General features: G+C 47.4%; 2 protein-coding genes across 4 annotated transcripts in view; one reads left to right on the plus strand and one right to left on the minus strand.

The window, feature by feature from the left end:
- Positions 1-90,320: 90,320 nt before the first annotated feature.
- LOC148481393 (carboxyl-terminal PDZ ligand of neuronal nitric oxide synthase protein-like) lies at positions 90,321-212,034 on the minus strand. The gene is made up of 11 exons (XM_088453571.1): positions 211,748-212,034; positions 180,064-180,135; positions 131,926-132,018; positions 125,374-125,432; positions 119,399-119,507; positions 116,370-116,511; positions 115,710-115,870; positions 110,225-110,392; positions 102,056-102,221; positions 101,146-101,416; positions 90,321-97,350 (listed from the first exon to the last, which is right to left on the minus strand). Exons 1-11 carry the CDS (start codon positions 211,850-211,852, stop codon positions 96,798-96,800), a joined length of 1,899 nt encoding a protein of 632 aa, XP_088309697.1. The 5' UTR covers positions 211,853-212,034; the 3' UTR covers positions 90,321-96,797.
- Positions 212,035-258,137: 46,103 nt separating this feature from the next.
- The window catches only part of TTLL11 (tubulin tyrosine ligase like 11), a 172,741-nt gene continuing 142,520 nt past the window's right edge, over positions 258,138-288,358 (plus strand). For 2 of the 3 annotated variants that reach the window (XM_088453582.1, XM_088453580.1), the window contains exons 1-3: positions 258,162-259,382; positions 272,474-272,573; positions 273,698-273,831. In XM_088453582.1, the coding sequence (XP_088309708.1) occupies positions 258,162-259,382; positions 272,474-272,573; positions 273,698-273,831 (1,455 nt within the window). Of the gene's footprint in view, positions 259,383-272,473; positions 272,574-273,697; positions 273,832-288,358 lie in introns of all 3 variants that reach the window. The other variant, XM_088453581.1, reaches the window with a different exon arrangement.

The following is a 288,358-nucleotide window of genomic DNA, read 5'->3' on the forward strand; positions in this document are numbered from 1 at the left end:
TTTCCAGGTAGGTCACAGCTGTCTGTGCTGAATGTGCCTAAACTTTTTTGTAGACTGAGCTGAGGATATTGTGTACAAAGCGTGTAATATAAACCAGTACTACCAGCCGGGACTCACTGTTCTGACGGAAGCTTTGAATCCCTTCCCTGGCAATCTCCCAGTGTCAGCTCCTGAGTTATCGTGTCACGGCGTACTTCTTTCACAGCGTTCCAGCTTTATTTATGACAATAACATGGAAGTTACATTTAACTATTAAGCCTCATACACAGACACACAGACATCACTTTTACATGTTTATTGTGCGTTTTTAGGGCCTTATTCTGTGTTGCACGCAAAAGCACACGCAGCAGCGACTACTGGCATGGCCGGATTAAGGTCTGTGGGGGCCCCTGGGCAACAAAGATGTATGTATATATATATATATATATATGCCAAACCCGGACCGGCACTCTGTTCCTCAATGTATATACCAACTCCGGTGCCTTCAGGAAAAATGCAATCAACATGTCCAGTACAAACAAGCTGCGGCACTCGGAGATTGTGAAAAAGTATTTTTAGTGTAAATCACATTGTATACACATACCACCAACGTTTCGGGCCTTGGGTTTGTGGGGAGGGGTTAAAAAGACGTGGTTTACATAACTTAGTCCCGCCTCTTCCATACAAAGCCACGATTCCTGGTCATTATCTCCCCAGCCTGCACACTTCACTAGGAAGCGGACAAGGGCCCTCATTCAGAGCCGCTCGCTAGCGGCCATACGCTCGTTCCGAGCGATGTTCGCACATCTGCGCATGCGTACGGTTTTTAGTACGCATGTGCGAAGCAGTCAGTGCGGCCGAAAATCGTTGGTACGCAATATAGCGAGGGCCTGCTATTTTGAGTGACAGAATGAGGCGTATGTGGGTGGTAACAGGGGAAGGTGCTTGAAAACGGGGGAGTGGAATTCGAACGCAGGCGTGCTTAAAGGTCAAAACGGGCGTTTTAAGGGAGTGCATAATTAATACAGCAGCGTCATTGACCACGTCACTTGTTTTTTTTTAACTCAGAACTGCTCGCAAAATAGCGGTTGAAAAAACCAACCACAAGAATAGTGAGCAGTTCATACGCTGTACGATGTACTCGATTAATCTAATAAATAGCGGACATGACGTATGGTGCGAGCGGCCAGGGGGCGTTTTTATCAAATAAACGAGCGTATGTTTTGCTCGCTCGTTCAGACTTAGAGGTGTGAACAGACTGCAATTTGCGAACGGATCATTTGAATAGCCACCCCTTGTTTTTGAACGAACAACCGCAAATAGCGAACGGCTCTGAATCAGGCCCAAGATCCAGGAGATCCACCCACTCTTCTAGAGGTACGGGGGACTACCTGAAAAATCTTGAGTCTCCCACATCTCCCGGGAGAGTATGTAAACTTGAGCAAGACTGCTGGGGTCTCCATGTATGACAGTATCACATGTGAGATAGACCTATACTCCACCATGCAGCTGTGCAATAATGTACTCTTGAAATAGGTGATGGATAAAGCATTCCTGGCGATCTGCTGTCCCCTTTTTATCGTGTTACTCAATGTGACCCTCACACACAGCAGCTATATTCTATGCCAGCATCATCAGTAGGAATATGGTCACCTGCAGCTCTTTATGCTGGTTGTGAGGTATACATACGTCTCCTAGGAGTCACCCGAGAGGCTGACTCTCATCACTCATCTTAAGCCATGTTTTTATTTGTTTGGTTCTGAAATGTAAGGATTTTGATTGGTTTAGGTCCCCCCAAAACAGAATGGGCCTGATTCAGAGCCGTTCGCTATTTGCGCTCGCTCGTCCAGAAAATAGGGGTGGCTATTCAAATGAACCGTTCGCTGTTTGCGGTCTGTTCACGCCTCTAGGTCTGAACGAGCGAACAAAACTTGCGGTCGTTTTTTGGGAAACTACGCCCCCTGGCCGCTCGCATCCTACGTCATGTCCGCTATTTATTAGATTAATCGAGTACATCGAACAGGGTATGAACTGCTCGCTATTCTTGTGGTTGGTTTTTGCTACCACAATTTTGCGAGCAGTTCTGGCTAAAAAAAACCCCAGTGACGTGGTCAGTGACGCTGCTGTATTAATTATGCACACCCATAAAACGCCCGTTATGACCTTTAAGCACGCCTGCGTTCTGATCTCCACTCCCCGTTTTCAAGCACCTTCCCCTGTTACCACCCACATACGCCTCCTCCTGTCACTCAAAATAGCAGGCATTCGCTATTTTGCGAGCACATGAATTTGGGCCGCACTGACTGGTTCGCGCATGCGTGTAACGATCCGTACGCATGCGCAGTTGGGCAAACATCGCTCGGAGCGAACGAGCTGCCGCTTACGAGTGGCTCTGAATCAGGCCCAATGTCTCTTCATTAACGATAAACATGAGAATTTGCAAGACAAAGTAACAAATAATAATAATAATAATAATAATTATAATACATGAGGTTAATTCAAGAAGTATTTGTAAAGGTTAATAACTTTCAAGAGAGGATGATCCAAAAGTAGGCAGGACTTTGAAAGTGACATTTTTACTTTTTCCACCATGCACATTCTTAATAAAACCTTGGGGTATAGTTACTATAGTGCTCGTTTATAGAAGAGGAGTTGTTGCCCATAGCAACCAGATCCTACTTATCATTTATCTTGCACCTTCTAGAAGATAATAACTAGAATCTAATTTGTTGCTATGGGCATCATCTCCACTTCTATAAACCCGCACTTTACCCCCTGGAATCACGAAAATGGCCGCTGCTTCTAAATTAGAAAGTAGACTTGCACTTATATATTTCCGCCCGCCGATATCCCGATACTGACAGACCGACAGGGGACTAGATAGGCGTCGAAATCCGGACGCCTGTCATTAGCCCCACTACAAAATACCGACATCCGGCATACCAAAAGAAGGTAAGCCGGGGGTTTTAGCATCTAGGGTAGGGAAAGGGGCGGTTAGGGACCACTAGGGGGGTGGGTTAGGGTTAGGCACCCCCCGGGAGAGTTAGGTTAGGGAAAGGGGAGGTTAGGCACCCCCCCCCCCCCGGGAGGGTTAGGGGAAGGAAGGGGGGTTAGGGACCACTAGGGGAGGGGTTAGGGATAGACACCCCCCCAGGAGGGTTAGGTTTAGGGTGCGGGGAGTGGGGTTAGGTTTAGGCACTAACGGGGAGGTTAGGGTTAAGCACTAGTGGGGAGGTTAGGGTTAGGCACCACTAAGGGAGGGTTAGGGGGTGAGAGGGGAGGGGAGGGTTGGGATACTTACCAGCCCCAGTCGGGAATTAGGTCCATCGGTGTTCCACTGTCGGTATTTGATTAAATACCGATTCCGTGCAGACTTCTCTAGTACTAAATTGTGTTATCTTATAACGGTGAAATGGTGCCTTTTTGCACTACACAATAGGAGACTTTGCATTAGTTGCTCGTTCTAAAACTGAAATAATTATATTGCTGTTATAGTAAGTTTTACTCTGTCTCTGGTACAGGAATGACAACATTTGCTGTGATTAGGGACCAATGACGTGAATTTGCACATAAATTGACAAAAGCAATCTGGTACTCATTCCTTACAGACATGAGACGTCTCCAAAGGCGTATATCCACTACACAATGTAAATTAACGAGTGAACGATAATTAACGACATTGTTATCGTTCAACCGTTCAATAATCGCGCAGTGAATATGCCGGCAATGAGCAGCGATGCGTGTTCCCGCTGGTTGCTGTCGGCATCTGTCAAAACCTGAACACGCTGCCCAACCGGACGATATAGTCAGGCTGTGCATGTTCGGGGATAAGGGAGGGTGCTGGCACTGACTGACATATCGTTCAGTGTGGCCACATTATCCACTGCACGGAATTGGTATGAAATACCGTCGGCCGCACGGCCGGCGGTTCGATTCCCGTCAGCGGCAGCCCGACAGAAGCAGAGTGCGACGCAGCGGAAGCCCGACAGCGCTGGAAATCCCGATCGTGGATAGGTAAGTATCCACTAACCTAACCTAACCCCCCTAACCCTAACCCTCCTTAGGGGTGCCTAACCCTAACTTCCCCCCCAAGTGCCTAACCCTAATCCCCCCTCTAAGTGCCTAACCCTAACCACCCCCTTCCCCGCTGCCTAAACCTAAGTCCCCCGGGGGGGGTGCCTAACCCTAAGTCCCCCCGGGGGTGCCTAACCCTAAGTCCCCCCGGGGGTGCCTAACCCTAACCCTCCCTCCCCCTAGCCTAACCCTACCCCCTCGGGGGGGTGCCTAACCCTAAGTCCCCCCCGGGAGCCCTAAACCTAACCCTCCCCCCCCGCGGCTGTCCGCTCGCGGCGCCCAGCATCACTACGATCGTGATGCCGGGCGCCGGTCTCCCGGCGTCAGGGAAATGCAGGCGTCTACATCTAGACGCCCGGCATTTCACCCTTGCCGGGATAAGACAGTCGGGAACCCGGCTGCCGGTATTTAGGCAGTCGGCTTCCCGATTGCCTCGCCACTGCACAATACAAGGAACAATTGAACGATAACTATGACGTTATCGTTCAATCGTTCAATATTTTGTAATCTGTATAAATTGTCAGGAAATCCCAATAGAGAATATGAAGCCTATGTCAAGCCATATACCAGTATTTAGTGTTCTTCTGTGAACTGTTCATCACCCATTTAACTTGGCAGAACAATTTACCTCCTAGAATCTTTTGACTACAGGGTGTTCATGATCATGTAAATGGAATAATTAAATACAATTACAATACCTGCCAACAGTAAATTTGGTTTGGGCAGGTCTGGCAGTTGTGTGATTAGTAATTGAACCCTCACAGATAATATTCAGGTTATTGTCATGAACTACAATACTCATTTCTAAAGATCTACATATTCCATTCGTTGAATAAAAGAAAGAACTTTATTATGGTATAGTTAACAGTATGTTCCAGTAACATAATCTTAGCAATATAGACTTCACTATAGCAAAATGATGTTATTCTCAAGCTAATTTATGGTCTACCATCTCTATGTCCATACACTGTGTGTGTGCGTGTGCGTGCATGTGCCTGTGTGTGCGTGTGTGTATGTGTGCGTGCGTGTATGTGTGAGTGTGCGTGTGTGTGTATGTGTGTGTATGTGTGTGTATCTGTGCGTGTGTGTGTATGTGTGAGTGTGCGTGTGTGTATGTGTGCGTGTGTGTGAGTGTGTGTGTGTGAATGTTTGTGTATGTGTGTGAGTGTGTGTGTGTGTGTGTGTGTGTGTGTGTGTGTGAATGTTTGTGTGTGTGTGCGTGTGTGTATGTGTGTGCGTGTGTGCCCAGGTTTCAGTGCTAACTGATGTAATAAGTTAAAATTCTACAAAATATTATATACAGTTACAGTAACACATACATACCGTACATGCCTACTCTCCCGGAAGTCGTGGGAGGCGCCCGAATTTTCGGGTAACCCCTCGCACTACCCGGAAGAGTAGGAACCTCCCGCATCCTGCCCACTTCCTAGTGACGTGGGCAGAATGGTGAGAATTTTCACGGAGAATGGTGGTCCCCGAGTAGGGAGCTGGACTTAATGACGCGATTCTACAAGAATTGCGCGCATTTGGCCCTGCCCCCTTTTTAAATATGTGTTATTGGTGGCAATTTACAGGTAGGGGGCGGGGCTTAATGAAGCAGAAAGTCCGTCCCCGTCCCCCATCGCAGCCCACCTGCTACTCCTCTCCCGACTTCTCCCGGAGAGAAAGAATAAAAAGGCGGGAAGTAGGATTGTAGGCGAATCTCTTGCACAAAGGAGAGGACTGGTAGCGATGACGGCGATTATCACAACAGGATGGATGGGGGCAGCGTGGTCGCATAGATGCGTATACAGCGGGATATTTGTATTTATTTCTGAGGTGGTCTGTAGTTTGGAGACATGGCGGCTACTGGAGCACACTGACCCCACTGTTATGTATGTGGTACTAGTGTGATATGAGACGCGCTGGGTGAAATGGCGCCTTATTCTGCTCAAAGCAGCCATTAAACTGAGGATGTGTAATGGTTAGCGTTACTGCCTCACAGCACTGAGGTCGTGGGTTCAATTCCCACCATGGCCCTAACTGTGTGGAGTTTGTATATTCTCCCTGTGCTTGCGTGGGTTTCCTCCGAGTACTCCGGTTTCCTCCCACACTCCAAAATTATACTGGTAGGTTAATTGTCTCCCAGCAAAAAATTAACCCTAGTGTGTATGTGTGTGAGCGACTGTTAGGGAATATAGGCCCTCATTCAGAGCCGCTCGTTAACAGCAGTACGCTCGTTGCGTTCCGATGTTGAATAACCGCGCATGCGTCGGTGTAACACTGCGCATGTGCGTACTGCAGATTGCGAGTTTTTTTGGACTCGTTCCTAAAATAGCGTACAGGAAGTGACATGTCAAATGTGATTGATAGAACAGGGCGTTTTAGGGTGTTGACGAGGGTGGAGATGGAAAAACGCAGGCGTGGCGAGGCGTTTTTAAGGCGTACATACATTAGCAGATGCGAGCGTAAAATGTGTATGGACCGACTCCTACGTCACTGGATGATCCTCTTTCCCTTCCAAATGCTCGCACAGCTTGGGGTCTGGATTACTCGACCACATTGGCGATGGCCTTCTCCTCCGTCCTGGGACTCCACGATGTTGTTGCGATTAATCGCGGGAAGGAAGAAAAGCAATTAGTGTTGGATTGAGAACCGGCTTGGTATGTGTTTTGAAATCAGTTTTTTGGGATAGCACAAAACCGTACGCAGGTGGAACTCAGAGCTGCTAATGTCAGGATGACACAATCAATTTGCGTACATTTGTGGGGGTTTATTCGGGCAGCAATTTGGTGGTTAGGGCCTATTGTAACAATAATGTCATCATGTTTTCAGTTTCGCACCATTTTATTTGTGCCTCTTGAATTTGCCGAATTATATGAATTTTTAAACGTTCCTTAAAGAGCCCTTTTTTTTTGTTTTGTTTTGGCCGAGTTTTTGCCTTTTGGCCCAGGATTAAATGTAACCTATTTGTACAATAATTTCACAATCCAATGTCATTGTTTAATTTCCAATTTATTGCTCAAACAAAAAAACTTATTTTTAAAATTTTGGGGACATCTTTTTTGCCCAAAGATATGTTCCAAAATCAAACAAATTGTCCCAACATAACTGTTGACATAAACATACAACAAAAAAATAAAAACATTTCACAAGAAAGGAGAGGGAAGTTTTGACCAGAAAGGAATATGAGCCAAGCACAGAAGGATTGTGGGAAAAGTCACCATTGCTGTCACCGTTTTTTCACCCGTTTGGATGGGGGAGGGAGGGCGCCAGACCGGGTCCGGGATGTCATCGGGCTGGCCTGTCCAGAGGCAGATGTTGTGGCCTCTGGACTAGGCACAGGGCTAGGCACATTTGGAGGATTGGCTGATGTTGTGCCAGAGGTGGAGGATCCTGATGTTCCGGCAGGAAGGGAGGTCGGCTCCACCATGTGCTGGCGAACGAGCTGCTCCAGGGCATTGGCGATGCGGATGTTGGCCCTGGTATTTTCCGCCAGGGCCTGACCAATGGTCACGTTGGCCGCAGCATTTTGCTCCAGGGCCTCAGGCACCCGTAGCAGACTGGCGTCCATCCTCTGCAGAATCTCCGTATGGGAATCCGATTTGAAATTGAGTTCTGTGAGGAGGGCCACTGCCTGCGAGGGGGATTGTCCTGGACTGGCTTCTGCAGGGTCCTCAGCCGGATGTACTGGTTCCTCCCCTGCAGAGCCAGCAGAAATTCTGCGGCCAAGGCTCCCCTCTGGAGCAGACTCATCCGCCTGTGTCTCTGTTAGGAAAAAAGAGAAAAGCCTCACATTACAATCTACATATTGGCACAATAACATTTCAGAGTTGATGACATCCAAAGATTTACCTGGGACAACATGAGGAGCCGCAAAGTCTGGCATGTCCGTATCCATGTTGGACACGCCAAACAGCTCCACAGGCTGCACACACCCCTGTGCCAGCTCTTCTAAATCCGTCAACTCCAATGACACAGGGGTGGGACCCCCACCTGTCCCCCTTGCATGCCTAGCCCTGTCCGCGAGTTTTTGCTTTAGGCGATATTTGAAGTCGCCCCATCTGTGGGGAAAAATGGAAGCCATTATCCTTTGGTTTAAAATGGGGTTTGTTTTTAGGGGGGGCAAGGGTTTACTTACCGCCGTTTGACATAATCACCCACCCTATTGACAGCAACGGCTACCTCTTCCCACATTCTCCACTTCTGGCTTAGACTCATATTCCTGTCTGCCTGTGGCAGGATGTCCACACACTTCTGGATCAAAACCTCCATCTCCTTTCTTGTGAAATGTGGCTGCCTTTTTTTTTTGGCCGCTTTGGCCGGAATACTGGGCCCAGCAGCCTCTTCCATGTCATCCTCCTCACCTATTTGTGTAAATTTACAGAATTCACAAAATCACAACTTGCCTAATCTTATGTTTCAAATTAATCATTGATACAAAATACATGAAAGACTTACCGCCTGACTCTTGGGCATTTTTTCCCTGGTCTGTCGCCATGTCTGAGGTCCAAACAAGAAATACACCAGAATTTGAATGTGTTTTCGTGACGTATTTATACATGCGTCCTTATTTTGCGGCCGCATCATTGATTGTGCGGCCCTATGATCCCTCCTTAATTTGTGCGGGAAACGAAACACTATTTATGGCTTGGTGTGTCTCAAGTCGAGGTGGCGTTTTTGGATTGTTGGAGGTTATCTTGGCTGGAGATTATTGATTGCGTAGAAAGGAGTTGGCGGTTGGAGATTCGTTTGTTGGTTAGATTTGCGGGGTTTTTTTCCGTTATCTTTGTTGGTTTATATTTTTGGGACCTCGTTTCTTGATTTGGTAAGTTTTGTGAAGTCTAACTTTTGTTCAATTGTTGTTTCATTGTGTTTCTTATTTTTTGTAATTTTTGGATCCATAATTTCTTCTATTTTAGATTTTGTTTATTTTCGACCCAAAAGACCTTTTGATTTTGACTCTTATATATTTGCTCTTGGTAAGTCCATTTTTTATCTTGTATTTGCAAACTAATTACCGCATTTTTAGTAGTTACTCTTGTGACTTGTATTAGCGAACTAATTAGCGCATTTTTAGTAGTTACTCTTGTGACTTGTATTAGCGAACTAATTAGCGCATTTTTAGTAGTTACTCTTGTGACTTGTATTAGCGAACTAATTTGCGCATTTTTAGTAGTTACTCTTGTGACTTGTATTAGCGAACTAATTTGCGCATTTTTAACAGCTTAATAATCATTCTAACTTTTTGGTGGTTTCTCTTTCGCTTTTTGTGCCAACATTTCGACCCATTTTGATGTACTGTGTTAAATGTCGCTTTGCTGTTTTGCTAAATGGGTGTTTGGCATATTTTAACTTTGGTCTAGCACAAAATTTATAAACAAAAATGCACAGAGTGAAATGTGTCAAGTAATTTTGGTGTTTATTTTCAGTTTGGACGTATCATGACAATACCCCGGCATGTAAGCAGCAATGGATGGTATCATCAAGCTAAGTTGTTTTAATATAGTTTTGGGGTGGGTCAAAAGCCTTACTTTGAAATCTTTGAATTTCAGGTTGATCTGGGGCGGATTGTTCTGGCCATGCTCCCGGAAGCCGACCAACCTCAATCTCGTCCCAGGCGTAGGCATCGTAGGCATGCAAGGCCCCAGATATTTCGAACACGTGTCACCCTTTTTGGAATGCCCGATGATGAGGTTTTAAGACGCTACCGTCTACCTCCCAAAATCATCATAGACACTCTCTCATTAATAGAAAGTGATCTTGAGCGGCAAATTGACAGTCCAACAGCAATACCACCACTTACGCAATTTATGGCGGTGTTACATTTCTGTGCCTCAGGATCGTTTCAAACAACGGTGGGAATAGTGGCGGGCATCTCCCAATCCTCCTTTTCCCGGATCCTGAGGGCAGTGATGGAGGCACTTTTCAAGCACCTCCATCATTTTATTCAAATGCCTTTGGATATGGGTGCCCTTAGTGTGGCCAAGGCCAATTTTTACCAAATAGCTGCCTTCCCACACATCATAGGGGTTGTGGATGGTACTCACATACCACTTCAGCCTCCAGCACGGCTGGAGGCCATATTTCGAAACAGGAAACACTATAACTCCCTGAATGTAATGGTGGTATGTGATGCCTCCCTCCAGATCCTGTCCCTGAATGCTAAATTACCCGGAAATGCACATGACTCCTTCGTCATCCGGCAATCAGGGATATGGCACAAATTAACCAACCTACAAGCTGGTGATGCGTGGCTTCTGGGTAAGTGGAGAGCTTTAGTACATAACAATGTTAAGCTTGATACACAGTGTTCCTGATGTTGTCAATTCTTTTCCATAGGAGACAGTGGATATCCTTGCATGTCCTGGCTGCTCACTCCTTATTTGGCTCCCACACCAGGCCCACAAAGTGCGTTTAATTCCGCACTTACAGCCACCAGGCAAGTGGTGGAGTGCTGTATCGGCCTTTTAAAAGGCCGATTCAGATGCCTCCACCGCTCTGGTGGCGAGCTCATGTATTTGCCGGATATGGTGTCGAAAATTGTGGTCCTGTGTGGGATATTTCACAACATCGCCATAAGGAGTGGTGTCCCAATGCAGCCAGAGGATGCCTTACCTGAGGATGGCCCCCCCGAGGTTGGTCGGAGGTCAGTATGTGGGGGGGCCATACGCGATGATGTGGTGGCCAGATTTTTTAGGTAAGTTTTAACAAAACAGTGTTTATACCTAATGTGTTTGTGTTTGTTTGCAAACATCTAATTTTGTTTTCTTTTTTTCACCATCTTCGGTTTGTTCACATAATCTTTGGCACTACAACGCTCACTACTTCATGCTACCCTTACCAAACCTGGATCTGGTCATTTTGGGAATATATTCTGGAACCCATATCGCAACGCCATGTTTGTGGAATCATTTTGGCATGGTCCTTCCTCAACCAGTTCTTGATTTGTTTTTTTTTTTATTTTTTTTATTGGGTATGTGTTGTATTTGAGATTATCACTGTGTGTTTTTTTTGTGAGTGACCACTTTGATTTCTCAGTTATGTTGTGAATAAATGTTTGGAGAGTTAAATGTTCTTCCTTTTTTTGGACGTTACCAGCAAGTTTAACCAGGTTAACACACCTTACATTTGACTAAGGGGTAATCCAGTACTGACGCCAGTTGAGCAAAAATGAAATATGTTTTCAGGTTCCCAACCCACACCAAAAGGAAGCCTGTCCAATCATTTGGCTTTGTAAGATTCGCCTAAGCAGCTTGCGCACCAACTAGGAACCTGTAAAATGTAGAAATATCTAATTGACACTACACACAAAAAGGGAAATGACATTGTTACTGTTATGTGTTTCTTGAGGGTGTTTTACATACAAATACAAAACCCAATCTAATTTTTAAAAAATGCAAAACCTTGCAGGAACAGTCTACTTATGTCAGGGTTAACTATCTTTGGTTTTGAAAAAACGAATGAGGCAGAACGTATATTAGAAATAAACAATTTATTTTGAAAAAGATAAAAACAAAAAAAAACTACTGCCGAAGGATGCCAGACAGCCGGTCAAGGGCCACAAGCACCCAATTACATTTTGGCGCATGTGTGCCACACAATCTTCGACCTCTTGCCGACGCCTCTGTTCCTCTGTGGGTGAGAAAAGTGTGTGGATTAATCAAACAATAGGGAATCCACATTAAAAAAACAAAAACACAACGAAATCACTCCAAAACCAAAATTTAAAAAAAAAGGGGTGCTGCAAAAATTACAAGGCCTATGTAGAAATACCCACAGGTGTGATATGTGTATGTTGAAATCAGCAGGAAGAGGTAAAGGCAAACTGCTAAATCACCAAAAAACAACCCAAAAATCACGAATAAAGGAACGACACATGATTACATACAAACAGTTTGTGGTTAAAAAAAACGCGAATGAAAAACATACCGGTAGCCAAAACGGCAGATCCCGAAGTCCCTCCATCTTCATCCTCGGAGGAGCCTTCATTCCCCAAAGAACGGGGCGGGGTTATCACGGACTCCGGGGAGGGGGTAATTGGAAGAAGGGTGGTTGGAGGAGAGGGGGAAGGGGGACGGAGGGGAAGGAGGCCCGACAGTTCCGGGAGAGGGTCTTGGAAGGCTTGGGAGGAGGGGGGAATAGGGGAATTATTTGGGGTGGAGTGTTGGCTGGGGGTGGGTGAGAGTGGGCGGGACCGCCGTCTGGCCGGACGGTGATGGCGTAGTCTTGCCTGTCCCCCTAAAAGATGTCAAACAAATTGTGGTTAGTTTCTGGCCAAATCCTGGCCAAATAACATTTTAAAATCACCCACCACCAACAAAAAACATGCAAATATGAGTAGAATGAATATATCAGAAATAGAGGGAAAACATGGCCATGCAGATATGAGGAGAATGAATAAATAGGACAGACATGAAAACATGCACACGCAGATATGATGAGAATGAAAAAATAGGACAGACATGAAAACATGCACACGCAGTTTGCCCCACAAAGACAAACATGAAAACCACAATACATAACACTTACTTTCCACTATCTGCATGCGAAAGCATGCCAGCAAGCGGGGCGTTCGCCGTTGCAGGTCAGACCACCTGCGCTCCAGCTGGCCGATGTTGCGGCATGAGCTGAAGGAGCGCAGGCGGGCCCGTGCCTCCGCATACGCGGAACGCTTCTGCCGGTTGGTGATGGGTGGAGGCTGGCTGGTGATACGCCGATCCATCACCTCCGTTAGCACCAGCAGCTCGCGCCTGGTGAATGCGGAGGCTCTCATGATGGCAATGGTGTTTTTCTTAAAATTCATTTTTGATAAAGTGTGCCAAAAATTTCTGATTGGCTAATGTATCTTGGAAATTAACAGGAGAAATTTTATTGGTTAGTGTATGAGTCATGTGTTCGACAGGGCCAGAAATCTCTGGAGAGTTATGATAGGCTTGATGCAGTGACATGCGTAAGCAAATTTAAATAAAGAAATGAACCCCGGGAAATATGCGGGGATCCACAGCAATAGAACAATTGTTTCATTGTGGCTAACATGTTTTTTGAGCAATAAAAGCGAATGTTTCATCCGTACGTATTCTGCGGGTAAACACAAACACGGACAAGAGTAAAGTTTATTGCATTGTGTTGAAAAAAAACCCCAATTAAGCTAATTGATACATTGATTGGCATGATACGATTGATGGAGGTAGGCAGAATAAAGGAGCAGGTAATCGACATCTGACATGGCCACTTCCTGTTTATACCTGTGCGTGCGTTCCCTTCAAGCCATTTCGGGGATGTACGCTCGCTATTTCGTACGCTCGTTAGTTAGAGGAGGGGTCGTCTGAGTTTGGGGAGGATTTTTAGATGCGATCGAAAATACGAGCGAGCCCTTGAATTTAAATATTTGTACGTACGCCTAACGTACGTGCGCCCGCTTGCGAGTGGGTCTGAATGAGGGCCATAGATTGTAAGCTCCACTGGGGCAGGGACTGATGTGAATGGCCAAATATTCACTGTAAAGCGCTGCGGAATATGTGTGCGCTATATATATAACTGGTAATAAATAAATAAATGTAGAGACTGTGGCCATAATGTGGTAGGGGGAGGGGGTCTGTGGCATATACACAATTATCAGCTGGTACTACATAACCTCTTCTGTGACACACATGCACACACATACACACATTGTTATCACCAAGTCCTGACCCCAGCACCTGTATGCGTGCGTGGTGTGTGTATAGTGTGTGTATAGAGTGTGTATAGTGTGTGTATACTGTGTGCTATATAGCTAGAAAGGAAGATAAGAGAGAATATCTGTTTCCCTCAGAAATTCCAAATCGGTGAAAGTGTCTCTCCAGCTGTCACACAGCGGCTGAATTCTGATTTAGAAGTTAATTGTCACCAACCCATAATTAGCGCTGGTGCTCATACGGCCAATGACTAAGAGGCTGTAATAATGTTCTAGAACACTTCATTCATGTAGAAAAAGTCTATTGTTCTGCTGTCAGTCCAGCTCGTAGTAACCGCGGCGATCTTTCTGTTAGTGGCGCAGATCTGAGACAATCAGCGTAACGAGGTATTAATCAGGACTGAGTGGGAGCCTGTACTTATTACGGTATAAATGCATTGTTCATATGACCGCTAAGCACAGACAAACGTGAACAATTGGTCAGTTCACTGACTAAAATAAAATAAAAAGTCTCAGCATCAGTGTAACATTCACTTTAGAGGTCAGCTTAGCTTTCCCCACAGGGAATTCCACTGAAAACTAATGTTACCTAAATAAAATCGTTAAGTCATACTTGTCGACACTGTCAGACGGCGGTATGTGGGGGATTTACCCGCTTTACTGGGAGCCGGGAGACTCTCTTGCATATTCGGGAGTCTCCGGCAACTTCTGAGAGAGTGAGCAAGTATGCATTAAGTTGATTTACTGGAAAAGAAAACTACGGATACTTGAGAGAGCTCTTTTGACAGAAATTACATGCTGAAAACACAGGAACATACTGTCAGAGCAGTCCACAATTTGTTCCCATAGTGGCAGTTTGTAAATGGTACCAGCGCAGGTGATAGGGCTCCCCTGGCTGTGGCATCAGTCCCCCGCTAGAAAGGGTCCAGGGCTGGTTCTGTGAATTACAGGGAGACCCTACGCAAATTTTTTCCTGTAATTCCAGAACCAGGACTGGTTCCCATAGCCCAGTGCTGGTTGAACTAAGGGCCTGATTCAGAGCCGGACGCTATTTGCGGACAGTCGTTCTGAAAAAGGGGCCGGATATTTAAATTAAGCGCTCGCTCTTTGTGGTCTGTTGACGCCTCTATGTCTGAACGAGCGAACAAAACACGCGCTTGCTATTTTGAAAAAAACGCCCCCTGGCCGCTCGCATCATACGTCATCTCCACTATTTATTAGATTAATCGAGTACATCGAACGGCGTCTGAACTGCTCGCTATTCTTGTGGTATCATTTTCCTACCACAATCATGCGAGCAGTTCAGACTAAAAGACAACCAAGTGACGTGGTCAATGACGCTTCTTTGTTAATTATGCACACCCTTAAAACGCCCGTTTTGACCGTTTGGCACTATCTGCGTTCGGATCTCCACTCCTCGTTTTCAAGCACCTACCCCTGTTACCACCCACAAACGCCTCATTCTGTCACTCAAATTAGCAGGCATTCGCTATTTTGCGAGCACACAATTTCTGACCGCACTGACTGGTTCGTGCATGCGTATTACAACCCATACGCATGCGCAGATGTGCGAACATCGCTCGGAGCGAACGAGCGGCCGCTTACGAGCGACTCTGAATCAAGCCCTAAGTACAGGGAGACCCTACACAATTTTTTCCCTGTACTTAGTCAACCAGGACTGGGTTTGAAAAGTCCGGGGCTGGTTGTGTTTTGGGGGTGGACCTCACGTCAATTTTTTTTTACTTTGAACTCTTTATTTGCTTGTTACAGTCAGATATATGCAGGAATCTCACTGATGTCTGCATGTATCTGTGTGAGAAGGAACTGCTCATGATGAAAGTGAAAGCATGAAGCAGTTCAATGCAGTCGGGGATTTGCAGTTCGGTTTGAAGTGTGATTTGCCGTTCGATTTGTACATGAACATGTCAAATCGAACAGCAAATCACTGTTCAAAACCGAATCGAATCGAATTTGTTTTGCAAATCGCAAAACAAATCGACCATTGGTAAATCTGGAATAAAAACGGGGTTGTCACAATGCGATTTGAGTCGGTTTGAGGTGAGCTAAATCACACTTCAAATCGATCATCAAATCGAACTTTAGTAAATTTATTTACCGCTAAATCTTTAACACAAAATATGAACATGCCTTTATTTGTTAGATACACCCAGATTTGCAGTACATTAATGTTAGCACCAATAACAAGACACTTTCTGTTTTGTATACATATATGGCATTAATGCTGCCGCACAGCTGGTACCATGTACAATAATTGGTAAAACCAAGCGCGGGCAGATTTCTTCTCTGTTTTCTTTCGAAACATATAATATTCTGTTCTTATACCTTAAAATGTCGTAATAAAAAAGTACGCCGAATCCCCTGCCATGATAAAATACTACAATATAATAATACCACAATCTGGCTGCTTCCTCTTGGAGGAAGCAACTAGATCAGCACAGCAGGGAGGAGTGACACGAATTGGATGGGGGCGTGACTGTGCGATCTCGCCATCGCGGCCATGCCCCCACCACACAATGCTGAGATTACTGGAATTGTGCAGCCAAGGGCGAGGCCACGATGATGGGATTCGGGGCCTGATTCAGAGCCGCTCGTAAGCGGCCGCTCGTTCACTCCGAGCGATGTTCGCACATCTGCGCATGCGTATGGGTTGTTATGCGCATGCGCCAACCAGTCAGTGCGTTCGGAAATCGTGTGCTTGCAAAATAGCGAGTGCCTGCTAATTTGAGTGACAGAATGAGGCGTTTGTGGGTGGTAACAGGGGAAGGTGCTTGAAAACAGGGAGTGGAGATCCGAAGGTAGGCGTGCCAAACGGTCAAAACGGGCGTTTTAAGGGTGTGCATAATTAACAAAGCAGCGTCATCGACCACGTCAGTTGGTTGTCTTTTAGCCTGAACTGCTCGCATGAATGCGGTAGGAAAATGCTACCACAAGAATTGCGAGCAGTTCATACGCCTTTTGATGTACTCGATTAATCAAATAAATAGCGGAGATGACGTATGATGCGAGCGGCCAAGGGGCGTCTTTACAAAATAGCGAGCGCATGTTTCGGACGCTCGCTCAGACATAGAGGCGTCAACAGACCGCAAAGAGCGAGCGCTCAATTTAAATAGCCAGCCCCTTTTTCTGAACGAGCGTCCGCAAATAGCGTCTGGCTCTGAATCAGGCCCTCAGTGTATCGCGCCATGGGTTCCTACCAGAACGCCCACTTACGAGGGAGAGCGGACATTGGCGGGAGGGGGGAGAGTGGAAACTGACGGGGAGAGTACGGGCAGGATTTTCGGGAGGCTCCCGGCCGTCTCGGGAGAGTAGACAAGTATGAATAATACCAATCTCACAACAAGGCTATTGCATTATCACAATAAACTTAATACAGTATAATCAACACACACCGCAATCTACTGGTCTATTAACTACATCCCACCGCAGGGATCCCGCAGGGAACAGATCAGCTTCCCTGAAGCTTATAACGACTCGCAAAGCAAGACAATTACTGCATAACAAGCGTCCCATCCGTGGAAATCTATAAAGTCCACTTTCCCTTAAAATGAGGTCAATCCGGACAGGAAATTACGGACTGTGATCTCGATGACGTTCACCACTTTGCCCAAGGCCTTCATTTGTCCCGTATAACCCGTTTTTTCAGCAAAAGTGCACGTTAAAGATTTCCATGCATGTGGATGCTTGTTCTACAGTAATTGGGTTTCAATGAGATTTAATATAAATACCACCAATTTTTGGGGATGGGTGTGTGTGTGTCTGTGTGTGTGTGGTGGTGGGGGGCAAATTGAAATTAAAAATTATTTTTTATTTTCCAATAAGTGTCAATAAAATTAAAATTAGTCGTAATGGAAGCACAGCAGAGGGGGGCAGACACTGCCGTGGGAGAGCACCGAAACAAGGGCCTAATTTATCAACAAGTTTTATCATACACAACGAGTTTTAAAACTCATTGCGTATGATAAATGATGCTCCAGCCAATCAGCTTCCATCTAGCATTTTTCAAACAAATGACAGTTGGGAGCTGATTGGCTGGAGCAGCGTTATCATACGCAATGAGTTTTATCATCCTTTCAATATCATAAAACTCGTTGATAAATGAGGCCCCAAATGTTTCTTTAATCTAATCCGTTCCTAAACTTTATTGTTACGCAATATATTAATCAATGTGTATTAGGAATCGTTTTCCGGCGAGATGCCAATATTGATTTCGCACACAGTTTACGTGAGAAGAGCTGGTCAGGTATAGCAAAGAGGATTTATCGGCTTAAAAAAAAAAAAGATCCGTCTCGGTGGAATTGTCAGTTCTGCTGCTTTCTGGATGATATCTTCTGGGAAAACAACGTCTGTGACGCAAACCAGGATCCTTGGCGGTAACGTCGCACATTTCCAGGACAATGATTGCGACACACATCTGCAGTTCTGATTGGATGCCAGAGATAATTGGATGGATGACCACAAGGGGAGCGCAGATATATTTCCCAGGGACAGGTTATTATCACGTTCCTCTTGTTGTGGTTTCTTCACTCCAACAGATTGTCCTGGAAATAAAACTAATTAAAGGGACCCTATGGTGGCAATCAGTGGGTTTTTTCTTACACTATGGGCCTGATTCAGACCCGCTCGCAAATGCAGATCATTATTAATCATGTTTATAAGTGATTATACGGAAGTGATTAATACATTCGATCATTGAGATTTTCTGTAGCATCTTATGACAGAAGCATCCTCCTCCGGTAAAACCTTTGTGACTGACCACTAATGGTGTATGTAACATTTTCTGCAGTCTGTCTCTGCATGCAGATAATCCAGGAAGAGCTCAGACACAGTAACTGTCTTTAATAAGTAACCTGGATTTATACAGTATGTATCAATAAGTAACGTAATCTGCAGGTGGAAATCAGATTGCTGCAGCTACAGTGTATTTCATTTATATAGCTGGTGGCCACATGTTTCACCAGATGGGATCTGTCAGATCGTACGCGTTTTACACATGTAATTTAATCCCCTACAATAACACATACAGGTAACATACAGAGGAGCGAAACCTCCCAAACACATTGAAATAAATTAATTAAAATCAAGCTTTCCCTTTAAAAATATGTACTTTTCTATATACTGTCTGTGCCAGTGTCTGACCTGAAGTATCTTTGTACTAACAGTGAGTGCCAAGCTGAATATCTATCTATCTATCTATCTATCTATCTATCTATCTATCTATCTATCTCATATCTATCTATCTATCGATCTATCGATCGATCGATCGATCGATCTATCTATCTATCTATCTATCTCATATCTATCTATCTATCTATCTATCTATCTATCTATCTATCTATCTCATATATATCTATTTATCTATCTATCTATCTATCTCATATCTATCTATCTATCTATCTCATATCTATCTATCTATCTATCTATCTATCTATCTAATATCTATCTATCTATCTATCTATGTATCTCATATCTATCTATCTATCTCATATATATCTATCTATCTATCTATCTATCTCATATATATCTATTTATCTATCTATCTATCTATCTATCTATCTCATATCTATCTATCTATCTCATATCTATCTATCTATCTATCTATCTATCTATCTAATATCTATCTCATATCTATCTATCTATCTATCTATCTATGTATCTCATATCTATCTATCTATCTATCTATCTATCTATCTATCTATCTATCTCATATCTATCTATCTATCTATCTATCTCATATATATCTATTTATCTATCTATCTATCTCATATCTATCTATCTATCTCATATCTATCTATCTATCTATCTATCTATCTATCTATCTATCTAATATCTATCTCATATCTATCTATCTATCTATCTATCTATCTATCTATCAATGGCCAAATTGCTCGATATCTATGAATTCTTCATCATTTAAATACTGTCAGAAATCGTTCATTGTTGATAAAATCGTTCGTGGTCAATGATGAAATCGTTCAACTAAATCGTTCAATTTTAAAATAGGAAAAATTGTTCAATAACATCGATGATCGAGCAAATCGTCCTGTGTGTACGCAGCATTACAGAGATTAAATTATTCAATCAATGATCGGTCACGAGCTTCCTTCTCCTTATAAGTCCGTGACTAAACACATTGACACCTGCAACTGAAATGACTAAAGAGAAGAATGGAATAATAAAACAATGATAATAGTAATAATAGCTGTATATATATATATATATATATATATATATAATTTATATATATTTAAGCACTAAGTGTTGCTGCTTTAGTTCTGTTGAATGATTGAGACAATCTACTAATATCCTGCAAATATTCTTCCATTAAATATAACATCTTTGATAAACTGGAGTGTGGGCGACGTGTTACCAGCGATTTGCGGATCCAGTATCTCTCCGCTCTGGGTAGTGTTACTGAGTATCCTCTAATTGACCATTAAGCTTACTGGAGAACCATATGCTCTTGGCAATGAGGTTGTTAAATTGCACATATGGTGGAGCTGGAAATAAAACCGAGGCTTAAAATATATGTTTCCTAACACTTTATTAGTTGTTTAGAAAAGTTTCCTACACTAGTTGCTATAATGATGACATTGCGTTCTGGAAACTCTCGGGTGAACTTTAGCTGACTATAAATATCTTGACTTTGTCATATAGTCTAACCAGGATATTTTGGAAAATGATATATTAATTTGCTTATGGTCATTCCTAAAGTTGATTTGGATAATAGTTTAAATAGTTTAAATTAAATCACTGTGTGCAAACCAACAAGGGGTTAATGCAGTGGTTCCCAAGCCTGGTGGTCCAGCACCAAATCAAATTATTTCTGGTCAATGTAATGTAAATATGTGGCCAAACAAAAGCTCAAACCTGTCCACCACCACATACCTGAACCTAAGGATGACATAGAAGCACAATTTACTTTACCACTTTACTAAAAAAAAAGAAAAAAAAAAATCCGAATAACAAGTTTTTGGCTTTGGGGTGCCATGAAAACACTGCTGATACTCCAGGGCGCTGTGATTCAAAAAAGTTTGGGAACCACTGGGTTAATGTATTGTGCTGTATACTTCAGAGACCTGCTTTATGTCACCTGGCTTTAACAGTTCATTCTGAAATGCGTGGTGCCACAGACAGACAGTCAGCTCTTTGGTTCACTGCCCAGTTATGAGTCCACAGATCCTAAAAGATTAGCTGATATTCCTTTACCATATTTGGAGTCACTCCAAGGTCGGTGGATGATCCTTATAGGGAAAGAGGAAAGAGAATGCATTAAAGCAATATTTTTTATAACACATGTTTGTGAAGATCTCTTTCTAAATTTGTAAACAGATCAATAATATACCAGTGGTTACCAAACTGTGCGACGTGGCACCCTGGGGTGCCTCGGGACACTTGCAGGGGTGCCTCAGGTTGGTGGTCCTGCACTAAATCAAATTATTTATGGTCAATGTAATGTAAATATGTGGACAAACAGAAGCACAAACCTGTCCATCACCACATTACTGAATATACAGTAAGGATGACAGATAATAAGCACATTTACTTTACTACATTCTATTCAGAATTTTTTAGCAACAAACCTTAGGCCCAGGGGTGCCGTGAAAACAACGCTGATACTCTAGGGCGCCGTGATTCCAAATAGTTTGGGAACCACTGATATATACATTCCCTAGAGCAAATAAAATAAAAATAATAATAATGTATTTAGCCAAGGAATCCATATAATGTAATCATGTTTCATATGAATATGAGAGTAAAATCATATCATATTTGTGTATTTAGGGCTCGATTCAGACCAGCTCGCTAGATGCGTTCGCACGCAGCGAAAGTATGCAAATCCGCGATCACACGGCAAGGCATTAGCACGCCCACTATGTCTTGCCGTGCGATCGCTGTGTGTATGCAGACGCCCACCAGTCTGTCTGAAGACGCCCACTTTCCCACGTCATGTCCAGGAAGTGTATGCAACCATCGGTAACATCGAGTACCATTGGAAGCGAACGCAGCACTTGTGGCTGACCATACCCTACCACAAGCACTGCAAGTACTTCAGTGTGTAAAATAACCATGCGATGTGAACTATGATGCTGCATCTTAATTATGCACGCCTCTGAAACGGCGATAAGACGCTCAGGCATGCCTGCGTTTGCCCCACCACTCCCCCATTTCTATCAACCAACCCCTGTCACCACCCACAAATGTTATGTCCTGTCACTCATTCTAGCTGTCTATGCACAGCGAGCAAACGATTCCCGATCGCATGGACTAGTTCGCGCACTGCAATGCATAAGCATGCACAGATTGCAAACATCGGCGGGCTGCGTGCGAATGCATTCTAGCGAGCGGGTCTGAATCGGGCCCTTAGTGCCATAATTCAGCTAGGTTCCAGAAGTTTATATACAGTATTTATAGAGGCTCATTGCTAAATCTGCCCTTGGAAAATGGGTAATAAAACAGTTGTAAAACAAATTAGCATACCAGTACAGAGCTTGCTATGATACACAGAGAAAGAACAAGGTTCAATAATAAGTTCTGAAATTATTTTTATTATTAACAGTTATTTTAGAAAAAAAAACAAAAACAGTTTTTGGGGATCAGTCTTATAATGAGAATTGCCAAACCCTGTAGTATTTTCCTATGGGTAAGATTACATGAAAAGTGCAAATATAGCTTTTCTGTGTTTTGTGTTATATTTTATAGAATCTGTTTTACATTTATATTTCTGTTTGCCAATGTGTTATCACCATTTCTATTTCACAAGCTTTGTGACTTTTTTTCTCATATTAAATCATACTCAATAACATTCTGTCTTTGTGTTTATAATTAATTCAAGTGTCAACATTGGCTTTTCTATTGCTACATTTCAAAGTTTGGTTTACATAAACTGATTTAGGTTGTGATGTATAATCTTGAAGTGGCAGGACTTTGCATTTAATAGTATGTTTGAAATATTATTTTGGGGGATTTTAGTGATTTTTAAACTGATTAAGGTTTTTTTTTGTTGAGATTAACCCTTTTACATCCACATGTCATCCATGCCCAGGTGGGTCTTGTTGCAACAATCTTCCTTAACTACTGTATCTGCCGGACTACCTAACTATTGTATCTTCCTTACTTCTGCATCTGTCGGCCCAATGATTTATCCTGATAACTGATCTTTATGCATACTAAAAACTCCAATACACTGTGGGCCTGATTCAGAATTATACGCTATACCGATGTTTTAGCAGTTCAGCGATTATCGGCTATCTACACATGCGTCTGAGATGCACAGCGCAAGTGTCAAAGTCCATAGCCATAGTCACAAGCAACTACTATTATTCGCAGAGTGATTGACACTTAAGGGCCATTTGAGGGAGGTAAAGGGGTGTGCTGCCAAAGACACAGGTGTGTCGCAACTGTTTTCGGGGTGTGATGCTGCCGGCATTTGTGATCCTGTATGCGCAGAACATGGCTCCAGCGTCTCAGTTCAGGCGGCCATTCTGTGCTACTAATTCGGCTGCGTATTGGTATGGAGTTGCTTGGATTTGCGATGGCGTTTGTGGGCGTCTCACTACAATCCCGGTGTCTGCGATATTTGCATATTTTTGCATTTCCTCTGTGTACACATACGCGGCAGCAGCGTCGGCATTAGCGTACAACTCAGAATCAGGACCTCTATTGGGTTTGTACACCGTACAAAGTCACAGTTAACTAAACACAATAGTTTGTACATCGGCCCAGGGGCGTTTCTAGGGAGGGGGGGCCCGTGTGCAGTCTCCGACACGGGCCCCCTCCTCTCTGTCCGGCGGCCAGCAGCGCACTGAGCTGTGCGCGGCCAGCACCCAGAGTGTATAGAGTATGCGCTGGTCACCGGGAAAATAGCCGCGGCAGCCATTTTCCCTGCACTGCACATGCGCAGACTGGAAAATGGCCGCGGCGGCCATTTTCCAGTCGTTTTTACAGCGCCGGACCCCCGCGCCGACGTGAGACTTCGGAGGGGTAAGTAATACTTATGGGTGCAGGGTGTGCGATGCGGGGCCCCCCTGGATATCCTACACCCATTATAGATACGCCCCTGCATCGGCCCCTGTGGAAAATCACTGTACCTGTGTGTGTATTCACATCCTGTGTTCGTGCAGGTTCTGGTCTGTAGGTAATTCTGTTGGATTGTTTGCATTTCACAAGTGAACGTTTTCAGACAGGTGGAGAGTGCGGACAGGTCCCAGGTGCTAACGATGCTATAGACTATTTAACTTCTAGGGACGTCCCATGTGCAGGTGAAAGACGTGTTTTCCTTTGTTACCTTTATTTGTCCTTACCTCTCTAAGCTAAATTTCAGAAAGAACAAAAATATTACAGTGTTTTGTAAAGGAAGTTTAAAAAAATATATATATATTCTGCCCTTCTATCGTAGCTGTGATTGGTGAAGGGCAAACGGCAACTATTGTGCGGACTTGTTCAGCCTGTCTATATGTATGTACAGAACGGCGTGGTTGAATATGTATTGTTATCACTTTTTCTGAATCCTTCTTTCGTTATTATGTAACTATACGCAGGGTGGACTGGCCAACTGGCACTTCTGGCAAACTCCAAAAGAGAGATGGCCAGATAGGCCGGGCTGAAGGCCTGGCCAAGCAGCTCCGGGTCCCTGCTTGGCATGATTACACAGGGGCATGATGCAAAGCCATGCGCCAGACGTTGTGGACATGCTCACATACTGTAAGGAGTGGTCACACTTCAATAAGTCATGGCCACGCCCCTTTTTTCATACATGCGCAAAGGGAATGCCAGGTCCGAATTAAACGCCCAGTCCGCCCCTGACTCTATAGAGGGCCTGATTCAGCTTGAACCGCAATTGCAAATGCATCTGCGAATCCAGACGGAACACAGCTGCTAATATATACAGATGCAGCCACAATCGTATCAGTGCATAGAGACGCCCGCTGCTGCCTTCTCTTGTGCCAGCGCACATGCAGACCAGCGTACACATCTCCAATTCTGCAAGTCTCGGCACACGCAGAGAGCTCTTGTGCCGCGGAGGTGATCGCGCTGGTTAAATTATGGACGCACATTAAACAGCGCCCAAATGGTAAGACACACCTACGTTTTTAAGGCCACCTCCCCAAAAAAAACATTTCTTAGCTGTCAATCATTTCTGCGTGTTCACTTGCTTGCAAGCATGCTCACATGACAAAAAATCACTAGGCTGCGATCCAAGCTGAATCAAGCCGAGAGTCCGGCTTCATATTATCCAGCAACTGCCCACAGGAAACCCCAGGGCAAAGGAGATTTGGGCTGATCTTGATTCTTCACTAAGCAACATAGCCAGTGACCTACCTAAGAACTGTTATGGTGCTTCACTTTTATTATGAAAGCCTACATGTAGCTTCCTGCATTTGCTGAACGGGAATTCATGCTGAAACAAGAGCAACAAAGAATTTATTGGTATTCGGATAAAATAAAATAAAAAACACAACAACAACAGAATACACGCATTTTCTTTTAGCTAATTTTGTGCAATTTCAATGCAATAAACCCATTTATTTTATTTTATTTTTTTCATTTTGGGTTCATTTTAGAATAAGCAAACCAAGGCTATTTTATGAAAATTCCGTCTTCTGATAATTAAAAAAAAACAACAACAACAACAACAAAACAAGACAAGGTAGAATTTGTGTGGGGGTTTTGCATAAAATATTATGGATACTGATGTTGGAATGAGACCAGTACGAAAAGGGTAAAGGGGCTAAGAACTGTCATCAGCTGTACACATGCGTAACTACCTGCTGCACATGTACCATTCAGTGGGGGAGATGTATGAAGCCCAGAAGCGGTATCAGCGCACGTTATGTGCGCTGATACCGCTTCTCCCCGATGTATGATCGGGGGGTCTGGGCAGTAAATGACAGAGGCGCTATGCGCCCCTGTCATTATCGGCGCTGCTATCTACAAGATGGCAACGCCGAGCGGCAGGGCCATGTATGAACGGTCATAACGCATGACCGTTCGGCCGGCTGTAGCTGTCGTTATCGACAGCTACAGCCTGGCGCTAGCCTATCCCCACAGCAGGGACAGCGCTGTCCCTGCTGCGGCGGCTGCTCAGTGGAGCCGGCCGGGACAGAGACACTGCTGTCTCTAATGGGTAGCGCCGGAGGGGGGGAGTTAACGCTCCTCCTCTCCGGCCGATGAGATGTTCATACATCTCATCGGTAGTGCTTCCTGCTTCGCCTCGGTAAAGAGGCGAAGCGGGAAGCGTTATAGCGGCACGTTAAGTGCCGCTATAATACATCTACCCCAGTATGTCACTATATGCAGGGACAAAACTAGGGGTGTGCGACCGGTTCCGCTGTCCCAGACGCAAGGCTGAGGGGGTGTCAGTGTAGCTGCAGGGGGTGACTCCTGTCTATGACCTCCTGGGTGCCTGGAAGGGAATGTTGCTGCTTGGAGAGACGGGCGTTGGCCTAAACTCTCACGTCTGCGATGCCATGACATCCAATGTGCGCAGGGCGCAGGGCGCAGAGCGATCTACTACAGCTGTGACTATACTTTGCATATGTATATATATAAATTTATATATCGCTAAAGCTCTACAATCTCTATCTGCGGCCAGGGTCGATGGAAGTAAAAGGACAGTTTTGTGCTGGTTATTACAAGATTAAGGATAAAAATAAAAGAAATCTATTGTGGACACTTATAAATGATTAGAAATTATCTCCTGATTTCTCACATATTGGGAATGAATGTAACATAAAATATACAACACTACAGCTCACCCTTCTCACATTATCATAAATGAAATGTCAATAGCTCTGTCATCAACAGCCCAACGGGAGAAGCTAAACATAGCACAGATCATATCTGCTCCCAATGAACCTTTGTTATGCTCTAAAGTAAATGTTTGAAAGTGTTTTTTCAGTCTGTTCCTTGTTGAGGTCACAAAAAGATGAATCTAGAGAAAATAATAAAACGCAGAAAATCGTCTCTTATTTTTCCCGTATATTATCTCACTTTCTTCACGCAGATATCTATAGACACAAGGCACTGCCTAAGGCCCATTAATCTTCTCTCTCTCCTCAGTGCATGAGCCGTTTCTCCATGATTGAGGTTACAAAGCTGCATTGTACAGTGTTCCCCTCATCCTATATTCAGGTGCAAATTAGGGGTTTTGCATTTGAAATGAATAAATGTAACACCCAGGTGACCGGAAGTTGAGCAACTTTTTGGCAACTGCGCCTACATTTCTGAAAAGCCCCTACGGCGAATGCATTACACCGAGTGTGCAGACGAGGGCGCAGTTGCGAGTAGGACAGTCGGTATCAGAAAGTGATGGGCGGTGACTGGGAGCTGGCTGGTAGTGTGCATCAAAATGGTCCATACAGTGGGCGCATTATATATATATATATATATATATATCATACCCTCCAACTATACCGTTTTCTAATGGTCTGTACCGGCAAACGGGGCTGTACCGTTTTGTACCGGGTTGGTACACTCACCAGATTTGTTAAGCAGCGCTGTTGGGACACAGGACTCCCGCAGCGCTGCTGAGTGACAGCCGACCTCCCTGCTTCTCTGCCCTGACCGCCAGCGCCGGTATACAGAACATGCAGTATATTACTGCATGTTCTAAACTAGCCAGCGTCCGATGCCTCCAGCCCCCATGGACACGCCCATTTACCAATTACCACGCCCCTTTATCTGCGGTCATGCCCCCCCATGTACCGGGTTCTTACTAGGAAATGTTGGAGGGTCTGATATATATATATATATATATATATATATATATAGGGGCAGATGTACTAAGCTCTGGAAAGTGAAAAAGTGGAGAGTGGTAAACCACCAGCCAATCAGCTCCTAACTGTCATTTTTCAAACACAGCCTGTGAGATGGCAGTTAGGAGCTCTCCACTTTATCACTTTCCAGAGCTTAGTACATCTATGTGAGCGTTGCGTCCCAGACACGCAGGGGCAGGTGCAGGAGGCCATGGGCAGACGGAGACACCGCTCCTGCCATAGGGCTGGTGGAAGTTTAGATGGTGCGTGCGGTGATAGCGTATAAGGACTCACCGATCGGTATTACGGCGTGTACGGAGACTAAAAGTGGGTGTCTCAGTCCTTGTACATTCGGCCGAATAGATGCATACTTGCCGACTATTAGCTCCCTCCTTCCGTCGGGCTTCCACAACGAGGGGGAGGGCATGTTGCAGCGAAAGGGGGCGTGTCACAGCAATGACGCATCATTAGGGGTGGAGTATGGGGCGTGACAGCGAGAACGCATCACTGTGGCTTCGCCCCCTCTTCACAATGCCGATATTAATGTCATTGTGAAGCACGGGGTGAGGCCACGATGACGCGATTCAGATTTATACTGAAACTGAGGAGGTGGGGGGGCGGACAGTTCGTCGGGGATCAGGAGGCTTGCCTGCCTTTCCCGGGAGGCTGGGAACGATACCCGATTTTCGGGAGGCTCCCGGCTGAATCGGGAGGGTAGGCAAGTATGGATAGATGCACACAAGGGATGGCGGCGGGTGACCGCCAATATACGCTGCTGCTGCGTCCGATTTTTCGTGCTACACAGAATCAGCCGCTGTGTGTCCGTCATACTGTCATACAGACATGGAAGAAGGTCGTCATGACAAAAGGTAGACAGTACAGAAGGATGGCAGGTACAATAGGTCGACAGGTTTGAAATGTCGACGTGGAAATGGTTGACGCAGAAATGGTCGACAGTGACACATGTTTTGATTGTTTAATGTTAGGGTTAGGCTGCGGAAGGGACGGCTAGGTTTAGGCACTTACTGGAGGGTTAGGGTTAGGCACCAAGGAGAGGTTTAGGGTTAGGGTGAAGATTAGGGTTAGAAAAAAAAAATGTGTTGACCTTTCTATGTCGACCACTTTCATGTCGACCATTTGAGCCTGTCGACCATTTGTACCTGCCGACCTTCTGTACTGTACAACTTTTGTCATGTCGTCCTTTTTCCATGTCGACCTCTTGGTGTCGACCAAATTAAGGTCAACCAAATTATTGTTGCCCTTTTGTATCACAACAGACCATCGCATCGATCTGACCCTGTAGTGGGAATGGCCCAACTAGCTGGGAACAGAACTGGTGAGAGTAATGCTGTCATTCAGCTGTATGTCTCCCAGGTGTCCAGCTCAGGTGTAATAAGGTTGTACTCCCTGTGTGAATAAGCCGCATCACTCACACAGCAGATACCTGTGTGGGGTAAAGTCTATTTTGGGGTGCAGAACTAAGGGTTATAACTGTAAAGGTGCGTACACACTGGGCGACTAAAGTGGACGACTGAACGATAACGATATCGTTATCGTTCAGTCGTCCACTTTATCGTCCATTTTTAACATCAAAACGATGAATGATAACGACGACGCGCATTCCCGCAGGTCGTTCGTCATTATCGTTCATCGAGTAAACATGCAGGCCGACCTGACGATGTCGTCAGGTTGCTGCATGTTGGGGAATGGGGGAGAGAGCCCGGCGCTGAACGATATCGTTAATGATGTCGTTCAGCGGGTGTGCTCAATGTCATGAACGACACTGAGCGCACCCTGCCGGGGACACACTACACAATATCGCTCAGGGAGCATATCGTCTAGTGTGTACGCTCCTTTAGATTGCAGGTCAGGAACATGTTACTACTACACGGTGTAATAAAGTTAATTCACGGTAATTAAATCGCCGATATTTGCTGGGGGTTATACAGCAGCCACAGGAACAGTATTACGGTTTACTCTCATCTATAAATTCATTTTTAATAACCCAAATGTTGTTGAGATTTTGTACATTCTCAATTTTATTTTTATGTTCAAAAATTCAGATTTTTTTTTTATTAATTGTGCTAAAACCAAAAGTGAATTTCTGCGGAATGATCACCGAGCTCTGAATTTCAGTGCTCAAAGGATGTAATTATGGGGCTGACAGAACTGTCCTCCTCACGCCCATCTCTGGCCTTTTCCGCTGCGTGGCGCTTGGTAAACAACGCACTTTTGTTTGCTGATTTTCCTGTGACTCTCTCGCCCTCCTACAAGTTGTGACGAGAAACAGGAGCTGGAATTGTTATTTTTAGTTGTTTATTTGTCTGAAAAACGCATATTTCAGTTCCGTCAAAATAGAATTTAGTGTTGTTTATGAGACTGTGAAAGAGGAAAGCAATTAGCTGCGTTGTGCGTCATTAATGCTGATTTGTATGCAGAAGATTGCAGCATTGTCCTAGTTCCACATTGCCGGACTGGTATATAGTATAAGGCAATTAGACGCAATGGGTACAGGACATTATAGGGCTGACAACGAGAAGTGAGAAGGTTTGACAGGTCTGTCAATTAAATTGAGACAAACACCACAGTGTGTAAGACTATGGGCAATATGCCTCATGCCACCGTCTCCCAAAAATAATAGAAAATAACTATATGAGGAATAGACGCTGCTCAAGAATGTCAGCTCTGAGGGCTAGGTGATAAGTGAGTGAGATTGTTACATGTAATACTCCATCTTATTCATAGGCGGCAATGAGGTATATATTATATTTACTGAGTTCTTACAAATTCTTATTATTGTATTTATGCTTTCCTCATGGTAGCTGCGCTCCATGTATTCAGGATGTGCTGGTTTACTTTCTATTTTGCTGTGTGAGCAGATTATCTGATCTGCTTGCCACTACAAGTAGGTCCTTGAGTAAAGGGTCATTCGAAAGCTCAGGACACCACAAAGTAAAGTCAAGTCTCTTCTCAAGTACGCAGTGCATTAACGAAAAAAACAACATTAATGGCGATATGTGGGACTGTTATCATAAAACATCAATCATCGCCTGTACATGCCGGTCAATCTGTTGATAACGACAGATTGGCCATGTTCGGGGATGAGGGAGGGTGCTGCACTGAACGACATATTGTTCAGCGTAGGCACTACAGGGGATGAGGAATGTACGATTACAATGTTGTAATCGTACTGTCGTTCCACTATCTGCTAGTGGATTCGCACCTTTAGACGTTGGTTGGTACATAAAATGGTCTTGTCTTGGTTTGTTTCTTTAGGCTGCTATTTTGTTTTGTTATAGTTCTGCAAAGTGTCATGTGACTACCATGGCAACCACAGTCACATGACACATAGCAGGGAGGCTTTGGAACACACCTCTGAGCTCCACTGTTATAACCACATCTACCTTCTAGCACCTCTGCCATCACATGACATGCTGGCAGTCTTAGATCCTGTGCGTGTTATTGGCAGCCATACTGGTCTCTCTTCCTGAGAGATTTTGGAAAGGAGATAATGATTTGCAGGAGGACACCTTAAAACAGAGATGCTTGCATAAAAGAACTCAACTTGCTATTTATAGGGAAAATCCCTCATTGCTGTAATTGTAGAGTGTTATGTAAGAAGGAGAACTGCATCTTAGGGCCAAATGTAATAGGGTGAGTTTAGAAAAGTGAGAGTTTCTGACACTTTTTAAACTTTGTCAATGTAATAGGGTCCAAAAACAAAGTAACAGAGTGAACTTGCATGTTTTTTTAGACTTAAAAAACTCTCACGATTTAAAATCTCATTCAGATGTTTTCCCATTTGAAGATAAAACTCAACCAATGTGACAGTGTTACTGCTAAACTCTCACATTTTCTAAACTCTCACCCTATTACATTTGTCCCTTAGCGTCTGTAATATAATATCTGTATTTTCTGAATAAGAGAGGCGTGTATGTAAACCAGGGCTGTATCCCAGTGCCTCCGCAGCTGGTGTGGAATTACCAGTCCCAGCACTCAGATCTGGCAGGGTTTATTTAGGCTCCAAAACATCTGTAACATGTTACATTTTCCACTAAGCTGTAACCCGTTTGTGCCCATGGTTGGTGAAGTGCCTATGAGAAATAGGACCTCATTCAGAGTCGGTTGTTGCGGCCGCTCGGTCGTAAGGGAAAAGGGGCCGGATATGCAAATGATGCCCTCGCAAGTTGTGTCCCTGAGGTTGGATCGTTAGCTGGCCGACCAAGGGGAGGATGTGGCCATAAGCCAAAAAAAACGCCCCCTTCTCGTACGAATTACACGTCATCTCCGGGCATATAAGCAGGGCCGAAACTAGGATATCTGTCACCCGGTGTAAGGTAGCAATTTTGCGCCCCCTCCCTTCCTGTACCTGGATTTTGTCTTTGCTCCTCCATAAGGCAGTGCACTAGTCAAATGTCCCTGCTATAGTGACTTACATTATTCCACACACAATAATGCCCATTACACATTATGCCACACACTGTATTGCCTATTACCAAAATGCCACTTACATATTTGCCCAACACCATTTTATGCCCCACAGTAAGGCTTCTAAATACTTTAAAATTACCTGCTCGATGCCAGGGGGTTCCATGCTCGTTGGCAGGGGGTTTCATGCTCGTTGCCAGGGGGATTCATGCTCGTTGCTATGGGGTTTATGCTCGTTGCCATGGGGTTTATGCTCGTTGCCATGGGGTTTAACGGGAGATGCAGCTTTCAGCATCTTCTCACGTCACTTGCGCTGCCCTAACAGACACTAGAGGTCCAGTAGGACCTCTAGTATCTGTCTCCTCCTTGGTGGCAGCCATTTTTGGATGGCCGTTTTCTGACTGCAGCCCCCAAGCCACCGTGAGTCATCCCTTTTTCACCCCCTACATTCCTGCACCCGGTGCACAAGCACCTCTAGCCCCCCCCTAGTTGCGGCCCTGATATAAGAAATAATCGAGACCATCGGGAACCATCGGAACTGGTCGTAGAGCTTAAGGCTGACCATACCCTCTCTTAAGCACTACGATCAGGTCAGTGTACAAACCACCCATGTCACATGTGCCATGACACTACTTTGTTAATTATGCACTCCCATAAAACGCTGTTCGCATAATTAGGCACGCCTGCGTTCGGATCTCCACTCCCCCCTTTTTCAAGCACCTTCCCCTGTTACCACCCACAAACGCCTCCATTTGTCACTCAAACTACCGACCTGGCTGTGTTCAAGGAGAGAGAAATTTCAGATCGTAGCAGCTAGTTTGCGCACGCGCATTGTGAACTTTTTTATGCATGCGCAGTTTAGCGAACATCGGTGGCGTACAACCGTGCGGCCGCAACGACCGACTCTGAATGAGGTCCAGAATGTGCAGAAGCAAAGATCTGTCCATGACTGCAGTGAATAAGGTGAGAGGAGCTAAAGGCAGGAGAAAGTCATAGACGCAGGTACTGTAGGCCGCATCGGCAGGCACGGGGTAGCGATACCCACATTGGGCAGGGAATTTGTATAGGAGAACCCAGTCTGAAGTCAGGATGTTGCTTACTAAGATTTTTTTGTTTTTTTATATTAAATAAATTATATTAAGTTAAAAATGTTTATTTTTCTCTATATATAGCGACACCCAATGTGGCCCCTGTGTTACTGTTTCCTTTTAAGCCGCTGTTTTCATTCCCTTCATTGCTTGGCTGATGTAATGACTTATTCGCCAGTTGACAGCTAGAAATGTTAAAATGGCGGCTTCAATGGCTTCTGTGTATAGGGATGGCCATCGGCGGGTTACCAATGTTACCAGTGATAGTTAAGCTTGATAGTATGAAACCTTCAACGGGGAACCATCAATGGTTTTGTCCACCGATGGACATCCCAGCTCTATTACTCACCGGGAAAATCATAGGTGGGGGCGGAGCTTCATAGGTTGTGTTTGGGGTGGAGCTAGGTTCCGTGTCCTGGCACCAGTGATAACGAAAAAAAGTTATTTTGCAGAGCTCTGTGCCATCGATATCGGGGAACCATTGGAGCACCGTCATCGATGGGAAAACCATCGACTGGCGGTGGTCGACCATCGTTGATTGGAAACTGTTAATGGCCATCCTTATCTGTGATTGATTTTACCGAAACAGGGAGTGTTGACTCGCTGCATGATAAATAGCTCCCAACCAGCTACATAACACTTGTCTGTCTAATGACTGGGGTGGCATAGGAGCTCTATGTACTAAGCCTTGGATGGAGATAAAATGGATGGAGCTAAAGTACCAGCCAACCAGCTCCTAACTGTAATTTTTCAAACACAGCCTGTGACATGGCAGTTAGGAGCTAATTGGCTGGTACTTTATCTCCGTTCACTTTATTTCCATCCAAGGCATAGTAAATAGACCCTTTAGTCCATATGGGAAGCTCACTGGAGCTTTAACAAGGGAGGAGGATCCTACTCTCAGCCACTGCAAGACCCATTTGGATCGCCATAGAAGGGGTAACCATCGATGATGCCATTGGTGCTTAACATCGATGGTTTGCACCGATGATGGGCATCCCTGCTGTGGGGCACAGTGGGTGGCGGATCATTTACTGAAGTGGGCGGGGGCTAAGTGGAGAGATTAACATCCTTTTTGCCCACAGTATTTAAAACAGCTATACTGTTACGTGCAGAAGACACATGTATTACACCGTGCTTGCCGATATTCTGGCTGCATCTTCCGGGAGGGAGCAGCCAGGCTGACAGAGCCGGGAGGCTTGCCTGCCTTTCCAGGGGTCTGGGAGCAGCACCCGATTTTCGGGAGGCTCCCGGATGAATCGGGAAGGCAGGCAAGTATGTATTACACTTAACAGTATCACTGTTCTAAATTATACAAAACGCCAATAGTCGGTGGCTTTGAAAAGTCGCCATTTAGTAAATATACCCGGTAGTATCTCTGGCAGAAATAGATTGTTTACTGGACACTTCAGTGCTGTATAAATGGCAGCAATGGGACCCCACAAACATGTAATGTATCAGCCCTATAATTACACACGCGAGAGCGAGGATGAATGGGAGAGCTTCATGTGTTGGTCCTGTGTACCCACGCCATGCATTCTTATAAAAGCTATAGATTACTCTGTGTCTCCGAGGTTTCATTGAGGACAATCTATGAAATGTCATTTTTATGTATGTACAGTTTTCAGTATAGCCTATAGATACATGTTCTCCTCTATGGGGGAGATCTATCACACCTTGGAGGGAGATAAAGTGGAGGAGTTAAACATAACAACCAATCAGCTTCTGGCTGTCAGTCATCCAGCGCAGTCTATGAAATGACAGTTAGGAGCTGATTGGTTGCTCTGGGCAACTTCACTCTTTCTCTCTAGAAGGTTTCATGTCACCTTGTTGTAGAAGGTTGTGGACTTTGGACTACGTCACCTCATTAGTTATTGAGAAGTAGTTAAAAAAAAAAGCCAAAACCCCCAAATGGTAGCGGATGAAAATCCCTAAGACAAAGGTGCGTCTGGTCATTACACCGGAGCTGGCGGCAACTCTCCTGTCAGTCTGTCATGTGCAGCGCTCACACGTGTCTGAGAGCCGAGCCGCCAGGTATCTCTGTCTCTCTCTATACACACACACACATATATATATATATATATAATTATATATATATATACATACACACAACACACACACACTCCCAAACCTGCTGGCACTCCAAACTCTGAGGACAACTGGCCCTGGTGCCTGTTTAAAATCATACAGACAATATTCCAAAAGAAAGACTCGGCACTCCGAGGGCATAGCCCATCATATGGAAGTGCCGGTGTATTCTATGTTTCAGGGCATCAGCACTTTCGTCAGGACACACTCCAATACAGTAACAAATTACAGTGCACACTTACCTGCTCTTAAACTCCACCTCTGGCACACTGCAGACCAGATGTCCGCAGGTGCAGCACTTCCGGGTTCCCGGAGACCCATGTTGCCTAGCAACCACGGGGCTTGCGTACCACCACAGAGGAGACTCCCAGCGGCACACCCTGGGCTGCCCTGGAACGTAGACTTTAATACACTGGCATTTTCATATGATGGGTTGTGCCCTTGGAGTGCCGTGTCTTTCTTTGGAATATTGTATATATATATATATATATATATATATATATATATGGAATATATATACGGTATATGTGGAATTCCAGGTCCTCACATTTACACAGACCCATCTGGAATAATCACTGAGCAGCACAGGAAGGGTTTAAAACTCTCACACACTTGTTGCTCATGGCTCCTGATGCTGGATAAGCTGGCCAGGCGATAGGCCAGGGGTGGTGGTTAGTATTAAGGTGTCAGGACCTTGATGGTCCACAGACATTGTAGCACGAGGAGTGCTGGGACTTTTATGTTTATTTGCTTATTTTCTGTTATGTTTCTGTGTGTGTCCAGGCCTAAACCTCACGTATGCTAAGGTGCAGTGTTTGCTGCCATTAAAAAGACACTGCTTCACCGAGTTCCTGCCTGTCTGGAGTCCTCATTTCTATACCCGTGTTACAATATATATATGTATGTATATATATATATATATATATATATATATTTGTTTTTCCATAGCTCCACCCAGGGCCGCCATCAGGGGGGGTCTGCCGGGCCTGGAGTTCCGGGCCCGGAGAGAGCGGGGGCCCGGTGACAGCAAGGCAGAAAATATGAATCAGGCTTCGGCAGCCTGGGAGAGACAGCGCAGCGCTGCCGGCGGCATTTGAAACATGGCACAATTCGCGAGGATTACAGCTCGCGGACCGGCGGCCAATCAGGAGTGGCCTGAATGGCTGCTCCTGATTGGCTGCTGGTACGCGAGCTGTGATTGGCTCGCGGCCAAAGCCATATTTGAAATACCGCCGGCAGCGCTGCGCTGTCTCTCCAAGGCTGCCGTATATCTGCGCCGCTGTCTCCTGGGGCCGGGCCCGCTGACGCTGAGAAGCAAGGTAGGACTCAGAGTCCCTGCCGTAGGCACCTCCACCTAGTGCAGCTAGCCTTCTCTACCCAAACCCCCTACTCAAGCCAGCTTTCACCTGCACTGTGCTCCCCTTGTCCAGACAGCCTTCTCTGCCTTGTGCCCCCCCAGTCCAGCCAGCCTTCCCTGCCCTGTGCTCACCCTAAACCAGCCATCGTTCCCTGCCCTGTGCCCTCTAATCCAGCCAGTCTTTTCTGCCTTGTCCCCCCTTCCCAGTCCTGCCCTGTGCCTCCCCCCTAGTACACCTAGCCTTCCGTGCCTTGCCCCCCTCTAGTCCAGCCATCTTTCCCTGCCCTGTGCCAACCAATTAAGGTCCAGCCTTCCCTGCCCTGTGCCCTCCCAGTCCAGGCTTCCCAGTCGTGTGTCCCCATGTCCATCCTTCCTTCCCGACCCCAAACTTTGAGAATTTTTAAACTGGTTTAATCACCAATTGACGTCCCACCCCCCAGTGTAACTCCACCCACATTATACACAGCTTCGCCCACCTCTGCGCCATCTCCCAGGGGGGCCCTGCCTATTTTGTCAATACCGGGCCCCACGATTTCTGATGGCAGCCCTGGCTCCACCCCTCGTAGCTCCACCCACAGTTCCTGAACCTATTTTTACAGAAAAAATAAAAATAGCCATATATATCTATCTATCTCTCATACATATATATGTATATAAAATCTCACATACATGTGGTTTGTTGGTGAGATATGAGCATCGCAGGGAGCTTTATATCAATTAGACCTGGACAGCTTTACTTCTACTGAGATTATCATCTTTACAATCGGATGTCACAGTATCTTCTGCAACCCGCTAATTACCAGGTGAGAGGTGCAGGTGAGAGGCGCAGGTGAGAGGTGCAGGTGAGAGGTGCAGAAGAGAGGTGCAGGTGAGAGGCGCAGGCGAGAGGCGCAGGTGAGAGGTGCAGATGAGAGGTGTAGGCGAGAGGCGCAGGCGAGAGGCGCAGGCGAGAGGCGCAGGCGAGAGGTGCAGATGAGAGGTGCAGGTGAGAGGCGCAGGCGAGAGGCGCAGGCGAGAGGCGCAGGTGAGAGGTGCAGGTGAGAGGCACAGGTGAGAGGTGCAGGTGAGAGGCGCATAGCAGCGTAGTTGGAAAAATGGGCAGAATAAAATATAATGGAAAAGTGATAACTTACAGCTCTGTATATCGTTTAACAGAGAAAAATGGCTACATAGGTGTGAATATATATATACATACAGTATATAGTTGTGATACACTCTTTATTGTAGCTTATTTAGGAGGTCAGATACATCTATTCATGAACCCTGTGGTTTCCGCCCTGAAGCATGCAGATTAGGGATGGACATCGGAGACCCAGCATCGAATGGCTGCCAAGCTTCTGGCATCAAATCCAGCGATGCCATGGCGACTAGCCATCACATCGCAACTATTCAGTAGCATAACCATTGACTGTTCATAGCTTTGCGCACGCGCCCATTAACTGAGCTGCGGACACTACTTCCGGGTGTCCGCAGCTGTACAGAAGCAGCCAGCCATCGTATGGGCATCGGAAAGCTGCATCCAATGGTTGGCTACCATCGGATTCCCGTAATTCAAAGTAAAGATTACTTCCATCGGACCAGGGACATCGATGGTACTACCATCTGCTTTCAATACTCATCCCTAGTTACGGTCCCATGTCCAAAAAAATGTTGTTTTCATTGATTTATAGCAACATATGTGAAATAATGAATCTGTTGCCAGCAACTACATAACTACATTTAACAGGAAAGTATTTAATTATTGTCACTTTATACCGTGGGCAAGGAAGAAGCAGCCATAGGCGCAATGGGCTGGGTTATGAGAACGTTTCAGCTCTGTCCCTGGAAGGAATACATGGTAATAGGGAGCTGACAGGTGAATTATTATTATACCAAGATAGTAAAATGGTCAGTACATCAGGCAGAGTCCATTATCAGTGAGGAATCCTCTGTAATATAGTCCTCCCGTCGGTATAATATATGGATGTACAGTCACCCTCAGGGGGGCACTCGGGGAAGTGAGGGGGGGTTGATGAATAATTGACAATGGTCATTTATCTCCCTGATTACAAGGATTACAAACCTTGTGTACATCATCCATTATAAATGAGATGGGTTAAATGGAATCGTACTGCAATATGCCGCTGCCATTAATGGGTGGCAGAGAGGACAACTGGGGCATTTATTACCCCGCCAGGAGGGGGTGACTTGTTCACCTGCTGGAAGACGACTTATATAAAAGTCTGGTAACAGAATGCTGAGTGCTGATTGGTGGTTTTCAAACAGAGGCCACTGAAAAAAAGAAGTGTAACAGAAAGGAAACCAAGTAACTGAACTTACTCCTTTTCTATTTCAGCTTTTTGACCCATTCTATGCAGTTTTTTTTTTAATCATTGGCCACAAATTGCAGTTTGTGATTTTCTATAAAACCTATTTTAACGATTGCTGACTGTACATGGCAACCTGAATAATACCTGCAGATAACTTCAGCATTCACCAGGGAATGTAAAGGGAGAGAGAGGGTGCTGTATCTACAAGAATACTAATCATCATAATAAGGGGGATAAAATACAACAAAATAACTTTAAGTGGAGTTTGCGCTTAATCATGTACGACTTGTATACACCCTTCTGCAACACTAAGTAAATTGCTTTATCTTTCTGGCTCCTGTCTGTGTACCTAGGGGAGTGGCATTGTGTAATATTTGAAGGGAATAAAAACCAAACACGTATCTGGTGATATAAACAGGACTAAAACAGAAGAAAGATAAAACTATAAGCTGCAGGCGAGCGCATACAGATAAATAAATGGGTCATCTCCGACTGGAAAATACCTTTCATTAGTGTTATTTATGTCCTTTATAGAGTAGTGCGATGCCTCCTCTACACGCCTTCCTCTGGAGACCAGATTCCATGCCTGCGTTTCAGATTTTCTCTGAGATTTAATGGGAACATTTTATATAAACAATTTGTTTTTAGTTTTTATCCCTCTGCAGGAAATTGAACGTTTGCAGACGTTCTGTGGAGCACTTGTATAGTCCGACACGACGAGCCCATCTCAGGAATAACACGTATCCTATTGGCTCGATTAAGCTCTTGTATATTTAGGGTGTTAATTGCCTTTTCAAATTATGCAGAAATAGCCTCCGTGTTTCTACAGTATTCTGTCCAGGAATCTACTCTGTTGGTTTAATGCTGTGAGCAATCCTCTACAAATATTTGATTTGGTGCCACATTTACACAAAGGGCACTAATGAGAGGGGCAGGGAGGGAGTGACATGTTTGCGTCTCATTTACCTTGTTTTTTCCTTCCTGCCACCGGCCTCTCGTAAGGCGGCTTCTGGTCCTGCAGGTGCGGAACTGTCCCGTGACTCTAGAGCAGGCCTGGCCAACCTGTGGCTCTCCAGCTGTTGAAAAACTACAATTCCCAGCATGCCCTGCACAGTTTTGCTATTAGGGAATGCTAAAACTCTGGCAAGGCATGCTGGAACTTGTAGTTTTTAGGGGTGAGCGGGTTCGGTTTTACTCGGATTTACTCGGTTCTTATCGCCACTTTACCGCAAATTCGGATTGATAATATTGGCTATCCAAAACACATGATAGGCGATAGCCAATAAAAAGATCCGCTCACCCCTAGTTTACAACAGCTGGAGAGCCACAGGTTGGCCAGGCCTGCTCTAGAGGAACATTTCAAGTCTCCTGCAGCCGAGTAATAACGTGAATGACCATCTGATGTATTTACACCTCCTAAAGCAAAAAAACAGAATACGTTCTACACATTACTCCGCTTTCTTTCATGAATGTCGCTCTTTATCTGATCTGCCGCCACGCGCATAAAAATTGGTGACGGTAAAGTCGCCATTTGCAGGATATCTGGAAGATAAGGGTCCACATCACATCAGAAGCCAATCTCTGCCACCGACTCCAGGGCCAGAATAACAATGGGTCGGACTGGACTACAACCCCAGGCCTCCATTTACCCACAGGCCCATCACATGACGATGCCAGGCCTCCCAGCTGGCCACAGGGTCGCGCCGTAAAGAATTAAAACTGTGTTTCTATTTTCCTCACAAAATTAGGCATTTTTATTTTCTTTTACATATTTAGGGAGACATTGGGCTAATAGCGTAAGAGGAATACACGCCCACACTGCACTGTCCCCAATAACACAGCACTGGCCACACCCACACAGCACTGGACACACCCACACAGCACTGGACACACCCACACAACACTGGTCACACCCACACAGCACTGGACACACCCACACAGCACTGGTCACACCTCCGATTCTCACAATAGGCCCTTGTTCATTTCCAGCCCCAACCTTTATTAATCCGGCCGTGACCACCGCGTTCAGGAACCTGCAGTTAGGAAGAGATATCTGCGGGCACTGGAACCGCCAATTTTTTTTTAACCCTTTCTTTCATCGCCCTCCCTATCATTCTTTAAACTATATCCCTATTTAAATGGGGGGTGCCATCTTCCTCAGCTTTCTTTATTCGTATTAGCCGTGTACTGGCTGGAAAGCAGAGATACATTCAGGTAAATCTGTCAGTCCCAGTGGAAGGCGCGGAAGACCACGTTTACCATCCCAATTATAAGTGTAAAACCCAGGTGTTAATCCGTCAACTCTGTGACCTGAAGCATAATTAGTGACCTTGGAGGCAGCGGCGTGATTTCTGCGCTCTCTCTCCTTCTCTCCGCTCAGCCCTCCTCCCAGGCTGCCATCGTTAATGTCTCTTGGAGTTGTAGATCTAGAACCGGTGCTGATTATCAGTAACGCTATAACTGCCCGTCTGTGTCCATCTCTCTCTACCAGCCTATAGGCACTGCCTGCTCTCATTAGGCTGCAGGAGCACTACAGAAACCACTATATTTCATATACAGAGCATCCGGAAAGTACTCACAGCGCTTCACTTTTTCCACGTTTTGTTATGTTACAGCCTTATTCCAAAAATGGAATAAATTCATGTTTGTCCTCAAAATTCTACACACAAGACCCCATAATGACAACGTGTAAAAAGTTTTTTTTTTTTAGCTTTTTGCAAATTATAATAAAAACAAGTAAAACAAAAAACTAAGAAATCACAGCAGAGAAAATATTGGAGAAATGGAGAAATTATGTATAGCAACCAATGACCTTCCTATTATTTTGTAGAATGTACTTGATAAATGCTACCTCGAAACCGATTGGTTGCTACAGGCAACTTCTCCCCTTGTCTACTTCTCCATACTTTTCACTGATTGATACATCTATCTGCCCCAGTAATTGTAGAGGTGGGCTGAGATGTATGAGGACTTTGAAGGTCAGGGTGCGTAGTATCTTGTATTGGATTCTGGAGCCTATGGACAGTCAGTATAGAGCTTTGCAGAACATTGCTGCAGATATGAAGTAGTGAGATAGGCAGATCAGTCTTACTGTGGCATTTAGAGTGAATTGAAGCAGGGGCAGATGGGCGAGGGGGTGCAATAGTTCTGGTGGGAGGTGATGGTTTTCCTTTAAATGATTGCCGCTTTAAACATACGAGAAGACTCGCAGGAGTTCCTGCAACGGCCGAAAGTTGCACCCTATTACATAAGCACCCAGATGTGAAGAGTGAAGCAGAGCCAGTGATGACACCAAGGCAGTGGGCTTGTAGACTGAGGAGGAGGTTGCGGTGTTGATGATGATGACTGTGGGAGGTATTAAAATGATTAGCTCTGTTTTGGACATGTTGAGTTTCAGGACATCCATGTGGAGACAGCAAATAGTCCGTTAGTAACAGGAGACAGTAAAGAAGGACAGAGGTCAGGGGAGGAGAGGTAGGTTTGTCTCATTGGCGTAGAGGTGGTCCTGGAGGCCAACTGTGTGAATAAGTTCCCAAAGAGATGAGGTGCACAGGGAGACAAGCAGCGGGCTTAGAACCTTGTGGGACCCCAGAAGATAGTTGGGAGCAGAGGGAAAGATGCACCAGAGGTAGAGACACTATGAGGGAAATGGGGAACTTCTCCACATCTTCTCCACATGTCCACTTCTTGACTATTTAGTTGTAACACATCTCCCTATGAAGAAGGAATTGGATAGATAATATAAGAACCAGGAAACTACAACATAATGAATGCTACCATAGATGGGTCAAGAGACTGATAGTAAAAAAACCTCCTATAGCATTACATCCTGTGAGAGGCAGACGGCAGATATATTTGGACCCTCAGCTCGGCGCATTACCTCTCAATTTGTAATTTGCATATTGTCTTTATCTTTCACTGGAATTAAAAATAAATTTCCCTCTGGGCTTTGGCAGGGAAATCTCTGTAGTTGTAGCGAAACGTTTGCTGGACATAGATGACCGAGTACGTAGCCGGCTGCCATTTTATCTTGGCCTCCGACAAAGTGCTGGGGATTTCTTGCCTCATTAATCGCGGTCTCAGGCAGGCTGTCAATTTAATTGCACAAAAATACATTTATCACAAAGTTACATGTAGCAACATTTTTAAACTGAAGCGATCTTAGAATATTAAGACAACCACAGGCTGGAAATAGCGGAGCACCCTGCTCTGGTTTCTGTGAATTTAACGTCAGCGTCAAAGCGAGAGGGACGAGCTGTGGAGGTTTTGCAGGCTCGACATTGAGTGCAGCAAGTGGGAACGTACGTGTGCCGTCATAGCAGAGAGATGCGGCCTGACCGTAATAAATGATAAACTGTCAGCGCCCTATTCATACACCATATAATACTGCAATAACGTGTCATACACACGAGAGAGGATAGTGTCTTACATTTATTAATACATGTGGAAGTTGTATTTGTATTTGCCAAGTAAATTGCAATTAATGAATGAATAAATGAAAGGCAAATATTATAATATTTAGCGGCAGTTGTGTATTCCAAATGGAAATGACACACGGGATATACAAGTCGCTCAATCAATTTATAGGCTTAAACCAGGTGCTTAAAGGGTGGGGTTACCCTGGACAATAAAAGACACAACGATCATTTCCACCAGCACACTACAACAAGCCGATAAAAAGGCCAGCGCTGTATATGTAAATAAAATGCAGAAGACTCAATCACACACACTTAGTATAGACCGATCAGCCATAACATTACAGACACCTGCCTAATATTGTGTATGTCCCCCTTGTGCGTCCATGGACTCCACAAGACCTCTTGTCCTGTGTAATGTGGCACCAAGACGTTAGCGGCACTTCCTATAAGTCCTGTGAGGTGCGAGGTGCGGCCTCCATGGCTCAGACTTGTTTTTCCAGCACATCCCATAGAAGCTGGATTGGATCTGGGGAGTCAACACCTTGACACCTTACAGGGCCGGCAACAGAAATCTCGGGGCCCGGTACACTGGGTATACAATCGGGAAACCGGCTGCCTTAATACCGACAACCGGCTTCCCGACTGTCATATCCAGACGAGGGTGATATGCCGGGCGTCTAGATGTAGACGCCTGACATGTCCCCGACGCCGGGAGACCAGCGCCCAGTATTCCGATCGAAGGGATGCCGGGCGCCGCCAGCGGACAGCTGCAGGGGGGGGGAGGGTTAGGTTTAGGGTACCTGGGGGGGACTTAGGGTTAGGCCCCCCCCGGGAGGGTTAGGGTTAGGCTAGGGAGAGGGAGGGTTAGGGTTAGGCACCCCCGGGGGGGCCTTAGGTTTAGGCAGCGGGGAAGGGAGGGTTAGGGTTAGGCACTTAGAGAGGGGATTAGGGTTAGCCACTTGGGGGGAGGTTAGGGTTAGGCACCCCTAAGGAGGGTTAGGGGGGTTAGGTTAGTTTATACTTACCTTAGCAACGATCGGGATTTCCAGCACTGTCGGGCTTCCGCTGCCAGGAACTCTGCTTTTGTCGGCCAGGCGCTGCCGGGAATCGAACCATGCGGCCGGCGGTATTTCATACCGATTCCGTACACTGATGTCTCTGGGGCCCCACCTTCTCACCACCAGCTGCGATCTCGCACCCACACCATCCTCAGCCCCCAACCTCCTTCATCTTCCTCAGCCCCAAACCCCTTCAACCTCTACCCCCTTCCCCTTCCTCCGCACCCAGCCCCTCACCACCGCAGTCCACTGTTTAGGTACACACTCCCCGCAAGACTGCATTACATTACAGTGCAGAGAGGGGACAGCACAATGATATATATTACCTGTAAGGAGAGAGACCCGGGGTGGGTATCGCCAAGTCCAGTCCTTGTGCGCACATGAGGCACCAGTGCACACCGTGACCGGGGAGGGAAACTTACAGGGCACCCAGCCAGACACCACAGAAAGGAAAAGGAAGGAGAGAGCAACAAGCTGAACGAGACGTGTTACTCTCCCGCGCGATCTTCACCTCCACGCCGCCCAGCTCTGCAGCCTGCCAGGGGCGTACCTAGAACTTTTTGGGCTCCATAGCAACATTTTTAAGGGGGCCGCCCTAACTTAGGTCTTACACAATGCCCACAGAAGTAGTTCCCATAAAACACTAAATGCCCACTGTAATAGTGCCCCTTATGCAATGCCCACTGTAATGGTGCCTTACGCAGTGCCCCCAGTAGTAATAATGCCCCCTGTAGTAATGCCCCTGGTAATAATGCCCCTAAAAGTAATGCCCCTGTAGTAATGCCCCCAGTAGTAATGCCCCCCTGCAGTGCCCAGTAGTGTCCCTAGTAGTAATGCCCCTTGAAGTGCCCCCAGTAGTAAGGGCCCCTGTAGTGCCCCCAGTTGTAGTGCTCCCAATAGTGCCCCGTGTAGTTAGGCCCTGTAGTGCCCCCAGTTGTAGTGCTCCCAATAGTGCCCTGTGTAGTTAGGCCCTGTAGTGTCCCCAATAGTAAGTGCCCTGTAGTGCCCCATACGATGCCCCCAGCAGTAATCCCCCCCCCCGTACATACAAAAAAAAATCCCAATACTTACCCTAAATCTCGCTCCAGTGCCTGCTGCCGTCAATACACGGTGCACGCTCCTCGGAACTATGGGAGTGACATCATGACGTCACTCCCATAGTGCACTGCGGGACCCGGAAGCCAGAGCTCAGGAGTGAGCTCCGTCCTCTGGCTGCAGCTGGCGCCGTGGGGGAGAGAGGAGAGAAGGAGCCAGGCTCCCGCTGGTAACACACTCTCAGCGGGCGCCCGGCAAATGGAGGGTGCAGGGGGTGCGATTGCTGGGCTGCCGGTCCCCTTAAGCCGCCGGGGCCCCATAGCAACCACACCCCCTGCACCCTCCGTAGTTACGCCACTGCTGCCAGCAGCTCCCGCAGGTACACGCCACTGCCCGCCCCACCCCCGGGTCTGGCGTGTCCGCCCCCTGCCACTCAGGACACGGGGCTGGTTAGTGGGACAGTGACGGAGGAGCAGCGGCTCAGTGTCTCATCGTAAACCGCATGCCAGCTGCTGCCTCCCAGCCTGTCCTGTGTGCAGCGCGCTCTACTGCTGCTGCCACCCTCCGCGGTCTTGCTTTGTGCCTGTCTGGGCCTCGTGGCCCTTACTCCCCGCCTGACACCTGGTTCCATAAGCCAGTCCAGAACAATCTGCAGTGTGGCAGCCGGGCGCATTATCCTGCCGAAAGAGGGCACTGCCATCAGGGAACACTGCTGCCATGAAGGGCTGTATCTGGTCTGCAGCAACGTTTAGCTAGGTGGACCCAAGAATCCCCAGCAGAACATTGCCCAGAGCATCACACTGCCTCCTTCCCATAGTGCATCCTGGTGCCACCTCTTCCCCAGGTACACGACACACTCGCACCCGGCCATATACACATGATTCACTGTAAAAGAAAACGTGATTCATTCATCAGAGCAGCCAAATTCTTCCATTGCTCCACGGTCCAGTACTGACACTCAGGTGCCCTTTGTAGGCACTTGTAGCAGTGGGCAGAGGTCACCATGGGTTCTCTCACCAGTCTTTAACTACACAGCCCCATACGCAGCAAGCTGCAATGCGCTAGGGGCCTGATTCAGACCCGGAGCACTATGCGCTCGCACCTGTATAAAGTCGCCCCTTTGCAACTCGCAACACACGTCATCTCCGGCAGTTGTAGGATTAATCGGGAACATGGAGAGCCATCGGAGCTGCTCGCAGCGCTTGTGGTAGCCTTTTCCCACCACAACATTGCGAGCAGTTCTGGCTAAAATACAACCCAGTCACGTGTGTAATGACGCTACTTTGCTAATTAGGCACACCCATTAAACGCCGTTCTGACGGTCGGGCACGCCTGCGTTTGCACATCCACACCCCCATTTTCAAGCACCTTCCCCTGTTACCACCCACAAACGACACTGTCACTCAAAATAGCGACCCGACTGCGGGCTACGGGCGAGCACTTTCTCATCGCAATGACTGGTTCGCACACGCGCATTGCGACTCATACACATGCGGAGATTGCGAAAAATCGCTCAATGCCAGCGAGCGCAGCATAGCGCCTGGGTCTGAATCAGGCCCTATGTGTGTTCTAACACCTATCATAGCCGATATTAACTGGGGGCATAAGGAGCCTGGTGGATCAGTTTGTAAGTTAGTTAATGTGAACATATTGAGGGCCTGATTCAGACCCGCTCGCGAGCGCTGAGCACTCACAAGCGGGTCGATGGTGGCCCAGTGCACATGCGCACGACGGAGCCGGCTCCGTCATGCGCATGCGCGAGACCCGGATAGCGACGGGCAAGCCATCGCTCCGGGTCTCGTACCAAAGGGGGCGTGCTGTTGATGTTGAGTGACAGCACGCCCCCTTTGGTGGGGGGGTCTCGTACCAAAGGGGGCATGCTGTTGATGTTGAGTGACAGCACGCCCCCTTTGGTTTTGTACGGATGCTCAGCATGGCCTGCAACCATATATACTATAAAGCAGGGGTATTCAACATGCGCCCCTCCCCAGCTGCTGTAGAACATCACAAGTGATGTCAGTGGGAGTGCTCTCGGCTCTGAAAGAGCCGAAAGCACTCTAGGGCTTGCGGCAATGAGACCCTACCACAAGGGTCTCGTCGCAAACCCGATGGTCGCGATGGTCTTGAACATCGTGACCATCTTCCTGGGAGCTCGCTATAGCTGTGGGTAGTCACCCACAGCTATACGAGCGGCCAGGAGGCCGCTCTAAAAATCAAGAAGGATGGCCCTGATTCAGGCCCTGAGAGTGCTGCCAGCCCCTGCAGATAGGTGAGTGAGAGCATTCATGTGAACGGTACACATTGCTCTGTCCTATCAGCTACTTGTGTATTTTTTTCTTTAATGACTTATTTTTCTGTAAATCTCAATTGAACATAAATGTAGAAAGATGAAGCTGTGAACTGGAGGGCACAGGAGAGGCCCCGTGTATTGTGTTATACAGCATTAAATCTGGACAGCGCTGTTAATCCCACGCTATGGAGATGCCGGTTTCTATGCTCCTCGGTTTCATTCCTTCCTTCCTGGTGACATTATTGCCCCAGCCGCATCCCGAGAGGCGCAGTTGATGTCGATTCTCCCTCTTTTGTGAAGTGACTCTGTGACCTCACAGCGCCGTCGGATTGACCAGCGCCACAACCTCTGTGGACCCCAGTGTGCTGTCTATAGGACGATGATGACTGTGAGTTAAAAATAAAAATTTTGAAATTTAAGTTGTTTATCCCCCCCCCACAAATAACATACAGCAATAGTAAGTAACACCCTTTACAGTATACACAGGGCAGGGGACGTTCTATAGAGCGGAGTAACAGAAATCTTACTGTAGCTCGCCTTTCTTTAAACTCAATATACTGAACGTGTGAATTATACTGGGGGTGAAATACAGGCGATGGCCGCAGTGTGTCCTTGCGAGTCTTGCGACACCCTTGGAACGCTGGCAATGGCGCCCATCACCCCAGGTTCGCCTCCAAAACTGCACGTTTTAGTTTACAGCCCCATAGGAGAGCATATTAAAATACGCTATTTATGAGCTATCATAAACGCGCTGAATGTGCGCACTGCATTGCCGCCATCACTCCTTAATGAGTCGACCTATATCAATGTTATTTTTCCTGCCTCATGTGATAATGAGAATAAGTGGGCGTGGTTTAGGTTACAATGCAATAACCAGCCATACTCCCCGTTATGTAGTCGCGCTAATGTTTCCTGTGACCCCATCTGTGCCCTATTTTAATATACAGTAGAATGAAGTTGTCCTACCTACAGTGACTATAGAACAACTGGGAATAATTTCATTTTCTTAGCACAGACCCAGAGATAATAAATCCCACTTTTTAAGAAATCAAAATGGATACAGCAGATATTTTTATATTCTAAAGACTTGAATATTTAATATTCCACCAAGGACATTTGTTCTCATTTACGCAGATGAGGATTAGTTGCCCTTTAACCAGCCGCTTGCTGGGCCTCATTTAGTAACGAGTTTTATCACCAAAACGAGTGATAAATGTCACTGTGTATGATAAATGATGCTCCAGCCAATCAGCTCCCAACTTTCAACTGTTAGAAAAATGACAGCTGGGAGCTGATTGGCTGGAGCACCATTTATCATGTACAGTGCCGTTTATAACTCGTTTTGGTGATAAAACTCATTACTAATACCACTTTCAGACATACAACCCGGGAAATTTCCTGCTCAGACCCGGGAATTTCTCCTGTGCAAATTCCCGAGTATTTGGTCGAGACCCCCTTTCACATTACAGTGTCTACCCGGGAAATTCCCAGATAGACCCCTTTCAGACTTAAGCCGGGTTTTTCTGCTTACCTGCCTCTCCTCTTCCGTCTGCTCCTCCTAACTTATCCGCTCTCCGGCTGCCGCTGATGATGATGTCATCATTGGGCTGCCGGAAGCCAGCCAATCAAAATGCTGCATTTTTTATTTTTATTTTATTATTTATTTATTTTAATTCTTTTATTGCCCTGGTGGTCCAGCGGGAGTGCCATTGGCCTGCTATTGCTGAGACCAGTCGGCGGTCTCCAGTGCAGGTGTGTGTCCCCAGCGTCCAGCTGGGGTCCTGTGTCGCCGACTCCATCTACTGCAACACAGCCACCGGCGCGGGGGGTGGTGAGTGTGACATTTATTGTATCCCATATAGTTGTAGCGATAGGATGGGACCTGTAGCTTTAAATGAAGCAACAGCTGCCCCAACTCAGTCTACACACGGCAATAGGCCGATCTTGCAAACAATATAAAATAAATAATTTGCTGTGTAATTAAGTTTTGTACGGATGCTCAGCATGGCCTGCAACCATATATACTATAAATCAGGGGTATTCAACATGCGCCCCTCCCCAGCTGCTGTAGAACTACACCTCCCAGCATGCCCTGACACAGTTTTTCTATTAGAGCATGGTAAAACCTTGGCAGGGCATACTGGGATGCAGGGGCGTATTTATAATGGGTGCAGGGTGTGCGGGGCACACGGGCCCCTGGGTCCAGGGGGGGCCCGCACCGCACACCCTGCACCCATAAAACTTACCTCTCCAGAGTGCCACGCCGGCTCCGGTGTCTGTACCTGTAAACAATGGCTGTATAATGGTCGCTGCGGCCTTTTTCCCGTCATTTGCGCATGCGCAGTACCAAGGGCATTTCTAGAGAGGAGGGGGCCCGTGTGCAGTCTCCGACATGGGCCCCCTCCTCTCCTCCCGGCGGCCGGCTGCGCACTGAGGTGTGAGCGGCCAGCGCCGGAGTTATAGACTCTGGGCACTAGAGTTTGCCGCAGTGGCCATCTTCCCTGTACTGCACATGTGCAAACGACGGGAAAATGGCCGCCGCGGCCATTTTCCAGTCGTTTTACAGTGCCGGACCCCTCTGGAGAGGTAAGTAATACTATGGGTGCAGGGTGTGCGGTGCGGGGCCCCCCTGGACCCAGGGGCCCGTGTTCCCTGCACACCCTGCACCCATTATAGATACGCCCCTGCGTAGTACAGGGAAAATGGCTGTGGCGGCCATTTTCCCGGTGACCTGAGCATGTTCTATAGACTCTGGGCACTCTAGTGCTCAGAGTCTATAAATGCGGCGCTGGCTGCGCACAGCTCAGTGAGCAGCCGGACGCTGGACGGAGAGGAGGGGGCCCGTGATGGAGACTGCAAACGGGCCCCCTCCTCACTAGAAACGTCCCTGCTGGGATGTGTAGTTCCACAGCTGCTGAAAGGCCGCATACTGATTACCCCTGCTGTACATAGCTGCTCAGACACTGTATGTACTGTACATGGTCGCTCAGATACTGTATGTACTGTACATGGTCACTCAGACACTGTATATACTGTACATGGTAGCTCAGATACTGTATGTACTGTACATGGTCGCTCAGATACTGTATGTACTGTACATGGTCGCTCAGATGTATACTGTAATGGTCACTCAGATACTGTATGTACTGTACATGGTCGCTCAGATGTGTACTGTACATTGTTGCCCCGATGTATACTGTACATGGTTTACATCCATTCATTGTCCTGCTATAGTGGATGTATGAATACAATGGGGTGTTGTTGTGTTTTTTAGCATGTAAGTGATATCCTCCTGTATAGCCAACTTTCCTCTTCTGTTTCTGTGTGTACACTGGGGGCAATATGCTGCCGCCATGTCCTATCTCCCTCCCCATATTCCCGCCCCACCTAGTCTAGTAATATTTTACAAATAAAATAATTTTCTGTGTTGCATTGAGATGGACAACAGCCCCGTCCGCCAGGTGATCTCACGTCTGTAACCGCCAACTGAGTTGTATTTTTTTTGTCCTTGAACGTAATGAAATCACAAAAGCAGATAATGTGATTTATCGTTTAGTTCTATTATTTCTGCTAATGGTAAAAGGGTTTAGGAGACCGCTGCAGCCAAAGCTTAAAGGACAATAAACTTAATGGAACACGCGGCTTTCCTATAACTGAGGACCACACACATAAATGGATATTAATGTGGGGACATCTCTGACGTCTGAGTTGTGTGTCACTGATATCCTATCACCGAGATCTACCAGCAAAGGCCTGGCCGACACTATCAGACACATGGCGAGGATCACTGTCCATGTCTTCGGTCATCCAAGGTGTCTGGAGGATTCCTCAGCGCAAACCAGATTTGTAGCTGAAATATTGTCCCTTTAGCGCAGATTTTCCAGCGCCATTATTACAAAAGACACCAGGGGAGATGTATCAGACCTCCTAAAGGACAAGTGGAGAAGTTGTCAAGACCATCGCGACCATCGGGCTTGCGACAAGACCCTGCGGTAGGGTCTCGCTGCCGCAAGCCCTGGAGTGATTTCGGCTCTATCAGAGCCAAAATCACTCCCACTGACATCACTACTGATGTCAGTGGGGCCGGACTCAGACGGTAGGCGTTTCCATGGGAACGCCTCCGTCTGGCAGCCACGCCCCCGGCACGCCCACCAAAGGGGGCGTGCTGTCACTCACCATCGACACCACGCCCCCTTTGGTGCGAGACCCCGAGCGACGGATTCCCCGTCGCTCGCCGGGTCTCGCGCATGCGCACCACGGAGCTCCCTCCGTCGTGCACATGCGCACTTAGGCACCATCGACCCGCTTGCGAGCGTACAGCGCTCGCGAGCGGGTCAGAATCAGGCCCAGAGGACACCGAGATCAACCGCAGCACTATAAATGGTGGAATGCCCTTGTTTTTCCCTATATTCTCCCCATTTAAACCATTTCATATGGATGGAGTTGGAGGAGGAGGAGTATTTGCTATCCGTTGTTTCAAAAACAAAATGCTTATGGATCTTGTGTCCTATGATTGTGATGTTGGGGAGAGAGGCTGTCTTCCACCCCTGAGCAATTGCAGCCTTCGTAGCAATTAAAACATGACCCATAATATATCTCTCGCCACGTGATAATTCCCCAGGATAAAAGTGGAATAAAGCAATTAGAGGCTCCGCCTGAATGGTTACGCCAACTATTTTACTTATCATTAAAAATACCGCATTCCACAAGGGGCGAAGTAGAGGACAGGACCAAAAGACATGAAAGAAGTCTCCTACCAAACCACAACCTCTCCAGCAATATTGCGAGACGTAGGGACAGATCTTATGCTGCCTTTCAGGTGTAAAATATGCTCTCTAAAGTAATTTATAATACATTTCTGAATGATTAATACATTTGGATATAGTAAAACTGGAACGAAAAATAATATTTCAGTCCTCATCAGAAAGGTTCACAGCCAGATCCCTTTCCCATTTAAGTTGACATGGAAGTTTTCCTTTTTTTATTTGACATTATCTGATACTGATACCACCAAGGTATACCATCCTTGTGATTAGAGGATCGTAGGCGAGTCAGCAGCAGCGATTTTTAAGTGGAGAAGGGAGGTGACTGCGCAACCGGTATACAATCGGGAAGCCGGCTTCCCGACTGTCATATCCCGGCGAGGGTGAAATGCCGGGCGTCTAGATGTAGACGCCTGACACTTCCCCGACGCCGGGAGACCGGCGCCCGGCATCCCGATCGAAGGAATGCTGGGCGCCGCGAGCGGACAGCGGCAGGGGGGGGAGGGTTAGGTTTAGGGCACCCGGGGGGACTTAGGGTTAGGCACCCCCCCGGGAGGGTTAGCGTGAGGCTAGGGGGAGGGAGGGTTAGGGTTCATACCGATTCCGCGCAACCAATGTCTCAGCTGTAAGTATTTATAAAAGTCCTGCCTCATTAAACCAAATTGAGCTTGAAGGGACACAATATTCGCGCTATTCTATTGCAAAATACAATGCGGCTTTCATTCAAAAATTCTCCGCGCTGCCAGCGGTGAAAAGTACGGGTAAAAAAATGGGGAAAACTGCCCGTACCCCCAAATAAATCCAACTAATACTGTGTAACAGTATAGAAGTCTGTTAAGGGACATAATCAAAGGGATTGGGGTTCTTAAATTGTGTCAAATGGTTGTTTGCATTATTAACAGTGGAAAAATGCTGTAGTTAAATTGGGGGTACATTAAAATGGGTGTAAGTATATTTTTGTTTATTAAATCTTCATTATTTTTTTTCTTAAACTACACCTGTCACATGCACCTGCATTCCTGAAAACACCTGTTCCAACCATAAACCCCCCCACCCCAAATACCAATCCCACTACTTTAAACTAATTTTCTAACAACTTTTTTACTTTTTCACCCCACAAATTACATGTCATTATTGGTCGAATTAAGCAAATTAAAAAATATATTTTTGCCTAATTAGTCTCAGGGTTGGGGGTGTCCAAGGGGTTCTGAACCAACTCCTGACATTTTTAGACAAAAATAGGGGTTTTGGACACCTTTCACCTACTCTGAGATGGTGAAAACTTTTCACGGCTTTTTACTATTGAGAATTCGCACATGCGAAAAGCCGCAGCTAATAGGATAGCGCCATACGCATTTTATACAAAAATTAGCACCGGTGAAAACTTCTCACAAAAACGTGGCTTATCGCGGCTAATTAGATATGGCAATACCACCGATGTATTGCCGCTTAGTAAATTCGGCCCTTTGTCTCACAGCAGACGCCGCCCAGAGAGAGAGAGAGAGATGGGCTTCAGCCTTGGGGACAGCGGAGTCGCAATGTTCTATTCAGTAAAGAAAATGGTTCTGTAATGGGAAGTGCCAGCTGAGTACAGTGAGTGCGAGATGATTGGAAATCTGCGACATCATGTCTGTCTCTGGCAGTGATTTTCATGTCAGCCGCTGTAATGAGATCAGCTCCTTTTGTTCTACCCCCAAAGACTAAAAATACCCAGAACGCCTGCAGGTGTGATCCTCTGTGTATGTGTATACTGAGGGTTTACAGCTGTACAGTGACTATCAACACAGTAAGGACAGGAGAACTGTGCAGTCAGCTTGTTCAAATCCTGCCCCTCCATCTAGCCCGGGCCATTAGTACCCGCTCTCCCATCCCGGGGTGGGTACTGTGGCCCGGGTCATTAGTACTCGCTCCCCCGCCCCGAGGTTGTACTGTGGCCTGGGTCATTAGTACCCGCTCTCCCACCCCTGGGTGGGTACTGTGGCACAGGACAGTGTTGGAGGATAGCCAGGGTGGCTAGGTATAGGGTTAGCGGATTGGGTTCATGGGAAAGTACTGGTGAATTATTTATTGAGTATTAATGATGTTACAGAACAGCAGATAGCAGCTCATTTATTATGAAAAGGTCACTGAAGAGACCTTACTGTAGGTCTGACTGTATAATACATATATAATATAGTATATAATGCCACATCACTCTGAATGGCCTGTAATGTAAGTGGTGATGTTGCCCATAGCAACCAATTAAATTGTGTCTATCATTTCCTAGAATGCAACAGAGAGATGATAGCTACAATCTGATTGGTTGCTATGGGCAACAGGTCCACTTTTATTTTTTAAAATCCTAAGTTGTTGTTCTCCCTGCCCATTGGACGTTGTCATGTGACTTCTATTGACCCGTCCCGCTGTGATGGCGTCAGACGGAATAAGGGATCTGCTCCGCAGCATAAGTATATGCTGTTGCCGTCACGCGCTGCAAAGTGCTATTCGCTATAATGCTCATAAGCCACGCCCAAACTTTCATGATACCTCTCCCACTTTTGAGTGTAATAAAGGATGTTACTGCCACATATGGGAGGTAAAGAGTTGAGTGTTGGGACTGGTTGGGAAGACATTGGTCCAAATCGGCCAGCTTAATGTGTACATGGAGTCATACGTCAAACTGACCACTGGGTGTATTTTAAACGTAGCAATATGACATAACGACCAAAGCGATCTTTTATATATTTTATATATTGCTGCAGATAAGCGCAGGGCACTTTACTTTTTTTTTCGTTTTGTAAGATGCGGTCACGTCCTTATTGCGCCAGAGATTTGAGTGGTGACCATAGTGTATCGCTATCTTCACCAGGAACCAATGACATCACCAAGGTATGTCATGCCTTAATATTATGAGGTCCCTACAGAGGTCATGATCTCAGTAACTTTGCTCCATCTTGGAAAACGGCTGCCTCGATGGTACGTGGGAGACAGGTGGATCATAGGGGGAGATTTATCAAAGCTTGGAGAGAGATAAAATACCAACCAATCAGCTTCTAACTGTCAATCTTTGAAAAATGACAGTTGGGAGATGATTGGTTGGAATTTTTTGTCTCTCCACTTTATCTTTCTACAATGCTTGATATACGTATATAGTGATATACCCCATAATAAGTTGTAAACTTGGGAAATGCAACAACAATGCTGGAGGGTCACGTGGAGCTAATAATATTTTTGTCTTCACCGAATAGTTTGCAAACCTGTATTTAAAGATCAGAAGTTATTTATGCCTCTATAATTGTTACTGTCATACGCGGTAACGACTCGCCAGCTAATTCTGTTTGTTTTGTAATGAAACACCGAATTTATGCTTAAACCCTAAGTTTTTCTGCGTTCCCCATAGAATAGGAGCAGGTGCAGCATTTTAAACAGTTCAAAGTATTTATTCAGTTTCAATAAGTAAATAATTGGAACATCACTCTCTGAGAGGCGAGCGCCAGCTGGACACACACTATCTGCGGGGTGCACTGGGAAAATCGTCTCTAAATCCTACATTTATTCAGTAGCCTTGGGCTCAGCGTTAGCAGGATGAGAGACTCGCAGCGCTGGCTATGACGCTAGAACAAGATTGGTTTTGTTACTGTTCAATGGCTCAAGACAACACGGATTAGTTCTTGTATATATTTGCCGCTGTGCGATGTATCATTCAGGTTCCTCACGGGTCTAATCTATGAGGAAAGTCTCTAAAATATGTAATTGTCTCTTATCTCAATCCTTATCCTCATCCTGTATCTTGAAGCCGAGGAAATGAACTGAGAACAGAAAATTGTGGTTCTTATTTTCCCCTCTGAGATTAAATATATATAATGTGTGAGTGTATATGTGTTTGTTTGACTATGCACAAATGGTTGACTTGCAATAGATTGACGGGGACAAAAGGTAGTCAACAGGTTCAAATGGTCGACACTATTCGGTCGACACACATATGGTCGACACATTTTTTTTTTGTATTTAACCCCAAACCTAATTCTCCCCCTAGTGCCTAACCCTAATCCTATCCCAAGTGTCTAAACCTAACTGTAGCCTAACCTTAACCCTCCCCCTAGTGCTAAACCCTAAATTTTAATCATGTTGACCTTCTGCACTGTCGACCTTTTGTCTGTTGAACTATTGCTTGTCGACCCATTGACTGCCTACCTAGTGCTTGTCGACCCATTGTCTGTCAATCTTTACATTGATCTTCTCTCTGTATACCGTGTGTGACAAAAGCACTGGGGAAGTTATCAAGGGGAGATATGTATGCCCCGGTGCCTAGCTTCTGTCTGGTAGACAGTCAGCTCATTAGCACCTTGATTGCCAGACCACCTGTGAGAGGCTGATAAAATATGGGTCAGTTTCTCTAGTCTCACTACCTCGGGGAAGGAGGCTGCAGGGGACACTTGTTCTATTGATGTAAGTGCTGTGCTAAATTTCTGTGTTTGTGAGTTGTACACTAGGTCCTTCCACCCCGAGAGAGGGAATTCTATGCTTGTTAGAGGTGGACAGATTAGGATTAATTTTTATGTTTTGTTATTTTTTGTTGTTATCAAATAATACTAGCTGTGGTTACTTGTGCCAATGCCCTGGACTGGTGTGCTACTAATTGGCTGCTGCATGTAAAGTGCACCCATTTACCCCAGGTGTGTGTTTGTCAGGTTTGCCTACCCTCCCGATTTTGCCGGGAGCCTCCTGGCCCCCCCCCCCCCCCCCCGGAAAGGCTGGCAAGCCTCCCGGCAGCCGCCGATCCCCTCGAACCCCACCCTCACGATTAATAGTTATACCCCCGCAGCGGAGGGGGACGGTGAAGCGATTCACACTGAATCGCGTCATTTTGGCCCCTCCCCCTGCTCCACAATGCCTGTATTATCGGCATTGTGTAGTGGGGGTGGGGCAAAAATGATGCAATCACAGGCCCCGCCCTATCACGCCCACAATGCCCGTCACCTGCCTGGCCACTCCCCATTGTCCTGGCCAAGCCCCCCATCCTGCCGATCTGGCTGCTCCCTCCTGGAAGGAGCAGCCAGTAAGTCGGCAAGTATGGTGTTTGTTTGTGTATAATGTGTGTGTGTTCTATGTATTTATATTACACAAAATAAATGTTACGGTCTTGGTTTAAACACCGCCAGCAGGGCGCAACAGGCAGTCACTGGAGAGGTGACCTTACTTGTACCTCTCCTCTCACTCAGACAAATACAGTGACAGCAGATGACAATAATGTCCCCCTCTGCTAATCCTCTGACTCAAAAGGAAACATAAAAATATTTGTATGCATTGTGTATACATTCATGAATATACATTGATTGCACTTTAGTTTCCTGTTTGTGTGCAGACTATTGCAGCCTTACCTTTACAAAATTGCTGTTTTTTTGTTCTTTCTCAACTCTGTGTTTTTCACCATTGCCCTTATCATCAGGGGTATTTTATCATTGCCCCACAAAGTGCCACAAAGCTTCTGACTAGGGCCCGTATTCAATTAGAGGTGAAAAGCCACAATAGGAGAAAAGTTTTCGCCTATGCGCGCTTTTTGTCTGTTTTAGAAGTATCGCCTTATTCATTTCCAGAACGCTTTTGCAGAGGCAAAAACTCCACAGGGAAAAACAGGCAAAACAGTTTCTCCACCCAAAGGCAGGAGAAAAGATGAGCAAAATCTGTAATAGGGGCTAAAAATTTAGGGATTTGGTTCAGAACCCTTTGGGCACCCCCAAAAAATATTTTTTTTTAATCTTAATTCACCCCCAAAAAAAGACTTGGAATTTTATTTGGCCCGAAAATGTAAAGAGTGTTGGAAAATGGGTCTAAAGTACTGGGACAGGTATTTTGAGGTGCTGTATGGATGGGACAGGTATTTTGGGGTGCTGTATGGATGGGACAGGTATTTTGGGGTGCTGTATGGATGGGACAGGTATTTTGGGTGCTGTATGGATGGGACAGATATTTTGGGGTGCTGTATGGATGGGACAGGTATTTTGGGTGCTGTATGGATGGGACAGATATTTTGGGGTGCTGTATGGATGGGACAGGTATTTTGGGGTGCTGTATGGATGGGACAGGAATTTTGAGGTGCTGTATGGATGGGACAGTTATTTTTTTGGGTGCTGTATGGATGGGACAGGTATTTTGGGGTGCTGTATGGATGGGACAGGTATTTTGGGGCGCTGTATGGAAGGGATTGCAGGAGGCTGCAGCAGGTTTTTTTTTTCTAAAGTTTTTTTAAAATGCAATTTATTAACTCCTACTATACCCATTTAAATGTACCCCCAAATTAACTTTAATTAATTATTACTGATTTTTTCCCCAAGGAATTTGCTTTATATCATTTTTTTTCACACTAATGCAAAAGTGCACATAACAGCCATTTGACTCAATTTAGGAACCCCAAATACTTTTATTACATCTATTAATACACTTCTATATTGATTACCAGGGTCACTTACGCTTTTTTGGGGGGTACAGTCCTTTTCGCTAGTTTCGGCATTCGCACGTCCGCGTTTCCGACTGTTGTGCAATGGAGTAGGGCGAAAATCGGAAGCGCGCAAAGTGAAAGTATGTGATAACTTTCCCTCAAAACAGGCGAATGAGGCGAAAACATCGTGATTATTGCCGATCTCGGCTTTTCGCCTCTAATTGAATACGGGCCTATAGGAGTGCGGGAGCAGAGATCTGCCCTATACTGAAAATCGCCACCTCTGCCCCATGATACAAATAAATGACCCTGGAAAGACAAAGCAAAGCAAGTGGTAAAAGGTTCGGGAGGGGGGGCGTATGCAAGACTATAAGCTACAGTCACCTGAAGGTGGGAAACCTCCTTTGTCTTCGGAATAATGCTCATTAGCAGCGCAGTGGCGTTACAGTTAATACCCAGCACCCAGTGATCTAGAATAGAGGAGGAAGATCACTCAGTTTGTTTTATGGTGACAGGAATCTCCTGATTATCTCTCTCGCAGGGACGCTGGATTCCCAGCAACAATCTGCATAATGGATAGATGTAATGACGCCAGATCAGGGTCCGACCATTAACCCGTGTTCTGCTGCTCTGAGGAAACGCTGTGGGGTAACCGTCCTGCTGACAGAGGTGCTCAGAAGCAGAGACATTATTTTGAAGGATATTCATTCTTGAGCAGAGGTGATTAAATAAAGACTAATGTACTAACGAAGCCACATGTGCTCGAGCATGGTTATATGCACATCCTGGACTGTGAGGTTGCTTTGAGAACTGTGGGGTCTATGCACTAAGCCTTGGAGAGAGATAAAGTGGACTTTACAGGCTGTGGGCCTGATTCAGAGCCGGACGCTCTGACCAGAGCGCCCGCTCTGAATCAGGGCGTGTTTTTTTTAATAGCGAAGCGGCCTTTTGGACGCTCGCATAGCTGTGGGTTACCACCCACAGCTATGCGAGCATCCATGATGATGGTCGCGATGGTCAAGACCATCATGACCATCGGGCTTGCGACGAGACCCTTGCGGTAGGGTCTGGTCTTCCGCAAGCCCTGGAGTGATTTTGGCTCTATCAGAGCCAAAATCACTCCCACTGACATCACTAGTGATGTCAGTGGGGCCGGACCCAGACGGAGGCGTTCCCATGGGAACGCCTCCGTCTGGCAGCCACGCCCCCAGCACACCCACAAAAGGGTGTGTGCTGTCACTCACCATCGACAGCACGCCCCCTTTGGTGCGAGACCCATAACGACGGCTACCCCGTCGTTATTCGGGTCTCGCGCATGCACACGACGGAGCTCCCTCCGTTGTGCGCATGCGCACTAGGGCACCATCGACCCACTTGCGAGCGCTCAGCGCTCGCGAGCGTGTCTGAATCAGGCCCAGTGTTTGAAATATGACAGTTAGGAGCTGATTGGTTGGTACTTTATCTCTCTTCGTGGTTTAGTACACAGATCCCTGAGTTTGAGAAACACTGGCCTGGACTATAAAATGCATCAATAGAGCCCAGAGGTGAGGAATGGGGATCACAGACAGGTAAAACTCATTATGGAGACTCCATTAATGGGGTACTCCCAGGACTTGTGGTGCCGTTGTTTATTTCTGCTTTGCAACTCTTTCTGAGAACGGTTATTGTTCTGTTGCTGAGGAATCTCCGTACAAGCCCCTGCCGGGACCCTCCTTTCCATGATGCTGGTGGTAATGGGACGGTTGGGTATAATTAGGTCAGCACCATGGACAGCAGATCAGAGGCCACGAGGGATACACTGGGTAAATGCGACCCTGAGTGTTACACGTAGGCGACCGTTCCTCGTCGTCCGTCTATCTATTGGGAAAAGAGGCAGCCGCCAATAAAATGTCACTTTCATTATTCCTTAATAACCACAAGAAACGAGAGCTCACTAACCGTCGCGCCAAGCAAAATAGTCGTCTCCGGGCGCCTACAATTAGGAGAAAAGACTCTGCAAGAGTCAACAACTAAATACTTCTTGAGGCCTCTTGTAGTTCTTACTGTCGGGGGAGTTGCAGAGCTTTTAGCTCTGTCATTGTTGTGCTCTTTGCTACTTTTTCCATCTGTTTATGTTTTGCTACAAGCTCTGTCTGTATGAACTGGGATATTGAGCTCCTCAGTCCGGCCCTGATGCATAAGCTGTATACAGTATGTCACCTTTTTTCTGTACTTGTGGTGTGTCCCCAGCACATTATACTGTATATTGTGTACAGTGCTTAGGGCCTGATTCAGAGCCGCTCGCTCGCGTTGTGCGTTCGCAATCGGCCCGATGTTCTGTGTACGCGCATACGCACGCTTCCATCGCATCCCACTCGCTCGCCCTGCAAAGGCAGCCCAGGGTAATGAGTGACAGGAGAGGCCGTTTGTGGGTGGTAACAGGGGCAGGACACTAATAACGGGGGGTTGGAGATGCGAACGCAGGCGTGCCTGAGTGTTTCAACGCCGTTTAAGAGGCGTGCATAATTAACAGGCAGCGTCATAGTACACGTCACTTGCCTTTTTTTTTACACTGATTTCCTCGCAATGCTTGTGGTAGGGTAAACCTGCATCAAGCACTGCGTTCACATCCGATGGTGCTCGATGTACCAATGTTTTAATACACTTCCTGGAGATGACGTGTTGCTGGTGGGCGGCTCTGCCTGTGCGATTGGGCGTACGCGTACACAAAGTGGCCGCTCGCTAAGACATGGTGGGCGTGCTTATGCCTTGGCGAGCGGTCGCTTCCCGTGGCGTCACTTTGAAAAATTTGTATACGCATCCAGCGAGCGTACGCAGATAGCGAACGGGTCTGAATCAGGCCCTTATTCCTTTGTGTACATGATGTCTCTTTGTCTTCTGATGGTCTGTAATGTGATACTGTGGGGTGTGGGGTGTGGGGGTGTGTGTGTGTGGGGGGGTTCTGACTTTTTTCTAGGGGGTACACAGCAATTAGAAGCAGCATATTCCCTATAGCATGTGTACTCTCCTCACCAGCACAGTGCACTGTTCATCCCTTTATGCCCATCTGTAATACTTTGCTAAATAGCGAAACCATCGGTGCCATCGAGTACCATCGGTCCCTCATGCAGAGTTACAGCAGCCCTGACCTTACTCACAAATTACTAACTTCATAGCACGCTATGAGCCCTCAGGCTGCGTAAGGCATCGCAGTGGATAATTTATGCACGCCCCTGCAACGGCGTTGCCGACCACACATCCCCGTCACCACCCACAAACGGCACTTCCTGTCAATCACTCTGCAATGGGTCCGCGTAGTCACTGCGATCGCAGTCCCAATCGCAGTGGCCGGTTCGCGCATGCGCACTGCGATGCATACGTCAAAACGCAGTCGTCGGCCGATTGCGTGCGTATTAACAACTGCGATCCTTACTGAATCAGGCCCTAAGACCAGGCCACTGCCGGCGTTGGTGCAACTGTCAGTCACTCGCCCAGCGGCTGGGGTATAGAGGTCAGCGGGTCAGAAGGCCGACTGGTTCTGAATGTCAACAGGTCGCCCTTTTTAAATCATGGAAAAAAATGTGTCCACATTTTTAGTGTCAGCATGTTAAATGTCAATCTTTGACTGCGTCAACCAATTAACCCTGTCAACCTACATATATATCTTCAGAATGATGGTTGACCTATGTCGACCTTTTTTACTGTTGACATTCAGAATGTGTTGACATTCTGGTATCAAGCTTTTTCTTGTCGACCCATCGACCGGTATCACCGCCCGGCTCTGCTAAATAGTCTCATTCCTCAGTGGACGTGTTGCCCAACTGGATAGTAGCATATTATGCTAAACGTGGACGGGGCCTGGTTATCCCTGTACATAATAACAGACCAGTGGACTACGTAGGGATGGCCTTCGGAAGCGCGCCATTGAATGGCTAAGTTTTCTCCGCCGTCGCTATATGCGAGCATGTGACCATCACTTGGAAACCATTCGATGGTTTGAACCATCAATCCTGTAGCATGCTCCACCCCCTCTCTCAGAACTTCCGAGAGACTAATGGATCTCAGGTGGGTAGTCTCCCTGGCGCCCCTTTCCCGTGGCTATCCACTGCCACACACTTCACTCGGGGCGGCTTGATGACGTCATTCCTGCTGAATCCCGCGACTGTTGACCTTTTCCCTACTTTGAAATGCCGGTAGTATAGCGGTGGACGAGGCCATGATGGTGAAATTGTGACAAAGAACTGCCGAAGTACTGAGGGCCTGATTCAGACCCGCTCGCAAGTGGGTCGATGGCTCTGCAGTGCGCACACGCGAGCCCCTCAGTGAGCGAGAAATCACTCGTTGTGGGACTCACTACAAGACGGGGCGGCTGTCGATGTTGATCGACAGCTCGCCCCGTTTTGTAGGTGGGGAGGGGGAGTGGCTGGCCAAACGGAGGCGTTCCCGAAGGAACGTCTGCCGTTTGTGGGCGGCCCTACTGACATCACGAGTGATGTCAGTAGTGAGCTTCCGGCTCTATTAGAGCCGGAAGCTCACTGGGGCTTGCGGGAACGAGACTCTACCACAAGGGTCTCGTCGCAAGCCCGATGGTCGCGATGGTCGCAACCATCTCATGGCCGTTCGCAAAAGCTGTGGGTTGTCACCCACAGTTATGTGAGCGGCCAGGAGGCCGGCTCAATAAAATAAAATAAAAAACCGCCCTGATTCAGAGCGAGCGCTCTGAAAGAGCGTCCGGCTCTGAATCAGGGCCTGAGCTCGCTCCTAATGCTTTCACACAAGTAGGAAAGGACGCTACTAATAACTGGTTTACTCCCTGTTTGTGACTCTACCTCTGAGGCCTTTGGGGATCATTAGTAACTAGCTGGAATAACCGGTGTTGCCCTGAAGTACACCTGCAGCCTTTATTTGTTTACATTGTCCTCGCCCAAGGACCCCAGTATTTGCTAACTTGCGTGCAAACAGTGGCGTAACTACCGTGGGTGCCAGGGGTGTGGCTGCTATGATGCCTGAGCTGCCCCTGTGGCCCGCTAATGCCCCGGCATCCAGTCACACACACAAGCTGGGCCGGTCCAGTCAGAGCCGTCAAGTGGGTCCCGGGTGTCAGCGATGTTAATTTGGTGCTGGCCCGCCATCTTATTACAGCTGGTGCACTGACAGGCAGTCGTGGAAAGACAGCGCCGACAGTCGAGAGGCAATCAGAGCTCGCGGACCAACCGCCAGTCAGCAGCGGCAGCGCCAGATTCAAATTGCGCCGACGCTGTCTGTCCATGTCTGCCGCTACCTACTGGTGTGCCAGCTGTAATTAGCTGGTTGCCCAGTCGAAAATCCACACCTGCTGGCTGCTGATGGCACACAGGGGGAGGCGAGAGGCTGCTGGAGGGACACGGGGAGGTGGGTTGCTGGAGGGGCATAATGTGTGTAAGGGGTACTACTGTGTGGCATAACCTGAATGGGCTCTGTGATGCTACTGTCGCTGCCTTATATCGGTTTCTGGCAATTATTGATTTTCTGCTTTGTGCTATATCATAAAAATCTATATATGTAATGAGAACGGATGGCACAGAATATACATTGACTGGGCACATTACTTTGCTTTTAATAATCAGTTTATATTAACAAGATAATGGGGATGAGATATTGACTACATACATCCCCCCATTAGCTGCTGTACAAACAGGTATCGAGCATGGAGGCAGAAAGTAATGACTTGAGTCGGGCTAATTATTCAGCCATGATCAGCATATGTATCAAAGCTTGTTGTGAGATAAAATTGTGAAATATATATCACCAACCAATCAGCTCCAAACTATCATTTCTTAAACACAGCCTGCAAAATGTAGAAGCTGATTGGTTGGTGATATATAGCTCACAATTTTATCTCACATCAAGCTTTATGCCCCAATGAAATGACCCTAATTCACTAATGGGCGCTGGAAATACCCTGCTGTCAGGTATTTGTGATCAGTCCCGCAAATAACAGCTCTTCCGATAAGAGCTGTCCTTTGCGACCCGCTCTTCGCCGTGGACTTCCAGGTTTATGCCCCGGGAGTCCATCTGCGCATGCGCAGACTGACGCGGTGGCCGCGGGGCATGCTGGGAAGGATCCGATCGGATCCCTCATACCAGCGCGATGCAATAGAAGCCCATAGGCTTCTATAGGGGAACGCCAGGTGATGGTACATATGGAGAATGCAGTAAAAAACCCAGAAAGTGGGGGTTTTACCGCATTTTCCGTTTAGTACAGCCCGGCCTGTGTCAGGAGCTGAGTGCTGCAAGTAATTCTACAGTGCAGCACCCGGCTCCTGTCACTGAGGGGGAGTCTGCACCTTGGTGTCACCCCCTCGGAAGGTGACACCCGGGTGCGGCCCACACCCCCCTTGGTAGGGAGAGTAACCACGCCTCCCTGATTTGGCCACGCCCCCATATACGGGCTCCGACACTGCTCTCGATGGCCCTGACCGCCACCAGCACCAAACAACTCAGGTTCTTTGTATTACTATTTTATATTATTCAGAAGTGAGATTATTAATGATTACATAGTATATTTTGGTGATCCCATTTGCAGACATAAACAATATAATAGGCTTGAATGTAGCTCATTGTAATTTTTTTTCTTGCTAAATGTGCCAATTGTCTATATGTGTATTATGCGTATATATAATACATCAACTTCAAGAATTGAGGGGTAAATTTACTAAAATGTGAGTTCTATTTATGAAGTGATGTTGCCCATAGCAACCAATCAGATTCTACTTCTCATTTATCTAGCACCTTCTAGAAGATAATACCTGGAATCTGATTGGTTGCTATGGGCAACATTACTTCTTAATAGAACTCCCATCTTAGTAAATTTACCCCTGAGGGGGGTATTCAATTTGGGAGCGAAAAGTCCGTGCTGGACTTTTCGCTCCACATCACAGGTTTTCCACAGGCGTGCCCGCTTTATCCCTGTATTCATTTAAAAATAAATGAAAACGGGAGCCGGAGGAAAGGTAAGTATTGGCAAAGAACGGGAATTTTCTGGAAATATTCCAGGGACCCCCCATGTCTAGACATGGGGGATTATTATGGGTACCCCCATTTTGACCTGCTGGAGGAAGTCGGGTTTCTAATAGCCGCGGCAGGTGCATATTTGCGGCTATGAAGAAGGGGTGAAGAATAGCACTTAGATTTTTTTGGGGTAAAAATAACTATTCCTATCAAATTTGGGGTACATGAAAATGGGGGTAAGCATTTTTTTAAGTCCCTAAAATATTTTTTAAAATACACCTGCCGCATATAAGGGAACCCCTCTGAATTTAATTTGGCTATTTTAGAAGTGTGTTCCCTATTTTTTTTTTTACCCCCAAAATGAAAGTTAATTTTTTGGGGTGTCCCGATTTTTTTTTTTGTTTTCAATTTTTTTTTGACACAGTTATTTTTAAATGACACTCCCAGGGGTGCAGGCTATTTTTTTTGCACCCCTAAACCCCAAGTCTGTAAATTTTTTTGCCATGTAAAACATGGTGAAAACTTATCCCCGATTTTTTACAAAGACTTTCGCACCGGGGATAATGAAATACGGGGATAACGAAAAAATGCAAAAATGACGTTATTGCCGATTTCGGCTTTTCGCTGCCTAATTGAATACTGCCCTGAGTGTTCACTTTTCGCTGCCTAATATATCCCACCCCTTGTCAGGTGCCATTGTAAGGAGATAATCAATGTTATTCACTTCACCTGTCAGTGGTTTTAATGTAACGGCTGATCGGGGTAAGTATTGTCCGTCTGTACTGCAGATACTGTGATACACCGATTATAGAGCTACATGCTGTGTAGGCAACTCAGATTTTCCAGAATAATTTGGGGCCAGGGAGTTATTTTCCTCCGGAAGCCCCGTTCCCCGTCCCCCTCCTAGCTGCAGAGAGCTCTCTCTGTAATAATGCGTCTATAAATAGCAGATAAATGACCGGCGTGAAGCCGCCTTTATGACATGTAATTGGCCCAGATGTTGGGTGGGATGTGAGAAATGGTTCATCCAAAAGAAATGTAAATAGATTGGAGACAAAAAATCAGTGATTTGAAAACGCAAATCACCAAATGACGATCGTAGACGAGGCTTATTGCTTAAAAACGTATTTATATATTGTAAATGGGGGAATCTAAGGCACCATGATCAGCATGTAATTCTGGACACACATATAAATAACACATGCTGCAGGTCTGCCCAGCGGGATAGTCTGCTTACATCTCCAATCTGACTTAAGATCTATCGTGTATCCAGTGCATTGTGTCCCAGATTGGCAAATCTGCCCTACAGCACGGCAAATCGGACGATGCGATGTACGACGAGCGGAGACGCACATAGGCATCGTGATCGTGAGTGGAAACTCACGATTTGGCCATATTTTACACAATTTGTTGTCAAGATTCGTCGAAGTCGGCCAAATCGGGTAAAAAAACCGCTATGTGTGTAGGCACCTTTAGGTTATTGTTCCTGATTTTTTTCCTGCTGAAAGGTTGTGGAACAGGCTGCACATTTTTACAAGCAAGTTAAATTAACCCGCGCAATGAAGTCAATAGGCACGTTCACACCCGCCATATAGTTTATATAGGGTAGTAATATGCTTACCAAAACATTATACATTTCTACAGTCACCACAACTCATCCTTTCTTTTATAGTATCCTTACAAGAAAAGAGGCGATGGAATGGGGTGAAGGTAAAAATTTATACCGTCTATTTATAAAACCTTGGAATTGAATATTCTCCATAGACTGTAATGGAACAGTGCCCCTCAGTGGCAGCTTGCTGCATTACTGGTTTATGTGACATTAATTATTACGCTATTTATATAGCGCACATATTCTTTCTAAGCTGCATTTTACAGGGAATATGTAGTCATTAACATCAGTCCCTGATCCAGTGGAGCTTACAATCTATATTCCCGGCAATGATAAACCTTGTACCACCGTTTTAATATCTGAAAAGCATATGTGTATTTTGTTATTGTTCTGCATTGGTAGCTGAATCCCAATCATCTTTGTATCAAATTCGGTTCTCAGGACCCCAAACAGTGCATGTTTTCCAGGTCTCCTCACAGAGGGCTCTATTTATTAACATTATTTTTACTAAAATAAAGTGAAAAAGGGTGTTTTCACACCCTTTTCACATTATTTTAGTTTCACCTGTAGTTATTACAGGGCAATTGGAGTAGAATTAGTAAAATTCTACTCCAACCCCCAGTATCACTTATTTTTAGTAAAGCAGATCGCATTTCCCATAATTGTAATGGGAAATGTGATCTGTGTGCAAGTTACTAAAAATAAATTGTAAAAAAATACCGGGGGAAGCCCTGTGATAATAACGCCACCTGGAGGTGGCGTTATCCAGGGTCTCCCCCGGTTACCGGGCTCCCACTCTGCTCTAACGGGGAGAGCAGAGCCGGGAGCCGGTACCAGTAATCAGCTGTGTGGTCTAAGCAGACCGCAAGCTGATTACTGTAAAAAAAAGAAAAAATAATTAAACATTTTTTTTTTTCCTTACCTGAATCCAGGGACCGGTGATCGGGCCTCCGGTGATGGCTCCTCTCCGGTCAGCTGGTCTCCCACAGTGCACTGGGGCCCGGTCATCAGGTGATCGGGTCCCAGTGCAGTATGGGAGATCACCTGATCGGGAAGCCCAAAGAAGATCACCGGAGGCCAGGAGGATGCAGGTAAGTGTAATGAAGGGAGGGGGGGTCGCGGGGGGGAGGGGGGGTCACGGGGGTCCGCGATTGCGGGGGCGGGGCTTAGCGCCGGGGGCGGGGCTTAGCGTCGGTGGGGGGGTAGTAGCGGTGGTCGGTCGGCGCATGCGCGGGCTCTTAGTCGCGGTATTTTTTCCGAAAATACCGCGACTAGAGTGCGGATGGGATCCGCAGTGACAGAGCTTTATCGCAAGCTCTGTCCCTGCAAGGGATTTATAGTAAATCCCTGTGATATTGCCTGAATTCGGGATTCGGATGTCGACCTATTGACCGTTGACCCTCTGATGGCGTCCTATTGCTTGTCAACCGTCAATCTGGAACCCACTCTTATGCAACAGTACATTATCTAACTAACTACCTATCCCCAAGAAAAGATGAAACAAAAGCGTCGGTGGTTAGTGCGTCGTAAGTATTGCTCAATTATCGATTTAGGGCTTATTTGCACAGGATATAGCGCGGAATAGGCCCCTCTCATTACATACGCAATACATTGTGATTTATACATAGTTCTTGTACAATATGCTCTTATATATAACGTCTTCCTTGTCAATGTCGATTCTTAATTTTCCAAGAACTTAATATGATGAAGAAAACTTTTCTTTGCCAGCGCGGGACGGACATATTGTTTTCCAATGAGACTCTGTTTTCTATTAATAAACTGAACTAAACTAAATCTACTCGTGTAGAGGCAGTGCTGGCCGGGAGATCGCTTTCCTCTTATCAACTCCTCATAATTGCCAATTCCGTGCCTCCATCTTGACTCATTAATACCAGGCCGCTCAATGGCTGAGGGCGCACATACGTTGCACTAATATCCAGCTGTCAGAGGTGATATTCCTCATAATGTGCCACTGCCAGAATGTTATTCAGCGTAGTAACCTGTTATATAATCCTGTAATTACAGTTAATTAGGGAACTTACTGAGCAGTCAGTTATATCATCACAGAATTGATTTTTGCTGAAGGCAGAGACTGTAATGTACAGGAAATTAGTGTCTGCCAGCACTGCCATGCTTAGCTGGTGTACGTGTGTCTTCCCTGTTCTGAGGTACGTTCAGGTGGGCAGAAAAGGCCCCGTTCTACAGATTATTACATACCTGACCACAAGAGATCTGCAGAACATTGCTTTGTATCTACCCTTTAGTGACATATTCTGCAGATTATTATATTACTGATCTTTCTGCAGATCTGCAGAACATTGCTCTGTTCCATCTACACCCTGACAGATACAGTGATATATTCTGCAGATTATTACAGTACTGACCTCCCTAGTGATTTTTGTTAGTGGGTCTGATTGAGATGTGTTCGCATCGCGTTCCAGTACACCTCCTCATTCAGTATTTACTAATATCTATCTATCTCATATATATCTATCTAATATCTATCTATCTATCTATCTATCTATCTATCTATCTATCTATCTATCTATCTATCTATCTATCTCATATCTATCTATATAATATCTATCTATCTATCTATCTATCTATCTATCTCATATCTGTCTATTTCATATCTATCTCATCTATCTATCTATCTATCTATCTATCTATCTATCTATCTATCTATCTATCTATCTATCTATCTATCTATCTATCTCAGTAATTGTATTAGATTTACATAATGTCATGGGGGGAAATATGTATCAAACCTTGGAGAGAGATAAATTACCAACCAGTCAGCTGCTAAGTGTCATGTTACAGGTTGTGTTTGAAAAATGTCAGTTAGAAGCTGATTGGTCAGTAGTTTATCTCTCTCCAAGGTTTGATACATCTCCCCCATTAAGTGTTAATATATTATGTATCCGTTGTGGCACTTTTTGAAAAGTAACATTTTCTCTATATTGACTTCACCAGATACAAAATATCAGTGGTGCTTATTGTACTTTTTTGTCTTTCCCCCCTTATACAGAGGACCTATTGCCCCAGACAATGTGGTGTTATTTTATATTTGTCTGCGTTACTGTGTAAGGCCTTGTGCCGGTATTAGGAGAGACCATACTGTATATATTGTGAGTATCTTGCAGTGATAATGTGGGTTGGGGGTAACCCGGATAGAGAGCGCGGTGGGCTGGGGAACGCAGCGTCATCTATCCTGGTGACTGATCTCTTATAGATGTTTCCGCACCAGTCGTATTACCCTGCTCTCAGTGTCATCTACGTCCTCCACATACACGTCACCGCCTGCACTACGCCGACATCACATATGGAAAACGCGGACTAGATTATGTCTTGTAGAGACCATTTCCTTGTCATTGCCTCAGTTGTTATCACAGAGGGCGCACCATGCATATATTATAATTATTCTTATTATCCATTTATTATAAAGCACCAACATATTACGCAGTGCTGATGCTGGAAGGGATCGCAACGCAAACGGCATACGGTGACATAGAACAGAAGGTAAAAATGGCCCTGCCCTAGTGAGCTCACACAATCGCCCTGCGCATAAGTTTGCATCCAACGACGCATACCCTGGGTTTGGCACGTCTACAAAACAGGGACAATGCCCCCATTTTGTAGAACTGTCCTCGACGCTGACCCCCAAACGCTGCAGCATATCAATCATACTGCAGCTAAGGCGGGACTGTGAGCGATCGCACAGGAGCCAGTTTGTGCATGCGCAGACCCTCAACAATCAGATATATACGTAAACCATAGGGATCATTTCTGATTATTGGGTGTTGTTAGGGGTGCAGTAAGTGAGGTCGGCGGCTCAAATCCCGACAGCGGAAGCCCAGGAGGGATGAAGATCCTGATCACTAATTAAGGAATTAACTAACCTAATTCCCTACCCTAACCCTCCTTTAGGGGTGCCTAACCCTAACCTCCTCCCCTCGTGCCTAACCCTAACCCCCCTCTAAGTGCCTAAACTTAACCTCTCCTTCCCTGCAGCCTAAGTCTAAGGCCCATATTCAATTTGAGGGGAAAAGTCCGGACCCGCGATACTTTTTCGCCGATGACGTCAAATTCGCCTGTTTTGGTTTTACCCCGTATCCAATTTTAAACACTTTCCGCCTAGGCGGAGTCAATGCAATGTACCAGGCAATGTACCAGGCAATGTACCAGGCAATGTACCAGGCGAAAAAGTTTTGCGTATGAATAGCAGGCGGAAAAAAGTGCAGAATTGGGGTTTTGGGGTGCAACGTTGCGGGAACCCCCGTGCAGCCTTCAGACAGTCCCCCAAAGGTAAACTGTGTCAATTTAGAAAAAAAAAAACACTAAAGGACACCCCAAAAAATGACTTAGAAAAAGTGGGCAAAAAAAAAAAAAAAATGTTGAGGTACAAAATTAAAAACTAGCGAACTTGACTCTGGGGGGGTCCCCAAGTATGCCCCAAGTGTTTTTTGAATTGCAGGTGTTTGCGGCAGGTGGATTTTTCACAATTTTTCCAACTTCACTTTAGCAGCTTTTAAATATGCTGACCCCCATTTTCAAGGACCCCAAATTTGCTGGGATAACTTATTTTCTGGAAAAAATACTCCTGAATACTATTCTGCACCACGTATAGAAAAACGCTATTTAGCAGCTATTGAGCCCGTTTAAAAACACCAAATACCTTCAGCGAGCCAACTCGGGGGGGGGGGGGGGGCATAGGGACCCCCCATGTCGGAGCATCTTTTGGGGGGTATCAGGCTGATTTCCCCAATCTGACAGTACTTTCCGCCTGTTCAAGTTTTGCCGGGGTCCCGTTTTCGCGTACTTTCAAAATGAATACGGGGATACGCGGGCACGTGCACGATACTTTTCCGCCTGCAAAACAGGCAAAGTAGGCGAAAAGTCCCGGCCGCGAAAAAGTATCGCGGCTTGGCACAAATTGAATAAGGCTCTAAGTCTCCCGGGGGGTTGCCTAACCCAAACCCCCGCTTCCCCTAGCTGAAAACTAACCCTCCCGGGGGGGGGGTGCCTAGCCCTAAGTCCCCCCGGAAGCCCTAAAACCTAACCCCCCCGCGGCTGTCTGCACCCGGCTTACTTACTTTTAGTTGTCCCTGCCTACAGTTCATTTGTTCCCACCTACCAAAGGCCACGTTAAGCCCCCGATCTGCCCTTCGCTGAAAGTCCCCTGATCTAGTTTCACTTCAGAATCAAAAAGGCTTTGCTGGGTTCCCATTGCGGAGGAAGTTGAGTGTCTAGTTACTAAGCAGTGTTAGGAGACAAAGTAATAGGAGATAAGGTGCCAGCCAATCAGCTCCCAACTGTCATTTTTCAAACACCTGAGACATGGCAGTTAGGAGCTGATTGGCTGGTACCTTATCACTTTTCACTCTGTCTCCTAACACTGCTTAGTAAATAGACCCCTTGGTGCGGTTCCCCAGCCAGTGTAGACACTGGACTCCAGATGTAGCTTTGTCCGGCAGACACTAACTAGCAGCAGCTGTATTAATCGTCTGATCATTCTATGCTGCATGTTATGTGTGTTCAGTGCTCGGATGGGACCAGGCAGCGCTGAGAAGCCATTAGAGGCAGCCACAAGTCATTTAACAGAAATAGATATTAAGACAATCTAGCTGCAGTCAACAATATAATCAGCTGTATAATATTTACTTCATTATAACTGCAGAGGACAAAACAATTAATATTTCCATGTTTTTCCTAATGTCTCATATCCAGCAAATGAGCCTCTCTCCCTGGTGTATTACTGTAACCGTTTCCTGAAGTTCAAACATATAATACTCTGCTGCCTCATTATTGTGTGACCTCAATAAGATGATCAGAGACGGTCTCTCCCCGCGGTTACGCTGTCTCCTATCTCCCCTGAGGTCGGCTTGTACGTGTTGTGTATATATAAGCTCATTGAGTCCTATTGGAGAAAAGTGCTATATAAATAATTACACTTATATCTAATGCAATCTATTATACAGTATATTATTCTGTTGATTATATTCTTATTAATGGAGCTTTTGTTTATCAGGGAAGAGAAGACACAGCAATATTTGCCATACTGGTAATATAGGTCATACCCCCTGTGCAACTCACTATCCTGCTCTGTGTACCAAAAGTCATAAGCTGGGTACACATTAGACGATGTGTACTCAGCGATGCATCAGACGACTGCACGGGCGTTGGGCCGACATATGGGGCGGCCGGTGCACTTTAGACGATCCGGTGCCCGCCCGATATGTCGACACATCCCGCTGCATGGGGTCGTCAGTCGCGTTGTCAGATTGAACTACATGAAGGGACAATCCTGACAATGTGACTGATTACCGAACGGGAGCGCGCCCGACTTAGAGCTTACACAATACGCGATTCTGACAATATATCAGAGCGATCCGTCTGATTGGTTGAAATATCGTCTACTGTGTACCCAGCTATAGTTACACCAATGATTATCGTCATGGCCTGGAAGCTGTTAGTCCAAGTCCTACGGACTGATTCAGAGAGACAGGGTAATGCAGCCGCGGGTCGCATCCCCTCTCGCAATAGCGGTTTGCGGGCATATGCAAATGCTAATCTCAGCCTTTCCCTTGGGCAGGGCGGTACGATGGGGTGTACGAGCGCTGAGACGCCCACTCTCAGACTGCGTGGTCTGTGCATTTGCCATGGAGGTGCTCCAATATTGACGCAGCATCGGTTGCTCCTTCGACATTTGCGGCAGCCCAGGGTCTACCCTAGCTCCTCTCCTTATATCCAACTAACCATGGCCTCCGAGGCTGTGGATCTGCGATTGTGAATGCAGCAGCGCTCCCACACACGCTTGTGACACTCCCCTAACACGCCCCCTTTTTGCGCTCACTTTAGGTCACCTCCCATTCTCCACCCTGATACGCCAAGGGATCTCAAACCCTTTCTCAAATGTTAGTGAAACCAAATGTAATTGCGAACAGCATAAGGCACTTGGGCTACGCTGTAGCAAATCATCGTTCAACTGCGTCTATAATGGCATTTCGTCCATCTCTCAATCCGGCCTCTAACTGTGTATTGGTTCCTGCAGCTTAGTGCCCTCATACCCCTATCTTCCTATGTCATTCCTGATATTTTCCCCTTACAGGTTAATCTGTCATTCTGATTGTGTCTTCATTCTGTTTTTGGGAGCGTTTCCTTGTGAGAAGTTTTGTTCAAAAGTCAAACATTCTACAATCTTCAGCTAATTGTGTCCACTAGGTGGCACTGTTCTATTGATGTGCTGCATTTTGTCGGCAGAGAGAGTAGATAAATGCGTTCTACACGAGCCAATGAATACGCAAATACAGAATAAGTTCACTTTATGGAGCATTTTTCTGTTTCTTGTAGATATATTGCTGGCTGAAGGACACTAGTTACTATACTGGGGGGGTGTTTGAACACTATAGGGGTCTTAAACACTATATAACCTATTCTGGTCACTGTTAATGTGGTTTAGAATGGTCAGACAGTAATTACATGGCCTCTCCCGCCCTCTGGTTTCTGTACCAGCAGGAGGAGCAGTTTGTGTCTTGTAATACTAGAGGGGTTTTTACATCTGTTTTTTTTTTTTCTTATTTTTTTTTCCACCCAGGAACAATAAATACACACAAAAAAATTGTCATTTATGACTTCATTCCAAGGAAATCTCTATCAGTTCTGGCAATGCAAATAATTTGTGAATATTAATGTGATCTGTACATGGGAACAATATGTTCCAGCTTTTACATATTTCAATAAGGGGAAACAATGAGTAGATGCATTTTCATGAGCTGGACGTGAACATCAGAAGATTTTTAGAAAATAAATCTGACATTAGTAGGATAATATTACTCCCCCTAAAACCCTCCACCCCACGATAGGTGCAAGAGCCCTATTGTAATGATAAATTATGCTGTGCCTCCTTATCCTTCAGCTCATCTTCTCCACATAAATCATAGTTTATAATATTCATGAGGGTTAGAAGCAGTAATCTACAGCACAGCAGATATGTGCATATTGAGGGGCTTGGAGCAACATGCACGAACCTGGACCAGACCAACATAAGTATAGTCTCCGAGTCAGCAAATAGACTTCTTTTGCCCAGTATTTTTAAACCCTTCTCATGTTATAACTTACCTTATTCCTGTTCCCTCAGTCCTCCACTCACTTGCAGCAGCCCTGCTGTGTGTGGCTCCAGCATGTCTGCTAAAGCAGTATTTGCCTCAGCAGGATGCCTGCTGTCTGCATGTGAAGACACAGCAGCCAGGAAGCATATTACAGTACACAAACAAAGGTAATGTTTACACAACAGTAGCAGTGTGTGTGATCCTACCTGTTGACATTTAAGAATTGTTCAATGAATGGATATAAAAACATACATCTATATAATAAGCGAGAAAGTGTGTGTCTGTCTGTTTGTCCTTTATGCATGGCCAGAGTTTTGTACCTAGCTCCAGCAAATTTAGCATGGTGGTGTAGTTTGACAAGGATTAGCTATGTTTGAAGTTTGTCAGGGTCATGGAGGTCTACATGGTGCCCACCAAGAAGGCTGTGGAGTCTCTGATTTGAAATTTTGGTTTAAGCAAGTTCACTCAGGATATCTTCCAGTGTCTAAAACTGCACTGATCAGAAGGTACAGGCTGACATATACCAGTGGGGGGCAGACAGAGCTCCAATGGAAGAGCAGTGAGTCAGATGATCAACTGTCACACCGCACCTGCACTGACAGTTACTAATTTCCTCCCAGCACATTTACATAGGCCATGGTCTCCAGTGTTGGTCTGCAGAGATTCCTGCTCGGCAATGATTTCTGAAACTGCAGTGATTTGGGAAGCTATACTGATTTCTGTCCTGTAAGTAACTCTGCTCCTGATATCCCCCATTGCAAACAGTCATAGTAGGGGCTTCCAACAGCCTTTTCATTCTGGCTCCTAATGGTGAAACAAACAACATTGTTCATACGGAATGGGATTGAAATGCAGACGGTTGTTTAGACGGATGCCCGACAGGAGGAGATCCTGAATGGGGCAGGTAAGTATCTTAACCCTCCGCTGTCCCCCTTCTAACCCTAACCCTCCCTTAGTGGTGCCTAATCCTTAAGATCCCCCCAGGGGTACCTAAATCTAACCCTCCCGGGGGGTGGCCTAACTACCCTCCTCCTGGTGGTGCCTAACCCTAACCCTCCCCCCTAGGGGTGCCTAACCCTAATCCCCCCCAAACCTAACTCCGCTAACGCTAAGGGCGCCCCAGACTTACCTTTGGTCAGGCTGGCGTCCTCGGCATTCTGGCGTCGGGATTAACATAGGTGTCTGTATTTTGATGCCTATGTTAAATACCTTGTCGGGATTCCACAGTCGGTTTCATAACTACATCCTGTTTATACCTCACTGTTGAGGTAAGTGTCTAAATACTCTATATAAATGGATAGATAGGTCCTTTTCAGGGCTAAAACACTGTTAGCAAACAATGGGGTGCGTTTCATGATCTGTATAGATGTTTATATTTGACATTATAGTAAATGTACATATTAATTTCTTCCTCAATGAAGAGATTATTCAAAAAATATTAAAATAAATGGAAACTTTTTGTGAATTTAGCAAATTAGAATTTGCGAAAAAAAATTTTTTTTTTTTTGGGGGGGGGGTAATTTAATACAAATCATGGCAGGCTATCAGTTGAACAATTGTTGCTTGGTTAATATTTACAAGCTGCTATTAACAATTTATAATTATGCAGAGTTGCGTGACTACCAGTCACATAGCAATTGTTGCAGTGAACAGAGGAGCTTTGAACTGCCTCTCTGAGCTCTGCCTGTTCTGTACACAGTGACATCCTTCCCCCTCCTTCTCCACTTCTGCCATCACATGACTGGCAGAGCTCTGTAACCCTGTGTCAAACCAGACATACTTGTTTGCCTTCCAGAAAGGTGTTGAAAAAAAGATAATTTGCAGGAGGGCAGCTAAGAAAATTGACTGTTAGATCCAGATGCGTTCTTAAAAAGGTATTTAATTTGCTATTTAAATGGACTAAAAATCTCACGTCGGAATGCTGCTTTAATGGGAAGAGAAAACAGCTGGTAAACTTCAAATTTCAAGACATAAATGCTTCACATTAAAAAAACAAATACTTTATACATGTACCAAATCTTGAAGAGGTTTCACCGGTTGTGGGTACAATTTGCATATGATACTTACCGTATCCACGTACACTGTGAGACTACAGAGTGCAGTCAGGGGGATCAGACAGACTTTAAATGTGGGTTCTCCTCAATTTATTTTTTACAGTGATATAATTCAGACTTTATAAATATCCCCCATCTGTGTGATCGGAGCACTCGGCCCCATAGCGGTGACAGGTTTATAGAGAGAACGTGCTGTGCCGGACGCTCTGACGTCTTTGATCGCTGCGTTGAAGGGTAGCAGTCGCTGATCTTGGAACAATTCCACCATGTGCATTAGCTCAGACAGTTTATAATCTGATGCTGAATTCTTCTTCTTTTAAGCAGACATAAATTTTTTTAATATTTTTGTATAATAATATGTTGTGTAATTACACTGGAATTGCGCGGGATGGATTGATCAGCGTTTGATAATATCCTCTCCCATGTCTGATGTTAGGGAACCTGAGTTTTCAGAGATTCCCATCACTGAGGAGGGTGAGTGCCATCGCTGACTATCTGTATGTGTAAGTGTAACTCGGCCTGTGTAGGGTACAGATATAGGGAATAACAACATATAAGCCTAACGTCTGCCGATTCTGTCCTTTGTCTTACACTGTAATATAAGGGCACATTTATTACGAGATGCGGCCAGCTCCAAATGATCAGTAAAAGTGAAGTGATCGCATGCGAGAAGGGGACCCACTCACAAAAAATAGGCTACAACGGGCTAATGCCCTCTAAACATGGCGTTAGCTGCGGGGGCCGATCTCTGGATTGCTTTGTGTTACGCAGCTTGGGAAGTCTGACAGCTTTGCAGCTATGGGATCTGCGGCTGCTGTCGGAAATGCCGGGACCACGGTAGATATCTGCTCCGGCCCCTCCATGGCACATTAGGGGGACTACCAGCAAATATTAAAGTATCACCCCAAACAGGGGTACCCTCAAATATTAATGGGTGTCTGCATATTTAAAAATGACCACCCTCCTCCTCTCAGCATGGAATGTTTTAGCAGCACAAGTGTCCTTTGACTCACAAAACCTTCTGCATAGTACCACTTCTCCTGTCCTGTATACTGGGATATGTGACGCTGCATAGTACCACTTCTCCTGTTCTGTATACTGGGCTATGTGACGCTGCATAGTACCGCTTCTCCTGTTCTGTATACTGGGATTTGTGACACTGCATAGTACCACTTCTCCTGTTCTGTATACTGGGATATGTGACACTGCATAGTACCACGTCTCCTGTTCTGTACACTGGGATATGTGACGCTGCATAGTACCACTTCTCCTGTTCTGTATACTGGTATATGTGATGCTGCATAGTACCACTTCTCCTGTTCTGTATACTGGGATATGTGATGCTGCATAGTACCACTTCTCCTGTTCTGTATACTGGGATATGTGACTCTGCATAGTACCACTTCTCCTGTCCTGTATACTGGGATATGTGACGCTGCATAGTACCACTTCTGCTGTTCTGTATGTTGAGATATGTGACACTGCATAGTACCACTTCTCCTGTCCTGTATGCTGGGATATGTGACGCTGCATAGTACCACTTCTCCTGTCCTGTATGCTGGGATATGTGACACTGCATAGTACCACTTCTCCTGTTCTGTATACTGGGATATGTGACACTGCATAGTACCACTTCTCCTGTCCTGTATGCTGGGATATGTGACACTGCATAGCACCACTTCTCCTGTACTGTATGTTGGGATATATGACAACTCATAGTACCACTACTCCTGTTATGCATAATGGGACATGTGATACGCTGCATAGTACCACTTCTCCCATTCTGTATACTGGGACATGTGACACTGCATAGCACCACTTCTCCCGTTCTACATCCTGGGACATGTGATACACTGCATAGTACCACTTCTCCCGTTCTGTATGCTGGGATATGTGACACTGCATAGCACCACTTCTCCTGTTCTGTATGCTGGGATATATGACACTGCATAGTACCACTTCTCCTGTTCTGTATGCTGGGACACGTGACACTGCATAGCATCACTTCTCCCGTTCTACATCCTGGGACATGTGATACACTGCATAGTACCACTTCTCCCGTTCTGTATGCTGGGATATGTGACACTGCATAGCACCACTTCTCCTGTTCTGTATGCTGGGATATATGACACTGCATAGTACCACTTCTCCTGTTCTGTATGCTTTGACATGTGATACACTGCATAGTACCACTTCTCCTGTCCTGTATGCTGGGGTATATGACACTGCATAGTACCACTTCTCCTGTTCTGTATGCTGGGATATATGACACTGTATAGTACCACTTCTCCTGTTCTGTATGCTGGAATATATGACACTGCATAGTACCACTTCTCCTGTTCTGTATGCTGGAATATGACACTGCATAGTACCACTTCTCCTGTTCTGTATGCTGGAATATATGACACTGCATAGTACCACTTCTCCTGTCCTGTATACTGGAATATATGACACTGCATAGTACCACTTCTCCTGTTCTGTATACTGGGCTATGTGACTGCATAACACCACTTTTCCTGTTCTGTATGCTGGAATATATGACACTGCATAGTACTACTTCTCCTGTTCTGCATAATGGGATATGTGACACTGCATAACACCGCTTCTCCGTCCCTATATACTGGGATGTGTGACACTGCATAGTACCAATTCTCCATCCCTATATACTGGGATGTGTGACACTGCATAGTACCAATTCTCCGTCCCTATATACTGGGATGTGTGACACTGCATAGTACCACTTCTCCGTCCCTATATACTGGGATGTGTGACACTGCATAGTACCAATTCTCCGTCCCTATATACTGGGATGTGTGACACTGCATAGTACCAATTCTCCGTCCCTATATACTGGGATGTGTGACACTGCATAGTACCAATTCTCCGTCCCTATATACTGGGATGTGTGACACTGCACAGTACCACTTCTCCTGTTTTGTGTACTGGATAATGTGACACTGCACAGTACCACTTCTCCTGTCCTGTATACTGGGATATGTGACGCTGCATAGTACCACTTCTCCTGTTCTGTATACTGGGATATGTGACTCTGCATAGTACCACTTCTCCTGTCCTGTATACTGGGATATGTGACGCTGCATAGTACCACTTCTGCTGTTCTGTATGTTGAGATATGTGACACTGCATAGTACCACTTCTCCTGTCCTGTATGCTGGGATATGTGACGCTGCATAGTACCACTTCTCCTGTCCTGTATGCTGGGATATGTGACACTGCATAGTACCACTTCTCCTGTTCTGTATACTGGGATATGTGACACTGCATAGTACCACTTCTCCTGTCCTGTATGCTGGGATATGTGACACTGCATAGCACCACTTCTCCTGTACTGTATGTTGGGATATATGACAACTCATAGTACCACTACTCCTGTTATGCATAATGGGACATGTGATACGCTGCATAGTACCACTTCTCCCATTCTGTATACTGGGACATGTGACACTGCATAGCACCACTTCTCCCGTTCTACATCCTGGGACATGTGATAGACTGCATAGTACCACTTCTCCCGTTCTGTATGCTGGGATATGTGACACTGCATAGCACCACTTCTCCTGTTCTGTATGCTGGGATATATGACACTGCATAGTACCACTTCTCCTGTTCTGTATGCTGGGACATGTGACACTGCATAGCACCACTTCTCCCGTTCTACATCCTGGGACATGTGATACACTGCATAGTACCACTTCTCCCGTTCTGTATGCTGGGATATGTGACACTGCATAGCACCACTTCTCCTGTTCTGTATGCTGGGATATATGACACTGCATAGTACCACTTCTCCTGTTCTGTATGCTTTGACATGTGATACACTGCATAGTACCACTTCTCCTGTCCTGTATGCTGGGGTATATGACACTGCATAGTACCACTTCTCCTGTTCTGTATGCTGGGATATATGACACTGCATAGTACCACTTCTCCTGTTCTGTATGCTGGAATATATGACACTGCATAGTACCACTTCTCCTGTTCTGTATGCTGGAATATATGACACTGCATAGTACCACTTCTCCTGTTCTGTATGCTGGAATATGACACTGCATAGTACCACTTCTCCTGTTCTGTATGCTGGAATATATGACACTGCATAGTACCACTTCTCCTGTCCTGTATACTGGAATATATGACACTGCATAGTACCACTTCTCCTGTTCTGTATACTGGGCTATGTGACTGCATAACACCACTTTTCCTGTTCTGTATGCTGGAATATATGACACTGCATAGTACTACTTCTCCTGTTCTGCATAATGGGATATGTGACACTGCATAACACCGCTTCTCCGTCCCTATATACTGGGATATGTGACACTGCATAGTACCAATTCTCCGTCCCTATATACTGGGATGTGTGACACTGCATAGTACCAATTCTCCGTCCCTATATACTGGGATGTGTGACACTGCATAGTACCAATTCTCCGTCCCTATATACTGGGATGTGTGACACTGCACAGTACCACTTCTCCTGTTTTGTGTACTGGATAATGTGACACTGCACAGTACCACTTCTCCTGTTTTGTGTACTGGATAATGTGACACTGCACAGTACCACTTCTCCTGTTTTGTGTACTGGATAATGTGACACTGCATAGTACCACTTCTCCTGTTTTGTGTACTGGATAATGTGACACTGCATAGTACCACTTCTCCTGTTTTGTGTACTGGATAATGTGACACTGCGTGGGTTGGCTGCAGGTTTCCAATCTGCCTCTAGGTGTGTAATAGATAGTTTGTATTCTATTGCTAGCTACACACTATGCAACTTTTTTGGTTGACCCGACATTCGGCACAATTTTTCTGCATTTTAAAAAATATATTTTTACTTTACTAGTTCCTAATACCCATCAGTCACTGGGATATTGAGACTGTCTGCGCAGTAAGTTCTCGCTCACTCCCATCCGCTCCGTAACGCCCGAGAAGCACATTATTATTAGGATGAATAATTTTCTTACGGGCTCGTCCCTATCATCGCGTTTCTGCATTCTTCACTCTGCGTTTAATAATTTAGACCGCGACCCGGCCTACTTCTCTGGGTTCTTGCGCGTCCACAGTACAAACACTAGTCGCATGTGTGAACGAGCCCTAATTAAATATTAACACTGTGCTAATTCTAGATGAAGCTTTCACGCTGCTAATTAAACGATCTTATGTAGATGCATTAAAAGGAGATTTGCGGGAGATTAGTCTGAGCTGTTAGTGATACCGTTTACTGGTTACAGATGAGGAAATATAATGAGCATCCTGATGTAAAGCTTTGTAGATTAATTGGTTCTCGCTAATTAGGAGATACTGCATATTATCAGTAACCGTTTATTTCAGGGGGTGCGGGTCACAAAGGGTGACACCATGCAGAGGACCATAGGAGGGGTAACAGGGCGAGTACAGAGCACTGGGTGACACCACTTCCTGCAAGGGCAAAGTAACATTAGGTTATCACAAGGAGACCCGGCGATCACACAGACTGGCAACACTGATAAAGGTTTGTAGACTGTGAAATGATGGGTTACGTTTCCATCTGAGCGTTTTCACTGACAGACTTCAGTACTGATAGGAATTCTGATGTGGTGAGAAAAAATCTCCAACCCAATTCCTCTAACTCAGGGGTCTATTTACTAAGCAGTGTTAGGAGACAGAGTGAAGAGTGATAAGGTACCAGCCAATCAGCTCCCAACTGTCATCTCACAGGCTGTGTATGAAAAAATATGAGATATGGTAAGAACTTACCCTTGTTATCTCTATTTCTACGAAGTCCATAGGGTTCCACAGGATACCTTGGGGTATAGGTGTGACGTCAGTCGCAGGGCACCAAAGAGTTAAGCTTTCAGCCTCCCAGGATGCACTAGGTCCCCCTCCTATACCCTGCCCCCGAGCCAAGGCACCTCAGTTAGTTACCAAGCCATAGGGCGGAGGAGGAGAAGGAAGAGAGAGAACAAAGATCTGGACACATACAAGAATCACATTCTCACCAGAGGGAGACGGAAAACAGGTGACCAGAGCAAAGCCCATCTGCAGCACAGGTGCGACAGGGCGGGAGTCCTGTGGAACCCTATGGACTTCGTAGAAATAGAGATAACAAGGGTAAGTTCTGACCATATCTCATATTTTCTACTTCAGGGTCCATAGGGTATCCACAGGATACCTTGGGGATGTCCCAAAGCAGCATCCTTTAAGTGTGGGGACGCTCCTGTGCAGAAAGGAGAATTCGCCACCCGAAGGAAGCATCCTGAGAGGCGAAGGTGTCAAACCTGTAATACCTCTCGAAGGTATGGACAGAGGACCACGTAGCAGCCTTGCAGATCTGGACTGCAGAGGCACCACGTCGAGCTGCCCACGAAGGACCCACAGACCTAGTGGAATGAGCCTTCAGAGAAGGAGGAACCGGTAGGCCTTCATGAAGATAAGCTTCAGAAATAGCCATACGGATCCAGGCTGCCAAAGTTTGCTTTGAAGCAGGCCAACCCTTTTTACGGAAGCCATAGAGGACAAACAAAGCGTCCGACTTCCTAAACGAAGAAGTGCGGTCAACATAAGTACTTAAGGCCCGCACAACATCCAAAGAGGCCTCACCCACGGAAAGACCCGGTGATTGAAATGCCGGAACAACGATTTCCTCGTTAACATGAAACTGGGAAACAACTTTGGGATGAAACTCGGGCCGAGTGCGGAGTACTGCCCTGTTCCCATGAAAAACCAAGAAAGGGGGTCTACAAGAAAGAGCCCCTAACTCAGAAACACGTCTGGCCGAAGCAATAGCCAGAAGGAAAACAGTCTTAGCTGTTAGCCATTTAAGATCCACTGATCCCAGTGGTTCAAACGGCGGTCCTTGGAGAGCCCTCAGGACCACAGCCAAATCCCAAGGCGCCACAGGTGGAACAAAGGGCGGCTGAATGCGGACAACACCTTGCATAAAGGTGCGCACATCCGGGATTGTAGCAATCCTACGGTGAAACCAGACAGACAGGGCCGAAACCTGTACCTTCAAAGAAGCAAGGCGAAGCCCATGATCTAGTCCCGCTTGCAGGAAGGCGAGAATCCGAGACAGACGAAACTCCCGCGGTGCATAACATCTCGGTCGACACCACTGGAAGAACGTATGCCACACGCGATGGTATATCCTCGCGGAAGACGGTTTCCGAACTCGCAACATGGTACGCATCACAGAGCTGGAAAACCCCCGGGACCTCAGCATGGCCGTCTCAACAGCCACGCCGTCAAAGAGAGCCGAGTCAGGTCCGGGTGACGACAAGGACCCTGAGACAGGAGGTCCGGTCGTAGCGGCAACCGCAGAGGACTGTCCACGGACAGACCCTGAAGGTCTGAGAACCAGTGCCGTCTGGGCCACGCGGGAGCTATCAACAGGAGCGTCCCTCCTTCCTGTTTGAATTTCTGGATTACCCGTGGAAGAAGGGAGACCGGAGGGAACAGGTATGCGAACCAACACATCCACCGGACGGACAGAGCATCCACCAGAGACGCCCCCTCGTCTCTTGTGCGAGACCCGTACACCGGCAACTTGTTGTTGTGCCGGGACGCCATGAGGTCGATCTCTGGAAGACCCCATCTGTCCACCAGTAGTTGAAAAACGTCCGGGTGCAGGGACCATTCCCCCGGATGAACGTCCTGGCGACTTAGAAAGTCCGCCTCCCAATTGAGCACTCCGGGGATGAAGACCGCTGATATGGCCGGAAGATTGCGCTCCGCCCAAACCAGGATCCGAGACACCTCTACGAGAGCCGCCCGGCTTCGGGTTCCTCCTTGCCTGTTTATGTAGGCCACGGTGGTAGCGTTGTCCGACTGGACCTGTACCGGGTGACCCTGGAGAAACCGATGTGCCTGCTGGAGAGCATTGAAGACCGCACGGAGTTCCAAGATATTGATTGGAAGCTCCGCTTCTGTCGGCGTCCACCTGCCCTGGAACAGATGTGGACCCGAAACTGCTCCCCAGCACCGAAGACTGGTGTCCGTTGTCAACAGGACCCAATTTGGAACCCAGAACGGACGTCCCTCGCTGAGGTGGGTCGTCTGTAACCACCAAGCAAGGGACAGGCGAACCTCCGGGGTGAACACAATCGTCTGGGACTTCAGAGACTGAGGCAGCCCGTTCCACTTTGACAGGATCAGGTGCTGCAGAGGTCTGGAGTGAAACTGGGCATATTCCACCATGTCGAACACCGACACCATGGAGCCCAGTAACCTCATCGCCGAGTGTAGAGACACCCGGCGGCTGTGCAGACAACTGCGCACCCTTGACTGTAAAGCAGAGATCTTTTCCTCCGTCACGAAGATCTTTTGCTGTCCCGAGTCCAATAAGGCTCCAAGATGCAGAATCCTCCGAGACGGGATTAGAGTGGACTTCTGCCAGTTGATTAGCCAGCCGTGCCGTTGCAGCAGGGCAATGGTCAGGTCCAAGTGGCGTAACAGGAGCTCTGGAGATCCCGCCACCAATAACAGGTCGTCCAAGTACGGCAACATGCGGACTCCCTGCAGCCGCAGAGAAGCCGCCATGACCGCCATCACCTTGGTGAAAACACGTGGTGCTGTCGCCAGGCCAAAAGGTAACGCCCGAAACTGGAAGTGGTCGCTGCGGATTGCAAACCTGAGGAACTGTTGATGGCGCAAAAGAATAGGGACATGCAGGTAAGCGTCCTGTATGTCCAAAGACACCATGTAGTCCCCAGGTTCCAGTGCCAGAATGATGGACCGTAGGGTCTCCATCCGAAACTTCGGTACCCGCAAAGACTTGTTGAGTGCTTTGAGGTTGAGAATCGGACGATACGAACGATTGGGTTTCTGTACCAAAAAAAGATTTGAATAGAAACCCTGGCCCCTCTGGGAGAATGGAACAGGCACTACAACTCCAGCCTGGAGCATAGTGTGCAATACCTTCCGCAGCTCCGTAGCCTTGTTCCGGTCTGATGGTAGACCCGTGGTGAAGAATCGAGCCGGGGGTCTGTGCCGGAAGGAGAGGGCGTACCCGTGGGAGACCACCTCCAGAACCCAAATGTCTGTCGTAGTGACCGACCAACACTGGGCGAACTGCAGCAGGCGGCCTCCCACCCTGGGATCCCCCAAAGGGAGGCCCGGACCGTCAGGCCGCAGGCTTGTCATCTGGCTTGGGGGCCGGACGTCTGGTACTCCATGCCTGCTTCCGGGGCTTGACCGATTTCCTAGGGCCAGCCTGACGAGGAAACGACTGTGGTTTGGGCCTGCCCTGGGCCCTAGATGACCAAAAGGACGATGGTCCAGAACCAGAAGGCGCCGCGGCCGCCAGCGTGGCCACAATCTTATCCAGATCCGGACCGAAGAGAACTTCTCCGGTAAACGGCAACGCTTCCAGACCCTTCTTGGAATCTGCGTCCGCCTTCCAGGATCGCAGCCACAAGGTGCGACGAGCAGCTACCGCTGCTGAAGAAATTCTAGACACCAGAGTACTAATGTCTAGAGCCGCCTCGTTGATGTAGGTGGCCGAATCACGGAGATTGCCAATCAACTCCGCCTGTTCGGCCGGACAGTCGGAATCAAAAGAAGCCTCTAATGAATCCGCCCAGCGCCCCATCGCTCTGGCAACCCAGCAAATGGCCATAGCCGGCCGTGCTGCCCCCCCTGCAAGGGAATAAGCGGACTTCAGGCAGATTTCCACCTTGCGGTCCGTAGCATCCTTACGGGAGGACATGGATGGCATCAGCAATGTGGCACTATGGACAAGACGGGTCACGTGAGAATCCACCTGTGGAGGGGATTCCCACTTAGCAAAATAATTATCCGCGAACGGATAAGCCACCGCCAGGCGTCGCTGCGGCTGGTATCTTTTGCCAGGCTGTTTCCACGCCTCCTCTAAATGGTCCACCAACTGACCCGAAAGAGGAAAGACTGTGGCATCGCCCTTCACGTCTTTGAAAAAGGCATACTTAGACTTAGCCGCTGGGGGAACTTCGTCCTCAATCACCAAGGCTGTGCGGACCGCCCGAATAAGTCCAGGAATATATACTTTGGACTTAGCATCAGCGTCCTTAGTATGGAGAGGTTCCTGATCGTAAGGATCCAGAATCTCCCCATCATCAGACGTCCCTTCGTCATCCTCATAAGGAGCGGACAGAGACGCCATCGGCCGTTTATGAGGCCGCATCACAGACTCCCCTTGCAACACATTCGACAAGTGCTGTACAGAACTCGTCAGGGAGTTAACCCACGCTGGCTCCTGAGAAACCGGGAGCGGGGAAATAGGGAGACTGTGGGGTACCACCAATTGTCGTGGGAAACCCTGCATGGGTGACGACACCACAGACTGCTGGGACAAACCCATCGGAGTAAACGCGTGCTGCGGAGCTAACTGGCCCACTAAAGCTGTTAGCGCCTGAGCGAAACAAGCCCAGGGCGGCTCCTGTACCGGTACTGTAACCGTAAGAGGCCGCGCCATGGACAAACACTGCCGGCAAAGGCCCTCCGCGCTACCCTCCCCCTCCGCTAACGGTACTTTACACGTGGTACACTGTAGCCGGAGGGGAAAATCACTTTCAGACATGATGGCACCACGTATGTGACCCCTCTCACCAATTATATATTAAATAGGCGAGAGACCACCCTGCAGCACCGCAAGGGCTTAGCAGAAAGAACAGGGACAGTAATAAAGCCGACAGTCTTGAGAAGAAAAGTTACAGGCAGCAGCGCTAGCACAGTCACATACAATGCAAAGAAAATCAATTCCTGCACTAACAGCGCTGATCACTCAACTACACAGACACAGGGCCTGGTAGGACACAGCGCTGCATACACAGACCTGACCACAGCGGAGAGGTATGCAGGGGGACCCAGACCACGATGCTTCCAATGCAGGCTTCCAGCAGCGTTCACCATGCTTCTGAAAAGATGGCCGCCGAGGAGCAGAGAGAAGGCTGGCCTGGGGGAGGAGCGCTGACACAGGGCCAGTCAGCACAGTGCAGAGAGGGCTGTGTGCAGCGGGGGAGGCGCCGGCTGTGCGACAGGGAAGGCGCGCTCCCCTGGCATGCATTTAACCCCTGGGACGCCGCAGCGCTACCGCTCTGCTGCGGTCCGCTGTCCCAGGGGGTAGTGGAAGCGCAGGTTGGTCGCCTGGCTCCACGCTGCAGCCAGTCCCCAGGGAGCCCCCTGCCTGGGGACTTAGGACCATGTGATCAGCGGGGACCCACCGCGGGACCCCGCTGCTTACCTCTGTCCCCCTTGAATCCGGCCATGGTCCGGAACATCAGGGGTCACTGCTAGCTGTGACCCCAGATGCCCACCAGCATCCCCGGATCAGTACCGGCGTTCTGGTACCGGCGGGGTGTAGGGAAGACAGCATGGACGTCAGGACTGACTGTCCATGCTGTTCATCCAGATGTGCAGCCACCGCTGCATGAAGAAAAAGCTTCAGGGGCTCTTCTAGCCCCCACTCCAACAGGTGCACCCGACTCCGGCCGGGCACCAAACTAAACTGAGGTGCCTTGGCTCGGGGGCGGGGTATAGGAGGGGGACCTAGTGCATCCTGGGAGGCTGAAAGCTTAACTGTTTGGTGCCCTGCGACTGACGTCACACCTATACACCAAGGTATCCTGTGGATACCCTATGGACCCTGAAGTAGAAATGACAGTTGGGAGATGATTGGCTGGCACCTTATAACTTTTCACTCTGGGCCTAATTCAGACCCGCTCGCGAACGCTGTGTGCTTGCAAGCGGGTCGATGTTGGCCCAGTGCGCATGCCGGAGGCGGCTCCCTCGTGCACATGCGCGAGACCCGGATAGCGACGGGCAAGCTGTCACTCCGGGTCTCGCTAAAAGGGAGCGTGCTGTTGATGGTGAGTGACAGCACGCCCCTTTGGTGGGCGTGCCTGCCCAGACGGAGGCGTTCCCATGGGAATGCCTACCGTCTGGGGCGGCCCTGCTGACATCACAAGTGATGTTATTGGGAGTGCTCTCGGCTCTGATAGAGCCGAAAGCACTCCAGGGCTTGCGGCAACGAGACCCTACCACAAGGGTCTCGTCGCAAGCCCGGTAGTCGCGATGGTCTTGACCATCGCGACCATCTTCCTGGCCGCTCGCTATAGCTGTGGGTGGTCATTTTTCCTATGCACACTAGACTTCCTGTCCCCCTGGATGACGAGTGCACAGAGGCAGACTGATCATCACTGCAAATTGGTTATCAAGCATGCCAGGAATAGCCGGGGTGGTGGGAGTCGTTCCGCTATATTGAAGCGCATTTCGAAGCCTTTAGTCTGTAGGATATTAGCGGTAAAGTGTCTGATAACAGGGAGCAATAGCATGCAAGTGATTTGATAACTACCATGACAATGACTTTCTCTATTGTAATTATATTTTTGAACTGGAACTCTTTAAAATAGAACGCTGGGTCCAACCTTTGCTCCTGACAGCAGAATTGTGAATTTCTGAACAGGAAACTGCAACATTGCAAAGAATGGATAAGACACATAATATATCATTCAGCCGTGACTGGCGAGCGCTGCATGCAGCGTTTGCATAGGAACCGATACAGAGAAATGAGAACACGGTCGCTCTGGGTGAGCAGATTCTGCCGTTAGATCTTTGCAGATTCCTTCCCAGTGTATGGGGATATCCTAAAACTCCTGGGTGACAAGTCTAACTCCTCGTGGGGGCATAATTAACCCATAATGCATTAGAGTTGCAGTTCCAGTATTAATTATCCAGAATACACGCACACATCTGTCCCACCACTAACCACACAATACAGCCCCCTCCACCTGCACATGATATAACCGATTCAGGCATTACACACATACTTGTCACCAATAAAGGGAAAATAAACACGGCCACAGGGGTGAGAAGTTAAGACACTTTTATTTAATTAAAAAAAAGAAAAAATCATGTGCAACATTCATTATTCTCCAATATATCCTCTATCAGTAATAGACTACACAGAGCAATCAGACAGCAATGGGAATTAATCACAATAACAGCAGGCGTACAAGTAGCACGCTGTGAGCGAAGGCGCCAGTGTTTATGACGAGATACATCTGCACAGTTGGAGCGATCTTTATTGCAACACACCTTTCTTGTTCACTAGGTTCACATCACTTTTGCCCCTCATTAGTTGTAGAAGAAATGTAGTCACCCTAGGAGACAGGAGAGCCAGCGACTGGACAACAAAGCCTACTCCTTCTGCGTCCTTCATGGACGGGAAATGGGGAATTTTCCTCTTGCGCAGGGTGTGAAAAGAAAGGTCTGCGGTACTGAGCGTGCAATAGACGGCGCTGTCGCTGGAGGCCGGGGTGTCTCCCGCAGGTGATATGTCTGATACTCTCTGTGCACGTCACTGCAATCAGCTACTAAATGATAATTAGGGCAATAGATTTTCAATAGTAATGACACAGTATTTTATATAATGTGCAATATGAAATCACTGAAGAACTCCCGTGAAAATAGCCCCAGAAAATTATATGTTAGTGTCCAAAAATTATGTTTTTCTCTACATTGATTTAATTTTACCGTGTCCAATGCCATGGTCTCTCTAAACCAGCCTTACACATCGGTCAGTCTCGCTGCTCTATCTATTCCCTCCACGGGCCTGCAGCTAACTGAAAGTATTACAGCAACCTACAGTGTCTCTACAAGATCCCCGCACAGCAGTCAGTCTCTTGTTGACAGAAGCAGACTCTAGTCCTGCCAATGGCACAATTAGCTACTTAGTGACAACAGCGCCACCTGCTGATACGGAATACAAAAGCAACTGTAATGACAGCCGCAGCTTCACAAGGTTTCCACAATAAAGTAGTAAGCACGAAGACTAAACAATAAAAGTTATATCCTCTAAGTTTAAACTGCGCAATGGTCAGACTGAACCAGGAACGGGACGTTGTTCCTCTTTTTTATTCAGCAACTGCATTCACTTATATCCCGGACCTTCACTGCGGTCATTCTCCGCTACTAGTAAGCGCTACGGAAGGGGAAGTGGTGACGCTGTAACGCACTAACAAATGGAGATGTGTGGGTATATATATATATATATATATATATATATAGCCATCTACATACAGGTACACACACACACCTGTAGATGGGCATTACTCATTATATATATATATATATATATATATCTCCACACACACATAGCTGGATTGTGTGGGGTCCACTTATAGATGCACAGTGCCATATCTAGTGAAACATGCAGGACATCGCGTCTATACGGGACATTAGGGGGAACGTCAGCTAACCGCCATTCAGGTTACATTGTGCGCCTGCACTGTCCTCGCACTTCTGATAATCCGCCTATAATAAGGTTTACCCTAAATCATGACCCAGCGATCATTCCCTAAGGTCGCTTGTACCAAAACAGGAGGGACTAGATTGCAAGCTCTTGGATGCATGAACCTCTTGTATTACAAATGTTATTTGTATCTGGGTGCTGTATATATGGATATAGAAAATCCTATACAAATAATTATATATATATGTATATAATCTATCCTTGACTCCACCCTCTCCTTCTCCCCCCACATTTTGCCACCACATCCTCAGGATCAGACCCTCTCTTACCCTTGAAGCAAACAAAGCTCTTATTTATGCCCTTGACATGTCCACCTGGACTATTGCAACCTCTTACTCTGTGCTCTTCCTCTCTCCTCAGTGCTGCCGCCACTCACAGCACCTCCCCCCGAGCCTACACATCATATCGCTGTCACAGCATCTCCCCCCCCACGTCTACAGAACCCACAAATGTCACTGTACTGGGTGGCCTGTCCTAGGAGAACTCTGATTTAAAATATTTTGGTATTTGAATAGTTCCTGAGTAACAGAAAATAATCATTGCTTAGTGACATACTACTAGGTGATGGCCCCTGAAATGTCTCCGTCCAGTTTTGTGTCTTAACCTCATTCTCTCTACTCTACACTTACCATGTCCATCAATTACATACAAATCCATCTACTAATCTCCTGCTCTATGCACGTTGTACACCCATCTATCCTGTGCCTCCCAAACCCAACGTTCAGCATCCGGGGACTAAGCCTCCCACCTAACGTTCAGCTTCCGGGGATTAAACCTCTCACCCAATGTACAATGTCCCACCCAACGTTCAGCTGCTGAGGACTAAGCCTCCCACGAAACGTTCAGCTTCTGAGGACTAAGCCTCCCACCCAATGTTCAGCTGCCAAGAACTAAGCCTCACACCCAACGTTCAGCTTCGAAGGTCTAATCCTCCCCATCCAACTTTCTGCTTCCAAGGACTAAAATTCCCACCCATCCTTCAGGTGCAGAGGACTAAGCCTCCCACCCAATGTTCAGCTGCCAAGAACTAAGCTTCACACCCAACGTTCAGCTTCGAAGGTCTAATCTTCCCCACCCAACTTGCATCTTCCAAGGACTAAGCTTCCCACCCATCCTTCAGCTGCCGAGGACTAAGCCTCCCACCCAATGTACAGCGTCCCATTCAACGTTCAGCATCCGAGGACCAAGCCTTCCACCCAACATTCAGCTGCCGAGGACCAAGCCTCCCACCCAACGTTCAGCTGCCGAGGACCAAGCCTCCCACCCAACGTTCAGCTGCCCAGGACCAAGCCTCCCACCCAACGTTCAGCTGCCCAGGACCAAGCCTCCCACCCAACGTTCAGCTGCCCAGGACCAAGCCTCCCACCCAACGTTCAGCTGCCCAGGACCAAGCCTCCCACCCAACGTTCAGCTGCCCAGGACCAAGCCTCCCACCCAACGTTCAGCTGCCCAGGACCAAGCCTCCCACCCAACGTTCAGTTGCCGAGGCCCAAGCCTCCCACCCAACGTTCAGTTGCCGAGGACCAAGCCTCCCACCCAACGTTCAGTTGCCGAGGACCAAGCCTCCCACCCAACGTTCAGCTTCTGAGGACCAAGCCTCCCACCCAACGTTCAGCTTCTGAGGACCAAGCCTCCCACCCAACGTTCAGCTTCTGAGGACCAAGCCTCCCACCCAACGTTCAGCTGCCGAGGACTAAGCCTCCCACCCAATGTTCAGCTGCCAAGAACTAAGCTTCACCCCCAACGTTCAGCTTCGAAGGTCTAATCCTCCCCATCCAACTTGCAGCTTCCAAGGACTAAGCTTCCCACCCATCCTTCAGCTGCCGAGGACTAAGCCTCCCACCCAATGTACAGCGTCCCATTCAACGTTCAGCATCCGAGGACTAAGCCTTCCACCCAACATTCAGCTGCCGAGGACTAAGCCTCCCACCCAATGTTCAGCTGCCAAGAACTAAGCTTCACCCCCAACGTTCAGCTTCGAAGGTCTAATCCTCCCCATCCAACTTGCAGCTTCCAAGGACTAAGCTTCCCACCCAACGTTCAGCTGCCGAAGAATAAGAGCCCCTCAGGATAATACCCCACCTCATATACTACGTTCCTAGTCTGGTTTACACTCTCCGGGTACAATTTGTTCCACCAAAACCAGTTACATAATTTCACCCGGTTTCCATGTTATACTATATAATGGCAAAGGCAGAATCCAGGGATTTTCCTGATCCACAAGCGGCTAATGCATTTTACGGAATACTCATAGGGAATATAAGGAAAAGGTGACTCTGTTCTGACCGCCAAATTCTTCAAAATGGAGGCGCGCTCACACATTACATTTCTTTACAGTAAACAAAATACAATTTACACATTTATATTCAGATTTCCCCATCTCATGTAATGCGATAACAAAAATACTCTCTACAAAGTTACAGGAATATCTTCATTGTTAGATAATGAAAATAAATTGTGATAAAGTAAAACATCATCATCTTTTGAAAACGTTGTTTTATAGAAGTCTTTCCGAGCAGCGTAATCGTGGTCCCGCTATGTACGGACGTAAAATACAATAATTCTCCATTTTATGGTATTTTGGCCGTTAGGCAGTATTTTATTCTATCACAGTACAGCTCTGAATTATCCTCACATTTACTTGTAATTAAAACTAATAATTAAGTTGACAGTGACATGAAAATTAGCCTTATTTTTAGTTAAAATATATGTAGAAAAATAAATGGGGAGAGGACTGAATGTGAATATTTCATTTGTTAAATTCGATGTAAAAAATATATAATTATTGTGTTTACTTTACGCCATATTTTTAGGTGTTAATGTCTTTATTATTTTAGGAGGAAGATAATTATTTGGTACTAATATTGTTTCAAGAAACTATCTACAGTGATCCATTCTACGTAATATCCTCTAATATTTATGCGCAACATTTTCTACAACACAGTAAAAATAAGAGAATGTCCGTCCAGTACACAGAAGCGCCTGATAAATGACGTATATATTATACACATATACCCCGCCACATGAAACGCTGGAAACATGACGCCATTCTGCTATCTGCTTTCGCTAGATTGGCATAAAAAATGATTCCTAATAACTATTGTATTCCTAATAGTTATTATACAGTCGTGGCAGTATGGGCGAGGGAGGGCGCATCCCATCCCCCCTGCTTTGCATGACGCCACAGAGCCAATCAGCAATGACGCTTTCTGGCTCCATGTACAGCCGCCAGCAGCGGCGTTATAACCAATCAGATCCATCTAACCCGGGGGTGATACAACTATATTAGGTATTCCCTGACAACAGACCATCTGCACTAGTGAGGACAAGTGGTTATTTCCCAGCAGCATTTGCTAAATGACAGATGTAGTGTAAAGATTCAGAGCCGTGTGGTCTAATTTTTATAGGACGCTGTATAACACAGTCTGTGACAGCACCAATGAATCGCTGGATCTGGCACTTAATGTTAATTGTTTGGCCAGTTCCGGACACTACTTGGCAACATTCGGCTTATGTCGAGACTGAAATAAGACTCTAGAACAGAGCATATCTGTCCTTAACTGATCTAATTCGAAGACCTGTTCCCAAACAAAGGGCCTGATTCAGAGCCGCTCGTAAGCGGCCACTCGTTCGTTCCGAGCGATGTTTGCACAACTGTGCATGCGTACGGATCGTAATACGCATGCGCGAACCAGTCAGTGCGGCCGAAAATCGTTTGTTCGCTAAATAGCGAATGCCTGCTATTTTGAGTGACAGAGTGAGGCGTATGTGGGTGGTAACAGGGGAAGGTGCTTGAAAACGGGGAGTGGAGATCAGAACGCAGGCGTGCTTAAAGGTCAAAACGGGCGTTTTATGGGTGTGCATAATTAATACAGCAGCGTCATTGACCACGTCACTGGGTTATTTTATAGTCAGAACTGCTCGCAAGATTGCGGTAGGAAAAACTAACCACAAGAATAGCGAGCAGTTCATACGCTGGTCGATGTACTAGATTAATCTAAATAAATAGCGGACATGACGTAGGATGCGAGCGGCCAGGGGGCGTAGTTTTGCAAAAAAACGACCGCAAGTTTTGTTCGCTCTTTCAGACCTAGAGGTGTGAACAGGCCGCAAAGAGCGAACGGTTCATTTGAATAGCCACCCCCTTTTTTCTGAACGAGCGACCGCAAATAGCGTCCGGCTCTGAATGAGGTCCAAAGTCCTTCGGTTTACGAACAGTGCACAGACTTCAATCGGGATATCCGGGTGTCCACCCAAAACAGCATTAGCCATTATGAACCACCGACTTGGTCTGAGCAGAGCTCTCGGTGAGCTGAACATTTCTGCAGGGGATTGTAGTATATATATCGGTACAATTGCATGTAAAGAATTGCTGCTGCTGGATACAGCGGGGATTGTGCCTCTGGACCTGAGCGGATCAGCATTTTATCTTTGAAATGAAACACTTTGACAATATCGCAATATCGCGTACTCTGCGCCAAACACAAATGACTCATTTTCCTTCCTCTCATTCTATTCAATTTCTCTCCCGAATGGCTCTGAAAATATAACCTCTTATATTTTTTTTGGACGAAGCACATAACGTAGGTGGCTCCGGAAATAGAAAATATATAATTTTGTAGCAAACGATGATTTCTAAAGATTTAACCCGAGGTTGGTAAATTGCAGACAGACGTCCCATTAAATGTGATCCACTTACGATGTGGTTACAAAGATGGGATCAACTAATTGATCCATTCCAAGAAATGCCCATAACTATTGGTTCCAGCCACTTTAAAGTAAGCAGCCCTGCCAGGCAAGTTGGCAATTGCTTCAGCGTCTGACCGCGACCTGCTTGCTAAATCCGCCATGCTTGCTGGGCGTAACGCAGAGCTCTCTACGTGGCGGATTTCCATCCGCTTATACAAATGCTTTGTAGTCGTCTTCATCTATTAAAGTCTTACAGCGTTGTCTTCCGAGGGAGAGTCTGCACTTTCCTACTGTGGAAAATAAACAATTGTCGGCTTCTGTAAAAGGCCGCTCGCCCAATCGGTCAGTTGCCATTTTTAATCAGTCGCCACTGCTTATGCACCGCCGTGTGACCATCCGAATCCATGTCTGGAAACTCGTCTTCGGAGAAGCTGATGTGTAAGCAAGTGTCATTTGCGGTGGAAAACGGCAACGTGTTTTCCACGCTCAGAGACTTTACCAACCCGTTGCACGCCAGCATGTCTGGCACGATGGTGGGTGTGTCCTCCAAGTTGTCATAGCTGCTGGTGATGGAATGGAAGAGTCCGTTCTCTTCTATGGACCCGTGGTGGAACGAGGAACGGGACGTCTCCTTTATCGGGGAAAGTTCTCCGTTCTCAAAGCCCGGGAAGTAAGAGTTTTTGAAGGACGGACTGGTGTCCTCAGAGTCGAACGCGGCGGGTGTTATTGAACAGGACGTGATTGTGGTAAAGCTGGTCAGGTTGACGCTGGTCGGAGTTGTGTGGGTCACGCTCTCCGTTGACCTGGACTCTGTTATCTGCCCCGGAAGTATCTTTGATGACCTCTTTCGGATTATGGGTGGAGGTGGGACCAGTTTTGGAATAGAATGAAGAAGCCTTGGACAAAAGAGAAGTAAAAGGTACCAGTCAGAGTAATGTACTCGGCTAACCGCATAGAGATAAAGAATGACATATTGTGACAATGTACAATGCTAGTTTATTGCATGAACATTGCTCTGGAACATTACTAAAATTTTTACAAAATTGGGTAAAGTTCTTGTTCAAACAACTGAGCGGCAATGTGTGAGCGCTGCATTAGTATTTTACTCATTTCATACAAATCTGACCACTGGGATGGGGGGCGTTCCGCAGTCTCTTGCTGGCGTCTCTTACTATGTCAGCGGTGTAGCAGCCCCTACTAGTAAGCGAGGGGGGGACACTACCACTAGACAGCTGCCTAGGGGGGCACAGAGGGCGCCAGCGATGCCAGAAAAAACAAAATTTCAATTTATATAATCCAGAGGTTCCCAAACTCAGGGCCTGATTCAGAGCCAGACGCTCTGACCAGAGTGCTCGCTCTGAATCAGGGCCCTCCTACCTAATTTTGGAGCGGCCTCATGGACGCTCGCATAGCTGTGGGTTACCAACCACAGCTATAGCGAGCGTCCATGATGATGGTCGCGATGGTCAAGACCATCGCGACCATCGGGCTTGCAACGAGACCCTGCGGTAGGGTCTCGCTGCCGCAAGCCCAGGAGTGATTTTGGCTCTATCAGAGCCAAAATCACTCCCACTGACATCACTACTGATGTCAGTGGGGCCGGACCCAGACGGTAGGCGTTCCCATGGGAACGCCTCCGTCTGGCAGCCACGCCCCCGGCACGCCCACCAAAGGGGGCGTGCGTCACTCACCATTGACAGCACACCCCCTTTGTAGCGAAACCCAGAGCGACGGATTCCCCGTCGCTCGCCGGGTCTCGCATATGCGCACGACGGAGCTCCCTCCGTCGTGCGCATGCGCACTTCGGCACCATCGACCCGCTTGCGAGCGTCCAGCGCTCGCGAGCGGGTCAGAATCAGGCCCTCAGTCCTCTAGGCAACCTAACGGACCAGGTTTTAAGGATATCCACAGTTAAGCACAGATGGTTAAATCAAAAGACTGTGGTACTAATTAAGCCACCTGTGCCCAAGCATGGTAATCCTTAAAACCTGGACCGTTAGGGTGCCTTGATGACTGAGGGCCTGATTCAGACCCGGTCGCAAGCGCTGAGTGCTCGCAACCGGGTCGATGTTTGCCCACTGGGCATGCGCACGACGGAGCCGGCTCCGGGTCTCGCACCAAAGGGGGCGAGCTGTCGATGGTGATTGACAGCTCGTCCCGTTTGGTAGGCGGGCAGGGGGGCTGGCCAAACGGAGGCGTTCCCGAAGGAACGCCTGAAGTTTGGGGGCGGCCCCACTGACATCACCAGTGATGTTAGTGGGAGAGCTTCCGGCTCTATTGGAGCCAGAAGCTCTCTGGGGCTTGCGGCACGAGACCCTACCACAAGGGTCTCGTCGCAAGCCCGATGTCCCTCTCACATCGCCGCAGGACCAGCATTTCTGGCATAAGGGGGTTAGTTAGGATGACTGGGTTTTATTAGGCGTATGAGGGGGTTAATGCTTTTTATGGGGTTAATTTTGATGAGATTGAGGGAGGTAATTAATTGAGGGAGGAATTAATGACGTGGGAACACATTAATAATGCAGATAGGGGGTTAGCGATTGTAAATGGTGGAATAATGTAGCATGGGATTGTTAGGAGTTAATCATTTTTGTCTGAACGCTCGAACTTAAACCCACTTTCCACTCCTTCTGTCCCACCCCCATATTCTTTCCCCTGATCAGTCGCCCCCACCCTCCCACGATACCCTCACCAAGCGCAACCTGCACCCTTATCGACTCCTCTCTCCAAGCTCCTCCCTCGCCTGCCCTGAACAAGCCAACTCCCTCTATAACTCCGCCCTCACCTCTGGACTCCGCAGCCTCTGCTGCCACCCTCAGACTCCGTCGGCCTCGCTCACTACCTCCAGAAATGTACCTACACAGCTGCACAATAGTGGAGGAAACCGGGCACCCTGCGGACTACCTCCACTTCAAATTTACTACATTCACTTTCTGTCCTCACCAGCAGCGGTGCCCTACCTCACGCCAAACACTCAAGACTTTCAATTCACTACCAGAATCCAAACCATCTCCTCCTCCCGGGCTCCTACGTCACACGGCTTTCCCCTCTAGCTAGCCCCCCTCTTCTATCCCGCCACCAAGGAAGAGGTCTGTATCCTAATATCTCCCCCTTCACCCCATTCCCTCACCTCCTCCAGACCTTCTCTCTCTAGGATCTATGCACTAAGCCTTGGAGAGAAATTAAGTATCAACCAATCAGCTCCTGTCACTTTACAGGCTGTGTTTGAAAAATGACAGGAGCTGATTGGTTGGTACTTTATCTCTCTCCACATTAACTCTTACCAAGGCTTAGTGCATCTCTCCTCGCTCATGTACCCCAACTGCCTTTATGCCATCTCATCCTGGGAGGTCTGAGTGCTTCCTGATACTTAACAAGGCTAAGACTGAAATCTCGGTCCCTTCACCCCCACTCTTAACAATATCACCCTCTCTTCCATCCCCTGTGCCTGCTGCCTCTCATTTTCTCCCTATATTTAAGCCATCTCTCAGTCCTGCCCCCTCCACCTCCATAAAAGCTCTAGAATTTCCCCAAACGCCACTAAAACCCCTTACCCATGCACTCATTATATCCCGACTTGACTATTGTAACCTTCTCCTCTCTGGTCTCCCTTTATGCCACCGATCTTTAATGCTTGCCCATGTCTCCGTCTCCCCTCTCACCGCACTGCATCTACGCTTCTCCAATGCAACCTGCTACACTGGCTTCCTTTCCTTGGGGCTGGGAGTGGGGAAGTTATTGGGCTCAGTGATATAATGGGTTAATAGAAATTTACACCTGGGAGGTAGTGTGTTACAGGGGTGGGTAATTACAAGTAGTAAAAATACACAGGCACCTGGAGGTGGGTAAGAAAGGGGGTTGTGAGAATATAAATATGCATAAATGCGAAAGTACGTTACAGGATTAGTCTGAACAAGGGGTTAAAGTGGTATTAAGTGGGTAGAGGCGTGGGGTGAAATCTTCACAAAATAAAAAAAGTCTGTTACTGTCTTATTGTACAGGGGTTCCCCCAATCAGAGATCTAAAATTTCTAATCTTCTGCTACAATTCCTGTATTTGCCCCTGGGAAGCAGAGGGGCCTGGACAGCATTCTGCAACTGGACATCAATGACTGTGGACTGCAGCCTAGTCAGCCCACCAGGAGGAGGTAACACTATTTTAGAATAGTAAATATAAGCGTGTGAGGGGCTGGAAAGCGGGTATTGGTGGTAAAAGGGTCTGTGGTTATGGATTTGTTTAAGGCACTAATAAAACCTGCACCGACTCTACTAAGAACTGCTCCTGCCCTCAATCCATGACCTAACTCTTGTATTTTATAGAATTATAACCTGTTACAGTAATTTAACAGTCAAATTTCTCTAAAAACCAGCAGCCAAAACGCATGAGCCAGCAGCATTGTAAGGAAAAAGTTGGAGAGCTCGGACACGATAGATTACGGCTATTATGTACAAATAAGCTGCATGATATACTCAGCATGCTGGCATCCGTGCCACGGGAATACCAGTACTAGGCTGCTATGACCATCCTTCTATCACGGATAAGGACAAACAACAACTGGTGAAGATTGTTATACTGGTTATTGAAATAATGACTGAACTTGCAGCATCAGACCCTGGTGTGCTATGGCCCTGAGCTCGGAGGACACCCTACCAATATCAATCCTGTACAACAGTACATCTCCTGAGACTCACTTGTCCTCGGGTACTCTCGGGATCTCCTCTTCAGTCTTCTCTGGTAGGACCTCAGACCCCTCCACCCTCCTGCAGACCACATCCGCCCGGGTGGTCTCTTTCTCCAGGTTCAGGAGATTGAGGTAGGACTCCCCAATGTTCCCGCTTATGGCGTTCTGCAGACTGGCCGGAGTCGAGGTGGACGGGAGGTTGATTTCCAGGCTGTACAGATTCTTTAAGTTTAGGGACAGAGACTGGGCGATGGCCAAGTTATGCAGAGACCTTTTATCCACTGTAAATGGCAGAGAGGGAAGATTATGAGTGAGTGACCATGCCGCAACATTAGTAGGATCATTGGAAAGGACAGAAATTTGTTTCTACTCTATAGACGCTCTATAGATGCACCAGCAATGCAAGTACAGCGCTTTAATGTCTGCATGCCTAAACCTGCCCGCCCGCCCGCCGCCTTCAGTGTACCTCCATAGGTGTCAGATTATCGTCCTATATTACGCGTCTTCTGATCATTGCCTGACAGGTGCACCTTCTGCCGTTTGGGAAATACCCCGTTACATTTTACCTTATCACACAGAAAAGTCAGACACAGAGACAGATTCGATAACTCGCCAGGTGCCGCAGGAACGGCTTCGCAACGTGCGTCTTGCTCATTTATGCTCGAAACACAGAGGTGCGAGGAGAAACAAGCGTACAGCTCCTAACTGTAATTGCTGTGATGTGCGTAGGGCACATCGCGGAGCTCCTAGCTAGTCTGTCATTAAATCAGCCCCTAAGACCTAATGTGCTTTATATTCATATATGAAAGTGCGCGCAGAGGGGGCAGCTACAGGTCCATATAACACTGTAGGCCATCACGTATGTGCAATGTGTCTTCAGGGTGAGATACTTTATAATTAATCCACTCGCTAACGCTCACCGCAGTGGTTATTGTCCGATCGGACTTCCAGCTCCTTCAGCTGTTTCACCAGTTGTGCGATGTGCTGTAGTAAGTCGCGGTTGGTTAGTAGTAGCTGTCTGACCCGGGACTGGGACTCAATGCGGGCCGCGGTCTCCGCTGACAGCTGGTCCTTCAGCAGCTGCACCTGATAATCCACAAACAACAACAATTACACAACAAACTCGCTGATCGCATTCGGTTCTACGCCAAACCGTCCAAAGTATTTCCCACAATGACGCAAAAGCTGGAGATTAAAACGTTCTACTGTAGAACAGCGCAACCAAACCTTTTCTTTTCAGGGATCACTCGTCTTTGTCCATACAAACCAATGGTTAAGAAGATGAAATGTTTTTTTTTTCTTTTTAATTATTATTTTCAGCACATTCTTTCGAGATGTTCATGATCATTATACGGGTCATTAAACCAATGCCAGCAATGTCACTTGTTACAACACAGATTAGACAGGTTCTTATTAGAAATATATAAACAAGTAAAAACAATAAAAATCCGTTTATTTAGAAGCGCCACCTGGTGGCAGGATATTTACATCACATGCACAAACTTTCCCAGTTACAGTCCTAATGTCAAAGCCCCAATAGGTAGCGAAACACGGTAGAGGATTTGCTGCTGCGCTGACTGATATTTGAACCATTCCTGGTGCCTCCTCTTCACTACAGGACTAAGGAGGTATGCGGGTGACACCACTTCAATACAGCCACGGACAACCGAGCCGTGTGGAGATAGCGCAGTGTGCCCTGGACCCCTTGAGTGAGCACAGCAGGAGTCGTTCCTCTCACGTACGTCATCTAAAAAGGAGCGACAGAGCCGCAGGGGCAGCTCTCGGTGAGCACAGTGGAAACAGTACATAGTAACAAATGCCGGCGCCGGCTAGTACACTAGTTTGTGGGTGTCCTGCGCTCTGGATTTGAACCCTAGTCTGTTAGGGACCTACCCTACAGAGGTTACCCGGATGTGGTGGGTAGGACCATAACCTTGGCCAAGATTATGGCAAAAAGCTCTATTTACTGCAAAAATGTATTTATTTATATATAATCAGTTAATTTGGAGTTGTGCACTTGTATTTCTTGTAGACTCTCAGTGACTGCTGCGCTGCGCCCACTGCTGAAGCCGGGCTCCATCTTCCGGCTCCCCTGCAGTGGGTGATTCAGGTGAGAGATATTTTTTACGTGTGTGTGTCTTTGGCACTGCTGGGACACACACGCACTACTGGGGGAACTGCATCGGGGGGACCGCTAATGCCAGCACTGAATAGGGGGGGGGCTACTACTGGGGACATTATATAAGGGGCACTGCATAAAGGGGGGACCACTACTGGGGCACTGTATAAGGGGCAGAGCACGAGGGGATCACTACTGGGGGGGACTGTATAAGGGGCACTGCTGGTGGCTTTCATAAGGGGGACCACTACTGGAGGCACTGTATAAAAGGGCACTAATGGGGGACTGCATAAGGGGGACCACTACTGGGGGCACTGTATAAAAGGGCACTAATGGGGGACTGCATAAGGGGGACTACTACTGGGGGCACTGTAGAAAAGGGCACTACTGGGTGCCTTCATAAGGGGGACCACTACTGGAGGCACTGTATAAAAGGGCACTAATGGGGGACTGCATAAGGGGGACCACTACTGGAGGCACTGTATAAAAGGGCACTAATGGGGGACTGCATAAGGGGGACCACTACTGGGGGCACTGTAGAAAAGGGCACTACTGGGTGCCTTCATAAGGGGGACCACTACTTGAGGCACTGTATAAAAGGGCACTAATGGGGGACTGAATAAGGGGGACAACTACTGGTGGCACTGTATAAAAGGGCACTAATGGGTGCCTTCATAAGGGAGACCACTACTGGGGGCACTGTATAAGAGGAACCACTACTGGGGGCCTGCAAAGGGGGGCACAGTATAAGGGCGGACTACTGGGGGCACTGTATAAAGGGCTCTGCTCCTGGGGACATTGCATAAGGAGGGGCACTACCACAGTGGACATTGCAAGAGGGGCACTACTACTCGGGGCATTAAGGTGCTTATGTAATGGAAAGGAATGTTCCCAGAGTGACGATAAAGGGGTGTGTGTCATGTTGTCACGCCCCTTGTGGCATGTGACCACTCCCACTTTTTGGCATGCACACATAGAGAGGGGGGGGTGTACATTTTTAACTTTGACCTGGGTTCCGTATACCCTAGTTACACCACTGGCTTAATATATGATGACAGCACTCACCTGTGCTACAGTAATCCCTGCTCCATGTCACTGGGCGAGGACAGCACTCACCTGTGCTACAGTAATCCCTGCTCCATGTCACTGGGCGAGGACAGCACTCACCTGTGCTACAGTCACCCCTGCTCCATGTCACTGGGCAATGACAGCACTCACCTGTGCTACAGTCACCCCTGCTCCATGTCAGCACTCACCTGTGTTACAGTCACCCCTGCTCCATGTCACTGGGCCATGACAGCACTCACCTGTGCTACAGTCACCCCTGCTCCATGTCACTGGGCCATGACAGCACTCACCTGTGCTACAGTCACCCCTGCTCCATGTCACTGGGCCATGACAGCACTCATCTGTGCTACAGTCACCCCTGCACCATGTCACTGGGCCATGACAGCACTCACCTGTGCTACAGTCACCCCTGCTCAATGTCACTGGGCCATGACAGCACTCACCTGTGCTACAGTCACCCCTGCTCCATGTCACTAGGCGAGGACAGCACTCACCTGTGCTACAGTCACCCCTGCTCCATGTCACTAGGCGAGGACAGCACTCACCTGTGCTACAGTCACCCCTGCTCCATGTCACTGGGCCATGACAGCACTCACCTGTGCTACAGTCACCCCTGCTCCATATCACTGGGCAATGACAGCACTCACCTGTGCTACAGTCACCCCTGCTCCATGTCACTGGGAAATTACAGTACTCATCTGTGCTACAGTCACCCCTGCTCCATGTCACTGGGAAATGACAGCACTCACCTGTGCAACAGTTACCCCTGCTCCATGTCACTGGGCCATGACAGCACTCACCTGTGCTATAGTCACCCCTGCTCCATGTCACTAGGCGAGGACAGCACTCACCTGTGCTACAGTCACCCCTGCTCCATGTCACTGGGCAATGACGGCACTCACCTGTGCTACAGTCACCCCTGCTCCATGTCACTGGGCCATGACAGCACTCACCTGTGCTACAGTCACCCCTGCTCAATGTCACTGGGCCATGACAGCACTCACCTGTGCTACAGTCACCCCTGCTCCATGTCACTGGGCCATGACAGCACTCACCTATGCTACAGTTACCCCTGCTCCATGTCACTGGGCCATGACAGCACTCACCTGTGCTACAGTCACCCCTGCTCCATGTCACTGGGCCATGACAGCACTCACCTGTGCTACAGTCACCCCTGCTCCATGTCACTGAGCCATGACAGCACTCACCTGTGCTACAGTCACCCCTGCTCCATGTCACTGAGCCATGACAGCACTCACCTGTGCTACAGTCACCCCTGCTCCATGTCACTGGGCGAGGACAGCACTCACCTGTGCTACAGTCACCCCTGCTCCATGTCACTGGGCAATGACAGCACTCACCTGTGCTACAGTCACCCCTGCTCCATGTCACTGAGCCATGACAGCACTCACCTGTGCTACAGTCACCCCTGCTCCATGTCACTGGGCGAGGACAGCACTCACCTGTGCTACAGTCACCCCTGCTCCATGTCACTGGGCAATGCCAGCACTCACCTGTGCTACAGTCACCCCTGCTCCATGTCAGCACTCACCTGTGTTACAGTCCCTGCTCCATGTCACTGGGCAATGACAGCACTCACCTGTGCTACAGTCACCCTTGCTCCATGTCACTGGGCCATGACAGCACTCACCTGTGCTACAGTCACCCCTGCTCCATGTCACTGGGCCATGACAGCACTCACCTGTGCTACAGTCACCCCTGCTCCATGTCACTGGGCCATGACAGCACTCACCTGTGCTACAGTCACCCCTGCTCCATGTCACTGGGCCATGACAGCACTCACCTGTGCTACAGTCACCCCTGCTCCATGTCACTGGGCAATGACAGCACTCACCTGTGCTACAGTCACCCCTGCTCCATGTCACTGGGAAATTACAGTACTCATCTGTGCTACAGTCACCCCTGCTCCATGTCACTGGGAAATGACAGCACTCACCTGTGCAACAGTTACCCCTGCTCCATGTCACTGGGCCATGACAGCACTCACCTGTGCTATAGTCACCCCTGCTCCATGTCACTAGGCGAGGACAGCACTCACCTGTGCTACAGTCACCCCTGCTCCATGTCACTGGGCAATGATGGCACTCACCTGTGCTACAGTCACCCCTGCTCCATGTCACTGGGCCATGACAGCACTCACCTGTGCTACAGTCACCCCTGCTCAATGTCACTGGGCCATGACAGCACTCACCTGTGCTACAGTCACCCCTGCTCCATGTCACTGGGCCATGACAGCACTCACCTGTGCTACAGTCACCCCTGCTCCATGTCACTGGGCCATGACAGCACTCACCTGTGCTACAGTCACCCCTGCTCCATGTCACTGGGCCATGACAGCACTCACCTGTGCTACAGTCACCCCTGCTCCATGTCACTGGGCCATGACAGCACTCACCTGTGCTACAGTCACCCCTGCTCCATGTCACTGGGCAATGACAGCACTCACCTGTGCTACAGTCACCCCTGCTCCATGTCACTGAGCCATGACAGCACTCACCTGTGCTACAGTCACCCCTGCTCCATGTCACTGGGCGAGGACAGCACTCACCTGTGCTACAGTCACCCCTGCTCCATGTCACTGGGCAATTACAGCACTCACCTGTGCTACAGTCACCCCTGCTCCATGTCAGCACTCACCTGTGTTACAGTCACCCCTGCTCCATGTCACTGGGCAATGACAGCACTCACCTGTGCTACAGTCACCCCTGCTCCATGTCACTGGGCCATGACAGCACTCACCTGTGCTACAGTCACCCCTGCTCCATGTCACTAGGCCATGACAGCACTCACCTGTGCTACAGTCACCCCTGCTCCATGTCACTGGGCCATGACAGCACTCACCTGTGCTAGTCACCCCTGCTCCATGTCACTGAGCCATGACAGCACTCACCTGTGCTACAGTCACCCCTGCTCCATGTCACTGAGCCATGACAGCACTCACCTGTGCTACAGTCACCCCTGCTCCATGTCACTGGGCCATGACAGCACTCACCTGTGCTAGTCACCCCTGCTCCATGTCACTGAGCCATGACAGCACTCACCTGTGCTACAGTCACCCCTGCTCCATGTCACTGAGCCATGACAGCACTCACCTGTGCTACAGTCACCCCTGATCCATGTCACTGGGCAATGACAGCACTCACCTGTGCTACAGTCACCCCTGCTCCATGTCACTGGGCAATGACAGCACTCACCTGTGCTACAGTCACCCCTGCTCCATGTCAGCACTCACCTGTGTTACAGTCCCTGCTCCATGTCACTGGGCCATGACAGCACTCACCTGTGCTACAGTCACCCCTGCTCCATGTCACTGGGCCATGACAGCACTCACCTGTGCTACAGTCACCCCTGCTCCATGTCACTGGGCCATGACAGCACTCACCTGTGCTACAGTCACCCCTGCTCCATGTCACTGGGCCATGACAGCACTCACCTGTGCTACAGTCACCCCTGCTCCATGTCACTGGGAAATTACAGTACTCATCTGTGCTACAGTCACCCCTGCTCCATGTCACTGGGAAATGACAGCACTCACCTGTGCTATAGTCACCCCTGCTCCATGTCACTAGGCGAGGACAGCACTCACCTGTGCTACAGTCACCCCTGCTCCATGTCACTGGGCAATGACAGTACTCACCTATGCTACAGTTACCCCTGCTCCATGTCACTGGGCCATGACAGCACTCACCTGTGCTACAGTCACCCCTGCTCCATGTCACTGAGCCATGACAGCACTCACCTGTGCTACAGTCACCCCTGCTCCATGTCACTGGGCCATGACAGCACTCACCTGTGCTACAGTCTTCTTCTTACTGTGTTACTGGGCAATGACATCACTCACCTGTGCTACAGTTACCCCTGCTCAATGTCACTGGGCCATGACAGCACTCACCTGTGCTACAGTCACCCCTGCTCCATGTCACTGGGCCATGACAGCACTCACCTGTGCTACAGTCACCCCTGCTCCATGTCACTGGGCCATGACAGCACTCACCTGTGCTACAGTCACCCCTGCTCCATGTCACTGGGCCATGACAGCACTCACCTGTGCTACAGTCACCCCTGCTCCATGTCACTGGGCCATGACAGCACTCACCTGTGCTACAGTCACCCCTGCTCCATGTCACTGGGCAATGACAGCACTCACCTGTGCTACAGTCACCCCTGCTCCATGTCACTGGGCCATGACAGCACTCACCTGTGCTACAGTCACCCCTGCTCCATGTCACTGGGCCATGACAGCACTCACCTGTGCTACAGTCACCCCTGCTCCATGTCACTGGGCCATGACAGCACTCACCTGTGCTACAGTCACCCCTGATCCATGTCACTGGGCAATGACAGCACTCACCTGTGCTACAGTCACCCCTGCTCCATGTCACTGGGCCATGACAGCACTCACCTGTGCTACAGTCTTCTTCTTACTGTGTTACTGGGCAATGACAGCACTCACCTGTGCTACAGTTACCCCTGCTCAATGTCACTGGGCCATGACAGCACTCACCTGTGCTACAGTCACCCCTGCTCCATGTCACTGGGCAATGACAGCACTCACCTGTGCTACAGTCACCCCTGCTCCATGTCACTGAGCCATGACAGCACTCACCTGTGCTACAGTCACCCCTGCTCCATGTCACTGGGCCATGACAGCACTCACCTGTGCTACAGTCTTCTTCTTACTGTGTTACTGGGCAATGACATCACTCACCTGTGCTACAGTTACCCCTGCTCAATGTCACTGGGCCATGACAGCACTCACCTGTGCTACAGTCACCCCTGCTCCATGTCACTGGGCCATGACAGCACTCACCTGTGCTACAGTTACCCCTGCTCAATGTCACTGGGCCATGACAGCACTCACCTGTGCTACAGTCACCCCTGCTCCATGTCACTGGGCCATGACAGCACTCACCTGTGCTACAGTCACCCCTGCTCCATGTCACTGGGCAATGATAGCACTCACCTGTGCTACAGTCTTCTTCTTACTGTGTTACTGGGCAATGACATCACTCACCTGTGCTACAGTTACCCCTGCTCAATGTCACTGGGCCATGACAGCACTCACCTGTGCTACAGTCACCCCTGCTCCATGTCACTGGGCCATGACAGCACTCACCTGTGCTACAGTCACCCCGGCTCCATGTCACTGGGCCATGACAGCACTCACCTGTGCTACAGTCACCCCTGCTCCATGTCACTGGGCCATGACAGCACTCACCTGTGCTACAGTCACCCCTGCTCCATGTCACTGGGCCATGACAGCACTCACCTGTGCTACAGTCACCCCTGCTCCATGTCACTGAGCCATGACAGCACTCACCTGTGCTACAGTCACCCCTGCTCCATGTCACTGGGCCATGACAGCACTCACCTGTGCTACTGTCACCCCTGCTCCATGTCACTGGGCCATGACAGCACTCACCTGTGCTACAGTCACCCCTGCTCCATGTCACTGGGCCATGACAGCACTCACCTGTGCTACAGTCACCCCTGCTCCATGTCACTGGGCCATGACAGCACTCACCTGTGCTACAGTCACCCCTGCTCCATGTCACTGGGCCATGACAGCACTCACCTGTGCTACAGTCACCCCTGCTCCATGTCACTGGGCCATGACAGCACTCACCTGTGCTACAGTCACCCCTGCTCCATGTCACTGAGCCATGACAGCACTCACCTGTGCTACAGTCACCCCTGCTCCATGTCACTGGGCCATGACAGCACTCACCTGTGCTACTGTCACCCCTGCTCCATGTCACTGGGCCATGACAGCACTCACCTGTGCTACAGTCACCCCTGCTCCATGTCACTGGGCCATGACAGCACTCACCTGTGCTACAGTCACCCCTGCTCCATGTCACTGGGCCATGACAGCACTCACCTGTGCTACTGCCACCTGCGTCTGTTGCTGCTGCTGCAGAAGCTGATGTTGGAGGAGCTGGAGCCGGTGCTGGGAGGCCAGAGGTGTCAGGGCAGAGATGGAGCTGCTGCTGCTGGGAGTACACAGTTTCCTTGATATCGTGGAGTACGCGGAGCAGTTTTCTATGTCCTGAGGAAGAGACAGAGCTGAGTGAGTATATATATATATATATGTGTGTGTGTCTGTGTGTGTATAGTTTATCATCAATTAATAAAATGCAAAGTGAATGAACAGAAGGGAAATCTAAATCATATCAATATTTGCCTTCAAAACAGCATGAACCACTCGCACGTGACGAGACAGAGGGATCTGAGCGAGCTACATCCACAGAAGATCTGGGGTTAGTTCTCCAAGATGTTAGTAACAACCTCCCTACCGAGTTCCTTCAAACACTCTGTGCAAGTGTACCTAGAAGAAATGATGCTGTTGTGAAGGCAAAGGGTGGTCACACCAAATACTGATTTGATTTAGATTTCTCTTATGTTCATTCACTTTGCATTTTGTTAATTGATGAAAATAAACTAATAACACTTCTATTTTGTAAAGCATTCTTACCTAGCAGCATTTTTTCCACAACTGCCTAACACTTTTGAACAGTACTGTATATATATTACACACACACACACTGCATCTGGAAAGTATTCACAGCGCTTCACTTGTTCCACATTTTGTTATGTTGCAGCCTTATTCCAAAATAGAATAAATACATTTTTGTCCTCAAAATTCTACACACAATAATACCCCATAGTGACAACTTGTAAAAAGTTTTTTTGAGATTTTTGCGAATTTAATAAAAAATAAAAAAAAACACTAAGTAATCACATGTACATAAGTATTCACGGCCTTTGCCATGAAGCTCAAAATTGAGCTCAGGTGCATCCTGTTTCCACTGATCATCCTTGAGATGTTCATACAGCTTTATTGGAGTCTACCTGTGGTAAATTCACTTGATTGGACATGATTTTGAAAGGCATACACCTGTCTATATAAAGTCCCACACTTGACAGTGCATGTCAGCGCACAAACCAAGCATGAAGTCCAAGGAATTGTCTGTAGACCTCAGAGACAGGATTGTCTCCAGGCACAAATCTGGGGAAGGGTACAGAAACATATCTGCTGCTTTGAAGGTCCCAATGAGAACAGTGGCCTCCATCATCCATAAACGGAAGAAGTTCAGAACCACCAGGACTCTTCCTAGAGTTGGCCGGCCGTCTAAACTCAGAGATCAGGGGGAGAAGGGCCCTAGTCAGGGAGGTGACCAAGAACCAGATAGTCACTCTGTCAGATCTACAGCATTCCTCTCTGGAGAGAGGAGAACCTTCCAGAAGGACAACCATCTCTGCAGCAATCCACCAATCAGGCCTGTATGGTAGAGTGGCCAGACGGAAGCCACTCCTTAGTAAAAAGCACATGGCAGCCCGTCTGGAGTTTGCCAAAATGCACCTGAAGGACTCTCAGACCATGATGAGACAAAGATTGAACTCTTTGGCATGAATGCCAAGCGTTATGTTTAGAGGAAACCAGACACTGCTCATCACCAGGCCAATACCATCCCTACAGTGAAGCATGGTGGTGGCAGCATCATGCTGTGGGGATGTTTTCCAGCGGCAGGAACTGGGAGACTAGTCAGGATAGAGGGAAAGATGAATGCAGCAATGTACAGAGACATCCTGGATGAAAACCTGCTCCAGAGCGCTCTTGACTTTAGACTGGGGCGACGGTTCAGCTTTCAGCAGGACAACGACCCTAAGTACGCAGCCAAGATATCAAAGTAGTGGCTTCAGGACAACTCTGTGAATGTCCTTGAGTGGCCCAGCCAGAGCCCAGACTTGAATCCGATTGAACATCTCTGGAGAGATCTGAAAATGGCTGTGCACCGACGCTTCCCATCCAACCTGATGGAGCTTGAGAGGTGCTGCAAAGAGGAATGGGCGAAACTGCCCAAAGATAGGTGTGCCAAGCTTATGGCATCATATTCAAAAAGACTTGAGGCTGTAATTGCTGCCAAAGGTGCATCAACAAAGTATTCAGCAAAGGCTGTGAATACTTATGCACACGTGATTTCTTCGTTTTTTTTTTTATTAAATTTGCAAAAACACTTTTTACACGTTGTCATTATGGGGTATTGTGTGTGCATTTTGAGGACAAAAATTTATTTATTCCATTTTGGAATAAGACTGTAACATAACAAAATGTGGAAAAAGTGAAGCGCTGTGAATACTTTCCGGACGCACTATATATACACCTATACCTCTTACCGTCCGCGCCCATTGTGCTGGGAATACATTTTGTTTTGGTTATTGCTCAGCTTTTAACTTGATGGATGGAGATGTAACAAAGTGCAGGTTACTTCTAGGAATTTCCACTGTAAATTGATTTTGTGACAATCGGTTCAGTCGCTTTTGTGCTAACTTGGAACACACACACACAAAACATTCTTAGAATATTAGTATAGATACATGATGGCTGCTTATCTCCCGGCTCTCGCGTCAGGTTTGCTGTAAAACAATTAGAATGACCCCACCCTGATGACTTTAGGCTAACGTTGTGCTGGAGCGATCAGTAGGAACAGAACAAAGCTGGTGGCAATGCAGAACACCACCAGTCCTGTATACAGAGTCCCAAAGGAAACAATGTCAGAGAAATGGGCTTAGGTCATTTACTGAACCCCCATCCCCAACAAACAAAGCATTAGACCCTGTTACATACACAGTGCACATTCATGATTGCATTGTGTCCGCCATGCAGTGAGTGAAATTCCCCACTAGATGGCTCCACCACACAATGAATTTAATGGTCGTCTGCAGATTCAATGATCACCGAGCGGCCAATACAAGACCCTTAATAAAAGACAGCTCCCAAATTACGACGACTTCACACTTAATATACAAGGCAATTCATCCAGGGTTTAATTGGCCATCCAGGGTTTTATTGGCCGGGAAATGTCTTCCAAATAAAATGGTTTTTCATCCGGATTATGGCTCAGATTGGCACTTTTGTAGCTAGCGCGTTGAGTCGCCCCGACTCCCGTGAGACCCGTTTCTGTGCCATGCGACATTTAAAAATGTGCCGCGACAGGAGGCGTGCTTGTCAAAAGGTAACCCGCAACGATCCTGCAAAGTGCTGCCTCAAAACTGGATTATGAATGTATACCACGAGCAGCGTTTAAAGACAACAAAAAAAAAAAGGGCCTTGAACCCGAATACTTCGGTGACTGCGCAGTAGGGTTCCTGATTTTGTTGGCTTGGAGGAGGGCGAGATTAGTGTTAGCTGGGTGTCAGAAACCCAGCATAGGCATGTTAGACAGACAATAGGTAGACAGGGACTAAATGTCGATATGTAGGAAGGTCAACAGGTACAAATCATTGACAGTGTCAAAATGTCGACATGAAAATGGTCAACAAAAAATGGTCAACATGATTTTTTTTAGCCATAACCTTCACCCTAACCCTCCCGTTGGTGCCTAACCCTAAACAAACAAAAAAAGCATGCATCGACCATTTTTGTGTCACATGTCGACCCTTTGTCTCTGTCGACCTATTGGTTGTCCAACATCTGGTGTCTATCTAGACATTGTCTATCTAATCACTGACTATCTACAGTCCGGAACCCTGGAACGAGGCCATATAATACAGAGAAGCAATATCCAGACACATCGCGGGTGGTGATGGATACGATGGGCGCACTGTGGGCCTGATTCAGAGCCGGACGCTCTGACCAGAGTGCTCGCTCTGAATCAGGGCCCTCCTACCTAAAAATGGAGCGGCCTCCTGTGACCACCCACAGCTATAGCGAGCGGCCAAAAAGATGGTCGCGATGGTCAAGACCGTCACGACCATCGGGCTTGCGACGAGACCCTGCGATAGGGTCTCGGTGACCGCAAGCCCTGGACTGATTTTGGCTCTATCAGAGCCAAAATCACTCCCACTGACATCACTAGCGATGTCAGTGGGGCCGGACCCAGATGGTAGGCGTTCCCATGGGAACGCCTCCGTATGGCAGCCACGCCCCCGGCATGCCCACCAAAGGGGGCGTGCTGTCAGTCACCATCGACAGCACACCCCCTTTGGTGCGAGACCCGGAGCGACAGCTTGGCTGTCGCTGTCCGGGTCTCACGCATGCGCACGGCGGAGCTCCCTCCGTCGTGCGCATGCGCATTGGGGTAACATCGACCCGCTCGCGAGCAGGTCTGAATGACCCCCTGTGATCATTTTAGAACATGGTGGCAGCACTGTGAGAGACTATGTCATGCGCACTGCGGACATTTAGGCCCTGGCCCCTTTGGAGTATGGATAGGAGAGGACACTGCGGCAGGAAGACGGCGGTGGGGCGGGAGTTGCACGTGAATGTGCAGAGCTCCCATAGGAAGGAACGCTGTGGGCCCTGGTGGTCCGGATGTGACAGGTGGGTGGAGATGATACATAATATCTGTACCGGCGAGGTGACCATTTGCGAGACGTTGGACTGGGGAGTGGTCGGAAATGATGCAAAGGAAAAACAGGGGGGTCGCCTACAGCGCTGCGCCAATGAGCAGGAGCCATAGCAAGGTATCCGAGCATACTGGGATGATGGGCTGCGGTCTTATCAGGCACTGGGGACCAGGCAACGCCAGGCTCTGCTGGCTGAATGCACCTCTCCAATGCGGGCATGGTCAGTCTGATCAGTCAGGCCAGGGAAGCAGCAGAGAGGGCACAGGAACCATGTAAGGTGCGAAACGTCCCCTTATTGGACTGTACGGTTATTGTGTGTGTGTGAGGACGCTGGATCCAGACGGTCCTACAGGACTTTCCCGTCCCAGTGTATGAGCTATTACACCATGGGTTTGATCACCACCGGGACATTAGGTCAGGGGGTCGGTATGGTTTGGTTCGGCATAGGTGACCTAGGTGTTGGTTAGGGGCATGGTTTCCTGGGACACTTGGTTTTGCCTTGTATCCCATTTATGTTATGTGGCCATAAGGTCACTGGTGCCTATTGGTATGAGTGCTATTTATTGTGTATTGGGAACAGAGGGAGAGATATCTTCTCGGTCATTTATCACGATCTAGAACATCGGCCGTCCGCGTCAGACCCTGAGCCAATGGCGACGTCAACGCCCATTGAGGTGCAGTATGATATAAAACGCGAGTGACGAAAGATTGACTGACGCGTTTTGCAGGTTTTCTGTTCTTAAAAAAGAGCCGTCTTATCTTTAGCTTTGGACAACATCATCGGCGGATTTGATACTTAACTAGATCACGTTTACATTTGAATTTATAGAAATAAGCCGCTAACCCTACGCCACAAAACAAAATCCTGTAATTAGCATAATAAGGGCCACCTACCACCTACCTGTCCATCACACAGTTATTTTAGGAGGGTCTTCTCAATGACAGAACATTTATTTAGGACTGCTTTTTGGACCCCCACTCCCTGTGTCCTCAGCACGAGCGCTATGTCCTCTTACCCGGCCAATCTGATCTTTCAGGGCCTTCGCGCATCTCACAATCCCCAGGTCAGGAGCAGAAGTGGCGCGCTCGCAGATCCGCTTATCACGGAGAACCACTCTCTTCCCATCGCCGGCAGCGTCTTCAGTATCTTTATTCTCGGCGACTGTCAGCTGCCACCCTAACGAAGGAGAAAGTGAGATCTTAGTTCAACGCCTCTGTGCCCTGAATACTAATGTGCCTGTTGCTTAATTTGCATGTCATTTGCATAGACAAGTTGTCTGGAGAAGGTATAAAGCACCTCGCCGTATATCACGCGACCTGCCGAAAAATATCTGCGCCCATGGCAACCCTGGGCCCTGAGCCGCACTTAACTCCGTCCCTGCCAGCTGCAAGCGCCAGGCTCAAATGCCGCACGGAAGGCGGAATGAGCAATTACACAAGGACAAAGGGCATATTGTTCATTTGCATATAAATTTATGGATTACATGCATGGCTGGGGAATATTAACAGGACTAAAATAAAAGGGAATATCGCCATTTGTCGCCTGTCATTCCGTTTGGTCCACAGTCACTGCGGATGTGATTCTCATTTAGATCATTATATCTGCGCACAAAAGGACTCGCAGCTGTTTCACCAGCTGAACGCGCATCGTCTAAGCCGCCTCTGTCTCCCTCTACCTTCTAAATTCTGCTCTTCCAGGGACTTGTCGCTGGCTCCATCCGCCTGGCCGTCCGCATTCTGCTGCGCGTGCTGCAGGCTCATTTTGTGGCACACTTCAAAGGCTTGTCCGACCGTCCGCACGATCTGCATGGCCTGGCTCTAGCAGGAGAGAGGATCATTATACACGTTACATCCAGACGCATCCCGCTGAACGCTGGAGGGTCATTACACCTTACATACGAGTTTTCTGCATACAGTATATAGTATATATACAAACAAAAGCCCTATTATGTGTAACATTTCCAGTAATAACCAGCAATTATTGGGGTGTGTAAAACAAGTCGCGTACTTGCAGGTTACTAATCAGGGCACCTAGACAGAATAAGCCAATGCAGGGCAGGGCAATGAGTGAGGGGACACGAGAGATTATAAATAGGGGACAGAATAAGGCAATGCAGGGCAGGGCAATGAGTGAGGGGACACGGGAGATTATAAATAGGGGACAGAATAAGCCAATGCAGGGCAGGGCAATGAGTGAGGGGACATGGGAGATTATAAATAGGGGACAGAATAAGCCAATGCAGGGCAGGGCAATGAGTGAGGGGACACGGGAGATTATAAATAGGGGACAGAATAAGGCAATGCAGGGCAGGGCAATGAGTGAGGGGACATGGGAGATTATAAATAGGGGACGGAATAGGGCGATGCACGGCAGAGCAATGAGTGAGGGGACACGGGAGATTATAAATAGGGGACAGAATAAGCCAATGCAGGGCAGGGCAATGAGTGAGGGGACACGGGAGATTATAAATAGGGGACAGAATAAGCCAATGCAGGGCAGGGCAATGAGTGAGGGGACATGGGAGATTATAAATAGGGGACGGAATAGGGCGATGCACGGCAGAGCAATGAGTGAGGGGACACGGGAGATTATAAATAGGGGACAGAATAAGCCAATGCAGGGCAGGGCAATGAGTGAGGGGACATGGGAGATTATAAATAGGGGACGGAATAGGGCGATGCAGGGCAGGGCAATGAGTGAGGGGACACGGGAGATTATAAATAGGGGACGGAATAGGGCGATGCACGGCAGAGCAATGAGTGAGGGGACACGGGAGATTATAAATAGGGGACAGAATAAGCCAATGCAGGGCAGGGCAATGAGTGAGGGGACATGGGAGATTATAAATAGGGGACAGAATAAGGCAATGCAGGGCAGGGCAATGAGTGAGGGGACACGGGAGATTATAAATAGGGGACAGAATAGGGCGATGCTCGGACACTCAGAGGCAGCTACATTCGGGACCCCATGAAGGTCATGATGTCACCTGAACGCTGTATACTGTGGGCTCAAGGTGAGGGAAAGGTGACGTCCTTGGTAACCATCCCATCACGTCCCCCGTTCTACACTGAGGCGATCCTTCATACTGAGAACCCTGAGCCGCCATCTTTAATGCTGCTCTCCACTATTCATCCCGGGCGGCACAGAATCATTTTACCACAAGGTCACAGGGGGTCTCAGGTTAGAGATACAGAGGCAGATTGGCCGTGAATTTTTTGTGGCAAATATTATCACAGCCACTGTAATCCAAAATCAGGTACAATGTGCGCTCCCGATTCTCGCGCTATTTTCTGCAAAAACCTTCCCAATTTATTTATTTTTTAAACAGGGAATCACCCTGTACGATAATAAGCTGGTGATTTAATATTGGATGCCAGCGGTCGGGATTCTGGTGCCGGGCCATGAACGGGGAAGGCTCCTCCCCCATCGCAAGGGGCGGGAAAATGCTGTTTTATTAGCAGTGGCTCCTCCCATCCCTATGAGAATGGGTTTTCTGTATTATTAGAATTTATATTCGTAGTCTTTATTTTAAAGACGCACAAAGGCCTCTTTATGTTTTTGTATTATTTTTTAATCAGGATCAGTGCGGTGTAAATTTACAGCTGGCCGGGGCCAGGTCTACAGGACGGATCAATAGCCGTATAATATCTACAGCGCACTTTGCCAACTCAGGGGAAGAGACAATGAAGGAGAAATAAAAAAATCGCCCTCTGGCGGTGATGCAGGAGCCTCATGTACCGGTCGCTAGAAGGTAAAACTTTGCACCTCAGCAAAACTATTTTACCTGTAGGAGGGGGGGGGTGTGCAAATCTATAAAGTGCGGACAGATTTGGAGTTGGGAGGGGGGAGTACTGGATATAGGAGGAGAGAGGGAGGATAATGCACTGATGAAATCCAGGGACATTGCCCCCTATCGAGCTGAACGTGCGCCCGTTTGCGCAGATTATCCTGCCTGATTTCACGCTCTGCAATCTCAGGGAAAAAAAAACAGCATGCAATCGTATGCATCAACACGTATGACCGGGAGAGGTGGGAGGAGCATTCACATGGTCACGCAAATGTGCGAATGTTCCCAAATGCACCTGCTAGACGGTGTATCTCCTGCAGATAACTAGACAGAAGTAGCCCCATATGCCGCTCACGCAAATTGCGTGCATCTTTTTTTTTTTTTTTTACGTGTGGAGATGAGTTTTTGTTTTGCAAAAACACTAAGGGGTCTATTTACTAAGCAGTGTTAGGAGACAGAGTGAAAAGTGATAAGGTGCCAGCCAATCAGCTCCCAGCCATCATTTTTCAAACACAGCCTGTGAGATGACAGTTGGGAGCTGATTGGCTGGTACCTTATCACTTTTCACTCTGTCTCCTAACACTGCTTAGTAAATAGACCCCTAAATTCACTCCCATTCTATTTCCAACCCTGCACTGATTATGTATTAGGGACCCAGTTATTAAAGGACATTTATAAAGAATGTTGTAGTCAAAGTGGGAGCAAAGATCTCAGCTCAGCTGCAATGTTTCGTTGGGCCCCCCGCCACTCCTGCGCCCCATTAGATTACATGGGGGTGGGGATCGTTCTACAGCTCTGTAGATGATCTCTGTAGCATATAGCTTTCTATGTAATCTGCAGCTCCCTGGGTCATCCCTGTTGTCTGCAGTAAGTGGTACGGGCAGTAGGGGGCAGCTGGTGGTCCGTGTTGCACTCACCTTCTTTTTTGACTTGAAGACATTGCACTTGAAGGTATTGCTCGCCCCATCCCGGGCGATATAACTGAATATCTTCAGGTCTTGAGAGTCGTGCGATACGTAAAATATTCTACAGGGGGGGGGGGGAAACAGTTTCAGTCTATTAGAATAATGATGGCCCAGTTATTATTCAGTTAGGGCAAAAAAAAACGAATGGACTTTCTGACATGAATATTCAACGCTGCTTGGAAGAGGGACGTGGAAATTAAACATTCATTATACCTCTTGGCCAGGCTACAAATAGAGAAAAGTGGAGGCAGGAGGGAAGGAGTCATACACTATTGTGTGCGATATTCCGCTGGCAGACGGTACCCAGCGAGACCAGCCTGCCAACCACTGCCTGAAAATATCCCATCAGAAATTTGTATTCCTCTCACACATAATAAGCAGATAGTATCTGGCCTCTGTCATCGCACTGCAATGCAATTAATGGTCCCAGTAAATCATTTTATTTCTTAGTAATATCAGCTTTGCCTAATACATAGAACCCCCCCCCCCCAAAAAAAAAAAAAAAAACTATAGGTCATCAATTCCATACACTGATAAAAAGATCTACTTGTGCATTAATACTTGATTGCTTATTGCTGGGAATAGACGGGATGGAGTGCAGAGACCCTGCTCTGTGTTCAGTGACAGACCCTCGGGGAAGTGATTGCCCCCCAGCACAGCCTGTCTGCGATCACCCATTTCCCTGCACACTTTAAAAAGTCAATTGCATTCCCTGTAAAAGGCACGTTGCACATTCAAGCACCTAGCCCTAATTTAGCCCCTGTCCCTGTATTTCACACGGTCATATAGATTGCTGCCAGCAACCATCTAGTTGATTCCGATTGGCAGAAAGTGGCCCAGTCAGTACTAAGGGCCTGATTCAGAGCCGGACGCTATTTGCGCTCGCTAGTTCAGAAAAAGGGGCCGGCTATTTAAATTGAGCGCTCGCTCTTTGCGGTCTGTTGACGCCTCTATGTCTGAGCGAGCGAACGAAACATGTGCTCGCTAATTTGTAAAGACGCCCCCTGGCCGCTCGCATCCTACGTCATCTCCGCTATTTATTTGATTAATCGAGTACATCGAAAGGCGTATGAACTGCTCGCAGTGCTTGTGGTAGGATTTTCCTACCGCAAACATGCGACCAGTTCAGGCTAAGAAACAACCAAGTGACGTGGTCGATGACGCTGCTTTTTAAATTATCCACACCCTTAATACGCCCGTTTTGACCGTTTGGCACGCCTGCGTTCGGATCACCACTCCCCGTTTTCAAGCACCTTCCCCTGTTACCACCCACAAACGCCTCAATCTGTCATCACTCAAATTAGCAGGCACTCGTTGTTTTGTGAGCGCTCGATTTCCGACCGCAATGACTGGTTGGCGCATGCGTATTACGACCCATACGCATGCGCAGTTGTGCGAACATCGCTCGGAGCGAACGAGCGGCTCTGAATCAGGCCCCAAGTCTCCTCCTATTGCCACTCTACTAGCCTGCAGATGCACACAGAGGATTGTTCCCAGATGCTCTGGTTTAACCTAATCATTTCAACCGTAGCTAGAATTAGTAGTCTGACTGTAGTACATGAGGTCTGGTGTTTGAGTCCACTTACTGTGCATTGTATGTTTTAATAGTGGGGGATTAAACAAGATGAATCTAAAAAAAATAATAATAAATAAATAAAAAACAGTGCAAACTAACTACATCAGTGTTTCTCAAACCTGGTCCTTAGGACCCATAACAGTTTAAATTTTTCAGACCACATAGCTGACCACAGGTTTATAACCAGATGTCGCATTTTAAAGATCCACAAGTGACCTGGAAAACATGAACTGTTTAGGGTTCTGAAGACTGTTGGAAAACCACTGCATTACATAATTACAGATATCTCAGAGTAAAGTCTCAGCAAATAATACAGGAAGTTTGGTGTTCAAATCCCTTGCTTAGATGGAAGTATTGTGCACTTTAGTAAAGGGGGTTCATGTCATTGAATGACATTATTAACAGGATGCAAGCCTAAACTACATGAATATGGATAGCTCATAGGTAAAATGTCTGACTATCATACAGGTGGTCTGGAGTCTGAATCCCCCGCAGGAAGCCTTTAATACAAAAACAGGCAAATGGCACACTAGTCATTTTTATTTCAATTACACTTGTCAACAATAAAAAAAAGGGATTATTCCACATTAAACTACCTCCCCCCCTATCCAAAACAAAAGTCTAGATCAGTCCCTGTGTTGTGGTCTTCGCTACCTACATGGGATAACACAGCCTTGTCGATGACTAGAGCTGGCACAGCAGGGCAGTCTGAACACATGAAACTATTACAGAACAGCAGAAACCCAGAGCTTGGTCAGGTCACCACCAGTGCAGATGGCGCTGCATTTGCAGGAAACACATGGGGTGGTTGTCTGAGGAGTGTGTGGGGGGAAGATCATTTGAATGAAGCGCAGAGAGGAGACCCCTATTAGCTACTTGAGTGGGGCTGTTCTATATCTGAAAACGCCTTTTACGTTAGCTTTTTCCACGGCATAAGATGTCGGATAACATCTATATTTTTGCAACCGACAAGTTCCTAAAACCTCTCCGCGTATCTCCGCGTTGCCAGTAGCCATTAGTCTTTGACACGATGCAGTTACTAGGAAGGTAAGACAAGTTACACTGCGATACATTTAATTGTAGACACTTCTGTGTCGTTAGAGCTTCCAGCCGGCATGAGCGCAGCCTGTCACCCCCTAGTGACTGAACGCTACCAGAAATATTCCAGTTTATCTGAAACCAAAGCACATTCAGATCCTAATGAGACGCATAACTCAATGCTGAGGTCACGGCGGGGGCCTGTCGCAGTCTAAAATCAAGACACGGAGGAGATAACACATAAATCATTCTGACTTACGGAACCGTCTGAGGCTCTGACATATCTTAAAATTATCTGCTGAGCTGCAGGCAAAACATCACCTGCAAGACTACAGTCTTGCTGTCCCGCACAGGGAAACAATGGGGGGGGGGGCTTCGGCTGCAAGAAAGCGATTTGCAGAGGGGGGAAATTCATGTTTGGGGGGTGAGGGGTGTTATGTACGGATAAGAGAAGAAAATACCAAGTTCAGCTTCTGATTAGGGATTCAGCCAATCAACGGCTTTATTTTTAATCAAGATTCAGCCACCAGTGATTAGAGTATCATCCACTGGGGACAACCGCACCATGCGAGGATCCTTTAGGACCATTGTATTTTGTGCGCCTCCATCTTGTACCTCCCCATGCATCAGGGAAATCCATTTAGTTAGTGACCGGGTGTTTTTTTTGCTGCCCCCCCCCCCAGGCGGTGGCGGTCATGTGGAGCAGAAAGACTAGCTGGGCCAGAGTCGGATAAGCAGGTACCTCCACCGTCCCTCGAGAACTGAATTTAGTGTTGACGGCATAACGACAACCTCCCTTAAACTCCTCTATTGCCAGTGATTCTAAGTTTTTCACTTAAAAACATTTTTTTTTTTTTTTTTACTGCCCATCCTACGGCCCAGCTGGTGCCAGAGCTATAGGCTAGGTCTTACACACTTTGCCATTTCATTTCTCATAAGGGTAGGGCTGTCCTCCAGACTAAAACATCTTTCCAAACTAAGTTGGCTTCTGAACTTCAAACAACATTTTGAGGTTCTAACACCAGATCAAGATCCTTCTAAGGAGGAAGAGCTGTCTTTTCCCTCTTAGATGCGGTTAGGGCAACCGAAGATCTAGGTCAAACGGACCAGAGTTCAGGATAATGGAAGATCGTTGTGGTCCTCTATGATGCCTACAAAAGAAGTTGGCCTGACACAAACAAATTACAGCCAGAAAGATCACAATGAGCAATATGGGGGGGAAGGGAAACCGGTCTCTTCCAGCTTAGAGCCCTGTGGGTGGCGTAGCATGGATGGCTCATCGATTGAGGTGGGTGGCGTGGCGTGGATGGATCATCAGATGAGGTGGCTGGCATGGCATGGATGTCTCATCGTATAAGGTGGGTGGCGTGGCATGGATGGCTCATCGAATGAGGAGAGTGGCGTGGAATGGGTGGATCATCGATTTAAGTGGGTGGCATGGCATGGGTGGCTCATCAAATGAGGTGAGTGGTGTGGAATGGGTGGCTCATCGAATGAGGTGGGTGGCGTAGCTTGCCAGGCTTGGATAGATCATCAGATGAGCGTAGCAACTGCCACATGGTCCATGGTGCTCAACTCTGCAAAATTCACAACTTCAATGTGTGGCGGATAGATATATATATATGTTTTGGGTATCCGGCGCTGTGGACTGCGACTGTGAGCGTAGCCACCAAAAAGGGCAGCTGTGGTACATCCTTGTGTGTGTGGTGGCTCCTAGAGGATGAACGAGAATCTTTTATTTTTGTACTGAACATTAAATCCTATTCTCTGTGTCTGATGGGGGAGACAGCGCACCCACAGATGAGGTGGTTTCTCCCATTGTTATCGTTTCTTTCTGGTCCTGCCATGTGCAGCTTGGTTACAACTATACCCGAGCTCCCTGCAGTCTGTGTACACTATAAGTGGTAGGAGCACTAGATGTTAGAATGCGTTATGTGCCAGCATATTAATGAAGGTCAATACCACACCCACTGTATACGCTGAATAGAAACGCTGTTTTGTGACTCGGCCACGTGAATGGTTCCTGAGCTGAGTGAACTGTTGGGCAGAATTACACCTGGGCATTGCTGAAAAATCTGCAGTGACCTCCCACCACAATCCAACCGTGGAATATTTTTCGGACCACATCCCAACCAACCCCCCCTCCAATAAGTGCCCGCGTCATGCCGACTTCGGGACCAATTGGATAGCCCCAGGTGAGGTAATTAGCTGTGGTAATTTACTGCGGCTAATTGGATACCCCCCTAAGTATATACTGCATAATAAAAATATTTATAAAGTATATGATAAGATCACCAATCAAAAAACCAAAACTTATCGACTAAGTGCTGACGAATTAGGCGTGGGCACTTCTAAGTACATAAGCAGCCAAATGGGTGAATAAATGAACACACCAATGTTTCTATAATTAATCTCCTTACTAGCAGAGTCTATAACCGGAACATCTGTGACTTCAATCCGGAACACAAGTTCCGCAGCAAACCTCCGGCAAGAACAAAGCAGCTCATCTGTCTCGTTTCCCGATCTTCTAGTAGGAGCGCTTGTCCCCGATCCCCACATTAGCGCAGCAGGCGTTTATGCACCAGATGGATCTGTTCCCTTAGCCGTAACGTGCGCTATTTCTCACTTCATACAAAGCGATCAAATTACCCTAAAACACTGCAGTTCTATAATCTTGCCATTAAAATCAGCCATATTTCAGCAAACAAGCTGCACCGGTACCTACGCCGTACGCAGCAAGGAACGTCCTCTCCCCGTCTGCTCTCCCACACACCCCTGTGGGTTCTGGCAGCGATCAAGGTGCCTGGCGCGAATAGACAGTCAGTAACGAAGCTCTCGCTGTGCAGGTGACACATGGCTCCCTCTACATTCTATCCCTGGCGGAGGATCCGGGTCTCCGCATTAATCATATGAGATAGAAAAGATTTGCTCTGTCTGTGAAGACTCCTGGGTTCTCTTTGTGCTCAAGTATAAAGTCATTTACAAGGAAAAAGGATATTCTGCAATCAAACACAATGTCCTGCAAAATGACAGCAGGAAACCGCAGACACAGCGGCCACTTATATAGCGAGGCGCCTCCAGTAATTAGCCGTGTATTTATTATCCCACAACAATGTCATTTATCTGCAGTTTGATTATTCCTGGAAACGCTGCTCTCTCCCGCCAGTCATCTGCATAAAGCAGAGCCTCAGGGTGGGGGACGGGACACAGATCACCTGGTATAATGTTCTGTAATGGCTCGCGTACAGCTCGGAGCGGCGCGGTGGTGGGCAGGAGGGACGTTTAGTCAGGTACTGCGATTTGGAACTCTTACCTATACACGGGGTCAAGCATCACCAGCATCTTGCTCTCGTCCCAGGTCCATTCTTTCCTCTGCGGGACACAAAACACAATCACGGTGACCACATAGATCTCCCCACATCAATAACCAGGGACATCTGTAAGGACGGTTTCCCTGTCTGCAATCAACCTGGAGACCTTTGTCAATGGGATCAAGGTCAGTGACTGACATGAGAGGCGCTTTATGGGATAAGTGTGGTGGTCCGGAGCAGGGTTACGATTAGCCTGAAAATACCTACCGAAATTCGCCTGCATTTTCACTGGCATTCTGACCACCGGGATTCTGAATGTCAGCATGCCGTACTGAGCCCAAAAGGGCAGTGACATGATGTGAGGAGAGGAATGGAGGCAGCAGGAAGCCACAGACTGAGAGTTATATTGTGGGAGGAGCAGAATCCCCCAGCAGCACAGAGTATATCAGGAGATGAGTGATGTGCTAATGAGGACAGGGCTGCATGTGACATGGGCAGTGACATGATGTGAGGAGGGGAATGGAGGCAGCAGAAAGCCACAGACTGAGCGTTATATAGTGGGAGGAGCATAGTCCCCAGCAGCACAGAGTATATCAGGAGCTGAGTGATGTGTTAGTGAGGACAGGGCGGCATGTGACGGGGCAGTGACATGATGTGAGGAGGGGAATGGAGGCAGCAGGAAGTCACACACTGAGAGCTATATAGTGGGAGGAGCAGGGTCCCCAGCAGCACAGAGTATATCAGGAGATGAGTAGTAAAATAATCATATTTGTTAGATCACTCTTGAGTTCCCCCCACAAGTGTGTCTCCAGGTTATTCTACACATTACTGAAACCACTTAATGTCACTAAAAGTTTTCATTGTGTGCTACCAAAATATATAGAAAAATACAGGATAAACTGTTACTTGCTGTAGACAAGTAAGCTCAGGTCATTAGCGTTCCAGCCTTTATATGTATACGAGTCTGAGGCAACTGTAAAGATGGCAATAAATGAGATTTTTCGCCTTTCATCTTTTATTTTAAACAGATGAACGGTACTGTAGAAGATCTTTCAGCGCACCTTCAAAGCCTTCAAATCAATTACCCCGCTGCTGCCACCTGCACTCGCAGCCGCTTTGATGTGGCAGCGGGAGCTCTTCCTTATTGACTTATGTGAAAGGTTCTGTATAACGGCAGAGCGGAGGCACGCGCCTATTCTGGCTAAATCATCGTCGCTTTAATAAACCACTTATTAGAAAGACAAGACATAGATTTCCTTCTGTAATGTTATTATTATTTCTAATATAATGTATGTGAAAAACTTTGGACTAATATTATTTCCCGTGTATACATATTATATACCGTATATTGATCCGAGTGCTGCATCTTCTATACTAATATATATATATATATATATTATATACACATATACACACACACGGATGTACGTGTCATATGCTAATCTCTCTGCACATGAATACTAAGCAATGCAGGTACATACATCCCTCTTATGAGTCCCAATAACCTGACTGCTCAGGGTACACTCTGTAAAACAAGGACAAGATGACAAATGTATAAGCTTTCCCTATAAACAGGTTTTTTTTATTCCCAACTTTGGAGTTTAAGTAAAAATCCGACACTTCAAACGTCTGAAAACTGATCTGGAGCCCCCGTGTCACAATTTGCAATGTTTTCCTCATGTATTTGATATTTTTGCAGTACGCTCTCATCTCTATGGCTTTATGTATTATGTATGATCTCCAGAAAGGAGCTGCTCTGCCTCCATTTCATCTTTGTGTCAGGTTTTAGGTAAATTTAGATGCGATTCCTGGGTGATAATTATGAAGTAATGCTCTGTATTATAGCGTTAATATAGCAAATATCACGACCAGCTGTCATACTACAACTCCCAGTGTTACAGGATATTGGGAGCAGATCTATTATAGTACAGGGATTCTGTGCATCGCAATCATCCAGCTGTCACTGTACTACAACTCCCAGTGTTACAGGATATTGGGAGCAGATCTATTATAGTACAGGGATTCTGTGCATCGCAATCATCCAGCTGTCATACTACAACTCCAAGTGTTACAGGATATTGGGAGTAGATCTATTATAGTACAGGGATTCTGTGTATCACAATCATCCAGCTGTCACTGTACTACAACTCCCAGTGTTACAGGATATTGGGAGCAGATCTATTATAGTACAGGGATTCTGTGTATCACAATCATCAAGCTGTCATACTACAACTCCCAGTGTTACAGGATATTGGGAGCAGATCTATTATAGTACAGGAATACTGTGCATCGCAATCATCCAGCTGTCATACTACAACTCCCAGTGTTATAGGATATTGGGAGCAGATCTATTATAGTACAGGGATTCTGTGCATCGCAATCATCCAGCTGTCATACTACAACTCCAAGTGTTACAGGATATTGGGAGTAGATCTATTATAGTACAGGGATTCTGTGTATCACAATCATCCAGCTGTCATACTACAACTCCCAGTGTTACAGGATATTGGGAGCAGATCTATTATAGTACAGGAATACTGTGCATCGCAATCATCCAGCTGTCATACTACAACTCCCAGTGTTATAGGATATTGGGAGCAGATCTATTATAGTACAGGAATTCTGTGCATCGCAATCATCCAGCTGTCATTGTAGTACAACTCCCAGTGTTACAGGATATTGTGAGCAGATCTATTATAGTACAGGGATTCTGTGCATCGCAATCATTCAGCTGTCATACTACAACTCCCAGTGTTACAGGATATTGTGAGCAGATCTATTATAGTACAGGGATTCTGTGCATCGCAATCATTCAGCTGTCATACTACAACTCCCAGTGTTACAGGATATTGGGAGCAGGTCTATTATAGTACAGGGATTCTGTGCATCACAATCATCCAGCTGTCACTGTACTACAACTCCCAGTGTTACAGGATATTGGGAGCAGATCTATTATAGTACAGGGATTCTGTGCATCACAATCATCCAGCTGTCACTGTACTACAACTCCCAGTGTTACAGGATATTGTGAGCAGATCTATTATAGTACAGGGATTCTGTGCATCGCAATCATCCAGCTGTCACTGTACTACAACTCCCAGTGTTACAGGATATTGGGAGCAGGTCTATTATAGTACAGGGATTCTGTGCATCACAATCATCCAGCTGTCACTGTACTACAACTCCCAGTGTTACAGGATATTGGGAGCAGGTCTATTATAGTACAGGGATTCTGTGCATCACAATCATCCAGCTGTCACTGTACTACAACTCCCAGTGTTATAGGATATTGGGAGCAGATCTATTATAGTACAGGGATTCTGTGCATCACAATCATCCAGCTGTCATACTACAACTCCAAGTGTTACAGGATATTGTGAGCAGATCTATTATAGTACAGGGATTCTGTGCATCGCAATCATTCAGCTGTCATACTACAACTCCCAGTGTTACAGGATATTGGGAGCAGGTCTATTATAGTACAGGGATTCTGTGCATCACAATCATCCAGCTGTCACTGTACTACAACTCCCAGTGTTACAGGATATTGGGAGCAGATCTATTATAGTACAGGGATTCTGTGCATCGCAATCATCCAGCTGTCACTGTACTACAACTCCCAGTGTTATAGGATATTGGGAGCAGATCTATTATAGTACAGGAATTCTGTGCATCGCAATCATCCAGCTGTCACTGTACTACAACTCCCAGTGTTACAGGATATTGGGAGCAGATCTATTATAGTACAGGGATTCTGTGCATCGCAATCATCCAGCTGTCACTGTACTACAACTCCCAGTGTTATAGGATATTGGGAGCAGGTCTATTATAGTACAGGGATTCTGTGCATCGCAATCATTCAGCTGTCACTGTACTACAACTCCCAGTGTTACAGGATATTGGGAGCAGGTCTATTATAGTACAGGGATTCTGTGCATCACAATCATCCAGCTGTCACTGTACTACAACTCCCAGTATTACAGGATATTGGGAGCAGATCTATTATAGTACAGGGATTCTGTGCATCGCAATCATCCAGCTGTCACTGTACTACAACTCCCAGTGTTACAGGATATTGGGAGCAGATCTATTATAGTACAGGGATTCTGTGCATCGCAATCATCCAGCTGTCACTGTACTACAACTCCCAGTGTTACAGGATATTGGGAGCAGATCTATTATAGTACAGGGATTCTGTGCATCGCAATCATCCAGCTGTCATACTACAACTCCCAGTGTTACAGGATATTGGGAGCAGATCTATTATAGTACAGGGATTCTGTGCATCGCAATCATCCAGCTGTCATACTACAACTCCCAGTGTTATAGGATATTGGGAGCAGATCTATTATAGTACAGGGATTCTGTGCATCGCAATCATCCAGCTGTCACTGTACTACAACTCCCAGTGTTACAGGATATTGGGAGCAGATCTATTATAGTACAGGGATTCTGTGCATCACAATCATCCAGCTGTCATACTACAACTCCCAGTGTTACAGGATATTGGGAGCAGATCTATTATAGTACAGGAATACTGTGCATCGCAATCATCCAGCTGTCATACTACAACTCCCAGTGTTATAGGATATTGGGAGCAGATCTATTATAGTACAGGGATTCTGTGCATCACAATCATCCAGCTGTCATACTACAACTCCCAGTGTTACAGGATATTGGGAGCAGATCTATTATAGTACAGGGATTCTGTGCATCGCAATCATCCAGCTGTCACTGTACTACAACTCCCAGTGTTACAGGATATTGGGAGCAGATCTATTATAGTACAGGGATTCTGTGCATCGCAATCATCCAGCTGTCACTGTACTACAACTCCCAGTGTTATAGGATATTGGGAGCAGGTCTATTATAGTACAGGGATTCTGTGCATCACAATCATCCAGCTGTCACTGTACTACAACTCCCAGTGTTATAGGATATTGGGAGCAGGTCTATTATAGTGCAGGGATTCTGTGCATCAAAATCATCCAGCTGTCATACTACAACTCCCAGTGTTACAGGATATTGGGAGCAGATCTATTATAGTACAGGGATTCTGTGCATCACAATCATCCAGTTGTCACTGTACTACAACTCCCAGTGTTACAGGATATTGGGAGCAGATCTATTATAGTACAGGGATTCTGTGCATCACAATCATCCAGCTGTCACTGTACTACAACTCCCAGTGTTACAGGATATTGGGAGCAGATCTATTATAGTACAGGGATTCTGTGCATCACAATCATCCAGCTGTCATACTACAACTCCCAGTGTTATAGGATAATGGGAGCAGATCTATTATAGTACAGGGATTCTGTGCATCGCAATCATCCAGCTGTCATACTATAACTCCCAGTGTTATAGGATATTGGGAGCAGGTCTATTATAGTACAGGGATTCTGTGCATCGCAATCATCCAGCTGTCATACTACAACTCCCAGTGTTATAGGATATTGGGAGCAGATCTATTATAGTACAGGGATTCTGTGCATCGCAATCATCCAGCTGTCACTGTACTACAACTCCCAGTGTTACAGGATATTGGGAGCAGATCTATTATAGTACAGGGATTCTGTGCATCACAATCATCCAGCTGTAATACTACAACTCCCAGTGTTACAGGATATTGGGAGCAGATCTATTATAGTACAGGGATTCTGTGCATCGCAATCATCCAGCTGTCATACTACAACTCCCAGTGTTATAGGATATTGGGAGCAGAGCTATTATAGTACAGGGATTCTGTGCATCGCAATCATCCAGCTGTCACTGTACTACAACTCCCAGTGTTACAGGATATTGGGAGCAGATCTATTATAGTACAGGGATTCTGTGCATCGCAACCATCCAGCTGTCACTGTACTACAACTCCCAGTGTTATAGGATATTGAGAGCAGATTATATTATTATTATTATTAATAAGATATTGGGACCAGATCTATTATAGTACAGGGATTCTGTGCATGGGAATCATCCAGCTGTCATACTACAACTCCCAGTGTTATAGGATATTGGGAGCAGATCTATTATAGTACAGGGATTCTGTGCATCGCAATCATCCAGCTGTCATACTACAACTCCCAGTGTTATAGGATATTGAGAGCAGATTATATTATTATTATTATTAATAAGATATGGGGACCAGATCTATTATAGTACAGGGAGTCTGTGTATCACAATCATCCAGCTGTCATACTACAACTCCCAGCATTATAGATAGTGGGAGTTGATCATCTCCCTGGGTGCGATCCTGAGGGACCATTATAAACACATTGCTTGTTACAGATCGGTCGCTATATGTACATGTGTTTGTGTCCTATTACGCTGCCTGGATGATATTTTGTGATAACAGCGGGCTTGGAGAAACCTTTATAATGATCAGAGGAAATGCCGGCTAACATAGCGCCATCTATTGGCTATCGGAACGCAATACCCTGATATGTAGCCGTGCGTGTTTTGCGTATGAGAACCCCTGCGCATTCTGTACACGCGTACACGGAACCTTGCACGTTTTAGCTCTCCGCTCCGGTTGTCACATATATAAAAATCACCTTTTGTTTCTTTCTCATCATCACCTTCACCCCGTCCACGGACACGGTAACGCTGACTTTCTTCTTTTTAATGTTCTTGGCTTTAAATTCATACTGTAAGGGAGGAAAAGAGACGGCTCGTTACATCTGCACGTCACTCCTAAGTAAATGCAAATCAATACATCGCTGCTCCATGTCCTGAAACAGGGGCGGACTGACCTGACGTACGACCACCGGCCAGGACGTTGTTATTTGGATCTATTTTTATATTAAACAGAGTAAACACAGATGCCCGGCACAGATACAGAGAGTTCCCTCCGGCATACAGAACAAGAGAAGACGGAGAGTTACATTCCGCGTACAGGAGAGAGAAGTGCCGCCATCTGTACCCTCCCCACAGCATAAAGTACTAGTTTTAGTAATACCTTGGGGCCTAAGCATGTGAAAGTTGTGGGGCTTTCAATTCCGTAGCCCTGCAGAAAGTATGGCGGTTACTGGGGTATCGTCCTCTAGTATGAACATAAAACCGCAAAGGTTATAAATAAATAAATAAATAAAAGTGCCGAGTTGCATAAGAAAAACACAACCGCTGTATAATCTATCGTCCGTCAGCTGCAAACCACGTTACAGTAACACGCTGCATAAACCGCGGTTACTTATTGTGGAGCACAAGGCAGGAGGGCCAAACCTGAGAAGAACGAAAACACGTGTGGCCGGCGATCCTGTGCAATAAGACGGATTCAATTAGCGGCGAAAAGTGAGAGGTTTTCGCCTCATTCGCGCGTTTTGGAGGAGAAGTTTTCGCCTGCTTACTCAATGCGCGCACCCGCTTTTCACCCTATTCTATTGTAAAAAAAGCAGCGAATAGCGGAACTGGCGAAGAGGTCAGTTTTTAAGGGGGAAATCAGTCAGTACTCCCAATAAAGCCCAAATCACCCAGGGAATCAATATAGAAGTGTATTATTATCCGTAATTAGGGATCTTATATTGAGTGAAAGGGCTGTTATGTACATATTTGCATAAGTGTGGAAAAATGATATAAAGCAATATCTTTTAGGAAAAATAATTGCTGTAGTTAAATTGGGGGTACAAGTAAATGGGTACTAGTTTATTTTGGGATTTGTAAAGTGAGGAATAAAAAAAAATTATTCAAATCACACCTGCTGCAATCCTAAAAACACCTGTCCCATCCGGAATCGGTATGATTTATCGCCGGAATCCCGACAGCGGCTGCCCGACATGGTGTAAAATCCCGATCGTCCCTAAGGTAAGTATTGACTATCCTAATTCCCTCCCCTAACCCTCCCTTAGGGGTGCCTGACCCTAACCTTTCCCCCAGTGCCTAACCATAATCCCCCCTTCCCCGCCGCCTAAACCTAAGTCCCCCTCAGGGGTGCCTAACCCTAACCTCCTCTTCCCCTAGCCTAAACCTAACCTCCTGGGGGGGTGCTTAACCCTAAGTCCCCCTCGGGGGGTGCCTAACCCTAACCCCCTCATCCCCTAGCCTAATAAAATGACAGGTGTCATTTAACCCTCGCCGGGATTAAGCAGTCGGGAAGCCGGTTGTCGGGATTATGTCCGCCGGCCTCCTGACTGCATCCCGTCCCATCTATGGAGCCCACCAAAATACCTATCCCAGTACTTTAACACAATTTTCCAACACTTTTTACATTTTCGCCCCAAAAATTACGTCTTTTTTGGGGGGCAAATTAAAATATATTTTTTTTGTGCCTAATTAGTCATTAAGGGGGGTGTCCAAAAGGTTCTGAACCAAGTCCCCCCCATTTGTACCCCAAAATATGGATTTTGCACTTGTTTTCTCCCGCCTTTTGCTGCCTTTTTCGCTAGGCGAAAATGTCCTGGCGATACTTTGAAACCAGGCGAAAACTTTTCGCCTCTAATTGAATTCAGCCCTCGGAAGGAGATTAGTGGATTGGCCCTTGAAGCGCCAGCGACCCCAGAAATCTAGTATAGTGAACGGTAGTACTGCCGAGACTGCACCGCATGAAATGGACCCAGCGCGCAATGCACCCTAGGCTCGCTATATAGTATAATCAGACTTTTTATCAAGGTGCGGGATAAGGTGATTGATCATCTCTCGCCATCTGTATCTAAGGTCAGCTCGCTTTAAAAAGCAAAAACACACCCACGTTCTCGGTTTAGAAGCGTAGCAGAGACGCAGAATATTATGGAGATCAATGGGCCGGGGATATTTCTGACAGATGAAGAATCGGCGCAGACGTTGCTGTGTAAACGAGCGCGTTTGTCAGCGCACTTGAATTATACATCAGTCGGGAACTTCTCCATCAGGATCATATTTTTTTTTTTTCTTTTCTTTCCCACACGTCAGAAAGTTTGGCGCGTCTGAAAGTTCAGCGTTTTATTTATATCCGGATTGAAGGCCGCGTGGATTTCCGTACGGAAATATTTGGTACACCGGGGGGATGATGTTTGTGTATCGCTAGCGGAGTAAACTAGCAGCCAGCTTACTGAATAAACCTAAGAGGACCTTCCCTCATGAATAATTCATGTGATAATTCTGCAGATAAAAGCGCTGAGACGACACATCAATCTGATGTGTGCTTTGTGCTGCGTACGGGGGAGAGTACGGAGGGGGCACAGCGTGTACAGAGACGGAAACTTCCTTCCTAACTTAAAGTGAATATTCAGGGTCAGAGGCTGCATGGGGGGGGGGGGGGGTTAGGTGCTCCTGTCTTATATATATTATCTATATTAAATGCCCTGAATGGGATGGTCTATATAGATCGGAGCTTGTCAGAGGTTTACAGCAATCCCCATTATTTATACTCAGAGCAGCTTTTTAACCCCAAATACCAGATGCACAGGATTTGGACTGAATAGACAGCAAACATTCCTCCCATGGCAGAGAGGCTTTGCTAAAGTATCATCCCTGCTGATCTGCTCATTTGTTAATACGCTCCTCCTAAATGCAGTCATATATGACAGTGTAGGGCCGGTGAGGAAGGGCTGCAACCTTAAATGTTTGGATGGAGTTTATGAACAAATCCCCATGCTGGTTTCTTAGATACGTACAGATTTGCCGTACTAAGATGACGCCAATACTAATGTCCTATTGCAGTCTATGGGTCAAAATCATGTGAAAAGATCTTACTCTCCCTATAAACAAGTGGTCACTGTCATAAGGACCCGTGGATGACATTACTGGTCATCATAACCCCCTCCCCGGGGAACCACAGCACAGCAGGTCCACCCTATAGAGATACTGTATGGTCACTGTCCCAGGAGTCTGGGTAATACATATCACTCCACCTGCAAAGTAACCCCCTCTCCAGGGAATCACAGCACAGCAGGTCCACCCTACAGAGATACTGTATGGTCACTGTCCCAGGAGTCTGGGTAATACATATCACTCCACCTGCAAAGTAACCCCCTCTCCAGGGAATCACAGCACAGCAGGTCCACCCTACAGAGATACTGTATGGTCACTGTCCCAGGAGTCTGGGTAATACATATCACTCCACCTGCAAAGTAACCCCCTCCCCAGGGAATCACAGCACAGCAGGTCCACCCTACAGAGATACTGTATGGTCACTGTCCCAGGAGTCTGGGTAATACATATCACTCCACCTGCAAAGTAACCTCCTCCCCGGGAAACAACAGTACAACAGGTCCACCCTACAGAGATACTGTATGGTCACTGTCCCAGGAGTCTGGGTAATACATATCACTCCACCTGCAAAGTAACCCCCTCCCCGGGGGAATCACAGCACAGCAGGTTCGCCCTACAGAGACACCGTATGGTCACTGTCCCAGGAGCCTGGGTGATACATATCACTCCACTTGCAAAGTAACCCCCTCCCCGGGGAATCACAGCACAGCAGGTCCACCCTACAGAGATACTGTATGGTCACTGTCCCAGGAGTCTGGGTAATACATATCACTCCACCTGCAAAGTAACCCCCTCCCCAGGGAATCACAGCACAGCAGGTCCACCCTACAGAGATACTGTATGGTCACTGTCCCAGGAGTCTGGGTAATACATATCACTCCACCTGCAAAGTAACCCCCTCCCCGGGGGAATCACAGCACAGCAGGTTCGCCCTACAGAGACACCGTATGGTCACTGTCCCAGGAGCCTGGGTGATACATATCACTCAACCTGCAAAGTAACCCCCTCCCCAGGGAATCACAGCACAGCAGGTCGGCCCTACTAAGATACTGTATGGTCACTGTCCCAGGAGCCTGGGTGATACATATCACTCCACCTGCAAAGTAACCCCCTCCCCAGGGAATCACAGCACAGCAGGTCCACCCTACAGAGATACTGTATGGTCACTGTCCCAGGAGTCTGGGTAATACATATCACTCCACCTGCAAAGTAACCCCCTCTCCAGGGAATCACAGCACAGCAGGTCCACCCTACAGAGATACTGTATGGTCACTGTCCCAGGAGTCTGGGTAATACATATCACTCCACCTGCAAAGTAACCCCCTCCCCGGGGAATCACAGCACAGCAGGTCCACCCTACAGAGATACTGTATGGTCACTGTCCCAGGAGTCTGGGTAATACATATCACTCCACCTGCAAAGTAACCCCCTCCCCAGGGAATCACAGCACAGCAGGTCCACCCTACAGAGATACTGTATGGTCACTGTCCCAGGAGTCTGGGTAATACATATCACTCCACCTGCAAAGTAACCCCCTCTCCAGGGAATCACAGCACAGCAGGTCCACCCTACAGAGATACTGTATGGCACTGTCCCAGGAGTCTGGGTAATACAGATCACTCCACCTGCAAAGTAACCCCCTCCCCGGGGGAATCACAGCACAGCAGGTTCGCCCTACAGAGACACCGTATGGTCACTGTCCCAGGAGCCTGGGTGATACATATCACTCAACCTGCAAAGTAACCCCCTCCCCAGGGAATCACAGCACAGCAGGTCGGCCCTACTGAGATACTGTATGGTCACTGTCCCAGGAGTCTGGGTAATACATATCACTCCACCTGCAAAGTAACCCCCTCCCCAGGGAATCACAGCACAACAGGTCCACCCTACAGAGATACTGTATGGTCACTGTCCCAGGAGTCTGGGTAATACATACCACTCCACCTGCAAAGTAACCCCCTCCCCAGGGAATCACAGCAGGTCCGCCCTACAGAGATACCGTATGGTCACTGTCCCAGTGTGTATAAACAGTCCTCTTCCATATATACTACTGTGCAATGCCCGGAGAATAGTCAGAACTGCATGACATACAGAGGAAATGTACTGTGCCGAAGGTCACAACTAAAAAACAGGCTTATTCCACCATTCTGCACAGGAGCCTCTCTGCGGCATCCTACCAGCAGAGTGCCGGAACCATTGCGGCCAGATGTCCTGAAATCCTGGGGACAGTAACAAGTTTGAAGAAATCTGTTCCAGGGATTTAGGGACTGCTGGTCGCTATGGGTCCTGTACGCTGCTGGTAGGCGCAGTGGGTTCCGGCCAGAGCAAAGCTGCTCGATGTGCAGAGTTTATATGGTCTGCCCGGATGTGCGTGTGTTTACGCTCACTGACCATAGACACGCTGCTGGAAGATTTACACATGTGTTTGTGTGTATGTGGTAGGGAAATGATAGTGTATAGGTAGCAGGCCCCATGGTGTGGCTGAAATGAGGCCTTGTAGACAACAGGTTTCAGTGAAGGTTCCACCATCCCCACTGGTCCAGGAGGCAAACTGTTAATCAGTCATTTCAAATTAGAGTTGTGACTTTCATGCTTCACCAAGCGTTGCAATAAGAGCGTAAGTAAGGTGGAACGCTGCCCCGGTAGCTCACCTCTGCTGTGTCTGAGCGAGGAGAAGGCTGTGGCTCCTGGCGTTCTTGTGACCTGATTACACGCATCATTACCTGCGGTTTGGAAGGTGCTCAGTTAGCCAGAGGGTAGCTGGCAGAGGAACTGGGTGGTCTCCACATTCTGCTACCTGGGATATTACTGTACACATTGGCCTTATTACTCCTCACACTCTGTCTGTATAGCCACACAAGAGTTAATCCCACACATTGGTGCCCAACATGGTCACTAATCCAGTCATTTACCACTGGACCAATTTTGGCGTCACCACGATCATCTTCTTCTGATAACATTTACCAAAGTGCCTACTGATGATCCAGCAGGTTATGATTGCATTATTATAGGGCATCAGGTCCCTCTGTGGCCACACATATTGTAATATTGCAGTGGTGAGAGAGATACGAGGAGGCCGGGGCATTACAAATGTGCACTAACCTGCACTTCTACAGGTACAACATGTCCAGGATGGTTAGCGCTAGGTTACGGGAGGGAAGAGGTTAGCGCTAGGCTACGGGAGGGAAGAGGTTAGCGCTAGGCTACGGGAGGGAAGAGGTTAGCGCTAGGCTACGGGAGGGAAGAGGTTAGCGCTGGGCTACGGGAGGGAAGAGGTTAGCGCTAGGCTACGGGAGGGAAGAGGTTAGCGCTAGGCTACGGGAGGGAAGAGGTTAGCGCTAGGCTACGGGAGGGAAGAGGTTAGCGCTAGGCTACGGGAGGGAAGAAGTTAGCGCTAGGCTACGGGAGGGAAGAAGTTAGCGCTAGGCTACGGGAGGGAAGAAGTTAGCGCTAGGCTACGGGATTTAAAAAATCGTTCAATTGTTCATATCTGAAGGAAAATCTGTCAGATCTGTCAGATGAACGATTTGAACGATGCGCGTTCCCGATGGTCAGATAACGATATCTGATGTGTTTGCAGTCAGACTTTGACGATTCCATTCATTTTAACGCAGTCAAAAATCGTTCAATCGTTGAAATCTTTGGTAAAATTGTTCAAATCGTTCATCTGACAAATCTGACCGTGTGTATGCTCCATTAGGCTGTAGGAGGGGAGGTCAAGTTTAGGCAATGATAGGGTTAGACACTATGAGGTGGTTAGGTTTAGGCTACGGGAGGGAAGGTTAGGGTTAGGCACTAGGAGGAGGGAAGGTTAGGCACTAGGGGGAGAAGGTTATAGAGTTAAGCACTAGGGGGGGAGGTTAGGCTTAGGCTGCGGGAGGGAAGGTTAGGGTTAGGCACTAGGAGGAGGGAAGGTTAGGCACTAGGGGGAGAAGGTTATAGAGCTAAGCACTGGGGGGAGGAGGTTAGGCTTAGGCTGCGGGAGGGAAGGTTAGGCTTAGGCTGCGGGAGGGAAGGTTAGGCTATGGGAGGGAAGGTTAGGGTTAGGCTACAGGAGGGAAGGTTAGGGTTAGGCTACAGGAGGGAAGGTTAAGGTTAGGCACTAGGGGAAAAGTTTAGGGTTAGGCTGCGGGAAAGGAAGGTTAAGGTTAGGCACTAGGGGAGAAGGTTAGGGTTAGGCTGCGGGAAAGGAAGGTTAGGCACTAGGGGAGGAGGTTAGGGTTAGGCTACGGGAGAGAAGGCTAGTGTTAGGCACTAGGGAGAGGAGGTTAGGGTTAGGCACTAGGGGGAGGAGGTTAGGGTTAGGCACTAGGGGGAGGATAGGGTTAGGCACTAGGGGGAGGAGGATAGGGTTAGGCAGTATGGGAGGGAATTTTAGGGTTAGCTTATGGGAGGGAAGTTTAAGGTTAGGCTATGGGAGGGAAGTTTAGGGTTAGGCTATGAGAGGGAAGGTTAGGGTAAGGCTATGGGAGGGAAGTTTAGGGTTAGGCTATGAGAGGGAAGGTTAGGGTTAGGCTATGGGAGGGAAGTTTAGGGTTAGGCTATGAGAGGGAAGGTTAGGGTTAGGCTATGGGAGGGAAGGTTATGGTTAGGCTATGGGAGGGAAGGTTAGGGTTAGGCTATGGGAGGGAAGGTTAGGGTTAGGCTATGGGAGGGAAGGTTAGGGTTAGGCTATGGGAGGGAAGGTTAGGGTTAGACTATGGGAGGGAAGGTTAGGGTTAGGCTATGGGAGGGAAGGTTAGGGTTAGGCTATGGGAGGGAAGGTTAGGGTTAGACTATGGGAGGGAAGGTTAGTGTTAAGCACTAAGGGGAGGGTTAGGGCTAATCATCAACGGAAATCGCTGCAGGATGACCTGGAAATCATCAGGACGTCACTGTGGGACCAGGTAAGTCACCACTAGACCGCCAGGAACGTTTTGTTAACATTCTAAATCGTGTCGACATGATGAATGTCGACGTTGACAAGCCAAGCACGTCAACAATATACCACACTCGGCCCAAATGAGATGCAGTCATTACGTCAACCATTTCGTCCAAAACTAATAAATCGGACAGCGGAGTTGCAGCGCGATCTACCCCTTTGCCATGGCACACATTTACCATTACACAGGAGTAAGGCAGAACACGGTAAGCACATCTTCCTGGATGGCCACATGCCAGGCACTGGCACACCTTTTACATGCACAGGTATATGCGGGTTTTACAGGCTGGCAATTTATGTTGGCTGCACCAGGCAATACTCCCAGGGAGCGCTGTACATTCCTATTTATATAGGGGCTGCTTAAGATCTGATCGCTGCTATATGAGGCAAGTGGCGTCCTTGTTCTTCAGCGCTAACAAATATGTCATGAGGAATTGCGCATCAGCCTGTAAATATTTCAGTAAACAAGACCCTTTACTTATCTCCCAGCAATAAAACTCCATGTGAACACGCTCGCTGCTTTTATTGGTATAAATAATGGAAACTAAGAGGACTAAACCCAGGACATGATCTGAGGTCCCCTCCGTAATTTCTCTAAATATTTGATCGGACCTCCGTATCCAGAGCTTTTATGTCGCGGAACCGCTGGCGATGAGATGGGACCACAAGTTTCAGCATTGTTGCTGTGTGCTGAATAATTAAACCTTAAATAAGTAGATTTGTGCTGACGTAGTTTAGTTCCGGGAAAAGTATTTCATGTCGCAAACTTCTGGTCTAGATTTCGCACGCAGAGGCCATTACTGCTTAGCACCGAGAAATGTAGGCTGCAGGATTTCCCAGATTTCACCCTTTTCCTACAGAAAAGCTGCTACATTAATATTCATCTTTCTGCTGCATTCATGTAACATGCATGGAAACACCCAGACACTCACTAGTAGTATGGAATAGTATATGCAAGCCATTGGGGGGGGGGGAGGGGGCTGAGAGGGAGGGGAGAGAGAGAGAGAGAGAGAGAGGGGGGGGCGGGAGAGAGAGCAAGAGAGAGAGAGGGCAGGGGTGAGAGAGAGAGGGCAGGGGTGAGAGAGAGGGCAGGGGTGAGAGAGAGGGCAGGGGTGAGAGAAAGAGAGGGCAGGGGTGAGAGAGAGAGGGCAGGGGTGAGAGAGAGAGAGGGCAGGGGTGAGAGAGAGAGAGGGCAGGGGTGAGAGAGAGAGAGAGAGAGCCCGTGGGGAGTAGAGGCGAGATGAGCCTTGGAGGAGGGGGAGAGAGAGAGAGAGAGAGAGAGAGAGAGGGAGAGAGAGTGGGAGAGAGAGAAAGGGAAGAGGTCAGATGAGCTGGGGGCAGGTGGGGTGAGAGAGGGAGTAGAGGTCAGATGAGAACAGGGGTGGAAGAGAGTAGAGGCCTGACTAGCTCCAGAGGGGGAGAGAGGGGGAGGGAATAGACGTCAGATAAGCCCTGAGGGGGGGGTAGAGGTCAGACGAGCTCTGGGAGAGGGAGAGTGTAGAGGTCAAATGAGCTTGTGGGGGTGGGGGGGGGAAGAGTGTAAAGGTCAGATAAACCCTGAGGGGGGGGGGGGTGTTAGGGGTCAGAGCCCTGGGAGAGGGAGAGAGTGTAAAGGTCAGATGAGCCCGGAGAGAGAAGACGACCTGGGGAGAGAGAGAGCGTACAGGGTAGAGGTGCCCTGGGAGGAGAGAATATAGGTCAGGTGAGCCCTGGGAGAGAGAGTCAGACGAGCCCTTGTGTGCTGGGGTTATTACAGAGACGCAGAGATGGGCAATGGCACAACGCTTTACAATTCAATAGACTGAAGCTTCAGGGCATGAAAAGTGGCAACACATGGCCCAGACACCAGCAGCAATAGGCAACGACACCCTGGGGTCATACTCCTAATAATAGCATCAGTGATAAGTATCCTGACACCAGCACGTTAGACGCTTCCTGTGCCATTAATAAATCAAATAATAAATTCCTTTTAACATTGCCGAAATGTTCCCGATAATGGCGTTAGCCGTGGATTAGGATTATTTGGAATTTTTTTTTTTTTGATAAATATGCAGAATTGTGAATTATTTTTTTTTGAAGGTAAAATCTTTTCACAAAATTACAAATCATCAGATGAGGTCATTGTCAGAATATAGATTTCCAGGGCTACTTGTCATTTTAATGAAGTCGGACGGATCAATGTAACGATCATGTGTCTCGGTTTAGACCACTGTTGCAGATCCTGCCAATTTATAAATCAAGCTTCAGCCTCACCAGGCCTGGCCTCAGCGACGCTCACTGTCGTACTAGCTACAGGGAGAGATTCAAGAGGCTTTAAAGCTCCTCTGCTCTCTACCAAAGTTACATCCCGCTGCTCCTCCTGTGTGTGACAAATGGCCTTTACCGCCCAGAAAAAGAAAAAAGGCTGCTTAAACGGTCGGTAACTTCACCCGAATATGAAACTATATAATTAAATTCAGCGCCGAGCATTGCAACTCACTGCAATAACTCCTCATGCTTCGAAATAGCAGCTCTGCCTGAAATCATCTGTTGAATACTAAAAACGCACTTGTGCTGCCATTTGACAACATAACCAACATCATTAACCATGGAAACTAATTGTGTAGTTCATAATCTGTTTTCATAGTTGATTCTCAGGAAAGGTCCATTATTCACATTCTGGACCTCATTCAGAGTCGGTCGAAGCGGCCGCACGGTCGTACGGGAAAAGGGGCCGGATATGCAAATGATTCCCTCGCAAGTTGCGTCCCTAAGTTTGGATCGGTAGCTGGCCGACCAAGAGGAGGAAGCGGCCGGAATTCAAAAAAATACGCCCCCTTCTCGTACACATTGCACGTCATCTCTGGGCATATAAGGATTAATCGAGACCATCGGGAACTGGTCGTAGAGCTTAAGGTTGACCATACCCTCGCTTAAGCTCTGCGATCATGTCAGTGTAAAAACCTCCCATGTCACATGTGCCATGACGCTACTTTGTTAATTATGCACTCCCATAAACCGTATGCACTCCCATAAAACGCCGTTCGCATAATTAGGCACGCCTGCGTTCGGATCTCCACTCCCCCCGTTTTCAAGCACCTTCCCCTGTTACCACCCACAAACGCCTCCATCTGTCACTCAAACTACCGACCTGGCTGTGTTCAAGGAGAGAGAAATTTCTGATCGTAGCGGCTAGTTTGCGCACGCGCATTGCGAACTTTACGCATGCGCAGTATAACGAACATCGGTGGCGTACGACCGTGCAGGCGCTTCGACCGACTCTGAATGAGGTCCACTGTTACAAGACAGCAACATTGTGTTCATGAGTTTTCAATAGACAATTGCAGGCAGAAGTCATATCTCAAGTGGCAGACGTTAATCCAGCGAGCTGCAGCGCCCAGTATAATTAAGCAATTAGCTAAGCTTTAATATCACAGTGAAATCAATAAACATATAGGATGCATGAAAAAGAGGCATGGCACCACAAAAACCATGCAAGGATGTTCTACATTAGAGGGGTATGCTTGAAGTTATCGGCTGTATTAGCTTCTGCCTTATGATAAATGCAATTCTCTGCCTGTCTGGATAAGATGATTTATGACAGCTCATACGGATGTGATTTATTCAAGGCTTCTAGCAAGGAATTGGCAAAAGAAAAATATCTTTTCCTTCAATCAGGGCTATGACATTGTCAGTGGAGGCGATTGGACTGGCCCTGGCTCTTTAATTTCCTGTCATATTTAAATTGTATGAATGCAGCATCCGTGCTGGGAAGTAGATTGTTGCTTGTTACATCAGACAGACCATGAATCTCAGAGAAACAGTAAGTTCTTTGCACAAAGGATGGTAATGAGGCTTCGGCAGCTAAATCTGTAGATTCAATTGTAAGAAAATTATGAGTGCAGAGAATCTCACTGGTCAGCACCAGGCTGGAAAAATTCATTCATCTGCCTCCTGGAAGGAGACTGAAAGCCTCTGAGGACTCGGTGTACTGCTAGGAGACTTATATTAAAGTTATTGGCTGCAGAGAAGACACCAGACAAGGACAGCGAGAGAGGGGATGGCCGCCATATTGGGACCTCCAGTAGCCGTGGGCTTCTAGCATGGTTTCCATTTATAAAAGTGCCCTGACCAGTTGGTATTGGTCGGACCGTTCAGAAAGTCGTGTAATGGATAGCCGGCAAGGACCAACGATGGGCGTGCACGCTGGGTCCTTGCCGATGCCGACTAACATGCTCATCAACCTGACGACGATAGTCAGGTTGCACATGTTCGCAGATAGGTCAGTCGGTCTCCTGCACTGAACGCCGTTCACTGCGGGCACCGCACCTAGGCGACCTGAAGGACTGAACCCTAGTCGTTCAGTTTTTCAGGTCACCTAATGGATAGGCCCCGTAAGGGTGGGGACACACTAAAGCAGTGGTTGTCAACCTTCATTGAGGTGTGAGCTACTTTAGTAAAATGTAAACTCCTGAGGAGCTACTAAAATTGTAGAAGAAAAATCTGGCTAATAACAGAACAATTGACGGTCGGTCATTTAAGGAAAATTTAAAAAAAATATGTTTCATATAAAATAACAATGTATTTAATTATTACAGTGATATTGTTATGGTTTGTAAATGTAAATAATTAACACTTCACTATTAATTACCGGCTCCAAGGAGTTGCATGCAGTAGAGGAGCAAAAGATACTGTATAGGCAGGGCTGCGGGGTGGTTTTCTGGCAGGGCTGGGTGGGAGTAACTCACGCCGCCGTAGCGTAGACGTCGTGGGTGGAACCACAGTTGCAGCAATCACCTGACGGGGGAGCACACGTCAGAGGTCACTTTCTCCCAGCTTTCCCGGCAGTACTGCAGCTAGGTGAGCTACCAAAATTAAGACCGCGAGCTACAGGTTGGAGACCACTGCACTAAAGCGATTATGGCACGATAGGACGTTTCCAGGTAAATTGTAACGACATATTGTGCGGAGCGCACAAGGTTTTTGCCCAGTTGCGCACTCCCAAGGGTCGTATATGACATCTTCTGATTTGCCATGCTGCACAGCCAATCAGTAGGTATCGTGTACGAGGTGGTGCAGTTTAATGAAGGACGGAATATATTGTTCCGCCGTTCATTAAATTGCAATACAGCTTTAGAAATATTTTAAACGACACGGCTGCAGTTCTAGGTAAGGGAGACAAAGGGGCAGATTCAAATAGCCGCGGGATTTACCCTGCGGCTAACTGCCGCGCTGGACCTATTCAATTAGCGGTGATTCCACGCACGAGAGTCCCCGTTGTCGGACGTTTACCTCGCACCTCATGAAGGTGCGAGGTAAAATCAGTGTCCAAACGACCAAATCGACCTGGCGAGCGAAGAAAAAAACGCATTGATTCCGCAGTTTAGGGAATCAGTGTTTTTCCGCGCGCGAATCCCTATTCAACGGCGTGGGAAAAGGGCTATTTAATTGAATAGCTTTTCCCCGTGCCGCGGGAATTTAGGCCGGTAATTAGTCGCGGGGTAAATCCCGCAGCTGATTGAATCTGCCCCAAAGTGGCCTTCGCAGAGTTTTGAAATAGAATTTGCACAATAACATTCAACAAACTTGGATGAAGATGTAACAAGGTTGCAGTGAAAGGAAAGGAAATAGAGAGCGCAGAGGACGACGTTCCGTCACCTCATTATACAGAGCAGCCCTTATAGAACACGAGTCAGTGTGAAAGGACGACATTTCTTCGGCTGAATAAGGGGGATAATTCCCAGCCTGCTGGAGGCAGCGCTAACGAGCCTCATTCCCACAGTCTGCTGACAACGCACCATGTTGTATAGAGGGGACGTCACAGCCCCTGTACATGCAGCTTGGGTATATTGTTCTCTTCCTATCAGGGCAGCGGCAGGAAAGCGCTCGGCCTTACACGTCGAGCCAAGAGCTCACACACACAAAGCCCATTGATGCCCTCTCAGGGCGGGCGGGCGGCCTTTGTGGCTACTTATAGTCAGTTCTACACTTCTGAATGTCAAAGGAGAAACAGGCAGGGCGCTTCTGGCAGCATCGGTGCAGGACGCCGCCACCTTCTAACATTACATCTAGGTGATAGGTGCCACCATATTGGGACGGAAGGCAAGCAACTCTTTCGCCATTTTCCCTGGTCATGTGATCATCGGCGGTATAAAGATTATACTCCATACGTACAAATAACGTAAGCGATCTTCCGGTTAGTAACTGCCAATAGGCAGAGAAATAAGATCCTATTCTATCCCACTTCTTGGGTCTGGTTGGCACAGTGGCTAGCATTGCTGCCTCACAGCTCTGGGGACACAGGTTCAATCAGTTTATAAATGATAGCTATAATCCGATTGGCTGCCACTTCACCACTTGGTCCTCTTAAGGTTTAATAAATACTTTTAAATATTCTCTGTGCAGCGCTGCGTCATACGGTAACGCTACAGATAAAGGTGGGGGGGATGTATTAAGCCTGGGAGAGAGATAAAGTACCAACCAATTAGCTCCTAACAGTCATGTTACAGGCTGTTTGAAAAGTGACAGTTAGGAGCAGATTTTTTGGTGCTTTATCTTCAAGCTTTGACACTTCTCCCCCATAAACTGAGCAATGGAGATTCTGGGCCTGATTCAGAGCCGGACGCTCTGACCAGAGCGCTCGCTCTGAATCAGGGCCCTCCTACCTAAAAATGGAGCGGCCTCCTGGCCGCTCGCATAGCTGTGGGTGACCACCCACAGCATATGCGAGCGGCCAAAAAGAGGGTCGCGATGGTCAAGACCATCACGACCATCGGGCTTGCGACGAGACCCTGCGGGAGGGTCTCGGTGACCGCAAGCCCTGGAGTGATTTTGGCCAAAATCACTCCCACTGACATCACTAGTGATGTCAGTGGGGCCGGACCCAGACGGTAAGCGTTCCCATGGGAACGCCTCCGTCTGGCAGCCACGCCCCCGGCACGCCCACCAGAGGGGGCGTGCTGTCAATCAACATGTGGTGCGAGACCCGGAGCAACGGCTACCCCGTTGCTAGCCGGGTCTCGCGCATGCGTACGACGGAGCAGCCTCCGTCGTTCACATACGCACTAGGGCACCATCGACCCGCTTGCGAGCGCTCAGCGCTCGCGAGCGGGTCTGAATCAGGCCCTCTGTGTCTGTTTGGTCCCGTCCACCAATCTCTGCTTTGGCTGCCGATACATCGTAGCTGAAATATGTTTGGTGATGCTTACTGCCACCTTATGATGTCATGAGATACCCTGAGATAAATAACGGATGGTATATGGTGCTGAATTCCTGTGACTGCAGGCTATGTACCTCATACAGAGGACATTTGTAGCTGGCTCATCTGCTCTGCTTCCTGGAAACGCGATGAGCGCTCCCAACTGTTCTCTTATGGAGAAGAGATTTGTTAGCTCATAACAACAGATGTGCAGTGAGAGAGGCGGGTATGCATGGAAGTAATGAGACCACCGCCCGGAATCATTCTGTTTGTCTCCCTCAGTTTGCAGAGCTCAACACATGCAGAGCCCCCTTTCTAAAAACGTATGTTATCTAACAACGTCGCTGCCCCTCTGTCCCCATTTCTGCGCGGTCACTTTCTGAAAAACTGTTATTTAACAACATACCATTGCGCCTCCATCCCTGCCCCTCCTTCCTCCCAGGGCTTCCATCGCTGCGCCTCCTTCCTCCCAGGGCTTCCATCCCTGCCCCTCCTTCCTCCCAGGGCTTCCATTGCTGCCCCTCCTTCCTCCCAGGGCTTCCATCCCTGCCCCTCCTTCCTCCCAGGGCTTCCATCGCTGCCCCTCCTTCCTCCCAGGGCTTCCATCCCTGCCCCTCCTTCCTCCCAGGGCTTCCATCGCTGACCCTCTTTTACTCCTCGGGCCTCCATCCCTGACCCTCCTTCCTCCCAGGCCCTCCATCGCTCACCCTCCTTCCTCCCAGGGCTTCCATCCCTGCCCCTCCTTCCTCCCAGGGCTTCCATCGCTGACCCTCTTTACTCCTCGGGCCTCCATCCCTGAACCTCCTTCCTCCCAGGGCCTCCATCGCTCACCCTCCTTCCTCCCAGGGCTTCCATTCCTGCCCCTCCTTCCTCCCAGGGCCTCCATCGCTGACCCTCCTTCCTCCCAGGGCTTCCATCGCTGGCCCTCTTTACTCCCCGGGCTTCCATTCCTGCCCCTCCTTCCTCCCAGGGCCTCCATCCCTGCCCCTCCTTCCTCCCAGGGCCTCCATCCCTGCCCCTCCTTCCTCCCGGGGCTTCCATCCCTGCCCCTCCTTCCTCCCGGGGCTTCCATCCCTGCCCCTCCTTCCTCCCAGGGCTTCCATCCCTGCCCCTCCTTCCTCCCAGGGCTTCCATCCCTGCCCCTCCTTCCTCCCAGGGATTCCATCGCTGCCCCTCCTTCCTCCCAGGGATTCCATCGCTGCCCCTCCTTCCTCCCAGGGCTTCCATCGCTGCCCCTCCTTCCTCCCAGGGCTTCCATCGCTGCCCCTCCTTCCTCCCTGCGTCTCCTTCCTCCCTGCGTCTCCATCCTTCCCCATCCACCCTCCCCGCATCTCCATCCCTGCCCTCTGTCATCCTCATGCCTCTATCGCTGCCCCTCCTTCCCCATGCCCACATCTCAGGCCCCTCCTTCCTCCCGGCGCATCCTTTCCTGTGCCTCTGTCGTCCCCGTGCCTCCATCGCTGCCCCTCCTTTTTTGCATTGCCTCTATCCCTTCCCCTCCTTCCTCCCTGCCCCTCCATCGCTGACCCTCCTTCCTCCCTGGGTATACTTTCCTGGAAAAGCACCTGTTGAGGCCATCCCAGAAAGAGTAAGTTTGATTTGCATGTGGTGGACCAACAGCAAGGATGAGTGATGAAATGAGTAGACTGCCGCCCCCACTGGACCTTTGGGTAGATCCCCACTGATTGTAATGCCCAGCCGATGCAATCATCATTTTTACTGTATGTTGTGGAGAGGAAATCTGGGAGGTATTCTTTTATTTATATGGTGTCCACAGCGCAGTTCGGGGAGAGAAGGGAGTATAAAAACTTGCAATATAAAAGAATGAAAGAGTATAAGTATAATACACAAACAACATGCATAAGTACAAAATATTACTATAACAGGCACAGCCGTAAGTACACTTTTCGGTACCTTGTGCCAAAGAGAGCATTGCACCTACCTCCCCCACCCACCGCACACATTTTAAATTGGGACATAATATAGTGCACCTGAGAGAGGGCCATGGCCTCATGGGGAAGGGCCAGGGAAGAGATAGGGGAGGCCAGGAGATGCTGGGGATAAATAGGGACATAATATAGTGCACCTGAGAGAGGGCCATGGCCTCATGGGGAAGGGCCAGGGAAGAGATAGGGGAGGCCAGGAGATGCTGGGGATAAATAGGGACATAATATAGTGCACCTGAGAGAGGGCCATGGCCTCATGGGGAAGGGCCAGGGAAGAGATAGGGGAGGCCAGGAGATGCTGGGGATAAATAGGGACATAATATAGTGCACCTGAGAGAGGGCCATGGCCTCATGGGGAAGGGCCAGGGAAGAGATAGGAGAGGCCAGGAGATGCTGGGGATAAATAGGGACATAATATAGTGCACCTGAGAGAGGGCTATGGCCTCATGGGGAAGGGCCAGGGAAGAGATAGGGGAGGCCAGGAGATGCTGGGGATAAATAGGGACATAATATAGTGCACCTGAGAGAGGGCCATGGCCTCATGGGGAAGGGCCAGGGAAGAGATAGGAGAGGCCAGGAGGAGATGCTGGGGATAAATAGGGACATAATATAGTGCACCTGAGAGAGGGCCATGGTCTCATGGGGAAGGGCCAGGGAAGAGATAGGGGAGGCCAGGAGATGCTGGGGATATATAGGGACATAATATAGTGCACCTGAGAGAGGGCCATGGCCTCATGGGGAAGGGCCAGGGAAGAGATAGGGGAGGCCAGGAGATGCTGGGGATAAATAGGGACATAATATAGTGCACCTGAGAGAGGGCCATGGCCTCATGGGGAAGGGCCAGGGAAGAGATAGAGGAGGCCAGGAGATGCTGGGGATAAATAGGGACATAATATACTGCACCTGAGGCCCATGGCCTCATGGGGAAGGGCCAGGGAAGAGATAGAGGAGGCCAGGAGATGCTGGGGGTAAAAGAAGAGGAAGCTACAAGTGAGAATGATAATAAACAGGAAGAGTGTCAGGCCCAAGCAGCACCCCCTGCCCTGTGGTGCCCTGTGCCATGGCACTGGTCACAGTACCCTAGTTACAGCCCTGATAACAGGTGCTGCTAGAACCAACAAGGACAATGGTTGGGCAACTCACTGTTGCTAGGAGGAGAATGGATTGGTGAGTAGCACGGGGGAACAGGAGACATAGAATCAGAGCACTGGTGACCTGAATAGTGCTAGGAAGGAGGGCCCTGCCTGTGACAGATAACATAAGCTGACATTAAAGGAAGTGACCAAAGCTCATGTTGGTAATGTGGGTGGTGGGGTTGTGGGGGATTTGAACTTGATTCAGAAAGGGATTGAGAGCCAGTGAAACAGGCTGCAGAGAAGGGAGGCCTATGTTGTACGGCAAAGGATGAAAATGTGATAAACCGCAGTGCTGAGGATAGATTGAATAGGGAAGGGGAGAAAAGAATAGGGAAGAGAAGAAGCGAAATGCGAAGAGGCGATAGAGTCGGAGAAGACTTCAGCAGTCTAGGAAGAAGGTGATGAGTACGTTAGTGAGAGCTTTGGTGGCCTTGAGGGTGAGCAAGGGCCGGAAAAGAGAGATGTTGTGGAGGTGGGAGCAGCAGGATTGAGGGAGTGAGAGAGCGAGAGGAGTTTATTAAGGCTAAGTGAGGGATATAATTACCATTGTATAGAGTTTCCAGCTTTCTAGTTAAATCAATAAATCTCATTAAAAACATGAACTGGTTTGAGTTACCGAGAGCCTATATGAATACTTGTAGGCGAGTGTACGAATATTACAGAGTTTTTCGTATTCACTGCTGCAGAAAATGCAGATGAAATGCATTTCTCTCCCTGTACAATGCCAGCTCCCAGAATTAAGCCTTCACCACGTAGAGTGCACGAGTACAGGTCACAGCTACAATACGTCTTTATAGCCGTTATGCGCAGTCAAGAGATTCCAACACTTGTTGCTTATAAGCTACTCTCGTACTTTGTATCAAACGACGGATCTAGAAAAGCAGCCAGAATAAAGCACAGTGGAAAGGAGTCGCTTCTGTTCACCACCTATTGTCCACTGAAGCCTGCAGAGAGCGTCCATGGGGAACCATAGAGTACAGAGGAGAATGTTTATGTTCTATAGCCACCACTTATATAGACACATCGTCTGGACTTCCTCAATGAACCACTCATCTCTACAATTAACGTAATTAAAATGTAGCACGTTGAAATGGGAAAAGGCACACAGATTTACTTGAACATAATATTCCATGGTTGATAAATATAGTTATTATCTTTCCTGCTGCCTCTTGCTATTGAAATAGTTGCACAAAAGTTTGTAATGCATAAAGATCAACACCTAGTCACAGGACAAGCCACTCAATGTCCACCCAAACATTACATCAAAGGACAGTCTGCTGCCGTTTGTGGGCAGGGAGAGGGTGGGGACGACCTCAGTTTCCCAAAAGCACAGGACAGAATTGCAAAGCGGATTGCGAGCAGCTTTGCAATTCCGTCCTATGCTGAATCAGACCCAGAGACCGCTCCATCACTGCCAGGAGGATGTGCAGGGCCCAGAGACCGCTCCATCACTGCCAGGAGGATGTGCAGGGCCCAGAGACAGCTCCATCACTGCCAGGAGGATGTGCAGGGCACAGAGACCGCTCCATCACTGCCAGGAGGATGTGCAGGGCCCAGAGCCCGCTCCATCACTGCCAAAAGGAGGAGCAGGGCCCAGAGGCCGCTCCATCACTGCCAAGAGGAGGAGCAGGATCCAGAGGCCGCTCCATCACTGCCAGGAGGATGTGCAGTGCCCAGAGACGGCTCCATCACTGCCAAGAGGATGTGCAGGGTCCAGAGACAGCTCCATCACTGCCAGGAGGAGGCGCAGGGCCCAGTGACAGCTCCATCACTCCCAGGAGGAGGCGCAGGGCCCAGAGGCCGCTCCATCACTGCCTGCAGGAGGGGCAGAACGGATTTCCAGTCTAAAACGCCATGGGATGTAGGAGGGCACTGTCGCAGGGGATGTAAGAGGAGGGCACAGTCGCATGGGACGCACCAGTGAGTCAGTGAGAGCCCACCTGGCTGCGGTCGCATCCCATGCCAGCTTAGTGGTAATAAAAAAAGAAAACAATACCAGATTAGGAACACGTAACGTATACTAGGCTTATAGGAGTGTAAAAGATAAGTTTTCATACAAAAATTCATCTAAAAGACACTTTCAACTAGAACTCAAACATCTGTAGGTTGTGCTCAACTTGCGTGTGTATACTAGTACAGCACAAACACGTTAGCTCCCCTGAGCTACCTTTGCACAATCCAGGGATGTAACTGCAAATCAAAAATGGCCTTCTATTGAACGCTAAATGAGGCCCTTAGAGTGTCGGGTGAGTGTTCCTTAAAGGCAATCTCAGAACTCTATAAACAAGGCCCTTATAGTGTTGGGTGAGCGCTCCTTTACTCTAATCAGATAACTGTAGATCAGGCCCTTATAGTGTTGGGCGAGTGTTCCTTTACTGTAATCAGATAACTGTAGATGAAGCCCTTATAGTGTTGGGTGAGCGTTCCTTTACTGTAATCAGATAACTGTAGATGAGGCCCTTATAGTGTTGGGTGAGCGCTCCTTTACTGTAATCAGATAACTGTAGATGAGGCCCTTATAGTGTTGGGTGAGCGTTCCTTTACTGTAATCAGATAACTGTAGATGAGGCCCTTATAGTGTTGGGTGAGCGCTCCTTTACTGTAATCAGATAACTGTAGATGAGGCCCTTATAGTGTTGGGTGAGCGTTCCTTTACTGTAATCAGATAACTGTAGATGAGGCCCTTATAGTGTTGGGGGAGCGCTCCTTTACTCTAATCAGATAACTGTAGATGAAGCCCTTATAGTGTTGGATGAGCGCCCTTTACTCTAATCAGATAATTGTAGATGAAGCCCTTATAGTGTTGGCGAGTGCTCCTTTATTCTAATCAGATAACTGTAGATGAAGCCCTTATAGTGTTGGGTGAGCGCTCCTTTACTCTAATCAGATAACTGTAGATCAGGCCCTTATAGTGTTGGGCGAGTGTTCCTTTACTCTAATCAGATAACTGTAGATGAGGCCCTTATAGTGTTGGGTGAGCGCTCCTTTACTGTAATCAGATAACTGTAGATGAAGCCCTTATAGTGTTGGGTGAGCGTTCCTTTACTGTAATCAGATAACTGTAGATGAGGCCCTTATAGTGTTGGGTGAGCGCTCCTTTACTGTAATCAGATAACTGTAGATGAGGCCCTTATAGTGTTGGGTGAGCGTTCCTTTACTGTAATCAGATAACTGTAGATGAGGCCCTTATAGTGTTGGGGGAGCGCTCCTTTACTCTAATCAGATAACTGTAGATGAAGCCCTTATAGTGTTGGATGAGCGCTCCTTTACTCTAATCAGATAACTGTAGATCAGGCCCTTATAGTGTTGGGCGAGTGTTCCTTTACTGTAATCAGATAACTGTAGATGAAGCCCTTATAGTGTTGGGTGAGCGTTCCTTTACTGTAATCAGATAACTGTAGATGAGGCCCTTATAGTGTTGGGTGAGCGCTCCTTTACTGTAATCAGATAACTGTAGATGAGGCCCTTATAGTGTTGGGTGAGCGTTCCTTTACTGTAATCAGATAACTGTAGATGAGGCCCTTATAGTGTTGGGGGAGCGCTCCTTTACTCTAATCAGATAACTGTAGATGAAGCCCTTATAGTGTTGGATGAGCGCCCTTTACTCTAATCAGATAATTGTAGATGAAGCCCTTATAGTGTTGGCGAGTGCTCCTTTATTCTAATCAGATAACTGTAGATGAAGGCCTTATAGTGTTGGGTGAGCGCTCCTTTACTCTAATCAGATAACTGTAGATCAGGCCCTTATAGTGTTGGGCGAGTGTTCCTTTACTCTAATCAGATAACTGTAGATGAGGCCCTTATAGTGTTGGGTGAGCGCTCCTTTACTGTAATCAGATAACTGTAGATGAAGCCCTTATAGTGTTGGGTGAGCGTTCCTTTACTGTAATCAGATAACTGTAGATGAGGCCCTTATAGTGTTGGGTGAGCGCTCCTTTACTGTAATCAGATAACTGTAGATGAAGCCCTTATAGTGTTGGGTGAGCGTTCCTTTACTGTAATCAGATAACTGTAGATGAGGCCCTTATAGTGTTGGGGGAGCGCTCCTTTACTCTAATCAGATAACTGTAGATGAAGCCCTTATAGTGTTGGATGAGCGCCCTTTACTCTAATCAGATAATTGTAGATGAAGCCCTTATAGTGTTGGCGAGTGCTCCTTTATTCTAATCAGATAACTGTAGATCAGGCCCTTATAGTGTTAGGTGAGTGCTCCTTTACTCTAATCAGATAACTGTAGATCAGGCCCTTATAGTGTTGGGCGAGTGTTCCTTTACTCTAATCAGATAACTGTAGATGAGGCCCTTATAGTGTTGGGTGAGCGCTCCTTTACTGTAATCAGATAACTGTAGATGAAGCCCTTATAGTGTTGGGTGAGCGTTCCTTTACTGTAATCAGATAACTGTAGATGAGGCCCTTATAGTGTTGGGTGAGCGCTCCTTTACTGTAATCAGATAACTGTAGATGAGGCCCTTATAGTGTTGGGTGAGCGTTCCTTTACTGTAATCAGATAACTGTAGATGAGGCCCTTATAGTGTTGGGTGAGTGCTCCTTTACTCTAATCAGATAACTGTAGATGAAGCCCTTATAGTGTTGGATGAGCGCCCTTTACTCTAATCAGATAACTGTAGATGAAGCCCTTATAGTGTTGGGTGAGCGCTCCTTTACTGTAATCAGATAACTGTAGATGAAGCCCTTATAGTGTTGGGCGAGTGCTCCTTTATTCTAATCAGATAACTGTAGATCAGGCCCTTATAGTGTTAGGTGAGTGCTCCTTTACTCTAATCAGATAATTGTAGATGAAGCCCTTATAGTGTTGGCGAGTGCTCCTTTATTCTAATCAGATAACTGTAGATCAGGCCCTTATAGTGTTAGGTGAGTGCTCCTTTACTCTAATCAGATAATTGTAGATGAAGCCCTTATAGTGTTGGGCGAGTGCTCCTTTATTCTAATCAGATAACTGTAGATCAGGCCCTTATAGTGTTAGGCGAGTGCTCCTTTACTCTAATCAGATAATTGTAGATGAAGCCCTTATAGTGTTGGGTGAGCGCTCCTTTACTCTAATCAGATAACTGTAGATGAAGCCCTTATAGTGTTGGGTGAGCGCTCCTTTACTGTAATCAGATAACTGTAGATGAAGCCCTTATAGCGTTGGGTGAGCGCTCCTTTACTCTAATCAGATAACTGTAGATGAAGCCCTTATAGCGTTGGGTGAGCGCTCCTTTACTCTAATCAGATAACTGTAGATGAAGCCCTTATAGCGTTGGGTGAGCGCCCTTTACTCTAATCAGATAACTGTAGATGAGGCCCTTATAGTGTTGGGGGAGCGCTCCTTTACTCTAATCAGATAACTGTAGATGAAGCCCTTATAGTGTTGGATGAGCGCCCTTTACTCTAATCAGATAACTGTAGATGAGGCCCTTATAGTGTTAGGTGAGTGCTCCTTTACTCTAATCAGATAATTGTAGATGAGGCCCTTATAGTGTTGGGCGAGTGCTCCTTTATTCTAATCAGATAACTGTAGATCAGGCCCTTATAGTGTTAGGTGAGTGCTCCTTTACTCTAATCAGATAATTGTAGATGAAGCCCTTATAACGTTGGGTGAGCGTTCCTTTACTGTAATCAGATAACTGTAGATGAAGCCCTTATAGTGTTGGGTGAGCGCTCCTTTACTCTAATCAGATAACTGTAGATGAAGCCCTTATAGTGTTGGGTGAGTGTTCCTTTAATCAGATAACTGTAGATGAAGCCCTTATAGTGTTGGGTGAGTGCTCCTTTACTCTAATCAGATAACTGTAGATGAGGCCCTTATAACGTTACTCTAATCAGATAACTGTAGATGAGGCCCTTATAGCGTTGGGCGAGTGTTCCTTTACTCTAATCAGATAACTGTAGATGAGGCCCTTATAACGTTGGGTGAGCGTTCCTTTACTGTAATCAGATAACTGTAGATGAAGCCCTTATAGTGTTGGATGAGCGCCCTTTACTGTAATCAGATAACTGTAGATGAGGCCCTTATAGTGTTGGGTGAGTGCTCCTTTATTCTAATCAGATAACTGTAGATGAGGCCCTTATAGTGCTGGGTGAGTGCTCCTTTACTCTAATCAGATAATTGTAGATGAGGCCCTTATAGTGTTGGGTGAGTGCTCCTTTACTCTAATCAGATAACTGTAGATGAGGCCCTTATAGCGTTGAGTGAGTGCTCCTTTAAGCCCATCACTGAACTCTAAATGAGGCCCTTATAGGGTTGGGTGAGCCTTCCTTTAAGCCAATGATATAATAGATATACATACAAGTATTTCCCATAACTATACATTCTATTTATAACAATATGTCTGCAGGACATTGGAAGGCGCCCAGCGCAGCAGAGGGTCCTCTCTGCTCTCTTGCTGAAAAACTGCCAAGTTCCTCAAATTCCTTTGTAAGCCAAGGTGGCCCCTTCGCTCTGAACCCCTGCTGGTGGCTGCGGTATCGCTGGTGACAAACGCATCGTGCCATCAGGCGAAGGCTGGAATCTGGGGTGGAAACATTCCTGAGTTCCAGTGCAGCCAGGCAGAAAATGAAATATATTCCATAGCCACTGTGTGTGCAGGGGAGGGGGGAGCTGCAGGGACTAGCAGAGATTAATAGGATAATGCCGGTGTCTCTAGAAACCCACAAACATATGTTTTGCATGGTTAATGCAATGGTTAGGTATTAACTTTAATAAAGCACGTAATTATCCACACTGGCAGGAGGAACAGAGACATTTTATAACGCTTAGTGCACAGCTAGAATATAATACACCGCCAATGCAGACGTGCAAATCACATGAAAATAAATTATACAACAGGGAGCTAGACACTTATCTTTGATATGGAACACAGTGGGGCAGGAGCTACAGCGACAAAATGTCCTGCTATCGAGACCTGTAATCTTAAATACTATAATAGGGCGTGATGCAGAATTGTGCACTACGCCAATGTTTTCCGCAAATGAAGAAATTTTTTTGCTTGCGTCAAAGTGCATTACCGTAGTCACACGTTGCAAGTCTTTATTCGTGGTGTGAGTGACATGCAGGCAGCATTTGGGGGGTGGCAGTGGAGATTGTCGGCTAAAAAAGCAGGCGTGGCCCGACCGTTTTGGTGGGCGTGTCACATCCGGCATCTGCGATTTCATACGCAGGAAACAAGGCTCCAGCGTCTGTTCCAGGGGCCATTCTGAATAACCGTAAACTCGCTGAAGTTGATGTTTGCATCTCTGCGTCCAATGCTGCGGACAGTGATGGCTGCGGTGGGCGTCTCAGTACAAGTCCCCGCCGCTGTTGCATTCGCAGATTTTTGCACATCCACAGCTGTGAAAACCGCATTTGCGGCAGCATTCGCGTACAACTCTGCATCAGGAGCATAGTTACCGGTAAAGGAGGAATGACCATTTTGTCGCGGACACTAGGTTGTAATGCTAGACTGCGCGGACGCATCAGATGCACCGTATCATCAGCTGCGACAGCCCGACAACAAGGCATGAAATGGGTCAGATGAGCTTTCTAACGAGGCTCCTATGGGCTGAACAGTAATATGTTCACTAATGAGAATTATTTACACAGCCGTTCCTGGAGAAAGAGGTCAGGAAATCGCTACGCAGCACATAGTCGTGATGAAGGCGATACTCTCGCAGTGCGTTCTGCAGGAGCCATATACATCATCGTCATGTAGGCCCCATTATTATAGGATTGTGTGCATTGGACGGGCCACAAGCCCACATGACAACACAAGGAGAATTGCCGTAATAGTCAGCCCCTCTGCCCAGCCTTGATGTCTCCGTTTACTAATTACACCTAAAAGGTCTGGGCTGTGTAACGTGTGAATACAGTTATTATGCCGCACGTAAAAAGCAATTTGCAGGACAAGCTCCTAGGAGAGAGCTTGGATGGAATGTTTTATGCAAAAATGATTAAATGAGCCACAAAGGAGCCCCAGACATCCAGATAGGAGGAGAAGCAACCTCGGGAAAGGTCATATACATAACTTTTATTTTGCCTCTGCCGTGGCCGTGTTGATGAAATAAAATAGCAATTAGGAATCCGATCCCATTTAATTAAAGCTGCTGGATAAGATGAAGCCGCCTTCAGGCTGTGCCGCCATCTCTCTAACTACCCTTCCCCCCCCCCCCCCACAGCGGTGTCTGGAGGATCAGCCTGGACCCGTGTCTAATGATGCAGCGGGATGTCGGAGAGTCACCGCTAAGCGTGGAATGTGCTTCTTTGATGCAAAACACATACTGTAACCCCTCACGCTATGAGTAATGCTGCAGAAATGGTGGTGAAGTAATAAGTACTGCCATAAAGCGGCGCCTGCATATCGGATTCTGGCTGGCCCATATGATCAGCCATACATACAAATGTGTCCTCTCTCAATGGGAGGAATGCAATTGTTTTCGCGGCCCGCATCTCCCGTCTAAAGTGACAGGAGATCGCGGGCCGCTATGCAATTGTCCAAGATTTTCGTGCTGATCGCGCCCATAGAGGTCAGGTTTAGCCGCGTAAAGCAGCTAAACCCGACCAAAGTGCTGGGCGCGATCGCGAAAAGTGATGTTTGGGCGCCCAAACATGTCACTTTTCGCACATTTCAGCTCTCATTCCCCATGGGCTTCGAGCTGAAATGTAGCGCTGGCAGCTCATCGTGCCCGACAGGAGCAAGAATTGAATAACTCCGTCAGGCGCGATAGGGGCTGGAAAGAATTGAATTCCACCCAGTGAGCCTTAATGTGCCATGCAGCGCGATAAACCCGGTGTGAGTGAGCCGCCAGGTGCTGCGCAATGCTGCCCAGCGCCGGGGGAGTCTTTTCCCAAAAACGCGTCTACGTCACAATGAGATGTGACTAGGACGCTCCAGGAGCCTGTGATAATGAATGTGATACATGTATATCTGTGTGCGACTGCTTCCGAAAACGGGGCTTAGCATGGAAAAAAGCTGCAGCTGCTGCACCGCAGCGCTTCGTATGCGGATTTATAGATTGTGGGAGGAAACCGAGCACCCAACGGCAACCCACGCAAGCACAGTGCTGTAATGCTAACCACTAAACTAACCGTGCTGGTATGGCAGGGTAATGTGTTCAAATTAACGTGAATTTATATGCATCTGGAATACCATGGTTACGGCCTAGGGCCAAGACCAATTTATTCTGGGAATTTAGGTAAAACTTTATTTTCACTGCCTTTTCTAAATACTTTACATCAATCTGTATTTGCCAATGCAATGCTGCCCTGTTAGCATGTCGACTATATTTGTTATCCGCACTTTACAAACAGCAATGTCAGACTTTTGCGCTAAACAGATACAGTGTGTCCTAGCGTAAGCATATTAACCATCAATGGTTAGCCAACAATGGCTATATCTATAAGTCTTACTTTCTGCTTTGCGCTGCCGTAATCTTGTCATCTACGAATGCACAGTCACGAAACCAATGATTAGTCAACCATCGATGGTTCTTCGACGAAACCATTAATGGTTACCACTGCGATGGACAACCCAAGTCTATCCTCCAGATCTAAGCCCCACCCACCTGTATCACATGACATTGGTGACGTCTTCCAGGATGGGATTCGTAACAATTATCCAAAAACAAGAAGCCTTAAAGGCCCCCCCCCCCGAACCCCCCCCCCCCCCAGCACGAGTAAATGAATGCACCTATAAATCTATACATTTCATACCCCACCCAATGCAAGCGCTGCCAGAAATAGACCAGACAGAATAATTCCACAAGGTTTATCTCATGTGTTTAATTACATCTCACTGTCCTAAGCTCTTAATACCTTCTAGACACAAGACACTGAGAATATTCGGTTGTCGCACTATGAGCTCCACGGTAAGTGTGACATATGTTGGGGAGGGGGCTTTCGTACAAGACAGGGTGTCTGGATTGTTCAACTGGAATGAAGAGATGGGACAGAAATAAGCAGCAATAAAAAGGCGCTTGGGATCAGTAAACCAAGTATTCACGGTGATGGGTACACGGAGCTCTAATCTAGGATAAGATGGTCACATGTCAGCTGTGAGACTGGGTGAGGGTCTGACTACACTCCCCTCTAGGGTGCCTACTGCGTCTTACTTTATAATGTATGGGAAACCACCATGGGACAATCTTCTACAGTATTAAGCTGACAACCGTCCAGGTCACTCCTGGCTGGCACTGGGTTCGGTTACTTCTCCCTTCTCGCCCAATAATGATGCTATGTAATGTGTTAGGTGTGTACCCATGTCTGGATATAACGTTGTGAATTAGAAACAATTGTTTTATATCTCTCTGAGCAGAGAACACGAGGCATGGTGCACTGCAGGGGGCATACGAGACTGGCGCCATGATGGATTGCTGCACAGGACGTCTACATATCCACTATGAAGAAAGTCAGAAACACTATTTAGTAACTGTAATGTATTATAGAGCACACATATTCCACACACTTCTACAGAGCATATTCCAGTCACTCACATCAGTCTATGCCCCAGGGGAGCTCACAATCTAAGGCCCTAATTCAGAGCCGGACCCTCTGCCAGAGAGCTTGCTCTGAATCAGGGCCGTCCCTCTTACTTTTTGGAGCGGCCTCCTGGCCGTTCGCATAGCTGTGGGTGACCACCCACAGCTATAGCGAGCGGCCAGGAAGATGGTTGCGATGGTCGAGACCATCGGGCTTGCGACGAGACCCTTGTGGTAGGGTCTCGTCTGCCGCAAGCCCTGGAGTGCTTTTGGCTCTATCAGAGCCAAAAGCACTCCCACTGATATCACTAGTGAAGTCAGTGGGGCCAGCCCTAGACGGTAGGCATTCCCATGGGAACGCCTCCGTCTGGGCAGCCACGCCCCCAGCACGCCCACCAAAGGGGGGTTGCTGTCAATCACCATCGACAGCACGCCCCCTTTGGTGTTATTCCGGTCTCGCGCACGACGGAGCCACCTCCGTTATGCGCGTGCGCACTTGGGCAACATCAACCCGCTTGCGAGCGGGTCTGAATCGGGCCCTAAGTCCCCTACCCCATGCACACCCATATACACAGTAGGGATCATTTTTGTCAAAAGCTAATTAACCCACCAGTAGGCCTATGTTTTTGGATTCGGGGAGGAAATTGGAGCACCCGGCAGAAACCCGCGCAAACACGAGGAAAACCTACAAACTCCACACAGATGGGGCCTTGGTGGCAATTGATCCCAAGACCTCAGTGTTGTGAGATAGCAAACTGACCAATCTATTGCTTTTAGAAGTTGTAAGGCACTGGGAGGTAAGAAGTGTTTATTTAGTGACTGCAGCCTGGGATGGAGGACTGTGTCCAGAGAGCAATTGATAACGCTGTGTTTTTTGGGATTCTCCTCCCCTAAAAAAAAAAACAAACACATAAAAAATAACAACATTTCACTTAAATTATCAAAAGAACAGATGACACAATTCATACAAAGTCTCCTGCAATGGCGCCCTGCAGACTACCACCTACAGAGACCTCAGATAGACCCTACTCCTGTCAGGGACATCTGCCAAGACTAGCGATCCATGCCCCTTTAAGACATCTTTAAAAAGGCGCTGCGCTGTGGCTGGTCTGTCCCTGAGCTGCACAGGATAATTATTATTTCCAGACTATACCAGAGACTGAATGAAACGCGAATGTCACAGTGACAGAAAGCTCTCAGAATAGATTTTGTGATTGTTACTGTCAACATGATCCCAGACTGGCTGCAAAGATGAAGAGAAGACTTCCCGGCAGCCCGGCCGCTCTGTACATCAGCCGAGAGATGCACAATAGCAGCTTCCAGACCCTTACTGGGCGCACAGGAATTCCAGCCCCGAGTGGGAGACTCTCAGCTAACTCAGGAACACAAAAGATTATTTAAACAGTCATACACGTACAGTGACCCAATCACAACCAATTCAGTTACTAGCTATAACTTAGGACAGCCTCAATTATCCAGCATGTAAGAGAATCTTCCCATCTGTTCAATATCTTATACAAGAGAACGATTCCTGCCGGACACCCCCGTAAAGCCCCCAAATCAAGCAATCAAGAAACACATCAATCATACAGCTTCCATCATCGCAATATCACTGCACTCGAGTCAGATCATTTCTCACCATGGATGTGACCAAACTCATCTGTCCACCTATCATTTCCCACCTGGACTATTGCAACCTCCTCCTATCTGGCTTTCTCTCGTCCTCTTCTCCACTGCGATCTATCCTTAAAACTTTCGTCCATCTCATTTATCTCTACCACCCCTCTGCGCCGGCCTCCACCCCTGCAAACTGCCTAACTGGCTCCAGATCAGAATAGTTTAAACTTCTGACCATCACATATAAAAGCCTTCAACTGCGCCACTTCCCCTCACATTTCCAACCTCATTCCCGCTCCATATGCCCTCCCAGCTCCTTCACCAACTGCCTCCCCTCCTCCAATCCAAAAACATGGCCCACTGCTCTGGCATTATTGCCACCTCCGTTCACCCACCTGGTAATACCCCTTCCACTGTTGTAGGTCATACATCTAAGTGGCAATTCCTCAATGCCGATCCGATCATCCATGGACTCCGTTGATTGATCATTTCTGTTGGGATGGGGGGATGGGGTAGTTGGCAAAATACAACATGATAAATATCCCCAACTCGCTAATTCCAAATCATTTTTGTATTCAGAATCGGCAAATTGAAACGGTCCAAATGTGGGATTTTGCCGATCACCCGACCCACGCACTGGCAGAACGGGGAATCGCTCCAATTGCTGATGTATAGGCCTCTTCCCATAGTAAACCTTTACTGGCAGGTCTGTGTTATGCGCTAGTAGGGGGAACTTTTCTATTGCGCCATAAAATTACATTTACTAGGACTGGCTTAGAATAAAATAATTAAAACGAAGTATGTTTCAAAGTGTTAACATTACTGTGATTGGCAATTAGCAGCATATTCTGTAAATAATGATATATATTAATATCCGTCACCTCTGTAGGAGTCACGGAACCTCCGCACTCCGGCTGTAACCTACTGACAGGAAACCTCCCGGGCCTCGGAGTTCCCCTGATACCACAGTGCGCCAGGCAGTGTAATAAAATGCTCTGCAATACGCTTGTGGCCTCAATCAGAAAATACGGTACAGAAACCCGGAGCGCTGCTTCCACATCTTAAATCAGGAGCATTTTAATTAATCTAACATGGAAAAGAGCAGAAATTAATGTTAGATAAACAACTTTTATGAACGACATAAATAGGAGTCACCTTCAAATCTGCAGTACAAGAACGCTCTCTCCCTCTGTGCGCAGTATCTACAATCTAGCACCGCGAGGAATACTCACTGTCCGCCCGCCTGGAGTTCACAGTGTAAGTGAATTAAATCTGCAGAGAGGACGGGTGACCTCCGCTTATACCACGCCATGATAAATTGCCCTGTCATTTTCCTTTATCGCACAAATACATACTTACATAGCAAAGTTACACAGCAGAACAAACCCGGGAAGGCAGAATGAGGCGAGGGCGTTCCCGCACAGATAATGCGGAATATAACATGGCAAATCTGGGGATAGTTACCGGCCTCCCCACCCAGGGGCAGTGACATGACGTCCCAGGACAGATATAAACTAGAATTACACAAACAGAATAAACATGACAAATGGTCTCTCTGTTGGGAAATCAGAAGTGGACGTGAGCAGGCATAAATTACTAAAGACATTTGTGTCTCCAGAACCTGGCATCTGTAACCGGCCACCGACCTGAGAACTTGGTGTCTGCTACTGACGCCTAAATCACAAATACAGGCACCTCACACGGGCAGCGTGGACCCCGGGCACAGCAGTGATTGGGTACAGCATGGAGTGAGCGGGCACCTCCGGGAAAGTACAGTATCTGTGTTCTTGTGTCACAAATCGTTCACTTACAAGTACTAACAGCGACCATGGCTGCACTAAGTCTACAAATCCATGAATGAGAGTGGGCACTGGGCATCTCAGAAGCCGCCTCAATACAGATTTAGAGTTTTTTTTAAATAAAAAAACAATTTATCTTTTTAAATCTCTGTTAAAAAAAGGTCACTAACTGGGTCACAAGCAGTTGTTTAAAATGATCTTTTGGGGTCTTTGGCACGTGCCACCTACATGCAGACCAAGTACACCCCACAATGTAACGGTATGGCCTCTGTCAGCAGGATAATGCGCCCGGCTGCCACACTGCACAGATGGCTCAGGAATGGTCTGAGGAACATGGCAGAGATCAAGGTGATGACTTGGCCTCAAATGCCCCAGATCTCAGTCTGATGGAGCCTCTGTGGGATGTGCTAGGAAAACAAGTTAGAGCCATGGAGGCCGCGCCTCACACCTCACAGGACTTACTGATACTAACATCTTGGTGCCAGATACCACAGGACACCTTCAGAGGTCTTGCGGAGTCCATACCTCGATGCAGGACCTACACAATATTAGGTAGGTGGTTTTGGCACTATAACTGATCTGTGTATATGGTGCATACATAAGCCGCAGCGCTTTACAGAGAATATTTGACCAGTCACATCAGCCCCTGATCCCAGTGGAGCTTACAATCTATATTCCCCATCACATGCACGCACAAATATATATACACACTAAAAAGGTACACATGTAGAACATACAAACTTCATTAGCATTGGAACTCATGACCACAGGGCTGTGTGTATATACAATGTATCCATACTTGGTGCATTATTGAGCTTAGAATGTTGGGGAATGTGGCGAGATCCATCAGTCAGATTCCTACGCTGGCAGTACGCCCTGCATCACTATGAGATATAACGGCTACATTGCCCTATACAGCTCCAGGCGGCACATAATGGACAGGTGTCCCTATAGCACAGAACAACCATCTACAAGCTGGAGGGATTTGTAGGCCTGGTGCTCATCAGTTTGTCTAATGCTGCCATTATCAGCTCCATACGGCAGCCACATCACATGGGTCCCTGGTTAAGAGCCCGGGGGGAGGGGGGGGGGGGGACGCAGACTGATCTCTGCTGCCAGGACGAGGCTGTTACTGTCGCGGCGGCAGCTGCAGACAGCTGGGGTACTCCAGCCTCTAGTAATGGGCCCTTCACAGAGAAGATGTATGGCAGATTTATCTGCGGCAGTAGGTGAGGAGTCAGTCTCTCAGGAAGGCGAAGGTAAATCCTCCATGTAAAGTGCGGAGAATAAAGCCAGCACTCCCTGTCCTTTATAGAATATCACAAAGCCTTTGTATACCCTTTAATAACACACCTATAGCCGCGGCCAATCAGAGGATAGATAAGATGGAGAGGAACGTGTAATACAAACCTTGGCTGCAGCGAAGTAACAGTACAGATAGGAACCTGCATATAGGTCAGGGAGCTATTCACTAGCAAACAAAAACTATCATCGCAAATAGCGCTGCGTCCTCCTCATAATACTTGTTTCCGCTCTGAGCGCGCGCTGCTCATCATCAGGCTCCCAGACGTAATAAGGGGCCTCTACCTATACTGTATAATCCGAGGAAGCAATTGCGTTTCCTCCTGCAATGTACATTGTATTCTGTGGTATCCAGAGAGCAACAAAATCAAGGCGCAAACACAGAAAAATCTGCATGATGATATAAAGACGTGGCTGAAAAGCAGAGTCGTTGTGTGCCCCCCCCTTCTATGGACCAGAGCATTATCAGACAGCCAAGCCCCCAAAAGGATGATACATTCGTATAGTTTCATACAAAGTGATCAGTGTTTTAGTTCTCCAGTACAGTATAAAAAGGAGTATAAGGAACAGCAAAATAATAACAGAGCTATTAATATTTATTAAAGAACTCTCCTTTTCTCTACCCTGAATTTTCAATAATCACAAAGGACAAACAATGCAGACGTCATCTGCACACTGTTCTGAGAAAGGGTAAAAAAAAAACAGGGACATCTCTCTACAAACACATCCCAGTGCTCACACAGTACACACTGTACTAATATTAGCTTTGAAATGAGACTCAGACTTCATCAGTACACTGAGAGAACATTGATTCCTCCCTCCTAGGACACTCAGCCAGAACGGCGAGGTAACGGCACTAGGATGTAGGGAGTCAGACATACCGAAATTATATTTATTGTGTGATTATACTTCCCGCTCCCTGGCTGCACCTGTGACTTACTAATATAAAGCAGCACCACGGAGCCTTCCGTGCCAGAGCATCAAGTCAATCCCAGGTGTCAGAACCGGCTATTTCCCAGGGTTTCCCCCTTCTGCAGCACTTCACTGATCCATGGACATCACTACTGAGAGTTACCGGCTATAACCCAGTGTTTACCTGCTTATTAACCTGCTTTAAACCTGCTACATCTTGCACTACCCTGTGTGAGTTCAATAAAGCCTTCAGTCCACTTTATTCCGCGGTACATGCGCGCATCCAGCGCTAGAAACATACACATAGAAATTTCCCCATTGAAACGTGACAAATACTAGTCGCTGACCAAAAGACGGCTTCTATTGGGGACGATTCAACCAGCATCGCAGGGATGTAGCTCCCGCGTTTAAGTGTCCGGAGCTAATCTACGGCCTGTTCTGCGCCAGACATTTGTACAGCGCATCTCCCAGGTTAAGTGCAAGCGTAATGCAGTCACTGCACGTGTCAGGCTCACGCCTAGTCCCGTAGCTCCATTTACAGCGGATTTCTGCTCCCAACCTCAGGAGAAATCCGTTATTTGCAGTCTTATTGTGGGAGCAATCATATAGCTCGGAGCACTTAACCCAGGAGCCACATCCCCACAATGCTAAATTAATCTCCCTGTTTGTATCTATCCCCCATCACAATTACATACACATAGCGCCCCTTTTATTATCTCTGCTCTCACTAGAGATAGCGCTTTCCGCTCTCTAGCAAGGAGACACTGCCGACACATTTTGCCGTGGTCTGCCGGTAACACACACACACACAGTTTTATTACCCTAATCGGAGCACACACGCGGCTATCACCTTGGACCTATTGTGATACTATATTGATAAATTGTAGCGGTAAGTGGTAATAATCAGCTTTAATCACTGCACTTTACTAAATAGGCACACACAAACATACAGCGATACAAACACACACATTATTATATTATGAACAAACAGCTACAAGTTAATAAAAGTAAATAACAAATCAGGCAAACAAAAGACAATGGTGAGAACAGGGAACATGGATGGACACAGGATAAACAGGATAACAAAGGCATGGGAACAATTAGCAGGACAGATCACAGCTTACACATACATTACTGCATGAACAAGACAGGAACAAACAAGAGAGAGTGAGGCAGAGGGCCCTGCTCGTGAGATGAGAGACGAGGGGCCTTGTTCAGAGTCGCACACAATGCAGAATATTCACGGAGTTGAGCGCCATTTTGCTACTGCAAAAAAAAAAAAACCTTAAAAACCCAAGCGGCGCATGGATTACAGAGTGTACGCACAAAGGCGCTAATGCATGGGAAACGTGCGCTGGGCGATGACTAAATAGACGCACAGAGAGGGTCCCATCTTATGGGCGTGTTACAGGAGGCGCACCCAGACACCACATTCTTCACAGCTGAGGCGATACTCAGACGTAGAATCTGCAACTGGTGCAAGGATCGCACTAGGCGGTATTACAGCGTATACAGACACTCCCCCAGTGGGCGTCTCAGTCTTTGCACATTCGGATGTGCGTCTGCCAAAAGTCGCAGCGGCGTCTGCATTCTCTTCTGAATCAGGCCCAACAGGTGCTGAACGTACTTTGAGCTCGGCAGACCAGGGATACAGACAGACACCAACCGCGCATCCTAAAACTGAACACACACTCCCTCCCCTCTCCCCAGGCTGATGCTTCAGAAGCAAGGGGAACACCATGAATATTGATGGCTTTCAAGCAAAGTGGAGAAATCAATCCTTAGCTGGATCCCGAACAAAGAGAAACAATATAATATATATCCAAAGGTCATTTATATTGGATTTGAAAAGGGATATACATGAAAAGTTATGGCCTCCATAAGAGATGTGAGCGGTTACTGTCCTGCTCCGCCTGTCAATCACAGTCTTTTTCATTTCAGTCTCAATATAGCAACAACAGAATGTCAGAACCCATTTACAATTTCTACTGCAGAGGAAAAAGAAAATATTCTGCCAAGGAAATTGTAACAGTTACAAGACAGGTTTGTCATCTATGTATTGTGGCTCTGACGCAATGATCTTCAGAAACCTGATGCAATGTCTGGGCTCCGTTTCCCAGGACGGAAGATTGACAAATAGACTAATTATTCATCACGTTGCTGAAATCCCACCAGCAGCTTGTCATAGATTAGTAATGCAGCACATCCTGCCACCTATGCCACACAATGGAAGGACGATTACAGAGATCATTCGTGCACTAAGGACTGTACGGCGAGTTATGGGATCATCCGTGCACTGTGAGGAGCCGTGGGGGTAGTTATGGGATCATCCATGCAGTGTGAGGAGCCGTGGAGCTAGTTGTGGGATCATCCGTGCACTGTGAGGAGCCGTGGAGCTAGTTGTGGGATCATCCGTGCACTGTGAGGAGCCGTGGGGGTAGTTATGGGATCATCCGTGCACTGTGAGGAGCCGTGGAGCTAGTTGTGGGATCATCCGTGCACTGTGAGGAGCCGTGGAGCTAGTTGTGGGATCATCCGTGCACTGTGAGGAGCCGTGGGGGTAGTTATGGGATCATCCGTGCACTGTGAGGAACCGTGGAGCTAGTTATGGGATCATCCGTGCACTGTGAGGAGCCGTGGAGCTAGTTATGGGATCATCCGTGCACTGTGAGGAGCCGTGGAGCTAGTTATGGGATCATCCGTGCACTGTGAGGAGCCGTGGAGCTAGTTATGGGATCATCCGTGCACTGTGAGGAGCCGTGGAGCTAGTTATGGGATCATCCGTGCACTGTGAGGAGCCGTGGAGCTAGTTATGGGATCATCCGTGCACTGTGAGGAGCCGTGGAGCTAGTTATGGGATCATCCGTGCACTGTGAGGAGCCGTGGAGCTAGTTATGGGATCATCCGTGCACTGTGAGGAGCCGTGGAGCTAGTTATGGGATCATCCGTGCACTGTGAGGAGCCGTGGAGCTAGTTATGGGATCATCCGTGCACTGTGAGGAGCCGTGGAGCTAGTTATGGGATCATCCGTGCACTGTGAGGAGCCGTGGAGCTAGTTATGGGATCATCCGTGCACTGTGAGGAGCCGTGGAGCTAGTTGTGGGATCATCCGTGCACTGTGAGGAGCCGTGGAGCTAGTTGTGGGATCATCCGTGCACTGTGAGGAGCCCTGGAGCTAGTTATGGGATCATCCATGCACTGTGAGGAGCAGTGGAGCTAGTTATGGGATCATCCGTGCACACTGTGAGGAGCCGTGGAGCTAGTTATGGGATCATCCGTGCACTGTGAGGAGCCGGGGAGCTAATTATGGGATCATCCCTGCACTGTGAGGAGCCGTGGAGCTAGTCGTGGGATCATCCGTGCACTGTGAGGAGCCGTGGAGCTAGTCGTGGGATCATCCGTGCACTGTGAGGAGCCGTGGAGCTAGTTGTGGTATCATCCGTGCACTGTGAGGAGCCGTGGAGCTAGTTGTGGGATCATCCGTGCACTGTGAGGAGCCGTGGAGCTAGTTATGGGATCATCCGTGCACTGTGAGGAGCCGTGGAGCTAGTTGTGGGATCATCCGTGCACTGTGAGGAGCCGTGGAGCTAGTTGTGGGATCATCCGTGCACTGTGAGGAGCCCTGGAGCTAGTTATGGGATCATCCATGCACTGTGAGGAGCAGTGGAGCTAGTTATGGGATCATCCGTGCACACTGTGAGGAGCCGTGGAGCTAATTATGGGATCATCCCTGCACTGTGAGGAGCCGGGGAGCTAATTATGGGATCATCCCTGCACTGTGAGGAGCCGTGGAGCTAGTCGTGGGATCATCCGTGCACTGTGAGGAGCCGTGGAGCTAGTTGTGGGATCATCCGTGCACTGTGAGGAGCCGTGGAGCTAGTTGTGGGATCATCCGTGCACTGTGAGGAGCCGTGGAGCTAGTTATGGGATCATCCGTGCACTGTGAGGAGCCGTGGAGATAGTTATGGGATCATCCGTGCACTGTGAGGAGCCGTGGAGCTAGTTATGGGATCATCCGTGCACTGTGAGGAGCCGTGGAGCTAGTTATGGGATCATCCGTGCACTGTGAGGAGCCGTGGAGCTAGTTATGGGATCATCCGTGCACTGTGAGGAGCCGTGGAGCTAGTTATGGGATTATCAGAGCACTGTGAGGAGTTTCACAAAAACCTCTCTCCAGTCAGTTTCTTGAGTAGATACAAATGACAGGTGCATGTGAGCAGGGCACATCTATAAAATGTTGTTTCAGTGAGAATACTTCTAAAATTATTCTTATTTTTAATAACGTCTCGGAGAAGAAAAAAATAAAAGCATCATAGACTCCAATAAAGCCGCTCACGCACCTAGGCTCCATCAACCAGGCACTGTTAGGTGTTAGGACACATTTGCCAGTCTCCTCCCTCGCCATACACAACCCTCACATACATACAGTCCTGACAAAATCCTTGATGGTGAAACGTGCAGGTCCTTGGCCTGTGCACATATGGAAGCTGATCGTTTTAGACTTTCTTGAAAACTGCCCCAGCAGATATCCCATGTTACTTCTGTGATATGCTATGGTTATACTCGTAGCGAAGTGTAAAAAAGGGGTTTAACCTATTTAATGCACCATGTGGCGCCCACCATTTGGATTTATTTTTAGATTGTGTTGCCTGGTGTGGATACGGGTAACCTGTTGGGGAAACAGAAGCGATACTACAGCGACATAAATCTGCCATTTAGGACAGGTTGTGCCTGAAGATTGATAAGTAGTGGTAAAGCACACCTAAAGTCAGTCTAATTATACAATATACACACACAAAAAGATTATGTACTATAAGGGTACTGTGGCGATTTTTGCTGAAACCTTCCGATTCGAATATGAAATTTAATGACAGGATTAGGATTTTGGAAAGAACGAGAACGTCTCCGGCAAACAGGCGAGAGCGGGATTAGAGACAGACAGAGGCTTTCAATATTCTGAATGCCAGGATAATAATTATTCTCAAGCTATCAGGACTACAAAATAACGTCTGGTGTTTTGACAAGCAGGGGGGGAATTTACCGAGCGCTGTGAAGATCGCTGTATCCGTGGAAACCCTGACTACGGTGACGGGGAACTGGCAAGAAAACTGTCCAACATGAAATTCCTGGCATTCGGTGACTGAAGACCTTTCACTTCTTTATCGGTGCAATATAAGGGAGGGGGGTGTTCGGGACCACACAAATCATACTGCCCTGTGACCTGCATCGTACCAACGCCAACAATATCCATAGGGCTCCATTCATTGAAACTAGTATTAAACTATGATTTAGTAACCCTTAGCACATCAGTCCCTGCCCTATGGGAGCTTACATTCAATATCCCCGATCACACGCACAGTCACATACATTAGGGGCACGTTTCGGTATGTTTTTGGGATCGTGTGAGAAAACGGGAGCACCCCGAGGAAACGCACGCAAACATGGGGAGAGCACACAAACTCCACACGGACTAGAGTCTGTGTGAGGAATCGAACTAACCACCCCACCACAATTTAGAATAACCACCACCCATTAGACCGATCATGAATTGTTGGTTTGGATAATGTACTAAACTGGTTCTATGCAAAATGCAGCAGACACAATCACTGGGAAACAGACACCACTGAGACACGAGGCCTTTCCTAGGATTGCCGTGCCTCGTACCTCGGAGAAGTCACTAGTTCCAAGCTCCGCAATTTCCAGCCAGCGTCAGGACAATTGATTAGACGCGCCATAGAGAGATGTCTAGCTGACATAATGCCACAGTGATAATAAACTACACAAGAAATACAAAACAACAACAACCTAAAAACTAAATCTAGCCATGATTATTCCCTGTTCATATTCATACCCAATTAAGGAAGAGTATTGATTATTACATTTTAAACCATGGTGTGTCGCAAAAACATGGTGGACGTTGTGGCACAGCATCAAACAGGTCCAAGCGCATGGAGAAGTTACGGTCACGGGCAAACGGTTTCAGACTACAAAATGGTGGATTCCTTCGTGTGCAAGCACCAACACGGCGTAAAGCCAGAAATATTTTGCATTAAAACTACTGATGTTACAGCTCCTGTAAGACAGAGGCCCAGGGAATATTAAGTCCCCGTGGCAGCGTCAGTAACGTCTCCTCTGGACAGCCGTTAATGAGAGTCCCCGGTCATCTCATTGCCCTCCCTGATGCCAGAATGGAGCCTCCAGCCTCTAATTGGGTTGGAAGCTGCGCTGCCCTCTACACAAGACACTTTTTTGACGCTGCTGCGTTTTATAGTAGAACTTTTTTGTGACATTTAGAAACCGCATTTACTTCTGACAAAGTCCTCTCATTAATGGGGCAGACTGACACGGGCTCTGCAGACATCTTCGCCGATAGCCGGACACATGAAACCCATTACGTTCAGGGTTTTCCTGTATAATGTAGGGACTGTGCATGAAGACGGAGCAGGCTGACAGCTGCTACTGCGACATCACAGCACTCAGAGCCAATTACAGGGGACAGGGATCCCGAGATGCTGACAGTCGCCTAAACTACACGGCGGCAAGGTTCCACTCATAACGGACATAACAAATCTGCCAGCGTCAGACATTTCCACTCTTAATCTTAACTCAAAAACTTCAGTGACAGGAACAGTTCAAAAATAACTTTAATACAAAACAGCTGTAACAATTCATACCGTACAGCACTACTTCTGTTCTTTGTATGGCAGCAAACAAATCCGGGTGTAATGCCTCCTTGGGAAGCAGGAAAACCCTGTTACTAAAACTCAACCCATATTGCAATCTGATAATACCCAATGTATTGCACTGAAAATTAACAGTCAGATGAAAAAAAGTGAGGGAATGTTGGCAGCAGGAAGCCACAGACTGAGAGTTATATAGTGGGAGGAACAGGGATCCCAGCAGCACAGAGTATATCAGGAGATGAGTGATGTGTTAGTGAGGACAGGGCTGCATGTGACAGGGGCAGTGACAGGATGTGAGGAGGGGAATGGAGGCAGCAGGAAGCCACAGACAGAGTTATATAGTGGGAGGAGCAGTGTCCCCAGCAGCACAGAGTATATCAGGAGATGAGTGATGTATTAGTGAGGACAGGGCTGCATGTGACAGGGGCAGTGACATGATGTGAGGAGGGGGATGGAGGCAGCAGGAAGCCACAGACAGAGTTATATAGTGGGAGGAACAGGGTTCCCAGCAGCACAGAGTATATCAGGAGATGAGTGATGTGTCAGTGAGGACAGGGCTGCATGTGACAGGGGCAGTGACATGATGTGAGGAGGGGGATGGAGGCAGCAGGAAGCCACAGACAGAGTTATATAGTGGGAGGAACAGGGTTCCCAGCAGCACAGAGTATATCAGGATATGAGTGTTGTGTTAGTGAGGACAGGGCTGCATGTGACAGGGGCAGTGACATGATGTGAGGAAGGGAATGGAGGCAGCAGGAAGCCACAGACAGTTATATAGTGGGAGGAGCAGGGTCCCCAGCAGCACAAAATAATGAGACACTTTATAGATGATGTCACAATCTCTGTTTAATAATATAGAAAAGACAAAACTTAAAAAAATCTTCCCTGCAATTATGTTTGTATAATTTAATATTTTGTAACAATGTATTAAAGTACACATCTGCTTTTGTGTCTTTCCAGGAAATAAAGCTATAGGGATTAGAATTACCAGTGTAGCTGCTGAACAGACTCCAGTCTCCTTGATATCGGCCTAATCCCAGGAGAAACGGTCACAGTATAAATACAGAGTAAGTCTGCACAGACAGCTCCCACTTGTGAAAGGTCAGCGCCGTCCAGTCAGAGCATCTTAATGAGTTCATTTTAATATTTCTTAAAGGAAGAAAGACATACCCAGGGGTTCAATTCATAAAAACATGATTCCAAAATTGCCTCCTCTGTTCCTGGCCTTGTACAAGGAGCAGAAAGGGACATTAGCCACCATTTGCCATTTAATGAGGGAGGACAGACGTCAGAGGAGCTCAGCCCAGGATTAAATGAAAAAGCAAATAGGGAAGGGTCTGTCGCACCAGACTTCATGTACTACAACTCTCATTGCAGGATAGCGGGATGGTGGGAGAAGCTGTATCTGCAGGAAGGGGTTTGAAAATCCCAGCACTACCTCTGCAGCAGATCTGCACATTGCTGTAAATAAAGTATCTATGTGGATATACCGTATGTATTACGTGTGTATGTGAATGACATAATGTACTGCCTGCACTTAGCTGACGCCGTTACACATAATATCAATACAATGCTCTGAAATATTAGAAGAGACATTAAGGACGACCACAATACGTAGCGCTCAACAGTTTTCACCACTTGCAATTTAAATCCCATTTCGCTTCTGTTGATCTCGGGTCTATTTCTGTGGTCATGTCATATAAAGTGATAGGAAGTAAATTAGCTGGCTATGCCTGCGTGAACATCACCACAGCGCCGATCAATACCCATTTCCATTCTAATTATCACTCATCAATATGGGTTTGCGCAGATTATATTTCCTTAATTGAAAAACGAATGCCATGATGCCAAGTGAATAACAGGAGGGAAGAGGGCACGTGACTGCACAACGCCGGGGGGGGGGGGGGGGGTTCTGGCTGGCTGGCCGGCGGAGGAATTGTATTTTTGGAAACAGGACTGGATAATAGTCTCTCATTAGCAAGGCGTGAGGCGACTGACGAGGCAATCAAGACAGCACAGGGTCTGACCATAGGACACAGCAGAGTAGCGCGTTTCTGGAATGGTGATAAAAGTTGAGTTTCTAAACTGGATAGATTATAAACACAAAAAAACAAAAACAACACATCTGGGAGGTTGATGATGACATAGCGGATGGTAATGATAACGATGATGGAAGAGGGTAGCGCTGCCCTATATAGCACTATGGTCACTGGCGTAAAGTGTCACGTGGAACATGCTCCCTTCTCCTGTACACGGTCATAGCGAGAATCCTACAACATGGATCCACTCTGATCTCTACAGACCGGAGCATGGACCGGCTTCCTGACACCACTGAGCCACACAGCAACACTCCATTCAGGATCCACCTTGTAAGGCGGGGAAGGAACCTCGTCCTCCAGAGCATAGCAGCACGGCAGGGCAGGAACCCCTCATATCCCAGAGCATAGCAGCACAGCAGGGCAGGAACCCCTCATTTCCCAGAGCATAGCAGGGCAGGAACCCCTCATTTCCCAGAGCATAGCAGGGCAGGAACCCCTCATATCCCAGAGCATAGCAGGGCAGGAACCCCTCATATCCCAAAGCATACATTTTTCTTGTGGAGTAAAGAGGATCATGAGGAATTACGCCAGATAACAAACCCAAACAGGATGTAGGTCACTGGTGCGGACTGATATATAGACAGATTGTTGGAGTGCTTCGTTTTCTGAGCAGCTATATAAATGTGTCCGCTCTTAGCAGGCGAATGGGACAGATAACACGTTAGACGTACTACAAACAGGTCAGTTACTCCGCTCAGTGACGCACTGTGTTACGCATTCCTGGGACGCTCCGTTTGCTCTTAGCGACTCTGAAAGTCTATATGGTTACATCCATCTGTGGTGCTAGAACACACCCATGCATATACACCACCCGAAATGTGAGCAGCGCAGAAGACCATCTATATGGATATTAATCATTACAGCGGTGTCAGAATGATTGAGGACAGAGCTTTGTGTGCAGACATATGCATGAGGGCGGAAAGCCGGCCGGTACTCCATTATAGTGTCAGGTCTGGCTTCATACTTCAGCTCAGCCAACTGCAGCCGATAGCAATAACGCCTTTCCCTCTGCCCTCGTATCGCCACGCACGGTCACTTAGCCGCTCTGCAGCCGATAGCAATAACGCGTTTCCCTCTGCCCTCGTATCGCCACGCACGGTCACTTAGCCGCTCTGTAGCCGACAGCAATAACGCGTTTCCCTCTGCCCTCGTATCGCCACGCACGGTCACTTAGCCGCTCTGCAGCCGACAGCAATAACGAGTTTCCCTCTGCCCTCCTATCGCCACGCACGGTCACTTAGCCGCTCTGCAGCCGACAGCAATAATGCGTTTCCCTCTGCCCTCGTATCGCCACGCACGGTCACTTAGCCGCTCTGCAGCTGCACCAACGTGTGCTGGAGACACAAACTCCACTCTGGTCACAGACCAGGCTAATGGGGTCTGCTCACAGCAAACCACAGGATAGAATAGAGGGCACCCAGGACGACATCCGCCCAGTGGCACTGGAATCGGTGGTTGGTGATGTCACCCCATAACAGCTTGCAGCAGAATGTAACCTGGCACTGCAAGACAAGGGTCATAAATACCTGCACCCTGGCTGTGGAACTGACTGTGCCAACTCTGTGCCCCGATGCAATGATCTATAACCCCACACTATGTAGATATGGATGGGGGCATGGCATAGATAGTAAGAGAAAGATATGGGTGGGGGGGCATGGTATCCCTAGAGTTAGAGTTGGACATGGCATCATTAGAGGGAGGCAGGAAGGGGGGAGCATGGCATCATTACAGGGAGGCAGGAAGGGGGGAGCATGGCATCATTAGAGGGAGGCAGGAAGGGGGGAGCATGGCATCATTAGAGGGAGGCAGGAAGGGGGGAGCATGGCATCATTAGAGGGAGGCAGGAAGGGGGGAACATGGCATCATTAGAGGGAGGCAGGAAGGGGGGAGCATGGGATCATTAGAGGGAGGCAGGAAGGGGGAAGCATGGCACTGCTAGGCTTGTGGCCAGGAATGAACAGAAAGTATGAAAGGACATGGATAAGATGTGACCAGCGTACTCATAGCCGTCAGAGAGGGAGAACCTGTACATTCCCTCATGCTCTGCAATTCTGCGTTTACTGCAAGCAGACTTCAGTGACCACGATGCCATGTTCCAGGCCTCTCAGTGACCACGATGCCATGTTCCAGGCCTCTCAGTGACCACGATGCCATGTTCCAGGCCTCTCAGTGACCACGATGCCATGTTCCAGGCCTCTCAGTGACCACGATGCCATGTTCCAGACCTCTCAGTGACCACGATGCCATGTTCCAGGCCTCTCAGTGACCACGATGCCATGTTCCAGGCCTCTCAGTGATATAGGAGATACAGTACACAGGGAATGGCTGACGGCAGAGTACACTGCTCAAGGAGGTGTAACACAGAATTAAAGATTTAGCTGAACCTCAGGAATGAATAGAACCCTGGAGGCTGCAGTTTAGTTCAATCAAATATAAAATTAGGATATGGGGGGGGGGGTAGGACACGAATACCGAGGAAGAGGATTATATCAGACAGCAGCAATGAAAGCCAGGCATGTCACAGGGCCAGCAGCACATGGATGCAAGACACAGGCCTCGCCTTCAGGGGGCTATTTATACATTTACAGAGGATACAATTCAGCACAGTGGTTAATACTGAAGCCTCAGTGCTGGAGTCATGGTTCAGATTCCAATTCAGGGCCCCATCTGTGTGGCGTTTGTATGTTCAGGTTCACACTGGTCAGTTTTGATACAGCCCTAGCCTATAAAGGGATGTATAAAAGGGTTCATGCTGACATCGCCATCCAGAAGAGTCACCGGGAGTTTGTCAGCCATTACTCCGGAGATTACCTATTTAAAATAAATTACAAATAAGTAGGGCTCACTAGGAGGTCACGCTCCGCTCATAGCACTGAGCCTTAGGAAGGAAATGACAACAGTACACACTTGTTGATACTGGACATATATGAAACACAGTAGCACATAGTGTACTGCATACTGCCAGCCTGACCTACATAGGGCTCAGTTATCCCTATTTGCAGTACTTCATTCATCAAGCAGCGAACACAATTTAGACTTAATGTAACTGGAGCGCAGGGGAAACAGCTGTGTACAACTAACCTGTTATTGTGGTGTATACCGACATACGCAGGAAAAGCAACTGGCTACCAGTCCCTTCTGCCCATCAACAATGCCCAATCTATACAGCAGCGGGATAACAGTCCCTTCTGTCCATCAACAATGCCCAATCTATACAGCAGTGGGATCGTTCCCTTCTGCCCATCAAAATGCCCAATCTATACAGCAGCGGGATAACAGTCCCTTCTGCCCAACAACAATGCCCAATATATATAGCAGCGGGATAACGGTCCCTTCTGCCCATCAACAATGCCCAATCTATACAGCAGTGGGATCGTTCCCTTCTGCCCATCAAAATGCCCAATCTATACAGCAGCGGGATAACGGTCCCTTCTGCCCATCAACAATGCTCAATCTATACAGCAGCGGTATAACGGTCCCTTCTGCCCATCAACAATGCTCAATCTATACAGCAGCGGGATAACAGTCCCTTCTGCCCATCAACAATCCCCAATCTTTACAGCAGCGGGATAACGGTCCCTTCTGCCCATCAACAATGCCCAATCTTTACAGCAGCGGGATAACAATACCCAATCTATACAGCAGCGGGATAACAATGCCCAATCTATACAGCAGCGGGATAACAATACCCAATCTATACAGCAGTGGGATAACAATACCCAATCTATACAGCAGTGGGATAACAATGCCCAATCTATACAGCAGCGGGATACCCGTTCCTTCTGCACAACAACAATGCAAAATATACAGCAATAGCAATTATTTTTCCTCCTCAGTGATTACATTACACAACGGGTATTATGTGCCAGTTTTATAGCCTTCCGTGGATTAGGAGATATTTCAGAAAGCTTAAGAGAAAATGATTGGAGACGAAATCAAGATTCCCATATATACGATTGCCACAGCCAGCGCCCGTCCTGACCGAGGGAACGCACGGGCTGCCAGCAGGCAATCTGTACATAGCCCAGCACTGGAGCGCGGCTCACCACGTTTACCATGCCAAGGTTCCAGAGCTCTCACCTTAAGTCGGTTTTATTTTCCTGTTCCACCTTTCTAATGCAGTTATTATTAGACAAATGTTGCAGGGCTTTCCCTAGCTTCTATGTAAATGCCACGGTGCCTGCACGGGTTACCTTACCTAGAGGATCATTGTTTTTGTCTATATCCCATAATCCAACGGGGTCTCCACTAAAACCATCCCGTCAATCTTATTTTTAGATGAAAATACAACAGCATGCTATTTAACGCCAATGGGTGGAGGACGGACAACAGACATAAGCGATTACATTTTTGAAGTTTATGTTTTAGGGCAAAACTAAAACAAAAAAATGTTTCCTGAACGATAAAAAAAAAAAAAAAATTCAAAAACAATTACTGAAAAGTGGTCAATAAAGACACTGACAGTGACATTTCATGGTAACATTTCTTTAGGGAACTAACATTTATCAGAATAAATACTGAACAGATTCACAGACCGCTGTCACCTTGTATAACTGCACATCTGAGACAGGAAAATTAATTTATCCTCAGTAATCCCTGGTGAGTTCTATCTCCACGAGGGACTTCGGTTTCGGCTGCGGGGACAGGGGGTGTTAGGTTCAGGCACTTACGGGGAGGTTTAGGCACTAGAGGGGGGGGGGGGGAACAGGGTTAGTTATACTTACCTTTTTTAACTGTCGGGATCTCCACTGCTGCCGGTCTTCCGGCGTCGGGATTTGAAGCGCCGGACATGGGTCCGGCGGTCATTCATACCGATGATCCCCATTAAACAATGACAGTCTCTGCTGTGTGTCGCGGTCACCTCCTAATCGCAGGTTTGTGCCTTGTCTGCGGCACTTCTCTGTACAGCCACAAATTGCCGAAATACAATCAATCCATAACAACAAAAATAACACTATTCTTACCCGGATTCTTCTCATTGCCGCCACAATTTCCACCCGGCTGTTGGGTCTCGGCACGTCCAGACTCCCAATGTACTATAAACAGAAACACATTATGAAATGACGTTCTATATATATTGTATATACAGATATGTCCACATACGCCTAGCCTCAGATCATGCTAAATATATGCCCCCGTTTAACGCACCACAGACTTTGCTACTTAGCCGCACCAACACACTAATCCTAACAACCGGGTACGCCAAGGGCCAGATTCCGCAGCTTCTGAGTGAGGTCTGACCTGTCTCAAACACTACGCGTCTCCTGACACGCAGAGCTCTCATGCTGCGAAGGAAATCGCAATTACTAATTTATGCACGCCTGTGAGACGCCATTTAACGTCCCGACACGCCTGCGTTTACCTAGCCCTCCCCCGTTACCTCCCCAAACACTGACTACCTGTCACTCACCTTGCCAGCGAATCCTCTGTGCGAGCGTAAACCGACTGCTGCTTTCGCGCATGTGCAATGGCTAGAATTTGCGCAAACTGCATAAATATCGGTATTGCGTAAATCCCTGAATTAGGTATGAAGCGTGAACCTAGATGTAAAGTTGAAGCGAAGGAAAAACCAGCACAGCTGAGGAACGCGCGCAGTCCCAGAATTGCTCCAGGGGTCTCGCACCAGACGGCGCAAAAGGGCAAAAGGCACAAAGACTATGTATTCGTGCTTAAGAGGGCATGAGTACACCACTTATCTAGATAGCGAGATTATTAAACCTCACTCTTAGAGGAAATGCATTTGGCAATTTATTACTTCACGGATAAAGAACTGTAATATGAAAGAAGGTCATTACCCCATAGGTACAATCTAAGCACACAAATATTACAAATGACAACTCTTCATGGAAATACAGGACGGCAACAGATTATATATATATATAATTAAAAAAAAAAAGTGACAGCTGGTTCCCATGACAAAAAACTTTAGTTCGTATAATCTTTAGATTTTAAGCCAATATTTCGCCCTAATTACTGTTTCCTACAGGTAGAAATTCTTCATATTTTGTGGTGAATAATAAAGACTTTACATTTTAATCTGCATACATAAAAAAAAAAAAAAAAAAAGGATATTTCCTCAATAGAGCACCACAAATGCAAGATTACTTTATTCCCTTTACACTGTACATTGGAGCGCGTGGTAGCACCCAGGGGGCAGAAAAAATATGAGATATGGTAAGAACTTACCCTTGTTATCTCTATTTCTACGAAGTCCATAGGGTTCCACAGGATACCTTGGGGTATAGGTGTGACGTCAGTCGCTGGGCACCATAGAGTTAAGCTTTTCAGCCTCCCAGGATGCACTAGGGTCCCCCTCCTACACCCCGCCCCCGAGCCAAGGCACCTCAGTTAGTTATCAAGCCATAGGCCGGAGGAGGAGAAGGAAGAGAGAGAAAAAAGATCTGGACACATACAAGAATCACATTCTCACCAGAGGGAGACGGAAAACCGGTGACCAGAGCAAAGCCCATCTGCAGCACAGGTGCGACAGGGCGGGAGTCCTGTGGAACCCTATGGACTTCGTAGAAATAGAGATAACAAGGGTAAGTTCTTACCATATCTCATATTTTCTACTTCAGGGTCCATAGGGTATCCACAGGATACCTTGGGGAAGTCCCAAAGCAGTATCCTTTAAGGGTGGGGACGCTCCTGTGCAGAAAGGAGAATCCGCCGCCCGAAGGAAGCATCCTGAGAGGCGAAGGTGTCAAACCTGTAATACCTCACGAAGGTATGGACAGAGGACCACGTAGCAGCCTTGCAGATCTGAACTGCCGAGGCACCACGTCGAGCTGCCCACGAAGGACCCACAGACCTAGTGGAATGAGCCTTCAGAGAAGGAGGGACCGGTAGGCCTTCATGAAGATAAGCTTCAGAAATAGCCATACGGATCCAGGCTGCCAAAATTTTTGCTTTGAAGCAGGCCAACCCTTTTTACGGAAGCCATAGAGGACAAACAAAGCGTCCGACTTCCTAAACGAAGAAGTGCGGTCAACACAAGTCCTTAAGGCCCGCACAACATCCAAAGAGGCCTCACCCACGGAAAGACCCGGTGAGTTAAAGGCCGGAACAACTATTTCCTCGTTAACATGAAACTGGGAAACAACTTTGGGAAGAAACTCGTGCCGAGTGCGGAGCACTGCCCTGTTCCCATGAAAAACCAAGAAAGGGGGTCTACAAGAAAGAGCCCCTAACTCAGAAACACGTCTGGCCGAAGCAATGGCCAGAAGGAAAACAGTCTTAGCTGTTAGCCATTTAAGATCCACTGAGCCCAGTGGTTCAAACGGCGGTCCTTGGAGAGCCCTCAGGACCACAGCTAAATCCCAAGGCGCCACAGGTGGAACAAAGGGCGGCTGAATGCGGAGAACCTCCTGCATAAAGGTGCGCACATCCGGGATTGTAGCAATCCTACGGTGAAACCAGACAGATAGGGCCGAAACCTGTACCTTCAAAGAAGCAAGGCGAAGCCCATGATCTAGTCCCGCTTGCAGGAAGGCGAGAATCCGAGACAGACGAAACTCCCGCGGTGCATAACCTCTCGGTCGACACCACTGGAAGAACGTATGCCACACGCGATGGTATATCCTCGCGGAAGACGGTTTCCGAGCTCGTAACATGGTACGCACCACAGAGCTGGAAAACCCCCGGGACCTCAGCATGGCCGTCTCAACAGCCACGCCGTCAAAGACAGCCGAGTCAGGTCCGGGTGAAGGCAAGGACCCTGAGATAGAAGGTCCGGTCGTAGCGGCAACCGCAGAGGACTGTCCACGGACAGACCCCGAAGGTCTGAGAACCAGTGCCGTCTGGGCCACGCGGGAGCTATCAACAGGAGCGTCCCTCCTTCCTGTTTGAATTTCCGGATTACCCGTGGAAGAAGGGAGACCGGAGGGAACAGGTATGCGAACCGGAACGTCCACCAGACGGACAGAGCATCCACCAGAGACGCCCCTTCGTCTCTTGTGCGAGACCCGTACACCGGCAACTTGTTGTTGTACCGGGACGCCATGAGGTCGATTTCTGGAAGACCCCACCTGTCCACCAGTAGTTGAAAAACGTCCGGGTGCAGGGACCATTCCCCCGGATGAACGTCCTGGCGACTTAGAAAGTCCGCCTCCCAATTTAGCACTCCCGGGATGAAGACCGCTGATATGGCCGGAAGATTGCGCTCCGCCCAAACCAGGATCTGAGAGACCTCTACGAGAGCCGCTCGACTGCGAGTTCCTCCTTGCCTGTTTATGTAGGCCACGGTGGTAGCGTTGTCCGACTGGACCTGCACCGGGCGACCCTGGAGAAACCGCTGTGCCTGCTGGAGAGCATTGAAGACCGCACGGAGTTCCAAGATATTTATTGGAAGCTCCGCTTCTGTCGGCGTCCACCTGCCCTGGAACAAGTGTGGACCCGAAACTGCTCCCCAGCCCCGAAGACTGGCGTCCGTTGTCAACAGGACCCAATTTGGAACCCAGAACGGACGTCCCTTGTTGAGGTGGGTCGTCTGTAACCACCACGCAAGGGACAGGCGAACCTCCGGGGTGAACACAATCGTCTGGGACTTCAGAGACTGAGGCAGCCCGTTCCACTTGGACAGGATCAGGTGCTGCAGAGGTCTGGAGTGAAACTGGGCGTATTCCACCATGTCGAACACCGACACCATGGAGCCCAGTAACCTCATCGCCGAGTGTAAGGACACCCGGCGGCTGTGCAGGCAACTGCGCACCCTTGACTGTAAAGCAGAGATCTTGTCCTCCGTCACGAAGATCCTTTGCTGTCCCGAGTCCAATAAGGCTCCAAGATGCAGAATCCTCCGAGACGGGATTAGAGTGGACTTCTGCCAGTTGATTAGCCAGCCGTGCCGTTGCAGCAGTGCAATGGTCAGGTCCAAGTGGCGTAACAGGAGCTCTGGAGATCCTGCCACCAATAACAGGTCGTCCAAATACGGCAACATGCGGACTCCCTGCAGCCGCAGAGAAGCCGCCATGACCGCCATCACCTTGGTGAAAACACGTGGTGCTGTTGCCAGGCCAAAAGGTAACGCCCGAAACTGGAAGTGGTCGCTGCGGATTGCAAACCTGAGGAACTGTTGATGCGCAAAAGAATAGGGACATGCAGGTAAGCGTCCTGTATGTCCAATGACACCATGTAGTCCCCAGGTTCCAGCGCCAGAATGATGGACCGTAGGGTCTCCATCCGAAACTTCGGGACCCGCAAAGACTTGAGTGCTTTGAGGTTGAGAATCGGACGATATGACCCATTGGGTTTCTGTACCAAAAATAGATTTGAATAGAAACCCTGGCCCCTCTGGGAGAATGGAACAGGCACTATAACTCCAGCCTGGAGCATAGTGTGCAATACCTTCCGCAGCTCCGTAGCCTTGTTCCGGTCTGATGGTAGACCCGTGGTGAAGAAGCGAGCCGGGGGTCTGTGCCGGAAGGAGAGGGCGTATCCGTGGGAAACCACCTCCAGAACCCAAGTGTCTGTCGTAGTGGTCGACCAACACTGGGCGAACTGTAGCAGGCGGCCTCCCACCCTGGGATCCCCCCAAAGGGAGGCCCGGACCGTCAGGCCGCAGGCTTGTCATCTGGCTTGGGGGCCGGACGTCTGGTACTCCATGCCTGCTTCCGGGGCTTGACCGATTTCTTAGGGCCAGCCCGTCGAGGAAACGACTGTGGTTTGGGCATGCCCTGGGCCCTAGATGACCGAAAGGACGATGGTCCAGAACCAGAAGGAGCAGCGGCCGACGGGAGACAAGCAGATTTGGCTGCCGCCAGCGTGGCCACAATCTTATCCAGATCCGGACCGAAGAGAACTTCTCCGGTAAACGGCAACGCTTCCAGACCTTTCTTGGAATCTGCGTCCGCATTCCAGGATCGCAGCCACAAGGTGCGACGAGCAGCTACCGCTGCTGAAGAAATTCTAGACACCAGAGTACTAATGTCTAGAGCCGCCTCGTTGATGTAGGTGGCCGAATCACGGAGATTGCCAATCAACTCCGCCTGTTCGGCCGGACAGTCGGATTCAAAAGAAGCCTCTAATGAATCCGCCCAGCGCTCCATCGCTCTGGCAACCCAGCAAATGGCCATAGCCGGCCGTGCTGCCCCCCCTGCAAGGGAATAAGCAAAAGAATAGGGACATGCAGGTAAGCGTCCTGTAAGCGTTCAGGCAGATTTCTACCTTGCGGTCCGTAGCATCCTTAAGGGAGGACATGGATGGCATCGGCAATGTGGCACTACGGACAAGACGGGTCACGTGAGAATCCACCTGTGGAGGGGATTCCCACTTAGCAAAATAATTATCCGCGAACGGATAAGCCACCGCCAGGCGTCTCTGCGGCTGGTAACTTTTGCCAGGTTGTTTCCACGCCTCCTCTAAATGGTCCACCAACTGACCCGAAAGAGGAAAGACTGTGGCATCACCCTTCACATCTTTGAAAAAGGCATACTTAGATTTAGCCGCTGGGGGAACTTCGTCCTCAATCACCAAGGCTGTGCGGACCGCCCGAATAAGTCCAGGAATATATACTTTGGACTTAGCATCAGCGTCCTTAGTATGGAGAGGTTCCTGATCGTAAGGATCCAGAATCTCCCCATCATCAGACATCCCTTCGTCATCCTCATAAGGAGCGGACAGAGACGCCACCGGCCTTTTATGAGGCCGCATCACAGACTCCCCTTGCAACACATCCGACAAGTGCTGTACAGAACTCGTCAGGGAGTTAACCCACGCTGGCTCCTGAGAACCCGGGAGCGGGGAAATAGGGAGACTGTGGGGTACCACCAATTGTCGTGGGAACCCCTGCATGGGTGACGACACCACAGACTGCTGGGACAAACCCATCGGAGTAAACACGGGCTGCGGAGCTAACTGGTCCACTAAAGCTGTTAGCGCCTGAGCGAAACAAGCCCAGGGCGGCTCCTGTACCGGTGCTGTAACCGTAATAGGCCGCGCCATGGACAAACACTGCCGGCAAAGGCCCTCCGCGCTACCCTCCCCCTCCGCTAACGGTACTTTGCACGTGGTACACTGTAGCCGGAGGGGAAAATCACTTTCAGACATGATGGCACCACATATGTGACCTCTCTCACCAATTAAGTATTAAATAGGCGAGAGACCACCCTGCAGCACCGCACCGCAAGGGCTTTAGCAGAAAGAACAGGGACAGTAATAAAGCTGACAGTTTAGAGAAGAAAAGTTACAGGCAGCGCTAGCACAGTCACATACAAAGCAGAGAAATAACAATTCCTGCACTAACAGCGCTGATCACTCAACTACACAGACACAGGGCCTGGTAGGACACAGCGCTGCATACACAGACCTGAGCCACAGCGGAGGAGAGGTATGCGGGGGGACCCAGACCACGATGCTTCCGTCCAGCGCTTCCAGCAGCGTTCACCATGCGTTCTGGAGAAGATGGCCGCCGAGGAGCAGAGAGGAGGCTGGCCTGGGGGAGGAGCGCTGCCACAGGACCAGTCGGCAGCATGCAGAGAGGGCTGTGTGCAGCGGGGGAGGCGCCGGCTGTGAGACAGGGAAGGCGCGCTCCCCTGGCATGCATTTAACCCCAGGGACGCCGCAGCGCTACCGCTCTGCTGCGGTCCGCTGTCCCAGGGGGTAGTGGAAAGCGCAGGTTGGTCGCCTGGCTCCACGCTGCAGCCAGTCCCCAGGGAGCCCCCTGCCTGGGGACTTAGGACCATGTGACCAGCGGGGACCCACCGCGGGACCCCGCTGCTTACCTTTGTCCCCCTTGGATCCGGCCATGGTCTGGAACATCTGGGGTCACCGCTAGCTGTGACCCCAGATGCTCACCAGCATCCCCGGATCGGTACCGGCGTTCTGGTACCGGCGGGGGTGTAGGGAAGACAGCATGGACGTCAGGACTGACTGTCCATGCTGTACATCCAGATGTGCAGCCACAGCTGCACTGAAAAAAGCTTCAGGGGCTCTTCTAGCCCCCACTCCGACAGGTGCACCCGACGCCGGCCGGGCACCAAACTAAACTGAGGTGCCTTGGCTCGGGGGCGGGGTATAGGAGGGGGACCCTAGTGCATCCTGGGAGGCTGAAAAGCTTAACTCTATGGTGCCCAGCGACTGACGTCACACCTATACCCCAAGGTATCCTGTGGATACCCTATGGACCCTGAAGTAGAAAGACTAAATTATTATAAACACTGAATAACTGGGTGGAGAAACATATCAATCATCACAAAGTCTAACGGATTGGCACGGGATAACCATTTCTTTGTGAGGCTTTTCTACCAGTGTGCTTGTACATTTGGCCTCATGGGACTGTAATCTGGTAAATGGTATACACCCCCCCTACCATGGCATCATCAGGCCCCCTCTGAACCTCTGCAAAGGATAATAAGCAGACAATAGGGATTTGATGAACCCATCAATTGGATAACTGATAAAGCATGGACAAACCATGGTGCAGTACATAACTAGGGGTGTACGAGCGGTGCCACGAGGCTGGGCCTTAGGGGAGGACCTGGTACGTGGCTTGCAGGGTGCCTGGCACAGTACTCTGCCACCAGTAGAGCCACTGCAGAGCTGCCCGGACCGTCCAAGGGGCAATGTAACCTTCCGCAGTCCTCCTAGTGTGTCGGCCTTTTGACTGTCTAACATCTGGCGTCTATAGTGACGTGGTCTCTGCCTTTTTACTGTAGATCTTTCAATTCAAATCCGAAATTTATGGGGCAGTAAACACAATTGTTCTCTTGTATAACAGTAATAACATCCATTCTCCAGGCGGGGTTACATTATTATCAGCACTTCCCATTTTCTGCTGATCTTCAAAAAGAAAAAAAGAAAAAATGGAAATCCCCTCAGTTCCCCCCCCCCCCCCCCTCGCCACATGATATGGGGTAACCGCACTGGGATGTTTCTCAATCAGAACTCACCAGTACGGCGGGGGAACTGGGGAAATGTGAGCCGATATATAATAAAAAGGACTGGTATCATTGTGTACAGAGCGGCGCAATTCACAAAAAGAACTCAGAGACAAATGAGCAATCCGAGGAGAAAATAGGAAGTGATCAATAGGGGCTTTGTCTGTGCGGTAATCCTGCCCGGGCTGTGCGACAATCCGGGGAGATGCCATTATAATCCCCCTCCACAGTGCTCATGGCAAACATATAATAACAGGGAACCAACAATGGTTTAAGATGACCTTGTTATACAAGACGGCTATATAAACTGCTATACGATAACATGATGTTTAGCTAGAGCAGTCACCAGAAACGTCTACTACACTTACATCTATATTACTTATTAAGGTTTATATAGCGCACACATACAGCGCCGTACAGAGAATATTTATATAGCGCACACATACAGCGCCGTACAGAGAATATTTATATAGCTCACACATACAGCGCCGTACAGAGAATATTTATATAGCGCACACAGACAGCGCTGTACAGAGAATATTTACATAGCGCACACATACAGCGCCGTACAGAGAATATTTATATAGGGACACATACAGCGCCGTACAGAGAATATTTATATAGCGCACACAGACAGCGCCGTACAGAGAATATTTATATAGCGCACACAGACAGCGCTGTACAGAGAATATTTATATAGCCCACACAGACAGCGCCATACAGAGAATATTTACATAGGGCACACATACAGCGCCGTACAGAGAATATTTATATAGCGCACACATACAGCGCCGTACAGAGAATATTTATATAGCGCACACATACAGCGCCGTACAGAGAATATTTATATAGCGCACACATACAGCGCCGTACAGAGAATATTTAGTCATTCACCTCAGTCCATGCCTCAGAGGAAATTACAATCAATTCAGCGCAATGCTGAAAAGCCCCGGGAAGGAGTTCCCGGAGCTATTCAATTGACCGCGCTGTTAAGTCCGACTAGAACCAATTAAGTCGGAGAATGACGGTTATCGTGCCTTAATAGTCGCGCTAACCGGCATTCTCCAACTAAAGTGCCGGTCGAGAGGCTGTTAGCGATGCACTAAGCTTGAAAACAGCATCTCGGACGGCACTTAAGTCCGATTTCAGCGAGCAGAAATCCTGTAGTCGTACTTAACAGCGCGGTCAATTGAATATCTCCGGGAGCTCCTGCCTGGGGCGAAGCAATACCGCGCTGACTGAATCGCCCCCCATCCCTACTACATGAACATGCACAATCACATACATTTTTTCGGCAGCAACCAGTTACCCTACCAGTATGTTTTTGGAGTGTGAGAAGAAACTAGAGTACTTGGTGGAATCCTAGGCAAGCACGGGAAAAACATACAAACTCTACACACACAGTGTCTTGGTCAGGAATTTAACTCATGAGCTTAGGACTGCGAGGCAGTAACGCTAACCTACGCCAACAATGGCTAGCGGGCACATCCACCCTCTTTTAGTTCTCATACTGGTCACAGCTATCTAGCCCGAAAGAAACAATTAGAATAAATGTATAGATCGCTTTCCTCCAAAAGGGACATATCAACAGTCAGCCCTTGACGGGGAGGGGTCTGTTCCGCCATCGCTGGTGTCGTTATATGTGCCGTTACGCAGGCAGATAATGACACTAAATGGCTGCTCGGTAAGATGCATTGCTGGAGGATTTGCTGGCATTCATTTAAAATAAAACTTAAAATCACAGACTCCGCGTTTGGAAGCGGTTTATCATAACACGGAGAGCGAGCCAAGTGCACGTTTGTCATCCTGCGCAATCTGCATAATCTTCTCCTAATTAATTCGTCGTTGGCTCCAGATCCTGCATCTCCACATCTGTAGCTGTGATTTGTTCCACCCTGAGCACGTAGCCTTCCAGTACGCGAGACACTGAACGGGGATATTGAGTGGTCTCCATGTAAACGTTGATGGTGGCTGAAAATAACATACACAAGTAAAGAATAAGCGATTCTACTGAATCCTCTGCACATAAATAGCATTAAGCCACAAGGACGACATCAGGCCTCTAACACATCATGCGGGTGCTCGGAAGATAAAGGCTGCTCTACGCCCGTCACTCGGATTCCCAGCAGAGGGCTCACGTATCTCATTATACCACGGCGCCATTATAAACCGAATGCCATCCACACTCGTCGTAAGATGTATGGTTACAAGGGACGGGGTATTGCGGATAATGCGTTACACAGCTTTCTGATAAGGCAGGCTGGGGTTAAACAAACCGCGGAAGCCCCTCAGGAGGTGGCAAAACAGAGACTTGCCCCAATTATACTTTAGGCCAGGGGTGGGGAACCTTTTTTCTGCCGAGGTCCATTTTGATATATGTAACATTATTTGCGGGCCTGGTGCAGGCCATGCCCCCTCAGTGTGATGTCACATGGGGCGGGGGTCACAATCGCTAGTGATTACAGCAATGCCCGTAGCATCCTGAGGATGCTCCGGGGAGAGCTATAAGGGCAGCGGTGTGACCGTCTGATGCGTCCTAAGGATGCTCCAGGCGGCACTGCTGCATAGATTCTGGCTGCAGGGGGCTATTCTGGGCACCCTGCTAGCCAAATGAGGCTAGCAGAAAAAAAGCTCTAAGGGCCATACCAAATGACATCGAGGGCCCTATAAGGCCCCCGGCCAGGAGGCTCCCTATCTCTGCTTTAGGCCATATATGCATCTGGAGTGCAGCTCACACAATATACGTCAGCCAGACGGTGGATCCAGAAGAACCATAGTGGCGTAATGTTAAACTGCTTGAACTTGTAGACAGAGATAACGAATCCTGGTTGGGGTACGATGTTGAGAAGGAAAAAAAATAAAAAATTCTCTTTGCAATGGAATTAGGACATTTAAGTTGTTACAGATGGGAATGGACATATAAGGGGGAAATTTCGATGGTCCAACATGTTGGATTTCTCCTATCCCCTGACGTCGCCAGAACGGAGATTTGCCCCGATATACAGCCTGGGTGTATGGGCCCCTTTGCTTCTGCCCCACCTGCGGTGCAGCACGGTTTTGCCCAGGTGCAAAGTTACTGATTGTTTTTTCTTTGATCCCATCTAAAGAATCACATTATCGTAAAAAGCTACACGTTGTATAAAATAGAAGCACATCCAATCATTTAGCATACATAGGGCCGTATTCAATTCGGATCGAAAAGTCGTTTTCACCTGTTTTTTGGGAGATAATTTCGCCTGAAAATGTATCTCCGGATTCAATTCCAGTCAGTTTTCTCCTAAGCAAAAAGTCAACGCACTGACATAGGGGAAACTTTCTACACAGAATGGCAGTAGGAAAAAGTGCAAAATCTATATTTTGGGGTGCAAATGTTGGGAAACCACCCAGAACCCTTGGTACCCCCCCCCAAAAGGACAATTCACCCCCCCAAAAAAGAAATAACAATTCCCGGGAACACCCCAAAAAAAGGCCTTAGAAATTTGAGGTGAAAATGAAAAAAAAAAAAAAAAAAATGGGGGTGACAACTTCAAAAACTAGTGAAATAATCTTCTGGGGGTGCTGTAAGAAGGGGCCAAGTGTTTTGGGGATTGCAGGTGCTTGTATGACGGAGGAATTTCACTTTTACTAAAACTTCACTTTAGAAACATAAAAATAAGCTAGTACCCATTATCAAGCCCCAAAATGTGCTGGAACTACTTATTTTCTACAAAAAACCCTGCTTCATGCAATTCTTCACCACTTTTACCTATACGCTAAGAGCAAGCAATTACCACCACTAATGTACCCCAACTAGTTCAGTTAGGGCTAATACTAAACTACCATAATGATTTCCGAAGTCCGATCATCTTATTCTGGGGTACAGAGTGATTCCCCCAATTCTTCCTGCACTTTTCGCCTGTTTCACATTCGTCGGGTCCAGTTTTAACCTGTTTGGGAATTGAATATGGAGTAAAATCGGGAGCGCGCACGAAAAATTTGCGGCTCCAAAACAAGCGAAGGCTGAAAAGCCAGGTAGGCGGAACTTTTTAGCCGAGGCGAAACTAATTGAATATGGCCCAGAGTGTATCCAACTCCTGTAGGGAGGAAGAGGATATGGATGAACTTGCCCCCCCCAGGTTCGGTAGGGGTATATTTTACTATCTCCTAAGGAAATGCCCAATAGCGAATGGGTTTGTGTGTGATGTGACCAGTTGTGCCAGGACTGGTGTTTGCTCCATTAAACAGTCACTTGGACTCTCCATTATGGACTCTCTGGAATTTTGCCGTTCCTGACCAAGATGTTTGTATTCAGGTCATAAGAGAAAGTTTCAAAACTAGTTATGGCTGGTAAACAAAACTCTTCTAGGCCATGAACAAGACTTACCATTGTGAATTAAAACATATACAGCTATAGTCCAGGGGGGCTAACCTCGCTGCTACTGGGGACAATGATTGTGACTATTCAGGCTGTCGACATAAGATATACAGAATGAGTACAATGTAAAATTAAATAAGAAAAAACAAGTATTACTAATATAAATTTATTATCCAGCAAGTTTATACTAGTTTTACCAAAGGCTGACAGACAATTTACCCTAAAGAGATTTGTTTTTCCCCAAGACGACCATATATTCTAACTCCTGACAGAGTTTGTACCAGCACAGCTCTGGGCCATTATAAATAACTATATCCATGCATTTTGGATTTTTATAGTTGTTTCTGTTGCCACAGATTTAATTACTGGATCGAGTATGGTTAAATGTGCCGTGTTGAATTCCGGTATTACATGTGCTATTCATTAAATGCGTTTACTCTTTACATATAGTATAAGACTTTATTAAATAAATGCGTATATATTTTATACACAGCAACGCAATAGGAGCGCCAATATTACTTTTTATAGTGGGATGACGACATGTTCATATAGTCGACATCAGTAAACAGACCGGCAGCGGAGGGTTAGGGTTAAGCTATGAGAGGGGAGGGTTAGAGGTTAGGCACTAGGGGGAGGGTTAGAGGTCAAGCCATAGGGGGGGGGGTTTACGAGGGTTAGAGGTTAGGCACTAGGGGGGGTTAGAGGTTAGGCACTAGGGGGGGTTAGAGGTTAGGCACTGCCGGTCCAGTAAATCACTGCTGCAGTCGCAGCACCAGGTAGATCACCACTAGACCACCAGGGACATTGACAATAATTTTAATCATGTCGATATGACGACCGAAGAAGTGGTCAATGTCGACACACTGCATGTCGCCATTATGACCATGTCAACATTATGAATGTTGTCCAAATATATATACACCCGCATGAACATTAGTTTTAGTGCGCTTTTGTTTTTATTTTACTACAAAATACTGTATCAAAAAGGTAAAATATATAATAGCGATCGCGTTAAAGCTGTTTTAGTGGGGCGCCGCGCCCTGTCCAATTTCAAAAGGGGAGAATGCACCCCTGCCCCTTTACGTGGTGCCACGCTAAAACAGCCTGCGGGTGCCATCCCCACCCGCGGGCCGCAGTGTCCCGCAGGTGGGTAAAACTGCAGTGTAAGCAATCACCGCCGGTGAATAGTTGCCGGGCGCATGCATCCGGCATCTATTCACAAATAAGAGAGAGCTTGGGGGCAGCCCGCCCAAGAGCGATAAAAAGGAGGCGCGCCTTAAAGACATGCCCCTTTTCTCATGGCCGCGCCTGTTTTTCAGGCATGCGCCTCTGAGTGCCCTTTCTCTAGGCCAGTCGTCCTCCCTGGCACCAGACCTAGAGTGAACACTACATAATGTATTGTACCAATCATTTCTACATGTCCTGTTATAAGTTATTACTTTTCCAAATCAAATTTAGTATTTGTTTATTCGGTATAAGGTTAGGGGTCAGGAGAGGGGGAGGGTTATGCGCTATTTAGGTTTAGGCAGCAGGGAGGGAGGGTTAGGGGTAAGGAGAGAGGGAGGGTTAGGGGTATGCACTATTTAGGTTTAGGCAGCAGGGAGGGAGGGTTAGGGGTAAGAAGAGGGGGAGGGTTAGGGTTATGCACTATTTAGGTTTAGGCAGCAGGGAGGGAGGGTTAGGGGTAAGAAGAGGGGGAGGGTTAGGGTTATGCACTATTTAGACAGCAGGGAGGGAGGGTTAGGGGTAAGGAGAGGGGGAGGGTTAGGGGTATGCACTATTTAAGTTTAGGCAGCAGGGGGGGAGGGTTAGGGTTATGCACTATTTAGGTTTAGGCAGCAGGGAGGGAGGGTTATGCACTATTTAGGATTAGGCAGCAGGGAGGGCGGGTTAGGGGTAAGGAGAGGGGGAGGGTTAGGGTTATGCACTATTTAGGATTAGGCAGCAGGGAGGGAGGGTTAGGGTTATGCACTATTTAGGATTAGGCAGCAGGGAGGGAGGGTTAGGGTTATGCACTATTTAGGGTTAGGCAGCAGGGAGGGAAGGTTAGGGTTATGCACTATTTAGGATTAGGCAGCAGGGAGGGAAGGTTAGGGTTATGCACTATTTAGGATTAGGCAGCAGGGAGGGATGGTTAGGGTTATGCACTATTTAGGTTTAGGCAGCAGGGAGAGAAGGTTAGGGGTAAAAAGAGGGGGAGGGAGGGTTAGGGGTAAGAAGAGGGGGAGGGTTAGGGTTATGTACTATTTAGACAGCAGGGAGGGAGGGTTAGGGGTAAGAAGAGGGTTAGGAGACCAACCAACAGGTAAAAGGTATCCAAAACCCTGTCGGGTTGCCATCTTCGGGATTCTGACCACCGGGATCCCGAGCACTGGCATCCTGTACCCAACCCGCCTTGAGGACAGAGTTTGGGAGCCGCTGCTTTAATGCAAAACAAACTCCTCGGAAGCGTTAATTTAATGAAAATGACACTACAGTGCAAGATTTGCCGGGAAGCACAGTAAGCCAATCAGCAAGTAGCTTTATCCTCTACAGCCATTTAGCCAATAAAAGCCAACGTATCATTGGCTGCTGTAGTGTAGTACCACTTTTACACCAAAACTGAGCCTTCCTAAACATACCCCAAAGAGCAGGATTTCTTAAACACATCTTACAGTCCGGGTTTTCATGATACACATATTTGAATGCAGATCGTTAAATCAAAATGACTGAGGTACTATTTACGTCACCTGTGCTCAAGCATATAAATCCTTAAAACCAGAACCATTAGGGGTTGTGAGGACCAAGTTTGGGAAACACTGCCCTAGTGTGAAAAGCTGGCGGTATACAGTCCCTAGTGCGTCCCTGTAGAGAATTTAGACAGTAGGCTCCCATGGTACAGGGACTGGTGTGAATGGTTATAAAGGCTTTCTGTACAATGCTGCGTAATATGGTGGCACTAGATCATTCATAATATAGGAAATAAAAACACTCCAGTCACATTCTTCATTTCTCCCCCAGTAATATCTCCGGTACAACACTCCTGTCTGGCATGTTAGGACAGATTACTTTCAGGTGCAGTTTGTTTTACAGAATATCTTATGCCTGGAAGATAAAATAATTTGTCCTACGTCCAAGTAAAGTGCAGCTGCTGAACTGATAATAATTCAGAGAAAAGAAAAACAAAAAAAGGGGAATTGCAGCAAGATTAGGACCTCCGTCCCACACCCCCAAACGGGACCCGATCTTTAGTCTACAATGTAAAAAGTTGTATAGGGAAGGGGGGGGGGGGGCTTTAGAAGATAGTTATGGTTCTGGGTGCGGAATGTGAAATGGCAAAAAATATTAAATAGAAAACTCCCCTGGCTTTGCATTTAATACTGCCTCCCTCTTAAGTCCAGCGGACAGAACAGCTGAAACTGCGGCTTCGAAAAGCCGCCGTTTGCTAAAATGTACCACATAGGCCCGTATTCAATTAGTTTCGCGTATGTGATGAAGTTTCGCATGCCGGACTTTTCGCCTACATCGCGTATTTTTCGCCGCAGAAACTTATCGTGCGCGTACCCGCGATTTGCCCTATTCCATTCCAAAAGATGAGAAAATGGAGACACGCGAAGTCAGGACAGGCGAAAAGTGGTGTCAGAATCGGGGAAATCAGCCTGAACCCCCCAAAAAGATGTAGGAACATTGGGGATCAATGTAGTAGTGCCCGATTAGCCCTAATAAAACTGTTTGGGGTACTTAAGTTCGCAGAATTGCATCTAATTATAGTGTTCCCTCTAGCACCGGCGGCAGGCAGGGCGCCGGAGCTAGAGAGGGCAATCTTGTGCGCGCGCGACCGAAAAGGGGGTGTGGTTATGAAAAGGGGGCATGTCTATAAGACGCGTCCCCTTTTCGTCATACTTGGGGGCGTGCCCGGCGCTTACGGACATGCCGGGCAGCCCCCAAGCGCTGCAGAAAGGGAGAATAGATGCCGGGCGCATGCGCTCTATTCTCCGGCGGTGACCGGATCACCGCATGTTTGTCCACTCGCGGGACACTGCGTCCCGCGGGTGAGAACGGCTCCCGCAGGCTGTTAGGGCAGGGCGCTTTTTGCCCTCCTCCTGGAGGGCAGGGTGCTTTTTGCCCTCCAGAAGGAGGGCAGGGCACCGCGCCCCGCTAAAACAGCCTAGCGGGAACACTATAATTAGCGTCTCTGCATAAGTGGTGAAGAATGGCATAAAGTATATTTAGGAGAAAATAAGTAGTCCTGGCAAATTCGGGAAACCTGAAAATGGGTGCAGGCATCTTTTACTGTCTCCAAAGTACAGTTTTAATAAATATGAATTTCCACCATCATAAAAGCACCTGCAATCCGAAAAAGGACCCCTTCTTAGTGCACCCCCAGAACCTTAATTTTGCTAGTTTGCGAACTTGACCCCCAACTTTGCGTCGTTTTGCCCCCAATTTCAAAGTACTTTTTTTGGGGTGTTACTCACTTTTTTTAAGTTTTTTTTGTTATGCAGTTATCCTTTGGGGGGCTGTCCCAAGGGTTCCGAGTTGTTTCCCCACCTTTGCACCCCAAAATAAAAAATATGCACTTTTTTCCTCCTGCTATTCAGAGGCAAATCTCTTTGCATCGGATGGAATTGAATACGGAGATAAGTTTCCGCCTGGTGAAAAGTCGCAATCGACGATACTTTTTCGCTGCTAATTGAACACGGCGCATAGTGTTTATTTCAGATACAGACTGTTCTCATAAATAGCCGTCAGCTACATAAGTTTATATTTACCCACTGTTGTTATACCCGGCTGGCTGCAGACTAGATTATTATTTCTATTTAAACTCCATCTACTCCATCAACATTTACTAGAAGTCACAGGAGCGGCTGGATCAGGATCTTGCAGTACCCAGCTCAGGGCGTGGTGCAGTTATTCCTGGATTGATGAACAGCCGAAGCATGCCAGGGATGCGACAGGGACGACCGGCCTCGGCGAGAAGAAAGTTTGCTAAAAGTGGCACAGTTCCCGAGATAAAAAGTCAGACGTGAGGCTGGCACACCCCCACAGAGAGGCTCCCAGATTAACACACTACAGTAACAGATGGTCAATAACAATGGTGGCACTTAGTCTCACACTAAGGAGGAAGCTCGGGCACAGCTGCCCATGTGAGATGCGGCAGACCAGAAACAGACAATTAGGCCGCGCCACTTGCTGGCGTCCACTATGCGCTCTCCAGATAATCCACTACGAGCTCTCCAGAGACAGAATCTCCCCGTCAGTCAGTTTGTGGGTTCTAAAATAAAAAGTATAGAAGACACATTTTGTGCATTGTAGAAGATACATCTGTCACTATAGAAGTCCATCATTAAACATGCACATTATCTGAGGGAGAATATAGAACGCCCACTACAAATACTTCCACTGTGCAGTCAATAGGTCATCTACGGTGCAGAAAGTGGACTTATTCTGGTGTCGATGGGAAAGAGTCGATTTATGATGCTAGGTTAAAAGTAGCCAACAATTGCCCCATCCTAGTTGATCAAAATCAGATCAGTAGTTTTATGTAGAGAGCTGAGCTGGACGCACACACTGTACTAACAGATCGTTCAGCAGACAACCATATCTCTGACCCAATTGGGAACCAACAAGGACGACCACGTTGGACAAATTGTTGGGGGAGCATCCTAAGCTGGGTTGAACACCCGAACGATTTTACACACAATGTGACTGTCCTTCCAATTTCACCAACAATGATACGATCCCAGATCACAATTCTGAGAGTAAACACTCTGCAATCATCGTTCCAATCACACGATATATCGTGCCTCAGGAGCGTACGCAATTAATCAGTGCAGATGACGACGTCTTCAAGAGGAATGATTGTCCATCATATTGTGTATATGTGTGTACGTACACACACCATCACTTGGTTTACACGATGAGTTGGGTGTACATACTAAGGGCCGTATTCAATTGCCGTCGAAAAGCCGTTCTCTGCGAAAAGTTTTCGCCGGTGACGTCATTTCGCCTGTTGGAATCTTTCCTCCGTATTCAACTGCAATGACTGTTCGCTGGTGCAAAAAGTCTGCGCCTTGTCACCAGTGGAAAAAAAATGGCAGAATTGGGGGTTTGGGGTGCAAAGTTGCGGCAACACACTGCAGCCTTGGTACAGTCTCCCAAAGGTAAACTGCGTCAAAAAAAAAAAAAAAAAAAAGTAAAAAATTTACTTAAGATCACCCCTAAAAAGTACTTTCGTTTTTTTGGGGGGGGTGAAAAAAAAAAAAAAAAAAAAAAAACAAAGTTGGGGGACAAAGTTAAAAACTAGCGAAAAACTCCAGGGGACCCCCAAGTATGCCCAAGCTTTTTTTTTTTTTTTTTTTTATTGCAGGTGCGTTTTCTAGGTTTTTTTAAAAACGCACTTTAGCGTTTTTTAACCATGCTTGCACTTATTTTCATGTACCCCAAATTTACTGAGACTACTTATTATCGGTCAAGAAACCTGCTAAATGCTATTCTTCACCACTTGTGCAAAGACGCTAATTAGCACCAATTGAGAGCATTTATGCTCCCCCAATACCTTCAGCAGGGCTATTCGGGGTTATCCATAGTGATCCCCAATGTCAGTGCATCTTTTAGGGGACGAAAAGCGGTGATGAGCGCGATACTTTTCCGGAGGCAAAACAAGCGATGACGGAGAAATCTCTGGCATGCGAAAAGTCCGTGACTTTTCACCGGCAATTGAATATGGCCCTAAGATGGCTGTGCAGATTGGCTGAGGATTGAAGGATTATCCAATATAGCGTGGTAGTGTGTAGTCAGCGTTACACATGCATCCATCCAGTGAGGACATCAGTATAGGGGGCGTATCAGAGGCAGACGCAGGGAAAAATTAAAAAATTGGGCGCAAGTGTCCAATGTCTTCCTTCTTTGCCCTGATGGGTACCACTAATAGAGGCAGGCGTGTCTGTGGCAGAGCATGGACATCTGTGGCCTTGGTCAGTCATACGTTCTGCCATAAGCTGGTGCAATATCAGACGTGTGGCCGCTGGTGAGTCTTAGAACGCACATTGGCGGCTCAGTTGCTGGGCAACTCAATAGGATGCCCATTGGCCGCTGTGTTACCTAAAGATGCAGCAGCCGCTACTGCGTCCACCTATGTATACCCCCAAAATGTTCACTCGCGTTTGCCCGATCAATTCTACTCTGATCAGACGTGGAGGGCTCAGAAGGATGACTTATAGGGCACAAAACTTATAATTTCTAGGAGAGAAGACGGCAAAACCCAAACACCCTATATGCAGCGAGTACTCATCTATAAATGGTCGCTTTACCGCTGTTTATGAGACACTATATAAAGCATGGAAAAGCCAGCAACACTACGTAGCACGTTAGTGTGTGATCGGATGGTGATGTCACAGAGAGCACAGTGCAGTCACACAGCCTATGTAGCAGGTTAGTGTGTGATTGGATGGTGATGTCACAGAGTGAGCACAGTGCAGTCACACAGCCTATGTAGCAGGTTAGTGTGTGATCGGATGGTGATGTCACAGAGTGAGCACAGTGCAGTCACACAGCATATGTAGCATGTTAGTGTGTGATTGGATGGTGATGTCACAGAGTGAGCATAGTGCAGTCACACAGTCTATGTAGCAGGTTAGTGTGTGATTGGATGGTGATGTCACAGAGTGAGCACAGTGCAGTCACACAGCATATGTAGCAGGTTAGTGTGTGATTGGATGGTGATGTCACAGAGTGAGCGCAGTGGTCACACAGCCTATGTAGCAGGTTAGTGTGTGATTGGATGGTGATGTCACAGAGTGAGCACAGTGCAGTCACACAGCATATGTAGCAGGTTAGTGTGTGATTGGATGGTGATGTCACAGAGTGAGCGCAGTGGTCACACAGCATATGTAGCAGGGGAATCGGTTGGAATCCTGACACCAGCATCCCAGCAGCAGTGGAAATCTCGATAATCCACAAGTATTAGCTAACCTAACGCTACCTCCTAACCCTCCCTTTGGGGTGCCTAACCCTAACCTCCCCCCCCCCCAGTACCTAACCCCAATCCCCCTCTAAGTGACTAAACTTAACCCCCCCTTCCCCGCTGCCTAAACCTAAGTCCCCCAGGGGGGGGGGTTCCTAACCCCCCCCCTTCCCTTAGCCTAAATCTAAGTCCTCCCTCCCAGGGGGGTGCCTACTCTAAGTCCCCCCCCGGGAACCCTAAACCTAACACTCCCCCCCGCAGCTATCTACGCTCGGCGTCCCTTCGATCGGGATGCCGGGCGTCGGTCTCCCGGTACATGTCTAATGGCAGGCGTCGTCATATCGACGCCTGTCTTTAGACCCTTGCCGGGATATGACAGTCGGGAAGACGGCTGTTGGGACTAGGTCCGACGGCTTCCCGACTGCATACCGTAGCAGGTTAGTGGGCGATTGGATAGTGATGTCACAGAGTGAGCGCCGTGCAGTCACACAGTCTCTGTCATGATTGGATTGAGACGTAACAGTGAGTGCAGCACAGTCTATGTAGCAGATTACTCTGATTCGAGGCCGATGTTACGGAGTGCGACGCAGTCATATTATAAATGGCAAGTTAGTTAGATGGCACCCACAAAGTGTGGGATTGGATGGTGATGTCAGAGTGGTGATATCAATCTTGGGCTGGACAAATCTTCGCCATGGCAACTAAAAAAATGCATCCTGGTAACCGGAGTTTTTACGGTCCACATTGCGCTAGGCCTGGACGGTCGGCAACTTTTCATTCCCAAACTCGGTAATCTATAACCCTCATTTCTGAATAACAGATTTATCCAGGGGCAGGTTACCCTACAGTTTAGGTTGCATGATTACTGCATGCTGGTGGCCTGGTAACAGAATACTCATTTGTGGCCTCCTTGTAGCACCAAGAGACACTTATTGGGCCCTTGTAAATATCACCTTTACTACTATTGTTCTTAACTGGAGAGAAAAAATAAATTATATATATATATATCTATATCACAAACTTCCCTTAGGTACATTAAGTCCCTACCTCAGCTGAAGCGTAGAACTACCTATTACTCACAACCAGGGTACTGACAGGTGCGTCTTGGGCACAAACTGAACATCTGCGAGTTACGGAGGGGAGGGACGTCGGCGAGACCTGCAGGAAATCCTCCATCTCCGGCTCTCGTTGCCTGCGTGACACAGGAATTCTCCTGACAGGTATAAACCATCCCCAGAGTGTTTCAACACGAAGCATGCTATGCAATGTATATATGTAGCAATGCTGCCGCTTTGCCAGGCCAAACGCTGCTAATATTGCTTCAGGTATGATTCAGACAACTGCGCACGACATCCGGCAGCCAGCACCAGGGGAAGAGTTCCAGTTGTCAGAGGATATGAGAGTATGGAGCAGTGCAGTCACCAGAGGGAAGAGCCAGAATAATTCTCAGTTGCTCGAGAGGAGGGAGGTCACTGGTAAGACCTCACCCCAAGAGCCGTGTGCGCGCCTTTGGAGGTTCTAGCAAGAAAACGTACATTAATATTGCAGAATTAGTCCAGAGAGTGGAGCAGGGGCTGCGTCACATAACTTATCCCATCAGACTGCAGGAGCTGAACGTGTCCAGCTTAGAGGGGTGAAGAGACAGAGGGATACAGAGTAAGACTACACACATCCCCTTACGCCGCCATTTAAAGATTAGCGACTTCGGCAATTTGCCATTTCTGTAATACAGAATCCGCAGAGTCCCAGGAAAAATGGCAGCAAGTAGCAGCCAAGCTTGGAGGAGACAGAGAAGACACTTCGGGCGGAATTCAATTGTTTCCAGTCCCAATTGCGTCCGACGGAGCTATTCAATTGCTGCTCCTGTCGGGCGCGATCAGCTGCCAGCGCTCCATTTCAGCTCGTAGCCTTAGAGAGGTGCAAGCTGAAATCGGCGAAAAGTGACCTGTTTGGGTGCCCTAACGGCACTTTTCGCGATCGCGCCCAGCACTTTGGTTGGGGTTAGCAGATTTACGCGGCTAGACCCTACCACTTTGGGCGCGATCAGCGTGAAAAGCTGGAACAATTGAATGGCGGCACGTGATCTCCCGTCACTTTAGACGGGAGATCTGGGCCGCGAAAACAATTGAATTCCGCCCTTCTAGCTGGTACTGCTGCACACGTGACACACAGCACCAGAGTCAATGAGTTGCAAGGTCAGAAAACGAATTGTGGGCCTGATTCAGAGCCGCTTGTAAGCGGCCGCTCGTTTGCTCCGAGCGATGTTCGCACATCTGCGTATGGGTTGTAATGCGCATGTGCCAGTCAGTGCGGTCAGAAATCGTGTGCTCACAAAATAGCGAATGCCTGCTAATTTGAGTGACAGAATGAGGCGTTTGTGGGTGGTAACAGGGGAAGGTGCTTGAAAACGGGGAGTGGAGATCCGAACGCAGGTGTGCCAAACGGTCAAAACGGGCGTTTTAAGGGTGTGCATAATTAACAAAGCAGCGTCATCGACCACGTCACTTGGTTGTCTCTAAGTCTGAATTGTTCGCATGATTGCGGTAGGAAAATGCTACCACAAGAATAGCGAGCAGTTCATATGCCTTCCGATGTACTCGATTAATCTAATAAATAGCAGAGATAACGTATGATGCGAACGGCCAAGGGGCGTCTTTACAAAATAGCGAGCGCATGTTTCGTTCGCTCGCTCAGACATAGAGGCGTCAACAGATCGCAAAGAGCGAGCGCTCAATTGAAATAGCCAGCCCCTTTTTCTGAACGAGCGAGCGCAAATAGCGTCCGGCTCTGAATCAGGCCCAGTATTCGGATGTATCACTTGCCACTTTTCCTCCACACCACACAAGACTCCTCCATTCTCTTTAAAAAGTCACCGCTCACAGCTGAATTCGGATATAAAACACTCTTAAATCTACTGAAGTTTTGTCTCACTGCCCAAACTACATCAGATCAGCAGCGTCCAATCATCCCAAAGATTATGGAGCTAGAAGACACTTTCAGGCTATTAGAGTGTACTGTATAGTACAAGGTTACATTACACAAACACTAAAGATAAAACCAGCTATACGGTCTCCTCCAGACCTGAGGTTTCTCACGGTAATCCCCGCGCTGCGTATATAACTCCTGTCCATGTGGGAGGACCGTGCGCAGCAGACACAGACCAATCTCTGTCCATTCTGTATTAAACCCCAAGCAGCTGTCTCATACTCTACTTGTAACAAATAGTTAATGATATGGTTCAGTGACGGCACCCTCCCTCAACCCGAACTTGCAGAACCTGACGATATCGTGAGGTTGCCCTGCAAGTACGGGCGATGAAAACACATTGTTAATCCGCGGGAGCGCATATCGTTAACGATATCTTGCATACACACTGGACAATATTGAACCGCGATGAACGATATAGTTATTCAATTTATCGTCTAGTGTGTAAATGGCTTAAGATAGAACCCTCACGCTTCATATATTGGTGCTTCCCAGTAAGGCTGAGAGTTTTCTACAGGTATAATTACAGACAAATACTAGTGAATTAGTAGAATTTATTTCTATACATTCTGCCTGTGGCCAAATCTGTCCTAAAGAGCTGTAGAATAATAATTGGTTGGCTTTCTACAGCGACACAGATCTAACAAATCCTCTCAGACGTGACAGCATAGTGATCTTATTCTGGTTAAATAGTTTTACAAGGAGGCGTTTTAGATAAAATAGATATACCACTCTAGTGTGCGCATCCGCGCTCTGATAAACGCACGGCTTGGTGTGCGTTTAACCAGCTATGGCGTGCGTAAATCAGAGCGCGACTGCACACCCTAAAATGGAATAACTATTTTATAAAATGACCCGTTGTGACTAAATCGTTATACGTGGAGATGATGCAGGGTGACAGATATAGAACAGGAGGGGAATATAGTTCAGAATAGGCTGTTTAATTGTAATTATTTTTAATGAATAACCATTTAACTGGATACCAGTATAAGTGAATAAAACAGTTGTAATGGCTCCGTCAGGGAGGCAGCGCCGTCTAGGTCAGTCAGGGAGGCAGTGCCGTCTAGGTCAGTCAGGGAGGCAGTGCTTAGTGTTCACTCTAGGTCTGGCGGGAGGCAGGGCGCCGAACCTAGAGTTAGGGCACTTTTGAGCGTGCCTAGGGTGCGCGTGCGCCCAAAAAGGGGGCGTGGCCAAAGAAAAGGGGGTGTCTGTATGACGCGTCCCCTTTTCGTCACTCCTGGGAGCGTGCCTGGAACTAACGGACAAGCCGGGCAACCCCCAAGCACTGCGGTCACTGTGAATGGACGCCGGGCGCATGCGCCCGGCGTCCATTCACCGGCTGTGACTGCTGTGCCGCCGTTTTGACCACCTGCGGGTGGAGGCAGAACCCGCAGGCTGTCTCAGCGTGCCGCCGCGCTGGAGGGCAGGGCGCATTCTGCACTTCAGAAATCAGGCAGGGTGCGGTGCCCCACTAAAACAACCTAACGGGAACACTAAGTGCTGTCTAGGTCCGTCAGGGAGGCAGCGCTGTCTAGGTCCGTCAGGGAGGCAGCGCTGTCTAGGTCCGTCAGGGAGGCAGCGCTGTCTAGGTCCGTCAGGGAGGCAGCGCTGTCTAGGTCCGTCAGGGAGGCAGCGCTGTCTAGGTCCGTCAGGGAGGCAGCGCTGTCTAGGTCCGTCAGGGAGGCAGCGCTGTCTAGGTCCGTCAGGGAGGCAGCGCTGTCTAGGTCCGTCAGGGAGGCAGCGCTGTCTAGGTCCGTCAGGGAGGCAGCGCTGTCTAGGTCCGTCAGGGAGGCAGCGCTGTCTAGGTCCGTCAGGGAGGCAGCGCTGTCTAGGTCCGTCAGGGAGGCAGCGCTGTGCTGCTTTTCTCTGAGTAGTTTCTCTGTGAGAGATGCTATTGTTTACACTTGAGGACTGATAGTGCTGTGGCTTGGTGATGAGGTTTTGGCGACAGTTGGAAGTAGTTCAGGCGTGCAGTCGTTGGAAAATAAGGCACGGTCATGTGATTTAGTGTGTCCAATCATGTTGGTGGAATATCTGTCATTATAAACACACAGTTTTAGAATGACAAATAAATGAGATTAGTATAATGCTGTCCTGTGTCATTGGCAGACTACACCATGCGCTTCCTAAATCGAAGGCTGCGTGGTCTCCCCTAACATGGGCTGGAGACCTATAAGGGCATGCTGGGACTGCCACAGAGCCATTGGTCGCAAACCTATTTCTCTAATGAAAGGAGACAACAGTAAATCATTTTATACATAATAAATTACTACTACTCTACTGCTTCATCCTGAGCAGGCCGCGGCTTCCTAGAAATTACTTCCAATATGGAGGGGGGGGGGGGGGGGGGGGCTGATCTATACACAGGACTTATCTTCTCAAAAGCAAAGCGTTTCCTGAATAAGCCGTAAATGTCAGCACGCACAATTCCTTCAGGCAGGTCCAAGCGCAGCGCGGAGTAAGATTATTAATCAGCATCAGTGACATGACAGATTATATCAGACAAAACGCTTCTTTGTACTCTATGGAACAGTAATTCAGAGGATGTCATTAGCAATCACAGGATTAAAAGCCTGCAGGACACATCTGCAGAGAGGTCTCCCCTACGCAATCAGACACTACAGTGCCAGCAAGAGAGCAGCATTACAACAATCCCAAACAGATTACTGATGGAACAAGCAGTGTCCTATGGAATCGGTGTGATTAACCGGCGGCTTAATCCCGACAGCGGAAGGCTGGGTGGTTCACAATGCCGGCAGCGGTGAATAAGTAGGCTAACCTACCCCCCCCCCCCCTACCCCTCCCCTGGTAGTGCCTAACCTCACTAGGGGGTGCCTCATGCCCCCCAGTGGTGCCTAACCCCCCCTCCCCCGCAGTGGTGCCTAAACCCCCCCCCCTCCCCGCACCCTGACCCTCCCTTTCCCTAGTCTAAGCCTAACCCTCCCAGGAGCACGGACCAGAAGCGACTAAGACGGAGCACGCCCCAGAAGCGACTAAGAAGACGGAGCGCGCACCCGAAGCGACTATGATGGAGCGCGCACCCGAAGCGACTAAGAAGATGGAGCGCGCACCCGAAGCGACTATGATGGAGCGCGCACCCGAAGCGACTAAGAAGATGGAGCGCGCACCCAAAGCGACTAAGAAGATGGAGCGCGCACCCAAAGCGACTAAGATGGAGCACGCCCCAGAAGCGACTACGAAAATGGAGCGCGCACCCGAAGCGACTACGAAGATGGAGCGCGCACCCGAAGCGACTAAGACGGAGCGCGCACCAGAAGCGACTAAGACGGAGCGCGCACCAGAAGCGACTAAGACGGAGCGCGCACCAGAAGCGACTAAGACGGAGCGCGCACCAGAAGCGACTAAGAAGATGGAGCGCGCACCAGAAGCGACTAAGAAGATGGAGCGCGCACCAGAAGCGACTAAGAAGATGGAGCGCGCACCAGAAGCGACTAAGAAGATGGAGCGCGCACCACAAGCTACTAAGACGGAGCGCGCACCAGAAGCTGTAGAGCTAACTGCAGCCCTGTATAAGAACTTTCCTTACTGAAGACATGGTTGGGTTTTTGTCTGCAGATATTAATATGCTGTCTGCGTATGATGGGGGACATCTATAAAGGGAGGTTATTAAGGTTTAATGATGTCTGGAATTTCTTCCATTCATCTGTTCCCGGGCAGATTGTGCAGCGCCTATTATTCCCTGGGGATTAGTAACGGACACAGCACAGAGGATATTCAGAGAGCAGAGAAATCCGCATGTCATTTCCCATAGACAGGCGGGTCACTTGCCAGCAGTGCCAAGCAGAAAGAGCACATGCCGCCTTGCTCATATGGAAATGTGGTAACATGTTAAACAATATACCATGGCAGCGATACCAACTCACCACTGTCACATGGGGGCATTGCGATGGGTAAAGCAGGACTGCAAAGTGTGGGACCCATTATAGTCACCTTGTTATTTTCTACTTGTATGTCAGCGACTTACGGGAAACCAGGGAACATGTAAATCACTTAGAACGGTAATTAATAGAAGAAGAGTCTTTCAAGAGTTATAGTCACTTAATTGGGAAACACTAAGTTATGGTGACAGGTGCACTATACATTTTCTCAGACATAAATCGTGCAGAGCCCTTTATAATCTACAATCTGCTTTCAGATCTGGCTGGGTAAAGTCCATCCGCACACTGAAACTTTCCTGCACAGATATCTCCACCATGACCCAGCCCCTAGGCCGCTGCGGGAGTTTCAGCAGCTTTTATCGGGCCTCCTGTCTTCCTCCAAGATGACACTTCAAACAAAACATTCAGTGACCAGCATTCTGGGCTAATCTCAGACAATGGCTGCTCCAAACTGTTGGACATTAATATTCATAAATAAGAATCTGATAAATTGCTCAGTGATGTTTAATTATGTCATTAGCCTCATCAGGAATGACGTATTACACAAACTAGATTTTATGGATAAATGCAATGGAAATGACCTTGAATTTAAGGAGGCTTGATTCAAGTGCACCATTATAAAACATTCCTATAAATCATGCAAGTGGGCCTGCCGAGGACTCACTGATCTACAGACAACGCCATCAGCTATCTAATGATAATGCAGCCACCGATTGGGCCTCTACAAGAGCCAAACACATTGGTCAGTACTCCTTGGCATTTTAAGCACAAATTTTAAACCAGCAATGCCATTTAATGCAAAACACAGTATGGTTTTGCTTTGAACAGTACTGACATTTTAAATGTCCTGCTTAAGAATGCTGACAATTGGTAGTTCACAATATAAACTAATCCCTTTCCGCTTATTAGTAAAATAATACAGCTCCCGGCACTATCTCTGCAAGAACCATGTACAGCAGTCAGTCTCACCTGCTGATATATTGGGATCCATTCACACAATTACCCTGGACTCTATATCTCACCCTGAACCAAGCAGTGATAATGCATCCAACTATCATTCCAAATGTCTATAGTAAACAACAGCTGCTGCACGGTGTGGGGACATTAATCCCAACAACAGATCAGTCAGTGAGAGCAGTGCAACAGTTTATACACAGAAAAGAGAACCGATCTTAAACAAAAAAGTTATATACCATTACGGCCATGCAGAGCCAGCCAGTGTGAAAATACTACTGTATGTTCCCATACTATGCGTTGTCCCATATAACGTGTGCGCTGTATATTTTATGTAACTCTCACTTACCTGGAAGCTTTTTAGTGCTACGCAAAGTACACATCACCTTAAGGCCCCCATACATCAGCAACTGATTGCAGCAATCGTGCAATTTGCAATCAATTGTATATAAAAATCTTTCCCTTTTTTAATAGATTGCAGAATTGCCACAATCGACTGAAAGAGGGAAAGATATTTATACACAATCGATTGTGGCCATTCTGCAATCGATTAAAAAAAGGGAAAGATTTTTATATACAATTGATTGCAAATTGCACGATTGCTGCAATCAATTGCTGATGTATGGGGGCCTTCACACATGACAAGTGCAATGCTCAGACAATCAAACGCGAAGAAGAGCTTGCAATCTGCAGCTAGTGTTCTGTCATCAGTCTAACGCCATACAAGGAAGCATGGCGGGCACAGACACAATATCTGCCCCCCCCCCCCTTTAACAAAACTTGATTAGATTAATCTTCAGTGTAATAACAACCCCACAAATATATTGTTCAATTGTGATTACTGCAAGGATCGGATAGACCGATGTTGGCTCCCCCTGCTCGGCACCCAGCGATGCCAAATGTACCATATTGTGATCATCTAATGACAGCAGATCACTAAAGGGGAGATGTATCAAACAGTGAAGTTGCACATAGCAACCAATCAGCATTGAGCTGGCATTTTTATAGCCCTTGATAAGATATCTCACTAAGATACATTATTTCCCAGCAGGTGGAGGGGATAGGCCACTGGGCCCCCATCTTATAAAATAAGCACATGGAAAATGCAGCCCTGAGTGAACAGTTAAATCTATAGGATAAGTAGGCAATAAAGGATAATGAAACGTGAAGGGGAGGGGCTGACCGTCCATCACTACCACACTAGGCGCAGGCCGGCGCTGCCCAGCCACAAGTCTGAACAAGACAGTTGACCCTCGCACTATCAGAGACTGCGCAGAGTCATACTCCAGCAGTTCTACAAAGAAAACCTATAGCGGCAAATAAGCCTTTTGGATTAAAGATTTCAATAAATTCGTAGGGAAATGTATGATTACTATAGTAAGAATATCAGCATCGGAGAAGACTTTGCCATGTACCCTACACAATGTGTTTGCTAAGACTATTAACTGGGTTTAGTTTTGCCTTCAGATGTATTTTTCTCCAACTTTACTTTTATATATAAAATATTACAGGGAAAGTAAAACATATCAGCATTTTATCTTCCATAAATATGGCAATCGCTTAATATCACATACATGTTCCACGTGAGATGTAATTAAGATGCCGACGGACGGGATGCCGGCTGTTGAAATCAGAGCGTTGGAATCCCGACCCGGGACTAAACATAGGAGCCTAAAACAAGAACCCAGAATCCCGACAGCCGGCATCCCTAATGTAAGTATAGCGGGGCAGGGATAGGTGTTAGCCGTGGGAGGAGGGGGTTAGGTTTAGGCACCACGACATTGAGCCCGGTAGTGCAGGCTGAGGGGTGGGGAGGGTTAGGGTGCAAGGGAGGGTTAGAGGTAGAAGGGGGAGGGTCAGCCTACTTACGTAACCCTGTCGGGAAACTGAGCATTGTGATGCCACTGTCGATATTTTGACAGCTGGCACCCCGACTGCCGATATTTCATACACAACACGTTTCACTCAATACATGACCAGAAAATCAGTGGCAGGGAGATGACTGGAGGTTAGACTGGCATGGAAAGCCCTGTATGTTACTGTACAATACCGACCACCATTGGCTAGTACAGAATAAACCACTGACAACATCACATATTCTGCAGACACCTAACAGACCAGACAAGGCAGAGATATAAGGGTTTGTTTACTAATGGTGCCTACACACTTACCGATATTTTACACGATTTGCCCAATTCTGACGCATCGTGACGGCAAATCCTGTAAAATATGCCCAAATCGTGAGTGCCCACTCACGATCACGATGCGCATCCCCGCTGGTCGTACATCGCATCTTCAGATCTGCCGTGCTGTAGGGCGGATCTGACAATCTCAGTCACGATGCACTGGAATAGTTAGGAGGCGCGATGCACTGGAATAGTTAGGAGGCGCGGTGCACTGGAATAGTTAGGAGGCGCGGTGCACTGGAATAGTTAGGAGGCGCGGTGCACTGGAATAGTTAGGAGGCGCGGTGCACTGGAATAGTTAGGAGGCGCGGTGCACTGGAATAGTTAGGAGGCGCGATGCAGTGGAATAGTTAGGAGGCATGATGCACTGGAATAGTTAGGAGGCGCGATGCAGTGGAATAGTTAGGAGGCATGATGCAGTGGAATAGTTAGGAGGCGCGATAGATCATTTGTCACATTGGACATTTTTTAACACCAAATCGTGCCCACGACTGCCGGGGAGCTGCTGGGGAGAGTTCAAGGGGAAATCGAACGGAAATCGAACACAATGTCGGATTGTGAGCACATCGCCAAGTGTGTAGGCACTTTAAGTGTCGACTCGTAAAACCCAACACTTTTGTTCATGCCCAACATTTAAAAGGCCAGCGCTTTTACTAGCAAGACACGGCTAATACATGCACTGCCCTTTTATATAAAACAAAAGTAAGTAAACCCTATAGAGTTCTTCCAACAGAGAGCAGGTAGTGGGGTGTGGGCAATAAAGAGAGATCGAGAGCAGGCTAGAGGGCAACAGAGCGAGAGAGAGAGCGAGAGAGAGCGCAAGAGAGCAAGCAAGAGAGGGCGAGAGAGAGCAAGAGAGAGCAAGAGAGGGCAAGAGAGGGCAAGAGAGAGCAAGAGAGAGCAAGAGAGAGCAAGAGAGAGCAAGAGAGGGCTAGAGAGGGCTAGAGAGAGCGAGAGAGGGCGAGAGAGGGCGAGAGAGGGCGAGAGGGCAAGAGAGGGCAAGAGAGGGCAAGAGAGAGCAAGAGAGGGCTAGAGAGGGCAAGAGAGGGCAAGAGAGGGCAAGAGAGGGCTAGAGAGGGCTAGAGAGGGCTAGAGAGGGCTAGAGAGAGCAAGAGAGGGCAAGAGAGAGCGAGAGAGGGCTAGAGAGAGCGAGAGAGGGCGAGAGAGGGCGAGAGAGGGCGAGAGGGCAAGAGAGGGCAAGAGAGAGCAAGAGAGGGCTAGAGAGGGCTAGAGAGGGCTAGAGAGGGCTAGAGAGGGCAAGAGAGGGCAAGAGAGGGCAAGAGAGGGCAAGAGAGGGCAAGAGAGAGCAAGAGAGGGCTAGAGAGGGCTAGAGAGGGCTAGAGAGGGCTAGAGAGAGCAAGAGAGGGCAAGAGAGAGCTAGAGAGGGCTAGAGAGAGCGAGTCAGTCACAACAACCAGCAGCAAAGAGACAGCCGGGCTCCGGGACTCACCTTCGCCTGGAAGTGGATGCCGTGCTGGAATGCCTCCTCATTGTGCAGGGGGACCCGGGAGTCACATCCATCATCCACCAGGTTGTACCTGTTCCGCACCGGCATGGTGCCTGCAGCCGGGGTGAGGCGCGGTGAGATGGGGGGCTCCGGGGTCACTGCGCCCCGGCGACGTCTCAGCCTCCTCGGTGTGTCACCTGTGGGCGGCTGCCTGTCGGGTGTGCCCGGTGCATGGCTGCGGGTGATGCTGTGCGCGGCTGCCGGGAGTCGCACCCGCTCCGGCCGCTCTCAGGCTGCGCTGATTTGAATGAGAGTCTCCGGCCCCACCACTGCCATCTCCGGGCACAGCGCCGCCGCCCATTGGCTCAAAGTTCTGTCACGTGCGGGAGCCAGCCAATTAGCTGCGGGGACAGGGCGGGCTCGCCTCATCCCAATGTTATCAGATAGATCAAACTGACATAGTCAAAGGAGACAGGACAATGAGGGACTGATCCATATCCCATACTATGTCTATGACTGACAGGACAATGAGGGACTGATCCATATCCCATAATATGTCTATGACTGACAGGACAATGAGGGACTGATCCATATCCCATAATATGTCTATGACTGACAGGACAATGAGGGACTGATCCATATCCCATAATATGTCTATGACTGACAGGACAATGAGGGACTGATCCATATCCCATAATATGTCTATGACTGACAGGACAATGAGGGACTGATCCATATCCCATAATATGTCTATGACTGACAGGACAATGAGGGACTGATCCATATCCCATAATATGTCTATGACTGACAGGACAATGAGGGACTGATCCATATCCCATAATATGTCTATGACTGACAGGACAATGAGGGACTGATCCTTATCCCATAATATGTCTATGACTGACAGGACAATGAGGGACTGATCCATATCCCATAATATGTCTATGACTGACAGGACAATGAGGGACTGATCCATATCCCATAATATGTCTATGACTGACAGGACAATGAGGGACTGATCCATATCCCATAATATGTCTATGACTGACAGGACAATGAGGGACTGATCCATATCCCATAATATGTCTATGACCGACAGGACAATGAGGGACTGATCCATATCCCATAATATGTCTATGACCGACAGGACAATGAAGGACTGATCCATATTCCATAATATGTCTATGACTGAAAGGACAATGAGGGACTGATCCATATCCCATACTATGTATATGACTGACAGGACTGAGGGACTAATCCCATGTCCCATAGTATGTCTATGACTGAGAGAACTGAGGGATTAATCCCATGTCCCATAATGTGTTTCTAACTGACAGGACTGAGGGACTAATGTGATGTCCCATAATATGTCTCTAAGGGACTGATCCACATCCCATAATGCATAATATGTCCCTGACTAAGGGGCTGATCGATATCCCATAATATGTCTCTGACTGACTGTACTGAGAGGACTAATCCATATCCCATAATACATTATGAACGTTTTTACGGGACTAATCCATATCACATACTGTAGTATGTATATAACTTCGCGGACTGAGCTACTAATCCATATCCAATAAAATTTACCCAACTTAGGGACTAATCCATATATCACATATTGTAATATTTATCTGACTGACCGGACTGAGGGACTAATCAATATCCCATAATCAGGGGTGTAACTAGGTATTTGAAGGCACATTGTAAGGGCCCCTATGTAACACCCAATGGTGAAAAACTATATATGTAACACATGTAAATTTGACAAGGAAAATGCCCCCCCCCCCAGCTCTGGGCCCCATAGCAGCTGCCCCCTGCGCACCTATAGTAGTTACGCCCATTCCCATAATGTGTCTATGATCGGACTGGTCCATATCCCATAATATGTATCTAAATGAAAGGATTGAGGGAATTAATCCTTATTTAATCATATATAGAGTGGCATAAATTCATCCCAGACGCCCGGAGGCAAGTTATAATTTGTGCCCCCTAAAAAAAAAGGAAAATAAATATGGTGCATATCTATCTATCTATCTATCTATCTATCTATCTATCTATCTATCTATCTATCTATCAGTGGCGTAACTAGGGAGGGTCGGGCGGGGTGCGTGCCCTGGGCGCCGTTGGACCGGCGGCGCGGGGGGGCGCCGCCGGCCACGGTACCGGCCCGCCCTCCCTAGTTAGCCAGTGTAGCGCCGACCGCAATGAGTGCGGTCAGCGCTACACATTTACACAGGACCGGCGCTAGGCTTCCAGCGCCGGTCCTGTGCTGCACGCCTGAGCCCGTTCCCTCCCCCTGAGCACTTGCCCAATAGCGCCAGGAGGCGGGCTCAGGCTGTGCATAACACACGCATCGCCGCCAGCGCTGGCGGCGATGCGTGTGTTAAACAGCAGCCAATGAGAGTCCGAAAGACTCTCATTGATTGCTGCAGCACCCACTGCAAGAGCCGGACTTCCGCCTGGCTCCTGCAGTGGGTAATGGGACTGACGTCATGACGTCAGTCCCATAATGCTGAGCGCGCCAGCCCGGGCGGACTGGCGGGCGGGAGCGGCATCGCGGACAGGAGCAGGAGCAGCGTGGATTCACTTAAGTATATTTTTATATATATTTATTTATTTTTAAACCTATCTGCACAACGGGGGAGAGGTTGGCTACTAATGGGGGGATCTCTACTGGGGGAGGTGTGGCTACTACTGGGGGTGCCATTGGGAGGACCTCTACTGGGGGGGGGCTACTCTACTGGGGACTACTACTTGGGGGGGGGACTACCACTGGGGGCATTCTAAAAGGGGCCTATTACTAGAGGCTCTGCACTCGGGGGACCACTACTGGGGGCAATAATAGGAAGGGCCACTACAGGGACCACTGGATAGGGGGGGGTCACTACTGGGAGCCTGCATCAGGGGGACCACTACTGGGGGCACTGCATGGGCATGGGCACTATATAAGGGGCTTACTGCTAGTGTCCCCAGTAGTCCCCTAGTAGTGCATGGGCACTACTGGGGACACTACTGCTGGGGGCACTATATAAGGGGCTTACTGCTAGGGGCACTGCGGGGACCACTACAGGGGGGGATCACTACAGGGTGCCTGCATAAGGGGACCACTACTGGGAAAACTGCATGGGGGGGACTACTGCTGGGGGCACTATATAAAAGGGCACTGCATAGGGGGGGGACTACTACTGGGGGCACCATATAAAGGGCACTGCATAAGGGGATACCGCTACTGGGTGCACTGCATTGTGGGGACTGCTACTGGGGGCACTGCATAAGGGGGAACACTACGTGGGGCACTGCATTTGGGGGGGCCACTACTGTGGGTATTGAGTAAGGGGAACTAATTGGGGGCTGTATAAGAGGGACAACTACTGGGGATACTGTATAAGGGGCACTACTATGGGCCTGCATGAGAGGGACCACAACTGCATACTGGGGGTACTGTATAAGGGGTACTACTGGGGTTAAGGTGCATATGGATAGGAATGTTCAGTTTGGAAATAAAGGGGTGTATCATGTTGACACGCCCCATTTTTAAGTGACCACGACCATTTTTTTGCCGCGGGTGGGGCTCCCTTTTCAAATTTGCCCTGGGCTCCAAATACCCTAGTTACACCACTGCTATCTATCTATCTCATATCTATCTATCTATCTATCTATCTATCTATCTATCTATCTATCTATCATATTATCATATGGATCTGACTGAACAGAATGATTCATATCCCATAATATGTTTCTGACTGACTGGACTGACGGACTAATCCTTATAATATGTCTCTGACTGAACAGATTGATCCATATCCCCCGATCTGTTGTGCTCTTTATACTATACAGTTGCCCGATCTATTGTGCTCTTTGTACTATACAGTTGCACTATCTATTGTGCTCTTTATACTATACAGTTGCCCGATCTATTGTGCTCTTTGTACTATACAGTTGCACGATCTATTGTGCTCTTTGTACTATACAGTTGCACTATCTATTGTGCTCTTTGTACTATACAGTTGCCCGATCTATTGTGCTCTTTGTACTATACAGTTGCCCGATCTATTGTGCTCTTTGTACTATACAGTTGCCTGATCTATTGTGCTCTTTGGGCCTGATTCAGAGACGGATGCTATTAGCGCTCGCTCGTTCAGAAAAAGGGGGTGGCTATTCAAATGAACCGTTCGCTCTTTGCGGTCTGTTGCCGCCTCTATGTCTGAACGAGCGAACAAAACATGCGGACATTTATTTGAAAAATACGCCCCCTGGCCGCTCGCATCCTACGTCATGTCCGCTATTTATTAGATTAATCGAGTACATCGACCAGCGTATGAACTGCTCGCTATTCTTGTGGTTGGTTTGTCCTACCACAATCTTGCGAGCAGTTCTGACTATAAAATAACCCAGTGACGTGGTCAATGACGCTGCTGTATTAATTATGCACACCCATAAAACGCCCGTTTTGACTTTTAAGCATGCCTGCGTTCTGATCTCCACTCCCCGTTTTCAAGCACCTTCCCCTGTTACCACCCACATACGCCTCCTCCTGTCACTCAAAATAGCAGGCATTCGCTATTTAGCGAACAAACGATTTTCGGCCGCACTGACTGGTTCGCGCATGCGTATTATGATCCGTACGCATGCGCAGTTGGGCAAACATCGCTCGGAACGAACGAGCGGCCGCTTACGAGCGGCTCTGAATCAGGCCCTTTGTACTATACAGTTGCCATGTCTGTAGAGCTCCTTGTGCTAAAAAATATATATATACAGCTGCGCTTAGTCTCCAGAGTGTATAATACTATGTCCAGCAATAGAAAGGAAATGTACAAACGACCATACATATATGAAAAATAATGTCTCAATTTAACAAAACACATATAAAATATAACAAAATATCTGTCGGCATAATCTGATACAAATTGCACACATATATGTATATCTATTACACCTGAGGCAACATCCACACGGAGTTAGCACTTCGGGTACATGGAAATATGAAGGGATCCTCTATTCTCACAAAGTGGACTTTGGCCCTCATTCAGAGCCGTTCGCTATTTGCGGTCGTTCGTTCAAAAACTAGGGGTGGCTATTCAAATGATCCGTTCGCACATTGCAGTCTGTTCACACCTCTAAGTCTGAACGAGCGAGCAAAACATACGCTCGTTTTTTTGCTAAAAACGCCCCTTGGCCGCTCGCACCATACGTCATGTCCGCTATTTATTAGATTAATCGAGTACATCGTACAGCGTATGAACTGCTCGCTATTCTTGTGGTTGGTTTTTTCAACCGCTATTTTGCGAGCAGTTCTGAGTTAAAAAAAAACAAGTGATGTGGTCAATGACGCTGCTGTATTAATTATGCACTCCCTTAAAACGCCCGTTTTGACCTTTAAGCACGCCTGCGTTCGAATTCCACTCCCCCGTTTTCAAGCACCTTCCCCTGTTACCACCCACATACGCCTCATTCTGTCACTCAAAATAGCAGGCATTCGCTATATAGCGTACAAACGATTTTTGGTCGCACTGACTGGTTCGCGCATGCGTACTAAAAACCGTACGCATGCGCAGTTGTGCGAACATCGCTCGGAACGAGCGTACTGCCGCTAGCGAGCGGCTCTGAATGAGGGCCTTTATACAATGAAGCTTACAACAAATTATATTGATTATAAATACTGTAATTTCTTCAATTAGCTGCCACTTTAATAGTGTATTTAGAAAGCTCTATAGCTATAGTGCTCCCTATACTGTACAGCTGCCCTCTCTATAGTGCTTCCTATACTGTACAGCTGCCCTCTCTATAGTGCTCCCTGTTCTGTACAGCTGCCCTCAATAGTGCTTCCTATACTGTACAGCTGCCCTCTCTATAGTGCTCCCTGTTCTCTACAGCTGCCCTCTCTATAGTGCTCCCTATACTGTACAGCTGCCCTCTCTATAGTGCTCCCTATACTGTACAGCTGCCCTCTCTATAGTGCTTCCTATACTGTACAGCTGCCCTCTCTATAGTGCTCCCTGTTCTGTACAGCTGCCCTCTCTATAGTGCTCCCTATACTGTACAGCTGCCCTCTCTATAGTGCTCCCTATACTGTACAGCTGCCCTCTCTATAGTGCTTCCTATACTGTACAGCTGCCCTCTCTATAGTGCTCCCTATGCTGTACAGCTGACCTCTCTATAGAGCTCCCTGTTCTGTACAGCTGCCCAATATAGTGCTCCCTGTTCTGTACAGCTGCCCTCTCTATAGTGCTCCCTGTTCTGTACAGCTGCCCTCTCTATAGTGCTCCCTGTTCTGTACAGCTGCCCTCTCTATAGTGCTCCCTGTTCTGTACAGCTGCCCTCTCTATAGTGTTCCCTGTTCTGTACAGCTGCCCTCTCTATAGTGCTCCCTGTTCTGTACAGCTGCTCTCTCTATAGTGCTCCCTGTTCTGTACAGCTGCCCTCTCTATAGTGTTCCCTGTTCTGTACAGCTGCCCTCTCTATAGTGTTCCCTGTTCTGTACAGCTGCCCTCTCTATAGTGCTCCCTGTTCTGTACAGCTGCCCTCTCTATAGTGCTGCCTGATTTATACAGCTGCCCTCTCTATAGTGCTCCCTGTTCTGTACAGCTGCCCTCTCTATAGTGCTCCCTGTTCTGTACAGCTGCCCTCTCTATAGTGCTGCCTGATTTATACAGCTGCCCTCTCTATAGTGCTCCCTGTTCTGTACAGGTGCCCTCTCTATAGTGCTGCCTGATTTATACAGCTGCCCTCTCTATAGTGCTCCCTGTTCTGTACAGGTGCCCTCTCTATAGTGCTGCCTGATTTATACAGCTGCTCTCCCTATAGTGCTCCCTGTCCTGTACACATGCTCTCTTTATAGTGCCTCCGATTCTCTTTAACTAGTTTGCTGAGTTGAATCCATTAGTAAGGTGTTTTGTTTAAATATGGTATTGTGTGTAGTCTGTGTTGTGTGTCACTGTCTATGGGGAATATTTATTTATTGGCTCCTGTTTGACAGCAGCAGGTTATTATAACAATATTGAATATCTTACCTCATTATGCTACTATGTACAGTCAGGTGCATAAATATTGGGACATTGTCAGAATTTTCATATTTTGGCCTCTAGTCACCACCACAATGGCTTTGAAATGAAACAAACAAGATGTGCTTTACCTGCAGACTTTCAGATTTAATTTGAGGGTAATTACATCCAAATCAGGTGAACGGTGTAGGAATTACAACGGTTTCTATATGTGCCTCCCACTTTTTAAGGGGCCAAAAGTAATGGGACAAACTAAACAATTCTAAATCTAACTTTCACTTTTTAATACTTTGTTGCCAATCCTTTGCAGGCAATTACAGCCTGAAGTCTGGAACGCATAGACATCACCAGACGCTGGGTTTCATCCCTGGTGATGCTTTGCCAGGCCTCTACTGCTAATGTCTTCAGTTCCTGCTTGTTCTTGGGACATTTTTCCTTCAGTTTTGTCCTCATCAAGTGAAATGCATGCTCAATCGGATTCAGGTCAGGGGATTGACTTGGCCATTGCATAACATTCCACTTTTTAGCATTAAAAAACTCTGTGGTTGCTTTTGCAGTATGCTTCGGGTCATTGTCCATCTGCACTGTGAAGCGCTGTCCAATGAGTTCTGAAACATTTGACTGAATATGAGCATACAATATTGCCCGAAACACTTCAGAATTCATTCTGCTACTTTTGCCAGCAGTCACATCATCAATAAATACAAGGGAACCAGTACCATTGGCAGCCATACATGCCCACGCCATGACACTACCACCACCATGCTTCACTGATGAGGTGGTATGTTTTGGATCATGAGCAGTTCCTTTCCTTCTCCATACTCTTCTCTTCCCATCACTCTGGTACAAGTTGATCTTTGTCTCATCTGTTCATAGGATGTTGTTCCAGAACTGTAATGGCTTTTTTAGATGTTGTTTGGCAAACTCTAATCTGGTCTTCCTGTTTTTGTGGCTCACCAATGGTTTGCATCTTGTGGTGAACCCTCTATATTCACTCTTGTGAAGTCTTCTCTTGATTGTTGACTTTGACACATATACATCTACCTCCTGGAGAGTGTTCTTGATTTGGCCAACTGTTGTGAAGGGATTTTTCTTCACCAGGGAAATAATTCTTGTGTCATCCACCACAGTTGTTTTCCGTGGTCTTCCGGGTCTTTTAGTGTTGCTGAGCTCTCCGGTGTGTTCTTTCTTTTTAAGAATGTTCCAAACAGTTGATTTGGCCATACCTAATGTTTTTGCAATCTCTCTGATGGGTTTGTTTTGATTTTTCAGCCTAATGATGGCTTGCTTCTCTGATAGTGACAGCTCTTTGGGGGCTCTATTTACTACAATCCGCATATTGAATGCGAATTGTAGTGTGATATTACCGAGTGAATTCGCATTGCGAATTCAGGCAATATCACAGGGATTTACTATAAATCCCTTGCAGGGACAGAGCTTGCAATAAAGCTCTGTCCCTGCGGATCCCATCCGCACTCTAGTCGCGGTATTTTTGGAAAAAATACCGCGACTAAGAGCCCGCGCATGCGCCGACCGATCGACAACCGCTACTACCCCCCCACCGACGCTAAGCCCCGCCCCCGCGATCGCGGACCCCCGCGACCCCCCCTCCCTTCATTAGACTTACCTGCATCCTCCTGGCCTCCGGTGATCTTCTCCGGGCTTCCCGATCAGGTGATCTCCCATACTGCACTGGGGCCCGATCACCTGATGACCGGGCCCCAGTGCACTGTGGGAGACCAGCTGACCGGAGTGGAGCCATCACCGGAGGCCCGATCACCGGTCCCTGGAGTCAGGTAAGTAAAAAAAAAATGTTTAATTTTTTTTTTCTTTTTTTTACAGCAATCAGCTTGCGGTCTGCTTAGACCACATAGCTGATTACTGGTACCGGCTCCCGCCTCTGCTCTCCCCGTTAGAGCAGAGTGGGAGCCCGGTAACCGGGGGAGACCCTGGATAACGCCACCTCCAGGTGGCGTTATTATCACAGGGCTTCCCCCGGTATTTTTTTACAATTTATTTTTAGTAACTGTGGTCGGATCACATTTCCCATTACAATTATGGGAAATGCGATCTGCTTTACTAAAAATAAGTGATACTGGGGGTTGGAGTAGAATTTTACTAATTCTACTCCAATTGCCCTGTAATAACTACAGGTGAAACTAAAATAATGTGAAAAGGGTGTGAAAACACCCTTTTTCACTTTATTTTAGTAAAAATAATGTTAATTAATAGAGCCCCAAATCTCATATTGAGAGTCGACAGCAACTGATTCCAAATGAAAATGTCACACCTAGAATCAACTCCAGACCTTTTACCTGCTTAATTGATAATGAAATAACGAGGGAATAGCCCACACCTGTCCATGAAATAGCTTTTTAGTTGATAGTCCCATTACTTTTGGCTCCCTTAAAAAGTGGGAGGCAGATATAGAAACTGTTGTAATTCCTACACCGTTCACCTGATTTGGATGTAATTACCCTCAAATTAAATCTGAAAGTCTGCAGTTAAAGCACATCTTGTTTGTTTCATTTCAAAGCCATTGTGGTGGTGATTAGAGGCCAAAATATAAAAATTCTGACAATGTCCCAATATTTATGCACCTGACTGTATATCCAAGATATTAGCTTTTAAATAAGTTGATTGTGAATAAGAAATGGTATAAGACACTCCGTGTTGTAAAGTTAATGTGCTCTGTCTGCAGTGTGACCATGAGACTTATGTCTTAAGCTGGCCACACACTAGACCAACTTACATCCAACCAGCCAACTTGTTTATTGGTTGGAATGAAAATCTGGTAAGGAATGAAAGCAAATGACAAACAGCAATTTGCTCCCAAACGCCGGAAAATGAACAAAAACTGTTGTTTGAACAAATTGTTTAGATCAAACATTTAACAAACTTGTCTAATGACCATTTTCATCTGTTTTCTGGCATTTAGGAGCAAATTGCTGATCATCATTTACTCCCATACGTTACCAGATTTTCATTCCAACCAATCAACAAGTTGGCTGGTTGGATGTAAGTTGGTCTAGTGTGTGGCCAGCTTTACTTACATCATCAGGCATTTTCCTTCTGTCTCCATGTTGTGAGCTATGAACGCCAGGGTCTGTCCTATGGAAAGCTGCAGTGATATATTCTTTTTAACATTGCCTGTAGTTTTTACAGCATTTAGCCGACATGTCATTCTACTTCAGCCTAAGCATGATGAATCCACCTCTGCCATCCTCACTTCTGTTCTCAGTGCCATATTATTCACTTCTGCTTTTTCCTGGTTATTTCTAGATGCATAATAACTAACATCATTTACTACTTTAGCTGTACAGCCAGTCTGCTGCAGTGACTGTAGCCACAAAGGGACTTAGAAGTGACAGCCCACAATGCGAGAATGTCAGCTCTTGAGACAAGTGTCATTATAGTCAAGTAGTTAGGTGAAGTATGCTCAGGGCCGATGCTACCATTAGGCGGCTGCCTAGGGGCGCTGTCTCTTTCAGTCCTGGCCAGGACTACTGAACACCAAGGACCAAATGTAATAGGGTGTGATTTTTCTCACACATATGGAATCGCGCCTTTAAAAGTTGCGAGCATGACTCTAAATTTGCGTATGTAATAGGTAGCGATACTTCAGCTACCTACACAGTTCACATACGACGTGTCGCAATGAAACTCACAGGAAAAGGCGCAATTCTCCAAGCATACTGACACAAACAGATTCACCCATTGGCAGGGCAAAGTCCCATGACTTAAGCATCACGCACACTATATAAGCCCCTGAGGCACCATTTTGTGCTTTGATAGGGAGTAAGGAGCTGGATGCATGACAGGAGACAGGAGGTTTTGGCCAAATTCAATGCAGCATGGCAGGCAGGAGAGCTGGGGGAGCTCAGCAGAGGCTGGAGGAGGAGCAGCAGGGCCGGCGACAGGGGTCTGAGCACCCTGTGCCGGCCCGGTACACTGCTCCCTGCTATTGAAATGGGGGGCGTGGCCTCATTACCATCGGCTACGCCCCAAAAGTGACGTTATTTGGAGGCGTGCCCGGGGGACTTAGGTTTAGGCGGTGGGGAAGGGGGGGTTAGGTTTAGGCACAGGGGGGGGCATGGTTAGTGTTAGGCACCCCTAAGGGAGGGTTAGGGGGTAAAATTAGGTTAGCAAATACTTAACTAGGACGATCGGGATTTTCATCCTTGTCGGGCCGCCGCTGTCGGGATTTTAACCACCAGCCGATGGACGAAATGCCGACCGCCAGCTTCCCGATATGCCCCAGTGTGGTTATGCCTCTACCACCCCAAAACACTCTAGCCTAGAGGGAGGAAAGCTCTGACAGCCACTTGGCGTTCCATAAAGGAGTGTCATGGTCAATATCTTTATACCCTAACAATTTATGAACAGACACCCAAATTTTAACAGCCTGAGTAAGCAACCGATGACCAGACCTGCATTCTCGGCCTGCAAGTAGAGCCTGTAAAGGTGAGTGTCCAGGTGAGGCCTGAGCAACTAGTAGCGTACGAAGAGCAGCCACCGAGGTATCCTATAATCAGAGCCGCAAATGCGTTAATTGAGCAGCATAGTAATAATAACAAAAATGAGGCAACAGTTTGAAAAATTGTTATAAATGCCAGCTTTTCCGAAGAAATACCATTGCGCATAGGCAAACGCAGGGGGGGGGGGGTGGTTCCGGTTGCCTGGAAACCCCCCTCCCCAGCCCACACCATGACCACAATTGAAATAGTAATATACAATTTTTACTAGTGCTGCATGTCCTTCTCAGTATCACAAATGAAATAATTAGCACCACATGTGGATCTTTTAACACGTATCAGCCAGTAATAAATACACCTGTGCACCAACTTGGAGATCTGGAAAACATGCACTGTTAGGGTGAATATTAATACAATATAATAATACACTATCCAGTGCATGACGAAACCAATATGTACATATTTGTCCAAGGAAGTGCTAGGTTCTTCTGCTGCTCCCCCAGGCTCCCAGACTTCCTCCAGTGCTCTGGAATGGTGCCCACATCTGAAACAAAAACATTCAGCTCAGTCAGGATGACCCTACTGCCACATGTACTGAGTTACTGTGATCACTGGTCCTGTATAGCTGGAAGTATGACACACACTACACTATGTATGACGCATATAATGGGTTACTGTGATCGCTGGTCCTGTATATGCTGTAATTATGACACACAATACACTATGTATGACACATATAATGGGTTACTGTGATCGCTGGTCCTGTATATGCTGGAATTATGACACACAATACACTATGTATGACACATATAATGGGTTACTGTGATCGCTGGTCCTGTATATGCTGGAATTATGACACACAATACACTATGTATGACACATATAATGGGTTACTGTGATCGCTGGTCCTGTATATGCTGTAATTATGACACACAATACACTATGTATGACACATATAATGGGTTACTGTGATCGCTGGTCCTGTATATGCTGTAATTATGACACACAATACACTATGTATGACACATATAATGGGTTACTGTGATCGCTGGTCCTGTATATGCTGGAATTATGACACACAATACACTATGTATGACACATATAATGGGTTACTGTGATCGCTGGTCCTGTATATGCTGGAATTATGACACACAATACACTATGTATGACACATATAATGGTTACTGTGATCTCTGGTCCTGTATATGCTGGAATTATGACACACAATACACTATGTATGACGCATATAATGGGTTACTGTGATCACTGGTCCTGTATATGCTGTAATTATGACACACAATACACTATGTATGACACATATAATGGGTTACTGTGATCACTGGTCCTGTATATGCTGTAATTATGACACACAATACACTATGTATGACACATATAATGGGTTACTGTGATCACTGGTCCTGTATATGCTGGAATTATGACACACAATACACTATGTATGACGCATATAATGGGTTACTGTGATCGCTGGTCCTGTATATAAACCTGCTTCATATTAGCAATGCAACTTAAATAAAGCTGATCTTTTGTTAGAAGGGAGCGCACATCAGCACTGTCTCCTATTCTGCACTGAAGCCGGCTAGTCACCTTTACCAAGATGGCCACCGGGACATGTTACTGCGCATGCACCACTCTGCGCCCTTGCCTTGAGCCATGTTAGAGTGTGTGATGAGTACAGCACCGAAGTGCAGCACATGTTCTTCTGGGATGTGAGTACTGCTGTTACCACAACTGTATCTTCTTACATCAGGCTTGCCTACCCTCCCGATTTGGCCGGGTGCCTCCCGATTTTCGGGTGCCACTCCCGGCCCCCCGGAAAGGCAGGCAAGCCTTCCGGAAGTCTACGACCCTCCCTACCTCCCCCCTGAAAAAACTAAAAAACCCTGCAGCGGGGGGGGTGGTGACGCGATTCGCGCTGAATCGCGTCATCGTGGCCCCACCCCCTGCTTCACAACGACGAAAATAGCGGCATTGTGAAGAGGGGGCGGAGCCACAATGACGCAAACGTGCATCCCCGCCCCCGGCTCTGCCCCCAACGTGAACCAAAATGACTGCCCCCGCCCCCAATGCCCCCTTCCCCGCTGTTAGCCGACAATCAGCTCCCTCCCGGAAGGCTGGAGCTGATTGTCGGCAAGTATGTCTTACATATACCGTTTACTTTGTCTATTACCGCTGACACCACTGTTAAACCTGTTACTGCTGTTATCCTTCATAAACCCTGCAAGCCTGGTTAAGGACACACTACCTGTCCTAAACTCCATTTCTCTATTCCGCTGGTGCTTAGTGTTCACCTACATCAATAGGGCATATCAACAGTCTTGAGTGACATCAGCTTATCACACAGTTCACACAAGTCTACAGCTTGTTTACAGGGAAAAAAAGGAATTCCCTCCTCCTGTGTTAGCCAGCTCTCCTTACCTTCGTATTGTGATTAACAAAGAGGATAATGCTGAGAACTCCATCAAGTTTACAGAAACAACTGTAAGAAGTGAGAGGGAAGAATGGGAATGAAGCAGTTAACTGGGGTATGTACAAAAACTGAAATTAATAAAAAAGCAAGTAGAGCAGGAGTCACTCTACAAAAGGATCAAATGATAGCACAAGTCTGAAGTTCAATAAAAAACTTAAAGGAGAATGCAGCACAGCCATCCACTAGGAGCCAGTGACATCACTGAGAATGCAGCCTATCCAGCCACTAGGAGCCAGTGACATCACTGAGAATGCAGGCTATTTATTCATTACAAACCGGTGATATCCCAAAGAATGTAACCTATCACTTCCATAAGAACCAGTGACATCACTGACATTACTGAGACTGCAACCTATCCAACCACTAGGAGCCAGTGACATCACTGAGAATGCAGCACAGCCATCCACTAGGAGCCAGTGACATCACTGAGAATGCAGCACAGCCATCCACTAGGAGCCAGTGACATCACTGAGAATGCAGCACAGCCATCCACTAGGAACCAGTGACATCACTGAGAATGCAGCCTATCCAGCCACTAGGAGCCAGTGACATCACTGAGAATGCAGCCTATCCAGCCACTAGGAGCCAGTGACATCACTGAGAATGCAGGCTATTTATTCATTACAAACCGGTGATATCCCAAAGAATGTAACCTATCACTTCCATAAGAACCAGTGACATCACTGACATTACTGAGACTGCAACCTATCCAACCACTAGGAGCCAGTGACACCACCGAGGGTACAGCCTCTCCTATCACTAGGAGCCAGTGACATCACTGAGAGGGCAGCCTATCCAGTCACTAGGAAGCGGTGACACCACCGAGAGTGCAGCCTATCCATTCACTAGCAGCCAATGACATCACTGAGAGGGCAGCCTATCCAGTCAATAGGAGCCAGTGACATCACTGAGGGCAGCCTATCAAGTCACTAGGAGCCAGTGACATCACTGAGAGTGCAGTCTATCCAGTCACTAGGAGTCAGTGATATCACTAAGAGGGCAGCCTATCCAGTCACTAGGAGTCAGTGATGTCACTAAGAGGGCAGCCTATCCAGTCACTAGGAACCAGTGACACTGAGAATGCAGCCTATCCAGTCACTAGGAACCAGTGAGATCACTGAGAAGGCAGACTATCCAGTCACTAGGAGCCAGTGACATCACTGAGAATGCAGCCTATCCAGTCACTAGAAACCAGTGACATCACTGAGAGTGCAGCCTATCCATTCACTAGAAACCAGTGACATCACTGAGAATGCAGCCTATCCATTCACTAGGAGCCAGTGACATCACTGAGAATGCAGCCTATCCAGTCACTAAAAACCAGTGACATCACTGAGAATGCAGCCTCTCCAGTCACTAGGAACCAGTGACATCACTGATGTAGCGTTTTTATTCACTAGGAACCATTGACTTGTGCAAAATGCTTTCACGCTGCAGGTACCGGTGAGAAAAAGGAAATGGTGCCGCTAGTGACAGCGCAGATTGGCAGAAACAGCTGGGGTAAATGTAAATGTATGACTGCTGTTTAGGAAAATATTATTTGCATATATTTCAATGGACATGTATTTTATTATTATTATTATTATTATTATTATTAATAATAATAAGTAATAATAATAATAGTACTATAATGATTTTTATCAAGTAATAAATAAAATGCATAACAAACTCTCAGCATAATTCCCACAGGCAGCTTTACATGAAGATTGCTGCTGTACAACCAAATATAACAGAAAAGCCATTTGAAAAAGAAGATTGATCTGGGCTGAGAAGTGTTCGAGGCTCACGGCCATTAGTCTGATTGGAAGGGCTGATCAGTGCGCAGTTGCTCAGTAATCAATACCTATATGGAGGCTTCATTACCTGATGGTTCCTGATGGGCTGTACTTCCCCGCAATCACCGACTCACATAAAACAAGAGCGATATATGGGAAGTTGTGTAGTGTCCAGTAGTGTATTGTAGTGAATGGTTCTGTGTAGTGAGTGAGGGGATGGTGAGGAGGCACTCAGCGAGTGTTATCAATTATCACCCATACGTTATTACCTGTAATATAGCAGGAATAGCAGGAATACATGCGTACTGTCTGCACTCCCAGCTGCAGTATAATGGAGAGGTAACTGGATAAATCCTGTGGTGCTTGTAGTTCGGGATGTAGTCGTCATGTTGATATTCAAAATGTTGACACAGCAATGTCGACAGTTAAGACGACATTGTTGAAAAGTAGACATGTAACATCTGCAGAATGTCAACATCTGTACATACTTGCCGACCAGGGCCGTAGAGAACCTGGCCGGGCCCGGGTAAAGGAGGGCGTGGCCTAATCGTGGGAGGCGTGGCCACGTCCCCTTGAAAAAAAAAAGAAAAAATATAACTTTTGCAGCACCGCTGTGTGCCGGGGAGGGGGGCGCTGTAAGCCCCCCAGCCCGGTGCTAAACAGGGGGGGGCGCGATCAGTGTGATCGCTCCCCCCCACAGCCATAGGAGACTGCTCCGGCTGCTGCAGCGGGGGGGGTGGGTGGTGACGCGATTCGCGCTGAATCGCGTCATCGTGGCCCCACCCCCTGCTTCACAACAACGAAAATAGCGGCATTGTGAAGAGGGGGCGGAGCCACAATGACGCAAACGTGCATCCCCGCCCCCGGCTCTGCCCCCAACGTGAACCAAAATGACCGCCCCCGCCCCCAATGCCCCCTTCCCCGCTGTTAGCCGACAATCAGCTCCCTCCCGGAAGGCTGGAGCTGATTGTCGGCAAGTATGTCTTACATATACCGTTTACTTTGTCTATTACCGCTGACACCACTGTTAAACCTGTTACTGCTGTTATCCTTCATAAACCCTGCAAGCCTGGTTAAGGACACACTACCTGTCCTAAACTCCATTTCTCTATTCCGCTGGTGCTTAGTGTTCACCTACATCAATAGGGCATATCAACAGTCTTGAGTGACATCAGCTTATCACACAGTTCACACAAGTCTACAGCTTGTTTACAGGGAAAAAAAGGAATTCCCTCCTCCTGTGTTAGCCAGCTCTCCTTACCTTCGTATTGTGATTAACAAAGAGGATAATGCTGAGAACTCCATCAAGTTTACAGAAACAACTGTAAGAAGTGAGAGGGAAGAATGGGAATGAAGCAGTTAACTGGGGTATGTACAAAAACTGAAATTAATAAAAAAGCAAGTAGAGCAGGAGTCACTCTACAAAAGGATCAAATGATAGCACAAGTCTGAAGTTCAATAAAAAACATAAAGGAGAATGCAGCACAGCCATCCACTAGGAGCCAGTGACATCACTGAGAATGCAGCACAGCCATCCACTAGGAGCCAGTGACATCACTGAGAATGCAGCACAGCCATCCACTAGGAGCCAGTGACATCACTGAGAATGCAGCACAGCCATCCACTAGGAACCAGTGACATAACTGAGAATGCAGCCTATCCAGCCACTAGGAGCCAGTGACATCACTGAGAATGCAGCCTATCCAGCCACTAGGAGCCAGTGACATCACTGAGAATGCAGGCTATTTATTCATTACAAACCGGTAATATCCCAAAGAATGTAACCTATCACTTCCATAAGAACCAGTGACATCACTGACATTACTGAGACTGCAACCTATCCAACCACTAGGAGCCAGTGACACTACCGAGGGTACAGCCTCTCCTATCACTAGGAGCCAGTGACATCACTGAGAGGGCAGCCTATCCAGTCACTAGGAAGCGGTGACACCACCGAGAGTGCAGCCTATCCATTCACTAGCAGCCAATGACATCACTGAGAGGGCAGCCTATCCAGTCAATAGGAGCCAGTGACATCACTGAGAGTGCAGTCTATCCAGTCACTAGGAGTCAGTGATGTCACTAAGAGGGCAGCCTATCCAGTCACTAGGAGTCAGTGATGTCACTAAGAGGGCAGCCTATCCAGTCACTAGGAGCCAGTGACATCACTGAGAATGCAACCTATCCAGTCACTAGAAACCAGTGACATCACAGAGAATGCAGCCTATCCATTCACTAGAAACCAGTGACATCACTGAGAATGCAGCCTATCCATTCACTAGGAGCCAGTGACATCACTGAGAATGCAGCCTATCCAGTCACTAGAAACCAGTGACATCACTGAGAATGCAGCCTATCCATTCACTAGAAACCAGTGACATCACTGAGAATGCATCCTATCCATTCACTAGGAGCCAGTGACATCACTGAGAATGCAGCCTATCCAGTCACTAGAAACCAGTGACATCACTGAGAATGCAGCCTCTCCAGTCACTAGGAACCAGTGACATCACTGATGTAGCGTTTTTATTCACTAGGAACCATTGACTTGTGCAAAATGCTTTCATGCTGCAGGTACCGGTGAGAAAAAGGAAATGGTGCCGCTAGTGACAGCGCAGATTGGCAGAAACAGCTGGGGTAAATGTAAATGTATGACTGCTGTTTATGAAAATATTATTTGCACATATTTCAATGGACATGTATTTTATTATTATTATTATTATTATTATTATTAATAATAAGTAATAATAATAATAGTACTATAATGATTTTTATCAAGTAATAAATAAAATGCATAACAAACTCTCAGCATAATTCCCACAGGCAGCTTTACATGAAGATTGCTGCTGTACAACCAAATATAACAGAAAAGCCATTTGAAAAAGAAGATTGATCTGGGCTGAGAAGTGTTCGAGGCTCACGGCCATTAGTCTGATTGGAAGGGCTGATCAGTGCGCAGTTGCTCAGTAATCAATACCTATATGGAGGCTTCATTACCTGATGGTTCCTGATGGGCTGTACTTCCCCGCAATCACCGACTCACATAAAACAAGAGCGATATATGGGAAGTTGGGTAGTGTCTAGTAGTGTATTGTAGTGAATGGTTCTGTGTACTGAGTGAGGGGATGGTGAGGAGGCACTCAGCGAGTGTTATCACCCATACGTTATTACCTGCTTCCTGTAATATAGCAGGAATACGTGCGTACTGTCTGCACTCCCAGCTGCAGTATAATGGAGAGGTAACTGGATAAATCCTGTGGTGCTTGTAGTTCTGGATGTAGTCGTCATGTTGACATTCAAAATGTTGACACAGCAATGTCGACAGTTAAGACGACATTGTTGAAAAGTAGACATGTAACATCTGCAGAATGTCAACATCTGTACATACTTGCCGACCAGGGCCGTAGAGAACCTGGCCGGGCCCGGGTAAAGGAGGGCGTGGCCTAATCGCGGGAGGCGTGGCCACGTCCCCTTGAAGAAAAAAAAAGAAAAAATATAACTTTTGCGGCGCCGCTGCGTGCCGGGGAGGGGGGCGCTGTAAGCCCCCCAGCCCGGTGCTAAACAGGGGGGGGGGGTCGCGATCAGTGTGATCGCTCCCCCCCACAGCCATAGGAGACTGCTCCGGCTGCTGCAGCAGCCGCGAGCAGTCTCACACTGCAGCCCAGCACAAGCTGTGTGCTGAGCTGCTGTGAGGGAGGGGGTCCGGGTAAACTGTACCCGCCCCCCCCTCTCTCTGTGCCCATGTTGCCGACTTTGCTGCCTCCTAATGTTAAAATGTAAAATAAATAGTTACTTAAAAAAAAAATGCTTGGCGTCCCCCTCCCCAAATCAATAACCCAGGACAGGAATTCCTCAGAAAGTGGGGACCCCAAAAGTAGCCCACCTGTAACTAACAATATTATTATCTATTTCATTACTATTAACCCTGGGCTGCTGGTAGTTCCTCGGGAGGGGGGTCCCAATATTCTGAGGAATTACAGCCCTGGGCTGACCAGTGTGGGACCGGTTAATATTATGGCATGGAGACCCCTCTCTCTGTGTGTCCCTGCCATAAGACCATCCCCCGGGCTGGTTCAGCCTGGTGCTGATTTTGGAAATTCGTGGGAACCACACGTCATTTTTTCCCCCTGATTCTCCAATACCAGCCCAGACTGAGCGGTCCGGGGCTGATTATTGATTTGGAGGCACACATTTTTTTTTCTTCAAAAAAGGGTTAAAATTAACATTTTAACCTCAGGAAGCCTGCACAGATCATAGTGATCTATGCAGTGCTTGACCTCCGCAGCAGATTGACAGAGGGTTTGCCGTCTGCTGCATTATTGGGGTTTGAAATCCAACAGGTAACAACATCGGATTTTAAATGGCAGTCAAAACTGATGCATAGTAAATGCTTGTTATTTAATCTGCAATCCGACATCGATACCAGTCATTGACCGTCGGTTTTGAAATAGACTGAAAACAGTTAGTAAATTTACCCCTAGGTATGTCTTGTATGTTATATATATTTGTCCCCTGTAAATGCAGCTTCCTAAACTGCCAAAGACATGTGAAAAGGTTGCACAGTAAATTTACCTCCAAATCTCTCTAAACTAACTTCTGTGATGAAATCTTTATTCTCTATATTTGCATATGTCAGATGCTATTAAACCGAGGTTTGTGTTTTGCAATCAGTGTTACCAACTAAAGCCAGGCTAATGTTTTACTATTTGTTATATTAAATCAGAGTCACTGTACAGGTCACCTATGCCTCCGTAAGAGCCTCGCAGAGTTGTCAGACTCACCTGCTAAAACCACTTGTTCCATTCACTAATATATCCTGAGATACTGTACCCAGACCATAGAAAATGGGGGGGTGCTCGGACCACTAGATACACCCCTGGCTACACTAAGGACCTCATTCAGAGTCGGTCGCGAGCGCCGATGCGCTCGTAACTGACTCGATGGTTTGGCCTGCGCACGCGCGGCGGCCGCACTGCACGTGAGCAAGCCCCGGAGCGACAGAGAAACTGTCGCTCCGGAGCTCGTTACCAAAGGGGCGTCTGTCGATGTTGATCGACAGCTGCCCCCGTTTGGTAGGCGGGCCGGGGGGGTGGTTTCCAAAACGGAGGCGTTCCTTTGCCTACCGTTTTGTGGGCGACCGTACTGACATCATCAGTGATGTCAGTGGGGAGCTTCCTGCTCCATCAGAGCAGAAAGCTCCCTGGGGCTTACGAGTGCCCAGACCCTATCCTAGGATCTGGTCGTAAGCCCCGATGGTCGCGATGGTGTTCACCATCGCGACCATCAACCTGGTCGGTCGTTAAGCTGTGGGTGGTAAGTTGGTAACCCACAGCTTAACTAACGACCAGGAGGCCGCACTTCAATAATGAAGTGGCCGCCCTCATTCAGAACGAGCGGTCGCTTCTTGCGACCGCCTCTGAATGAGCTCCTAAGTCTTTATCAACTTGTAACGTTAGGTGAGTACCGGCAGCTTTTTCCATAGATTAAAAGCACTGTATAAAAAAAAAACCCAAGCCAAATAACAGCTGGGAGCTACATTCGGTCAATCTGCTTTGAGATCATCTCTATATTACGGTTTTCTATTGTGGTTATGAATTAGAATGCACACAACCGAGGCAATTACATTCCAAACACTTAGCGGCCTAGGGGTAAATTTACTAAAGTGAGAGATTTTAGAAGTGATGTTGCCCATAGCAATCAATCAGATTCTAGCTATTATTTTCTAGAAGGTGCTAGTTAAATGTTAAGTAGAATCTGATTGGTTGCTATGGGCAACATCACTTCTAAAACTCACTTCTAAAAACTCTCACTTTAGTAAATTTACCCTCTAGTCTGCATCACTTTTTCACCTGCAATTGTAAAATGTAAGTGTTCGGTTAATTCATCAAGAAGGTAAAGCAGGAGATATCACAGATATCTCCTGCTTACCTTCCTCTCCCGGAATGCCCCGCTGTCCCCATACACTAGTATCACAGATATCTCCTGCTTACCTTCCTCTCCCAGGATGGCCTGCTGTCCCCATACACTAGTATCACAGATATCTCCTGCTTACCTTCCTCTCCCGGAATGGCCCGCTGTCCCCATACACTAGTATCACAGATATCTCCTGCTTACCTTCCTCTCCCGGAATGGCCCGCTGTCCCCATACACTAGTATCACAGATATCTCCTGCTTACCTTCCTCTCCCGGAATGCCCGCTGTCCCCATACACTAGTATCACAGATATCTCCTGCTTACCTTCCTCTCCCGGAATGGCCCGCTGTCCCCATACACTGGTATCACAGATATCTCCTGCTTACCTTCCTCTCCCAGAATGGCCTCTGTCCCCATACACTAGTATCACAGATATCTCCTGCTTACCTTCCTCTCCCGGAATGGCCCGCTGTCCCCATACACTGGTATCACAGATATCTCCTGCTTACCTTCCTTTCCCGGAATGGCCCGCTGTCCCCATACACTAGTATCACAGATATCTCCTGCTTACCTTCCTCTCCCGGAATGGCCCGCTGTCCCCAAACACTAGTATCACAGATATCTCCTACTTACCTTCCTCTCCCGGAATGGCCCACTGTCCCCAAACACTAGTATCACAGATATCTCCTGCTTACCTTCCTCTCCCGGAATGGCCCGCTGTCCCCATACACTAGTATCACAGATATCTCCTGCTTACCTTCCTCTCCCGGAATGGCCCGCTGTCCCCATACACTAGTATCACAGATATCTCCTGCTTACCTTCCTCTCCTGGAATGGCCCGCTGTCCCCAAACACTAGTATCACAGATATCTCCTACTTACCTTCCTCTCCCGGAATGGCCCGCTGTCCCCATACACTAGTATCACAGATATCTCCTGCTTACCTTCCTCTCCCAGAATGGCCCGCTGTCCCCATACACTAGTATCACAGATATCTCCTGCTTACCTTTCTCTCCCGGAATGACCCGCTGTCCCCATACACTAGTATCACAGATATCTCCTGCTTACCTTCCTCTCCCGGAATGGCCCTCTGTCCCCATACACTAGTATCACAGATATCTCCTGCTTACCTTCCTCTCCCGGAATGGCCGCTGTCCCCATACACTAGTATCACAGATATCTCCTACTTACCTTCCTCTCCCGGATTGGCCCGCTGTCCCCATACACTAGTATCACAGATATCTCCTTCTTACCTTCCTCTCCCGGAATGGCCCTCTGTCCCCATACACTAGTATCACAGATATCTCCTGCTTACCTTCCTCTCCCGGAATGGCCGCTGTCCCCATACACTAGTATCACAGATATCTCCTGCTTACCTTCCTCTCCCGGAATGGCCGCTGTCCCCATACACTAGTATCACAGATATCTCCTGCTTACCTTCCTCTCCCGGAATGGCCCACTGTCCCCATACACTAGTATCACAGATATCTCCTGCTTACCTTCCTCTCCCGGAATGGCCCGCTGTCCCCATACGCTATTATCACAGATATCTCCTGCTTACCTTCCTCTCCCGGAATGGCCCACTGTCCCCATACACTAGTATCACAGATATCTCCTGCTTACCTTCCTCTCCCGGAATGGCCCGCTGTCCCCATACGCTTTTATCACAGATATCTCCTGCTTACCTTCCTCTCCCGGAATGGCCCGCTGTCCCCATACACTAGTATCACAGATATCACCTGCTTATCTATCTCTCCCGGAATGGCCCGCTGTCCCCATACACTAGTATCATAGATATCTCCTGCTTACCTTCCTCTCCCGGAATGGATTACCTTACTAATATGTAGTTATTCTGCTATGCTGTTACCCTCAGCTATTAGATATTATTCATTTAGAAAATTAATTTCCAATCAAATTGCCTCTTTTCTTCATCCATTTCAGTGACTTTAGACTTCCCTAGGACAGGGATCTATTCCATCTGTTTACGAGAATCCTCCTATACCGAATGTCCGTAAATCTTCTTTCTTGGCGGTTACTATATCTGATGTCCATTACTACAAGCGCCCAGTGCCCTGACACCTCTAATCATCTCATCTACTTATTATTATAGTTATGGTCTTTTGAAGCTTCATCCCATTCATGAGGTAACAGCCTCAGTGGGATTATGGCCAAGTTTTCTGCTGTTCACATATTCCAGGTAATAATATTATATATAGGACCCACAGAATGCACCAGTCACTCTGGGCCAGATTCAGACCCACTCGCGAGCGAAGGACGCTCGCAAGCGGGTCGATGTTGGCCGCATGCGCACGACGGAGGGAGCTCCGTCGTGCGCATGCGCGAGACCCGGCGAGTGATGAGGAATACGTCGCTCGGGGTCTCGCACCAAAGGGGACGTGCTGTCGATGGTGACTGACGGTACGCCCCCTTTGGTGGGCGTGCCGGGGGCGTGGCTGCCAGACGGAGGCGTTCCCATGGGAACGCCTACCGTCTGAGTCCGGGCCCACTGACATCAGTAGTGATGTCAGTGGGAGTGATTTTGGCTATGATAAAGCCAAAATCGCTCCTGAGCTTGCGGCAGCGAGACCCTACCGCAGGGTCTCGTCGCAAGCCCGATGGTCACGATGGTCTTGACCATCGCGACCATCATCATGGACGCTCGCATAAGCTGTGGGTGGTAACCCACAGCTATGCGAGCGTCCAAGAGGCCGCTCCATTTTTAAGGAGGAGGGAACTGATTCAGAGCGAGCGCTCTGGTCAGAGCGTTCGGCTCTGAATCAGGCCCTCTGTGCAACCAAGTTATTCTTTGGGTTCTGATGTATAGAGGTGAACTGACAGTCTCATGTATTAGATCCTAAAATGTGCATTAATCCCCTATTATATATCATTGTTATGCATTGTTATCAATTATACATTGTTGTGTGTCAGTTATACATTGTAATGTGTCACAGTTATACATTGTTATGTGTCACAGTTATACATTGTAATGTGTCACAGTTATACATTGTTATGTGTCACAGTTATACATTGTTATGTGTCACAGTTATACATTGTTATGCATCACAGTTATACATTATGTGTCACAGTTATACATTGTTATATGTCACAGTTATACATTGTTATGCATCACAGTTATACATTGTTATATGTGACAGTTATACATTGTTATGCATCACAGTTATACATTGTTATGTGACAGTTATACATTGTTATGTGTCACAGTTATACATTATGTGTCACAGTTATACATTGTTATGTGTCACAGTTATACATTGTTATGTGACAGTTATACATTGTTATGTGTCACAGTTATACATTGTTATGTGTCACAGTTATACATTGTTATATGTCACAGTTATACATTGTTATGTGTCACAGTTATACATTGTTATGCTACACAGTTATACATTGTTATGTGTCACAGTTATACATTGTTATGTGACAGTTATACATTGTTATGTGTCACAGTTATACATTGTTATGTGTCACAGTTATACATTGTTATGTGACAGTTATACATTGTTATGCATCACAGTTATACATTGTTATGTGTCACAGTTATACATTGTTATGTGTCACAGTTATACATTGTTATGCATCACAGTTATACATTGTTATGTGTCACAGTTATACATTGTTATGTGTCACAGTTATACATTGTTATGCTACACAGTTATACATTGTTATGCGTCACAGTTATACATTGTTATGCGTCACAGTTATACATTGTTATGCGTCACAGTTATACATTGTTATGCGTCACAGTTATACATTGTTATGCTACACAGTTATACATTGTTATGCATCACAGTTATACATTGTTATGCGTCACAGTTATACATTGTTATGCTACACAGTTATACATTGTTATGCGTCACAGTTATACATTGTTATGCGTCACAGTTATACATTGTTATGCGTCACAGTTATACATTGTTATGTGTCACAGTTATACATTATGTGTCACAGTTATACATTGTTATGTGTCACAGTTATACATTGTTATGTGTCACAGTTATACATTGTTATGTCACAGTTATACATTGTTATGTGTTACAGTTATACATTGTTATGTGTCACAGTTATACATTGTTATGCATCACAGTTATACATTATGTGTCACAGTTATACATTGTTTTGTGACAGTTATACATTGTTATGTGTCACAGTTATACATTGTTATATGTCACAGTTATACATTGTTATGTGACAGTTATACATTGTTATGCATCACAGTTATACATTGTTATGTGACAGTTATACATTGTTATGCATCACAGTTATACATTGTTATGTGACAGTTATACATTGTTATGCATCACAGTTATACATTGTTATGTGACAGTTATACATTGTTATGTGTCACAGTTATACATTGTTATGTGACAGTTATACATTGTTATGTGTCACAGTTATACATTGTTATGTGACAGTTATACATTGTTATGTGTCACAGTTATACATTGTTATGTGTCACAGTTATACATTGTTATGTGACAGTTATACATTGTTATATGTCACAGTTATAAATTGTTATGTGTCACAGTTATACATTGTTATGCTACACAGTTATACATTGTTATATGTCACAGTTATACATTGTTATGTGTCACAGTTATACATTGTTATGTGTCAGTTATACATTGTTATGTGTCACAGTTATACATTGTTATGTGTCACAGTTATACATTGTTATGTGTCACAGTTATACATTGTTATGTGTCAGTTATACATTGTTATGTGTCACAGTTATACATTGTTATGTGTCACAGTTATACATTGTTATGTGTCACAGTTATACATTGTTATGTGTCACAGTTATACATTGTTATGTGTCACAGTTATACATTGTTATGCATCACAGTTATACATTATGTGTCACAGTTATACATTGTTTTGTGACAGTTATACATTGTTATGTGTCAGTTATACATTATGTGTCACGGTTTTCATTGTTATAGTAAAGTTATACATTGTTATATGTCACCATTATACATTGCTATGTGTCACCATTATACATTGTTATAGGCTAGCACAGTATTGGTTTGTACAGGATTAATCACAGTGGTCAGATGAAGGCAGAGATGAGGGTTACAGATGTAGAGATTGTCTTCCAGCTTTGCTAAGGTGACATTTGCTGCCATCTAGTGTTCCAGCACCACAGCGGCACCACATCTATTACGTGTGAATGAGCTGCTCCTATCCAGCTGATAGAGCTAATAATAATGTTAGTTACAGGATCTGCTTCCTAGTGAACACTGGTCACCTGGGAACTTTTTTTTTGTGCAAAGTAAGAGCAGGACATTTCCTAGGTGTCTAGGACGGGATCAGTATGAATGACTGGACTGGAGCCCGGCGGTTCAAATCCTGGTGACGGCAGCCCGAACAGCGCAGATCCCAACGGAGGTAAGTAAACCACCTAACCCTCCCCTCTCCCCCCCTAACTCTAACCAACCTTTAGGGGTGCCTAACCCTAACCTCCCCCATGGGGTGCCTAAACCTAACCCCCCTCCCTGCACACTAAACCTAACCCTCTCCCGGGGAGGTGCCTAACTCTAACCTCCCCCCGGGGGTGCCTAACCCTAACCTCCCCTTCCCCTAGCCTGACCCCAACCCTCCCGGGGGAGTGCCTAACCCTAAGTTCCCCCAGGAGCCCCTAAACCTAACCACCACCCCCCCCCCGCGCGGCTCGTGATGCCCGTCTTACCTTCGTTCAGCATGCCGGGCGTTGGGATTTCGGCAGGTGGATAATGATAGGCGCCGGGATTTCGACGCCTGTCGTTAATCCCCTTCCGGGATTTCACAGTCGGCAAGCTTCTTAACTACATCCCTCTAGGACAGGGGAATGAGTGACCCCGACCCTGCAGTCATACTAAGGGGCAGCGATTCTCCAGCAGTTGCTAACTAACATTAGTGTGATATCTACCTTATAGGGTGATGAATGAGACTGAAAAGTTTAAGTGATGTGCGGAAAAATACTAACAGGCTACAAAGTTCTAGAACAGTAAATTTCATTAATTCTAGGCCCTGTCGTATCCCTACTTCTCCAAACAAAGTTGGGCACAGTGACCCTCTCACCGAAGTGTGGGCACAAACCTGAGACTGATCCTTCTCATCTGACAACCTAAGGGCTTCTATCCACACGGTCTCCTGATGATCGGTGTCTAGGGGCATAGCGCAAACTTTGTGGGCCCAGGGGCATCGAGAGCTGCGCCGGGCTCAGGTGGGGGCGTGGCCTAATCGCGGGAAACATGGTCACGCCTGTAAAAATTTGTAAAAAATTAGTTTTGCAGCACCACACAGCGGCACTGTGTGCTGGAGAGGTCGGTGCTGTGAGACCCTCAGCCCGGCGCAAAGTCAGAGGGAGGCGCGTTCAGTGTGATCACTCCCCCCCCACAGGCTAGGAGACTACTGCGGCTGCTGTTGTGAAGAAAGAGGAGAGGGGGGGGGCGTCGCCGGGTCCGGCTAACAAGACTTGGCCTGGGCAATTACTACCCGCTTCCTGCCTCTCGGTGCCCCTGTGTGGATCTCATAGCAACAGTTTGAAGAGGCCCTGTCCCAATGCCTCTAGAGAGTCACCTTGATAGTTTTTCTTTATTTGAAACCCCACAATAGTGCCCTAGTTTTTATTGTGCCCTACAATAGTGCCCTAGTTTTTATTGTGCCCTACAATAGTGCCCTAGTTTATTTTCTGGACCATAGTAGTGCCCTATTTAATGTTAGGCCCCATAGCAGTGCCCTAGTTGACATTATGTCTCATTGTAAGGCTGCTAGTACACATTATGCCATACAGTGCCGCCAGTTCATATTATGCAACATTACAGTGCTCCCTGTTCGCATTAAGCCACACTATATTGCCTCCAGTTCATATTATGCAACATTACAGTGCTCCCTGTGCACATTAAGCCACACTATATTGCCTCCAGTTCATATTATGCTACATTACAGTGATCCCTGTGCACATTAAGCCACACTATATTGCCTCCAGTTCATATTATGCCACATTACAGTGATCCCTGTGCACATTAAGCCACACTATATTGCCTCCAGTTCATATTATGCCACATTACAGTGATCCCTGTGCACATTAAGCCACACTATATTGCCTCCAGCTCATATTGTGCTACATTACAGTGATCCCTGTTCACATTAAGCCACACTATATTGCCTCCAGCTCATATTGTGCTACATTACACTATCCTCCATTTGAAATTATGCCACATTTCAGTTCCTCCAGTTCATATTATACCACATTACAATGAGCAGGTCAGATTACATCACATTACAGTGCCCCCTTACCAATATAACACCCACTTCACACACCTCTCACTGATAATAGAATGTCACCCTATGCAGGCTGGGCAACAGGTCAGACCCAATCACTTAGCAGGGAAATCCAGGAAGTTGGTATGCAACATCAGTATATAACCTAGGTCTGGGGTCCCCCAAGCCTATAGCAATGCAACCCCATACACCTCCTATAGCTATGCCCATGTCGGTATCCGCAGGGTGGAAGAACAGATCCATAAAAATCCAGCTCCTTCTTCTGTCCTTCACGTTATCTGCATTAGCATCGTTGAGGTTTCTGAAGATGGCTATTGGCTCAGGAAGTCTTTTAAGTTAATCTAAATCGGCTGCTTAACGTTGGCCCTTTTTTTTAAGTAATTCAACAATTTTGCAGACTCTCTGCTGTTCCGAAGCGCAAGGTTGTCAACTTAAAATCCAAGTTACAATTCTTTAAAAAAATGTGTAATATATTTAAGGTCATTGGGTAAATTCACCTTTGGGTTCTGTTATGTTAGCAGCAGCCTGTTCAACCTTAGGAACCTCTTCCAGAAGACAACACCATATACTTCCACAGGCCAGAAATACTGTAGAAGGGAGAAGTATCCGTTTCCAAGCAGAGGTCAGAACAGGCTGCAATCCAGAAAATGATCAGGATTTCGGCAAAATGTCAAAGTAGCCATAAATCCAAAAGGCCTGAAGCAGGAAACAGGAGAGAGTCACACAGGCCCACAGTCCTAGGCAATTGTGCCTATAAAGGGCAGTGAGAAAATGAGCTACCTACACAATATAGGTGCTAGCATCCAATCATAAAGCTCCCAGGGAGCCAAGCCCCCACAGCCAGTTTCACAGCAGTATGATCATGTGATCCGACTGCAACTTCCTGCTCGGCTGCTTGGAGGCAGTGCCGCAACAGGGCTCCCATGACACGATGCCTCAGGGGGCGGTACCGACGGCTCTGGTATGTACAGCACTGCCCAGAGTGTCCTAAGGACGCTCCAGGCAGCTCCACAGTCTCTAAGGTGCCTGTCCGGAGCATCGGCTCTGCAGTAGCGCTAGTGGCTGCAGGTGGGTGGCAGTCGGGATGCAGACGGTCCAAATGCCGACCGTCGGCATCCCAACTGTCTAATCCTGGCAAGGGTCTAATGACAGGTATCGAAATCCCGACGCCTGTCATTTTACCTATGCCAGGAGCCCCACGCCCAGCATAGGGGAGCCGGGCGACGGGCGCGGACGGCCGCAGGGGGGAGGGTTAGGTTAGGGGCTCCCAGGGGGGACTTAGAATTAGGCACCCCCCCAGGAGGGTTAGGGTTAGGCTAGGGGAAGGGGGGGTTAGGGTTACGCAACCCCCGGGGGGAGGTTAGGGTTAGGAACCCCCCGGGAGAGTTAGGATTAGGCTGCGGGGAATGGGAGGTTAGGTTTAGGCACTTACAGGGGGGGTTAGGGTTAGGCACTTAGGGGGAAGGTTAGGGTTAGGCACCCCTAAGGGAGGGTTAGGGTTAGGAGGGGGGGGTTGGGTTAGCAAATAGAGAAAATACTTACCTGTCAGGATCTTCAGTGCCGGTCTTCTGCTGTCGGGATTAGACATGTCCGGCGGTATTCCATACTGATCCTCTGCAGGTTGTGAACAACAGAGTAACTGGGAATCCAGACGCTGACTGGTGGAAGAACAGCTGTGGTGGTCTGATCGCGGAACAGCGAAGCAACGAGGAATCCAGACTGAGCAGAGAAAGAACACATGGATTAGCAACTTGATGGAGAACACTGGAGGATAGTGTTGAGCCTAGGACGCAGTCTCAGCGAATGATCACTGAAGAAGCGAAGTTGCTCGGCCGACATCCTGTTCCCAAGACTAAGCTAAAATACCCCTAGGTAGCTGGTCATTGGCCGAATGAAGCAGCTGACCGACCGCAGGCTACCAGTGGAGGATACTAGTCAGATGACTCGAACCAACATGGCGACGCCCGTGTCCAGGCTAATGGAACCAAGACCCGCACATGAGGATTCTAGCAGACCCCGGGGAGAATACTCAGCTGCAACCGCCCCTAGGCCTGGTATCCACATGCCTTGGAGCACAAAGATGACGGCGTAGGGGTGAGTAGCGATCGATCTCAGGCCATATCCTGACAGCTACCACAGGATTACCTGCTATATTCCATTAGCCTGCTTGTACCTGCTTCACTATTGCACTTACCCTGTGTGTGTGTCCATAAGCATTACTGTTCACTATCATTCAGTACTTCTTGTGTAGTTTACAGTGTTTTCTTGTGTAGTTTAAGTCTACAGTAGGGATAGCAATCAATGGGTCTGCCATCAATGATGCCATAAGTGTTTTACATCAGTATCATTAAACCATCAATAGGAAACCATCCCTGCTGCCAGTCTTGGAAAGGTGGCAGGCCATTTAGGAAAGAGGGCCATGGGTAAGCAACACTACAGGAAGTGGGGCTAAGTGTTGCGGGACACAAAAATACCATAGCTGCATTTCTGACATTGATGGTGGAGAACTTGCTAAGCCATTGGTGATCAGTGGCCATCCCTAATCTCATACTTGCCAACACTGGGAAGGGAATCGGTATGATTTACCGCCGGCCGCATGATTCTAATCCTGTCAGTGGAGGCCCAGCAGGGGTGAAGATCCAGAAGCTACAAAGGTAAGTACTAACTAACTTATTTTTACCCTCTAACCCTAAATTAGGAGTAAAGTGCCTAACCCTAACCCCCCTCTAAATGCCTAAATCTAACCCCCCTTCCCTGCAGCCTAACCCTAAAACCCCCCCGGGATCCCCTAACCTAACCCTCCCACCTCCCCGCACGGCTGTCCACGACCGTCACCCGGCTTACCTTGGATCAGTAAGCCGGGTGTCGGGCTCCCGGCGTAGGTCTAATGACAGGCGTCGGGATTTCTACGCCTGTCATTTGTACCTTGCCGGGATTAGACAGTCTGGAAGCCGGCGGTCGGGATTTCGACCGTCAGCTTCCCGACTGCTTCCTCTGGGAAGGATGGGGCCAGGATCTCATGACTTGAGCGGGCACCCTCCATTTACACATATTTTAGGGCCGTGACGTGTTACGCCCCCATTCTCGTCACACTGGGGGCTTTCCATCCTCTACCAGCACAGTGCTGATCTGATAATGCATGCACAGCAGCGGTGACAGAGTGGCCCCCTCAACCTCCCAGAATGCCACGGGATACTGCGACCCACGAGAGGGATGTGGAACAGTGCCCGAAAAGCTATACTGCCCTCTGAAATCAGGGAGGGGTGTAGGCTACGATCAGAGCACATGCTGCCTCTGGCTGCTCTCACTTCTCCAGGCTCCGAAGTCACTGGCGTTCCTGATCTCGGCCAGTCAGTGGCAATGACACAGGTTGCATATGGCTGTGGTTTCCTTCTGTCTGCATCACTTCCAGCACCTCACTCCTGGCTGGTCCTTGGGGGGGGGCATTTATACTCTCAGCCTCAGATCTAGCTGCATAGGCTGCTGGGAAATGCAGAACCCACAGCAGATAATCCCATAGGGGCACACCAGAACCCTTAGGACTCAATGACGTGCGGTGAGGTCAATGGTTGGGGCGGCACACATGTATTAAACACACAGTTTTTATATAAAAACTCTGAAGCATGACCGGGAGTATGATAGGGGAAGGGAGTATGACCAGAGCCGGCCCTAGGCATAGACAAACTAAGCAAATGCCTAGGGCATTTGGGATGTCTAGGGGCATCCAAGCCCGCCTAGGGCCGGGGGAGGTTTGGTGCAGGCACGGCCAGGGCACCTGCTGCCAACTGGGCAAAGACTCTAGCAGCGGCTACTGCCGCTGCAAGCGCCCACGATCGGAGATCAGCTGACAGCTCCGATCGGGCCTGGCAGCAGCAAACAGTGAGGGGGAAGTGGCGGAACAGCCGGCGGTAGATTGCGGGGGCGAAGCACCTAGACCAAGGGCGTATCTATAATGGGTGCAGGGTGTGCGGGGAACACGGGCCCCTGGGTCCAGGGGGGCCCCGCACCGCACACCGTGCACCCATAATGTTACTTACCTCTCCGGAATCCCACGTCGGCATGGGGGTCCGGCGCTGTAAAACGACTGGAAAATGGCCGCGGTGGCCATTTTCCAGTCGTTTGCGCATGCGCAGTACAGGGAAAATGGCCGCCACGGCCATTTTCCCGGTGATCTGTGCATAAACTATAGACTCTGGGCACACTCTAGTGCCCAGAGTCTATAACTCCTGCGCTGGCCGCGCACAGCTCAGTGCGCTGCCGGGCGGAGAGGAGGGGGCCCGTGTTGGAGACTGCACATGGGCCCCCTCCTCTCTAGAAACGCCCCTGACCTAGACGGCAGCTTGTGGTTAGTGCCGGGCCGGCTCTGAGGCTTCACACAGTCAGAATGAGCTGCTGCACACGGGCAGAGGCTCATTCAGGACTATAAGTAAATGGTGGCGGGAGGGCTGATGCACCATGGGCCTTTGCGGAACTCGGTGTAGTGAGTCACACCTCACGGCTCTGGGTTCCGCCTCCAGTCGCCCGCGGCTTGCTGTACCTTGAGTCAGACGGCTCTGCAGGCTGCGCTCAAGTAAAGTAAGTTTGGAACGGAGAAAGGGCCGGGGTGCTGTGGTGTTCAATGCTGGGAGAGGGGTGGCGGGTGCTGATATTGTGCTGTGCTGGCCACACCTCTTTTCAGGATTCCATGGGGAGGGGGACATTACCCAAAATCTTGCCTAGGGCACTAATTTGGCTAGGGCTGGCTCTGAGTATGACAGGGGAGGCTCTGCCTCCCCTGACTGCACGTCCCTGCTAAGACTGCCCAAGCAGGTGCCTGCGTGTAAATGCCAGCTCATGCTGACACAACAGGGCAGGGGGAGATACATAGTATAATACACAATAGGTAGTTACCTGATGGAAAGCTCTTCTCTACATTCTTCTCTCACAAGTTACTTTTTCAGTAAGAGGTTCCACATCTCCAGCTCTTATAGCGTTAACTGGTAATTTATCTCCACTTACTCTAATCTGATGTTCCGTTTAGTCTTTTCATTTCTGTATCTCTTCCTTCAGGGGCTCCAGTTTATCAGTCATATCCTCTGTTTTCTTTTATCTAATTCCACACATCGCCCAATTATTGCTTCTAATCTGAATCCTCAGCCAGCTTTTTGATCTCGGAGCTGAGCACCGTGGGAAAAGATAGGGATTACTTTTGGCAAAATCAATTACTCGCATTTGATGGAGCTAAAATCAGAATTCCCATTACTGAGATTGGACATCTTCAGATATTCACTAGGGAGGCAGAATGTGGCACGCAGCGCACGTCACCTGCAGAGCGCTGACGCTAATCAGCACATTACAGAGACGTCCCGTCCGCTACAGACAGACAGTTTGTCTTGAGGCCTGGAGAGGGCGAGTTCTCTCAGAATGGAAAATACAGGAAGCTTGTCAGCTCCTGTGACTGCAGGAACGTGATATTGTAACACAGAATAAAATATAAAGGGGTTTATTTTCCCCGGCACTTTCAGATAAGCTGGACACAGGCGCTGCACGCATTTCTGATGTTTACGTAGTTGAGTGTTTTGTTTTTTTAATGTGCGCAAAAATCCCCAAAAACTCGTAAAGAGCATGCGTTACAGAGAGTGCACGCATGTATCTGAAATGTCTTGGGAAATTGATGGGAGTTCCTGAGCGGTGACTGGAAGGTGGTTTAGCGCATACACGGAGATGGGTCGCCTTATGGGCATGTTATGGAAGTGTTGCGAGCACGAAAGTCGCTGCGTATACAGATGTCCTTGAAAAAGACCACAACTGGTCGAAACATGTTGGTAGGAGTTCAACTTTACATGCACTTTTTATGCACTATATGTACGTACTTTAGCCAGCTATCCCTTGTTTTAGTTTAAATAAAATGATTTTACGCTATTATATTCCCTTCTGTTTCTTGCATGATGGGAGGAACACTCCCTAGAAGGAGGAATAGTGGGAGTATTGTTGGGACATACGTTTACATGAACAAACGGGAGTGATTTGCGGCTGAGTGCCATTTATTGAACTTCTTTGAGGAATACACCGAAGGAATCATCTAGCAAAGGACAGGGGTCAATCCTATTAGGTGCGAAGTGCAAGTTGCGAGTTTGTTTCTTGAAACTCGCACACGTCATAGCGAAGCGCACTCCCGAGAATTCTCCAATCCAATAAAAAATGCCTATTCGCACTACTCGCAGCGGAGGAGTGCGAATTGACTGCCAAATGAGATTTGCGTGAAATGCATGAAAATGTGGGGAGACCATCCTGGAACCCCCAAAAGTGATAATTTTGTTAGCAGGACCGTATAGAAGGCTGTTTGTGGGCAATAGGAAGGTACTGTAGGTTTTTTAACTGGTGTCAAATGGCTGATTTGTGTTTGTTTGTTTTTTAATTGTAAGAAAATTATAAAAAAAACTTTTTTGTTTAATCTCAAACAAATTAAACGAAAAATGCAAAAAAAAAAATAAGGTAGGAAAAAGGGTGATTTTGGGGTACTTTGAGGGCACATTTAAAAAAAAATATATATATTATAAAAATAAAAATAAACTGCAGAGCAAATGGAACCTACCTCAGGGAGAGTACTGGCGATATCTTCAGGTGCACCACTTTCTCCATTCTCTGGACTCCTCCAACGCCCCTCGTGCCACTCCAACGCCTTTCGAACTCCTATGTACTGGTCCCTCTGCTCCGTCTCATACTATTTCACTGATATACAATTTTCTCTCAGAAGATGCGAGTCTCCTTCTCCCACATTTCACTAGAACTTGGGATCTGGAGTTAGGTGGGGACGTGGGGGAAGCCAATTGGGCTAAAATATTTAATTTGACACATGTCTGTTCACCTAGTGTTGGGGTTCGGGAGACCCAGTACAAGTTAATATCCCGTTGGTATAGGTGTCCGGACACTCTTTCCAGGATGGGGATTGGGGTGCCCAACATTTGTTGCCGGTGCTCTAACGCCCCTGGCAACCCATTTCACATATGGTGGCAATGTACCCTTCTCCACCCATTTTGGTCCGAGGTTCTTAGACTTTCCGCTATTATTATAGGTGAACCGGTTCCTTCTGACCCGTTGTTTTGGTTATTCCATCTGTCCCCTGTCCCCACTCCCAGATATAAAAAATCCTTGTTATGCCACCTAAACAACGTTGCCAAGTCAGTTATACCGGTAAGGTGGCGCTCCTCCTCTCCTCCAACAGTTAAGGACTGGTTTACCAAAATTGACTTTTACATGGACATGGAAGATATTGTATCTTCTGCGGATGGGAACTATCCAGCTTTCAGGGATACTTGGTTCCGCTGGTTGGATTTCAAGGACTCGGGGACCTATGGGGATATTATCGCATCTTACCCCTCCTAATTAATAATTAATTACCTCCTTATGGTATGTGGATCCCTCTGGTCCTCGGCCAATGGGTTTGGGCACTGATTTGATTCTCTGGTACTTGGCGGACTGCATTTTCTTTCTCTATTTTCCTTCTCTTCTGTTCTTTGTGGGATTCTGAGCTGTTTTTCTTTTTTTTTTTCTTCTTCCCCTTTTCTTTTTCCCCTTTTGTTGTTTTTTTTGTTTTATATTTAGATGTTTTTATTTTTCTTTTTGTCTGCAGATTGATTGCGATATATGTATGTAAGTGTATATATACTGCTATAATTGTTTTTGTTAAATTTGTCTATTATAAACTAATAAAAATATATTTGCACTAAAATAAAAATAAACTAAAAAATTAAATTTGGGGTGCCTAAACTAACGGAAAAGTTGATTTTGTGGTAATTTGAGGACATGTAATTACTGGACTAATTAAGCTAATTGGAATCTTCCAAATGCCTAATTAGTCATTAGGGGGATGTCCAAGGGGTTCAGCACAGCTCATTCAGAGCCACTCGTAAGTGGCCATTCGCTCGTTCCGAGCGATGTTCGCACATCTGCGCATGCGTACGGATTGTAATACGCATGCGCGGACCAGTCAGTGCGGCCGAAAATCGTTTGTTCGCTAAATAGCGAATGCCTGCTATTTTGAGTGACAGGAGGAGGCGTATGTGGGTGGTAACAGGGGAAGGTGCTTGAAAACGGGGAGTGAAATTTAGAACGCAGGCGTGCTTAAAGGTCAAAACGGGCATTTTAAGGGTGTGCTTAATTAATACAGCAGCGTCATTGACCACGTCACTGGGTTATTTTATAGTCAGAACTGCTCGCAATACAGTGGTAGGAAAAACCAACCACAAAAATAGCGAGCAGTTCATACGCTGTTCGATGTACTCGATTAATCTAATAAATAGCGGACATGACGTATGATGCGAGCGGCCAGGGGGCGTTTTTTTCAAAAATACGACCGCAAGTTTTGTTCGCTCGTTCAGACATAGAGGCGTGAACAGACCGCAAAGAGCGAACGGTTCATTTGAATAGCCACCCCCTTTTTCTGAACGAGCGAGCGCAAATAGCGTCTGGCTCTGAATCAGACCCAGAGTCCCGACATTTTAACCTTAAAATAAAGATTTTCCTTCACATCTCTCACCCTCAAGGAGGTGCGAGTGGAAAGTTGCGAATTCAGTCTGATTGATCCAGTGCGAGTTGCTATTTGGATTGCAAAATGTATTCGCTATGCGAATTTGAAGTGAAAATAGCACCTTGCAATTCGCACCTAATAGGATTGACCCCATAGACAAATACTTTGCTGAGATGTGATAACATATATGAATTACACTCATTTTAACTTTTAACATTGCGATTTCTTGAGAGTCATTTGGTGAAGACTCTAGAGTGGGATAAGTGCTGGAGGCTCATCTAGGCCCTGATTCAGAGCCGGATGCTCTGACAGAGCGCTCGCTCTGAATCAGGGCCGGCCCTCCTTCATTTTGGAGCGGCCTCCCGGCCGCTCGCATAGCTGTGTGTGACCACCCACAGCTATAGCGAGCGGCCATGATGATGGTCACGATGGTCAAGACCATCGCAACCATCGGGCTTGTGACGAGACCCTGCGGTAGGGTCTCGCCGCCGCAAGCCCAGGAGTGCTTTTAGCTCTATCAGAGCCAAAAGCACTCCCACTGACATCACTAGTGACTAGTGATGTCAGTGGGGCCGGTCCCAGACGGTAGGCGTTATGGGAACGCCTACCCCCCAGCGTTGGGATTTTGACCACCGGGATCCCGAGCGCCGGTATCCCCTACCCATCCCGTCATGGGGACAAAGTCCTGTTTACTTTCTTTTATATATCTAACTAGCTGCAGTACACGGCTCTGCTCGGGGGGAAATCGGTGACCTGTCTCTTCCTAGACACCCAGCTCCCTCCCTCAGTGGGCTGCACTCTGGTGTTCTCTGCCACTTGGACACCAGCTCCCTACTGAGCCACGCCTCCTGCACAGGAACCACCTCTAGGGACTTGTACTGAGCCGCGCCTCCTGCACAGGAACCACCTCTGGGAGCTTGTACTGAGCCGCACCTCCTGCACAGGAACCACCTCTGGGAGCTTGTACTGAGCCGCGCCTCCTGCACAGGAACCACCTCTAGGGACTTGTACTGAACCGCGCCTCCTGCACAGGAACCACCTCTGGGAGCTTGTACTGAGCTGCGCCTCCTGCACAGGAACCACCTCTAGGGACTTGTACTGAGCCGCGCCTCCTGAACACAGGAACCACCTCTAGGGACTTGTACTGAGCCGCACCTCCTGCACAGGAACCACCTCTAGGGACTTGTACTGAGCCGCGCCTCCTGCACAGGAACCACCTCTAGGGACTTGTACTGAACCGCGCCTCCTGCACAGGAACCACCTCTGGGAGCTTGTACTGAGCCACGCCTCCTGCACAGGAACCACCTCTGGGAGCTTGTACTGAGCCGCGCCTCCTGCACAGGAACCACCTCTAGGGGACTTGCACTGAGCCACACCTCCTGCACAGGAACCACCTCTAGGGACTTGTACTGAGCCGCGCCTCCTGCACAGGAACCACCTCTAGGAGCTTGTACTGAGCCGCGCCTCCTGCACAGGAACCACCTCTAGGAGCTTGTACTGAGCCGCGCCTCCTGAACACAGGAACCACCTCTAGGAGCTTGTACTGAGCCGCACCTCCTGCACAGGAACCACCTCTAGGGACTTGTACTGAGCCGCACCTCCTGCACAGGAACCACCTCTAGGGACTTGTACTGAGCCGCACCTCCTGCACAGGAACCACCTCTAGGAGCTTGTACTGAGCCGCACCTCCTGCACAGGAACCACCTCTAGGAATTTGTACTGAGCCACGCCTCCTGCACAGGAACCGCCTCTAGGAACTTGTACTGAGCCGCACCTCCTGCACAGGAACCACCTCTAGGAGCTTGTACTGAGCCGCACCTCCTGCACAGGAACCACCTCTAGGAACTTGTACTGAGCCGCACCTCCTGCACAGGAACCACCTCTAGGGACTTGTACTGAGCCGCACCTCCTGCACAGGAACCACGTCTAGGGACTTGTACTGAGCCGCGCCTCCTGCACAGGAACCACCTCTAGGGACTTGTACTGAGCCGTGCCTCCTGCACAGGAACCACCTCTAGGAGCTTGTACTGAGCCGTACTGTAATGGCGCAGACTGTGCCTCATTAACATTTTTGTGTTACATTAGCAGGGGGGGAGCTATTATTTTTCATGTGACACATGGATGGGGCCTATTCATCAAAACATAATTATCACATGTGATAATTATGGTTTGAACTCGCTGCGAGTTCAAACACAGTTTAGGAGGCATTCATCATGCCTCATTCATCATGCCTCCCGCCCTAAACTATCACTTCCAAAAACTGCTGTTTCTACGAAGCAGTTTTACGGAAGTGAAAGACTGTTTTCTCCTGCACTTGGTTAGTTTTCACTGCCTGTCTGCAAGCTGAGGGCTACGGACTTCACTGACCCCCCAACAGCGGGTGTCTGGCCCCCCTCCTTTTTTGCCGCCACATCTCCTTAGCCCTGGTCACATGTCTTCTTTCGGTGAGTCCGGGCTCATGTCTGCTGTCTCCGGGACCCGGTAGTGCAGATACAGCAGGGTGGGATCTGAATAGATCCCTCCGCTGTGGCTGCCATGTAAATTCTCACAGGCTGCTGTGTAAACAGCAGCCTGTGAAGGTTATCGGGGGCTGAATGACTATCTGAAAGTGGCGTTCAGTAACGCCATCATGATCCAAAAAAAATGTTTTTTGGGAACTTGATGAATGGCCCTGACACTTATTTATTTTTACAATAGTATATGAAAATGTTAATTTTCACCTGCTTTTTTGAAAAATAAGTGATGATGACTAGGCCCCTAAATTACAGACTATACAGCATTAATGAAATGTGTTCTGTATAAAGTGTTATAGTGTCTCCCTCTAGTGACAGAAAGGTGTAACACTAAATGTGATTATTATTACCAGTTATTTATATAGCACACATAGGGCCTGATTCAGAGCCCACCCACAGCTATAGCGAGCGGCCAGGAAGATGGTCGCGATGGTCAAGACCATCACAACCAACGGGATTGCGACGAGACCCTTGTGGTCTAACAGAGCCGGAATCTCTCCACTGACATCACTTGTGTTGTCGGTGGGGCCGGCCCCAAACGGTAGGCGTTCACATGGGAACACCTCCGTTTGGGCAGCCGCCCAGCAAAGGGGGCGTGCTGTCACTCAACATCAACAGCACGCCCCCTTTGGTGTGAGACCCGGAGCGACGCATTGCCGGGTCTCGCGCATGCGCACGACTGGGCCACCATCGACACGGTTGCGAGCGCTCAGCGCTTGCGACCTGGTCTGAATCAGGCCCATAGGACCTGATTCAGACCCGCTCACTAGCAAGCGGCCGCTCATTGCAGACGATGTTCGCTAATGTGCGCATGTGTGTAGTTCGCAGTGTGTGTGCAAACTAGTATGAGCGTTCGGAATGTGTTCGCTCGCCCTGCCAAGACAGCCCAGTGGAATGAGTGACAGGAGAGGCCATTTGTGGGTGGTAACAGGGGCAGGGCTAGGCAGTAGTAACAGGGGAGTGGAGTTGCGAACGCAGGCGTGCCAGAGTGTTTCAACGCCATTTCAGAGGCGTGCATAATTAACAGGCAGCGTCATAGTACGCGTCACCTGGTTGATTTTTACACTGAACTGCTCACAGTGCATGCGGTAGGGTACAGTCAACCACAAGGGCTGCAGTCTGATCCGATGGTTCCCGATGTACCGATGGTTGTATATACTTCCTGGAGATGACGTGCGCTAGTGGGCGGCTAAAGACAGGCTGGTGGGCGTCTATAAACACAAAGTGATCGCTCGCCAAGACATAGTGGGCGTGCTTATGTCTTGCTGTGCGAGCAGATGCCTTGACGTCACTTAGCTGAATTTCCATACGCTGGGAGCGAGCGGCCGCATCTAGTGAGCGGATCTGAATCAGGCCCATATTCTCTAGTGCTTTACAGAGTATTTGGCCATTCACTTCAGTCCCTGCGCCAGTGGAGCTTAGCGTTATTTTTTGTCAGAAGTCCAATACTCTTGCAGTATGTTTTTGGAGTGTGGGAGCAATCCCACGCAAACACTGGGAGAACATACAAACTCCACACTGAGTTATTTATTTTTTTAAATGTTAAGTTTTGCACCAGAAACAAATGGAAATATGAGTTATCACACATAACCTTTGCAGTAACGTGAGTTATGGGAACTGTCCTCAGCAGCCTGCAGTAGAATAAACTGCAATTTACAACTGAACTTTATAAAATGATCATTTATCTTAAGTACACAACTGCTGAGCAAGAGGTAAGTGGCCGTATATTGGCCAAGTTCAGTTATCTATGGGCATTTCTCACTATATCCATCTCTCCCCACTGACATGAAGAACTATACTGTCGGCTTTGGGTAATTGTAACTGTCCAGCATGAAAACAAGACGAGTGGCTTCCGCCAGAAGTTGAGGCCGAACTTGTGTCGCCATGTGGCGGCGTGCTGGTCATTTTATCTGACTTAGCTGCAAATATATCCTTAGGGACACGGCAGGGACTTTATCTGTAGTCCCCTCTAGTCCGTTACGGGTACACGTGTAGCCAGGAACGTGTTACTGTATGTAAACAGAAAATGTACCATGCTCCCGGTATGAGGAGGAATCAAACATGTTTTTTTAAGTCTTTGATGTTTGTTTATTTATTAACAGCTATTTACATAGCGCACACATATTCCGCAGCGCTGTACAGGGAATATTTCCATCAGTCACATCTGTCCCAGAGGAGCTTACACTCTATGGCCCTGATTCAGAGCCAGACGCTCTGACAGAGCGCTCGCTCTTAATCAGGGCAGTCCTTCTCCATCCACAGCTATAGCGAGCGGCCAGGAAGATGGTCGCGATGGTCAAGGCAATCGCGACCATCGGACTTGAGATGAGACCCTTGTGGTAGGGTCTCGTTGCCGCAAGTCCCAGTGGACTTCTTGCTCTTACAGGGCAAGAAGTCCACCCACTGACATCACCCACTGACAGCCATGCCCCCGGCCCACCCACCAAAGGGGGCGTGCTGTCACTCAACATCGACAGCACGCCCCCTTTGGTACGAGACCCGGAGCGACGGATTGCCCGTCGCTATCCGGGTCTTGCGCATGCGCACGACGGAGCCGCCTCCGTCATGCGCATGCGCACTGGGCCAACATCTACCCGCTTGCGAGCGCTCAGCCCTATATTCCCTGTCACATGTACACACACATACACACATTCATTTTTATTTTTTTTGTCAGAAGCCAATTAATGTGTATGTGTATGGAGTGTAGGGGGAAAGAGCAGCAACCGTGTAAATATGAGGAGAACATACAAACTCCACACAGATGGGCCCATGGGGAGAATCGAACCCAGGACCTCAGTGCTGTGAGGCAGCAAGCTAATCATTTGGGCAATGATTTGATGTAAAGATTATACAAATTTGCAAAAAAATGTAAAAAGATTCACTGATTGGTTATTAACCTTCCGAGAGAGAAAAACATTTAAATCTGTTGCCCATCACTGCTCTAATGGCTCTCCCCGGCACAATAACTGTCTTGTCTTCCTAGGACATCTAGAGGCTAAAAATACTTTCTTTGTGGCCTATCATATCCAGGAAGTGTAACTGAGCGTCCTGTAGAAAAAACTTATTCTCCCCTTTATTAAAGCAGTTCTGGCTCCTTACTTGTCGGTGCGATGTTCTTCTGAAGGGTCCTGTCCTTGGGATCACCTGTCTCTCCTGTATCTCTGACTGTTTCCTCCTATTTATATAAGACGGGTAGAGTCTCTTCCTCCTGCACATCTCTCCCTGCAGGTAATGAAATGCTCACAGCCTGAGATGTAACAGCTGCAACTGGCTATGATGTCACTACTGCATCACAAAGAGCGTCTATGATGTCACCTGGCTGGAGCCAGAGCCGGAGCTGCTCACTGTGTTCTTCACTGGCTACATCTGCCAGGTCTATGGCAAGCTTATTTTATATCTAACACCACGTAAAGTAACTGAATATAATAAATATCATATAATAACACATCTGGGATATATATTATATATAATAACATTGTTGAACACGATCAACCTAGATAGAACTCGTATTAACAATTTGGTCTTGATCAGCTTCATTAAAGATGAACTCCAGTTACGTACTGTAATATTTAATAATATTAGAATATTAGTTAATAAATGGTATTCAGAATATATAATAATACTAGGATAATATACAAAATTAGGATATTAATAAAGCATGTTTATAATATTTGATACTAGGATAATACAGAATACTACGATATTGGACATATTTAATTAGGTGCGAGAATAGCAAAAATCTCACACTTGCAGGGTTTTTCCCGCAGGTGCAAGAATTTTGCTGTTCAGTTGGGTGCAGGATTTTTGACCTTTTTAGCAGTGGGGGATTCATTCTGGGCCTGATTCAGAGCCGCTCATAAGCGGCCGCTCGTTCGCTCCGAGCAATGTTCGCACAACTGCGCATGCGTATGGGTCGTAAAAATGCGCATGCGCCAACCAGTCAGTGCGGTCGGAAATCGAGTGCTCGCAAAATAGCGAGTGCCTGCTAATTTGAGTGACAGGATGAGTTGTTTGTGGGTGGTAACAGGGGAAGGTGCTTGAAAACGGGGAGTGGTGATCCGAACGCAGGCGTGCCAAACGGTCAAAACGGGCGTTTTAAGGGTGTGCATAATTAACACAGCAGTGTCATCGACCACGTCACTTGGTTGTCTCTTAGCCTGAACTGTTCGCAAGATTGCGGTAGGAGAATACAACCACAAGCACTGCGAGCAGTTCAGACGCCTTTCGATGTACTCGATTAATCTAATAAATAGCGGAGATGACGTAGGATGCGAGCGGCCAGGGGGCGTCTTTACAAAATAGCGAGCGCATGTTTCGTTCGCTTGCTCAGACATAGAGGCATCAACAGACCGCAAAGAGCGAGCGCTCAATTTAAATATCCGGCCCCTTTTTCTGAACGAGCGAGCGCAAATAGCGTCCGGCTTGAATCAGGCCCTCTGTTCCCAGCTCCAGAGTCCAACCAATTATTGCTAGAGTCCATATTTTTAGGAAAAATGGTCGAGAATTGCTCTGGAATGACTGCGACCCCCCTACCCCTCCAATGACTAATTACGCGACTGGACGTTTCCAATTAGCTTAATTAGTAATTAATTACTCACCTTCCGCAGCGCAGGAAGTGGGCAGAATGTGGGAGAAGTGCCTACCCTTCCAGGACCTCCCACGAATCCCTGTTCCCTTTTACACCCAGAAGAAACCTGCAAAAACCTGGGTTTTAGCTCTGGTGTAAAATGGGTATAACAATCCAGGTTTTAAGGATAGCCATAGTTGAGCACAGGTGACTTAATTAGTACCTCAGTTATTTTGATTTAACCATCTGTGCTTAAGCATGGATATCACTAAAACCAAGACTATTAAGGTAGGTACACACTGCAAAGATATATCTGCATGTCGAGTGAGATGAAGGTGGGTACACACCTAGCAGATATATTGGGCTTCCATGGCAGGGGGGCGTGTCGCTGCAAAAGGGGGCGTGGCATGGCAATAACACATTATTTCGGGCAGAGCATGGGGTCGTGACAGCGCGATTGCATCATCATGGCCCCACCTTCTCTTCACAATGCCGGCATTGTGAAGCAGGCCACGATGATGTGATTCAGCGCGAATCGCATCGCTGGTCGCCCTGGGCCGGGGGCGAACGGGCTGCCGGTAGCCGGGAGGCTTGCCTACCTTTCCGAGGGGGCTGTGAGCGGCACCCGATTTTTCGGGAGGCTCCCGGCCGAATCGGGAGGGCAGGCAAGCATAGTATGTATATCCTGAAAACCTGGACTGTTAGGGTGCCCTGAAGACCGAGTTTGGGACATACTTGCTGACATTTAGCTCCCTCCTGAATGCCTGTATGCAGCATGAGGCGAGGCCGGACAATGACACTGTATTGGGGCGAGGCGCATTATTATGCTATCGTGGCCCCGCCCCATCTTCACAATTCCGAAATGAAAGGCATTGTGAAGCAGGGGCGGGCCACGATGATACAATATTGCGCGATTCGCGCCACCGCCCCCCCCTGCTGCAGGTGTTTTTATCAGTGCGGGGGGGGGGGGGGTTGGCGGCCGCTGGGAGGCTTGCCTGCCGTTCCGTGGGGCCGGGAGCAGCATACGATATTCGTGAGGCTCCCGGCCAAATTGTGAGGGTAGGCAAGCCTGGTGTGGGAACTGCACTGCCGCCCCTCGCATTCCCCACTGCCCCCTCCTCCCCCTGAGCGGTTAACTTTTTCCGCCAAGGGGTGGGTGGAGGGCGGGGATCTTCTTCGGCGTCGCTCTGTGAGCGCCAAGCAGCACTGCAGGAGGTCTCACTACAGACCTCCAAAGCCGGACAGTTTGCGGCCGGTGTCCTTGGAGGCTTCCGTCCTGTGCAAAAGCATCGGCCGCACCACCCTCCCTACGGCCCTGTTGGGAACCACTGCCATATAAGGTATCTCTACAATGCGCATATAGCGACGATTGTTATGCATACAACGAACAAAAATCGGCGATGTAGACTTCGCGCAGGATTCACGTTCAGCTAGAAGTGTTATATAAATATTATTTATAATATAGATACTGATGTCTATAATGTATAGTACAAAGGTTTCCAAACTCCGCAGTTACAGTCCAGGTTTACAGGCTAGCCATGCTTGAGCACAGGTTAATTAGCACCTCTATCAGTTTGATTCATCCATCTGGGCTCAAGCATGGATATCCTTAAGACCTGGACTGTAACGGCAGAGACTGGGAACCTCTGGTATAGTGTACTGTACTGTGTATGTATATGACGAACATCTAGTAATATACGATAATACATAAATTATATAAAATATATACAGGGCATGGAGGGAGTGCGCGCGCGCGATGTATAATGCAAAAATTTCTGCTTCGCGCTGCAGAGATCTGACCCTCCGCGGCTTCCCTACGGTTGCGCTGTCAACCAGACCCAAACAAACCGGCAGACGTGGGCGGGGCCTGCGGTGACTGACAGCTCGGCCATGAGTCACACAGACAGCCGGGGTGCTGCTGGTGGGGCCCCGGGGGCCGGGGATGGGCAGGGAGCTGGCGTTACAGGGCTGCACGACAGGGTGCCTCAGGCGAAGTCAGCCCGGCCGGCACGGGGGGCAGATGATGGGGAGACACAGGGGGCAGGTTCTTCCCTGTCTCACCCCATAGCTAGTGAGGTGACACAAGGGGGAGCTCATGGGGAGACACAGGGGGCAGGTAATGAGGTGACACTGGAGACAGGTAATGGGGTGACACAGGGGACATGTTATGGCGTGACACAGGGGACAGGAAGTGGGGGTACAGCACTGGGGACAGATAATAGAGTTACTCAGGTCCCAGCACTGGGGGCAGGTAATGGGGTGACACCAGGAGCTAATAATGGGGTTATACAACTAGCTGAAGTGAGGGAAGATATTGGGGTGACACAGGAGCCGGGACTGGTTACAGGTATTGGGGTGACAGGGGTGCTGGGACTGGGGACAGATAATGATGTGACACAGGCACAAGGTCTGCGGATTGATAGTGGGGTGACACAGGTTCCACAACTAGGGACATATAACAGGATGACAGGCCTGGGAACCGATGTGGGGGTGTCACAGTGTCTGAGACTTGGGGCAGATCATGGGGTGGTACAAGGGCCAGATCTGGGGGATGATAACTGGATGACACAGGGGCTGGGGACTAATAATAAGGTGACACAGGGGCTGGGGACTAATAATAAGGTGACACAGGTGCTGGGGACTAATAATAAGGTGACACAGGTGCTGGGGACTGATAATGAGGGGATACAGGGACAAGGACTGGGAGCAGAGAATATGATGACACAGGGTTCAGGACTGAGGGTGTCAGGGCTCATACTGCGGGCAGAGAATGACATGACCCAGGAGCCAGGCCAGGGTGATGCCACGCTGCGTGCCCCTTCTAAAATCAGGAGTAGGAGGAGAGAGACATCCGAGGACAGAGAGGGGCATGTAGGATGTGCTGGGGGCAGGAGGTCGTCCTCTACCTGCCCGCTTGCCACCGCCAGAAAGTCTGAGCACAGGGTGACGGGTAGCAGGGGAATGAGATCTCCAAATAAAGGGGAAAACAAGGGGGTCCAGAAGAAGGTGGAGGGCAGGGCACAGAGGAGACACGTCACCGTCGACAGCTCCAAGGCCAAGACGTCTTCGGAGGCGCTGAAGATCAGCATCAAGCAGCTGAAGTGGAAAGAAGTAAGTGTTCAGCGCTATTTATATTACTCGCCATTTCATTATTCGCCTGTATGTCCACCAAGCGTGGTCCAGTGTTATTGCCCCCTTTCCAGCCATTGGTGCAGCGCCTGGATGCACCTTCATGCTTTGTGGGTCCACCTGAAAATGGTGGAATGAGTGGGGAACAAAAAAGTTCTTATTGCATTGGTCTAAGGCCCTGATTCAGAGCCGGATACTCTGACAGAGCGCTCACTCTGAATCAGGGCGTCTCTTTTAAAAAAAAAAATGTATGGAGCAGCTAATGCGAGCGGCCAGGATGATGGTCAAGACCATCGCGACCATCGGGCTTGCGACGAGACCCTTGTGGTAGGGTCTCGTGGCTGCAAGCCCCAGAGAGCTTTTGGCTCAAACAGAGCCGAAATCTTTCCCACTGACATCACTCGTGATATCAGTGGGGCCGTCCCCAAATGGAGGCGTTCCCATGGGAACACCTCCGTCTGGGCAGCCACCCCCCCGGCCCGCCCACCAAAGGGGGCGTGCTGTCATTCAACATAGACAGCACACCCCCTTTGGTGTGAGACCCGGAGCGACGGATTGCCCGTAGCTATCCGGGTCTCACGCATGGCACGACGGAGCCGGCTCCATCATGCGCATGCGCACTGGCCCACCATCGACCCGGTTGCGAGCGCACAGCGCTTGCGACCGGGTCTGAATCAGGCCCTGTGTGTCTAGAAATCTGCTTTTCCGCAGATGTTCAACTGGAAAGTGTAGAATACATCCAATTATAAGTATAGTGACGTCACAAGACCCTCACCACCTCAGGGGATCAGATCATTTGTGCAAATAGTAGATCTCAGTTACGTCGTAAATGACCTTTATTATCAGACTGAGTAATTTTATTGTATAATTAACACTACGGGGATCATTTTGAGTTTAGAACATACGTTAGAAAATAGGGACATAAAAAGTGTATTTTGGACCTGAAAAATGCTCAGTTGAGTGGGTCTCACACCCCTCCTCACTTACCCCACCCACTCCTTCCCTCGGACCCATCTCCCTTCTCTCTGTCCCTTGTGGCAGGGGCTATTGGTCCGGTGCTCCATTTGCACATGTTGTTCTTTGGATATGCCATAGCCGATTATTATATAGATGTCCAGTCATGTATCTCAAGATGTGACCAGCTCAATACCAGTAGTATTTACTCAAGTCATACGCCAGGCATTGCCAGCGTGAATTCTAACATCCCTCCATTGTAAAGGGGTAGCTTAAAGAAAGCGTTAAGTTGCGGCTTGACAGTGTTAGTAGTTAATGTGAAAATCTCATTACCCTATTTATACACAATATACATAAAAGAGAATAGTCTATTGACCTAATATGAATAAAATTATATTAAATGGAAACACCGGTTGTTTTCCCCTTTCAACAGGAATCTTCCTTTCTGCAGTAGACCAAATAGAAATGTTAGTTAAGCAAAAGCCTGGTCGGTAAAGGTGCATATCCACTAGCAGATAGAGGAACGACAGTACGATTACAACATTGTAATCGTACAGTTCAGAACTGTGAACAGTTCACAAGAGGGAAGGTAGACATGTGAAAAACAAGTGATCAAACGGGTGTAGTCGGTATTACCGACGGCGGTTCAAATCCCGACAGCAGCAGCCCGGCAAGGGTGACGATCCCGATCGTCCCTAACGTAAGTATCGCTAACCTAATTCCCTACCCTAACCCTCCCTTAGGGGTGCCTAACCATAACCTCCCCCCCAAGTGCCTAACCCTAATCCCCCCCCTTCCCCGCTGCCTAAACCTCGAGTTTTCGACGCCTGTCATTAGTACCACACCGGGATTAGAGAGTCTGGAAGCCTGCGGTCGGCATTTAGACAGTCAGCTTCCAGACTACATCCCGATCAAACAAACACATGTGGGTAGAAACATGCGACTACTTCGTCACCTGATCCACACCACACTTACCTAATCTCCCGGAATGTTTTGGTGACTTCTGGATTTCAGGGGATTTTCTCGGAGCAATATGGTGAAGTAGGTGGGTGGGGGCTATTTGCAGCATTGCACAGTTGGTGGGCAGTGCCATGATGATGCCTCTCACCTTGCCATGAGTCCAGCACATGCCACTAGGACCTGTGTTCCAGGATCTTTCGAAAGGGAGGCCCAAAGTAGGCAAGTAGGAGCCATAATCAGTAAGCGACAACCTCAATCCCTCAATCCCCGCCAGTTTCTCCCAACAGACGCTGCAGACTATTACTCTCCTATTACCTGGGCACACCTATCTAGCTGTATCATCCAGCAGGCTGGTAATGGTGAGGAACTCACCTATAACCCTGGCCTTCTGCTTCTATTCATCCTCCATGTTTTCCTATTGCAGTTACCATGACTAGAATCATGAAGTGATGTGAAAGAGGATTGAGCTGTCATTTCTGTTCTGCAATAGGAAGACCGAGCATTGGGCACCATAAGGAAGACCATTAGAGCATTGCGCACCGTAAGGAAGACCATTAGAGCATTGGGCACCGTAAGGAAGACCATTAGAGCATTGGGCACCGTAAGGAAGACCATTAGAGCATTGGGCACAGTAAGGAAGACCATTAGAGCATTGGGCACCGTAAGGAAGACCATTAGAGCATTGAGCACCGTAAGGAAGACCATTAGAGCATTGGGCACCGTAAGGAAGACCATTAGAGCATTGGGCACCGTAAGGAAGACCATTAGAGCATTGAGCACCGTAAGGAAGACCATTAGAGCATTGGGCACCGTAAGGAAGACCATTAGAGCATTGGGCACCGTAAGGAAGACCATTAGAGCATTGGGCACCGTAAGGAAGACCATTAGAGCATTGGGCACCGTAAGGAAGGCCATTAGAGCATTGGGCACCGTAAGGAAGGCCATTAGAGCATTGGACACCGTAAGGAAGGCCATTAGAGCATTGGACACCGTAAGGAAGGCCATTAGAGCATTGGGCACCGTAAGGAAGACCATTAGAGCATTGGACACCGTAAGGAAGACCATTAGAGCATTGGACACCGTAAGGAAGACCATTAGAGCATTGGGCACCGTAAGGAAGACCATTAGAGCATTGGGCACCGTAAGGAAGACCATTAGAGCATTGGGCACCTTAAGGAAGACTATTAGAGCATTGGGCACCTGGTGAGATGGGACATGCCTGGCTGTGAGCTGATATTTTATACACTATCCTGTTGCAGCAGCAAATAAATAAGTTTTGGTACTTGGATCACTAACCGAGAGGGTAACAACCTCCGCGTAATTAATGGGGGATTGCCTGAGTTTGTGACTTGGGGCCTGATTCAGCAAGGAACGCTGTTGCTAATACGCACGCAATCGGTCTATTGTTGCGTTCAGTGCGCGTTCGCAAACTAGCTATTGCGATCGGGACAGCGATTGCAGTGACTACGCAGACCCATTGCAGAGTGATTGACAGGAAGTGCTGTTTGTAGGTGGTGATGGGGGGGTGGTTAGGCGAATGCAGGCTTGCCGGTGTGTTTGAACGCCAATGCAGGGGCGTGCATAAATTATCCACTGCAATGGCCTATGCAGCCTGAGGCCAGATAGCGTGCATGGTTGTTAGCAATTTCTGAGTAAGGTCAGAGCTTGTGTAAGTGTGCGTGAGGCTGCGATGATACTCTATTGTGCCAATGGTTTTGCAGTCTTGTTAAACATTACGGATGTGTGGTAAGTAAAGTGGGCGTCCTTGTGTAGTGCTGCAAGGGACTAGCGATCGCAATGGATGAGCATACTATCGCAGTTGCGTACGGCAGTGAATCATGCCCTTAGTTGAAGAAGCATTACTTGTGCTGACAAACATAGGAAGACACTGTTCTTTAGCCAGATATCAGGATCTCTCTGGAAATGTCACACAGAACATGCTGGGTGTTGTAGTTCAGCTGCAGAGGACCCGCTCTCTGTTGTCTATAACACGCTGGCACATATGTAATTACATACATGTGTAATAATAAATACTAGGCTGTCAGACACTCTGGTGTTTCGTCACCTCCTGGAGCAGATGATGTTGTGTGACAGCGATGCTTTGTGTATTCTCACTAAGGTGCCGTATTACACAGCACAGGGATAGGACACAAGACTGTTCTATTCATTAGCTTCATTAATAAAGGGAAACAGATTACTGTTCTCCTTATACGGCATATAATGAAGGACTGCGAGGCTGCCAGATTATATATACAGTATGAAGTATCAGAACTGGTCATCATTGTGAGATTCGGCTATACTTTACACTGTGTGTATATGGCTCTATGTTGCCATACAGTGTTGGACTGGGGTACGAAGGGCCCACCGGGGGAATGCAGTGGTAGGGTCCCCTGCTATGGGGGTGTGGCAATCCACCAGAGGGGGTGTGGCCAGCCACCACAGACACTTGGCTATCCAATTGGCAAATCTTGGTATAGTTTCCATAGAAGGAAACCAAGCCCCCATGTTGATCAGTGGTCCTGCTCCACCAGGTAACTTACCATCTAGTTGAGTAACAATCTATCATTTGAAGTCTTGAACCTGATACCTAAAAGAGGGGGGTGGGCCCACAGACCGTGGAGCCCACCGGGGATTTCCCCTGTCCCCCTGGGGGCCAGTCCAAGCCTGAGTGCATAGATATTTATGAATTTAAAAAGGTTGGTTTAATTGTAGATTAACATCAGTAAATCTGATTGGACAGCAGCTGCCTAATTTTGGCTCCCAGCCTGTCGGTTTTATTGGCACATTGCAGGCGTTGCCGATATGAGACCCGGCTACTTAGTGCGAGAGGAGTAAATGAAAGTAAACCTTTTGGGTGGCATTCCAGTACAACCTATGCACCTGCTGTAAGAGGACACAGCAGGAACCCACTTATGGAGCATTGCTGAAGGTCAGCAGCCACTTATGGAGCATTGTTGAAGAACACAGCTGGCAGCCACTTATGGAGCATTGCTGAAGGACAAAACAGCCACTTATGGAGCATTCCTGAAGAACACAACAGCCACTTATGGAGCATTGCTGAAGAACACAACAGCCACTTATGGAGCATTGCTGAAGGACAAAACAGCCACTTATGGAGCATTCCTGAAGAACACAACAGCCACTTATGGAGCATTGCTGAAGGACACAGCTGGCAGGTACTTATGGAGCATTGCTGAAGGAAACAGCCACTTATGGAGCATTGCTGAAAGACACAGCTGGCATCCACTTATGGGGCATTGCTGAAGGAAACAGCCCCTTATGGAGCATTGCTGAAAGACACAGCTGGCATCCACTTATGGGGCATTGCTGAAGGAAACAGCAGCCCCTTATGGAACATTGCTAAAGGTCAGCAGCCACTTAGGACACAACTACTATGTATGGAGCATTGCTGAAGGACACAGCTGATAGCCACTTATGGAGGAGGTATGCTGTAAACAGCTTGTTGCAGTCTGCCAGCTAATCCTATACATTTTTAATAATTTGCTTCTTATCATTTTATAGGAGCTTTAAATACATGTTTTGAGTTTTTGTACTGGATACATTTGTATAATTTCCAGTTAATTATCATTCTTTGACTTTTTATAGCACTGCATGAATCTGTTTTCCCCACCTCGGCTTGGCCAATAAACTCCACCCGCACCCACTCATCAGTATAGACTTTGTAGCTATGGATGCTGGTTATAAATAAAGTAGTCAGGGTTTGAATTATTCCACCCACCTGTTACCAAAATTTTACTTTTGATCTGAAATAACACAAAGGGCCAAATTTACTGAGTGGCGGATTGTATTTCCCGGCAGTTTTGTGGCGGTTTTGCACCACTGAGAGACCACACTTTAAAATAGAACAGAATTGAATATCAAAACGCCTTCAATGTTTTAGACCATAGATAAAATAAATTAGAATTGTGTTTGAAGCGGCGGGTTACAATACCGCTGTAAATCTTCCTACCCAACTCTTTCAGCACAGATGCTGCTTGTTCCTCTGCGGCTCTATCAGCACCAGATGCTGCTTGTTTCTCTGCGGCTCTATCAGCACAGATGTTGTTGTTCCACTGCTGCTCTTATAGCACAGATGCTGCTTGTTCCTCTGTGGCTCTTTCAGCACGGATACTGGTGGCTCCTCTGCAGCTCTTTCAGCACAGATACTGGTGGCTCCTCTGTGGCTTTTTCAGCACAGATGCTTCTTGTTCCTTTGCGGCTTTTTCAGCAAAGATGCTGCTTGTTACTCTGCGGCTCTTTCAGCACAGTTGCTTGTTCCTCTGCGGCTTTTTCAGCACATATACTGCTTGCTCCTCTGCGGCTCTTTCAGCACAGATGCTGCTTGTTCCTCTGCGGCTCTTTCAGCACAGATGCTGCTTGTTCCTCTGCGGCTCTTTCAGCACAGATGCTGATTGTTCCTCTGCGGCTTTTTCAGCACAGATGCTGCTGGCTCCTCTGCGGCTCTTTCAGCACCGTATGCTGCTTGTTCCTCTGCGGCTCTCTCAGCACAGTTGCTGCTTGTTCCTCTGTGGCTCTTACAGCACAGATGCTGCTGGCTACTCTGCGGCTCTTTGAGCACAGATGCTGCTTGTTCCTCTGCGGCTTTTTCAGCAAAGATGCTGCTTGTTACTCTGCGGCTCTTTCAGCACAGTTGCTGCTAGTTCCTCTGCGGCTTTTTCAGCACATATACTGCTTGCTCCTCTGCGGCTCTTTCAGCACAGATGCTGCTTGTTCCTCTGCGGCTCTTTCAGCACAGATGCTGATTGTTCCTCTGCGGCTTTTTCAGCACAGATGCTGCTGGCTCCTCTGCGGCTCTTTCAGCACCGTATGCTGCTTGTTCCTCTGCGGCTTTCTCAGCACAGTTGCTGCTTGTTCCTCTGTGGCTCTTACAGCACAGATGCTGCTGGCTACTCTGTGGCTCTTTGAGCACAGATGCTGCTTGTTTCTCTGTGGCTCTCTCAGCACAGTTGCTGCTTGTTCCTCTGTGGCTCTTACAGCACAGATGCTGCTGGCTACTCTGCGGCTCTTTGAGCACAGATGCTGCTTGTTCCTCTGCGGCTTTTTCAGCAAAGATGCTGCTTGTTACTCTGCGGCTCTTTCAGCACAGTTGCTGCTTGTTCCTCTGCGGCTTTTTCAGCACATATACTGCTTGCTCCTCTGCGGCTCTTTCAGCACAGATGCTGCTTGTTCCTCTGCGGCTCTTTCAGCACAGATGCTGATTGTTCCTCTGCGGCTTTTTCAGCACAGATGCTGCTGGCTCCTCTGCGGCTCTTTCAGCACCGTATGCTGCTTGTTCCTCTGCGGCTTTCTCAGCACAGTTGCTGCTTGTTCCTCTGTGGCTCTTACAGCACAGATGCTGCTGGCTACTCTGCGGCTCTTTGAGCACAGATGCTGCTTGTTTCTCTGTGGCTCTTTCAGCACAGATACTGGTGGCTCCTCTGCGGCTCTCTCAGCACAGTTGCTGCTTGTTTCTCTGCAGCTCTTACAGCACAGATGCTGCTGGCTACTCTGCGGCTCTTTCAGCACAGATGCTGCTTGTTTCTCTGTGGCTCTTTCAGCACAGATACTGGTGGCTCCTCTGCGGCTCTTCCAGCACCAGATGCTGCTTGTTTCTCTGCAGCTCTTACAGCACAGATGCTGATGGCTACTCTGCGGCTCTTTGAGCACAGATGCTGCTTGTTTCTCTGTGGCTCTTTCAGCACAGATACTGGTGGCTCCTCTGCGGCTCTTCCAGCACCAGATGCTGCTTGTTTCTCTGCAGCTCTTACAGCACAGATGCTGCTGGCTACTCTGCGGCTCTTTGAGCACAGATGCTGCTTGTTTCTCTGTGGCTCTTTCAGCACAGATACTGGTGGCTCCTCTGCGGCTCTTCCAGCACCAGATGCTGCTTGTTCCTCTGTGGCTCTTACAGCACAGATGCTGCTGGCTACTCTGCGGCTCTTTCAGCACAGATGCTGCTTGTTTCTCTGTGGCTCTTTCAGCACAGATACTGGTGGCTCCTCTGTGGCTCTTTCAGCACAGATACTGCTGGCTCCTCTGTGGCTCTTTCAGCACAAATGCTGCTGGCTCCTCTGTGGCTCTTTCAGCACAGATACTGCTGGCTCCTCTGCGGCTCTTTCAGCACCGGATGCTGCTGGCTCCTCTGCGGCTCTTTCAGCACCGGATGCCCATCCTTTCTCCATGGTCGATTTAGCACAGGATGCTCCTTCTTTTCCTGCTGACTGTTTAATACAGGACATTTTTTCATCCCCAGCACAGGATGCTGTTTGATATATTATCCCAGTATTCATTACACTACAGTACCCCCCCATGATGCTAGTGTATTCCGTACACTGTATTGAATGCACTTGTACTGTACTGTATTGTATGCATTAAATCTTAGCACAAATATAGCCTCACTATAGACAAACTGAGGCAAATAACTGTTGAAGAGGTACAGCAATAGCCTAAAATCTTTTCCATAACATTGTCATGGAGTAGTCGTGTAGTTTATTATGCATACGGCATATTTTAGACCTGTATAAAGATGCTTTATAGGCGTATAAATAGGAGTAGGATACAGAACACGTTACCAGAGGTCTGAATAATTGGCCTTTTCATGTACATTGCTCCAGTCAATTGTGACTCTGATAATGGCTGAGTAATAGATGCTGCTGTTGGTTAAATGTAAATGAGATCATTGACTTTTAGGACAATACAGCGCGCTGGCAAGTTATTACACGGGAAACCGTTACCAAGGTTACTGTTTCCTTTAACAAGGACCTTTTAGCACTGTAATTGCTTGATAATAGCTAATTGTTCTGAGCAGTAAACGAATACTTCTGTACAGTAACAACAACATCCATCCCCTCTGAACGGCGACGTTTCCTTTCTCAGAAACCATATTGTTCACTATATTTAATATCATATTTCCAGATTTGTTTCACATTCGGATGGCGTTTTAGGTGGTGCCAGGTCTCTGGTGTTATATATTAGTGCAGGGCTGTATAATATTGCACGATGACAACTTACATTATCTAGTAAGAAAATTGTGTTACAAACGCACAAAATGATTTATAAATAGGACTTATTTTTGTGTAGCTGTTGCTCAGGCTGGTGTCACACAAATGACTCGCTCTGCAGAAGACTGCAGACCGTTACGCCTGAGCCACGCCATGCAGCGGTTGTGCTTAATCTGCGACATATTACCAATCGCATTACGACAAAGATACTAATCCTAAGCACCCGGCGCACTACAAGTGACTTTGGCCGCAGCTGCAGTGCAACAAAGACGCCAGAATTAGAAATAAATACGAAAGTCTTGGAATGCGTCTAAGTCGCGTCATGCATTTTGCGCAATGATAGCACATCTGTAGTACATCTGAATAGTAATCCTCTGTCTGCCTGCTTACTACCAACGCCAATGATGGTATCCACCCATGCGTCTGTATTGGGAAGGCCGGCTTGCCCGATGTTTTTTCCATCTACAGCCATTGGTAGCTCCTGGTAAGTTTTTTAAAACTTAAATTTGTGATGTAACATGGGTACTCTCATTATTTTGGGATTAGGAACATCCTATTAGCTGAGCGTTGGATGGCTTATCATTATCCTATATTTGCAATGTGTGACTAAGACTTTAGTATTTATTCACAAATGTTAATTACCGACTCCCGGCAGTGTGTGAATTAATGTATTATATATTCCTATTTGTAATTGGGATTCAGTACAGCTTGAGAATTTTCAAGGTGAGACTCACTGATTTCCAAGGCTCTTATAGAGACAATGTCACCAATGTGTTGATAATTATGTCTATAATTTAGTCTGCATCATGCTGATTGGTGAAATAGGCGAGTAATATTAGGCGGTGAGACTGACTGCTGTACAAGGCTTATTATACAAACACTGGAGGTCTCTGTAATATGGCTGATAATAACCTGCGAGTGTTGCCTTTAGTTTATTGTATGAGTTATGGGTGTCTAGCTGTTCCTTTACCCCCTGCAGCAGTATCATAATAAAGGTCCCTCCCTGCATGTGGTATGTACTTTAGGAGATAATCAGGTGCGGAGGGTATTAGAATGGTCCCACTATAATTGTGGAGAAATAAGATACAAGTTTTTCTAAATTCAAGAACAATTTATATTTTATTGTTTCTGTTATAAACCAATACATGGAATACTTTATGAATATATGTTCACTATTTGCCCCCATAGTAGTGGTCAATCCCTCTCCATAATTGCTAATACCTTAGGAGGCCAGTACTATAATATATATGTAATATAATGCGTCTGTACCTAGACACAAGTTAGATAAAGCTCCATGTAATTACACTGTCCTCAGAGTAATACAATGTATAACTATACAGAAAACGATACAATACATAAATAGTGATACAATGTATAACTATACAGAAAATGATACAATACATAAATAGTGATACAATGTATAACTACAGAATACGATACAATACATAAATAGTGATACAATGTATAACTATACAGAATACGATACAATACATAAATAGTGATGCAATGTATAACTTCAGAATACGATACAATACATAAATAGTGATACAATGTATAACTATACAGAATACGATACAATACATAAATAGTGATACAATGTATAACTGTACAATACATAAATAGTGATACAATGTATAACGATACAGAAAACGATGCAATACATAAATAGTGATACAATGTATAACTGTACAATACATAAATAGTGATACAATGTATAACTATGCAGAAAACTATGCAATACATAAATAGTGATACAATGTATAACTATACAGAAAATGATACAATACATAAATAGTGATTCAATGTATAACTATACAGAAAATGATACAATACATAAATAGTGATACAATGTATAACTACAGAATACGATACAATACATAAATAGTGATACAATGTATAACTATACAGAAAACTATACAATACATAAATAGTGATACAATGTATGACTATACAGAAAACGATGCAATACATATAAATAGTGATACAATGTATAACTATACAGAAAATGATACAATACATAAATAGTGATTCAATGTATAACTATACAGAAAATGATACAATACATAAATAGTGATACAATGTATAACTACAGAATACGATACAATACATAAATAGTGATACAATGTGTAACTATACAGAATACGATACAATACATAAATAGTGATGCAATGTATAACTTCAGAATACGATACAATACATAAATAGTGATACAATGTATAACTATACAGAATACGATACAATACATAAATAGTGATACAATGTATAACTGTACAATACATAAATAGTGATACAATGTATAACGATACAGAAAACAATACAATACATAAATAGTGATACAATGTATAACTATGCAGAAAACGATGCAATACATAAATAGTGATACAATGTATAACTATACAGAAAATGATACAATACATAAATAGTGATGCAATGTATAACTTCAGAATACGATACAATACATAAATAGTGATACAATGTATAACTATACAGAATACGATACAATACATAAATAGTGATACAATGTATAACTACAATACATACATAGTGATACAATGTATAACGATACAGAAAACAATACAATACATAAATAGTGATACAATGTATAACTATGCAGAAAACGATGCAATACATAAATAGTGATACAATGTATAACTGTACAATACATAAATAGTGATACAATGTATAACGATACAGAAAACAATACAATACATAAATAGTGATACAATGTATAACTATGCAGAAAACGATGCAATACATAAATAGTGATACAATGTATAACTGTACAATACATAAATAGTGATACAATGTATAACGATACAGAAAACAATACAATACATAAATAGTGATACAATGTATAACTATGCAGAAAACGATGCAATACATAAATAGTGATACAATGTATAACTGTACAATACATAAATAGTGATACAATGTATAACGATACAGAAAACAATACAATACATAAATAGTGATACAATGTATAACTATGCAGAAAACGATGCAATACATAAATAGTGATACAATGTATAACTGTACAATACATAAATAGTGATACAATGTATAACGATACAGAAAACAATACAATACATAAATAGTGATACAATGTATAACTATGCAGAAAACGATGCAATACATAAATAGTGATACAATGTATAACTATACAGAAAATGATACAATACATAAATAGTGATGCAATGTATAACTTCAGAATACGATACAATACATAAATAGTGATACAATGTATAACTATACAGAATACGATACAATACATAAATAGTGATACAATGTATAACTGTACAATACATAAATAGTGATACAATGTATAACGATACAGAAAACAATACAATACATAAATAGTGATACAATGTATAACTATGCAGAAAACGATGCAATACATAAATAGTGATACAATGTATAACTATACAGAAAATGATACAATACATAAATAGTGATTCAATGTATAACTATACAGAAAATGATACAATACATAAATAGTGATACAATGTATAACTACAGAATACGATACAATACATAAATAGTGATACAATGTATAACTATACAGAAAACTATACAATACATAAATAGTGATACAATGTATGACTATACAGAAAACGATACTATACATAAATTGTGATACAATGTATAACTATACAGAAAACGATACAATACATAAATAGTGATTCAATGTATAACTATACAGAAAATGATACAATACATAAATAGTGATACAATGTATAACTACAGAATACGATACAATACATAAATAGTGATACAATGTATAACTATACAGAAAAGGATACAATACATAAATAGTGATACAATGTATAACTGTACAGAAAACGATACAATACATAAATATATAGACACAAGGTACAGTAGTTCTCATGTCCCTGTGATAAGATATGATCCTATACAGAAATGAGATGGCTCGTGCGCTAAGTAATCAGGAATGGCCACTCTAGGATTTCAGAGGCTCAAATCATCAGTAAGCTAACCGGTAATTAGTCATTCTTTGTAACATTATCTTATTTATTTATAGATTGTCATAATTAACCTGTATATAAATGCTGGTGAAAGCTGAAAGACGAGCAGAACAGGGTCCTGAGAGCTTCCAGCCATTACAGATGTGTCGCTGATTTGTCATCGTTTCTCCTCCAGTTTCCCCATGGCCGCCGTTTGCCGTGTGACATTTACTGGCACGGGGTGTCTTTCCACGAGAGTGAGAATATCTGCTCTGGACAAGTCAACAAGTTTCCAGGTACAGCTTATAGCAGCCCGGGTTACCCGCACTATTCTGTGCACGTACTTCCTGAGCAAATCTTACCCAGCACATCCACATGGGGGCGCCACCACTACGCTGTGGGTGGGTCTCCCATTATTTCCTGCTTATAGGTGTGTAGAGTTACCCCTGTCTTATCTCTACTTCCATGGCCATATAGAGTATGAATCACCTTATGGGGTCTATACCCTCTTGTTTTTTATTATCTTATATTATATTATAAAGCTTGGTTCAGGAATAGTCCTAAACCTGCTACCTGACGCGTTTCATTGTGGGATAATGATCCTACAAGGAAACACATCTGGTACATTACTTTGGGACTACTAATGGACTGACATTTACAGTATGCTCAGATTATTTATTACAGGGATCTAATTGCAGACCACTGAAGAGTAATTAATTGAGGGGAATGTGGTGCTTCCCATAAGAGCAGCTGACCCCCTGTAAGGTTCCTGCGTTTGCTACTAAAGTTGTTCTATTACAGAGAATCTGCTTATTTACTGTGCTTACATACCTTACATACATACCCTTACTCTGTCCTCCCTACACCTACAGCTATTTAGGCAGCTTGCCCAGGGTCTCCACGTGGGCACAGACGCTGAGATTACCAGCACCCTGGAACTATATTCATTTATACAGAGAATTGTCATAGCTGTGTATTGCTGTAGCCACAGTGGGAAAACAGTAACAGGTATAATGATACAGTCAGAGCTAAATACGACACAAGTGGAGCCCGGAACATTAAACCTAAATTGTAAATCACAGGCTGAGTAAGACCGAAGCAATCATATACAGATCTGCAGGGCTATCCGCATCTGGCCCTGGTGTCACATTGTGCTCACAGTTCCATACATGGCAGCGTAACACATCATGTGTTCTGTGCTCCAGTAACTGCACTTTACCTGCTTCTTACATGGGGTCAGTCCTTACCCAGGAAAGTCTCCTGTAAAGGGAGATAGTGCATAAGGTTTGCAGACACCTGCAGGCGCTAATACTGTACCCATTCGGCTTCCCAGATGTACCTGATGTACTGTATATAAAGTCACGATTACTACAATAAGACTGATAGATCCTGGTATGATGTGTATTTATTTTTCCTAAAGGTATGATAGAAATGGTGCGGAAGATCAACCTCAGCCGGGCAGTAAGAACCATGCAGGAGCTGTATCCAGAGGAGTACAACTTCTACCCCCAGTCCTGGATCCTTCCTGATGAGTATCATCTCTTCACTGCGGAGGTGAGTGTCAGCTCCTGTGTACACAATAGGCACAAAGCTAGCCTGTTCTTGTAAGTGGTATCCGGATGGTAGATAGTATTGGGAAAGACAGTCAATAGATAGACAGAAGGTAGACAGTGAATAGGTCAACAGGGTCAAATGGTTGACATAGAAAATGTGGACGCGGGATTTTAGGGCTTAATGCTAGGGTTAGGCTCTTGGTGGAGGGATAGGGTTAGGCTGCGCAAGGGAATGGTTAGGGTTAGGCTCCAGGGGGAGAGTTAGGGTTAGGCTCCAGGGGGAAGGTTAGGGTTAGGCTCCAGGGGGAGAGTTAGGGTTAGGCTCCATGGAGAAGGTTAGGGTTAGGCTCCATGGGGAAGGTTAGGGTTAGGCTGCGCAAGGGAATGGTTAGGGTTAGGCTCCAGGGGGAGAGTTAGGGTTAGGCTCCAGGGGGAGAGTTAGGGTTAGGCTCCAGGGGGAAGGTTAGGGTTAGGCTCCAGGGGGAGAGTTAGGGTTAGGCTCCATGGGGAAGGTTAGGGTTAGGCTCCATGGGGAAGGTTAGGGTTAGGCTGCGCAAGGGAATGGTTAGGGTTAGGCTCCAGGGGGAGAGTTAGGGTTAGGCTCCAGGGGGAAGGTTAGGGTTAGGCTCCAGGGGGAGAGTTAGGGTTTGGCTCCAGGGGGAGAGTTAGGGTTTGGCTCCAGGGGGAAGGTTAGGGTTAGGCTCCAGGGGGAGGGTTAGGCTCCAGGGGGAGGGTAAGGGTTAGGCTCCAGGGGGAGGGTAAGGGTTAGGCTCCAGGGGGAGGGTAAGGGTTAGGCTCCAGGGGGAGGGTTAGGCTCCAGGGGGAGGATATGGGTTAGACTCCAGGGGGAGGGTAAGGGTTAGGCTCCAGGGGGAGGGTAAGGGTTAGGCTCCAGGGGGTGGGTAAGGGTTAGGCTCCAGGGGGTGGGTAAGGGTTAGGCTCCAGGGGGAAGGTTAGGGTTAGGCTCCAGGGGGAGGGTTAGGCTTCAGGGGTAGAGTTAGGGTTAGGCTCCAGGGGGAGAGTTAGGGTTAGGCTCCAGGGGGAAGGTTAGGGTTAGGCTCCAGGGGGAGGGTTAGGGTTAGGCTCCATGGGGAAGGTTAGGGTTAGGCTCCATGGGGAAGGTTAGGGTTAGGCTGCGCAAGGGAATGGTTAGGGTTAGGCTCCAGGGGGAGAGTTAGGGTTAGGCTCCAGGGGGAAGGTTAGGGTTAGGCTCCAGGGGGAGAGTTAGGGTTTGGCTCCAGGGGGAAGGTTAGGGTTAGGCTCCAGGGGGAGGGTTAGGCTCCAGGGGGAGGGTAAGGGTTAGGCTCCAGGGGGAGGGTAAGGGTTAGGCTCCAGGGGGAGGGTAAGGGTTAGGCTCCAGGGGGAGGGTTAGGCTCCAGGGGGAGGATATGGGTTAGACTCCAGGGGGAGGGTAAGGGTTAGGCTCCAGGGGGTGGGTAAGGGTTAGGCTCCAGGGGGTGGGTAAGGGTTAGGCTCCAGGGGGTGGGTAAGGGTTAGGCTCCAGGGGGAGGGTTAGGGTTAGGCTCCAGGGGGAGGGTTAGGGTTAGGCTCCAGGGGGAGGGTAAGGGTTAGGCTACAGGGGGATGGTTAGGGTTAGGCACTAGGGGGAGGCTTAAGGATTAGGCTCCAGGGGGAGGGTTAGGCACTAGGGAGAAGGTAAGGTTAGGCTCCAGGGGGAGGGATAGGGTTAGGCTCCAGGGGGAGGGGTAGGGTTAGGCTCCACGGGGAGGGGTAGGCACTAGGGGGAGGGATAAGGATTAGGCTCCAGGGGGAGGGGTAGGGTTAGGCACTAGGGGGAGGGTTAGGGTTAGGCTCCAGGGGGAGGGTTAGGGTCAGGCACTAGTGGGAGGGTAAGGATTAGGTTTCAGGGGGAAGGTTAGGATTAGTGTAAAAAAAATTGTCAACCATTCACAAGTCGGCTTTTTTTTTTTTTTTTTTAACCTGTTGACCTAAGGCAATGTCAACCATTTACCTGTCCACCTTTTGTCCCTGTTGACCATGTATTTTCTACCTTCTGGTGTCTATCTATTGATTGTCTATCTAGTTACTGTATATCAATCCAAACCCATGTCCAGTTTGACTAAGACCTCTGTAAACAGGAATGAAATTTGGATTCTGCAATGTCCAGTCAGATCCAACTAGGATCACAATCAAAATGTTTTGCATTTATATTTATGTAAATGGACTTGGCATGTTCTGGGCCTCCAAACCTACTTCTGTCCTGTTATACTTAACTTCTGTTCCCAGTCCTATTTTGTCTCGGCGCTACATGGCGTGTGTACACGTTACACCTAATGTGCATGGCGAGCAGTTGGAACTGGAGCAGCTGTGATTAGATCATCGCGCAAACGTGCGTAATGACCTAATTTTTATCGGGCTCCAATTTTCTATTAACAGATGTAAATTTTTCATCATCATTTTTATTTCATAATTATTGGGACTTTTTTTTGTTATATTAAACTCCAACAAATTATGGGCCTGATTCAGACCCACTCACGAGCGGCTGTCCGCTCGCAAGTGGGTCGATGGTCTGCACTGAGCATGCGCACGACGGAGGGAGCTCCGTCGTGCGCATGCGCCAGACGCGACGAGCGAAGGACTTTCCTTCGCTCGTTGTGTCTGATCAAAGGGGGCGTGCTGTTGATGTTGATTGACAGCACGCCCCCTTTGGTGGGCGTGCCGGGGGCGTGGTGACCCACAGCTATACGAGCGTCCAGGAGGACGCTCCATAATTATGGAGGGCGGCCCTCATTCAGAGCGTGTGCTCTGCTCAGAGCGTACGGCTCTGAATGAGGGCCTATGTCCTGTCTTTGTGTTCTTAAAGATTTCACATGTCAGAGAGGTCTGGTTTTGAGAATGAATGTCTCTTCTACAGACATTTAGGAGATGAATATGGAGGTGTGGTGAAGATTGTAATTAAATAATGCTTTAAACAGGTCACATGGTAGAGTAATTATAAGATAACAAGAGCCACATGAAAATTTAATAGGAACATAAAAAAGGGCTATGCAAATTACATCTTAAACATATAAAAATACATGTAACATGGCAAAAAAATTTCAATGTTTAAAATAGTCAGTTTGTTGTAACCAAAACTTTAACAATCACAAAGCATGAAAAATAATATATTGAGTTAACGCTGTTACGTGCATAATACATTGGTGGCCAATATCCATATAGATCACAGGCCATCCTCCAAAAGTCTTCGTCCTGTGTCATGCCAACAGTAAAGCATCCAGAGACCATTCATGTGTGGGGTTGCTTCTCAGACAAGGGAGGGGGATCACTCACAATTTTGGTTAAGAACACAGCCATGAATAAAGAATGGCACCAAAACATCCTCCAAGAGCAACTTCTCCCAACCATCCAAGAACAGTTCATGATGAACAATGCCTTTTCCAGCATGATGGAGCACCTTGCCATAAGGCAACAGTGATAACTAAGTGGCTCGGGGAACAAAACATCAAAATTGTGGGTACATGGCCAGGAAACTCCCCAGACCTCAATCCCATTGAGAACTTGTGGTCAATCCTCAAGAGGAGGGTGGACAAACAAAAACCCACAAATTCTGACACACTCCAAGCATTGATTAGACGAGAATGGGCGGCCATCAGTCAGTATGTGGCCCAGAAGGTGAGTGACAGCATGCCAGGGCGAATTGCAGAGGTCTTGAAAAAGAAGGGTCAACACTGCAGATATTGACTCTTTGCATAAACTTAATGTAATTGTCAATAAAAGCCTCTGACACTTATGTCATGCTGTAATGTTACCTCAGTATACCATAGTAACATCTGACACTTATGTCATGCTGTAATGTTACCTCAGTATACCATAGTAACATCTGACACTTATGTCATGCTGTAATGTTACTTCAGTATACCATAGTAACATCTGACACTTATGTAATGCTGTAATGTTACCTCAGTATACCATAGTAACATCTGACACTTATGTAATGCTGTAATGTTACCTCAGTATACCACAGTAACATCTGACACTTATGTAATGCTGTAATGTTACCTCAGTATACCATAGTAACATCTGACACTTATGTCATGCTGTAATGTTACCTCAGTATACCATAGTAACATCTGACACTTATGTCATGCTGTAATGTTACCTCAGTATACCATAGTAACATCTGACACTTATGTCATGCTGTAATGTTACCTCAGTATACCATAGTAACATCTGACACTTATGTCATGCTGTAATGTTACCTCAGTATACCATAGTAACATCTGACACTTATGTCATGCTGTAATGTTACCTCAGTATACCATAGTAACATCTGACACTTATGTCATGCTGTAATGTTACCTCAGTATACCATAGTAACATCTGACACTTATGTCATGCTGTAATGTTACTTCAGTATACCATAGTAACATCTGACACTTATGTAATGCTGTAATGTTACCTCAGTATACCATAGTAACATCTGACAAAAAAGTCTAAAAACACTGAAGCTGCAAACTTTGTGAAAACCAATTCTTGTGTTATTCTCAAAACTTTTGCCCATGGCTGTAGTCATAAGATCCTGGTGTGTATCTCTATTCTTTACATGAATTCTCAAATTACCTGCAACTTTTATATCTGCCTGTAGATGGCAGCAAAGTCAAATAGAACTAGGCAACACTATCCGTGCTGGCTCTATACTTATATCTTTATTGTTAGATTTCTAGGGCTCTAGCTGAGCCATAATGCATAATAAATCCTGGCTTCTACAGCTGTTATTAAGCTACCAATCCCATCATTCTAGCTGGGCATGCTTTCAATTGTAGTTCAACAACTGGAAAATACTCAGGTTTCCAATTTGTGCTCTAGGTTTAGAGAACTCCTGTTTTAAAAAAACAAACAAACAAATTCTTTAATTTAGTCCATTGTCTTGTACTTTTCTGTGGTAATGCTTCAGGCATTATTGAAATTAGTAGTTGGTGTGAACTGCCCTATGGGCTAAAGGTGATGTGACACTAACGTCATGTGATCATTCAAAGCCAATGTGCTGCAAGCTGGCAGTGTGATGAGGTCACAGGATGTTTCTCAGGAGGGCAGTGAGCATGCTTCTGCCAGTACATGGGCTGGTCATGTCCTCATTATTGCTCATGAATATTCATAGTTATGTAGCCTGGCTAACTACATAGAGTACAGGCATTTAATGAGGTGACTACGGAAAAACTGTACAGTAATTGTGTATTCAGATATCATCTGTTTTATGTGCAGGTGACAGGTCCACTTTACAGTCTAACAGTAATCAGATTACATTCCCTTAATTATTTAAATGATTTATTAATTTTAATTATTTATAACGTTTGTCTCCAAATGAAGGAACCTGCTTAAAAAATAGCACATTGTATACATGTTGCATGGTATATACAGTACATATATGGATGTATAAGTGTATACCACAACTCTGGGTGCGTTGCTCTATACAAACGCATATACAAATATACTCCTACCGCTATAAAATATGAATGTACGTAACAGGCAAATATATGACTGCCCCAAGGAGCTGGTAATACGACAGTAATTACCTCCCTTAATTAGCTACCAATGTACATTTATAAAAGTTTAATTACTTTTTTTTTTAAATGAATTCTAATTATTGCAATTGAGCACAATAATTACTGCTGGCTGCTTTTTGGTTTAATGATTACTTTATCATAAAGCTGCAATGTAACAAAATAGTTTTTGTTTAGTTTTGTTTACAGGAGTTTGAAGAAAAAAAAAAAGTCTGGGGGTGCAGCCGGTCATTAGGGTGTAATAAATAAGCCATTATCGGCCGTACAGGTCATTAGGGTGTAATAAATAAGCCATTATCGGCCGTACCGGTCATTAGGGTGTAATAAATAAGCCATTATCGGCCGTACAGGTCATTAGGGTGTAATAAATAAGCCATTATCGGCCGTACAGGTCATTAGGGTGTAATAAATAAGCCATTATCGGCAGCACAGGTCATTAGGGTGTAATAAATAAGCCATTATCGGCCGTACACGTCATTAGGGTGTAATAAATAAGCCATTATCGGCCGTACCGGTCATTAGGGTGTAATAAATAAGCCATTATCGGCCGTACACGTCATTAGGGTGTAATAAATAAGCCATTATCGGCCGTACCGGTCATTAGGGTGTAATAAATAAGCCATTATCGGCCGTACAGGTCATTAGGGTGTAATAAATAAGCCATTATCGGCCGTACAGGTCATTAGGGTGTAATAAATAAGCCATTATCAGCCGTACAGGTCATTAGGGTGTAATAAATAAGCCATTATCGGCCGTACAGGTCATTAGGATTATTGGCAGCACAGGTATGGGAGCATTTGTGTGTTTGGACATTTCTTAGGATATGTTACTATGTAGTCAGTCAGCAAATAAAACAGTTTATAGCCAGGCGCTGTGTAGATACTGTACTGCCTGGTATGGGACACAGTCAAAATGCCGACGGCTAAGAGGCTGTCTGAGTAAATCCTGATGTCTAAATACCGACGCAGGACTACAGACAGGCGATGGTGTGGAGTACATACAGCCAGGTGTACCAGGTGTGGAGTACATACAGCCAGGTGTACCAGGTGTGGAGTACATACTGCCAGGTGTAACCAGGTGTGGAGTACATAGTGCCAGGTGTAACCAGGTGTGGAGTACATACTGACAGGTGTAACCTGGTGTGGAGTACATACTGCCAGGTGTAACCAGGTGTGGAGTACATACTGCCAGGTGTAACCAGGTGTGGAGTACATAGTGCCAGGTGTAACCAGGTGTGGAGTACATACTGCCAGGTGTAACCAGATGTGGAGTAAATATTGACAGGTGTAACCTGGTGTGGAGTACATACTGTCTGGTGTAACCAGGTGTGGAGTACATACTGTCAGGTGTAACCAGGTGTGGAGTACATACTGCCAGGTGTAACCAGTTGTGGAGTAAATATTGACAGGTGTAACCAGGTGTGGAGTACATACAGCCAGGTGTAACCAGGTGTGGAGTACATACAGCTTGGTGTAACCAGGTGTGGAGTACATACAGCCTGGTGTAACCAGGTGCTGAGTACGTGCTGCCAGGTGTAACCAGGTGCTGAGTACGTACTGCCAGGTGTTACCAGGTGTGGCGTACGTACTGCCAGGTGTTACCAGGTGTGGCGTACATACTGCCAGGTGTTACCAGGTGTGGCGTACATACTGCCAGCTGTAACCAGGTGTGGAGTACATAGTGCCAGGTGTAACCAGGTGTGGAGTACATGCTGTCAGGTGTAACCAGGTGTGGAGTACATACTGTCAGATGTAACCTGGTGTGGAGTACATACTGACAGGTGTAACCAGGTGTGGAGTACATACTGACAGGTGTAACCTGGTGTGGCGTACATACTGACAGGTGTAACCTGGTGTGGAGTACATACTGACAGGTGTAACCTGGTTTGGAGTACATACAGCCAGGTGTAACCAGGTGTGGAGTACATACTGTCAGGTGTAACCAGGTGTGGAGTACATACTGTCAGGTGTAACCTGGTGTGGAGTACATACTGTCAGGTGTAACCAGGTGTGGAGTACATACTGTCAGGTGTAACCAGGTGTGGAGTACGTACTGCCAGGTGTAACCAGGTGTGGAGTATGTACTGACAGGTGTAACCTGGTGTGGAGTACATAGTGCCAGGTGTAACCAGGTGTGGTGTACATACTGCCAGGTGTAAACAGGTGTAGAGTACATACTGCCAGGTGTGGAGTATATGCTGCCAGGTGTAAGCAGGTCTAGAGTACATACTGCCAGGTGTGGAGTACATGCTGCCAGGTGTAACCAGGTCTAGAGTACATACTGCCAGGTGTAACCAGGTGTGGAGTACGTACTGCCAGGTGTAACCAGGTGTGGAGTACATACTGCCAGGTGTAACCAGGTGTGGAGTACATAGTGCCAGCTGTAACCAGGTGTGGAGTACATGCTGCCAGGTGTAACCAGGTGTGGAGTACATACTGACAGGTGTAACCAGGTGTGGAGTTCATGCTGCCAGGTGTAACCAGGTGTGGAGTACATAGTGCCAGGTGTAACCAGGTGTGGAGTACATAGTGCCAGGTGTAACCAGGTGTGGAGTACATAGTGCCAGGTGTAACCAGGTGTGGAGTACATACTGCCAGGTGTAACCAGGTGTGGTGTACATACTGCCAGGTGTAACCAGGTGTGGAGTACATAGTGCCAGGTGTAACCAGGTGTGGAGTACGTACTGCCAGGTGTAACCAGGTGTGGAGTACATAGTGCCAGGTGTAACCAGGTGTGGAGTACATGCTGCCAGCCAGGGGAGATGTCTGCCCTTTTTATAAACTTGAGAAGTCAAAGTTTCTAATAGATTTGTTGGGTTGGAAAACATGAACTGCAGAGGTTCTGAGGTCCGAGATTGAGAAACGCTGGTGTAGACAATAGTATGGAATATAAAGCAGACAATGGGAACGTGGGATATAGGAATGGTGGCTGACTCACAGACCAAAGACAGAGGAGAGATGTTTATATTGATGATTTCTGTAGCCAGGTTGAATGATTGACATGTTTCCTCTGCATTTAGGTCTTGGGATATAGTAGAGGGGACAGCGGGCTGTGGGACCCATGTTAGGGACCTATCGTGTGACGCTGTACGAATGACTGCGCACATTCCCAACACCTCATGTTGGCGCATTCTTCCAGGCACTGGGATATTTTCCTATTTGTTTCCTCTCTGCAATGGGATCCTGGTCCCAGCTAGGAAGGGGTTAAACAATCCCTGACAGTTACTATGGCAACAGCAGCTCCGCTCCAAGGGCAGAGTCACCGTAGTGTAATAGAGAGTAATATATATATTTATTCTACATACAGGCTCATTACAGGCTGACAGACGTGTTCTGGGTCTGCGGCTACAATGGAGCTAGGAAGTTTGTGAACCCTTCAGAGTTTTTTTTCTGCATTAATGTGTCCTTAAATATTTTTAGATCTTCATATACAGTAGTTCGTAAAACTAGATTAAGAGAAAATATGAAATCTAATAGCAAACAAGGGGCCTGATTCAGACCCACTCGCGAGCAGCTGTCCACTCGCAAGTGGGTCGATGTTCTGCACTGAGCATGCGCACGACGGAGGGAGCTCCGTCGTGCGCATGCGCCAGACGCGCCGAGCGAAGGAAAGTCCTTCGCTCGTTGTGTCTGATCAAAGGGGGCATGCTGTCGATGTTGATTGACAGCACGCCCCCTTTGGTGGGCGTGCCGGGGGTGTGCCTCCCTGACGGGGGCGTTCCCACGGGAACGCCTCCCGTCAGAAGCCGGCCCACTGACATCACTAGTGATGTCAGTGGGAGTGATTTTGGCTCTGATAGAGCCAAAATCACTCCGGAGCTTGCGGTTGAAAACCTCAACCGCAGGCTCCGGCTCGCAGTTTCGATGGTCGCGATGGTCACGACCATCGCGGCCATCAAAATGCACGCTCGTATAGGCTGTGGGTGGTGACCCACAGCTATACGAGCGTCCAGGAGGACGCTCCATTTTTATGGAGGGCGGCCCTCATTCATTCATGTGGTAGGTTACCCTGCTCCAGGTCTTGGTACAATATTTCTCTTTAATTCAGGTCTCAGCCTTACCAAAATGTGACATTTTTTTCTGCTGCAACTATTCTTCTGTAGACTGACGTTGATACCTCGGCATTCTCGTGTAGAATTTGCTGGTACAATCCAGAATTCATAGTTCCACCAATAATGGCCAGCCGTCCACCATGTCTCATGGTGAAGATGAGATTCTCACATTGGAGTATTCTGTTTTGTACTTCAGACTCATTCATCCACAGAACATTCTTCCAGTAGTCTTCTCGCTCATACTGGAGAGTGGTGGCTTCCTCCCTGCTGTCCCCCCCCCCCCCCCCATACACAATATTCTTGCTCAGTGATTGCCTGACGATGGACTAGTGTGAAGGAGCGTACACACTAGACGATATGCTCCCTGAGCGATATCGTCTAGTGTGTCCCCGGCAGGATGTGCTCAATGTCGCTCATGACATCGAGCACACCCGCCGAACGATATCATTAACGATATCGTTCAGCGCCGGGCTCTCTCCCCCATTCCATAACATGCAGCAACCTGACAACATCGTCAGGTTGGCCTGCATGCTAACCCGATGAACGATAATGACGAACGAACCGCGGGAACGCGCATCGTCGTTATCGTTCATCGTTTTTGTGTTAAAATGAACGATAAAGTGGACGACAGAACGATAACGATATCTTTATCGTTCAGTCGTCCACTTTAATCGTCCAGTGTGTACGCACCTTAATGTTGCCCATCCACTAGGCGATTAAACCTAGCGATGGATCGATAACGACGGTCAGACTAAGGGACATTCATACTTAGTGATGTCACTCTGTATGTGGGAAGGGCCTGGTTACTGTCAGACTAAGGGGCATTCATACTTAGTGATGTTACGCTGTATGTGGGAAGGGCCTGGTTATTGTCAGACTAAGGGACATTCATACTTAGTGATGTCACTCTGTATGTGGGAAGGGCCTAGTTATTGTCAGACTAAGGGACATTCATACTTAGTGATGTCACTCTGTATGTGGGAAGGGCCTGGTTATTGTCAGACTAAGGGACATTCATACTTAGTGATGTCACGCTGTATGTGGGAAGGGCCTGTCTATTAAAGAGAAGAAAATAAATGGTGGCATTTGGGAACATCCTTTGGATTATGAGCATAGGGCCTGATTCAGAGCCGGACGCTCTGACCAGAGTGCTCGCTCTGAATCAGGGCCCTCCTCCATGAAAATGGACCGGCCTCCTGGCCGCTCGTATAAGCTGTGGGTGACCACCCACAGCATATGCGGGCGGCCAAAAAGAGGGTCGCGATGGTCTTGACCATCGCGACCATTGGGCTTGCGACGGAGACCCTGCGGTAGGGTCTCGCTGCCGCAAGCCCTGGAGTGATTTTGGCTCTATCAGAGCCAAAATCACTCCCACTGACATCACTAGTGATGTCAGTGGGGCCGGCTTCAGACGGTAGGCGTTCCCATGGGAACGCCTCCGTCTGGCAGGCACGCCCCCGGCATGCCCACCAAAGGGGGCGTGCTGTCAATCAACATCGACAGCACGCCCCCTTTGGTGCGAGACCCGGAGCGATGGAAAGCCCGTCGCTCCCCGGGTCTCACGCATGCGCACGACGGAGCTCCCTCCGTCATGCGCAGTGGGGAACATCGACCCGCTTGCGAGCGTACTGCTGCTCGCAAGCGGGTCTGAATGACCCCCATAGTTGGCTAATTATAGCCGGTCATGTAGCTGAATATTATATATATAAAACCTCCCATGGAAGTCATTTACAACCCCCCAGTAGCCAGCGTTTCTGCATCATGCCTGATTGCACGTTACACCAGACGTCACCAGTAAACACCGGCACATTTGTAGAAGATTTTGCTATTTTATGAAAACCAGATTAGGGTCAGGAAAGGTGATATGTAATCTGTACACTGAGGGTCTCCTCTTCATGATATACAGCAAAATGACCCCCCCACGTTGATTCTAGCCTGCTGCAGTATATTCCGTCACCTGGTATTCGCATTCGCTCTGATTGCTGACGTAGCGCAGGGCAGAAGCTCGCTGCGTTCCGGGCTGAACATGGGAAGGATTAGTGTGAGAGTGTTTGGCTGACAGAGAATAATGCATCTTTCTAGCGAGTCCTCTGCTACAATCCGATTATTTTGTTCCCCTCACTTCTCCCATTGACTCCCAAGTGTAAGAGAGCATTATAAGCGCGCATTAAATGTCTGACAGGAATTGATTGCATGATAAAGCTCGCGGATGATAAAAATAAATCTCTCCTCAAGCAAGACTGATTTCCTTGGTGAGCCTACAAGGCAGGGCTCTCGCGGGGCACACGGCTTTGTCATACGTAGGCTTTCATGTTACACGGCTAGGCCTCTCCCAGACGGCTCCTCTCCCACTCTCTGTCTCACCGGGTTTCCTACAAGACTCTATATACTTATGTTATATATAAGGCTCATTTATCTGGCTGTAATATCCCACATTTATGTATGGGGAATAATCTAAATATTAATGTATCCTTACTGCAAAGTTTGGAATCTATCTATCTATCTATCTATCTATCTATCTATGGCCCTCATTCAGAGCCGTACGCTCTGAGCAGAGCGCACGCTCTGAATGAGGGCCGGCCTCCATGAAAATGGAGCATCCTTCTGGACGCTCGTATAGCTGTGGGTCACCACCCACAGGCTATACGAGCGTGCATTTTGATGGCCGCGATGGTCTCGACCATCGAAATTGCGAGCCGGAGCCTGCGGTTGAGGTTTTCAACCACAAGCTCCGGAGTGATTTTGGCTCTATCAGAGCCAAAATCACTCCCACTGACATCACTAGTGATGTCAGTGGGCCGGCTTTTGACGGGAGGCGTTCCCGTGGGAATACCCCCGTCAGGGAGGCACGCCCCCGGCACGCCTACCAAAGGGGGTGTGCTGTCAATCAACATTGACAGCACGCCCCCTTTGATCGGACACAACGAGCGAAGGACTTTCCTTCGCTCGTCGCGTCTGGCGCATGCGCACGACGGAGCTCCCTCCGTCGTGCGCATGCTCAGTCCAGAACATCGACCCACTTGCGAGCGGACAGCCGCTCGCGAGTGGGTCTGAATCAGGCCCTATATCTCCTATCTATCTATCTATATCTCATATCTATATCTATCTATCTGTCTATCTATCTCTCATATCTATATCTATCTATCTATCTATCTGTCTATCTATATCTCATATCTATATCTATCTATCTATCTATATCTCATATCTATCTCTATCTATCTATCTATCTATCTATCTATCTATCTATCTATCTATCTCATATCTATCTATCTCATATTTATCTATCTATCTGTCTATTTATCTATATCTCATATCTATCTCTATCTATCTATCTATATCTCATATCTATCTATCTATCTATCTATCTATCTATCTATCTATCTATATCTCCTCTATCTATCTATCTATCTATCTATCTATCTATGAAGCAGTTGGGAAGCCGATGGAAGCAATCCTGACCGCCGCCTTCCTTACTGTCTAATCCCGGCAAGGTACAAATGACAGGCGTCGACTTCCCGACGCCTGTCTTTTTACCTACACCGGGAGCCCGACACCCGGCTTACCGATCGAAGGTAAGCCAGGTGCGGACAGTCGCGCGGGGGGAGGGTTAGGTTTAGGGCTCCAGGGGGGTTAGGTTTAGGCTAGGGGAAGGGGGGGTTAGGTTTAGGCACTGGGGGGAGGTTAGGGTTATGCACCCCTAAGGGAGGGTTAGGGGGGGGGGGGTTTATGTTTCCCAATACAACAACCCCCCCATCTTCACCTGCACCCGATGCCATATTCTACGCACACAGTCACACCATCAGCAGGAAGGGCAGAAACAGGGAACAGTCATCTATGACACAGAGTAGGGGTATATAGAGGGTTTTTTTAACGATATTTATATAAACTGTTAGTTTACATATTATTATCTGTCCCTGTCGGGCATGTGCTGTCAATAATACATACCGATCCCATCTATCTATCTGATATCTGTCTGTCTATCTACTATTTATCATTTTACTATCTAATCTCATCTATCTATGTCAGATCTACTATCATCTATCCGTCTATCTCATATCTGTCTCTAAATCAGATAATAATATGTAAACTAACAGTTTATATAAATATACCTGCTGATGGTGTGACTGTGTGCGTAGAATATGGCATCGGGTGCAGGTGAAGATGGGGGGGTTGTTGTATTGGGAAACATAATCACACTGACTTTGGTGATCTCATTTTGATGATGGATAGAAAAAGCGGCGACTTTCCAGCGGAGGAGAAGTCCTTCCATCCCATTACGTCATCTGTGGATTGTGGAGGACATTGAGATCTGGCCATGAAATAGGCTTGATACAGGCGAAGGAATATTGTTACTTTCCATAAAGATGGCTGCATTCAGGTTACACCGTATGGGTTTGTGCAGCATTGTACCTAGATCTGAGACAGCGCGCAGGGTGATATAATAACATGTAGCAGTCCTTACAAGTCCTCAGAAACAGTCCTAGGAGTAACTCTCTACACTTCAGTCAGCTGGTAGCAAAATTCATTTTTGTGCGCTCACGTTTCCCCGTCTTGTTCCTACGGCCACTCCTGCTTACAGAGGCGGCTCAGGGGTGATACTGCGCTACAGCCGGATGGTAATCTCATTTCCCTTTCATGCATCTTGAAAAACATTAGCTTTCAGTCAAAAATGTCATATGCGAGCAGGACATCTTTACGTTCAATCCTGAATCAGGCCCAGTGCGAGAGGAAGACGACAAAAAAAATAATAATATAACGCAAATTGTTTCACTCAGTTTGTGCAACCTGTACCTGAAGTGCAATCATCTGCTGCTGAGTGTGGCGGCTGGGGACGCCCTGATGATGTATCAGCGGAGACTCTGATTATTGCCGGCAAAAATAGACACAGCGTAATCTGGATTTAATAGCATCTTACATGTTGACCAAATGCTGTCGTAAGGCAATAAGTGAGATGA

The sequence above is a fragment of the Taudactylus pleione genome, unplaced genomic scaffold (assembly GCF_031769625.1).
Source record: "Taudactylus pleione unplaced genomic scaffold, aTauple2 ptg000583l, whole genome shotgun sequence".
Classification (NCBI taxonomy): Eukaryota; Metazoa; Chordata; class Amphibia; order Anura; family Myobatrachidae; genus Taudactylus; species Taudactylus pleione.

Coding starts and splice junctions, on each gene's coding strand:
- LOC148481393 (XM_088453571.1), bottom strand. CDS start 211,852: ATGCCGGTGCGGAACAGGTACAACCTGGTGGATGATGGATGTGACTCC. Junction 119,508..125,373: donor ATGCTTGACCCCGTGTATAG/GTAAGAGTTCCA, acceptor CCCCCCCTGTAG/AATATTTTACGTATCGCACG. Junction 116,512..119,398: donor TCTTCAAGTCAAAAAAGAAG/GTGAGTGCAACA, acceptor CTCTCCTGCTAG/AGCCAGGCCATGCAGATCGT.